The 288,358-nt window shown below is 52.2% G+C and overlaps 2 protein-coding genes across 2 annotated transcripts; both read right to left on the reverse strand.

Moving 5' to 3' along the window:
• Positions 1 to 44,609: 44,609 nt before the first annotated feature.
• On the reverse strand, positions 44,610 to 45,311 carry LOC138520588 (antifreeze protein Maxi-like). The gene has a single exon (XM_069632918.1). The coding sequence runs from the start codon at positions 45,309 to 45,311 to the stop codon at positions 44,610 to 44,612; it is 702 nt and encodes a 233-aa protein (XP_069489019.1).
• Positions 45,312 to 56,504: 11,193 nt separating this feature from the next.
• LOC138522055 (proteasome subunit beta type-9-like) lies at positions 56,505 to 182,657 on the reverse strand. The gene is made up of 5 exons (XM_069635285.1): positions 182,280 to 182,657; positions 141,183 to 141,250; positions 135,819 to 135,950; positions 131,255 to 131,384; positions 56,505 to 56,697 (listed from the first exon to the last, which is right to left on the reverse strand). Exons 1-5 carry the CDS (start codon positions 182,319 to 182,321, stop codon positions 56,653 to 56,655), a joined length of 417 nt encoding a protein of 138 aa, XP_069491386.1. The 5' UTR covers positions 182,322 to 182,657; the 3' UTR covers positions 56,505 to 56,652.
• Between the last annotated feature and the right edge of the window lie 105,701 nt (positions 182,658 to 288,358).

Here is a 288,358-nt window from a genome sequence, read left to right on the forward strand (position 1 = left end):
CAGCCCTGCTGGATCTAAAAAATCAAATTACTCAAATCTTGGACAATGGGAAGCCCGCCCTGCTTCTCCTCCTAGACCTTTCAGCGGCGTTTGATCTTGTTGACCATAAAACCCTCACCGCACACCTCACACACTCAGCACATTTCTCCGACCAAACTGTTTCCTGGATCACCTCATTCCTAGAAGGAAGAGCTATGAACGTCTTCTCAAACACAGCTAATGCAGCTCCCACCATCATACACTGTGGTGTCCCACAGAGATCCTGTACTGCTCCTACGCTGTACAATCTCTTCACAAAGCCTCTTTTTGATAAACTTGATGCACTTGGGATCACATATACAAATTATGCTGACGATACCCAGGTGCTCCTTCCCTTAACAGGCTCCTATCACCAAGACGCCACAGCACTAAGGCAAATCTACGCCACCATCCAAGCTTGGATGGCCTCTAATGGCCTATGCCTCAACAGGGACAAGACTGAGATTCTTATTCTTGGCCAAAAGTCCACTCTAGCCAAGCTAGACTGTCTTTACTCCAACTTCAACATTGACAACTGCATCATCCCAGTCCTATCATCAGTCAAAACTCGAGGGGTCGACATTGATGCGACACTGTCAATGAACAAGCAAGTCAGCGCTATTGTCTCTGCCTCTCTCTTAAGTATTAAATTCATCAACGCCATTAAACCATTCTTAATTAAGGAAAATTGTCTCTCAATAGCCAGAGCTACCATAGATGCAAAGCTTGACTAGTGCAACGCGCTCTTAGCCGGCACCTCCTTAAAAAACGTAAACAGACTTCAAATCACCCAAAATAATTCACTAAGAGCAGCCTTAAGCATTCCAAAAAGAGACCACATTTCACAAGCAAGACAGTCTGTTCACTGGCTACCAGTCAAAGAACGCATCACATTCAAGATTCTCACGACCGCGCATAAATGCATCCACCGCACAGCTCCGCCCTATCTTTCAGACACACTCCATAGATCCATCTCTGCTAGGCCTGCAGGATTATGCTACACCAACCAACTCACTGTACCGCGAATCAACAAGGCCAAAGCAGGATGGACAGGCTTCCCATACTTAGCCCCAAAGCTCTGGAATCCGCTCCCCACTGCCCTAAGAGCAGAAACGTCTCTCCCTGCCTTTAGAAAAATCCTTAACACTACTCTCTTTAACTAAAACGCTCGCCACTACATGTTTTACAAACTCTCCTATGCAATTGTACAATAATCATGCCTGTGTGTGTTTTTTCATGTGTAACTAAGTTTTGATCACTCTCTGTAACAAGCGCCACGATGCCCCCGGGCTGCTGCGCGCTCAACAAATATGAATAAATAAATAAATAAAGTGTCCTGGGGTTTGGCACGCTTTAAACATCTCTAAATAAATAAATAAATTGTGAGCAGTGACCCTTCCTCAGGGTCCAGGACCTACAGTTCAGCAAAGGTCTCGTTCGCTTCGACATTCAGTGGATCTGTGCAGCTAGGATGGAAAGTAAAAGTGAGTGGATGTTTTTCTGCCGGGATAGCCTAGATGGGGTGCTTGGTTTTGGTGTGCTTAGGGCCTACTCTAAATTACAAACTCAATATATTTGTGGGAAAAATGAAGGGGGGGCATTAATGGTAGAGTGTTGGCTGCGGTGTTGGTAGAACTGGTGAGTAACCCCAACCCACCTTTATGGAATCAAATGGGACAACTGTTCTACTTGTCCGCGCTTTGCCCTTCTCCTAAATTGAACAATGAGATAGTAATGTCATAAGATTTGCCTGCGAGCAATGCAGTATTTTATTTATAATTTGACAAAGTATATCTTGCACACCTCAAATTAAAGTCCGGTACTAACAGAATATCCCATTGAGATCAATGAATTCTCATACTGATACAATTCACCACTGTCCAAACATAAATGATTTAGTACCTGTCTCTGGTCTAGAAGTTCACCAGATCACAAATTAATCTTGTAAACTACTAATAACACCCAAGATTGTCTGCCACAAATGCTTTGGAACCTGTCTCTGGTAAATTGATCTAGTAACCTTCTATACTCAACACATACATATGGTTTCCAAGAGACCTAAAATAACTCCTACATTTATCTGCCAACACGTGTTTCGACCTGTTGGGTCCTCGTCAGGGCACACTTAAGCTATACACCTCTTAAGTTTCTTAGGTCTACTGCCCAATTCATTATTACATCACGTGATTCTTTTTGAAATTAGTCATGAATGGTGGCACACTGTAGGGGGTGAGGAGAGGTGGGAGGGCTGTTCTTCCAGTCTCCCTATTCGTACTGTTCGTGATATTCTCTGATTGTAACTGCTGCAATCCTTAATAGATCAAAACTGTTGCAGCTTGTATGCTTTCTCGTACAGGGTCTTCCCTGGCTATGCTAAGGTTGTAACTGGGTCCCTTGTCTGTGGGAGGCTCATCTCAAACCATTGTTCACTTGTGCTGATACATTGCAACGTTATTACCAAAGGCTGTGTCTGTAGTTTTCTTCACGGGAATTGTACGTGCTGTTTTACTACCGAATAAACAATTTAGATGATTGAAAGCCTGTTCCTACATCTGCTCCGGCAAAAGCCATTGGTCATTAGGCAAGGGGCTTGCACCTTGACTGCACTCCTTGCCCAGACCCCACAGGTATTTCCTCCTGCTTCTTAGCACCCATCTAGCCATTGTCTGTCTTGGATTGGCCAAAGCTTGTTCTCTGCGTGGGACCTCTCTCCCCCTCCTGCTCCTTTCTGACCCTTCTCTATCTCCAACCTTTCTCTGGCATGGGCATTCAGGCAATAGTGCTTGTCATTCATTTGGCGTTATGCAGGCAGCCTGGCAACAGGGGTGAGGCTCTGGGGATATGATATGGCATTTATGACGCGCCTATACACAAGTGTTTCAAGGCGCGACGAGGCAAGGGAGGGGAAAACAGGGGAAGACAGACAACGATCCTACTAGGCCAGGTGTCATTCAGATTGTGCAAGTGCGAGGGTAGGGAGAAAGGGAAGAGTGCCAGGGGAAGGGAAAGGGGAAAGTGCAGTGCAGTACATGGGAAAGAAGAATAAATATGATACATAAAACAGCCTGATGGTGGCAAGTGCAAGGTAAGAGCAGACATAAGTGCTGGTAAGGGGACTGAAGGGACTTCAGAACCAGTCCCCAAGTGCAGGGGGTTGCCAGGGAGGCAGGGCAGGTGAGCAAAGGGCGTGACCTGGCCCCAAGATCAGAAAGGGTGGCCAGGTAACCGGTGCAGAATCGGCAGGGAATTTCAGCAGGGGAGAGAGGCAGAGAAAGCAGAAGCAAAGAGGAAGGTTTTGAGGTGTTTCCGGAACCGGAGATGGTTCTCCCCGAGTTTCACGGAGGCAGGAAGGCTGTTCCAGAGGGAGGCCCCAGCCGAGGAGAGAGATCGACCTCCAACTCATTGCTTGGAGAAGCGGCTAACCCTGAGGGAGTTGGAGGCAGATGAGCGAAGAGCTCGAGAAGGAAGGTATTTAGGAAGAGAGAGTTGAAGGTAATGAGGTCCCAGGCCCCAGAAGGCCTTGTGGATAATGCAGAGGGTTTTGAACTTAATCCTTGCAGCCACTGGGAGCCAGTGCAGAGATTGCAGTCCTGGAGAGATACGATCCCTGGGCTTGAGGCCAAGGACAAGTCTTGCAGTCCTGTTTTGGATAAGTTGCAGAGGGCAGAGAGTAGAGACAGGCAGATTTAGATAGAGGCTGTTGCAATAGGCCAGCTTGGAGAGAACCAGGGCTCTGGAGACAGTGAGCTTCTGGAGCAAGGAGAGGAGAGGAAGAATACCTCTGAGGAGGTACAGCTGGTAGTGTGTGTGACTTCTTAGAGACGTCGGAGAGGTGAGGAGAGAAGGAGAGTGTGGAGTCGAAGATGACCCCGAGGTTTTTAGCCTTGCAGGTGGGAGCAGGAAGAGGGCCAAGAGAGGCCAGCCAGAGAGCTGAAGGGAAGGAGGGAGAGGGTGTGCCGATGAGTAGAATCTCGGTCTTACTGGCATTAAGGCAGAGGTCGTTGGCAGCACACCACTCCTGGATAGCAGACAGACAGTCAGAGATGAAGGAAGGAGAGGAGGAGGCCGAGGGTAGCCTAAAACTGAGCTGGGTATCATCCGCATAGCACTGAAAATTGGGGCAGAGAGCAGCGATGCAGTGGGCAAGGAGTGCCAGGTATTGGTCGAACAGCCAAGGATAGAGGTTAGAGCCCTGGGGGACGCCACAGGTAGAGAAAAAGATATCGTAGAGTGTTAGGCAGAAAGCTGTGCAGTTCCCTTAGGGACCACTGCAAAAGGCTTAAGACTACAGGTGTAGGCAGTAAACCCAATTGGTAGCAGTCTGTACCACCCAGATTAACCTGGTAGCTGTGGCTGAGCAGCCAGACTTCTCTCAAGAAGAGTTAGACAGTATATAGAGTATACAAGATAGGTACCAAAATACAGTAGTACAAGCAAACACTGACCAGAGCTTAGGCATCAAAGTATATAATTATTTATTTAAAGACAAACTTTTAGAAACACTCCAGCACTATTATTGTAAGCAAGTTCATAACACAGTCACTATTAATATATATACATCCCTTATTCCTTATTAGACAAGTCTTAGTTAACATCACTTATTTTCAGACAGAGGTGAGCGCTTAACTAACGATGGCACTCTAATAAGTTATCAAAAAAGGGAGGGGAAAAGGCAGAAATTAGAAAAGCACACAACACTAATACTTTAGAAGCACCCAGCAAGGCAGGAAAGTCAAAGTCTACTGGTGAGCAAAAAAGTTCAGAGGCCAGGCTCCCTCTTAGAGAGAGTAGAACACCAATGCGCCCAAGATCACACAGTTTAAGAGGCTTGAAAAGTCTTGCAGAGAGTTCAAAAAGGAATTAGTTCAGCTCAGAAAAGTTCAGTTAGCCAGCCTAGGGCCAACCCAAGTGCTAAATTGAGGATTTAAGAGACACCCCACACAGACCGTTGCGAGGGAGGCCAGGCGGATACAGTACCTTGGAAGTGGAGCGGATCCTCCAGCGGGGGCAGTTGTTCCTGGCAGCGGGTGCAAGTCGCGGCGACGTCCAGAGGAAGAGAAGATCTCGACGTGGAAGACAGCTGAAGGTCGTTGCACTGCCAGGTAAGAAACCAGCCACGGAGTTCTCCGGTTAAAAGGTACTACCCTTTTATTCGCGGTAGTGGTAAAACGTTGTATCCCGGTTGCTGGGGTGCTTGGCACAGGCAAGGCGGCCACAAGATGATCCGGGAAGGCGAAAAGGTGGGCAAACTGGTTATCCCCACCAGTCAAAGGAAGAAGACTCTTCGGGGTGAAGATCTTCTCTGTCGTTGGAAGAAGTGGTGAGGCGGTTCAGCAGGGTTCCACCGGTGGTGTTATCGTTGCAGGTCGGCTCAGCTTCTCCCTCTTCGGATTCTTTGGTCCTGTGGTGACTTCTCAAGTTCCAGTCCCCAAAGCCCTGCTTTTATGCAGAAAACCCCCATTCATCAGTCCTAGCTGTCACTCAAACATGCTAAGTGATGAGCCGGGCGGCTCACCACTGGGCCAATCACACAAGAGTGCGACTTGAGTTGCCGAGGCAACTCAGTCCAGGGTGCCTAAACCACCCTCCCACACATCCTGTAGACCCAGACAGAGTGGCACCACTTTTGGAGGCTTCTTTGGAGAAGCCCGCCAAAAAGTGGAACAAAGGGCTCGACTTGGGTTGCAGTTACAGAGGCGAACACAAACGCCATTTTAAAACTGAGTTCCGGAAAAAAGACACAACCGGGTAATAAATATTAAATAAATAACCCGGCGGTATCTTTAACATTGCACCAAAAAGTGGTGCGCTTAAAATGAATGGGAAAATCCCATAGGAAATATTCCGGTGGAATATTTTGCGTGGTAACCACCGCCACCAGCCAGAAACTCGACGAGGGGGGACTGCACAGTGCCCCCTCGAAAAAAAAGACCCATGGGCAATCTAATTACCCCTACCAGTACTTCCACAATATGATGGTTTGTACTGGTTCTGTTCCCAATTTAAGACTAGTAAAGTCAATGGTGACTTTACATACCCTGGGAGACAGTAGTCAGTCCCAGGGTATGGAGTCTATGTTTGGGGGTCACTATGACACCCCTGTGTTACTGCACTGAGGGTGCTGTGTAACACACTTACCAAAAACCACATGAAACCCTATGGAGTAAAAGACTCCATAGCCCATAAAACACATTACAAAGTCAAAGGATATCTCAAATCATGTCTAAGAGTGGGAGAAAAAGAGTCTCACTCTTAGCAGGAGAAAAGACTAAACACCAAAAATCCAGCAAAGCTGCTGGGGGACTCACTAGGTTTGGGAAATTAGCCTTAACAGAGAATTCTCCCTAACAGAGAGGAAGGACCCAAGTTGGACCTGGGAGTGTCGGTCAGAGAGGATCTTCATGATACTACTTTAAGAGATAACTAGACAGAGCAGGGGCCTCCCCCAGCCTCCAGGTTGCCCCTCTCCTGTTTCCTGGCCTCAGGGATGGAACTTTGTCACAATACACAAATGTCTCCGTCCTCAAGAGTGTGAGGCGGGAGTAGGCAGGAAATGGACTCTGTTTAAGCAGGGAGCAGGCAGGAAATTGACTCTGTGTGTAAGCATGGAGTAACAAGGAAATTGACTCTGTGTGTAAGCAGGGAGTAGACAGGAAATGGACTCTGTGTGTAACCAGGGAGTAACAAGGAAATTGACTCTGTGTGTAAGCAGGGAGTTGGCAGGAAATGGACTCTGTGCGTAAGCAGAGAGTAGGCAGGAAATGTACTCTGTGTGTAACAGGGAGTAGGCAGGAAATGTACTCTGTGTGTAAGCAGGGAGTAGGCAGGAAATGGACTCTGTTTAAGCAGGGAGTAGGCAGGAAATTGACTCTGTGTGTAAGCAGGGAGTAGGCAGGAAATGGACTCTGTTTAAGCAGGGAGTAGGCAGGAAATTGACTCTGTGTGTAAGCAGGGAGTTGGCAGGAAATGGACTCTGTGCGTAAGCAGAGAGTAGGCAGGAAATGTACTCTGTCTGTAAGCAGGGAGTAGGCAGGAAATGTACTCTGTGTGTAAGCATAGAGTAACAAGGGAATGGATTCTGTGTGTAAGCATAGATTAACAAGGAAATGGACTCTGTGTTTAAGCAGGGAGTGGCCAGGGAATAGACTCTTTGTGTAAGCAGGGAGTAGGCAGGAAATTGACTTTATGAGTCCCTCTTCCCTGTCAATATTGAGCCCAGGAGATTTGCAAGATCATTAAGGGCCCTTCATGGGCTTCCCAAGGTCCAGAGTCTGTTCCCAGGTGGCAAAAGCCTTAAAAGGACTTTGGAAACAATGTCACTGCCCACAGAAGCGCACCTTGGACAAGGGCACATCCGGAAACCTTGAGTGGTGGGTCACCAACCAGAATAGGGCCTCTTCTTGGGGAGTTTCATCTCACAAAGTCTTATCTGATGCTGTCTAGATTTGAACATTAGTGAAAACAGCAGAAATGTCGATGATGCAACGTTCGTACCAAGTGGGCAATGCCTTCAACTCCCCCCATATGACGTGTGTGTAAGAATCTGAAGATGCTTCCAGGCGTGCGGTAGAATGGCTGCATGAAGGGAGACTTTTTTTTTTATTAATACAGGATTGAAGGATTGTCTGGAGCACGCCTCTGCCAGGAATCCTCTCAAAATGTTCAGAGTTCTTTTATAGGTTCTAATGCCTGGTCCACGTGACAGCCAGGACTTTCATTATGGACTTCTCTTATTCTCAAATACGTCAGTATCTTCACTGGAGGGCTCACCTGGAATATCCTGAGATGTTGCTCATGCCGTTCCTTTCTTCTTCTTTTGCTTTTGGTCACAAAGACTCAGTTTCTCTTTGAAGAGATAAGGTCCCTCTGTTGGAGGACACGGTGCTCGACTGAGCACACAGCTCGAGTAGGGCGACCACCAGGGAGGCAACCGTTGCAGAGAAAAAGCAGACTGCGGCCCAAAAGACACTTTGCCAGGATGTAGGTTAGGCAGTCCTCGATGAATAACAAGTTCCAGAGGGAAAATTGTAAATATAGAGCAACAAGGCAGCCAAATTGCCCAACAGGAACAGCTGCGGACAAACTCCTGGACTCAAGGTGGAGATGCAGGAAGAAAGGCAGCAACGAGGCGGGGAAAGGTGGACCAAGCAGACCAAAGGTGGGAGCCAGAACAGCAAATGGGAGAAGGCAGAAGAAGCATAGGAAGAGAAATACTAGCGTCTTACCCGAATTGGAGGAAAAGGGTTGCAACGCGAGGTAATGCTTTTAGGATGCACTGATATGATGGCGGCGGCCATCTTGGGAAACAACTAGACCGCTGCAAGTCCTACACTCAGGACATGTCGGCACAATTGAGGAAGTCAATCTCCAATGTCTCCAAGAACTCCAATGATGCTATATGACAGTATGACCCGTCCATAACCGGGGATTGCCCAGCTTCCAGGGATGACAGCAATGGAATTGAAGACGCAATCAAGAGGCATGAATCTGCCGTAAAGGCTCCCAGGATCTTTCAGCTTTGGAATAGCCCTTCCAATGAACAATATACTGGAGGGTTCCCCGGTTGTACCAGGAATCAATGATCTTGGACTCTTCAAATTCTTCGGTCTCCGGTGTGGTTAAGAGAGGAGATCTACTCTTCTTACGTTGGTATCTGTCAGGAAGGTAAGTCTTAAGTAGAGCGGAATGGAAAACAGGATGTAGTCGACCCAGACCTTTAGGAAGCAGCAGCTTGAAGGCTACTGGACTGATCTTGGAAATGATCTTGTAGGGTCCAATGTAACGTGGGGAAAGCTTTGAAGGGCGAATGTTTGGTAGACACCTTGGTTCCTATCTTGCAATGTGGGCATTTCCTCCTACTTCGATCAGCGTACGCCTTGTTTCTTTTCTTACTTATCGTCAGGTTCCTGTAGGCTTCCTCGTGTGTCTGAGGGTCTGAAGCAGAAAGTCCACAGAAGGTACCTTGGATGGTGGAAATGCAGAAGCAGGAAGTCTGGGATGCAAGCCATAAGGACAGTAGACTCATGCCGATAACAGTATGGATGGTATTGTTAGACAAGAACTCAGCTATAGGCAAGACCTCACACCAATTGTTTGTTCTTTGTTGTTGAAACAACAAATGTATTGCTCCACGGTGTGGTTGAGCCTCTCTGTCTGGCAATTGCTCTGGGGGTGATAGCCAGAAGATAAGGCTCTATGTATTCCCAGAAGGTTACAAAGCATAGACCAGATCAAGGAAGTAAACAGAGTGCCTCTATCAGAGACAACCGTGATCGGGAGTCCATGTAATCGAAATATATCCCTGAGAAACATCAAGGCCATCTGAGGAGTGGTAGGAACCCCAGATCCCAGATAAAGGCGAGAAATGTGCCATTTTGTTGAATGAATCTACAGTGACCATTATGGCTGTACAGCCATGGGAAAGAGGAAGATCTACAATGAAATTGGTAAACACGTGTTGCCATGGTCCTTTGGGGGTCAGGGGCGGGGGGTTCCTGATGCAAGAGTCCCAACTGTCTAGCTGTAGAATACCTGTTGTGAGCATAGACTGCACAGGAAATAAAATACTCTCGAACATCCTTCCTTATGGTGGGCCACCAAAAAGTATGGGAAATGAGATTGAGAGTAGCTAAAAGGTCCTTATTTCCAGCAGTCTTGGTGTCATGGCAACATGATAGCACCTTTTCTTGGAGATCTGTGGTAGGAACAACCAGCCTTCCATCCAGGAGAAGTAGTCAGTCTTCCCTTCTCACCGGCAAAAGATGGTCCAGAGACTGAGCCAGAGAATAATCTACTGAGGCGTCCCTCACATCCTGCAAGAATGAGTGGACCACAAAGACAAGCCTCTTTCCTGAATGGGGTCTTTCCTTTGGTGAACTGTTTTCGATGTATGCACCCAAGCTCCTGGAAAGACTGCCTGCCAGAATATTTCTATCACAAGGGAGGTATGTGATAAAGAAATCAAACTGAGAAAAGTAGTACACCCACCTGGCATGGTGGGAGTTGTGGTATTCCATCTGCTGGAGGACCCGAAGATTTCGGTGGTTGGTTCGAACCTCAAAAGGATGTGAGGCACCCTGCTGAAGATGACGCCATTCTGAACAGGCCTGTCTGATAGCAACTCCTTCTCCAGAATGGAATACTTAACCTCATTAGAAGTGAGTGTACAGGAGTAGTAGGCAACAGGATGTTCTTCCTTGTCCGGACCAAGTTGAAGAACGGCTCCAATAGCAGCCCCAGATGCGCCAGTCTCCACAACAAAGGACAAAGATTGATCCCGTTGAATAAGGATCGGAGAGGAACAAAAGAGGGACTTCAATTGCTGAAATGCCCAATTAGTGCCTGATTCCAGCTAAAATGAACCCCCTTTTTGAGAAGGGCAGTTAAGGGCAAGACAATCTCAGAAAGGTTCCTGAAAACTTCCTATAAAACTTTGCCATCCCTAAATAAACATTGGATATCTTTAACTGACCGTGGCTCTGGCCACTGCATGATCGCCTTAATCTTTTGGGGATCCATCTGGATATGATATGATAATTTATTTATATAGCACTTATACACAATGTGTTTCAAAGCGCTTCAAGGCAAGTGAGGGAACAAGGGAAAATACAATGACATTTGTGTAGGCCATGAACAGTAAGGAAGTGAAATTAACTATTGTATTCGGCCTGACGACATTTCAGATAATGCAGGAGCTAAGAAATAGATAAGGAAGGGAGGGGAGAGTGGGAGGAGGGGGTGAGTGGGAAGGATATGGAAACAGACAGGCGACAACCGTACTGGGCCTGGCGACATTTCTGATAGAGCCGGAGAAAACAAAAGGTCTTCCTTGTACAGGGTGAAACCTAAGTAGGGAACAGAAGAGACATTAAACACACACTTTTTTGGTTTGACCAGAACCTTATGGCAGCGAAGACGATATAGGATAGATGCGGACTGTGTTGATTTTCAGAAGAGGAAAAAAACAAGATATCATCCAAGTAAACGATTTTGGAATGGGAAAGGAGTTCGGCAAAGACCTTACCAATAAATCGTTGAAAGATCGCTGGGGCATTGACCATTCCAAAAGGCATTACTTGGTATTCAAAATGCCCAAAGGGCATTCTAAAGGCGGTCGTCCACTCGTCGCCCTTACGGACTCGAAGAAGATGATAAGCTCAGTGTAAATCCAGGGCATGGGGTAGCGATCTCATCCAGTAACACCATTAAGGCCACGGAAATCTTTGCATGGTTGCAGTTCTTTTGTGTCCTTCTTGGAAACGAAAAACAGAAGCTACGGCAGAAGACTTGGATTCCCTGATCAACCCTTTCTGGACATTGTTCTCCAGATACTCCTTGAGTGCTTCCTCATCTGGGAAGGATAAAGGATACATCCTACCAAATGGAACAGATGCGTTAGGAACAAGATCGATGGCACAGTCTTCCAATTGGTGTGGTAGTAATTCCTTGGGCAAATTGTCCTCAAAAACATCTTTGAATCTCTTGTATTTAGCAGGAATGCATAGAATTACAAGGTAGACATATTGACTGAACACCCTTGTCTTCCCCTTTGTTGCCTGATAATCTGCAGTTGGTGGATCAGTAGTCGGGCTGCAACTGAATCGGTTCTTTGACCAGTCCATAGCAGGATAATGCCTGCGTAACTATGGTATACCAAGGATAATGGGGAAGGTAGCGTTCAGGTGAGGTCAAAAGAAATGCATTCCCGATGGTGAACAGGTGCATGTTAATTGACAGAGTCCCTTATGTGATAGGCCCAGAGACCAAAGGAGAGCCGCTGACACCTTCAACCGGAACTGTCTCTGTCTTGTCTTCTCTGGGAATATGTCTTTCCTTTGCCCGGGCTATGTCCATGAAATTGCCTTCCGCTCCGCAATCCAACAGGGCAAACACTTCCATTGGTGGTCTTTGCAGTACCTGAAGGTGTACCTGGAAGACCATCAATCGGTTATCTCCCATTACCGGGGGTGTATTAGGGTAAAAACAGGGACTATTGAATCGACGCGGAACCGTGGTCCCTTTTAGGTCCAGGGTTGGTCTTTTCCCTGCCTATGAGGAGGTATTTTGTATTTGTATTTTTATTGTTCTTTATATAGCACCTTTATCCAAAGTGCTTTACATAGGAGATCAAAAGTATATAAGAACAGTGGAGTAAAACATGGATCAGGTACCGCCGGTAACAATCAATCCAGGTACTGAAGCAGGTGAGTTTAAAGGAGGAACGGAATAAGGAGTAAGAAGTAATAGAGCGAAGGGACAGAGGGAGCAAGTTCCAGTGAAGAGGAGCGAGGAGCTGAAAAGAGTAAAAGCGGGATTGAGCACAGAGAGGATGGGGCACAGCCAGTCTAAAGAGATCCGAGGAGCGGAGAGAACGAGAGGGAGAGTTGAATGAAAGGCGAGATGCAAGATAGTCAGGGACCAGTCTGTAGAGAGATTTGAACACTAGGCAAAGAAAATTGTATTTAAGTTGAGAGTGGAAAGACAACCAACCAAGTGAGGCAAGATAAGAAGAGATCGAGTCACGATAAGAGAGAGCACAAAGTGATCGAATAGCCGAATGATAGATAGATTTAAGAGGAGCAAGGCGCGAGTGAGGAAGACCAAAGAAGGTGACAGAACAATAGAAAAGTCGAGAAAAGATTAACGATGATATGAGAAGTTTTGAGGCGTGGAAAGTAAGGAAAGGGCGGACTCTGCGAATGTTGTAGGGATGAAATCAAAAGGCGCGGGATGTGAGAGAGACATGGTGAGCAAAGAAAAGGTTAGAGTCAAAGTAAAGACCAAGATTGTGGGCTATAGTGGAGATGGATATGCTGGAAGGAGGAAAGGAGATAAATGGGGCATTCAAAGTGAGAAAGTGGGAGGTCATCCAAGATCTGATGGCAGACAGGCAAGTTGAGAGAGTAGAGTGAATGTCAGGGGTGAAAGAGGAGAATGAAAGAAAGAGCTGAGTGTCATCAGCATAGAATTGGTGAGATAGTCCAAAAGAAGAGATTATAGGGGCAAGGAAATAAGTATTTAAGGAGAATAGAAAGGGACCAAGTACTGATCCTTGAGGAACACCATGATTGAGGGGAAGAGGTAAAGAGGTGTTGCCACCCCAGGAGACAGCGAGAGTGTGGTTGGATAGGTAAGAGGAAAACCACGATAGGACAGAGCCATGAAAGCCAAACGAGGAGAGAGAGTTCAGAAGCAAAGAGTGATCGACGGTGTCAAATGCAGCAGATAAGTCGAGAAGAATAAGGAGAGAGGAGTGTTTAGAATAACGAGCTGTAAGAAGAGAGTTAATCACACAAGTCAGGGCTGTTTCAGTGGAGTGACGGGGACGAAAGCCAGACTGAGTGGGAGGAAGAAGAGATAGACCAGAGATAAATGAGGAGATTTGAGAATATACAAGACGCTCAAGGAGTTTAGATGGAAAGGGTAAGAGAGATATAGGACGAAGGTTTGAGACAAGAAGGGGATTAGCTGTAGGTGTTTAAAAGATAGGAATGATGATGGCATGTTTGAAAGCAGAGGGGAAGGTAGGAGTTGAGAGAAAGATATTGAGAAAAGAGATAAGAAAGGGTACCAGCATCGGGTAGATTTTAAGAAAGGGTGAGGAAGGAATGGAGTCAGTAGGGGCAGCAGTGGGGTGAGCTTTAGCCAAGAGGAGAACCACCTTGGAGTCTGAAACAGAGGTGAAGTTAGAGATAGTGTTGGAATGGGTAGGAAGTGGTGAAGGAGAGGGGTTATAAGAAGGTGACAGTAGAATGTCCTGGCGTAAAGAAAGAACTTTAGAAGAAAAGAAGTTTGCGAGGTCAGATGCTGATAAGGGTTAATTAATGGAAGGATCTGGTAAAGGAGGAGAAAGAAGCCGAGTTAGTGTTTGAAATAGACGTCGAGGGTGAGTAGATTGAGAATGGAGAATGTCAGAGAAATAAGCGCGTTTGGCAGAGTTGATACAGTTGACATAGAGAGTATGATAGGAAAAAAGTGGCGTGATTGGTGGGAGAACAGAGTTTGAGCCAGCGCCTTTCGAGGCGACGAAGAAAGCGGTGCATAGCCAGGGTCGGACTGGGACAAGAAATAGTCCCAGACACCCAAAAAAAGTTGCCCACCTCTCGCCTCAAAAAATTGGCCCACCCCTTGCCTCATGACCCTTGACCTCTAATGACATCACCGGAAGTGATGTCATTTGACCCCACCCCAAAGTAACATCCTGGGAAGCAATGAAACACAACCTTTCACCCCTTGACAAAACAGGAAGTAGCATCGTTCCTAAGTACACTACGAAAAATGTGGTTATGATTTCACTAATGTGATGTACATTTCATACAAGAATGGATCACCATATGTATCATTAATATCTGTGTGTATAGATCCATATTGTCAAATTACTGTGAATGCAAGCAGACGTCCATGGCCAAATGATAACGTTATTGTATAGCACTTACGCTTAAGCTCTTTTTTATAGAACAAATATGCATACAATATCACCCAGCCTGGGTTGGTACTCATTTATCGACCTAAGAAGGATGAAAGGCTGAGATGGCCTTGCTGGGATTCGAACCTGCAGATCACACACACATCGCAGCTGCGAGCACTCAACCCACTGAGCTATCATATTGGCTATAGTAAAACCAGCAATTATTCTATAGTGGATACCATTAAACTCGTAACTGAGATTTAACAGCAGACCAGTTAAGTTAATCTGCAGGTCCGGTGCAAAGTTGGCCGCATGTCAAGCCTGCATGCATCTACTTTCAGGTTTCAGAGGTTGGCAAGATAGGGAAATCAGCGCACTCACAGGACATCCCATACTATGAGCACTCGTTACCTCATACATGCAAACAAACATCCTGAACAGCATGCCAGTGAGATGGGAAAGGTAGACGCATTACAACAAAGCATTCATTGTGGCACAATGAAGTCAATGGCCACTTGATGTGCTATGGTCAAATATTTCTACACTGTACAGAAGATTTTAGGAACAAGGATTTTGTAAAGTGACCGCGGACACCGAGATGGAATCTCTCGTGATGATCATAACGGAGACAACGGCAGAAAAAAAACCATGCTATTACTGCAACTTGTGAAAGGCAAAATATATAGTCTGAAATTGATGCTTATTCTACTCTAAAATTGGTTGTTTATCACTAATATCACTAATACAACAGCAAATCAACTCCAGGGGGCACTGTGCCCCCTGGAGTGGCAGCCACGGCCCCTCAACTTTGCATGCTGCAGCAGCATGCGAATGATGCATGCCTCATGTTATGATGCACACATCATGCATGCAAATAAAACATCCAATTATGCAGTTGAAGGTATTTTCTTTTTCCAAAATATATATTTTATTTTTCAAAAATGTATTTTTTCAGAATATTTTTTTGTTGTTGTTCAATCCGGCCCAGGCATTGCCAGAAACCGGCCCCACCCCCCAGGGACGATTGCAGCCCGGCCACAGGCCGAAAGGCCGAGGGGCCAATCCAACCCTGCGCGTAGCACAGTGATGGGGAGAAAGGCAGGGTTGGGCAGGTTTGCGAGTAGGTTGAAAAGGAGAACAAGGATAAAGTTGGTCGAGGCTGGAAGCAAGAGATGAAGAAAGGGTGGATGCAGCTTTGTCGGCAGAGAGAGTAGAAAAGTTTGCGAGAGAAGGAAGGGAATTAATACAGGTATCGTTGAAGAGGGAGGAATTGAAGTTGCGTAAGTTACGCCTAAAGAATGTATTGGAAGAGGAAGGACTAGAGATACTAGGAGAGGTGAGTGGGAGCAGTGAAGCAGAAAGTAATGAGCAAATGTGTTCGAGATCCACAATACAAGCAGTGACCCAAATCTCTCCTTCTCATGCATTCTGTAGAAGACAATGGTCTTCGAGCAGAACCTACCTGCATAGGTTCATCAGCGGTAGTTCCATCGGTAGGGGTAGGCACAGTCGGAGGCAGAAACACAAAACCTCTTTGTTTCTTCCGTTCAGATCTCCGTTCAGTCATCCTGTACTCAATCTGGAGAGAAATGGACACCAATTCAGAGAAGGTCCCAGGGTGAGCAACTCGTGACAATTCGTCCTTAATGTCTTTGTTGAGTCTGCGCCTAAATATAGTCTGTTGAGCAGATTCACGCCAGCCGGACTCAGAGGCCGTACTCTGAAAATTGGTCACATACGTCAATACATCAGATTGACCCTGCCGGATGTCTAGAAAAAACTCATAGGAAAAATACAGTACCTCTGGCCATTCAAACCTTTCCTTAAATAAACGGACACAGGCTGAATAATCTTGCAGGGCTGGATCAGCTGCAGTAACCAGAGGCGTAGCCCAAGCTAGAGCGTTACCTACCAGGTTGGAAACCAAAAGTCCGACCTTGGCGCGGTCAGAAACATACGCCTTTGGGCGAAAGGTGAAGTACACTGTGCAAGCATCCAAGTATTCACTGAGTCTACGAGGAGATCCTTCATACTCCCCCCCCCCAAAAAAATCCCAAAGGCGGTAAATCACTGCTCTGTTCCTCTCTAGCAGCCAAATGTTGTCGTATGGTCAAATATTCAGTCCTCAACTTCTGGACTTCTTGGGTGAGACCCTGTACTACAGTCACCAGTTCCTGATACTGTTCCAGGCTAGCCATATCTTCTGGACATTGCAAGCTCTCAAATACGTCAGCATTTTCACTCGAGGGCTCACCTGGAATATCCTGAGATGTCGCTCGTGCCCTTACTTTCTTTTTCGTTTCCTTTTGGTCACGAAAACTCAGTTTCTCTTTGAAGAGATAGGGTCTACCTCTGTTGAAGGCCACCGTTCTCGACTGAGCGCACAGCTTCAGTAGGGCGACCACCAGGGAGGCAACTGCTGCAGGGCAAAAAGCAAACTGCGGCACACAAAACCCTGTGCCAGGATGTAGGTTAGGCAGTCCTCGATAAATAGCGAGTTCCATAGGGAAAATTGTAAACAGAGAGCAACAGGGCTGCCGAATTGCCCAACAGGAACGGCTGCAGATGAACTCCGGGAATTAAGGTGGAGATGCAGGAAGAAAGGCAACAACGAGGCAGCGAAAGGTGGACCAAGCAGACCAAAGGAGAGAGCCAGAACATCAAAAGGGAGAAGGCAGAAGAAGCAAAGTAAGAGAACAACTAGCGTCTTACCTGAACCCGGAGGAAAGGGTTGCAACCAGAGGAAAGGGTTGCAACCAGAGGTAACGCTGCTTTCGATGCACTGATATAATGGTGGTGGCCATCTTTGGAAACAACTAGACGGCTGCTAGTTCTATACTCGGGACATGCCGGCATAATTGCAGAAGTCAATCTCCAACGTCTCCAAGAATTCCAACGATGCGATATGACACTTATGGCCTTCTCAGAACCCCTGGTATACTCCCCTGCCAGGTATCTTGCCGCAATGTTAGTCTTTTCACAACTTCAGTGGATTGCCTGGTATACTCCCCTACCAGGTATCTTTCCCCAAATGTCACCTGCCTGGTGCATTCTCTTTTCCAGGATTTCTTTATTGGTTTCACTCTTACTTTCATATCTCACATCAGCATCTACTTTGTTCTGTCCAATGCATGTGCTTAGGGTAACACTTGCTTCAGCTCTCCCCCCACATTGACATCTCATGCATATGTTATTGTTCAGGTTTAGTTGCAGCACTTTTTCTTGTCAGTATTCAAATGTTTTCCTTTTAAACATTGATTTAACACTAGGTTTTGTCTGTTTTTAAATCGCCTTTGAATACTGTCCAAAATATCAATCTGGCATCATTCGTACACTTGCTTGCTTGTTTGTCGGTATGCCCCACGTTCCCCAATGGCTCTGGGCCGACTCACCAGTAGTTTGTGGCGTCTCCAGTTTATGGTGTGCCTCCACAGTGAAGCTTCCTCCCTGGATTGGCTTCTTACACGATGCAGGCGTCTCTTCAGCGTTTCTTGCAGCTCTGCATTCACTCGCTGGGTTTCTTCTGTGGCCTGGACCGGAGAACGCTGCTTCCTGACACGACCGTACCTCCAGGATCTCCTCTGCTTCCCGGTGCTGCTGCGTTCCTACAGTTATGCCTGTTGGGCCTCTCCTTCCTTCACACGACACCAGTGTCTGTAGTTCACGTTCGCGAACCGCCGCATGAATGTGCCCGTCTTCTCTTCCATGGTTCTCTCCTTTACCTCTTTGCTGGATACTGCGGTTGCCATTTTTAAATGTCCCGGTCACTTTGGTTTGAATGAAATAACTACGACTAGTCTGCACATTAGTCTTTGGACTTTGCTTGGTTTGCATCAACTCTTTGCTCCTCTTCTTCATCGCAGTACTTGAGGCTTTATGGGAGTTGAAGTCCATAGATGCAATTGGATTTCCATTATGATGATGTTCAAGAACTTTCTGAACAGATGGGATGTGCACCAAAGTCATAATCACCGAAGCTCAATAAATGAGTGGAAAATTCCATACTGATGTCTCTAATAATTCACAAAACTTCAGGTGCAATCGGGTGGTGCCCCCTGACCTGTTGGGGCTCCGGCATCAACTAAACAAAACACATACCAGGCATTGCTGACTGGTGACCCCAAATGCACTTCTCTGGGTCCCACAACCCTCTGTCCTTAAACTGAACTTGAACACCTAAAGTCCAAATCCACCCTTACACCACCAAACTGTATTACCGTTGCCGCCACTTGGTCCGGCCGTATTACTGGTGGATTACAAGTGGTGGTGGCGGTGTAAATCCCCAAATTGTCTTTAGTCCATAGGACTCAATGGGGCATTTCCGGTGGAATTTGCCAGAAAGCTGGCGGATTTCCAGCTCATAGCTGGGGGAGAATCCTCCAACTTTCCGCTAAAGTTATAGTTGGGCGGTGCAGTAATGTGGCGGTATACGGTTATACCACCGTGTTTTACCCACACCGCCCAATTTGTAATGAGCACCACTGATATTTAAATACTCCTTATACCTCTGATGGATAAACTGCTAAAAGCAAATCAGTGAAAAGGAAAAACAGGCTGAAGAGGGAGAATAATAAACGTTAAAGGCAGTAGACCTTGAAAAAGAGAAATGAGCAAAGACAACGAAGAAAATACGTTTTGCAACTGAGGGACACGTGACTGGACATGGCACGCAAAAAGAAGTGCTGAGTCTCCAGTAGACTGGTGCATTCTGGGATTAGGCCCTGACACAGCTGCTTAACTTGAAAGGACACTGTCATTTTCTTTGCTTTCGATGATGAACGCTGGAGAACTTGTGTTACTGGTAAGTAACTTTTCCATTGTTGCCTCATGTGATTTTAAATCTCCTTCCCATGTCCAGTTGCTATCTGAAAAGGGTGGTGATGAAGTGGGTGTCTTGAACATTCTTGCTAAAGTTTCTTCTTTAGTCTCAGAAATGTCCTTTTGTTACAGATGCAGGATTTCTGGAAAGGAAGCTACTTTCAGCACCATCTAGTGAATGCAGAAACTAGACCAAGAATTATTTGGGATCTCTGGGAATCTGAGCTCCAGGGAGATCCAGGAACATTATGATCTCCTTTGTTGCTGCTCCAGAATTCTTGCTTTCATCGCACCTGCTTCCTTCAAAGGCACTTCCTTTTCCTTTTCTTAAACTCCTATAAAATGGTGGTGAGGACATCAATGGGGCTCCATAATCTAGAATGTTTTAAGGTCAAGAATCGTATCTTGCGTTTATTCTGATTTGTTTGAAAGCTTTAGATGTTTTGGGCAGAGCAAAGTACCCTCTAAATACATATTCTGCACGCTTTATAGTTGACATGCAGGCATTTAAGTCCAGAATTTAAAATGTGTTTAAATATTGTGCCTTAGGAGCTCTCTGAATATATGTCTGTGATTGCATAATTTCTGTCATAGCCTGTTCAAATTCTGCCACAAGATTTTTCATGTAATGACCAAAGGCCCATCTGTTTCTATCCCAAAATCCAAGCCTGTGACTGGTTCCTGTCCCCTGCTGAGGTCTATGGGTATGGAGGTAGGAGAGGATCTAGTAGGGGGGACTGGTTGCAAAACTGAGGAGCAATAACTTTAAGATAAGTTGTTAGGTCCTGAGTGTTCTTGAATCCTGGGTAGCTGCTGGACCCCACAGACCACCACCGATGGTCACGGTACAACATATGATCCACAGCCGCACTCTCAAAACCCGTGAGGGAAAGGGGAATTGGACAAAATAACAAACAACACATTATCTTATCCTCAACGTGTCTGGAGACCTGCAGATTGTGAAAGGATGACCAGTGAGTAATGCTCCAAGTTAATGAAGGAGAATGCCTCCATGATCTTGTGTGGGGATTTAAATATACACTTGTTGGATGTGAACGGCTTTCCTATAAAAGAGAGAGAGTTGGAAGGAAGGGCTCTAGCGTGGTTTCTTGAAGTAGGCTCCAGGGACTTGCATATGTTAAATGCGCAGACAGTTGGGGATTCCCCAGGTATGTGTACATGGGGCAGAGGGGAAAAGAGATTCTGCCTAGACTATTGCTTTGTTTCTGGCAATTTGATGGATAGAGTAAGAAGATTTGAAATGGTGCAGCAACTCGTGAGTGATCACGACCTGGTAGCTATTGCCCTGGAAATCAGAGAAAAACCTTATACCAGGGTAATAATGAACCCAGTGAAATTAACCTGGGCCAGAAACATGCTAGGGGTGGGGAAAAAGGGAGATTTCTGCAATCTGTGGGCAATTGCAGGCAGCAGTGGAAGGCAATAAGGCCTGTGGCGAATATAATTGGAGTGTAAAAGATTTCATCCAACCAGTGAAGAGAGGGAAAAATGCTGAGCTAATTCCTAAGCATGCTTACGATCCAATGGTTAGCAGGGCTGAGAAAGAATTTGCATAGAGCCCTGAGGAAAATCCAAGCGGGAAAGGCTTCAGACTCCGCTGAACTGATCCGGCTTCGTAAGAAAAATTTTAGGAATTGGCTAATAGCCACTAGAAGTCAGCAACTGCAGTCCGAGGCTGAGCAGATGCTAAAGGTGGTCTGTAAGAAAAACACTAGGGACCTCTGTGAACTGCTGAACAACGGGGGGACCTTTAGAGCAGACCTTATGCTGGGCCAAGAGAGCGAGTCAAGTTGGCCGTCTCACTACTCCGGGATGTTTTCAGATCTGGTAGATCTAGTGAGGATGGAGGTGAGAGAGAGTGCCCACAGGTGGATGATTGAAATTGAAGGGGAAGATCTGGAGGTGAGGATAAAGGGATTCAGCTCTTCAAGAGCTGCAGGCCCTGATGGTATTTCTATCCAGCTCCTCAAAGAAAATCCGGAAGAGTGGAGCCGATTGGCTATGCTGGTCTTTGATCAGGTTCTTTGTACGAATCAGGTCCCGGATACCTGGTGAGAGGCGATAATTGTCCCCATCTTCATGAAGGGCGACCGGCTGATCCTTGGAACTATCGGCCAATTGCCCTTCTTGACTCTATGCGGAAACTCTTCGCCTCAATTGTATTACGTGACTTGACAGAGTGGGCTGGGAAGGCAGGAGGCTGGACCCCTGTCAAACGGGATTTGTAAAGGGTGTGGGAACCTGCCTGAATCTCTTTGTAATCAGAGACTTAAAACAAAGAGTACTTGAATCAGGGGTCTGTATCCATATGGACTTTATGGACCTGGAACAGGCCTTCAATTGTATGAATCAGGAAAAGTTGTGGGCAAAATTAAAACATTTGAATTGCCCTGCGGATTTATTGGAGGCTATCCGCGCACTTTACTTGTACACATCGGTGCAAGTTAGACTTGCAGCTACAGGGGTTCTCTCTGAAAAGATCATGACTCATCGGGGCCTGAAGCAGGGCTGTTCCCTAGCCCCGTTATTGTTTAGTTTGTATGTCTCAGACTTGGGAGAATCACAGGCTGTAGTGAGGCCTTTTCCACGTAAAAGAAATGGAAATGCTATACCTTGGGTCCTCTATGCAGACGATATAGTGTTCATGGATCTTACCCCAGTTGTCTTGCATAGGCGAATCAAGAGCTTTGTGCAGTATCTTAGAGCCAATAATATGAAAATCAATGTTTGCAAATCAACGATCCTGAGCATGTCGTACGCTCGTAGGAGGCCTAGAAAAGATCAGGTTTGGTGGGTGGAAAATGAGAGGATGGAAGTGGTTGATACTATGGTATATCTGGGGGTGGTCATTAATAAGAACATCAATGATAGAGCCCTTTATCGCTCACTTCACACAAAGACTAGATGACTGGTGCGCCAGGGTATGAGAATCCATTGCAAATATGGTAAATTCTCTCTCTCCCTCTACTGTCATTCTATCGCCAAAAGGTAGTGCCCATTCTTACTTATGGCACGGAAGGAATGATGAACATGTCCTGGAAGGTTTGGGCTCTATTGGAGGGTCTGTTCTGGAGAAAGTCTCTTAAGTTACCCACCTCACTGCCAATGTCTATTATAAGGCACGAGTTGAGACTGCAGTCCTTGGACTCATTTGCCCTCTGGAAATCTATTGTGTTTTACCGAAAATGTAAGGTGGCTGAAAGTGGAACGCCCTTTGAGATTTTCAGCTTAATGGAAAAATCTTCTGATCTATCTCTTAGGAGATGGTGGGAGATGATTGAGGGAATCCATGCTGAAAGTGAGGTTGAAAGGGCAGAGTTAATTTCCAACCCCATGAAAATAAAAATAAAAACCCTGCAAGATCAAGATTCAGTTGAAACTGTTCGCCAAAGAAACTCAGACTCATTGAGACCCTGTTTAGAAAGAGAAAGAGTCTCTTCAATCAGCCCCCACAATATCTACTAAAATGCCCTTCCTCACATTATAGGGATTTGTTGCTTAGGGTGGGATTGAATATTCTGGCTACGAGAGAGGTGGAACTGGAAAGAAACCAAATATCGCAGGAAGCCTCGCATTGTAGATATTGTGGATGCCAAGGGAAAGGTGAAACTCTTGGCCATTGGGTGACCTCGTGCTGGGCTCTTATGGATTTGTGTTCACATTTCCTGCAAGGCCATCAGAGTTATAGGTCGACAACATTGGATCAACAGTGGTGGGAATGGATCCTGATGGGAGAGAGAAGAAGCTCTGCAATTCATAGAAGCCGTGCTAAAGTCTTCAAAGGATGTGCCCTATAGCTAGGGCTTGTCTGAAGTAGTAGAATGTCGAGGAAACCCCCATAGAGCTGGGCAGCTTCTGGCCGTCGACTATTAAGAGCTTATATTCATGCTCGGTGACAGAGGTGGCTGGAGACTACTCCGGTAAATGATCTATTGAAACGGTGTAAGGTTATGTAAAAGGGTGTTGCTGAAAATACTGTTTGATTTTAAAATGAAGATGGAAATAGGTGAGGAATGTTGAAGCCTTAAACATCTTCTTTTATGATTGCTTTTTTCTTTCTGCTGGTTGCAATGTGGAAGAATGCCACGTCACGGAAATTGGAGGGGATCCGAGAAGGCATCTCTAGTAAAAAAGCCCTGACTTCCGACATTGGGGTCAGTGGGGCTCATACATCCTTTGTGAGGGACGAGGTATCCCTATATTTAATTTTAGCCCCATCACCACCGACCCAGGACATAGCTTTGGTAATATCCAAACTTAAGGCTACGAAATGCACGGGTGATCCCTGCTCCTTTATCATCATCAAGACCTGCCCGCCAACGCTAGTGCAGTCCATTTGTAAGTTTATTAACTCCTCCTTGACAAATGGGGTGGTCCCTAATGAGTTAAAACAAGCCTGGGTTACACCATTACTAAAAAAACAGGATTGGACCAAAGCATCCCGGCTAACTATAGGCCGATAACCAACACTCCTTTCCTTCTTAAGATTTTGGATCGAGTGGCCTATTCACAGATTGCCCAACATCTTAACCTGTAACCCATCCTAAACCCCTTAAATCAGGGTTCAGACAAGGTTTTGGGACTGAAACATCTCTATTAGATCTTAAATCCAAGCTACTAGAGAGAATGGACAAAGGCCTTGCCTCCATGCTCATCTCCTTGGATCAATCCGCGGCTTTCGATCTTGTTGATCATACCATCTTGGCCGAGCGGCTTAAGGAAGTAGCACATTTTTCAGCAGAAGCTACTCAATGGATGTTATCCTTTCTATCCAATAGAACTAACAGAGTTAATGCAGAGGACGCAATGGTGCCGCCCATCCATGTGTTGTTCAGAGTAACTCAGGGTGCTTGCACTTAGCCGTGTATATATAACATCTTCATGGTTCCTTTCTTTGCACATCTTGAGCGGGAAGGGATTATTTTCTCCAACTACGCGGATGACACGTAATGTGTCATCCCGCTCTCAGGATCTCATTGCCAGGATGAAATAGAACTAAATAGAATATTTGCCATTATTGAGCGCTGGATGATGCAGAACAATCTGGCTCTCAATCGAGGCAAGACGGAACTCATGGTTGTCGGTTCAGTAGGCACCCCTGTTGGGGGACGTAGAAATCATCACTCTCCCCAAGGTTAAAATCCTGGGAGTTGTTCTTGATCAGGTGTTGGATATGAAACCATATGTAGGATGCACCGTCGCCTGAGCAACTTATTATATTAAACTATTAGCCCACTTGAGACCTTATATCTCTCAAGATAATGCAGAAGTAATTGCGCAAGCAATAATAGGTGCAAAGATTGATTATTGTTGTAGTCTTATGGCAGGAGCTAGCAAAGCTTCTATCAATCGGCTTCAAGTTGTTCAAAATGGGGCTGTGGGAGTGGTATCAGGCCTATCCACGCGTGCCCACGTAACGTAGTTACGTTGTGCCCTGCACTGGCTTCCTGTGGAGGCTCGTATCGCTTTCAGGTTACTGGTAATTACATTTAAGTGCCGAATGGGTACGATGCCGACCTATTTATAAGACCATAGGCCATATTACGACCCAGGCGCTAAAGGGTTAACGGCGCCGTAAAAGGTGGCAGTGCCGTTAACCCCTTAGCACCTAATTACGAGGTCCCTTTGCGGGTTCCCACCTTAACAGCTGGTTTTACCAGCCCTTAAGGATTGGATCCGCAAAGGGACCTCGGAGGTAATTACGGTACCGCAATTTGTGGTACCGTAATTACCGCCTTCCCCATTCCTATTGAGCCCCATGGTGGCAAAAATGGGAATGGGGAAGGGTCAATGGTGAATGGGGAATTACCGCCCCGCCAACCTTGGAATGGAGCGGTAATTCCACCATTCACCATGGCGGAATCAGTAAGTTACCAGCGTTAACCATGGCGCTATTAGCGCCATAGTTAACGCCTGGGTGGTAATGAGGCCCCATATCAAGGAAAAACCCAACTACAGAAACTTGAGATCTAGCAGTCAAAATCTCTTATTTCTGCTCGATGTAAGACTAAGAAGGTGCAGGGAGGACCCTTCTTTGATGTAGCCCCTCCTTATGGAACGCACTACCTGCCCCATTGAGAAACCATAGTTCCTTGTCTTTGTTCAAAAAAGAGCTGAAAACCTGGTTGTTTCGATACATAATCAGTGTCTGGTTCCTCTCCTGCCCCTCTCTGTCTGGGTAGACTTTGCTTTCCCCTTTTGCCCGGACCTTATGTGTTCTGTGTCATGTGTACTCTCTTGGCCGCGCCCTCACACCTAAGTGTTTATGGCTGCGCACTATAAATAAACTAAACTAAAGTAAAGTAAAAAAGTAAAGTAAAGTTCAACCAATAAACATATTAAAAAAAGAAGTCTCCAATTATAAGCTTCATTCTTCTTCACTTCTCTCATTACATGTATAATCCTCAGTAGAACTGGGGGAGTGTAATTCCAGAATGTCTTGGAATGCTTTTATTATTGTGAACATCTGTCAATAATAAACCTTTACTCTAATCTTTAGAAAAGTTAATCAGAGTCTTAGTACTATGCACTCCTCTAGCTTCTATTTGACGTGGATACATAACTGTGTACATCAGAATTCCAGTTGGTTATTCTGGCGCATGAAGGCAGGTGCAGGCGGAATTGGGGGCGTGGAGGAGGTGGAGTTTGGGCTCAGATCAGCTGAAGACCTATAGACCAGATATCATGACCTCAAGGCCCAATATTGGGACTCCCAGAATCTGAAGAGAAAGTCTGCTGACAAGGTGTTTTTTAAGCATTCTTCTGAATTTCACATGGCTTTCTTCAGAGTTTACGTGCATCGGTAAATTGTTGCTTAGAGCAGAGCTGCTTGAGGTTATAAAATGCAACTGCCTTCTCCAAGTGGAGGATATAAGATCACAATAACGGATGTATTTCCAAATGTAAGAGCTGATGTAGAGCCGGCCTATCCCAGGAAGCTCCTTATATGTACATAACTCAGGCTGATGTAGAGTAGGCTTGTCCCAGGAAGCACCTTGGGAATGATGCGGGCTGCTGTAGATTAGGCCTGTCCCAGGAAGCTTCTTGTGAATGATACAGGCTGATGTAGAGTAGGCCTGTCCCAGGAAGCACCTTGGGAATGATGCAGGCTGATGTAGAGTGGGCCTGTCCCAGGAAGCTCCTTGTGAATGATGCGGGCTGATGTAGAGTAGGCCTGTTCCAGGAAGCTCCTTGTGGGGGATGCGGACTGGCTGGCCTGTAGAGCTGGCCTGTCCCAGGAAGCTCCTTGGGAATGATGCGGGCTGATGTAGAGTAGGCCTGTTCCAGGAAGCTCCTTGGGAATGACGCAGGTTGATGTAGAGTGGGCCTGTCCCAGAAAGCTCCTTGGGAATGATACAGGCTGATGTAGAGTAGGCCTGTCCCAGGAAGCTCCTTGTGAATGATGCAGGCTGATGTAGAGTAGGCCTGCCCCAGGAAGCTCCTTGTGGGGGGATGCGGACTGGCTGGCCTGTAGAGCTGGCCTGTCCCAGGAAGCTCCTTGTGGATGATGCGGGCTGATGTAGAGCGGGCCTGTCCCAGGAAGCTCCTTGTGGGGGATGCAGGCTGCTGTTGAGTAGGCCTGTCCCAGGAATCTCCTTGTGGGGGATGCGGACTGGCTGGCCTGTAGAGCTGGCCTGTCCCAGGAAGCTCCTTGTCGATGATGCGGGCTGATGTAGAGCGGGCCTGTCCCAGGAAGCTCCTTGTGGGGGATGCAGGCTGCTGTAGAGTAGGCCTGTCCCAGGAAGCTCCTTGTGGGGGATGTGGACTGGCTGGCCTGTAGAGCTGGCCTGTCCCAGGAAGCTCCTTGGGAATGACGCAGGCTGATGTAGAGTAGGCCTGTCCCAGGAAGCTCCTTGGGAATGACGCAGGCTGATGTAGAGTGGGCCTGTCCCAGGAAGCTCCTTGTGGGGGATGCGGACTGGCTGGCCTCTACAGCTGGCCTGTCCCAGGAAGCTCCTTGGGAATGACGCAGGCTGATGTAGAGTGGGCCTGTCCCAGGAAGCTCCTTGTGGGGGATGCGGACTGGCTGGCCTCTAGAGTAGGCCTGTCCCAGGAATCTTGTGGGTGATGCACAGTGATGTAGGGTGGGCCTGTCCCAGGAAGCTCCTTGTGGATGATGCAGGCTGATGTAGAGTAGGCCTGTCCCAGGAAGCTCCTTGGGAATGACGCAGGCTGATGTAGAGTCGGCCTGTCCCAGGAAGCTCCTTGTGGGGGATGCGGACTGGCTGGCCTCTAGAGCTGGCCTGTCCCAGGAAGCTCCTTGGGAATGACGCAGGCTGATGTAGAGTAGGCCTGTCCCAGGAAGCTCCTTGTGGGGGATGCGGACTGGCTGGCCTCTAGAGTAGGCCTGTCCCAGGAATCTTGTGGGTGATGCACAGTGATGTAGGGTGGGCCTGTCCCAGGAAGCTCCTTGTGGATGATGCAGGCTGATGTAGAGTAGGCTTGTCCCAGGAAGCTCCTTGGGAATGATGCAGGCTGATGTAGAGTAGGCCTGTCCCAGGAGGCTCCTTGTGGATGATGCAGGCTGATGTAGAGTAGGCCTGTCCCAGGAGGCTCCTTGTGGATGATGCGGGCTGATGTAGGGTGGGCCTGTCCCAGGAAGCTCCTTGGGTATGATGCAGGCTGATGTAGAGTGGGCCTGTCCCAGGAAGCTCCTTGTGGGGGATGCAGGCTGATGTAGAGTAGGCCTGTCCCAGGAAGCTCCTTGTGGATGATGCAGGCTGATGTAGAGTAGGCCTGTCCCAGGAGGATCCTTGTGGATAATGCGGGCTGATGTAGAGCAGGCCTGTCCCAGAAAGCTCCTTGTGGGGGATGCAGGCTGGCTGGCCTGTAGAGCTGGCCTGTCCCAGGAAGCTCCTTCGGAATGATGCAGGCTGATGTAGTGTGGCCATTTCCCAGGATGCTCCTTGTGGGGGATGCGGACTGGCTGGCCTCTAGAGCTGGCCTGTTCCAGGAATCTTGTGGGTGATGCACAGTGATGTAGGGTGGGCCTGTCCCAGGAAGCTCCTTGTGAATAATACAGGCTGATGTAGAGTGGGCCTGTCCCAGGAAGCTCCTTGTGGGGGATGTGGACTGGCTGGCCTCTAGAACTGGCCTGTCCCAGGAAGCTCCTTGGGAATGACGCAGGCTGATGTAGAGTGGGCCTGTCCCAGGAAGCTCCTTGTGGATGATGCAGGCTGATGTAGAGTAGGCCTGTCCCAGGAGGATCCTTGTGGATAATGCGGGCTGATGTAGAGCAGGCCTGTCCCAGAAAGCTCCTTGTGGGGGATGCAGGCTGGCTGGCCTGTAGAGCTGGCCTGTCCCAGGAAGCTCCTTCGGAATGATGCAGGCTGATGTAGTGTGGCCATTCCCCAGGATGCTCCTTGTGGGGGATGCGGACTGGCTGGCCTCTAGAGCTGGCCTGTTCCAGGAATCTTGTGGGTGATGCACAGTGATGTAGGGTGGGCCTGTCCCAGGAAGCTCCTTGTGAAATATACAGGCTGATGTAGAGTGGGCCTGTCCCAGGAAGCTCCTTGTGGGGGATGTGGACTGGCTGGCCTCTAGAGCTGGCCTGTCCCAGGAAGCTCCTTGGGAATGACGCAGGCTGATGTAGAGTGGGCCTGTCCCAGGAAGCTCCTTGTGGGGGATGGGGACTGGCTGGCCTGTAGAGCTGGCCTGTCCCAGGAAGCTCCTTGGGAATGACGCAGGCTGATGTAGAGTAGGCCTGTCCCAGGAGGCTCCTTGGGAATGATGCAGGCTGCTGTAGAGTGGGCCTGTCCCAGGAAGCTCCTTGTGGGTGATGCAGGCTGATGTAGAGTAGGCCTGTCCCAGGAAGCTCCTTGTGGGGGATGCGGACTGGCTGGCCTGTAGAGCTGGCCTGTCCCAGGAAGCTCCTTGTGGGGGATGCGGACTGGCTGGCCTGTAGAGCTGGTCTGTCCCAGGAAGCTCCTTGTGGGGGATGCAGACTGGCTGGCCTGTAGAGCTGGCCTGTCCCAGGAAGCTCCTTGGGAATGATGCGGGCTGATGTAGAGTAGGCCTGTTCCAGGAAGCTCCTTGTGGATGATACAGGCTGATGTAGAGTGGGCCTGTCCCAGGAAGCTCCTTGTGGGGGATGCGGACTGGCTGGCCTGTAGAGCTGGCCTGTCCCAGGAAGCTCCTTGTGGGGGATGCGGACTTGCTGGCCTGTAGGGCTGGCCTGTCCCAGGAAGCTCCTTGTGGGGGATGCAGACTGGCTGGCCTGTAGACCTGGCCTGTCCCAGGAAGCTCCTTGTGAATGATGCAGGCTGATGTAGAGCTGGCCTGTCCCAGGAAGCTCCTTGTGAATGATGCAGGCTGATGTAGAGTGGGCCTGTCCCAGGAAGCTCCTTGGGAATGACGCAGGCTGATGTAGAGTGGGCCTATCCCAGGAAGCTCCTTGTGAATGAGGTGCGATGATGTAGAGTGGGCCTGTCCCAGGAAGCTCCTTGTGGGGGATTGTAGTGATAAGCTGCTAGGCGCTTGCAGTAACCTGCATTTGCACTAACCCACTGAGCTATCTTGTGTGTATTAGAGCCTATTCGAAGCGTGGAGGAAAATGCTGACATCAACCAGGACTCTCAAACTGGGTGAGCCTGCATGCTTGCAAGGGGTTAATTGCAAAGGCCTTTTTTTTTGAAGACATAAAACATCGTGCTTTAGCAAGAGGCTCCATGCAGTTCGTGGGAGCCAGGCATTGCTTTGCCCGTCTTCGCTCTGCAAGTCAGGTGCACTGATAAGACAAGAATGCAAAGAAACAGTGCCCGAAGCCTGGGAGCCAAGACTGGCTGTTTCCAGTCTTGTAACTTTCCAAGCAAAAAACATGTTTACTGCCAGGAGGGAAGAGCCTAGAAGCTTCTCGAAGAGCTGACACGTCATGATGATTGACGTGCAGCTCCTAATAAGAGAACTATACTTGGACCAGGGAGGGGGGACTCATCCTGGACTGTTGGAAAGACGTGCGTATCAAGGACAGTGCCTGGACGACCAGCTGTGCGCTATCAGGGCCGAGGCTCCTAACATCACATCCCTGCTCTGGTGTAGGACTGTGGGGGCTTGGCCAGTCCTCCCCTCCTCTGCTGAGGAGTGCCGGGCACCAGATAGCGGCGAGGGTCCTGGATGTGATCAGATCGTATCTTCATCTACATTTCATTAGGAGCGTAAGACCAAATAATTGCATATTCATCTGTGATTGATAATTGGCATTATATAGCTTGCACTCTCTATTTCCACATTATTATAAATTGCTGCTTAGTTTTCATTAGTCATTGTAGATAATAAATGCAAGCATCATATTCTGTGTGATTGGCTTTTTTCCAGACTGAGTTCATCGTGCTTCTTAAACCTTATTTGTGTGGGAAGGTAATTAGGAGTGATTTACTTTGCACAAAGGGCTGGATCCCAGGGAGGTGCGGGTACTGTTTATCACTACATTTGGCGCTGTGAGTTTGGGTTTTCGAGCACGATGCCCTTCTGGAAAAGAAATACAAAAGATGAATGCAATGGGGAAGATAGTGCACTCTGTCACATTCCAGGATGGCCGGCATCAAATGCTTGGTCGGGTGTGGCAGATATTTTGCATCGGTACTCGGCACCGATGGCATGGGACATGCTTGAAAATGATGTTTCCCCGGCGGTAATTAGTAAGTGCTTGGAGAGTTTACCGCTTGAGAAATGCAGAAAGGAGCTCAAGGCAGCAGGAAATATAGGCTGGTTATTCCTGCAGGCGCTCAGAAAGGTGCATGAGAATGAATTGCTTAAAGATGCTAAAATTAGTAAATTAACAGACGAGATATCCCTGCTCCAAGAGCAACAAATTATTATGAGAGAGACCCTTGAATCGTCCGTTAAACGGGCTGATCAGATGGAGGACAGGTGTGCCTCTTTAGCTGTGCGTGTAGCCACGCACAAGCGCAGACAGCAGCGGGGCAATCCATCAAAGATAAGGATTCGCGCGCTAATTAGGAAAGATAACTGGGACCCAAATTTATGGTCGGGTGAAGTCAGTGATAGTGAAACTGAGCAAGCACATGACTGGAATGAGTCTGTTGAGATTAGACTTGCTGAATTAAATTGGTCTGATGGAGAAGAGCTGGAATGTGTTCCAGAGAAATGTGTTTATCCAGCACGGCCATTAATCACTAACAAATCAAAGGGCCAAGCTGGCGGTGCAAATATTCAAAATACAAGGATTGTCCGTGATTATACACAGACAGAGCTTTTAGAGATTGCTAAGTTATTTAGACAGAAGCTAGGTGAAGCACTTTTGACTTGGTTCCTTCGCATCTGGGACACGGGTGCCGATAGTATCTTCTTAACCCCAGAGGAACTGTTAAAGATGGGTTCACTCACTACTAATGTGATGTTGGGACAGATAGTGCGCGGTGCGCTCGGACAGCAAGGTTCTCATTCCTTGTTTAATTGGCTTCAGACTGCCCTAATGAATCTGTATGGGAGTCCAATGGATATGGAAGAGAGTTGGGGCTGTTGGCAGTCACTAACTGAAGCAACAAACCAGCTTAGAGAGATGGGTTTGCAGTGTGCACTGTACAGTGCAAATTTTGCAGGGCCTGACATGGAGTTGTTTACAGCTGGCATGCGCGCACGTTTGTTAAGAAATGCACCGAGTCACATGAAGGGCGCATTGCTTTCATTGCTGGGTCCAGCGCAGGGCAAAGCCATTGGTGAAGTGGCACTTCTGTTAGGGCAACTAGAAGGGCTGGATGTACGCAAAGCAGCACGTCTAGTGGCTGCAAACAATGATTCAGAAAAAAAGCGTGGTAAAAATGTAAAGTATAAAGAGAAAGCTGATACTGTTGAGATCACACGCAAACAAATGTGGGTGGACCTGCTAAAGGCAGGAATTCCAAGAGATGAGATAGATGGTAAACCCACATCTGAGCTGCTTGAGAAATGGAAAAAAATTAAAAGACAGGGACGGGAAAAAACTAAGCCCTCTGCACCCTCTGAAGAGGAGGTGTTAAAGCCCAAAGTGCGAGCAAAGGGTTACCCTGATTTGGCAAAGAACAAGTGGGAGGTCCCAGACCCCATTTTTGATTGAAGGGCTGGCTCTGTCTTTGAGGTACGGTTAATAAAGAGAACTAGCCCCAGAGACAGACGCCCTTTTGTGCCACTTACCTTGTACTTGGATGAGAAAGTAAAACATGTTTTGGCTCTATTAGACACAGGAGCTGAGGTAACCATTCTGAATGGCAATCCCAGTAAATTGTCTGGTCCCAGAGTTTTGGTCAATGGTTATGGGGGAGCAGAAACTGTTGCAAAAGCCTTTAATGTAAAAATGTCAATTGGTGAGGGATTGCCTTTCACAGCAAATGTTTTGATTGCAGATATACCAGAGTACATCCTTGGCATGGATGTGTTGTTGGGCAAAAGTGTGACTACAGATTTAGGCGAATTTGTTTTTGGCAATCGAAAAATCCATGTGAGAGTTGTTAACCCTGTTGTGGTTGGGCATGCCAAATGGTCCCCCTTGCATTTACCTCCTCCTGCTGACCCAGTGTGTGTGAAACAGTACCGGTTGCCAGGAGGACATAAAGAGATTGGTGAAACTATTGAGTCATTGGTGAAAGCTGGCATAATGAGGCCGGCAGTCAGTCCATTCAACTCGCCGATCTGGCCTGTCCGCCGCCCGGATGGGGCATGGCGTCTGACAATTGATTACCGCATTTTGAACAAGAAGGTGCCGCCCTTAGCTACGGCGGTGCCAGACATCATTACCCTGATTGAAAACCTTACGAGAGAAGTGGGTGAATGGCATGTGGTCCTTGACCTGGCCAATGCATTTTTCTCCATTGATATTGACACTGAATCACAAGACCAATTTGCTATCACTTGGGGAGACAGACAATTTACCTTTACTAAATTGCCCCAGGGGTATGTGCATAGTCCCACTCTGTGTCATGGATTGATTGCCAGAGACTTAAAGATGGTGCAATTGGATAATGTATTTATTGCTCATTACATTGATGACATCATGCTGACTAGTGTTGAGAAAGAACATGTAGAAAATGCTGCTGAAAAGTTGATCACACACATGCAAAATCGGGGGTGGGCCATAAATCCCAAAAAGGTACAGGGGCCTGCTCAAGAGGTGAAATTTCTAGGTGCAATCTGGTCTGGGTCAGTTAAGAAAATTCCCGACCCGGTAATTGATATGGTTCAGCAGATGGCTCCACCAGCAGATAAAAAAGAGGCACAAAGATTCATTGGGTTAATGGGGTTTTGGAGAAATCACATACCTCATTTAAGCCTGATACTGAAACCCATTTACAAAGTCACCAGAAAGAAACATGACTTTACATGGGGCCTAGAGCAACAGACTTCCTTCCAACAGGCTAAAGATGCATTGCAAAATTACATCACGCTGGGGCCCCTGACAAAAACTGATCCTTTTGAATTGGAAATTCTTGTCTACAATGACGTGGCTGTGTGGAGCTTGTGGCAAAAGCAAGGACATAAAAGAGTGCCACAGGGGTTCTGGTCAAGGAAACTCACAGATCCTATGACAAGATACACTCCTCTTGAGAAACAAGTTGCTGCAGTGTACTGGGCTCTAGTTGAAACTGAAAGAATCACAGGCGAGCAACCAGTGACAATTTGCACAGAAATTCCAATCATGGGCTGGGTGCGTGACACTGCTGCAAATGGGAAAAGTGGCAGAGCACAAGACGCCACTCATGTCAAATGGAAATGGTATTTACAGCAACGTGCGAAAGCTGGCCGCACAGGGGTTTCCAGACTGCAAGAACAAATGCTGGAGGCAGTAGATCTGGATGCGATGCCTGAACCAAACACCCATGTGGCGTTGCCAGAATCTCCCTTCAAAGTCGCACCAGCCTATGATACATTGACAGAAGAAGAACAAAAGTCTGCATGGTTCACGGACGGCACGGCAAAGTATGATAAAGGGCAAAGACACTGGCAAGCTGTCGCATTCCAGCCCCATCGAGAAACACTGCTAATGAGGGAAGGTGTGGGAGGATCAAGTCAGTATGCTGAACTGCAAGCAGTGGCCTCCGTGATTGAACAGGTGAAGGAAACAGAGACTGCATACATATACACAGACAGTTGGGCCACATATCAAGGCCTGACACATTGGGCACCGGCATGGAGAAGAGATGGTTGGCAAATCAAGAACACGCCGATCTGGGGAGGGCCAGACATCTGGGAAGAGATGTGGTGCAAAGGTGAGAGGTGCAAAATCTGCATTGGGCATGTCGATGCACACATGCCCCCTGACACCTCACTGGCTGCCCTGTTCAACAATGAAGTGGATCAAATGGCAAAGATTCGCCCAGTGACAACACCGCAAGAAGCTGAGGTGCTGCAAGGGATGGCGGATTGGGCACACCAAACCTCAGGGCATCTAGGGCAAACAGGAACTTATCAATGGGCAAAAAAGAGACAATTGCCCATTACCATGGATCAAGCCAGACAAGCTGCCTCCCAATGTTCCGTGTGCAGTGAAGTGAAGCACTACCCTCTGGAGAGGAAGCCACAAGGCCCTTTGAGAAGAGGTGAAAGAGCTGCTAGCGTATGGCAAGTTGACTACATTGGCCCTTTACCGCCCGAGAATGGAAAGCATTATGTGTTGACCATGGTAGACACATACTCTGGACTGTTATTAGCTTATCCAGCCGCCCATGCAGATCAAAGGGCTACCTTGCAAGGCATGGAATACCTCATCAGACACTATGGCATCCCGGATGAAATCCAATCAGACCAAGGCAGCCATTTTGCTGGACACAATGTGCAAGACTGGGCACTAGAGCAAGGCATAAAGTGGACACTGCACATCAGCCGATACCCAGAATCCTCTGCTCTGGTGGAACGTAGCAATGGGCTGCTCAAGCAACAAATAAAGAAGCTGACTAAGACTCACACTCTCAAGGGGTGGTCCAAACATCTGGCACATGCACTGTTTGAACTGAACAATCGTCCACTGGGAAATCGCCAGACACCCTTTGTGAGACTGACAAGTGAGAAAGTGGAATCTACAAAGACTCTTGTTGTGTGGAAAACTGACAAAGAAGCTAAGCTGCCTGTACAAGCCACTGCAGGCAGCATTGGACTTGATCTATCTACCTGTGAAGATGGTGTTATACCGGCGGGGCAAACCAAATCCATCTCGCTGGGTATTGGCATCAAATTGCCGGCTGGCACTTATGGACGCATTGCTGCACGATCCAGCCTGGCAAAACAAGGCATTGACATATTAGGAGGTGTGATTGATCCTGATTATAGAGGGACTGTTTCGGTACTTTTACATAATGCTGGTGCATCTGCAGTACCATTAACCAAATATGACCGAATTGCACAATTGATTTGTGAACAAGCAGTTGTCCCCCTAGTAGTAGAAAGCAAGCAATCTCCAGACACTACATTGAGGGGGGAAGGAGGCTTCGGTAGCACAGGAAAAAAGGTGTGGGTGCACCATCCTAACAAAAAGCCTGAGGCTGGGGAAGTGTTAAGTCAAGGTGTTGGAAGTACTTATGTTGTACTTTTGCATAATTCTGATGTGCCTGTTTATATTCCCGCTACTAGGCTCACACCACGAACGTAGAGCAGTATGAAGGGGATGGGACTTGCCTTGCTGTGGGTGCTCCTGGCCTGCCAAACCAACGCTTTCTCTGTAAAGAGTGGGTTATTGCAAGACACTACATGGACTCTGAGAATCGCATGCACTACACCTGATGCTCCAGTCCTGCGTGATAACTACAACCGCACCGTAACCTGTGAGAAAAGTGTTACAAATGAGTATCCACATGGAACTGCAAGAGTTCTAGATTGGCACATTGTTGGACACCTTTTATCACTAACTCATATGACTGGCGCCTACGAGATTTTAGGTCCAGAAGTTTCAGTGAATGGATCAAATAATTTGTTTGATGTTTCATGTTTCTTTTGTCCCAAGAACTGCAACGAGTGTACTCGCCAAGATTTTCTGGACTATAACTTAGCCACATGTTCTTCATATAATTGTACGTTGAAACAGCCTATACCAGATGGTAGTATGGTGTTTGTATCAAAAACCAATATTGTACTTGGTAGGCATCCCACTTGGAGGATGGTGTTTTTCAAATCTCACAAAGAGGAGTTGGTAAAACTGCTAGATTTTCCAATAGTAAGACAACATTTAAATTGCAGACATGTGATGCACGCTTCCATTATTTCAGAGGTACACTTAGACATAGACTTGTCACGGGGCAATGTCTCCTTAGTACTACCAAGCTGCTATAAATGGAGTCAATTTCTATGGCCCATCACCAAATTGCGCGTAGCTAGGGGTTTAGATTCCTTGATTGCGGGTGCAGCGGGAGTGGGAACGGGGGCTTTAAATGCTTTTGACATAGAAACTGTGCGCAACAAGTTAGCCACTATGGGTTCTGATGCCAGCGGCGCTATAAAACTTCTGGCTCAGTGGGGCCCATTGATAAGTCCTACCCTGCGCAACACTGCTACAAGTATTGGCAACCATTGGAAGTGGCAGAATTTCAGCTATGAAGACATTTTCTCTGCCATAGGACAGGTCAACAAAACTGCTAAAGACACACGATGTATTTTATGGCAAACTTTGCTAAATCAGCAGGTGTTAGCTTTCCGCTCCGAATGGGGGCGACTATCTTCAACCCACTGGCACACAGAGCTACAGTTACCAGCAGACATATGGATTAAGCCGCTTGCTTTTGATTGCATGAATAACACCTGCCATGCGTTAATGCAAGTGAGTAGGACCGCTTATGCTCTAGAAATATGGTGCCCTTTTATAGTACTGCCTATGAAAATCAATGGTTCCTGGTGGGTTCCGCAAATACGAGGGGAATGGTTAGACAGCCAAAACTACACCATCCACAGTCACACCTGCATGCCCTGGGATCAGGGGTGGGTGTGTCCCCTAACTGGGAGGGTTCCGGACCCATGTATACATCCCGTAGCAGGGGAGTGCACCTGGATGCAATACCACATAAATGGGACTGACATCTTTCAGATAGATCAGCATACAGCTTGCGTAGTTACTAATCATTCCTTGCTTATTAACAATTATAGGTTATTAGGGAATCCTCAAGTATTTTGTGTAGATCAAGTTGTGACTATCCTAGACATTGTTACTCATACCCTATATTCTCTAACCCAGTGGTCTCACACTGCTCTGCATGCTGAGCTCACGCATTTGCTTAACTGGACTCTATCCTATGGAGTGATTACTGCCCGGCTTCAAGCTATTAGACAATTTGCTCAAACTGCTTGGAAAGATTTCCAGACGCTAGCTACCTCAGTTATTTCTGCAGAGTACAAGCTAATAATAGACAGAAACCAATTAATCAAAACTGCTGACCATCTGCAATCTGTTGCTACTCACCACTGGTGGGATATATTCACTGGATGGTCTCCCTCCTCCACTAAACTGCTTAATATAATACTGCACCCATTGCTGTGGTTGCTGATTTCCCTAATATTCATACTTATCGTCTTCATTGGACTCTTGCGCAGAATGTCTTTCCTTTATACTAGAATGTCTGCGCTAGAGAAACGCTTAATTGGCCTACAGCACACTGTGCATGCTTCCAGATCATGGAACTGAGTCAGCATTTTCAGGCCTCACTTCGAAAGGGGTGGAATGTAGTGATAAGCTGCTAGGCGCTTGCAGTAACCTGCATTTGCACTAACCCACTGAGCTATCTTGTGTGTATTAGAGCCTATTCGAAGCGTGGAGGAAAATGCTGACATCAACCAGGACTCTCAAACTGGGTGAGCCTGCATGCTTGCAAGGGGTTAATTGCAAAGGCCTTTTTTTTGAAGACATAAAACATCGTGCTTTAGCAAGAGGCTCCATGCAGTTCGTGGGAGCCAGGCATTGCTTTGCCCGTCTTCGCTCTGCAAGTCAGGTGCACTGATAAGACAAGAATGCAAAGAAACAGTGCCCGAAGCCTGGGAGCCAAGACTGGCTGTTTCCAGTCTTGTAACTTTCCAAGCAAAAAACATGTTTACTGCCAGGAGGGAAGAGCCTAGAAGCTTCTCGAAGAGCTGACACGTCATGATGATTGACGTGCAGCTCCTAATAAGAGAACTATACTTGGACCAGGGAGGGGGGACTCATCCTGGACTGTTGGAAAGACGTGCGTATCAAGGACAGTGCCTGGACGACCAGCTGTGCGCTATCAGGGCCGAGGCTCCTAACATCACATCCCTGCTCTGGTGTAGGACTGTGGGGGCTTGGCCAGTCCTCCCCTCCTCTGCTGAGGAGTGCCGGGCACCAGATAGCGGCGAGGGTCCTGGATGTGATCAGATCGTATCTTCATCTACATTTCATTAGGAGCGTAAGACCAAATAATTGCATATTCATCTGTGATTGATAATTGGCATTATATAGCTTGCACTCTCTATTTCCACATTATTATAAATTGCTGCTTAGTTTTCATTAGTCATTGTAGATAATAAATGCAAGCATCATATTCTGTGTGATTGGCTTTTTTCCAGACTGAGTTCATCGTGCTTCTTAAACCTTATTTGTGTGGGAAGGTAATTAGGAGTGATTTACTTTGCACAAAGGGCTGGATCCCAGGGAGGTGCGGGTACTGTTTATCACTACAGGGATGCGGACTGGCTGGCCTGTAGAGCTGGCCTGTCCCAGGAAGCTCCTTGTGGATGATGCGGGCTGATGTAGATTGGGCCTGTCCCAGGAAGCACCTTGTGAATGATACAGGCTGATGTAGAGTGGGCCTGTTCCAGGAAGCTCCTTGGGAATGACGCAGGCTGATGTAGAGTGGGCCTGTCCCAGGAAGCTCCTTGTGGGGGATGCGGACTGGCTGGCCTGCAGAGCTGGCCTGTCCCAGGAAGCTCCTTGGGAATGATGCGGGCTGATGTAGAGTAGGCCTGTTCCAGAAAGCTCCTTGTGGATGATACAGGCTGATGTAGAGTGGGCCTGTCCCAGGAAGCTCCTTGTGGGGGATGCGGACTGGCTGGCCTGTAGAGCTGGCCTGTCCCAGGAAGCTCCTTGTGGGGGATGCGGACTGGCTGGCCTCTAGAGTAGGCCTGTCCCAGGAATCTTGTGGGTGATGCACAGTGATGTAGGGTGGGCCTGTCCCAGGAAGCTCCTTGTGGATGATGCAGGCTGATGTAGAGTAGGCCTGTCCCAGGAAGCTCCTTGGGAATGATGCAGGCTGATGTAGAGTAGGCCTGTCCCAGGAGGCTCCTTGTGGATGATGCGGGCTGATGTAGGGTGGGCCTGTCCCAGGAAGCTCCTTGGGTATGATGCAGGCTGATGTAGAGTGGGCCTGTCCCAGGAAGCTCCTTGTGGGGGATGCAGGCTGATGTAGAGTAGGCCTGTCCCAGGAAGCTCCTTGTGGATGATGCAGGCTGATGTAGAGTAGGCCTGTCCCAGGAGGATCCTTGTGGATAATGCGGGCTGATGTAGAGCAGGCCTGTCCCAGAAAGCTCCTTGTGGGGGATGCAGGCTGGCTGGCCTGTAGAGCTGGCCTGTCCCAGGAAGCTCCTTCGGAATGATGCAGGCTGATGTAGTGTGGCCATTTCCCAGGATGCTCCTTGTGGGGGATGCAGACTGGCTGGCCTCTAGAGCTGGCCTGTTCCAGGAATCTTGTGGGTGATGCACAGTGATGTAGGGTGGGCCTGTCCCAGGAAGCTCCTTGTGAATAATACAGGCTGATGTAGAGTGGGCCTGTCCCAGGAAGCTCCTTGTGGGGGATGTGGACTGGCTGGCCTCTAGAGCTGGCCTGTCCCAGGAAGCTCCTTGGGAATGACGCAGGCTGATGTAGAGTGGGCCTGTCCCAGGAAGCTCCTTGTGGGGGATGGGGACTGGCTGGCCTCTAGAGCTGGCCTGTCCCAGGAAGCTCCTTGGGAATGACGCAGGCTGATGTAGAGTAGGCCTGTCCCAGGAGGCTCCTTGGGAATGATGCAGGCTGCTGTAGAGTGGGCCTGTCCCAGGAAGCTCCTTGTGGGTGATGCAGGCTGATGTAGAGTGGGCCTGTCCCAGGAAGCTCCTTGTGGGGGATGCGTTCTGGCTGGCCTGTAGAGCTGGCCTGTCCCAGGAAGCTCCTTGTGGGGGATGCGGACTGGATGGCCTGTAGAGCTGGCCTGTCCCAGGAAGCTCCTTGTGGGGGATGCAGACTGGCTGGCCTGTAGAGCTGGCCTGTCCCAGGAAGCTCCTTGGGAATGATGCGGGCTGATGTAGAGTAGGCCTGTTCCAGGAAGCTCCTTGTGGATGATACAGGCTGATGTAGAGTGGGCCTGTCCCAGGAAGCACCTTGTGAATGATACAGGCTGATGTAGAGTGGGCCTGTTCCAGGAAGCTCCTTGGGAATGACGCAGGCTGATGTAGAGTGGGCCTGTCCCAGGAAGCTCCTTGTGGGGGATGCGGACTGGCTGGCCTGCAGAGCTGGCCTGTCCCAGGAAGCTCCTTGGGAATGATGCGGGCTGATGTAGAGCTGGCCTGTCCCAGGAAGCTCCTTGTGGGGGATGCGGACTGGCTGGCCTGTAGAGCTGGCCTGTCCCAGGAAGCTCCTTGTGGGGGATGCGGACTGGCTGGCCTGTAGAGCTGGCCTGTCCCAGGAAGCTCCTTGTGGGGGATGCAGACTGGCTGGCCTGTAGAGCTGGCCTGTCCCAGGAAGCTCCTTGTGGGGGATGCAGACTGGCTGGCCTGTAGAGCTGGCCTGTCCCAGGAAGCTCCTTGTGGGTGATGCAGGCTGATGTAGAGTGGGCCTGTCCCAGGAAGCTTCTTTTGGGGGATGCGGACTGGCTGGCCTGTAGAGCTGGCCTGTCCCAGGAAGCTCCTTGTGGGGGATGCGGACTGGCTGGCCTGTCCCAGAACGCTCCTTGGGAATGACGCAGGCTGATGTAGAGCAGGCATTTTGTTTTTTGTTTTGGGCGCATTGTTTCATGAACGTGTCCCCCCGTATTTTACGCGGCGGGCACCCTTCTCTTTCACGCGCACCTGCGCCTCTTTCCTTTTCGGGTTCGGCCTCGCAGGACATCAATTCATGATCTGTGACTTGCGTCGTGTGTCGCCCCGAGTGACTCGAACTCTGAATATCTGCTCCATGGCCATTCGCACTACATCATGTGTAATGCGACCCAGGCCGGCGAACACTTAGCAAATGCGATTCGCGCTACATTTTGCAGCGGGGCTGAGGAACATGCGTTTTGCCTGTTCAAAACTAGCACGAATCGAAGTTTCTGGTGCCTCTGTGCATGCCTAGCACAGATCAAAACATCTTGCTGCCCGAAACCAACACGGGATGGAAGCACCAGACTGTTTTGTTATATGGCGCAAGAGTGCAAACAGAAGCGTGTTGCTGTTTCGTTGCATCCCGGGCACCGTGTGGAACCCATTGGCGGACCCTTAAGGCTGATTTCGCGTGGTTTGTGGAAGCGCATTCCAGTGTGTATTTCCCCTATTCTCTTCGTGGGTGGGAGTGTCATCCAGTCCTAGAGGGGACGGTGTAGGGCCTAGGGTGGCAGACCACAGTGGAGGAGAGAGCTGGGAATACATGTTCCTTCCACAAGGACCTCCTTTTTGGCTCATTCAATTTGAGGTGGTTATGGATCATGCCGTCCCAATTATTGGAACCCCTAATCCCAATGGGGATCCCTTTGTCATTGTTTAATGCCCTTTTGTCACTTTACACAAAACAAAGCTGTTGTGAGTTGAGGTTTGGGTGGCAGCTCATTTTGAGGTTCAGAATGTGTGCAGCAAGGCTGTGTTCTGGCCCCCACTCTTTTCTGCCTCTTTATAAATGGCGCATTCCAGCCTGTATGGTCTATTTCCACTGATGCCCCTCTCTAGGGTGAGATAATACCCATTTCTTTTATTTGCCGACGATGCCCTATTGGTTTCCTTGACCCCGACTGGCCTGAGGAAGCAACTTGCACGGTTTGTCGATTTTTATGATTTTGTGGCCTCTTGCTCTCCTGAAAACAAAATCCATGGTCTTTGAGCCCAGGTCCCTTATTGGACAAGTAAGATCGTTCAATTACCCGGGGATCAGGTTCATGCACTCAGGTGATTGGTCAATAGAAAGCTAAGCTTGCAGACTGATTGGTCCCTTATTGGGCAAGTGAAATCGTTCAATTGCCCGGGGATCAAGTTCATGCACTCTGGTGATTGGTCAATAGAAAGCTAAGCTTGCAGACTGATGTGTCCCTTATTGGACAAGTAAGATCGTTCAATTACCCGAATCAGGTTCATGCACTCGGGTGATTGGTCAATAGAAAGCTAAGCTTGCAGACTGATGGGTCCCTTATTGGACAAGGAAGATTGTTCAATTACCCGGGGATCAGGTTCATGCACTCGGGTGATTGGTCAATAGAAAGCTAACCTTGCAGACTGATTGGTCCCTTATTGGGCAAGTGAAATCGTTCAATTGCCCGGGGATCAGGTTCATGCACTCCAGTGATTGGTCAATAGAAAGCTAACCTTGCAGACTGATGGGTCCCTTATTGGACAAGTAAGATCGTTCAATTACCAAGGGATCAGGTTCATGCACTCGGGTGATTGGTCAATAGAAAGCTAAGCTTGCAGACTGATGGGTCCCTTATTGACCAAGTAAGATCGTTCAATTACCCGGGGATCAAGTTCATGCACTCGGGTGATTGGTCAATAGAAAGCTAAGCTTGCAGACTGATGGGTCCCTTATTGGACAAGTAAGATCGTTCAATTACCCGGGGATCAGGTTCATACACTCGGGTGATTGGTCAATAGAAAGCTAAGCTTGAAGACTGATGGGTCCCTTATTGGACAAGGAAGATCATTCAATTACCCGGGGATCAGGTTCATGCTTTCAGGTGATTGGTCAATAGAAAGCTACGCTTGCAGACTGATTGGTCCCTTATTGGGCAAGTGAAATCGTTCAATTGCCCGGGGATCAGGTTCATGCACTCCAGTGATTGGTCAATAGAAAGCTAACCTTGCAGACTGATGGGTCCCTTATTGGACAAGTAAGATCGTTCAATTACCCGGGGATCAGGTTCACGCACTCGGGTGATTGGTCAATAGAAAGCTAAGCTTGCAGACTGATGGGTCCCTTATTGACCAAGTAAGATCGTTCAATTACCCGGGGATCAAGTTCATGCACTCGGGTGATTGGTCAATAGAAAGCTAAGCTTGCAGACTTATGGGTCCCTTATTGGACAAGTAAGATCGTTCAATTACCCGGGGATCAGGTTCATACACTCGGGTGTTTGGTCAATAGAAAGCTAAGCTTGAAGACTGATGGGTCCCTTATTGGACAAGGAAGATCATTCAATTACCCGGGGATCAGGTTCATGCATTCAGGTGATTGGTCAATAGAAAGCTAAGCTTGCAGACTGATGGGTCCCTTATTGGACAAGTAAGATCGTTCAATTACCCGGGGATCAGGTTCACGCACTCGGGTGATTGGTCAATAGAAAGCTAAGCTTGCAGACTGATGGGTCCCTTATTGACCAAGTAAGATCGTTCAATTACCCGGGGATCAAGTTCACGCACTCGGGTGATTGGTCAATAGAAAGCTAAGCTTGCAGACTTATGGGTCCCTTATTGGACAAGGAAGATCATTCAATTACCCGGGGATCAGGTTCATACACTCGGGTGTTTGGTCAATAGAAAGCTAAGCTTGAAGACTGATGGGTCCCTTATTGGACAAGGAAGATCATTCAATTACCCGGGGATCAGGTTCATGCATTCAGGTGATTGGTCAATAGAAAGCTAAGCTTGCAGACTGATTGGTCCCTTATTGGGCAAGTGAAATCGTTCAATTGCCCGGGGATCAGGTTCATGCACTCCAGTGATTGGTCAATAGAAAGCTAACCTTGCAGACTGATGGGTCCCTTATTGGACAAGTAAGATTGTTCAATTACCCGGGGATCAGGTTCATGCACTCGGGTGATTGGTCAATAGAAAGCTAAGCTTGCAGACTGATGGGTCCCTTATTGGGCAAGTAAGATCGTTCAATTGCCTGGGGATCCAGATCTTGCACTCGGGTGATTGGTCAGATGGCTTCCTAGCACCCATGCCGCTCAGCCTCACATTACTCCTACTCTTCCTTGTCACAGTATTTACCTAAAAGGTACCCACCTCTGTCCCAGGACCATTTCATGCACTTCTTTTTTCTGGCCCCACTCCTTCCTCTGCAGGTGTAGAAGGTCCTTCTATCCCAGTCTGGGAGATAGAGGCAGTAAATCGGTACTGTGATGAGGACTCTGTTCTACCCCCCACTCTTCTGATGAGGACTGGGAGTAGTGAAGATTACTAGTAAGTAATCAGACCATTATCTTCATGTGCCTTTTCCTTGTCCCAGTAATTCCCTGTGAGTAAAACAAAGCTATTGATGGAAGGAGCCTATGAGTAATCCACCATGACCACCTTAAGTGCTGCCGCACCCTCCTCCGTGGCCACCTTAAGTGCTGCCACAACCGCCAACTCCATCTTAAGTGCTGCCACACCCGCCACCATAAACACCTGAAGTGCTGCCACACCCGCCACCATGATCACCTGAAGTGCTGCTGCACCTTCCACCATGACCACCTTAAGTGCTGCCGCACCCTCCTCCCTGGCCACCTTAAGTGCTGCCACAACCGCCAACTCCACCTTAAGTGCTGCTGCACCCGCCACTATTTCCACCTTAAGTGCTGCCACACCCGCCACCATGAACACCTGAAGTGCTGCTGCACCCTCCACCATGACCACCTTAAGTGCTGCCACACCCGCCAACTCCACCTTAAGTGCTGCCACTCCCGCCACCATGAACACCTGAAGTGCTGCCGCACCCTCCTCCGTGGCCACCTTAAGTGCTGCTGCACCCTCCACCATGACCACCTTAAGTGCTGCTGCACCCTCCTCCATGACCACCTTAAGTGCTGCCGCACCCTCCTCCGTGGCCACCTTGAGTGCTGCTGCACCCTCCACCATGACCACCTTAAGTGCTGCTGCACCCTCCTCCATGACCACCTTAAGTGCTGCCGCACCCTCCTCCGTGGCCACCTTGAGTGCTGCTGCACCCTCCACCATGACCACCTTAAGTGCTGCTGCACCCTCCTCCATGACCGCCTTAAGTGCTGCCACAACCGCCAACTCCACCTTAAGTGCTGCTGCACCCCGACACTATTTCCACCTTAAGTGCTGCCACACCCGCCACCATGATCACCTGAAGTGCTGCTGCACCCTCCACCATGACCACCTTAAGTGCTGCTGCACCCTCCTCCATGACCGCCTTAAGTGCTGCCACACCCGCCAACTCCACCTTATTTGCTGCTGCACCCACCACCATAACCACCTTCACTGATGCTGCACCCTTCATCATGACCACATTAAGTGCTGCTGCACCCACCACCATAACCACACCACCATGTCCACCTTAGTGCTGCCGCACCCTCCTCCATGACCACCTTAAGTGCTGCCACACCCGGCAACTCCACCTTAAGTGCTGCCGCTCCCACCACCATGACCACCTTAAGTGTAGCCACACCTGCCATGTCCACCTTTAGTGCTGCTGCACCCACCACCATAACCACCTTCACTGATGCTGCACCCTCCATCATGACCACATTAAATGCTGCTGCACTCACCACTATGTCCACCTTAAGTGCTGCCACACCCACCACCATGAACACCTGAAGTGCTGCTGCACCCTCCACCATGACCACCTTAAGTGCTGCTGCACCCTCCTCCATGACCGCCTTAAGTGCTGCCACAGCCGCCAACTCCACCTTAAGTGCTGCTGCACCCACCACCATAACCACACCACCATGTCCACCTTAGTGCTGCCGCACCCTCCTCCATGTCCACCTTTAGTGCTGCTGCACCCGCCACCATTTCCACCATAAGTGCTGCTGCACCCACCACCATAACCACCTTCACTGATGCTGCACCCTCCATCATGACCACATTAAATGCTGCTGCACTCACCACTATGTCCACCTTAAGTGCTGCTACTCCCTTGACCGTGACGACCTTAAGTGCTGCTGCATCCGCCACCATGACCACCGTGAGTGCTGCCACACCCGCCAACTCCACCTTAAGTGCTGCCTCACCGTCCTCCATCTCCACCTTAAGTGCTGCCACACCCGCCAACTCCACCTTATGTGCTGCTGCACCTGCCACCATTTCCACCATAAGTGCTGCCGCACCCGACACCATGTCCACCTTAAGTGCTGCTACTCCCTTCACCGTGACCACCATAAATGCTGCCGCACCCACCACCATGACCACATTAAGTGCTGCCGCACCCGCCACCATGTCCACCTTAAGTGCTGCTACTCTCTTCACCGTGACCACCTTAAGTGATGCTGCACCCTCCACCATGACCCCATTAAGTGCTGCCGCACCCGCCACCATGTCCACCTTAAGTGCTACCACACTCACCACCATGTCCACCTTAAGTGCTGCTACTCCCTTCACCGTGACTACCTTAAGTGCTGCTGCACCCGCCACCATGGGCACCGTAAGTGCTGCTGCATCCGCCACCATAACCACCATAAGTGATGCTTCACCCTCCATCATGACCACATTAAGTGCTGCCACACCCGCTACGATGTCCACCTTAAGTGCTGCTACTCTCTTCACCGTGACCCCCTTAAATGCTGATGCAGCCACCACCATGACCACCTTGAGTGCTGCCACACCCACCACCATGTCCACCTTAAGTGCTGCTGCACCCGCCACCAGGTCCAGCTTAAGTGCTGCCGCACCCGCCACCATGTCCACCTTAAGTGCTGCTACACCAACCACCATGAGCACCATAAGTGATGCCGCTCCCGTCACCATGTCCACCTTAAGTGCTGCTGCACCCGCTACCCTGAGCACCGTAAATGCTGCCGCTCCCGTCACCATGTCCACCTTAAGTGCTGCCGCACCCGCCACAATGACCACCGTAAGTGCTGCCGCACCCGCCACCATAACCACCTTAAGTGCTGCTGCTCCCGCTACCCTGAGCACCGTAAATGCTGCCGCTGCCGTCACCATGTCCACCTTAAGTGCTGCCGCACCCGCCACCATAACCACCTTAAGTGCTGCTGCTCCCGTCACCATGTCCACCTTAAGTGCTGCTGCACCCGCTACCCTGAGCACCGTAAATGCTGCCGCTCCCGTCACCATGTCCACCTTAAGTGCTGCCGCACCCGCCACAATGACCACCGTAAGTGCTGCCGCACCGGCCACCATAACCACCTTAAGTGCTGCTGCTTCCGTCACCCTGTCCACCTTAAGTGCTGCTGCTGCTCCCGCCTCCACCTTTGTATCATTTTCAGAGTCGAGCACTCCACTTCCTTCTGCAGGTTCCAGTCCGCAGGATGCACGTGCCAAACAAGCTAGTTGCTGTATAGTCCACATTGGCCCAGCAATGCTTAATGAGCTATATGGGGTTCTGGTCATGATGCTGCCCTACAGATGTCCACCAGGACCCCATGATGAGTTAGGAGAGGAAGGGGGGATTTGAGCCCTGTTTTTCTGGTTCCAGATTTTTGACGGAGAGGAGACTTCATCTGCTCCTCTTCCATCCTCCGTGTAAGGGCCACCAAAACACTTTCTGCAGAGTTGTTATTCAAACGCTAAATTAGTAAATTGTTCAATAAATGTGACTTTCACACTTTAAAAAACATATGGCTTTGAAAGCCCCAAGTCACGTGATAAAGCAAACTGGAAAAGGTAAGAAAGTCTTAAAATAAACACATGTTCATATGGAACGTATTCACCACTCCATCTGAAATAATAAAGGGGCCGAGCTTTCGGGTGCAGTGGCACAGGTCAGGTACAGCTCACAGTAGCAGCCACTCAACATGCTGAGCTACCTTCCTAGGTGTGTACCTCTGTCTCATTTACCATATTTTCCTTGCCCACCAACTTCCATGTCCTTCCCTTGCAGCGCATTCTCCGTGCCCTCCACCCCCTCCTCCCTTACAATTAACTTTCAGACCTCTGTTTTCTTTTTGCTCCATTCCTTAATTCCTTTTACCTCCCACTCGCCCTCTTCACTTGCCCACATTTCTCAGTCACCAGTTCCTTGCCCCTCATCCGGTTCAACTGCCCATCCCTTACCCCTCAACACCTTACCTTGCCCTGGCTCACATGTAGGCGGCAGCCAATCTTGGTTTGCCATCCCTTACCCCGCAACACCTTACCTTGCCCTGGCTCACATGTAGGCGGCAGCCAATCTTGGTTTGCCATCCCTTACCCCTCAACACCTAACATTGCCCTGGCTCACATGTAGGCAGCAGCCAATCTTGGCTTGCCATCCCTTACCCCTCAACACCTAACATTGCCCTGGCTCACATGTAGGCGGCGGCCAATTTGTTTTGCCATCCCTTACCCCGCAACACCTTACCTTACCCTGGCTCACATGTAGGCCGTAGCCAATCTTGGTTTGCCAGTCCGCCTCTGCCAGACATGGCAAGGTGCTGTCATCAGGGTCTTGCTTGTAGTTGTGACACTGGGACCTGAACTTTGAAACCTTTAGCTAAAGGCACTGAGGGCATTTGACTGGCATTGTGCTGGCAAGATGCACGTTCCTGGAGAATCGGCTGCATGCTTCAATCCATGGAGGCAGAGGAGTCTGCAGGGGTGGGGGAGGGAGGAAGAATTGGCTGCATGCTTCAATCCATGGAAGCAGAGGAGTCTGCAGGGGTGGGGGAGGGAGGAAGAATTGGCTGCATGCTTCAATCCATGGAGGCAGAGGAGTCTGCAGGGGTGGGGGAGGGAGGAAGAATTGGCTGCATGCTTCAATCCATGGAAGCAGAGGAGTCTGCAGGGGTGGGGGAGGGAGGAAGAATTGGCTGCATGCTTCAATCCATGGAGGCAGAGGAGTCTGCAGGGGTGGTGGAGGGAGGAAGAATTGGCTGCATGCTTCAATCCATGGAGGCAGAGGAGTCTGCAGGGGTGGGGGAGGGAGGAAGAATTGGCTGCATGCTTCAATCCATGGAGGCAGAGGAGTCTGCAGGGGTGGTGGAGGGAGGTAGAATTGGCTGCATGCTTCAATCCATGGAGGCAGAGGAGTCTGGGGGGTCTGCGGAGGCAGAGGAGTCTGTGGGGGTTGGGGTGGCAGAGGAGTCTGTGGGGGGGCTGCGAGGGGTGGGGGGGCGCGTTGGAGCTGTTGATGGAGAGGGATAAAGGGTGACCTACTACTTGTATTTACAAGAAAAGTTGGACTGGAGGTGTTTTTTCAGCCTGTGTGTTTGTGGTTATGTTTTCAGTGCATTTGTGAGTGTGTAAAGTATATGTGGAAGGCTGTAGCTTTTTGTTCATGCAACTATATGTGTATATATGCGTATACGGTGTGGATTCCTATAGGTCTCTGTTGTTCACATACGTGTTCTGGGCGTCACTTTGTAGTCTACTCATAAATAATAGATCGTTCTGCACACAGTTGCCAACTGCGCCTGAAAGTGAGAAACACAACCAACACATTGCACTACAGTCGCCATATAGTAACATACAAGGGGGGGGGGAGCTCGCTAGGGTGATATAGTAACATACAGGGGGGGGGGGGTCTACCTAGGGTGATATAGTAACATACAGGGGGGGTCTACCTAGGGTGATATAGTAACACACAAGGGGTGCTGCCTAGTGTGATATAGTAACACACAAGGGGGGCTGCCTAGTGTGATATAGTAACTCACAAGGGGGGCTACCTAGGGTGATATAGTAACACACAGGGGGGCTACCTAGGGTGATATAGTAACACACACAGGGGCTACCTAGGGTGATATAGTAACATACAGGGGGGGGGGGCTCCCTAGGGTGATATAGTAACATACAGGGGGGGTCTACCTAGGGTGATATATTAACACACAAGGGGGGCTGCCTAGGGTGATATAGTAACATACAAGGGGTGCTGCCTAGTGTGATATAGTAACACACAAGGGGGGCTGCCTAGGGTGATATAGTAACATACAAGGGGGGGGGTCCCTAGGGTGATATAGTAACATACAGGGGGGGGGCTCTACCTGGGGTGATATAGTAACACACAAGGGGGGCTACCTAGTGTGATATAGTAACACACAAGGGGTGCTGCCTAGTGTGATATAGTAACACACAAGGGGGGCTGCCTAGGGTGATATAGTAACATACAAGGGGGGGGTCCCTAGGGTGATATAGTAACATACAGGGGGGGGGGCTCTACCTGGGGTGATATAGTAACACACAAGGGGGGCTACCTAGTGTGATATAGTAACACACAAGGGGGGCTGCCTAGGGTGATATAGTAACACACAAGGGGGGCTGCCTAGGGTGATATAGTAACTCACAAGGGGGCTACCTAGGGTGATATAGTAACACACAAGGGGGCTACCTAGGGTGATATAGTAACACACGGGGGGCTACCTAGGGTGATATAGTAACACACACAGGGGCTACCTAGGGTGATATAGTAACACACCCGGGGGCTACCTAGTGTGATATAGTAACACACGGGGGGCTACCTATTGTGATATAGTAACACACGGGGGGGCTGCCTAGGGTGATATAGTAACACACAAGGGGGGCTGCCTAGGGTGATATAGTAACACACTAGGGGGGCTGACTAGTGTGATATAGTAACACACAAGGGGGGCTGCCTAGTGTGATATAGTAACACACTAGGGGGGCTACCTAGGGTGATATAATAACACACACAGGGGCTACCTAGGGTGATATAGTAACGCACAAGGGGTGCTGCCTAGGGTGATATAGTAACACACAAGGAGTGCTGCCTAGGGTGATATAGTAACACACACAGGGGCTACCTAGGGTGATATAGTAACACACAAGGGGGGCTGCCTAGGGTGATATAGTAACACACTAGGGGGGCTGACTAGTGTGATATAGTAACACACAAGGGGGGCTGCCTAGGGTGATATAGTAACACACAGGGGGGCTACCTAGGGTGATATAGTAACACACACAGGGGCTACCTAGGGTGATATAGTAACACACAGGGGAGCTACCTAGGGTGATATAATAACACACACAGGGGCTACCTAGGGTGATATAGTAACACACAAGGGGTGCTGCCTAGTGTGATATAGTAACACACAAGGGGCTGCCTAGGGTTATATAGTAACACACAGGGGGGCTACCTAGGGTGATATAGTAACACACAGGGGGGCTACCTAGGGTCATATAGTCACACACACAGGGGCTACCTAGGGTGATATAGTAACACACCCAGGGGCTACCTAGGGTGATATAGTAACACACAAGGGGTGCTGCCTAGTGTGATATAGTAACACACAAGGGGTGCTGCCTAGTGTGATATAGTAACACACAGGGGGGCTACCTAGGGTGATATAGTAACACACACAGGGGCTACCTAGGGTGATATAGTAACACACAAGGGGTGCTGCCTAGCGTGATATAGTAACACACAAGGGGGGCTGCCTAGGGTGATATAGTAACACACCCGGGGGCTACCTAGGGTGATATAGTAACACACCCGGGGGCTACCTAGGGTGATATAGTAACACACGGGGGGCTACCTAGGGTGATATAGTAACACACACAGGGGCTACCTAGGGTGATATAGTAACACACAAGGGGTGCTGCCTAGTGTGATATAGTAACACACAAGGGGTGCTACCTAGGGTGATATAGTAACACACACAGGGGCTACCTAGTGTGATATAGTAACACACACAGGGGCTACCTAGGGTGATATAGTAACACACAAGGGGTGCTGCCTAGGGTGATATAGTAACACACAAGGGGTGCTGCCTAGTGTGATATAGTAACACACACAGGGGCTACCTAGGGTGATATAGTAACACACAAGGGGTGCTGCCTAGGGTGATATAGTAACACACAAAGGGCCTACCTAGGGTGATATAGTAACACACACGGGGGCTACCTAGGGTGATATAGTAACTCACAAGGGGTGCTGCCTAGTGTGATATAGTAACACACAAGGGGTGCTGCCTAGTGTGATATAGTAACACACAAGGGGTGCTACCTAGGGTGATATAGTAACACACACAGGGGCTACCTAGTGTGATATGGTAACACACACAGGGGCTACCTAGGGTGATATAGTAACACACAAGGGGTGCTGCCTAGGGTGATATAGTAACACACACAGGGGCTCCCTAGGGTGATATAGTAACACACAAGGGGTGCTGTCTAGGGTGATATAGTAACACACAAGGGGTGCTGCCTAGGGTGATATAGTAACACACAAGGGGTGCTGCCTAGTGTGATATAGTAACACACACAGGGGCTACCTAGGGTGATATAGTAACACACAAGGGGTGCTGCCTAGGGTGATATAGTAACACACAAAGGGGCTACCTAGGGTGATATAGTAACACACACTGGGGCTACCTAGGGTGATATAGTAACACACAGGGGGGCTACCTAGGGTGATATAGTAACACACACAGGGGCTACCTAGGGTGATATAGTAACACACAGGGGGGCTACCTAGGGTGATATAATAACACACACAGGGGCTACCTAGGGTGATATAGTAACACACAAGGGGTGCTGCCTAGGGTGATATAGTAACACACGGGGGGCTACCTAGGGGGATATAGTAACACACAGGGGGGGGCTGCCTAGGGTGATATAGTAACACACAGGGGGGCTACCTAGGGTGATATAGTAACACACAGGGGGGTACCTAGGGTGATATAGTAACACGCACAGGGGCTACCTAGGGTGATATAGTAACACACGGGGGGCTACCTAGTGTGATATAGTAACACACATGGGGCTACCTAGGGTGATATATTAACACACGGGGGGAGCCCGCGGGTGATATAGTAACACACACAGGGGCTACCTAGGGTAATATAGTAACACACAGGGGGGGGCTCCTTAGGGTGATATTAGTGTCCTTTCATAAAGAACTCACCCATGATCAAGAGCTTCACCACAGCACAGGGGAGCGAGTCTTACAAGGTGAAACCAAGGTCAAGTCATAATGGACCCTGTGGACACTTCCCTCCTTGAAAACAAGGAGTCCTGATAAACTGCTGAGGAGTGTAACAGACCCTTGGCGTATTGGCCACAGTGAGGCCAGCATTACTATCCAGGGTCCTGATAAATGCTGAGAAGTGTAACAGACCCTTGGCGTATTGCCCACAGTGAGACCAGCATTACCATCCAGGGTCCTGATAAACTGCTGAGGAGTGTAACAGACCCTTGGCGTATTGGCCACAGTGAGGCCAGCACTACCATCCAGGGTCCTGATAAACTGCTGAGGAGTGTAACAGACCCTCTGTGCATTGGCCAGAGTGAGGCCAGCATTACCATCCAGGGTCCTGATAAACTGCTGAGGAATGTAACAGACCCTTGGCGTATTGGCCAGAGTGTGGCCAGCATTACCATCCAGGGTCCTGATAAACTGCTGAGGAGTGTAACAGACCCTTGGTGTATTGGCCACAGTGAGACCAGCATTACCATCCAGGGTCACAGGGTCACATCCCCAGCGCTTAGTCAGGGTGGCGCTTTGGGAGGCGCGGCAGTGGGACGAGGAGGAAAGGGCACCAAAAAGGGGATATGGTCATTCTGGCGCCGGGCCAATCGGACAACGTCATGGATGGGCCCTGCCGTGCTGGAAGCAGAGTGCTGAGGGCTCTCGGGATGGGTATAAAGGGAAGGAGCGCAAGGAGCTCTTCATCGTTTGTCTTCCCCTGGCCGAGAACGGTGATCTGCAAAGGCAGCTCAGTTAGCTAAACTCCCGCCATACCACCCGACAGATTGGAGGTTGAGGGGGTGTGTTGCTGTAGGTTGGGGCACATTACATTCAATTTGTGGTCACTGAAGGGGAGATTTATTGCTGGATTATGGTATGGTCCAAGGTTCGGAACGGAATGGTGAGGTGTCATGCCAGAGACTAATTGAGCGGTCCTCACCGTTCTGTGCAAAGGGAGCGATCGGGTCTGGGGGTCTGATCAGTTTAGGGGGTCACAGATTTCCTTCTGACGTGTTCCCGGAGTGTGGGGGGTGATGACCATTGCCATCCCACCCAGGCTCAAGTAGGTAATTGATGATGTAATGACGATGTAACAGATGATGTAATGATGACTTAGATGACATAATGATGACGTGATTGATGACGTAACAGTTAATGATGATCTGCATATATGGCTTTGTCGCATTTTGGTGCTGTATGCAATATAATAAATGCGGCCTAATGCCTTCCAAAGAATATCTGTGTCTGGTGTCCCTCACTGGCCCTGCCGCCTGCGTCGCCCACAAGTTTGGCTTTTACATGGAGCTGCTATCGGGGGACTTGAACTTGGTGGACACCTTTTGACTGGGTAACCAGGGGTTTGGGATTCAAGGAAAGCCTGCATCTAGTGAACCCCTGGGACTAAGGTCCTTTAAGACGAGGTAGCAATACTTAGAGATGGATGGGGATGCAGGAATTACTCATACATCCGTAATCAAACCGACTCAGGAGGTTGGCAAAACTCTGTTCTGTTTTATTAGCAATTATCTAAAACAGCGAGAGGTTACAACGGACATCATCCGACATTCCCTCGAGCTCTCAATGCATTTCTGAAAAAACATTTTTATACAGAAAATTCATCATTGCTGACGTCATCCTACGTGGCAACCTGAGAAAACCTACTAAGGAAAGTGATAGGCTTACATGGAACATCTAAGTATACGTTCCATAATGGCGGGGGCTTTGATTGGGTTTCTAAGATCAGGTGGACAACTAAGCCCATCCCAAGTGCAAGTCACCTTCATTGTTACAAAATACACAACGATTCATTGGTTACACAAACTATAGGGCTCCTTACTATGTCCTCTATGATTGGTTGACATGCGTGTACCCTTCTGGAATATTCCAATCACTAGCAGCACGCAAGCTGCTTACCCCAGGTGTTGGGAGGGTCGGCCTGGTCATGCCTCCCCACCCAATTAGCCCAGCACCTATCATCACTCCTACTGTCTGCCATTCAATTAAGGCTTTGAACTTGGCCTGGTAGCGCTCCTCGAGCCTGAGAATAAGAGGGAGAATGAGCATGGTCTGTCTTCTGGTTTCGGTGTAGCCTGACCTGAAGTCTATTTTCATCTGATCATGTGACTAGAGACCACGTTTTCGAGCTCTTCTGTTGCATAAAACACTATTATATGATGAACTCTTGATGCCTTGAATGTTTTTTCATTTCACCAAACAGAAGTGTGTTTCTTTCTCACGTTAATGTAGCTTCTTGAACAGACAGTTAGGCTCATGGTGGCCTCGGCTCTTGGTGCTGGGCCAGCCAGCCTTTCTCGAATTTCTCGTTCCCCATCAGCTATTTTCCAACTGCGCTAAACTCAAGCCCTCTCCATTCACAGGGTTTGAACTTGCTAAGGTGCATTGTGGAACATCCAGATTCTATATATTCCTACGTATATACACTGGTGCATCGCCACAATCTAATTCACTACATAGCCAGCCTCACGATTACTCTGTCTACTTGCGTTTCAGCATCTGTACAGGTGTAAAATTATTTTGCATTTTCTTCACTGTTTCTTCACACGAGCCTCTTCATTTCGATTCTGAAATGTTGCTTTACTTTGATACTTCATCCTCATATTCCATAGAGTGTCTGCATTCCGTCTCCATTGACACTTCTTCTGGGCGCGTCAGTTCTACTTCGCATGACGTCACCAGTCTTCTTTCTTGTTTGTTTTCACACTTCTTCCAGGGCGTCTTCCAGAAGACCATTATTTCTTCGTGAGTGCATATATGGTTTTCTCAATGGGTACCTTGTCTCAAGGATTCTTTGCAGTATGGGCATCCTCACTGGAACTGCACGTAACGCCACTTCCGGATCCCAGCATATAGGCAACACGGGGGCAGAGCTTTTGGTAGGGGTACTTGGCTTCTCCTCTAGACTAGTGAGACCTTTGGGTGCGCTGGTTGGTTTGTTTGAACTCTCCTGGGGATCTCCTTGCGTGGCCTTTTCTTCTGTTGTGTATGTAAGAATAAACATCTTTAGAACATACTGAGTCCATTTGTTTGTGCAATCCACTCGGCCGTCCATGGCAACACCCAGCTATTGTATGACTGCTGTCATGCTTTGCCCATGTGCAGTGTGTTTGGTCAAAAGACCTTTAGTTGTCAGCAATAAAATACCATATCATACCATTTTAAATCACACACTATTATGTCGTGTCATTCTAAATCAGCCCGTTATCAGACTGTATTCTACATTACCCCACATCTATCACCCTATGTCTTCATTGACTCCATATCAATCACTCCATCTGCCACTGCATCACTCCTTATCACACCTGTATACGATCAGTAAAGGAAGAGTCCGCTGAGAGTTCTATACAATGGAATGTTTTATTGAAACGCTTCCAGGTAAAGTCATCCAGTTCCGGGTCAAGTGTCATTCATCATAGAATTGTGGTAGGTCAGCACCTGCAATGATTGTGTGTTCACTTCCTGTTTTGGTGATGGTCACCATGTATATCACACCCCCACTGGATCCATCACGTGACATTGCCAGAGCCAGCGCTGGGGAGGAATCAGAAAACATGTACATGTTACTGCAAGAATGGGAGGCATGACCATGGCTGAAGTGTGCTTTATACATCCCATGTAACTTGACATGTGAGCATTACTCGAGTTATAGGAGGCACGTGCCAGTGAATAAGATAGATAACAGATCATTAATGTAAGTCAGGAAGCACACAGAAGAGTTACTGCAAATCTGAGAACATGCAAGCCTTCCGCAATCAAGGGAACATGTTAGCGTGCAGGTCATGGGCACGTCAACATATGGGAGATATTGCAGGGTATGGGGCATCCAGTCCAATACTGTAAATCAGAGGGGTACCTGAGCATTAATGTCAGATAGGAGGGGCGCACACATGTGTTACTGCAAATCTCGGGACATACAAGCCTTCTGCAATCCAGGGGGCATGTCAACATGTGGGAGGTATTGCAGATCAATGGCATGTCAGCATGTGGGAGATACTGAGGCCATGGGGCATTCAAGCCAATACTGTAAATCAGAGGAGTACCTGAGCATTAATGTGAGATAGGAAGGGCACGCACACACACACACGTGTTACTGCAAATCTGGGAACATGCACACCTTCTGCAATTCAGGGGGCATGTCAGCATGTGGGAGATATTGCAGGTCATGAACATGTCAGCATGGGGGAGATATTGCAGGTCATGGGCATGTCACCATGTGGGAGATATTGCAGGCCATGGGGCATTCAAGCCAATACTGTAAATCAGAGGAGTACCTGAGCATTAATGTGAGATAGGAAGGGCACACACACACACACACACGTGTTACTGCAAATCTGGGAACATGCAAGCCTTCTGCAATCCAGGGGGCATGTCAGCATGGGGGAGATATTGCAGATCATGGGCATGTCAGCATGGGGGAGATATTGCAGGTTATGGGTATGTCAGCATGGGGGAGATATTGCAGGTCATGGGCTTGTCAGCATGGGGGAGATATTGCAGGTTATGGGTATGTCAGCATGGGGGAGATATTGCAGGTCATGGGCTTGTCAGCATGGGGGAGATATTGCAGGACATGGGCATTTCAGCATGGGGGAGATATTGCAGGTCATGGGCATGTCAGCATGGGGGAGATATTGCAGGTCATGGGCATGTCAGTATGGGGGAGATATTGCAGGTCATGGGGGAGATATTGCAGGTCATGGGCATGTCAGCATGGGGGAGATATTGCAGGTTATGGGTATGTCAGCATGGGGGAGATATTGCAGGTCATGGGCTTGTCAGCATGGGGGAGATATTGCAGGACATGGGCATTTCAGCATGGGGGAGATATTGCAGGTCATGGGCATGTCAGCATGTTGGAGATATTGCAGCTCATGGGCATGTCAGTATGGGGGAGATATTGCAGGTCATGGGCATGTCAGCATGGGGGAGATATTGCAGATCATGGGCATGTCAGTATGGGGGAGATATTACAGGTCATGGGCATGTCAGCATGGGGGAGATATTGCAGGACATGGGCATGTCAGCATGGGGGAGATATTGCAGGTTATGGGTATGTCAGCATGGGGGAGATATTGCAGGTCATGGGCTTGTCAGCATGGGGGAGATATTGCAGGACATGGGCATTTCAGCATGGGGGAGATATTGCAGGTCATGGGCATGTCAGCATGTTGGAGATATTGCAGCTCATGGGCATGTCAGTATGGGGGAGATATTACAGGTCATGGGCATGTCAGCATGGGGGAGATATTGCAGGTCATGGGCATGTCAGCATGGGGGAGATATTGCAGATCATGGGCATGTCAGTATGGGGGAGATATTACAGGTCATGGGCATGTCAGCATGGGGGAGATATTGCAGGTCATGGGCATGTCAGCATGGGGGAGATATTGCAGGTCATGGGGCATCCAAGCCAATACTGTAAATCAGAGGAGTACCTGAGTTTTAATGTGAGATAGGAGGGGCACACGCACACACACACACGTGTTACTGCAAATCTGGGTACATGCAAACCTTCTGCAATTCAGGGGCATGTCAGCTTGTCCGATGTGATAGGAGAGATGAGGAGAGGAAGGCAGATTGAGGATGGGTGGCCAGGGGTGGTAGGAGGATGGAAGGGGGGAGGGGGAAAGTGGAGTAGAGAGTGCTCAGGATGTCCGGGTTTTAGCAGTGAAGTGGGTGGCCAGTGCAGTGCAGGGGGCCTGAGAGGGGAGAGGCGTGGTGGAGACTGCAGAAGGATGAGCTAGTTCCTTGCAGATTTTAAAGAGTTCAGCCGTGTTGTTGGATGCTCCAGAGATGCGAGCCTGGATGTGGGCTCTCTTCTTGGAGCGAATGTAGAGACGATATTGCCTTTGGAGAAGGCGACAGGCCAGTTTGTCAGAGGATGAGCTTGAGGTCTGCCACTTCCGTTCCGCAGCTCTGCACTTGCACTTAAGGGCTTCAAGATCAGACTCGTACTGGTTGTTGCGCTTGGTAGCATGTTTCAGGCGAATCCTCATGACTGGGGCAAGGATATTGAGAGTGTTGGTGATGGCGAGGTGGAGGTTGCTAAGGGCAGCATCGGAGGTAGAGTCTGCGGTGGGAGGGGAGGGGGGCCAAGGTAGATGTGAAGGCAGCAGCTGCATCGGGCGAATGTCAGAGAATGAGGTTGGCAGAGCTGGGGGAGGTGAGGCTAGGGGGTCGAGAGGGCCCAAGTGGGAGGATAGAAGGGAGTGGTCTGTCCAGGAGAGAGGGGTGGCGAGAGGAGGGGAGAGCAGAAGATCAGTGTGGATGAAGGCCTCGAGAGTGTGTCCAGCTGAGTGGATGGGACCAGTGGGGAGAATACAGAGGGAGAGCGAGGTACAAAGGTCACAGAGGAGAGTGGTAGCTGTGATTGAGGAGTCAAGGTGGATGTTGAAATCACCAAGTAGGAGGAGTTTAGCGGTAGATGACAGGAGCGAGGAGGAGAAATCCACCCATTCTGAGAGGAACAGTGAGATGGAGACAGGTGGTCGACAGATAGTGGAAATGGGCAAGGATGAGGTAGGAGAGATGACCAGCTTGCAGACCGGGCTCTGAAAAGAGTATGGCTGGGTGGGTATGAGGAAAGAAGGGACCCACTCAGGGAAGATCAGGCAACCCCACTGCCATCTCGGTTGGGGCATGGCTTAGAGATGATCTTGTAGCCGTCAGGGAGAAGGGAGTCAAAAGCAGTGACTGAGCTGGCCTTGAACCATGTCTCGTGAGATTAAGGATGTGGAGGTCCATTCAAGGGGGAGGCAGAAGTCAGCAGAGTGTTTGATTCAAGCATTCAGTGCCTGACTTCGCCTGACCTTGTTACTGGGACATTCATAGAAAGAGTAAAGTTCCTTTGAATGTAGTTGTTTCGTCGGTATGGTTTATGATGGGAAAAGCATTGAGAGGTCTGGGGAAACCAGGGGTCTGGTTGACAGTAGGCTAAGGGGATGTCAGGTAAGGGGTTGTTTGGAAAGGGGGCATGCTATGTCTCACGCTTGGGTAAACCCTCCCCAATCGCAAGGGACCCTCCACCCAGGTGATCCTCCCTCGCTAGCCCGCTCACAGGGGCGGGATCCAAAAGCGATGGCCCAGCCCTGGCCACCTGTTTGGTTGGTCCCCGAGATCAGGAAGGGAAAAACACCCTGATTTGTTACACCCCGCAAATGTACATAAGCTCAATTACTAAACTGGTTGCGAATACATGGGACAAATTGGTGATGAAATACGGTATTACTTCGTTTCCATACCCTTTGACACCAATATTTCTTTACCCAAGGTTCTCTCTGTGAATGCAGCGGGGAGCTTTGCGTAAGCGCTAGGTGGGGGGTTGCCAGAGACTGAGGGACATGGTTGCAGGGCAACCCGTCAAATCATTTATAGAGTGCAAACAGGGGTTTAGAGTCGATGAGAGGGAAGGATTGCATTACTTCCAATGAAGGCACTGGATCTCGAACTCAGAGGTTGAGGCTGCAGCCACTCGGCCGCTCATCTCTTTAGAAAAATATATTATGACTCATGACAGCTTTAAGGGATTGATTTTGGGTCTATACAGAACGCTGGTGGTTGTGGGACCCCAGAAGACCTGGCCGTATATAATGATTACATGGGGGAAAACCTTAGGGAAGGAAATACCCTGGGAACAATGGGACATCCTCTGGAGGGACATCCCCAAAATGGCAAAATCAACCCAATGACAAGAAATGTGGTATACGATTTCATACAGATGGCTCTACACAGCTGCCAGGCTTACAAGACTGTATTCAGAAGCCTCGCAGGATTGGTTGAGTGGGTGTGGGGGTATTGGCACTTGGTTCCATACATGTTGGAATTGCTCCAAGCTTAAAAGACTGTATCCGGAGGCCTCACAGGATTGTTTGAGTGGTTGTGGGGGTATTGGGGCTTGGTTCCATATATGGTGGAATTGCCCCAAGCTTAAAAGACTGTATCCGGAAGCCTCACAGGATTGTGTGAGTGGGTATGGGGGTATTGGCACTGGGTTGCATATATGGTGGAATTGCCCCAAGCTTAAAAGACTGTCTCCGGAAGCCTCACAGGATTATTTGAGTGGGTATGGGGGTATTGGCACTTGGTTGCATATATGGTGGAGTTGCCCCAAGCTTAAAAGACTGTATCCGGAAGCCTCACAGGATTATTTGAGTGGGTATGGGGGTATTGGCACTGGGTTGCATATATGGTGGAATTGCCCCAAGCTTAAAAGACTGTCTCCGGAAGCCTCGCAGGATTATGTGAGTGGGTATGGGGGTATTGGCACTGGGTTGCATATATGGTGGAATTGCCCCAAGCTTAAAAGACTGTATCCGGAAGCCTCACAGGATTATTTGAGTGGGTATGGGGGTATTGGCACTGGGTTGCATATATGGTGGAATTTCCCCAAGCTTAAAAGACTGTATCCGGAAGCCTCACAGGATTATTTGAGTGGGTATGGGGGTATTGGCACTGGGTTCCATATATGGTGGAATTGCCCCAAGCTTAAAAGACTGTCTCCGGAAGCCTCACAGGATTGTTTGAGCGAGTGTGGGGTTATTGGCGCTTGGTTCCATACATATTGGAATTGCTTAAAAGACTGTGGGCCTCATTACGACCCTGGCGTTAACCATGGCGCTATTAGCGCCATGGTTGACACCGGTAAATTACCAACTCCGCCATGGTAAATGGCGGAATTACCGCCCCATTTCAAGGTTGGCGGGGCGGTAATTCCCCATTCACCATGGGCCCTTCCCCATTCCCATTTTTGCCCCCATAATGGGGAAGGCGCTAATTACGGCACCGTAAATTACGGTGACGTAATTAGCTCCTAGGTCCCTTTGCGGGTTGGTTTTTTAACGCCTGCTAAAAGCAGGCGTTAAAGTGCAACCCGCAAAGGGACCTCGTAATCAGGCGTTAAGGGTTTAATGACGCCGACAGCTTTTACGGCGCTGTTAACCCCTTAACGCCTGGGTTGTAATGGGGCCCTGTATCCGGAAGTCTCACAGGATTGTATGAGTGGGTGTGGGGGTATTGGCACTTGGTTCCATATATGGTGGAATTGCCTGAAGCTTTGTTTGAGTGGGTGTGGGGGTTTTGGCACTGGTTCCATAGAAGGTGGAATTGCCCCAACCTTAAAAGACTTTGGGCCTCATTACGACCCGTGCGGAATGGGTTAATGGGTGCCGCTAATGGTTGTGGTCTCGTTAACACCATTCTGCACGATTACGAGGTTCGCTCGCGGGACCCGATGTGGACGTCTGGTTTTACCAGATGTCCTTACAGGGTCCCGCGAGGGGACCAGGGAGCTAACAACGGGCCGGCCGTAATCGGCCTGTTGTTAGCTCCCTCCCCCATTCCCATTGAGCCCTAAGGGGGCTCAAATGGGAATGGGGAAGGTCTGAGGCCGGGTTCTTAAAAGGAGAAATTACCGGGCCCTCCAAACTTGAAATGGCCCGGTAATTCCCCATTCAGGGAACCCGGACCCGGTTTTGGTGGCAGCCATGCCGCCAATAGCGGCATGGCTACCGCCAAAGCGGTAATGAGGCCCTGTATACGGATGTTAGGGAGAATTCTCTTCTAAGGCTAATTTCCCTTACCTATAGGGTCCCCCAGCAGCTTTGCTGGATTTGAAGGGTTTCTTTTTTTCTCTTGCTAAGAATGAGACTCTTTTTTCCCACTCTTAGACCTGTTGCTGATGTGCGCCTTAGGCTATTTTTTGTGCTTCTGGGCTATGGGGTTCTTCTTACTCTCATAGGTATCATCTTTATGCATGTGTGTTACACAGCACCCTCAGTGCAGTAACGCAGGGGCGTCATCTCGACCCCCAAATATAGACTCCATACCCTGGGACCGACTACTGTCTCCCAGGGCATGTAAAGTCCCCATTGACTTCACTAGTCAATAGTTATGAACAAAACCAGTATAACCCATCTTACTATGGAAGTACTGGGAAGGGTTAATAGTTTTTCCCTGGTGTTCATTTTCGAGAGGGTACCGTACAGTCCCTCTCTCCAAAATGTCTGGCTGGTGGCAGTGGTTACTACCGTAAATATTCGACCGCAAATATTTTCCTATGGGATTTACCCATTGTTCGAGGCTACCACTTTTACTGACAGCCTCTAACATACCGCCGGATTATTTTAATATTAATTTGACTCTGGTAGGTTTTTATTGCCAGATCTTTGATATTAATTCTTTCTTGTGTCTTTCTTTGTAATCCTAACCTAGGTCGGGGATCCTTTGTTCGTCCTTTTGGCAGGCTTCTGCACAGAAGCCCTCCTTTCGGCACCACTGAGTCTGGGGTAGACAGGATGTGTGGGAGGGGGAATAGGCACCCTGGACAGGGTAACCTAGGCAACCCAAGTCACACTCTGCCCTGATAGGCTGGGGGGTTATCCCATCAGGATAGCCACCCCACTATGTGAGTGACAGCTAGGCAGTATGAATGGGGGTCTTTCTGCATAAAAGCAGGGTCCTGAGGACTGGAGGACAAGACGTTGCCACTGGAACTAAGAAACGGAAGAGGAGAGAAGCTGAAGACATCTGCAACGACTTAACCACCGGTGAAGCCCTGCTGCAGATCCTCACCACTTTTCTCCAACGACTCGAGAAGATCTTCACCTGCAAGAGTCTTCTTCCCTTGAGCTGGTGGAGGCAAACAGTTCGCCAATCGCCTTCCAGGACCTGCCTTGGTCGAATTGCCAGTGCCAAGCACTAGGAGACCGGATAGCCAGGCACCCGTCCACCACGACCGCCATTTAAAGGAGCGTACCTTTTATTCCATTTTGGCAGCACCGCGGCTGGTTTCATCCCTGGGCAGAGCAGTAACTCGAACCTTCCTCCATGATGAGAGCCTCTCTTCCTCTGCTGGATCTCCCGAAATGCAGGAACTGCCAGGAACTACCGCCACCACATGAGCCTCTTCCACTTTCAAGGTACATTGTTCCGCCAGGCCTCCCGTTTCGAGAGGTACTGCTAAAGGTGTTTTAAATCCTTTACTTACCTCCAGGGTTGGCCACCCCTTTCGTCTAACATTATCATTTTACATCTGCAACCGCCTTTTCAATGTGTTAAACAAAGACTTCACTGCAGCTACTAGAACATTTTTTTGAACCTAGGCACTTTGCCTCGTACCACTGACTCTGGCACATCCCTATTGACTCTGGCTAAATCTGTTACTACTGCCTTCTCTGGATTACTTTTCACTAAAAAATGTGTTGGTGCACCTAACTTCTTATAACCACCTTTTCCTTCCCCTTTATATATTGTGAAGTGCCATTTTGCTCAGTTTTCACCTAAGTATTGCTGATGCTAAAGTACTGCCTTGCCTAACTTGTTCACAATCCAATTGGGACGTGTTGCTGGTGTGTTTAGGAGTCTAAACCTGTATAACTTGTCCTTTCCCTCCCTCTGAAGAAATTGTGAGAGTGCCATTTCTGCTTGGTTTACACTGTGCCGTTTTGCTCAGTTTTCACTCTTGCTCAAACTTGTCTACAATTTAAATAGGGAGTTGTGTATACTTTTCTTGACTGTTTTAACTTGCTTTAAGGATAGTGATTTGGGTGTACACTTAAAAGTGTGTAAAATAAATATATATTCTTTTGATACAAAGCTTATGTCAGTGTTTCCTTGTTCCATAGTACTGTAGACCTATTGTGTAAATCCTGAATACTGCTCATCTCCCTCTTGAGATAAGTCTGACTGCTCAGCCACAGCTACCAACTAAATCTTTGTGGTACAGACTGATAACAAATGGTATTTATTGCATATACCTGGAGTCTTAATCTTCTGTAGTGCTCCCTAAGGGAACTGCACAGGATTCTGCCTAACACCGGAAGCCTCACAGGATTGTGGGTGTGGGGGTATTGGCACTTGGTTCCATATATGGTGGAATTGCCCCAAACTTAAAAGACTGCATCCGGAAACCTCACAGTATTGTTTGAGTGGGTGTGGGGTTATTGGCACTTGGTTCCTGTTATGAAGATGGCACAACACAGGAGGCAACTCTTCATTAAGTGTTTATTTAAGTTAAATGATATAAAAGACCCCCAACAGCAGCAGGGAGCCACCAGCAATCGCATATAACTTCAACTGACAAAACATAGAACGTTAGGAATAACATAAGTAAACACTGGTTTTGTGACCACACTAGAACTTGGAACAGTGAACCATTCTATGTGTTATTAACCCTCTCTGTACATAGCTCTTTCTCCATGAGAGCACATTATAACACATCTTCCTCTTTTTCACAAAACTCACTCACAAAACATTAACACCTTCAAATGTGACCTCTTTTCACCGTAGCAATTCTATCCTTATTCCAGACCTGTCCACCCGCTACATGCACCGCACCTTTTAGCACAGCAACCACCCTGACAGGATCTGAATATACCGAATCACCCTTTTTTTACAACACCTTTCTTTATTCTTACCCAATCACCACACTCTACTTGCAATTCCTTTCTTCCTCTTCACTTATTTTCACGCATTACCCAATCACTTTTTCTTTTTCAACACATTTTCCTCACCTCATCAATCACTACATCCGACTCTCTACTCCTCCCTAACCATGGAGGACATGTCATAGAGAAAGGTTTTCGACCCCTCATGAGTTCGAATGGACCTAAACCAGTAGTGGCATGGGGCGCCATACGCAACACCCACATCCTGTTGTGGATGGTCACCATTTTATCGAAACCGCACTCTTTCCCCATGCGGATGCTTTCCATCACGCATCTGTTCAACCTTTCGACTACCCCATTGGTTTCAGGATGATAAAGAGCAGCTCTTTTGTGTCTTATCCCTCACTTCTTCAGATAACTCGGAAAGCATCCACCCGTAAACTGGGTACCATTGTCTGTAAGAACACTCTCTGGAAGACCCTCACTCGCAAAAATCCCTTGCAACACATTCACCATGCTTTCCCCCGAGAATTCCCTCACAATTCTAAAATCAGACCACCTGGAGAATAGATCAACCACCAGCACCACAAATCTCCCCCTAACATAGCGCAAGTCAACAGGTCCCAGAATGTCCATGGCTATGCCACTCCAGACGTTAGACGGAACACCAACATCCACCAGAGGCTGCTTCCTAACTTCAATCCCCTTTCCACTCTTAATGGAGACATGTGACACTCGCTTAAACATCTCTCGACATCTTTGTCAAATCCCGGCCATCAATAGTCTGATCTCAATACACCCTTAGTTTTAGAGATGCCAATATGACCACTATGTGCTAAGTCAATAACTTTGGCACGAATACCCGCTGGGACCACCGCTCTCTCCCATCTGAGCAAAATGTCATCAGCAACTCACAGTTCATCTTTCACCTCCCAATAAGGTCTTTCTCCTACCGTCAATTCCGACTTGTTGGGCCAAACTGATGTTAACACATACGTCATCACCTTTTTAATTGCTTCATCCTTTCTTATTTCTGTTAGCCACTCCTCCTTAGACACAATCCCTTCAGTGTTCACAAACACCATCTCCATGTCAACATCCTCCTGCACGTCCCGTGTCACAACTCTTATTCTCGACAAATGATCAGCCAGAACGGTCTCTTTCCCAGGAATTACTTCCATTCTAAAACTATGAGCTTGCATCCTGGTAACCCATCCAGCTACTCTGCGTGAGACTCTATCCAAACCTCTGCTCTCAAAAATAACCTTCAGGGGTTTGTGGTCCGTCCGAATCACAAAGTCCACTCCCCATACAAAGTTTCTGAAACGCTCAACTGCCCAATAGCATGCCAGGGCTTCTTTTTCAAAAACAGAATATCGTAACTCTGCACCTTTCAGACCATGTGATGCATGTGCTATCACTACTTCTTATCCATCCTCTTGTTTCTGGGAAAGAACGGCACCTAGACCACCCTCACTGGCATCTACGGTAATGATCGACAATCTCTTTGTGTCAAAACATCCTAAAGGCCGAGCTAGATCTATCTCCTCCTTAATTCTTAGGAACTCCAACTCACAAGCTCGGCTCCATATGAAATCAGCACCTTTCCTTAAGATTTTCCTCATTTCCAGAACTTTTGTGGCATAATTTTCTATGAAATTTTGGTAAAATTTGGTCGAAAATGAACATAGTTCACCTTTAGTGGCTGGCCTCTCAACTTCTTTTATGGAATTCACAATGCTCTCCTTGGGCTTCACACCCTCACTCGACACCTCATGACCTAAATAATCCACCTTGGACACAGCAAACATGCACTTTTCTTCCCTTAAAGTAATGCCCCTTTCTTCAAAAATCTTCAATACTCTATCAAGGGTTTTATCGTGTTCTTCTAAGGTTTCTCCGCATATTAACACATCGTCTTGGAAGCAGAAAACTCTCTTCACACACCTGAGCAAACGATCCATGATCTTTTGAAACACTGACGAGGCTGATACCAGCCCAAAAGGCATCCTCCTAAATTGATACACGCCTTCATGTGTAATAAATGCAATGAGTTTCTGACACTCTTCTTCCAGTTCGACCTGGTGATATTCTGATGCCATATCGAGTTTCGAGAACATTTTGCCTCGCCCAAACATTGTTAACATCTCACCCATGTTCGGCAAAGGGTGCCTGTCAACCATCACACATTTGTTGAGTTCGCGCATGTCTATACACAATCTCAAGTCACCCGAACTCTTTTTAACAACTACAACAGGCGAAACCCACTCCACACCTCCTGCTTTCTCAATAACGCCCATCTTTAACAATTTATCCATCTCTTTTTTGACACCTTCTCATAAGGAGAAAGGTACAGGTCAAAGTTTTGCAACAACAGGTGTACTGCCCCTTTTTATGATGATTTGGTGCTGAAACCCCTTCACTCTCCCCAAGGTTTTGTTGAACACTTTACCATGCTCTGCTAAATAAGTACTTGGAGTGATGCAAGGTGAAGTTACTTGTAATACCTGTTCTACCTGGTTGGGATCTAGTCTAATTCCTAAATTCTTTTGCTCCCTCCATCCCAGTAAGGATTGCCCTTTCTTAGTAATGTACATTTTACCATCACATTTGCGTCCCTTGATCTCAAATTTACTCCAATTGTAACCCAACAACTCAATCTTATCCTGATTATAACTTCCTGGATTTATATCAGGTTTTATTTAATTGGACACTTCGCCCTTCAACTCCTTTTCAAATACGCTTCTTGATACTAAAGTAATCTTTGAACCAGAGTCAGCCATCATGGAGACTTTGTGGCCATTCACGCTCAGCACAGCATATGGACGCTAACAATCATCCACACTCTCACTCTCGGATGTGACATTTACAGTGTTGACAATAACATTTTGCAACGGAAGTGTAATTTCTTCCTCCGATGATCTTCTTCTTCATTCACATACAAAACCTTCCTTTGATTGAATTGTCCATATTGATAGTTTTTACAACAGTTCGTGAAATGCCCCTTCCTTTTGCATTTCGCACATGTGGCTCTGCGACCAGGACATACAACTGATGAAGCGAAATGCGTACTACTCGTGCACCGAAAACACAGTCTCTCATCTTTTTTTTCTGTTCTCTGTGGAGGTTCCTGGCTTCTTTTCTCTTCTTCAGTTACACGATTCGTCTGCTTGCCTTTCCCCCTTCTTTTACTTTTCCCATCCACCACATTCAGGAGCTCCATTTTACTCTCCCTTGTTTCTCCCGTTTCATTTTTGGATAGTTTAGCCACACAAGCCAAGGAGTCTTCCACTTGTCTAGCAATATCTAATACTTCATCCAAGTTGGGTTCATCCCTTAGCCATAACTCTTCACGTATCTTGTTGGACCTGCAGTGCGTCTTGAACTGGTCACGGATATGTTTGTCAAAAGCCTCTTGGAACTTGCAAGATAAGGCTAGATGTCGCAGCGCCGTCACATACTCTTCCACAGATTCCCCTTGGGCTTGTATGCGCATCCGGAAATTAGAACGTTCCAATATAGTGCTCGTTTTAGGATTAAAATGCTTGTCCAGCTTCATCAGAGCCAAATCAAATTCATTCACAGCATCACCCCCGCCATCCCCTAATGGCTGGGGAAGTGTCTCATAAATTCTCTGTCCTTCATATCCTAAAAAGTGTAGGAGAAGTGCTAACTTCCTTTCGTTGGAATAAGATGTCCCGCCAGCTGCCTTCATGTAATGCAAAAATCCTTTGCGCCACTGAGCCCACAGAATCTTCGCTGGACCTGGAGTTGGCATAAAAATTGGAGGTCCAGCTATTCCCGGTAGGCCCGCCATGCTCCTATGGAAGTTGCTTGTGCCTCTATACTCGCACACTCACACAGAGACACTGACTGTGAATCCGGGTGGATTTTTCAACTCAGTTTACTTCCCCCTTTAAAGGCAGTATATATATATATATATATATATATATAAGAATGGCTAATGTGCATTCACTTCTCACAAGTCTGGTAGATGGACGAGCAACTGCTCAATTTGGCTGTGGCTTCAGAAGCTATGTTTCACTCATATGCTTCACTTATCAGCGCGTGCTTCCATGAGCAGCAGCTCTGCCTGCACGCAACTTGCTGAAACACCTTCACTTCACTTATTTGTGGTGGTGTGTGCAATCATGTACAGCAACACTGCATGCGCTCAATTCTTGGGTCCCCACTAGTCCTTATGGCTCGATAAGGCGGCTGACTTCAATGAAGATACATTATGTCCTACGAGCGCATTTGGTAAAAGAAATTCCTTCGCAAGACACGAGCGAACGTTCAGGGTGCGCCTCTATTCCGCTTCGTACGGTACCTCTCCTTTCCCACGCAGAAGCTAGCGCGGCTGAATCACTGCTTTAGTTGCCGGGCCTCTCCTTTCCCACGCAGGAGCTAGCGCGGCTGAATCACTGCTCTCGCTGCCGGGCCTCTTCTTTCCCACGCAGGAGCTAGCGCGGCTGAATCACTGCTTTAGTTGCCGGGCCTCTCCTTTCCCACGCAGGAGCTAGCGCGGCTGAATCACTGCTTTAGTTGCCGGGCCTCTCCTTTCCCACGCAGGAGCTAGCGCGGCTGAATCACTGCTTTAGTTGCCGGGTGTAACGCTCACCTGAATCCCTCGGAGGCGCAGGTCTGGGCTGGGGGTTCTCGGAGTCTTCTAGAGTCACGCGCAGGCCTCGAATGCCACCCTGGAAAGGCCCTTTCCTCACTGAGATCTTGATCTGAAGGGTGAGGTGTCTGCAATTATGAGAGCAAGGGGTTAATATGGATATATAAGCCCGACTGGGCAAGCTGCCTCCCCTTCCTGGTACTCCCCAAGTAGTTCGTAGGCTAAATGTGCTCACCTTATGTAGGTGAAAGCGGAGCTCTCCATCCTGCGTCTGTGCAGGGGCGCCGAAGCCAGTTACTTCACTGGTTAATTGTCCAGCCTCTTGGTTGCAGAGGATGAAGATTTGGAGCAAGGCCGTTGTTAGCAGCACGAACGGCGGTTGCTTGAATATGGAGGTCCGGAGAGCGATGGAATGGCGAAGGTATTGCAGGCAAGTAAGTAGAAAATGTCAATTCGAAGTTAAAAGCACTTCTTAATGTCTCTTTTCCTTTTTCAGGTCGCAGAAGCAGCTGGGTAGAAAAATGGATGTCGAGGAATGCGCCGATGAGTGAGAAAGATGAGAGCTGCCCAAAATACGTGCGTATAGATGGAGTTTTGTATTTCTTAATGATGTCCTTTTGTTTTGCAGATGCGAGTAGCAGCGTCGGCGGAGGCGAGAAGAATGCAGCGCAGGTAAGGAAAGTTTCACGGAGGTTTACTAACCAATGTCTTTGCTTCCACAGGTTGCCGGAAAATGGAAAGCTGCAGCCCGTGGCTTGAGATCCACCGATGGACTGGGTAAGTGCTGCGCTGGTTTTTATCTCGTGCTAACCTGGTGTTCTTTTCCCTTTTCAGAGGCTGCTGAAGACGAAGATGGTATTTCAGAAGGTAAGATTGCGGATTTCTCTTCCCCAGATGCAGAAGTTGAAGATTCTCTGGAGCTGACACGGTGAGTGTCCTGCTGCTATTGCAGAATAACGCGAAGCACGTTGCTCTGATCGGGCGTGGTTTAAATAGCTTACTGGAGTGCTTAGGTGTCTCCTTCCACAGCAGCCTCGCCCAGGTAAGAAGTCCCAGCTTCCAGAATAGTTCCAGTATCCAGTCCCAGGGAGTGGTGCTGGCCACACCCAGAAGGTAAAGTAGTTCCAGCCATGGATGGATGAGGATTTCATCCTGCAGGTGAGTGAGCAGCATGGTCTGCAGCAGGTAGGTCCACCCAAGCACCATTCCTTATATCATGAGCCCGGCACGTTCTGTGCCGGGACTGGGTCCCCTTATGAGCCTGGCGCCACTGGCGCCAGGACAAGGTCCATAAGGCCCCTATGGGAGCCGATGGGTGCCTGGAAATGAAGTTGTGACCCAGCTTCCGAGGCAGTTGGGCTAAACCTGACTCCTTGGAGGTTGCGGTCATGACAGCACCCCCCCTCAAGGCCCCTCCCAAGCTTGTCTTTTCCGAAGGTTTTGGCTTGTTGGGAAAAGCCCGATTAAATTTTCGGACTAGACGAGGTGCATGTACATATTCTGAGGGTTCCCAAGATCTCTCCTGGGGTCCATATCCCTTCCAATCAATCAGGTAGTATAGTTTTGATTTGGAAATTTTGGAGTCCAAGATGTCTCGAATTTCAAATTCGGATTCTCCGTCAACTTGGATTGGCTCAGGAGGTTTAGTCAAACGGGTTCCGGGTTGTACAGGTTTCAGGAGAGAAACATGGAAGACAGGATGTATCTTCATTCGAGTAGGTAATTCTAGTTTGACAGCCACTGGGTTAATCACGGCCGTGATCGGGTAGGGTCCTAAATATCTTGGGTTGAAGGTGCGTGGCCCTTTTAAAGATAAATGTTTAGTGGACAGCCAGACTTGATCTCCTTTTTGATATTGAGGAGCCTCTTTTCGATGTTGGTCTGCTCCTTTTTTGTATGATTCTTTAGCTCGTTGAAGATGAGCTGTGGGTTCTTTAAATGCTTGAGTTATCGTCGCATGCAGATGGTCAACAGCGGGTGTTCCGAGAGCTTGAGGTGGGTCCAGGTTTGAGGTTCGAGGATGACTTCCATACAGCAGGAAAAAAGGGGTTTTTCCCGTCCCAGAATGGATTGAATTATTGTAAGCGTATTCAGCAATCCAAAGGACATCCTTCCAAGTACCCTCGGATTGATGCAACATGCAGCGCAGATATTGTTCTAAAGTTTGGTTAGTTCTCTCAGTCTGCCCGTCAGTTTGAGGGTGATGGCTGGTGGAAAGTCATACATCAATTTGTGCTAAACGACAACAACTCCGCCAAAAATGGGAAATAAATTGGCTCCCTCGGTCAGAGATTAGTACCGAAGGGAAACCGTGCAACCGGACAATGTTTTCAAGAAATTCTCGGGCTAGAATGGAAGCTGTAGGTAAACCCTTCAGTGGGATAAAATCAGCCATTTTTGAAAAAAGGTCCACGATCACTAGAATTGTGTTGTATCCGGAGCAAGGGGGTAAATCCGTGATAAAATCCATCGAGAGCGTGTGCCAAGGGCCTGGTGGAATGTCTATTGGACGTAGTAATCCTCCTGGTTTTTCCTTCTGACGCTTGTTTTGTGCGCAGATACCACAAGAAGCCACAAACTCTTTAACATCTTTCCTCCAAGATGGCCACCAAAAATGCCTTTTAATTTTCTCTGAGGTTTTGGCAACTCCAGGATGTCCTTCCATTAGAGAATCATGGTAGCAGGTGATGACCTGTTTTTGTAAGTCAGCGCAGGGTAAGAATAGTCTTCCTTGGAAATACAATAGGTTCTGATCTATTGCAAAATCATTTCCTTTCAATTGCCAATTCGATGAGTCTTCGGGAGTTATTAGTTGATTGACCCTTGCTTTAATCTCTTCGAGGGATAGTGTGTTGATTGCTCCTAGTATCTTTTGTTCAGGAATTATTGGCACCGGCTCCGGATTAGCTGTAAATTCGTCTACCCCTATCCGGGAAAGGGCGTCTGCTTTTCCGTTCCTAACGCCTGGTCGATATGTGATTACAAAATCGAATTCTGCGAAGAATAAAGCCCAGCGTAGTTGCCTCGAAGATTGAGCTTTAGCTGACTTCAGGTACTGGAGGTTACGGTGATCCGTGATTACAGTTACTGTGTGCCGGGCTCCCAAGAGATAATGCCGCCAGGCCTTAAAGGCGGACTTAATTGCCAAAAGTTCTTTGTCTGTAATTGTGTAGTTGATCTCAGGGGCCGAAAATTTGCGAGACCAAAAGGCTACAGGGTGTAACTGGTGCGTTTCGGGGTCTCTTTGTGACAGCACCGCCCCCATTGCAAGACTGCAAGCATCTGTCTCGACGATGTAGGGAAGTTCTGGACGGGGATGCCTTAAGACTAGAGCAGAGATACATTTGGCTTTTAATTCTTGGAAGGCTTGTTCGGCTTCTGGAGTCCACTCAAATTTTTTATTCTTTTTCAGAAGAGCCGTGATAGGTTGGACTACCCGAGAGAATTCAGGAATGAACCTTCGGTAAAAATTAGCGAAGCCCAGCATGCTCTGTACACCTTTCACGGAAGTTGGGGAAGGCCATTTGGTGATAGCATCCACTTTTCTTGAGTCCATGTGAACTCCGTTGGGTGATAAGATGAACCCTAAAAATTCCACTTCCTTTGCGTGAAAGGTGCACTTCTCCAGTTTAGCAAACAAGCAGTGTTGGCGAAGTCTCTGTAAAACCGCTGTGACGTGTCTACGATGATCAGTTTCTGAGGCTGAGTATACCAGGATGTCATCAATATAAACGACTACGCACACATCAATAAGTTCTCTGAGGACATCATTCATGAAAAACTGGAAAGCGGCCGGTGCGTTACATAGTCCGAAGGGCATTACTTGATACTCAAATAATCCATATTTAGTGCGAAAGGCCGTCTTCCATTTGTCGCCCTCCTTAATGCGTACCAAATGGTAAGCTCCTCTGAGGTCTAACTTTGTGTATATGCAGGCGCCTTTTACCTGGTCCAATAATTCAGGAATCAAGGGCAACGGGTATCGGTTTTTGACTGTAATCTGGTTCAGGGCGCGATAATCGATACAAGTTCTTAGGTCACCTTCCTTTTTCGGGACGAAGAACAAAGCTGAGGAAGCCGGGGATTTCGAGGGGCGGATGAATCCGTTAGCCAAGTACTGGTCCAAGTATTGCCTGAGATGGAGGTTTTCTGGTTCAGTGAGGGCATATATTCTACTGCACGGAGGGGTGGACCCAGGTATTAGGTCTATCTGGCAGTCGTATGACCGATGCGGAGGCAGGGTGTTGGCTTGATCTTTCTGAAAGACGTCGCTGAACTCTTGGTATTCCAGAGGTAATCGGGGGTCCTCGGAACTGATGGCTGCTAGCTTGATTTCGGGCTGAGGATAACAGGTTGAAGCGCATTCTGGAAACCGAATTACCTTGGCTCGCCAGTCTATCTGAGGATTGTGCTTTTCCAACCAAGGCATTCCCAGAATCACCTGAAACTGCGGGGCCTTGATTACATCAAACACGATCTTCTCCCGATGTCCGTCTTGACATAACAACGTTACCTCCATGGTGGTATGAGAAACTGGTCCGGAAGCTATTTCAGTACCATCCACTGTAGTGATTACGTCCTTTACCATCTTGGGACGTAGGGGAAGATCCATCCTGGTAGCCAAGTCTTGGTCCACATAATTACCGATTGCTCCGCTATCAATGTATACTTTGATAGCATGCATGCGATCTGGTCTATTGGGACTTATGAGGACCATAGGCATTACCAAATGCGAGGTCAAGGAACTGGTTTTAACGCTCGGCAAGCGGACCTCTATGCTTGTCGGGCGAGGTCGTTTCCCGATTCCAGTTTCTCTGCATTTTTATCAGAAGCTCCTACGGTCTTCTTGACCGGTTTCACTGAGCAATCACGAAGGAAATGTCCAGAATTCCCACAGTATAGGCACAGCTGTAATTGCCTTCTTCTTTCCCGTTCTTTCTGAGTTAATGGTCCTTTTACTACTCCTATTTGCATTGGTTCCACGGAGTCATTCCCTTTAGCGGAGCTCTGAGGTCTTGAAAGTACCCGGGTTTCAAATCTGGATCGATCGGTCTTCCTGTTCTGTAGCCGATGATCTAATTGGACTACTAGGTCGATATAATCTGAACAGTCTTGCGGCGGATTAACCACCTGTGCTAAAACGTCTTTAAGTTCCCCACGTAGACCTCTGTAGAAGAGCGTGATTCTCTTATCTTCAGGCCACCTGGTCTCAACCACCAGTCTATTAAAGGACGCTATGTAAGCCAGGAGATCCTGATTACCTTGTCTGAGTGATAGGAGTTCATTGTCCAAGGCCTGCCCCTGTGAATGTCTTGCGAACAACTTTTCCATACTGGTCTGAAAGTCTTGAAAGTTATAGAGGAGCGGGTCATCCTGTGTCACGAGAGGAATGGACCAATCTGCAGCACTACCGCTAAGATAGAAAAGTACAAACGCTACCTTGGCTTGGTCCGTTGGGAATGCGGCGGGTCTACACAGAAAGTGCAAGCGGCATTGATTGATGAATACTGCATATCGCTTTGGATCACCGGAAAAACGTTCGGGCGGGGCCAAAGGCACATTCCCTGGTAGATTAATTTGCACCGGATTACTTGAGGTTGTAGGAGTGCAGCCCCCTCCATAGGGAGGCAGTGGCGTCTGTCCCGCTTGAGCCTGTAGCAACTGTCTGGCCAGATCATCCGTCCGTTCCTTGGCAATGATCAACTCCCTTCGTAAAGCGTTTGTTTCTTGGCGAGATGCGTGTACTTCTGCCCTTAGTTCCCCAAGCAATTGAGCCAGTTGATCTGTGTCCGAGGTTTCCATTGCGCCTGGGTGGGAAAATTGCGGTAGGCTTCGCGTTCTGTACCTGAATCCCTCGGAGGCGCAGGTCTGGGCTGGGAGTTCTCGGAGTCTTCTAGGGTCACGCGCAGGCCTCGAATGCCACCCTGGAAAGGCCCTTTCCTCACTGAGATCTTGATCTGAAGGGTGAGGTGTCTGCAATTATGAGAGCAAGGGGTTAATATGGATATATAAGCCCGACTGGGCAAGCTGCCTCCCCTTCCTGGTACTCCCCAAGTAGTTCGTAGGCTAAATGTGCTCACCTTATGTAGGTGAAAGCGGAGGTCTCCATCCTGCGTCTGTGCAGGGGAGCCGAAGCCAGTTACTTCACTGGTTAATTGTCCAGCCTCTTGGTTGCAGAGGATGAAGATTTGGAGCAAGGCCGTTGTTAGCAGCACGAACGGCGGTTGCTTGAATATGGAGGTCCGGAGAGCGATGGAATGGCGAAGGTATTGCAGGCAAGTAAGTAGAAAATGTCAATTCGAAGTTAAAAGCACTTCTTAATGTCTCTTTTCCTTTTTCAGGTCGCAGAAGCAGCTGGGTAGAAAAATGGATGTCGAGGAATGCGCCGATGAGTGAGAAAGATGAGAGCTGCCCAAAACACGTGCGTATAGATGGAGTTTTGTATTTCTTAATGATGTCCTTTTGTTTTGCAGATGCGAGTAGCAGCGTCGGCGGAGGCGAGAAGAATGCAGCGCAGGTAAGGAAAGTTTCACGGAGGTTTACTAACCAATGTCTTTGCTTCCACAGGTTGCCGGAAAATGGAAAGCTGCAGCCCGTGGCTTGAGATCCACCGATGGACTGGGTAAGTGCTGCGCTGGTTTTTATCTCGTGCTAACCTGGTGTTCTTTTCCCTTTTCAGATGCTGCTGAAGACGAAGATGGAATTTCAGAAGGTAAGATTGCGGATTTCTCTTCCCCAGATGCAGAAGTTGAAGATTCTCTGGAGCTGACACTGTGAGCGTCCTGCTGCTATTGCAGAATAACGCGAAGCACGTTGCTCTGATCGGGCGTGGTTTAAATAGCTTACTGGAGTGCTTAGGTGTCTCCTTCCACAGCAGCCTCGCCCAGGTAAGAAGTCCCAGCTTCCAGAATAGTTCCAGTATCCAGTCCCAGGGAGTGGTGCTGGCCACACCCAGAAGGTAAAGAAGTTCCAGCCATGGATGGATGAGGATTTCATCCTGCAGGTGAGTGAGCAGCATGGTCTGCAGCAGGTAGGTCCACCCAAGCACCATTCCTTACATCATGAGCCCGGCACGTCCTGTGCCGGGACTGGGTCCCCTTATGAGCCTGGCGCCACTGGCGCCAGGACAAGGTCCATAAGGCCCCTATGGGAGCCGATGGGTGCCTGGAAATGAAGTTGTGACCCAGCTTCCGAGGCAGTTGGGCTAAACCTGACTCCTTGGAGGTTGCGGTCATGACAGCGGGCCTCTCCTTTCCCACGCAGGAGCTAGCACGGCTGAATCACTGCTTTAGTTGCCGGGCATCTCCTTTCCCACGCAGGAACTAGCGCGGCTGAATCACTGCTTTAGTTGCCGGGCCTCTCCTTTCCCACGCAGGAGCTAGCGCGGCTGAATCACTGCTTTAGTTGCCGGGCCTCTCCTTTCCCACGCAGGAGCTAGCGCGGCTGAATCACTGCTTTAGTTGCCGGGCCTCTCCTTTCCCACGCAGGAGCTAGCGCGGCTGAATCACTGCTTTAGTTGCCGGGCCTCTCCTTTCCCACGCAGGAGCTAGCGCGGCTGTATCACTGCTTTAGTTGCCGGGCCTCTCCTTTCCCACGAAGGAGCTAGCGCGGCTGAATCACTGCTCTCGCTGCGGGCCTCTCCTTTCCCACGCAGGAGCTAGCGCGGCTGAATCACTGCTTTAGTTTCCGGGCCTCTCCTTTCCCACGCAGGAGCTAGCGCGGCTGAATCACTGCTTTAGTTGCCGGGCCTCTCCTTTCCCACGCAGGAGATAGCGCGGCTGAATCACTGCTTTAGTTGCCGGGCCTCTCCTTTCCCACGCAGGAGCTAGCGCGGCTGAATCACTGCTTTAGTTGCCGGGCCTCTCCTTTAACACGCAGGAGCTAGCGCGGCTGAATCACTGCTTTAGTTGCCGGGCCTCTCCTTTCCCACGCAGGAGTTAGCGCGGCTGAATCACTGCTTTAGTTGCCGGGCCTCTCCTTTCCCACGCAGGAGCTAGCGCGGCTGAATCACTGCTTTAGTTGCCGGGCCTCTCCTTTCCCACGCAGGACTAGCGCGGCTGAATCACTGTTTTCGCTGCCGGGCCTCTCCTTTCCCACGCAGGAGCTAGCGCGGCTGAATCACTGCTCTCGCTGCCGGGCCTCTCCTTTCCCACGCAGGAGCTAGCGCGGCTGAATCACTGCTTTAGTTGGCGGGCCTCTCCTTTCCCACGCAGGATCTAGCGTGGCTGAATCACTGCTTTAGTTGCCGGGCCTCTCCTTTCCCACGCAGGAGCTAGCGCGGCTGAATCACTGCTCTCGCTGCCGGGCCTCTCTTTTCCCAAGCAGGAGCTAGCGCGGCTGAATCACTGCTTTAGTTGCCGGGCCTCTCCTTTCCCACGCAGGAGCTAGCGCGGCTGAATCACTGCTCTCGCTGCCGGGCCTCTCCTTTCCCACGCAGTAGTTAGCGCGACTGAATCACTGCTTTATTTGCCGGGCCTCTCCTTTCCAACGCAGGAGCTAGCACGGCTGAATCGCTTCTTTAGTTGCCGGGCCTCTCCTTTCCCACGCAGGAGCTAGCGCGGCTGAATCGCTGCTTTAGTTGCCGGGCCTCTCCTTTCCGACGCAGGAGCTAGCGCGGCTGAATCACTGCTTTAGTTGCAGGGACTCTCCTTTCCCACGCAGGAGCTAGCGCGGCTGAATCACTGCTCTCGCTGCCGGGCCTCTCCTTTCCCACGCAGGAGCTAGCACGGCTGAATCACTGCTTTAGTTGCCGGGCCTCTCCTTTCCCACGCAGGAGCTAGCGCGGCTGAATCACTGCTCTCGCTGCCGGGCCTCTCCTTTCCCACGCAGGAGCTAGCGCGGCTGAATCACTGCTTTAGTTGCCAGGCCTCTCCTTTCCCACGCAGGAGCTAGCGCGGCTGAATCTCTGCTTTAGTTGCCGGGCCTCTCCTTTCCCACGCAGGAGCTAGCACGGCTGAATCACTGCTTTGTTGCCGGGCCTCTCCTTTCCCACGCAGGAGCTAGCGCGGCTGAATCACTGCTTTAGTTGCCGGGCCTCTCCTTTCCCACGCAGGAGTTAGCGCGGCTGAATCACTGCTTTAGTTGCCGGGCCTCTCCTTTCCCACGCAGGAGCTAGCGCGGCTGAATCACTGCTTTAGTTGCCGGGCCTCTCCTTTCCCACGCAGGAGCTAGCGCGGCTGAATCACTGTTTTCGCTGCCGGGCCTTTCCTTTCCCACGCAGGAGCTAGCGCGGCTGAATCACTGCTCTCGCTGCCGGGCCTCTCCTTTCCCACGCAAGAGCTACCGCGGCTGAATCACTGCTTTAGTTGGCGGGCCTCTCCTTTCCCACGCAGGATCTAGCGTGGCTGAATCACTGCTTTAGTTGCCGGGCCTCTCCTTTCCCACGCAGGAGCTAGCGCGGCTGAATCACTGCTCTCGCTGCTGGGCCTCTCTTTTCCCACGCAGGAGCTAGCGCGGCTGAATCACTGCTTTAGTTGCCGGGCCTCTCCTTTCCCACGCAGGAGCTAGCGCGGCTGAATCACTGCTCTCGCTGCCGGGCCTCTCCTTTCCCACGCAGTAGCTAGCGCGGCTGAATCACTGCTTTAGTTGCCGGGCCTCTCCTTTCCAACGCAGGAGCTAGCACGGCTGAATCACTGCTTTAGTTGCCGGGCCTCTCCTTTCCCACGCAGGAGCTAGCGCGGCTGAATCGCTGCTTTAGTTGCCGGGCCTCTCCTTTCCGACGCAGGAGCTAGCGCGGCTGAATCACTGCTTTAGTTGCAGGGCCTCTCCTTTCCCACGCAGGAGCTAGCACGGCTGAATCACTGCTTTAGTTGCCGGGCCTCTCCTTTCCCACGCAGGAGCTAGCGCGGCTGAATCACTGCTCTCGCTGCCGGGCCTCTCCTTTCCCACGCAGGAGCTAGCGCGGCTGAATCACTGCTTTAGTTGCCAGGCCTCTCCTTTCCCACGCAGGAGCTAGCGCGGCTGAATCTCTGCTTTAGTTGCCGGGCCTCTCCTTTCCCACGCAGGAGCTAGCGCGGCTGAATCACTGCTCTCGCTGCCGGGCCTCTCCTTTCCCACGCAGGAGCTAGTGCGGCTGAATCACTGCTTTAGTTGCCGGGCCTCTCCTTTCCCACGCAGGAGCTGGCGCGGCTGAATCACTGCTTTAGTTGCGGGGCCTCTCCTTTCCCACGCAGGAGCTAGCGCGGCTGAATCACTGCTCTCGCTGCCGGGCCTCTCCTTTCCCACGCAGGAGCTAGCGCGGCTGAATCACTGCTCTCGCTGCCGGGCCTCTCCTTTCCTACGCAGGAGCTAGCGCGGCTGAATCACTGCTTTAGTTGCCGGGCCTCTCCTTTCCCACGCAGGAGCTAGCGCGGCTGAATCACTGCTTTAGTTGCCGGGCCTCTCCTTTCCCACGCAGGAGCTAGTGCGGCTGAATCACTGCTTTAGTTGCCGGGCCTCTCCTTTCCCACGCAGAAGCTAGCGCGGCTGAATCCCCGCTCTCGCTGCCGGGCCTCTCCTTTCCCACGCAGGAGCTAGCGCGGCTGAATCACTGCTTTAGTTGCCGGGCCTCTCCTTTCCCACGCAGGAGCTAGCGCGGCTGAATCACTGCTTTAGTTGCCGGGCCTCTCCTTTCCCACGCAGGAGCTAGCGCGGCTGAATCTCTGCTTTAGTTGCCGGGCCTCTCCTTTCCCACGCAGGAGCTAGCGCGGCTGAATCACTGCTTTGTTTCCGGGCCTCTCCTTTCCCATGCAGGAGCTAGCGCGGCTGAATCACTGCTCTCGCTGCCGGGCCTCTCCTTTCCCATGCAGGAGCTAGTGCGGCTGAATCACTGCTTTAGTTGCCGGGCCTCTCCTTTCCCACGCAGGAGCTGGCGCGGCTGAATCACTGCTTTAGTTGCCGGGCCTCTCCTTTCCCACGCAGGAGCTAGCGCGGCTAAATCACTGCTCTCGCTGCCGGGCCTCTCCTTTCCCACGCAGGAGCTAGCGCGGCTGAATAACTGCTCTCGCTGCCGGGCCTCTCCTTTCCTACGCAGGAGCTAGCGCCTGAATCACTGCTTTAGTTGCCGGGCCTCTCCTTTCCCACGCAGGAGCTAGCGCGGCTGAATCACTGCTTTAGTTGCCGGGCCTCTCCTTTCCCACGCAGGAGCTAGTGCGGCTGAATCACTGCTTTAGTTGCCGGGCCTCTCCTTTCCCACGCAGAAGCTAGCGCGGCTGAATCATTGCTCTCGCTGCCGGGCCTCTCCTTTCCCACGCAGGAGCTAGCGCGGCTGAATCACTGCTTTAGTTGCCGGGCCTCTCCTTTCCCACGCAGGAGCTAGCACGGCGGAATCATTGCTTTAGTTGCCGGGCCTCTCCTTTCCCACGCAGGAGCTAGCGCGGCTGAATCACTGCTTTAGCTGCCGGGCCTCTCCTTTCCCACGCAGCAGCTAGCACGGCTGAATCACTGCTTTAGTTGCCGGGCCTCTCCTTTCCCACGCAGGAGCTAGCGCGGCTGAATCACTGCTTTAGTTGCCGGGCCTCTCCTTTCCTACGCAGGAGCTAGCGCGGCTGAATCACTGCTTTAGTGGCCGGGCCTCTCCTTTCCCACGCAGGAGCTAGCGCGGCTGAATCACTGCTTTGTTTCCGGGCCTCTCCTTTCCCATGCAGGAGCTAGCGCGGCTGAATCACTGCTCTCGCTGCCGGGCCTCTCCTTTCCCATGCAGGAGCTAGTGCGGCTGAATCACTGCTTTAGTTGCCGGGCCTCTCCTTTCCCACGCAGGAGCTGGCGCGGCTGAATCACTGCTTTAGTTGCCGGGCCTCTCCTTTCCCACGCAGGAGCTAGCGCGGCTGAATCACTGCTCTCGCTGCCGGGCCTCTCCTTTCCCACGCAGGAGCTAGCGCGGCTGAATCACTGCTCTCGCTGCCGGGCCTCTCCTTTCCTACGCAGGAGCTAGCGCCTGAATCACTGCTTTAGTTGCCGGGCCTCTCCTTTCCCACGCAGGAGCTAGCGCGGCTGAATCACTGCTTTAGTTGCCGGGCCTCTCCTTTCCCACGCAGGAGCTAGTGCGGCTGAATCACTGCTTTAGTTGCCGGGCCTCTCCTTTCCCACGCAGAAGCTAGCGCGGCTGAATCACTGCTCTCGCTGCCGGGCCTCTCCTTTCCCACGCAGGAGCTAGCGCGGCTGAATCACTGCTTTAGTTGCCGGGCCTCTCCTTTCCCACGCAGGAGCTAGCGCGGCTGAATCACTGCTTTAGTTGCCGGGCCTCTCCTTTCCCACGCAGGAGCTAGCACGGCGGAATCACTGCTTTAGTTGCCGGGCCTCTCCTTTCCCACGCAGGAGCTAGCGCGGCTGAATCACTGCTTTAGTGGCCGGGCCTCTCCTTTCCACGCAGGAGCTAGCGCGGCTGAATCACTGCTCTCGCTGCCGGGCCTCTCCTTTCCCACGCAGGAGCTAGCGCGGCTGAATCACTGCTCTCGCTGCCGGGCCTCTCCTTTCCCACGCAGGAGCGAGCGCGGCACGCAGGAGCTAGCACGGCTGAATCACTGCTTTAGTTGCCGGGCCTCTTCTTTCCCACGCAGGAGCTGGCGCGGCTGAATCACTGCTTTCGCTGCCGGGCCTCTCCTTTCCCACGCAGGAGCTAGCGCGGCTGAATCATTGCTTTAGTTGCCGGGCCTCTCCTTTCCCACGCAGGAGCTGGCGCGGCTGAATCACTGCTTTAGTTGCCGGGCCTCTCCTTTCCCACGCAGGAGCTAGCGCGGCTGAATCACTGCTTTAGTTGCCGGGCCTCTCCTTTCCCATGCAGGAGCTAGCGCGGCTGAATCACTGCTTTAGTTGCCGGGCCTCTCCTTTCCCACGCAGGAGCTAGCGCGGCTGAATCACTGCTTTAGTTGCCGGGCCTCTCCTTTCCCACGCAGGAGCTAGCACGGCGGAATCACTGCTTTAGTTGCCGGGCCTCTCCTTTCCCACGCAGGAGCTAGCGCGGCTGAATCACTGCTTTAGTGGCCGGGCCTCTCCTTTCCACGCAGGAGCTAGCGCGGCTGAATCACTGCTCTCGCTGCCGGGCCTCTCCTTTCCCACGCAGGAGCTAGCGCGGCTGAATCACTGCTCTCGCTGCCGGGCCTCTCCTTTCCCACGCAGGAGCGAGCGCGGCACGCAGGAGCTAGCACGGCTGAATCACTGCTTTAGTTGCCGGGCCTCTTCTTTCCCACGCAGGAGCTGGCGCGGCTGAATCACTGCTTTCGCTGCCGGGCCTCTGCTTTCCCACGCAGGAGCTAGCGCGGCTGAATCATTGCTTTAGTTGCCGGGCCTCTCCTTTCCCACGCAGGAGCTGGCGCGGCTGAATCACTGCTTTAGTTGCCGGGCCTCTCCTTTCCCACGCAGGAGCTAGCGCGGCTGAATCACTGCTTTAGTTGCCGGGCCTCTCCTTTCCCACGCAGGAGCTAGCGCGGCTGAATCACTGCTTTAGTTGCCGGGCCTCTCCTTTCCCACGCAGGAGCTAGCGTGGCTGAATCACTGCTTTAGTTGCCGGGCCTCTGCTTTCCCACGCAGGAGCTAGCGCGGCTGAATCACTGCTTTAGTTGCCGGGCCTCCCCTTTCCCACGCAGGAGCTAGCGCGGCTGAATCACTGCTTTAGTTGCCAGGCCTCTCCTTTCCCACGCAGGAGCTAGCGCGGCTGAATCACTGCTTTAGTTGCCGGGCCTCTCCTTTCCCGCGCAGGAGCTAGCGCGGCTGAATCACTGCTTTAGTTGCCGGGCCTCTCCTTTCCCACGCAGGAGCTAGCGCGGCTGAATCACTGCTTTAGTTGCCGGGCCTCTCCTTTCCCACGCAGGAGCTAGCGCGGCTGAATCACTGCTTTAGTTGCCGGGCCTCTCCTTTCCCACACAGGAGCTAGCGCGGCTGAATCACTGCTTTAGTTGCCGGGCCTCTCCTTTCCCACGCAGGAGCTAGCGCGGCTGAATCACTGCTTTAGTTGCCGGGCCTCTCCTTTCCCACGCAGGAGCTAGCGCGGCTGAATCACTGCTTTAGTTGCCGGGCCTCTCCTTTCCCACGCAGGAGCTAGCGCGGCTGAATCACTGCTCTCGCTGCCGGGCCTCTCCTTTCCCACGCAGGAGCTAGCGCGGCTGAATCACTGCTTTAGTTGTCGGGCCTCTCCTTTCCCACGCAGGAGCTAACGCGGCTGAATCACTGCTTTAGTTGCCGGGCCTCTCCTTTCCCACGCAGGAGCTAGCGCGGCTGAATCACTGCTTTGTTGCCGGGCCTCTCCTTTCCCACGCAGGAGCTAGCGCGGCTGAATCACTGCTCTCGCTGCCGGGCCTCTCCTTTGCCACGCAGGAGCTAGTGCGGCTGAATCACTGCTTTAGTTGCCGGGCCTCTCCTTTCCCACGCAGGAGCTGGCGCGGCTGAATCACTGCTTTAGTTGCAGGGCGTCTCCTTTCCCACGCAGGAGCTAGCGCGGCTGAATCACTGCTTTAGTTGCCGGGCCTCTCCTTTCCCACACAGGAGCTAGCGCGGCTGAATCACTGCTTTAGTTGCCGGGCCTCTCCTTTCCCACGCAGGAGCTAGCGCGGCTGAATCACTGCTTTAGTTGCCGGGCCTCTCCTTTCCCACGCAGGAGCTAGCGCGGCTGAATCACTGCTTTAGTTGCCGGGCCTCTCCTTTCCTACGCAGGAGCTAGCGCGGCTGAATCACTGCTTTAGTGGCCGGGCCTCTCAATTCCCACGCAGGAGCTAGCGCGGCTGAATCACTGCTTTGTTTCCGGGCCTCTCCTTTCCCATGCAGGAGCTAGCGCGGCTGAATCACTGCTCTCGCTGCCGGGCCTCTCCTTTCCCATGCAGGAGCTAGTGCGGCTGAATCACTGCTTTAGTTTCCGGGCCTCTCCTTTCCCACGCAGGAGCTGGCGCGGCTGAATCACTGCTTTAGTTGCCGGGCCTCTCCTTTCCCACGCAGGAGCTAGCGCGGCTGAATCACTGCTCTCGCTGCAGGGCCTCTCCTTTCCCACGCAGGAGCTAGCGCGGCTGAATCACTGCTCTCGCTGCCGGGCCTCTCCTTTCCTACGCAGGAGCTAGCGCCTGAATCACTGCTTTAGTTGCCGGGCCTCTACTTTCCCACGCAGGAGCTAGCGCGGCTGAATCACTGCTTTAGTTGCCGGGCCTCTCCTTTCCCACGCAGGAGCTAGCGCGGCTGAATCACTGCTTTAGTTGCCGGGCCTCTCCTTTCCCACGCAGGAGCTAGCGCGGCTGAATCACTGCTTTAGTTGCCGGGCCTCTCCTTTCCCACGCAGGAGCTAGCACGGCGGAATCACTGCTTTAGTTGCCGGGCCTCTCCTTTCCCACGCAGGAGCTAGCGCGGCTGAATCACTGCTTTAGCTGCCGGGCCTCTCCTTTCCCGCGCAGGAGCTAGCGCGGCTGAATCACTGCTTTAGTTGCCGGGCCTCTCCTTTCCCACGCAGGAGCTAGCGCGGCTGAATCACTGCTTTAGTTGCCGGGCCTCTCCTTTCCCACGCAGGAGCTAGCGCGGCTGAATCACTGCTTTAGTGGCCGGGCCTCTCCTTTCCCACGCAGGAGCTAGCGCGGCTGAATCACTGCTCTCGCTGCCGGGCCTCTCCTTTCCCACGCAGGAGCTAGCGTGGCTGAATCACTGCTCTCGCTGCCGGGCCTCTCCTTTCCCACGCAGGAGCGAGCGCGGCACGCAGGAGCTAGCACGGCTGAATCACTGCTTTAGTTGCCGGGCCTCTTCTTTCCCACGCAGGAGCTGGCGCGGCTGAATCACTGCTCTCGCTGCCGGGCCTCTCCTTTCCCACGCAGGAGCTAGCGCGGCTGAATCATTGCTTTAGTTGCCAGGCCTCTCCTTTCCCACGCAGGAGCTGGCGCGGCTGAATCACTGCTTTAGTTGCCGGGCCTCTCCTTTCCCACGCAGGAGCTAGCGCGGCTGAATCACTGCTTTAGTTGCCGGGCCTCTCCTTTCCCACGCAGGAGCTAGCGCGGCTGAATCACTGCTTTAGTTGCCGGGCCTCTCCTTTCCCACGCAGGAGCTAGCGCGGCTGAATCACTGCTTTAGTTGCCGGGCCTCTGCTTTCCCACGCAGGAGCTAGCGCGGCTGAATCACTGCTTTAGTTGCCGGGCCTCTCCTTTCCCACGCAGGAGCTAGCGCGGCTGAATCACTGCTTTAGTTGCCGGGCCTCTCCTTTCCCGCGCAGGAGCTAGCGCGGCTGAATCACTGCTTTAGTTGCCGGGCCTCTCCTTTCCCGCGCAGGAGCTAGCGCGGCTGAATCACTGCTTTAGTTGCCGGGCCTCTCCTTTCCCACGCAGGAGCTAGCGCGGCTGAATCACTGCTTTAGTTGCCGGGCCTCTCCTTTCCCACGCAGGAGCTAGCGCGGCTGAATCACTGCTTTAGTTGCCGGGCCTCTCCTTTCCCACGCAGGAGCTAGCGCGGCTGAATCACTGCTTTAGTTGCCGGGCCTCTCCTTTCCCACGCAGGAACTAGCGCGGCTGAATCACTGCTTTAGTTGCCGGGCCTCTCCTTTCCCACGCAGGAGCTAGCGCGGCTGAATCTCAGCTTTAGTTGCCGGGCCTCTCCTTTCCCACGCAGGAGCTAGCGCGGCTGAATCACTGCTCTCGCTGCCGGGCCTCTCCTTTCCCACGCAGGAGCTAGCGCGGCTGAATCACTGCTTTAGTTGTCGGGCCTCTCCTTTCCCACGCAGGAGCTAGCGCGGCTGAATCACTGCTTTAGTTGCCGGGCCTCTCCTTTCCCACGCAGGAGCTAGCGTGGCTGAATCACTGCTTTGTTGCCGGGCCTCTCCTTTCCCACGCAGGAGCTAGCGCGGCTGAATCACTGCTCTCGCTGCCGGGCCTCTCCTTTCCCACGCAGGAGCTAGTGCGGCTGAATCACTGCTTTAGTTGCCGGGCCTCTCCTTTCCCACGCAGGAGCTGGCGCGGCTGAATCACTGCTTTAGTTGCAGGGCGTCTCCTTTCCCACGCAGGAGCTAGCGCGGCTGAATCACTGCTCTCGCTGCCGGGCCTCTCCTTTCCCACGCAGGAGCTAGCGCGGCTGAATCACTGCTCTCGCTGCCGGGCCTCTCCTTTCCTACGCAGGAGCTAGCGCGGCTGAATCACTGCTTTAGTTGCCGGGCCTCTCCTTTCCCACGCAGGAGCTAGCGCGGCTGAATCACTGCTTTAGTTGCCGGGCCTCTCCTTTCCCACGCAGAAGCTAGTGCGGCTGAATCACTGCTTTAGTTGCCGGGCCTCTCCTTTCCCACGCAGAAGCTAGCGCGGCTGAATCACCGCTCTCGCTGCCGGGCCTCTCCTTTCCCATGCAGGAGCGAGCGCGGCTGAATCACTGCTTTAGTTGCCGGGCCTCTCCTTTCCCACGCAGGAGCTAGCGTGGCTGAATCACTGCTTTAGTTGCCGGGCCTCTCCTTTCCCACGCAGGAGCTAGCGCGGCTGAATCTCTGCTTTAGTTGCCGGGCCTCTCCTTTCCCACGCAGGAGCTAGCGCGGCTGAATCACTGCTTTGTTGCCGGGCCTCTCCTTTCCCACGAAGGAGCTAGCGCGGCTGAATCACTGCTCTCGCTGCCGGGCCTCTCCTTTCCCATGCAGGAGCTAGTGCGGCTGAATCACTGCTTTAGTTGCCGGGCCTCTCCTTTCCCACGCAGGAGCTGGCGCGGCTGAATCACTGCTTTAGTTGCCGGGCCTCTCCTTTCCCACGCAGGAGCTAGCGCGGCTGAATCACTGCTCTCGCTGCCGGGCCTCTCCTTTCCCACGCAGGAGCTAGCGCGGCTGAATCACTGCTCTCGCTGCCGGGCCTCTCCTTTCCCATGCAGGAGCTAGCGCGGCTGAATCACTGCTTTAGTTGCCGGGCCTCTCCTTTCCCACGCAGGAGCTAGCGCGGCTGAATCACTGCTTTAGTTGCCGGGCCTCTCCTTTCCCACGCAGGAGCTAGCGCGGCTGAATCACTGCTTTAGTTGCCGGGCCTCTCCTTTCCCACGCAGGAGCTAGCGCGGCTGAATCACTGCTTTAGTTGCCGGGCCTCTCCTTTCCCACGCAGGAGCTAGCGCGGCTGAATCACTGCTTTAGTTGCCGGGCCTCTCCTTTCCCACGCAGGAGCTAGCACGGCGGAATCACTGCTTTAGTTGCCGGGCCTCTCCTTTTCCACACAGGAGCTAGCGCGGCTGAATCACTGCTTTAGCTGCCGGGCCTCTCCTTTCCCACGCAGGAGCTAGCGCGGCTGAATCACTGCTTTAGTTGCCGGGCCTCTCCTTTCCCACGCAGGAGCTAGCGCGGCTGAATCACTGCTTTAGTTGCCGGGCCTCTCCTTTCCCACGCAGGAGCTAGCGCGGCTGAATCACTGCTTTAGTGGCCGGGCCTCTCCTTTCCCACGCAGGAGCTAGCGCGGCTGAATCACTGCTCTCGCTGCCGGGCCTCTCCTTTCCCACGCAGGAGCTAGCGCGGCTGAATCACTGCTCTCGCTGCCGGGCCTCTCCTTTCCCACGCAGGAGCGAGCGCGGCACGCAGGAGCTAGCACGGCTGAATCACTGCTTTAGTTGCCGGGCCTCTTCTTTCCCACGCAGGAGCTGGCGCGGCTGAATCACTGCTCTCGCTGCCGGGCCTCTACTTTCCCACGCAGGAGCTAGCGCGGCTGAATCATTGCTTTAGTTGCCGGGCCTCTCCTTTCCCACACAGGAGCTAGCGCGGCTGAATCACTGCTTTAGTTGCCGGGCCTCTCCTTTCCCACGCAGGAGCTGGCGCGGCTGAATCACTGCTTTAGTTGCCGGGCCTCTCCTTTCCCACGCAGGAGCTAGCGCGGCTGAATCACTGCTTTAGTTGCCGGGCCTCTCCTTTCCCACGCAGGAGCTAGCGCGGCTGAATCACTGCTTTAGTTGCCGGGCCTCTGCTTTCCCACGCAGGAGCTAGCGCGGCTGAATCACTGCTTTAGTTGCCGGGCCTCTCCTTTCCCACGCAGGAGCTAGCGCAGCTGAATCACTGCTTTAGTTGCCAGGCCTCTCCTTTCCCACGCAGGAGCTAGCGCGGCTGAATCACTGCTTTAGTTGCCGGGCCTCTCCTTTCCCACGCAGGAGCTAGCGCGGCTGAATCACTGCTTTAGTTGCCGGGCCTCTCCTTTTCCGCGCAGGAGCTAGCGCGGCTGAATCACTGCTTTAGTTGCCGGGCCTCTCCTTTCCCACGCAGGAGCTAGCGCGGCTGAATCACTGCTTTAGTTGCCGGGCCTCTCCTTTCCCACGCAGGAGCTAGCGCGGCTGAATCACTGCTTTAGTTGCCAGGCCTCTCCTTTCCCACGCAGGAGCTAGCGCGGCTGAATCACTGCTTTAGTTTCCGGGCCTCTCCTTTCCCACGCAGGAGCTAGCGCGGCTGAATCACTGCTTTAGCTGCCAGACCTCTCCTTTCCCACGCAGGAGCTAGTGCGGCTGAATCACTGCTTTAGTTGTCGGGCCTCTCCTTTCCCACGCAGGAGCTAGCGCGGCTGAATCACTGCTTTAGTTGCCGGGCCTCTCCTTTCCCACGCAGGAGCTAGCGCGGCTGTATCACTGCTTTAGTTGCCGGGCCTCTCCTTTCCCACGTAGGAGCTAGCGTGGCTGAATCACTGCTCTCGCTGCCGGGCCTCTCCTTTCCCACGCAGGAGCTAGCGCGGCTGAATCACCACTTTAGTTGCCGGGCCTCTCCTTTCCCACGCAGGAGCTAGCACGGCTGAATCACTGCTTTAGTTGCCGGGCCTCTCCTTTCCCACACAGGATCTAGCGCGGCTGAATCACTGCTTTAGTTGCCGGGCCTCTCCTTTCCCACGCAGGAGCTAGCGCGGCTGAATCACTGCTCTCGTTGCCAGACCTCTCCTTTCCCACGCAGGAGCTAGCGCGGCTGAATCACTGCTTTAGTTGCCGGGCCTCTCCTTTCCCACGCAGGAGCTAGCGTGGCTGAATCACTGCTCTCGCTGCCGGGCCTCTCCTTTCCCACGCAGTAGCTAGCGCGGCTGAATCACTGCTTTAGTTGCCGGGACTCTCCTTTCCCACGCAGGAGCTAGCGCGGCTGAATCACTGCTTTAGTTGCCGGGCCTCTCCTTTCCCACGCAGGAGCTAGCGCGGCTGAATCACTGCTTTAGTTGCCGGGCCTCTCCTTTCCAACACAGGAGCTAGCGCGGCTGAATCACTGCTTTAGTTGCCGGGCCTCTCCTTTCCCACGCAGGAGCTAGCGCGGCTGAATCACTGCTTTAGTTGCCGGGCCTCTCCTTTCCCACACAGGAGCTAGCGCGGCTGAATCTCTGCTTTAGTTGCCGGGCCTCTCCTTTCCCACGCAGGAGCTAGCGCAGCTGAATCACTGCTTTAGTTGCCGGGCCTCTCCTTTCCAACGCAGGAGCTAGCGCGGCTGAATCACTGCTCTCGCTGCCAGGCCTCTCCTTTCCCACGCAGGAGCTAGCGCGGCTCAATCACTGCTTTAGTTGCCGGGCCTCTCCTTTCCCACGCAGGAGCTAGCGCGGCTGAATCACTGCTTTAGTTGCCGGGCCTCTCCTTTCCCACGCAGGAGCTAGCGCGGCTGAATCTCTGCTTTAGTTGCCGTGCCTCTCCTTTCCCACGCAGGAGCTAGCGCGGCTGAATCACTGCTTTAGTTGCCGGGCCTCTCCTTTCCCACGCAGGAGCTAGCGTGGCTGAATCACTGCTCTCGCTGCCGGGCCTCTCCTTTCCCACACAGGAGCTAGCGCGGCTGAATCACTGCTCTCGCTGCCGGGCCTCTCCTTTCCCACGCAGGAGCTAGCGCGGCTGAATCACTGCTTTAGTAGCCGGGCCTCTCCTTTCCCACGCAGGAGCTGGCGCGGCTGAATCACTGCTTTAGTTGCCGGGCCTCTCCTTTCCCACGCAGGAGTTAGCGCGGCTGAATCACTGCTCTCGCTGCCGGGCCTCTCCTTTCCCACGCAGGAGCTAGCGCGGCTGAATCACTGCTCTCGCTGCCAGGCCTCTTCTTTCCTACGCAGGAGCTATCGCGGCTGAATCACTGCTTTAGTTGCCGGGCCTCTCCTTTCCCACGCAGGAGCTAGCGCGGCTGAATCACTGCTTTAGTTGCCGGGCCTCTCCTTTCCCACGCAGGAGCTAGCGCGGCTGAATCACTGCTTTAGTTGCCGGGTCTCTCCTTTCCCACGCAGGAGCTAGCGCGGCTGAATCACTGCTTTAGTTGCCGGGCCTCTCCTTTCCCACGCAGGAGATACCGCGGCTGAATCACTGCTTTAGTTGCCGGGTCTCTCCTTTCCCACGCAGGAGCTAGCGCGGCTGAATCACTGCTTTGGTTGCCGGGCCTCTCCTTTCCCACGCAGGAGCTAGCGCGGCTGAATCACTGCTTTAGTTGCCGGGCCTCTCCTTTCCGACGCAGGAGCTAGCGCGGCTGAATCTCTGCTTTAGTTGCCGGGCCTCTCCTTTCCCACGCAGGAGCTAGCGCGGCTGAATCACTGCTTTAGTTGCCGGGCCTCTCCTTTCCCACGCAGGAGCTAGCGCGGCGGAATCACTGCTCTCGCTGCCAGGCCTCTCCTTTCCCACGCAGGAGCTAGCGCGGCTGAATCACTGCTCTCGCTGCCGGGCCTCTCCTTTCCCACGCAGGATCTAGCACGGCTGAATCACTGCTTTAATTGCCGGGCCTCTCCTTTCCCACGCAGGAGCTAGCGCGGCTGAATCACTGCTTTCGCTGCCGGGCCTCTCCTTTCCCACGCAGGAGCTAGCGAGGCTGAATCACTGCTTTAGTTGCCGGGCCTCTCCTTTCCCACGCAGGAGCTAGCGCAGCTGAATCTCTGCTTTAGTTGCCGGGCCTCTCCTTTCCCACGCAGGAGCTAGCGCAGCTGAATCACTGCTTTAGTTGCCGGGCCTCTCCTTTCCAACGCAGGAGCTAGCGTGGCTGAATCACTGCTCTCGCTGCCGGGCCTCTCCTTTCCCACGCAGGAGCTAGCGGGGCTGAATCACTGCTTTAGTTGCCGGGCCTCTCCTTTCCCACGCAGGAGCTAGCGCGGCTGAATCACTGCTTTAGTTGCCGGGCCTCTCCTTTCCCACGCAGGAGCTAGCGCGGCTGAATCTCTGCTTTAGTTGCCGTGCCTCTCCTTTCCCACGCAGGAGCTAGCGCGGCTGAATCACTGCTTTAGTTGCCGGGACTCTCCTTTCCCACGCAGGAGCTAGCGCGGCTGAATCACTGCTTTAGTTGCTGGGCCTCTCCTTTCCCACGCAGGAGCCAGCGCGGCTGAATCACTGCTTTAGTTGCCGGTCCTCTCCTTTCCCACGCAGGAGCTAGCGCGGCTGAATCACTGCTTTAGTTGCCGGGCCTCTCCTTTCCCACGCAGGAGCTAGCGCGGCTGAATCACTGCTTTAGTTGCCGGGCCTCTCCTTTCCCACACAGGAGCTAGCGCGGCTGAATCTCTGCTTTAGTTGCTGGGCCTCTCCTTTCCCACGCAGGAGCTAGCGCAGCTGAATCACTGCTTTAGTTGCCGGGCCTCTCCTTTCCAACGCAGGAGCTAGCGCGGCTGAATCACTGCTCTCGCTGCCGGGCCTCTCCTTTCCCACGCAGGAGCTAGCGCGGCTCAATCACTGCTTTAGTTGCCGGGCCTCTCCTTTCCCACGCAGGAGCTAGCGCGGCTGAATCACTGCTTTAGTTGCCGGGCCTCTCCTTTCCCACGCAGGAGCTAGCGCGGCTGAATCACTGCTTTAGCTGCCGGGCCTCTCCTTTCACACGCAAGAGCTAGCGCGGCTGAATCACTGCTTTAGCTGCCGGGCCTCTCCTTTCCCACGCAGGAGCTAGCGCGGCTGAATCACTGCTCTCGCTGCCGGGCCTCTCCTTTCCCATGCAGGAGCTAGCGCGGCTGAATCACTGCTTTAGTTGCCGGGCCTCTCCTTTCCCACGCAGGAGCTAGCGCGGCTGAATCACTGCTTTAGTTGCCGGGCCTCTCCTTTCCCACGCAGGAGCTGGCGCGGCTGAATCACTGCTTTAGTTGCCGTGCCTCTCCTTTCCCACGCAGGAGCTAGCGCGGCTGAATCACTGCTTTAGTTGCCGGGCCTCTCCTTTCCCACGCAGGAGCTAGCGCGGCTGAATCTCTGCTTTAGTTGCCGTGCCTCTCCTTTCCCACGCAGGAGCTAGCGCGGCTGAATCACTGCTTTAGTTGCCGGGCCTCTCCTTTCCCACGCAGGAGCTAGCGTGGCTGAATCACTGCTCTCGCTGCCGGGCCTCTCCTTTCCCACACAGGAGCTAGCGCGGCTGAATCACTGCTCTCGCTGCCGGGCCTCTCCTTTCCCACGCAGGAGCTAGCGCGGCTGAATCACTGCTTTAGTTGCCGGGCCTCTCCTTTCCCACGCAGGAGCTGGCGCGGCTGAATCACTGCTTTAGTTGCCGGGCCTCTCCTTTCCCACGCAGGAGCTAGCGCGGCTGAATCACTGCTCTCGCTGCCGGGCCTCTCCTTTCCCACGCAGGAGCTAGCGCGGCTGAATCACTGCTCTCGCTGCCAGGCCTCTCCTTTCCTACGCAGGAGCTATCGCGGCTGAATCACTGCTTTAGTTGCCGGGCCTCTCCTTTCCCACGCAGGAGCTAGCGCGGCTGAATCACTGCTTTAGTTGCCGGGCCTCTCCTTTCCCACGCAGGAGCTAGCGCGGCTGAATCACTGCATTAGTTGCCGGGTCTCTCCTTTCCCACGCAGGAGCTAGCGCGGTTGAATCACTGCTTTAGTTGCCGGGCCTCTCCTTTCCCACGCAGGAGATACCGCGGCTGAATCACTGCTTTAGTTGCCGGGTCTCTCCTTTCCCACGCAGGAGCTAGCGCGGCTGAATCACTGCTTTAGTTGCCGGGCCTCTCCTTTCCCACGCAGGAGCTAGCGCGGCTGAATCACTGCTTTAGTTGCCGGGCCTCTCCTTTCCGACGCAGGAGCTAGCGCGGCTGAATCTCTGCTTTAGTTGCCGGGCCTCTCCTTTCCCACGCAGGAGCTAGCGCGGCTGAATCACTGCTTTAGTTGCCGGGCCTCTCCTTTCCCACGCAGGAGCTAGCGCGGCTGAATCACTGCTCTCGCTGCCGGGCCTCTCCTTTCCCACGCAGGAGCTAGCGCGGCTGAATCACTGCTCTCGCTGCCGGGCCTCTCCTTTCCCACGCAGGATCTAGCGCGGCTGAATCACTGCTTTAGTTGCCGGGCCTCTCCTTTCCCACGCAGGAGCTAGCGTGGCTGAATCACTGCTCTCGCTGCCGGGCCTCTCCTTTCCCACGCAGTAGCTAGCGCGGCTGAATCACTGCTTTAGTTGCCGGGACTCTCCTTTCCCACGCAGGAGCTAGCGCGGCTGAATCACTGCTTTAGTTGCCGGGCCTCTCCTTTCCCACGCAGGAGCTAGCGCGGCTGAATCACTGCTTTAGTTGCCGGGCCTCTCCTTTCCAACACAGGAGCTAGCGCGGCTGAATCACTGCTTTAGTTGCCGGGCCTCTCCTTTCCCACGCAGGAGCTAGCGCGGCTGAATCACTGCTTTAGTTGCCGGGCCTCTCCTTTCCCACACAGGAGCTAGCGCGGCTGAATCTCTGCTTTAGTTGCCGGGCCTCTCCTTTCCCACGCAGGAGCTAGCGCAGCTGAATCACTGCTTTAGTTGCCGGGCCTCTCCTTTCCAACGCAGGAGCTAGCGCGGCTGAATCACTGCTCTCGCTGCCGGGCCTCTCCTTTCCCACGCAGGAGCTAGCGCGGCTCAATCACTGCTTTAGTTGCCGGGCCTCTCCTTTCCCACGCAGGAGCTAGCGCGGCTGAATCACTGCTTTAGTTGCCGGGCCTCTCCTTTCCCACGCAGGAGCTAGCGCGGCTGAATCTCTGCTTTAGTTGCCGTGCCTCTCCTTTCCCACGCAGGAGCTAGCGCGGCTGAATCACTGCTTTAGTTGCTGGGCCTCTCCTTTCCCACGCAGGAGCTAGCGTGGCTGAATCACTGCTCTCGCTGCCGGGCCTCTCCTTTCCCACACAGGAGCTAGCGCGGCTGAATCACTGCTCTCGCTGCCGGGCCTCTCCTTTCCCACGCAGGAGCTAGCGCGGCTGAATCACTGCTTTAGTAGCCGGGCCTCTCCTTTCCCACGCAGGAGCTGGCGCGGCTGAATCACTGCTTTAGTTGCCGGGCCTCTCCTTTCCCACGCAGGAGCTAGCGCGGCTGAATCACTGCTCTCGCTGCCGGGCCTCTCCTTTCCCACGCAGGAGCTAGCGCGGCTGAATCACTGCTCTCGCTGCCAGGCCTCTTCTTTCCTACGCAGGAGCTATCGCGGCTGAATCACTGCTTTAGTTGCCGGGCCTCTCCTTTCCCACGCAGGAGCTAGCGCGGCTGAATCACTGCTTTAGTTGCCGGGCCTCTCCTTTCCCACGCAGGAGCTAGCGCGGCTGAATCACTGCTTTAGTTGCCGGGTCTCTCCTTTCCCACGCAGGAGCTAGCGCGGCTGAATCACTGCTTTAGTTGCCGGGCCTCTCCTTTCCCACGCAGGAGATACCGCGGCTGAATCACTGCTTTAGTTGCCGGGTCTCTCCTTTCCCACGCAGGAGCTAGCGCGGCTGAATCACTGCTTTGGTTGCCGGGCCTCTCCTTTCCCACGCAGGAGCTAGCGCGGCTGAATCACTGCTTTAGTTGCCGGGCCTCTCCTTTCCGACGCAGGAGCTAGCGCGGCTGAATCTCTGCTTTAGTTGCCGGGCCTCTCCTTTCCCACGCAGGAGCTAGCGCGGCTGAATCACTGCTTTAGTTGCCGGGCCTCTCCTTTCCCACGCAGGAGCTAGCGCGGCGGAATCACTGCTCTCGCTGCCGGGCCTCTCCTTTCCCACGCAGGAGCTAGCGCGGCTGAATCACTGCTCTCGCTGCCGGGCCTCTCCTTTCCCACGCAGGATCTAGCACGGCTGAATCACTGCTTTAATTGCCGGGCCTCTCCTTTCCCACGCAGGAGCTAGCGCGGCTGAATCACTGCTTTCGCTGCCGGGCCTCTCCTTTCCCACGCAGGAGCTAGCGAGGCTGAATCACTGCTTTAGTTGCCGGGCCTCTCCTTTCCCACGCAGGAGCTAGCGCAGCTGAATCTCTGCTTTAGTTGCCGGGCCTCTCCTTTCCCACGCAGGAGCTAGCGCAGCTGAATCACTGCTTTAGTTGCCGGGCCTCTCCTTTCCAACGCAGGAGCTAGCGTGGCTGAATCACTGCTCTCGCTGCCGGGCCTCTCCTTTCCCACGCAGGAGCTAGCGGGGCTGAATCACTGCTTTAGTTGCCGGGCCTCTCCTTTCCCACGCAGGAGCTAGCGCGGCTGAATCACTGCTTTAGTTGCCGGGCCTCTCCTTTCCCACGCAGGAGCTAGCGCGGCTGAATCTCTGCTTTAGTTGCCGTGCCTCTCCTTTCCCACGCAGGAGCTAGCGCGGCTGAATCACTGCTTTAGTTGCCGGGACTCTCCTTTCCCACGCAGGAGCTAGCGCGGCTGAATCACTGCTTTAGTTGCTGGGCCTCTCCTTTCCCACGCAGGAGCCAGCGCGGCTGAATCACTGCTTTAGTTGCCGGTCCTCTCCTTTCCCACGCAGGAGCTAGCGCGGCTGAATCACTGCTTTAGTTGCCGGGCCTCTCCTTTCCCACGCAGGAGCTAGCGCGGCTGAATCACTGCTTTAGTTGCCGGGCCTCTCCTTTCCCACACAGGAGCTAGCGCGGCTGAATCTCTGCTTTAGTTGCTGGGCCTCTCCTTTCCCACGCAGGAGCTAGCGCAGCTGAATCACTGCTTTAGTTGCCGGGCCTCTCCTTTCCAACGCAGGAGCTAGCGCGGCTGAATCACTGCTCTCGCTGCCGGGCCTCTCCTTTCCCACGCAGGAGCTAGCGCGGCTCAATCACTGCTTTAGTTGCCGGGCCTCTCCTTTCCCACGCAGGAGCTAGCGCGGCTGAATCACTGCTTTAGTTGCCGGGCCTCTCCTTTCCCACGCAGGAGCTAGCGCGGCTGAATCACTGCTTTAGCTGCCGGGCCTCTCCTTTCACACGCAAGAGCTAGCGCGGCTGAATCACTGCTTTAGCTGCCGGGCCTCTCCTTTCCCACGCAGGAGCTAGCGCGGCTGAATCACTGCTCTCGCTGCCGGGCCTCTCCTTTCCCATGCAGGAGCTAGCGCGGCTGAATCACTGCTTTAGTTGCCGGGCCTCTCCTTTCCCACGCAGGAGCTAGCGCGGCTGAATCACTGCTTTAGTTGCCGGGCCTCTCCTTTCCCACGCAGGAGCTGGCGCGGCTGAATCACTGCTTTAGTTGCCGTGCCTCTCCTTTCCCACGCAGGAGCTAGCGCGGCTGAATCACTGCTTTAGTTGCCGGGCCTCTCCTTTCCCACGCAGGAGCTAGCGCGGCTGAATCTCTGCTTTAGTTGCCGTGCCTCTCCTTTCCCACGCAGGAGCTAGCGCGGCTGAATCACTGCTTTAGTTGCCGGGCCTCTCCTTTCCCACGCAGGAGCTAGCGTGGCTGAATCACTGCTCTCGCTGCCGGGCCTCTCCTTTCCCACACAGGAGCTAGCGCGGCTGAATCACTGCTCTCGCTGCCGGGCCTCTCCTTTCCCACGCAGGAGCTAGCGCGGCTGAATCACTGCTTTAGTTGCCGGGCCTCTCCTTTCCCACGCAGGAGCTGGCGCGGCTGAATCACTGCTTTAGTTGCCGGGCCTCTCCTTTCCCACGCAGGAGCTAGCGCGGCTGAATCACTGCTCTCGCTGCCGGGCCTCTCCTTTCCCACGCAGGAGCTAGCGCGGCTGAATCACTGCTCTCGCTGCCAGGCCTCTCCTTTCCTACGCAGGAGCTATCGCGGCTGAATCACTGCTTTAGTTGCCGGGCCTCTCCTTTCCCACGCAGGAGCTAGCGCGGCTGAATCACTGCTTTAGTTGCCGGGCCTCTCCTTTCCCACGCAGGAGCTAGCGCGGCTGAATCACTGCATTAGTTGCCGGGTCTCTCCTTTCCCACGCAGGAGCTAGCGCGGTTGAATCACTGCTTTAGTTGCCGGGCCTCTCCTTTCCCACGCAGGAGATACCGCGGCTGAATCACTGCTTTAGTTGCCGGGTCTCTCCTTTCCCACGCAGGAGCTAGCGCGGCTGAATCACTGCTTTAGTTGCCGGGCCTCTCCTTTCCCACGCAGGAGCTAGCGCGGCTGAATCACTGCTTTAGTTGCCGGGCCTCTCCTTTCCGACGCAGGAGCTAGCGCGGCTGAATCTCTGCTTTAGTTGCCGGGCCTCTCCTTTCCCACGCAGGAGCTAGCGCGGCTGAATCACTGCTTTAGTTGCCGGGCCTCTCCTTTCCCACGCAGGAGCTAGCGCGGCTGAATCACTGCTCTCGCTGCCGGGCCTCTCCTTTCCCACGCAGGAGCTAGCGCGGCTGAATCACTGCTCTCGCTGCCGGGCCTCTCCTTTCCCACGCAGGATCTAGCGCGGCTGAATCACTGCTTTAGTTGCCGGGCCTCTCCTTTCCCACGCAGGAGCTAGCGCGGCTCAATCACTGCTCTCGCTGCCGGGCCTCTCCTTTCCCACGCAGGAGCTAGCGCGGCTGAATCATGGCTTTAGTTGCCGGGCCTCTCCTTTCCCACGCAGGAGCTAGCGTGGCTGAATCACTGCTCTCGCTGCCGGGCCTCTCCTTTCCCACGCAGTAGCTAGCGCGACATAATCACTGCTTTAGTTGCCGGGCCTCTCCTTTCCCACGCAGGAGCTAGCACGGCTAAATCACTGCTTTAGTTGCTGGGCCTCTCCTTTCCCACGCAGGAGCTAGCGCGGCTGAATCACTGCTTTAGTTGCCGGGCCTCTCCTTTCCGACGCAGGAGCTAGCGCGGCTGAATCACTGCTTTAGTTGCTTGCTGCCGGGCCTCTCCTTTCCCACGCAGGAGCTAGCGCGGCTGAATCACTGCTTTAGTTGCCGGGCCTCTCCTTTCCGACGCAGGAGCTAGCGTGGCTGAATCACTGCTTTAGTTGCCGGGCCTCTCCTTTCCCACGCAGGAGCTAGCGCGGCTGAATCACTGCATTAGTTGCCGGGTCTCTCCTTTCCCACGCAGGAGCTAGCGCGGCTGAATCACTGCTTTAGTTGCCGGGCCTCTCCTTTCCCACGCAGGAGATACCGCGGCTGAATCACTGCTTTAGTTGCCGGGTCTCTCCTTTCCCACGCAGGAGCTAGCGCGGCTGAATCACTGCTTTAGTTGCCGGGCCTCTCCTTTCCCACGCAGGAGCTAGCGCGGCTGAATCACTGCTTTAGTTGCCGGGCCTCTCCTTTCCGACGCAGGAGCTAGCGCGGCTGAATCTCTGCTTTAGTTGCCGGGCCTCTCCTTTCCCACGCAGGAGCTAGCGCGGCTGAATCACTGCTTTAGTTGCCGGGCCTCTCCTTTCCCACGCAGGAGCTAGCGCGGCTGAATCACTGCTCTCGCTGCCGGGCCTCTCCTTTCCCACGCAGGAGCTAGCGCGGCTGAATCACTGCTCTCGCTGCCGGGCCTCTCCTTTCCCACGCAGGATCTAGCGCGGCTGAATCACTGCTTTAGTTGCCGGGCCTCTCCTTTCCCACGCAGGAGCTAGCGCGGCTCAATCACTGCTCTCGCTGCCGGGCCTCTCCTTTCCCACGCAGGAGCTAGCGCGGCTGAATCATGGCTTTAGTTGCCGGGCCTCTCCTTTCCCACGCAGGAGCTAGCGTGGCTGAATCACTGCTCTCGCTGCCGGGCCTCTCCTTTCCCACGCAGTAGCTAGCGCGACTGAATCACTGCTTTAGTTGCCGGGCCTCTCCTTTCCCACGCAGGAGCTAGCACGGCTAAATCACTGCTTTAGTTGCTGGGCCTCTCCTTTCCCACGCAGGAGCTAGCGCGGCTGAATCACTGCTTTAGTTGCCGGGCCTCTCCTTTCCGACGCAGGAGCTAGCGCGGCTGAATCACTGCTTTAGTTGCTTGCTGCCGGGCCTCTCCTTTCCCACGCAGGAGCTAGCGCAGCTGAATCTCTGCTTTAGTTGCCGGGCCTCTCCTTTCCCACGCAGGAGCTAGCGCAGCTGAATCACTGCTTTAGTTGCCGGGCCTCTCCTTTCCAACGCAGGAGCTAGCGTGGCTGAATCACTGCTCTCGCTGCCGGGCCTCTCCTTTCCCACGCAGGAGCTAGCGGGGCTGAATCACTGCTTTAGTTGCCGGGCCTCTCCTTTCCCACGCAGGAGCTAGCGCGGCTGAATCACTGCTTTAGTTGCCGGGCCTCTCCTTTCCCACGCAGGAGCTAGCGCGGCTGAATCTCTGCTTTAGTTGCCGTGCCTCTCCTTTCCCACGCAGGAGCTAGCGCGGCTGAATCACTGCTTTAGTTGCCGGGACTCTCCTTTCCCACGCAGGAGCTAGCGCGGCTGAATCACTGCTTTAGTTGCTGGGCCTCTCCTTTCCCACGCAGGAGCCAGCGCGGCTGAATCACTGCTTTAGTTGCCGGTCCTCTCCTTTCCCACGCAGGAGCTAGCGCGGCTGAATCACTGCTTTAGTTGCCGGGCCTCTCCTTTCCCACGCAGGAGCTAGCGCGGCTGAATCACTGCTTTAGTTGCCGGGCCTCTCCTTTCCCACACAGGAGCTAGCGCGGCTGAATCTCTGCTTTAGTTGCTGGGCCTCTCCTTTCCCACGCAGGAGCTAGCGCAGCTGAATCACTGCTTTAGTTGCCGGGCCTCTCCTTTCCAACGCAGGAGCTAGCGCGGCTGAATCACTGCTCTCGCTGCCGGGCCTCTCCTTTCCCACGCAGGAGCTAGCGCGGCTCAATCACTGCTTTAGTTGCCGGGCCTCTCCTTTCCCACGCAGGAGCTAGCGCGGCTGAATCACTGCTTTAGTTGCCGGGCCTCTCCTTTCCCACGCAGGAGCTAGCGCGGCTGAATCACTGCTTTAGCTGCCGGGCCTCTCCTTTCACACGCAAGAGCTAGCGCGGCTGAATCACTGCTTTAGCTGCCGGGCCTCTCCTTTCCCACGCAGGAGCTAGCGCGGCTGAATCACTGCTCTCGCTGCCGGGCCTCTCCTTTCCCATGCAGGAGCTAGCGCGGCTGAATCACTGCTTTAGTTGCCGGGCCTCTCCTTTCCCACGCAGGAGCTAGCGCGGCTGAATCACTGCTTTAGTTGCCGGGCCTCTCCTTTCCCACGCAGGAGCTGGCGCGGCTGAATCACTGCTTTAGTTGCCGTGCCTCTCCTTTCCCACGCAGGAGCTAGCGCGGCTGAATCACTGCTTTAGTTGCCGGGCCTCTCCTTTCCCACGCAGGAGCTAGTGCGGCTGAATCTCTGCTTTAGTTGCCGTGCCTCTCCTTTCCCACGCAGGAGCTAGCGCGGCTGAATCACTGCTTTAGTTGCCGGGCCTCTCCTTTCCCACGCAGGAGCTAGCGTGGCTGAATCACTGCTCTCGCTGCCGGGCCTCTCCTTTCCCACACAGGAGCTAGCGCGGCTGAATCACTGCTCTCGCTGCCGGGCCTCTCCTTTCCCACGCAGGAGCTAGCGCGGCTGAATCACTGCTTTAGTTGCCGGGCCTCTCCTTTCCCACGCAGGAGCTGGCGCGGCTGAATCACTGCTTTAGTTGCCGGGCCTCTCCTTTCCCACGCAGGAGCTAGCGCGGCTGAATCACTGCTCTCGCTGCCGGGCCTCTCCTTTCCCACGCAGGAGCTAGCGCGGCTGAATCACTGCTCTCGCTGCCAGGCCTCTCCTTTCCTACGCAGGAACTATCGCGGCTGAATCACTGCTTTAGTTGCCGGGCCTCTCCTTTCCCACGCAGGAGCTAGCGCGGCTGAATCACTGCTTTAGTTGCCGGGCCTCTCCTTTCCCACGCAGGAGCTAGCGCGGCTGAATCACTGCATTAGTTGCCGGGTCTCTCCTTTCCCACGCAGGAGCTAGCGCGGTTGAATCACTGCTTTAGTTGCCGGGCCTCTCCTTTCCCACGCAGGAGATACCGCGGCTGAATCACTGCTTTAGTTGCCGGGTCTCTCCTTTCCCACGCAGGAGCTAGCGCGGCTGAATCACTGCTTTAGTTGCCGGGCCTCTCCTTTCCCACGCAGGAGCTAGCGCGGCTGAATCACTGCTTTAGTTGCCGGGCCTCTCCTTTCCGACGCAGGAGCTAGCGCGGCTGAATCTCTGCTTTAGTTGCCGGGCCTCTCCTTTCCCACGCAGGAGCTAGCGCGGCTGAATCACTGCTTTAGTTGCCGGGCCTCTCCTTTCCCACGCAGGAGCTAGCGCGGCTGAATCACTGCTCTCGCTGCCGGGCCTCTCCTTTCCCACGCAGGAGCTAGCGCGGCTGAATCACTGCTCTCGCTGCCGGGCCTCTCCTTTCCCACGCAGGATCTAGCGCGGCTGAATCACTGCTTTAGTTGCCGGGCCTCTCCTTTCCCACGCAGGAGCTAGCGCGGCTCAATCACTGCTCTCGCTGCCGGGCCTCTCCTTTCCCACGCAGGAGCTAGCGCGGCTGAATCATGGCTTTAGTTGCCGGGCCTCTCCTTTCCCACGCAGGAGCTAGCGTGGCTGAATCACTGCTCTCGCTGCCGGGCCTCTCCTTTCCCACGCAGTAGCTAGCGCGACATAATCACTGCTTTAGTTGCCGGGCCTCTCCTTTCCCACGCAGGAGCTAGCACGGCTAAATCACTGCTTTAGTTGCTGGGCCTCTCCTTTCCCACGCAGGAGCTAGCGCGGCTGAATCACTGCTTTAGTTGCCGGGCCTCTCCTTTCCGACGCAGGAGCTAGCGCGGCTGAATCACTGCTTTAGTTGCTTGCTGCCGGGCCTCTCCTTTCCCACGCAGGAGCTAGCGCGGCTGAATCACTGCTTTAGTTGCCGGGCCTCTCCTTTCCGACGCAGGAGCTAGCGTGGCTGAATCACTGCTTTAGTTGCCGGGCATCTCCTTTCCCACGCAGGAGCTAGCGCGGCTGAATCACTGCATTAGTTGCCGGGTCTCTCCTTTCCCACGCAGGAGCTAGCGCGGCTGAATCACTGCTTTAGTTGCCGGGCCTCTCCTTTCCCACGCAGGAGATACCGCGGCTGAATCACTGCTTTAGTTGCCGGGTCTCTCCTTTCCCACGCAGGAGCTAGCGCGGCTGAATCACTGCTTTAGTTGCCGGGCCTCTCCTTTCCCACGCAGGAGCTAGCGCGGCTGAATCACTGCTTTAGTTGCCGGGCCCTTCCTTTCCGACGCAGGAGCTAGCGCGGCTGAATCTCTGCTTTAGTTGCCGGGCCTCTCCTTTCCCACGCAGGAGCTAGCGCGGCTGAATCACTGCTTTAGTTGCCGGGCCTCTCCTTTCCCACGCAGGAGCTAGCGCGGCTGAATCACTGCTCTCGCTGCCGGGCCTCTCCTTTCCCACGCAGGAGCTAGCGCGGCTGAATCACTGCTCTCGCTGCCGGGCCTCTCCTTTCCCACGCAGGATCTAGCGCGGCTGAATCACTGCTTTAGTTGCCGGGCCTCTCCTTTCCCACGCAGGAGCTAGCGCGGCTCAATCACTGCTCTCGCTGCCGGGCCTCTCCTTTCCCACGCAGGAGCTAGCGCGGCTGAATCATGGCTTTAGTTGCCGGGCCTCTCCTTTCCCACGCAGGAGCTAGCGTGGCTGAATCACTGCTCTCGCTGCCGGGCCTCTCCTTTCCCACGCAGTAGCTAGCGCGACTGAATCACTGCTTTAGTTGCCGGGCCTCTCCTTTCCCACGCAGGAGCTAGCACGGCTAAATCACTGCTTTAGTTGCTGGGCCTCTCCTTTCCCACGCAGGAGCTAGCGCGGCTGAATCACTGCTTTAGTTGCCGGGCCTCTCCTTTCCGACGCAGGAGCTAGCGCGGCTGAATCACTGCTTTAGTTGCTTGCTGCCGGGCCTCTCCTTTCCCACGCAGGAGCTAGCGCGGCTGAATCACTGCTTTAGTTGCCGGGCCTCTCCTTTCCGACGCAGGAGCTAGCGTGGCTGAATCACTGCTTTAGTTGCCGGGCCTCTCCTTTCCCACGCAGGAGCTAGCGCGGCTGAATCACTGCATTAGTTGCCGGGTCTCTCCTTTCCCACGCAGGAGCTAGCGCGGCTGAATCACTGCTTTAGTTGCCGGGCCTCTCCTTTCCCACGCAGGAGCTAGCGCGGCTGAATCACTGCTTTAGTTGCCGGGCCTCTCCTTTCCGACGCAGGAGCTAGCGCGGCTGAATCTCTGCTTTAGTTGCCGGGCCTCTCCTTTCCCACGCAGGAGCTAGCGCGGCTGAATCACTGCTTTAGTTGCCGGGCCTCTCCTTTCCCACGCAGGAGCTAGCGCGGCTGAATCACTGCTCTCGCTGCCGGGCCTCTCCTTTCCCACGCAGGAGCTAGCGCGGCTGAATCACTGCTCTCGCTGCCGGGCCTCTCCTTTCCCACGCAGGATCTAGCGCGGCTGAATCACTGCTTTAGTTGCCGGGCCTCTCCTTTCCCACGCAGGAGCTAGCGCGGCTCAATCACTGCTTTAGTTGCCGGGCCTCTCCTTTCCCACGCAGGAGCTAGCGCGGCTGAATCACTGCTTTAGTTGCCGGGCCTCTCCTTTCCCACGCAGGAGCTAGCGCGGCTGAATCACTGCTTTAGTTGCCGGGCCTCTCCTTTCCCACGCAGGAGCTAGCGCGGCTGTATCACTGCTTTAGTTGCCGGGCCTCTCCTTTCCCACGAAGGAGCTAGCGCGGCTGAATCACTGCTCTCGCTGCGGGCCTCTCCTTTCCCACGCAGGAGCTAGCGCGGCTGAATCACTGCTTTAGTTTCCGGGCCTCTCCTTTCCCACGCAGGAGCTAGCGCGGCTGAATCACTGCTTTAGTTGCCGGGCCTCTCCTTTCCCACGCAGGAGATAGCGCGGCTGAATCACTGCTTTAGTTGCCGGGCCTCTCCTTTCCCACGCAGGAGCTAGCGCGGCTGAATCACTGCTTTATTTGCCGGGCCTCTCCTTTCCCACGCAGGAGCTAGCGCGGCTGAATCACTGCTTTAGTTGCCGGGCCTCTCCTTTCCCACGCAGGAGCTAGCGCTGCTGAATCACTGCTTTAGTTGCCGGGCCTCTCCTTTCCCACGTAGGAGCTAGCGCGGCTGAATCACTGCTTTATTTGCCGGGCCTCTCCTTTCCCACGCAGGAGCTAGCGCGGCTGAATCACTGCTTTAGCTGCCGGGCCTCTCCTTTCCCACGCAGGAGCTAGCGCGGCTGAATCACTGCTTTAGTTGCTGGGCCTCTCCTTTCCCACGCAGGAGCTAGCGCGGCTGAATCACTGCTTTAGTTGCCGGGCCTCTCCTTTCCAACGCAGGAGCTAGCGCGGCTGAATCACTGCTTTAGTTGCCGGGCCTCTCCTTTCCCACGTAGGAGCTAGCGCGGCTGAATCACTGCTTTAGTTGCCGGGCCTCTCCTTTCCCACGCAGGAGCTAGCGCGGCTGAATCACTGCTTTAGCTGCCGGGCCTCTCCTTTCCCACGAAGGAGCTAGCGCGGCTGAATCACTGCTCTCGCTGCCGGGCCTCTCCTTTCCCATGCAGGAGCTAGTGCGGCTGAATCACTGCTTTAGTTGCCGGGCCTCTCCTTTCCCACGCAGGAGCTGGCGCGGCTGAATCACTGCTTTAGTTGCCGGGCCTCTCCTTTCCCACGCAGGAGCTAGCGCGGCTGAATCACTGCTCTCGCTGCCGGGCCTCTCCTTTCCCACGCAGGAGCTAGCGCGGCTGAATCACTGCTCTCGCTGCCGGGCCTCTCCTTTCCCATGCAGGAGCTAGCGCGGCTGAATCACTGCTTTAGTTGCCGGGCCTCTCCTTTCCCACGCAGGAGCTAGCGCGGCTGAATCACTGCTTTAGTTGCCGGGCCTCTCCTTTCCCACGCAGGAGCTAGCGCGGCTGAATCACTGCTTTAGTTGCCGGGCCTCTCCTTTCCCACGCAGGAGCTAGCGCGGCTGAATCACTGCTCTCGCTGCCGGGCCTCTCCTTTCCCATGCAGGAGCTAGCGCGGCTGAATCACTGCTTTAGTTGCCGGGCCTCTCCTTTCCCACGCAGGAGCTAGCGCGGCTGAATCACTGCTTTAGTTGCTTGCTGCCGGCCTCTCTCTTTTCATGAGTACCACGCTTCGCCTGTTTCATACGAATCGATCACTGTTGGGAAACGATGCATCGGAGGGCGCGGAGCAAGGAACGACGAGATTCACTTACTTGTGAAATAGGCAGAGTGGGGGAGCCTCCCCTCAGTGGCCGCTACAACGCTCGGGGTTCGCGGAGCAGCCCACTAGAAGAGAAGTCTTTACAATCTGGGTGGTTTTCCCTGGGTGGCCACTGCTATGCTTGCCAAAAGCAGAGCGGCATGAACAGGATCGCTGTCGGGGTCTTCTTTTCACAATCCCATCCTCGTCGCCATTGTTATGAAGATGGCACAACACAGGAGGCAAGTCTTCATTAAGTGTTTATTTAAGTTAAATGATATAAAAGACCCCCAACAGCAGTAAGGAGCCACCAGCAATCGCATATAACTTCAACTGACAAAACATAGAACGTTAGGAACAACATAAGTAAACACTGGTTTTGTGACCACACTAGAACTTGGAACAGTGAACCTTTCTATGTGTTATTAACCCTCTCTGTACATAGCATGTCAGTGACCATACTATGAGCTAAAGCACATGCACTATGAAATATATCATGTGGCAGTGGCCATACACCTGAGCCAAGAAACAAGCGCATTTCAGTGATCATATCATGAGCTAAAGTATATGCGCTATAACATATATCATGAGCCAGTGTCCCATACACCTGAGCCAAGTAACAAATGCATGTCAGTGACCATACCATGAGCTAAAGCACATGCACTATAACATATATCATGTGCCACCATCCCGTACACCGGAGCCAATAAACAAATGCATGTCAGTGACCATACCATGAGCTAAAGCACATGCACTATAACATATATCATGTGCCAGCATCCCATACACCTGAGCCAAGAAGCAAATGCATGTCAGTGACCATACCATGAGCTAAAGCGCATGCACTATAACATATATCATGTGCCAGCATCCCATACACCTGAGCCAAGAAGCAAATGCATGTCAGTGACCATACCATGAGCTAAAGCGCATGCACTATAACATATATCATGTGCCAGTGCCCCATACACCTGAGCCAAGAAACAAATGCATGTCAGTGACCATACCATGAGCTAAAGCACATGCACTATAACATATATCATGTGCCAGCATCCCATACACCTGATCCAAGAAACAAATGCATGTCAGTGACCATACCATGAGCTAAAGCACATGCACTATAACATATATCATGTGCCAGCATCATGTACACCGGATCCAGAAACAAATGCATGTCAGTGACCACACCATGAGCTAAAGCACATGCACTATAACATATATGATGTGCCAGCATCTTGTACATCTGATCCAAGAAACAAATGCATGTCAGTGACCATACCATGAGCTAAAGCACATGCACTATAACATAGCTCATGTGCCAGCGTCCCATACACCTGTGCCAAGAAACAAATGCATGTCATTGACCATACCATGAGCTAAAGCACATGCACTATAACATATATCATGTGCCAGCATCCCATACACCTGAGCCAAGAAACAAATGCATGTCAGTGACCATACCATGAGCTAAAGCACATGCACTATAACATATATCATGTGCCAGCATCCCATACACCTGAGCCAAGAAACAAATGCATGTCAGTGATCATATCATGAGCTAAAGCGCATGCACTATAACATATATCATGTGCCAGCGTCCCGTACACCAGATCCAATAAACAAATGCATGTCAGTGACCATACCATGAGCTAAAGCACAGGCACTATAACATATATCATGTGTCAGTGTCTCATACACCTGAGCCAAGAAACAAATGCATGTCAGTGACCGTATCATGAGCTAAAGCACATGTACTATAACATATATCATGTGTTAGCGCCCCATACACCTGTGCCAAGAAACAAATGCATGTCAGTGACCATACCATGAGCTAAAGCACAGGCACTATAACATATATCATGTGCCAGCATCCCATACACCTGAGCCAAGAAACAAATGCATGTCAGTGACCGTATCATGAGCTAAAGCACAGGCACTATAACATATATCATGTGCCAGCGTCTCATACACCTGAGCTACGAAGCAAATGCATGCTAGTGACCATACCATGAGCTAAAGTACATGCACTATAACATATATCATGTGTTAGCGCCCCATACACCTGATCCAAGAAACAAGCGCATGCCAGTGACCATATCATGAGCTAAAGCACATGCGCTATAACATATATCATGTGCTGGCGTCCCACATACCTGATTCAAGGAACAAATGCATGTCAGTGACCATACCATGAGCTGAAGCACATGCACTATAACATACATCATGTGCCAGCGTCCCATACACCTGACCCAAGAAACAAATGCATGTCAGTGACCGTATCATGAGCAAAAGCACATGCGCTATAACATATATCATGTGCCAACGTCCCATACACCTGAGCCAAGAAACAAATGCATGTCATTGACCATACCATGAGCTGAAGCACATGCACTATAACATATATCATGTTCCAGCACCCCATACACCTGAGCCAAGAAACAAATGCATGTCAGTGATCATACCATGAGCTAAAGCACATGCACTATAACATATCATGTGCCAGCGTCTCATACACCTGAGCTATGAAGCAAATGCATGCCAGTGACCACACCATGAGCTAAAGCAGATGCACTATAACATATATCATGTGCCAGCATCCCATACACCTGAGCCAAGAAACAAATGCATGTCAGGTACCATACCATGAGCTAAAGCACATGCACTATAACATATATCATGTGTCAGCGTCTCATACACCTGAGCCAAGAAGCAAATGCATGTCAGTGACCATACCATGAGCTAAAGCACATGCACTATAACATATATCATGTGCCAGCATCCCGTACACCGGATCCAAGAAACAAATGCATGTCAGTGACCATACCATGAGCTAAAGCGAATGCACTATAACATATATCATGTGTCAGCATCTCATACACCTGAACTATGAAGCAAATGCATGCTAGTGACCATACCATGAGCTAAAGCGCATGCACTATAACATATATCATGTGCCAGCATCCCATACACCTGAGCCATGAAACAAATGCATGTCAGTGACCATACCATGAGCTAAAGCACATGCACTATAACATATATCATGTGCCAGCGTCCCATACACCTGATCCAAGAAACAAATGCATGTCAGTGACCATAGCATGAGCTAAAGCACATGCACTGTAAAATATATCATGAGCCAGCGTCCCGTACACCAGATCCAAGAAACAAATGCATGTCAGTGACCATACCATGAGCTAAAGCACATGCACTATAACATATATCATGTGCCAGCATCCCGTACACCGGATCCAAGAAAGAAATGCATGTCAGTGACCATACCATGAGCTAAAGCACATGCACTATAACATATATCATGTGACAGTGCCCCATACACCTGAGCCAAGAAACAAATGCATGTCAGTGACCCTATCATGAGCTAAAGCACATGCACTATAACATATATCATGTGACAGTGCCCCATACACCTGAGCCAAGAAACAAATGCATGTCAGTGACCCTATCATGAGCTAAAGCACATGCACTATAACATATATCATGTGCCAGCATCCCATACACCTGAGCCAAGAAACAAATGCATGTCATTGACCATATCATGAGCAAAAGCACATGCGCTATAAAATATATCATGTGCTAGCGTCTCATACACCTGACACAAGAAACAAATGCATGTCAGTGACCATACCATGAGCTAAAGCACATGCACTATAACATATATCATGTGACAGTGCCCCATACACCTGAACCAAGAAACAAATGCATGTCAGTGACCATACCATGAGCTAAAGCACATGCACTATAACATGTATCATGTTTCAGCATCCCATACACCTGATCCAAGAAACAAATGCATGTCAGTGACCATAGCATGAGCTAAAGCACATGCATTATTACATATATCATGTGCCAGCATCATGTACACCGGATCCAGAAACAAATGCATGTCAGTGACCACACCATGAGCTAAAGCACATGCACTATAACATATATGATGTGCCAGCATCTTGTACATCTGATCCAAGAAACAAATGCATGTCAGTGACCATACCATGAGCTAAAGCACATGCACTATAACATAGCTCATGTGCCAGCGTCCCATACACCTGAGCCAAGAAACAAATGCATGTCAGTGACCATACCATGAGCTAAAGCACATGCACTATAACATATATCATGTGACAGTGCCCCATACACCTGAGCCAAGAAACAAATGCATGTCAGTGACCATACCATGAGCTAAAGCACATGCACTATAACATATATCATGTGCCAGCATCCCATACACCTGATCCAAGAAACAAATGCATGTCAGTGACCATACCATGAGCTAAAGCACATGCACTATAACATATATCATGTGCCAGCATCATGTACACCGGATCCAGAAACAAATGCATGTCAGTGACCACACCATGAGCTAAAGCACATGCACTATAACATATATGATGTGCCAGCATCTTGTACATCTGATCCAAGAAACAAATGCATGTCAGTGACCATACCATGAGCTAAAGCACATGCACTATAACATAGCTCATGTGCCAGCGTCCCATACACCTGATCCAAGAAACAAATGCATGTCAGTGACCATACCATGAGCTAAAGCACATGCACTATAACATATCATGTGCCAGTGTCCCATACACCTGAGCCAAGAAACAAATGCATGTCAGTGACCATACCATGAGCTAAAGCACATGCACTATAACATATATCATGTGTTAGCGCCCCATACACCTGTGCCAAGAAACAAATGCATGTCAGTGACCACACCATGAGCTAAAGCACATGCACTATAACATATATGATGTGCCAGCATCTTGTACATCTGATCCAAGAAACAAATGCATGTCAGTGACCATACCATGAGCTAAAGCACATGCACTATAACATAGCTCATGTGCCAGCGTCCCATACACCTGAGCCAAGAAACAAATGCATGTCAGTGACCATACCATGAGCTAAAGCACATGCACTATAACATATATCATGTGACAGTGCCCCATACACCTGAGCCAAGAAACAAATGCATGTCAGTGACCATACCATGAGCTAAAGCACATGCACTATAACATATATCATGTGCCAGCATCCCATACACCTGATCCAAGAAACAAATGCATGTCAGTGACCATACCATGAGCTAAAGCACATGCACTATAACATATATCATGTGCCAGCATCATGTACACCGGATCCAGAAACAAATGCATGTCAGTGACCACACCATGAGCTAAAGCACATGCACTATAACATATATGATGTGCCAGCATCTTGTACATCTGATCCAAGAAACAAATGCATGTCAGTGACCATACCATGAGCTAAAGCACATGCACTATAACATAGCTCATGTGCCAGCGTCCCATACACCTGATCCAAGAAACAAATGCATGTCAGTGACCATACCATGAGCTAAAGCACATGCACTATAACATATCATGTGCCAGTGTCCCATACACCTGAGCCAAGAAACAAATGCATGTCAGTGACCATACCATGAGCTAAAGCACATGCACTATAACATATATCATGTGTTAGCGCCCCATACACCTGTGCCAAGAAACAAATGCATGTCAGTGACCATACCATGAGCTAAAGCACATGCACTATAACATATATCATGTTCCAGCGTCCCATACACCTGAGCCAAGAAACAAATGCATGTCAGTGACCGTATCATGAGCTAAAGCACATGTACTATAACATATATCATGTGTTAGCGCCCCATACACCTGTGCCAAGAAACAAATGCATGTCATTGACCATACCATGAGCTAAAGCCCATGCACTATAACATATATCATGTTCCAGCGTCCCATACACCTGAGCCAAGAAACAAATGCATGTCAGTGACCATACCATGAGCTAAAGCACATGCACTATAACATATATCATGTGCCAGCGTCCCATAGACCAGAGCCAAGAAACAAATGCATGTTAGTGACCATACATGAGCTAAAGCACATGCACTATAACATATATCATGTGCTAGCGTCTCATACACCTGAGCCAAGAAACAAATGCATGTCAGTGACCATACCATGAGATAAATCACATGCACTATAACATATATCATGAGCCAGCGTCCCGTACACCAGATCCAATAAACAAATGCATGTCAGTGACCATACCATGAGCTAAAGTACATGCACTATAACATATATCATGTGACAGTGCCCCATACACCTGAGCCAAGAAACAAATGCATGTCAGTGACCCTATCATGAGCTAAAGCACATGCACTATAACATATATCATGTGACAGTGCCCCATACACCTGAACCAAGAAACAAATGCATGTCAGTGATTGTACCATGAGCTAAAGTACATGCACTATAACATATATCATGTGACAGTGCCCCATACACCTGAGCCAAGAAACAAATGCATGTCAGTGACCATACCATGAGCTAAAGCCCATGCACTATAACATATATCATGTGCCAGAGTCTCATACACCTGAGCCAAGAAACAAATGCATGTTAGTGACCATACCATGAGCTGAAGCAGATGCACTATAACATATATCATGTTTCAGCATCTCGTGCACCTGAGCCAAGAAACAAATGCATGTCAGTGACCATACCATGAGCTAAAGCACATGCATTATAACATATATCATGTGACAGTGCCCCATACACCTGATCCAAGAAACAAGCGCATGTCAGTGACCATACCATGAGCTAAAGCACATGCACTATAACATATATCATGTGCCAGCGTCCCGTACACCGGATCCAAGAAACAAATGCATGTCAGTGACCATACCATGAGCAAAAGCACATGCGCTATAAAATATATCATGTGCCAGCATCCCATACACCTGATCCAAGAAACAAATGCATGTCAGTGACTATACCATGAGCTAAAGCACAGGCACTATAACATATATCATGTGCCAGCATCCCATACACCTGAGCCAAGAAGCACATGCATGTCAGTGATCATACCATGAGCTAAAGCACATGCACTATAACATATATCATGTGACAGTGCCCCATACACCTGAGCTATGAAGCAAATGCATGCCAGTGACCATACCATGAGCTAAAGCACATGCACTATAACATATATCATGTGCCAGCATCCCATACACCTGAGCCAAGAAACAAATGCATGTCAGTGACCATACCATGAGCTAAAGCACATGCACTATAACATATATCATGTGCCAGCATCCCATACACCTGAGCCAAGAAACAAATGCATGTCAGTGACCATACCATGAGCTAAAGCCCATGCACTATAACATATATCATGTGCCAGCGTCTCATACACCTGAGCCAAGAAACAAGCGCATGTCAGTGATCATACCATGAGCTAAAGCACATGCACTATAACATATATCATGTGCCACCATCTCGTACACCAGATCCAATAAACAAATGCATGTCAGGTACCATACCCTGAGCTAAAGCACATGCACTATACCATATATCATGTGCCAGCGTCCCATAGACCTGAGCCAAGAAACAAATGCATGTCAGTGACCATACCATGAGCTAAAGTACATGCACTATAACATATATCATGTGTTAGCGCCCCATACACCTGATCCAAGAAACAAATGCATGTCAGTGACTATACCATGAGCTAAAGCACATGCACTATAACATATATCATGTGCCAGCGTCCCGTACACCGGATCCAAGAAACAAATGCATGTCAGTGATCATACCATGAGCTAAAGCACATGTACTATAACATATATCATGTGCCAGCATCATGTACACCGGATCCAGAAACAAATGCATGTCAGTGACCACACCATGAGCTAAAGCACATGCACTATAACATATATGATGTGCCAGCATCTTGTACATCTGATCCAAGAAACAAATGCATGTCAGTGACCATACCATGAGCTAAAGCACATGCACTATAACATAGCTCATGTGCCAGCGTCCCATACACCTGAGCCAAGAAACAAATGCATGTCAGTGACCATACCATGAGCTAAAGCACATGCACTATAACATATATCATGTGACAGTGCCCCATACACCTGAGCCAAGAAACAAATGCATGTCAGTGACCGTATCATGAGCTAAAGCACATGTACTATAACATATATCATGTGTTAGCGCCCCATACACCTGTGCCAAGAAACAAATGCATGTCATTGACCATACCATGAGCTAAAGCCCATGCACTATAACATATATCATGTTCCAGCGTCCCATACACCTGACACAAGAAACAAATGCATGTCAGTGACCATACCATGAGCTAAAGCACATGCACTATAACATATATCATGTGCCAGCGTCCCATACACCTGAGCCAAGAAACAAATGCATGTCAGTGACCATACCATGAGCTAAAGCACATGCACTATAACATATATCATGTTCCAGCGTCCCATACACCAGATCCAATAAACAAATGCATGTCAGGTACCATACCATGAGCTAAAGCACATGCACTATAACATATATCATGTGCCAGCGTCCCATACACCTGAGCCAAGAAACAAATGCATGTCAGTGACCATACCATGAGCTAAAGCACATGCACTATAACATATATCATGTGCCAGCGTCCCATACACCTGAGCCAAGAAACAAATGCATGTCAGTGACCATACCATGAGCTAAAGCACATGCACTATAACATATATCATGTTCCAGCGTCCCATACACCAGATCCAATAAACAAATGCATGTCAGTGACCATACCATGAGCTAAAGCGCATGCACTATAACATATATCATGTGCCAGTGTCTCATACACCTGAGCCAAGAAACAAATGCATGTCAGTGACCATACCATGAGCTAAAGCAGATGCACTATAACATATATCATGTGCCAGCATCCCATACACCTGTGCCAAGAAACAAATGCATGTCAGGTACCATACCATGAGCTAAAGCACATGCACTATAACATATATCATGGGACAGTGCCCCATACACCTGATCCAAGAAACAAGCGCATGTCAGTGACCATATCATGAGCTAAAGCACATACACTATAACATATATCATTTGCCAGCGTCTCGTGCACCTGAGCCAAGAAACAAATACATGTCAGTGACCATACCATGAGCTAAAGTGCATGCACTATAACATATATCATGTGCCAGCATCCCGTACACCGGATCCAAGAAACAAATGCATGTCAGTGACCATACCATGAGCTAAAGCGAATGCACTATAACATATATCATGTGTCAGCATCTCATACACCTGAACTATGAAGCAAATGCATGTCAGTGACCATACCATGAGCTAAAGTGCATGCACTATAACATATATCATGTGCCAGCATCCCATACACCTGAGCCATGAAACAAATGCATGTCAGTGACCATACCATGAGCTAAAGCACATGCACTATAACATATATCATGTGCCAGCGTCCCATACACCTGATCCAAGAAACAAATGCATGTCAGTGACCATAGCATGAGCTAAAGCACATGCACTGTAAAATATATCATGAGCCAGCGTCCCGTACACCTGAGCCAAGAAACAAATGCATGTCAGTGATTGTACCATGAGCTAAAGCACATGCACTATAACATATATCATGTGCCAGCGTCCCGTACACCTGAGCCAAGAAACAAATGCATGTCAGTGATTGTACCATGAGCTAAAGCACAGGCACTATAACATATATCATGTGCCAGTGTCCCATACACCTGAACCAAGAAACAAATGCATGTCAGTGATTGTACCATGAGCTAAAGCACATGCACTATAACATATATCATGTGCCAGTGTCCCATACACCTGAGCCAAGAAACAAATGCATGTCATTGACCATACCATGAGCTGAAGCAGATGCACTATAACATATATCATGTGACAGTGCCCCATACACCTGATCCAAGAAACAAGCGCATGTCAGTGACCATATCATGAGCTAAAGCACATACACTATAACATATATCATTTGCCAGCGTCTCGTGCACCTGAGCCAAGAAACAAATGCATGTCAGTGACCATACCATGAGCTAAAGCCCATGCACTATAACATATATCATTTGCCAGCGTCTCGTGCACCTGAGCCAAGAAACAAATGCATGTCAGTGACCATACCATGAGCTAAAGCAGATGCACTATAACATATATCATGTGCCAGCATCCCATACACCTGAGCCAAGAAACAAATGCATGTCAGTGACCATACCATGAGCTAAAGCACATGCACTATAACATATATCATGTGCCAGCGTCCCGTACACCGGATCCAAGAAACAAATGCATGTCAGTGACCACACCATGAGCTAAAGCACATGCACTATAACATATATCATGTGCCAGCGTCTCATACAACTGAGCCAAGAAACAAATGCATGTCAGTGACCATACCATGAGCTGAAGCACATGCACTATAACATATATTATGTGCCAGAGTCTCATACACCTGAGCCAAGAAACAAATGCATGTCAGTGATTGTACCATGAGCTAAAGCGCATGCACTATAACATATATCATGTGCCAGTGTCTCATACACCTGAGCCAAGAAACAAATGCATGTCAGTGACCATACCATGAGCTAAAGCACATGCATTATAACATATATCATGTGCCAGCGTCTCATACACCTGAGCCAAGTAACAAATGCATGTCAGTGACCACACCATGAGCTAAAGCACATGCACTATAACATATCATGTGCCAGTGTCCCATACACCTGAGACAAGAAACAAATGCATGTCAGTGACCATATCATGAGCTAAAGCACATACACTATAACATATATCATTTGCCAGCGTCTCTTACACCTGATCCAAGAAACAAATGCATGTCAGTGACCATACCATGAGCTAAAGCACATGCACTATAACATATATCATGAGCCAGCGTCCCGTACACCAGATCCAATAAACAAATGCATGTCAGGTACCATACCATGAGCTAAAGCGCATGCACTATAACATATATCATGTGCCAGCATCCCATACACCTGAGCCAAGAAACAAATGCATGTCAGTGACCATACCATGAGCTAAATCGCATGCACTATAACATATATCATGTGCCACCATCTCGTACACCAGATCCAATAAACAAATGCATGTCAGGTACCATACCATGAGCTAAAGCACATGCACTATAACATATATCATGTGCCAGCGTCCCATACACCTGAGCCAAGAAACAAATGCATGTCAGTTACCATACCATGAGCTAAAGAGCATGCACTATAACATATATTATGCGCCAGAGTCTCATACACCTGAGCTACGATCCAAATGCATGCCAGTGATCATACCATGAGCTAAAGCCCATGCACTATAACATATATCATGTGCCAGCGTCTCATACACCTGAGCCAAGAAACAAGCGCATGTCAGTGATCATACCATGAGCTAAAGCACATGCACTATAACATATATCATGTGCCACCATCTCGTACACCAGATCCAATAAACAAATGCATGTCAGGTACCATACCCTGAGCTAAAGCACATGCACTATACCATATATCATGTGCCAGCGTCCCATAGACCTGAGCCAAGAAACAAATGCATGTCAGTGACCATACCATGAGCTAAAGTACATGCACTATAACATATATCATGTGTTAGCGCCCCATACACCTGATCCAAGAAACAAATGCATGTCAGTGACTATACCATGAGCTAAAGCACATGCACTATAACATATATCATGTGCCAGCGTCCCGTACACCGGATCCAAGAAACAAATGCATGTCAGTGATCATACCATGAGCTAAAGCACATGTACTATAACATATATCATGTGCCAGCATCATGTACACCGGATCCAGAAACAAATGCATGTCAGTGACCACACCATGAGCTAAAGCACATGCACTATAACATATATGATGTGCCAGCATCTTGTACATCTGATCCAAGAAACAAATGCATGTCAGTGACCATACCATGAGCTAAAGCACATGCACTATAACATAGCTCATGTGCCAGCGTCCCATACACCTGAGCCAAGAAACAAATGCATGTCAGTGACCATACCATGAGCTAAAGCACATGCACTATAACATATATCATGTGACAGTGCCCCATACACCTGAGCCAAGAAACAAATGCATGTCAGTGACCGTATCATGAGCTAAAGCACATGTACTATAACATATATCATGTGTTAGCGCCCCATACACCTGTGCCAAGAAACAAATGCATGTCATTGACCATACCATGAGCTAAAGCCCATGCACTATAACATATATCATGTTCCAGCGTCCCATACACCTGACACAAGAAACAAATGCATGTCAGTGACCATACCATGAGCTAAAGCACATGCACTATAACATATATCATGTGCCAGCGTCCCATACACCTGAGCCAAGAAACAAATGCATGTCAGTGACCATACCATGAGCTAAAGCACATGCACTATAACATATATCATGTTCCAGCGTCCCATACACCAGATCCAATAAACAAATGCATGTCAGGTACCATACCATGAGCTAAAGCACATGCACTATAACATATATCATGTGCCAGCGTCCCATACACCTGAGCCAAGAAACAAATGCATGTCAGTGACCATACCATGAGCTAAAGCACATGCACTATAACATATATCATGTGCCAGCGTCCCATACACCTGAGCCAAGAAACAAATGCATGTCAGTGACCATACCATGAGCTAAAGCACATGCACTATAACATATATCATGTTCCAGCGTCCCATACACCAGATCCAATAAACAAATGCATGTCAGTGACCATACCATGAGCTAAAGCGCATGCACTATAACATATATCATGTGCCAGTGTCTCATACACCTGAGCCAAGAAACAAATGCATGTCAGTGACCATACCATGAGCTAAAGCAGATGCACTATAACATATATCATGTGCCAGCATCCCATACACCTGTGCCAAGAAACAAATGCATGTCAGGTACCATACCATGAGCTAAAGCACATGCACTATAACATATATCATGGGACAGTGCCCCATACACCTGATCCAAGAAACAAGCGCATGTCAGTGACCATATCATGAGCTAAAGCACATACACTATAACATATATCATTTGCCAGCGTCTCGTGCACCTGAGCCAAGAAACAAATACATGTCAGTGACCATACCATGAGCTAAAGTGCATGCACTATAACATATATCATGTGCCAGCATCCCGTACACCGGATCCAAGAAACAAATGCATGTCAGTGACCATACCATGAGCTAAAGCGAATGCACTATAACATATATCATGTGTCAGCATCTCATACACCTGAACTATGAAGCAAATGCATGTCAGTGACCATACCATGAGCTAAAGTGCATGCACTATAACATATATCATGTGCCAGCATCCCATACACCTGAGCCATGAAACAAATGCATGTCAGTGACCATACCATGAGCTAAAGCACATGCACTATAACATATATCATGTGCCAGCGTCCCATACACCTGATCCAAGAAACAAATGCATGTCAGTGACCATAGCATGAGCTAAAGCACATGCACTGTAAAATATATCATGAGCCAGCGTCCCGTACACCTGAGCCAAGAAACAAATGCATGTCAGTGATTGTACCATGAGCTAAAGCACATGCACTATAACATATATCATGTGCCAGTGTCCCATACACCTGAGCCAAGAAACAAATGCATGTCAGTGATTGTACCATGAGCTAAAGCACATGCACTATAACATATATCATGTGCCAGTGTCCCATACACCTGAACCAAGAAACAAATGCATGTCAGTGATTGTACCATGAGCTAAAGCACATGCACTATAACATATATCATGTGCCAGTGTCCCATACACCTGAGCCAAGAAACAAATGCATGTCATTGACCATACCATGAGCTGAAGCAGATGCACTATAACATATATCATGTGACAGTGCCCCATACACCTGATCCAAGAAACAAGCGCATGTCAGTGACCATATCATGAGCTAAAGCACATACACTATAACATATATCATTTGCCAGCGTCTCGTGCACCTGAGCCAAGAAACAAATGCATGTCAGTGACCATACCATGAGCTAAAGCCCATGCACTATAACATATATCATTTGCCAGCGTCTCGTGCACCTGAGCCAAGAAACAAATGCATGTCAGTGACCATACCATGAGCTAAAGCAGATGCACTATAACATATATCATGTGCCAGCATCCCATACACCTGAGCCAAGAAACAAATGCATGTCAGTGACCATACCATGAGCTAAAGCACATGCACTATAACATATATCATGTGCCAGCGTCCCGTACACCGGATCCAAGAAACAAATGCATGTCAGTGACCACACCATGAGCTAAAGCACATGCACTATAACATATATCATGTGCCAGCGTCTCATACAACTGAGCCAAGAAACAAATGCATGTCAGTGACCATACCATGAGCTGAAGCACATGCACTATAACATATATTATGTGCCAGAGTCTCATACACCTGAGCCAAGAAACAAATGCATGTCAGTGATTGTACCATGAGCTAAAGCGCATGCACTATAACATATATCATGTGCCAGTGTCTCATACACCTGAGCCAAGAAACAAATGCATGTCAGTGACCATACCATGAGCTAAAGCACATGCATTATAACATATATCATGTGCCAGCGTCTCATACACCTGAGCCAAGTAACAAATGCATGTCAGTGACCACACCATGAGCTAAAGCACATGCACTATAACATATCATGTGCCAGTGTCCCATACACCTGAGACAAGAAACAAATGCATGTCAGTGACCATATCATGAGCTAAAGCACATACACTATAACATATATCATTTGCCAGCGTCTCTTACACCTGATCCAAGAAACAAATGCATGTCAGTGACCATACCATGAGCTAAAGCACATGCACTATAACATATATCATGAGCCAGCGTCCCGTACACCAGATCCAATAAACAAATGCATGTCAGGTACCATACCATGAGCTAAAGCGCATGCACTATAACATATATCATGTGCCAGCATCCCATACACCTGAGCCAAGAAACAAATGCATGTCAGTGACCATACCATGAGCTAAATCGCATGCACTATAACATATATCATGTGCCACCATCTCGTACACCAGATCCAATAAACAAATGCATGTCAGGTACCATACCATGAGCTAAAGCACATGCACTATAACATATATCATGTGCCAGCGTCCCATACACCTGAGCCAAGAAACAAATGCATGTCAGTTACCATACCATGAGCTAAAGAGCATGCACTATAACATATATTATGCGCCAGAGTCTCATACACCTGAGCTACGATCCAAATGCATGCCAGTGATCATACCATGAGCTAAAGCACATGCATTATAACATATATCATGTGCCAGCGTCTCATACACCTGAGCCAAGTAACAAATGCATGTCAGTGACCACACCATGAGCTAAAGCACATGCACTATAACATATCATGTGCCAGTGTCCCATACACCTGAGCCAAGAAACAAATGCATGTCAGTGACCGTATCATGAGCTAAAGCACATGTACTATAACATATATCATGTGTTAGCGCCCCATACACCTGTGCCAAGAAACAAATGCATGTCAGTGACCATACCATGAGCTAAAGCCCATGCACTATAACATATATCATGTGCCAGCATCCCATACACCTGAGCCAAGAAACAAATGCATGTCAGTGACCATACCATGAGCTAAAGCACATGCACTATAACATATATCATGTGCCAGCATCCCATACACCTGAGCCAAGAAACAAATGCATGTCAGTGACCATACCATGAGCTAAAGCACATGCACTATAACATATATCATGTGCCAGCGTCTCATACAACTGAGCCAAGAAACAAATGCATGTCAGTGACCATACCATGAGCTGAAGCACATGCACTATAACATATATTATGTGCCAGAGTCTCATACACCTGAGCCAAGAAACAAATGCATGTCAGTGACCATACCATGAGCTGAAGCACATGCACTATAACATATATTATGTGCCAGAGTCTCATACACCTGAGCCAGGAAACAAATGCATGTCAGTGATTGTACCATGAGCTAAAGCGCATGCACTATAACATATATCATGTACCAGTGTCTCATACACCTGAGCCAAGAAACAAATGCATGTCAGTGACCATACCATGAGCTAAAGCACATGCATTATAACATATATCATGTGCCAGCGTCTCATACACCTGAGCCAAGTAACAAATGCATGTCAGTGACCACACCATGAGCTAAAGCACATGCACTATAACATATCATGTGCCAGTGTCCCATATACCTGATCCAAGAAACAAATGCATGTCAGTGACCATACCATGAGCTAAAGCACATGCACTATAACATATATCATGAGCCAGCGTCCCGTACACCAGATCCAATAAACAAATGCATGTCAGATACCATAGCATGAGCTAAAGCACATGCACTATAACATATATCATGTGCCAGCATCCCATACACCTGAGCCAAGAAACAAATGCCTGTCAGTGACCATACCATGAGCTAAATCGCATGCACTATAACATATATCATGTGCCACCATCTCGTAACCCAGATCCAATAAACAAATGCATGTCAGGTACCATACCATGAGCTAAAGCACATGCACTATAACATATATCATTTGCCAGCGTCTCATACACCTGAGCCAAGAAACAAATGCATGTCAGTGACCACACCATGAGCTAAAGCACAGGCACTATAACATATATCATGTGCCAGCGTCCCATACACCTGAGCCAAGTAACAAATGCCTGTCAGTGACCATACCATGAGCTAAAGCACATGCACTATAACATATCATGTGCCAGTGTCCCATACACCTGAGACAAGAAACAAATGCATGTCAGTGACCATACCATGAGCTAAAGCACATGCACTATAACATATATCATGAGCCAGCGTCCCGTACACCAGATCCAATAAACAAATGCATGTCAGATACCATACCATGAGCTAAAGCACATGCACTATAACATATATCATGTGCCAGCATCCCATACACCTGAGACAAGAAACAAATGCATGCCAGTGATCATACCATGAGCTAAAGCGCATGCACTATAACATATATCATGTGCCAGCGTCTCATACACCTGAGCCAAGAAACAAATGCATGTCAGTGACCATACCATGAGCTAAAGCACATGCACTATAACATATATCATGTGCCAACGCCCCATACACCTGAGCCAAGAAACAAATGCCTGTCAGTGACCATACCATGAGCTAAAGCACATGCACTATAACATATATCATGTGCCAGCGTCCCATACACCTGATCCAAGAAACAAGCGCATGTCAGTGACCATACCATGAGCTAAATCGCATGCACTATAACATATATCATGTGCCACCATCTCGTAACCCAGATCCAATAAACAAATGCATGTCAGGTACCATACCATGAGCTAAAGCACATGCACTATAACATATATCATTTGCCAGCGTCTCATACACCTGAGCCAAGAAACAAATGCATGTCAGTGACCACACCATGAGCTAAAGCACAGGCACTATAACATATATCATGTGCCAGCATCCCGTACACCTGAGCCAAGTAACAAATGCATGTCAGTGACCACACCATGAGCTAAAGCACATGCACTATAACATATATCATGTACCAGCGTCCCGTACACCTGAGCCAAGAAACAAATGCATGTCAGTGACCATACCATGAGCTAAAGCACATGCACTATAACATATAGCATGTGCCAGCATCCCATACACCTGAGCCAAGAAACAAATGCATGTCAGTGACCAAACCATGAGCTAAAGCACATGCACTATAACATATATTATGTGCCAGCATCCCATACACCTGAGCCAAGAAACAAATGCATGTCAGTGACCATACCATGAGCTAAAGCACATGCACTATAACATATATCATGTGACAGTGCCCCATACACCTGAGCCAAGAAACAAATGCATGTCAGTGACCATCCCATGAGCTAAAGCACATGCACTATAACATATATCATGAGCCAGCGTCCCGTACACCAGATCCAATAAACAAATGCATGTCAGGTACCATACCATGAGCTAAAGCACATGCACTATAACACATATCATGTGCCAGCATCTCGTACACCAGATCCAATAAACAAAAGCATGTCAGGTACCATACCATGAGCTAAAACAAATGCACTATAAGATATATCATGAGCCTACGTCCTGTAAACCGGATCCAATAAACAAATGCATGTCAGGTACCATACCATGAGCTAAAGCACATGCACTATAACATATATCATGTGCCAGCGTCCCATAGACCTGAGCCAAGAAGCAAATTCATGTCAGTTACCATATCATGAGCTAAAGAGCATGCACTATAACATATATTATGTGCCAGAGTCTCATACACCTGAGCCAAGAAACAAATGCATGTCAGTGATTGTACCATGAGCTAAAGTGCATGCACTATAACATATATCATGTGCCAGTGTCTCATACACCTGAGCTACGATGCAAATGCATGCCAGTGATCATACCATGAGCTAAAGCACATGCATTATAACATATATCATGTGCCAGCGTCTCATACACCTGAGCCAAGTAACAAATGCATGTCAGTGACCACACCATGAGCTAAAGCACATGCACTATAACATATATCATGAGCCAGCATCCCGTACACCGGAGCCAATAAACAAATGCATGTCAGTGACCATACCATGAGCTAAAGCACATGCACTATAACATATATCATGTGCCAGCATCCCATACACCTGAGCCAAGAAACAAGCGCATGTCAGTGATCATATCATGAGCTAAAGTATATGCGCTATAACATATATCATGTGCCACCATCCCGTACACCTGAGCCAAGAAACAAATGCATGTCAGGTACCATACCATGAGCTAAGGCACATGCACTATAACATATAACATGAGCCAGCGTCCCGTACACCTGAGCCAAGAAACAAATGCATGTCAGTGACCATACCATGAGCTAAAGCACATGCACTATAACATATATCATGTGTTAGCGCCCCATACACCTGAGCCAAGAAACAAATGCATGTCAGTGACCATACCATGAGCTAAAGCGCATGCACTATAACATATATTATGTGCCAGAGTCTCATACACCTGAGCCAAGAAACAAATGCATGTCAGTGACTATACCATGAGCTAAAGCACATGCACTATAACATATATCATGTGCCAGAGTCTCATACACCTGAGCCAAGAAACAAATGCATGTCAGTGATTGTACCATGAGCTAAAGCACATGCACTATAACATATATCATGTGCCAGCATCCCATACACCTGAGCCAAGAAACAAATGCATGTCAGTGACCATCCCATGAGCTAAAGCACATGCACTATAACATATATCATGAGCCAGCATCCCGTACACCAGATCCAATAAACAAATGCATGTCAGGTACCATACCATGAGCTAAAGCACATGCACTATAACACATATCATGTGCCAGCATCTCGTACACCAGATCCAATAAACAAATGCATGTCAGTGACCATACCATGAGCTAAAGCACATGCACTATAACACATATCATGTGCCAGCATCTCGTACACCTGAGCCAAGAAACAAATGCATGTCAGTGACCATACCATGAGCTAAAGCACATGCACTATAACATATATCATGTGCAGTGCCCCATACACCTGAACCAAGAAACAAATGCATGTCAGTGACCATACCCTGAGCTAAAGCACATGCACTATAACATATATAATGTTCCAGCGCCCCATACACCTGAGCCAAGAAACAAATGCATGTCAGTGACCATACATGAGCTAAAGCACATGCACTATAACATATATCATGTGCCAGAGTCTCATACACCTGATCCAAGAAACAAATGCATGTCAGGTACCATACCATGAGCTAAAGCACATGCACTATAACACATATCATGTGCCAGCATCTCGTACACCTGAGCCAAGAAACAAATGCATGTCAGTGACCATACCATGAGCTAAAGCACATGCACTATAACATATCTCATGTGCCACCATCTCATACACCTGAGCCAAGAAACAAATGCATGCCAGTGATCATACCATGAGCTAAAGCACATGCACTATAACATATCTCATGTGCCACCATCTCATACACCTGAGCCAAGAAACAAATGCATGTCAGTGACCATACCATGAGCTAAAGCACATGCACTATAACATATATCATGTGACAGTGCCCCATACACCTGAGCCAAGAAACAAATGCATGTCAGTGACCCTATCATGAGCTAAAGCACATGCACTATAACATATATCATGTGCCAGCATCCCATACACCTGTGCCAAGAAACAAATGCATGTCATTGACCATATCATGAGCAAAAGCACATGCGCTATAAAATATATCATGTGCTAGCGTCTCATACACCTGACACAAGAAACAAATGCATGTCAGTGACCATACCATGAGCTAAAGCACATGCACTATAACATATATCATGTGACAGTGCCCCATACACCTGAACCAAGAAACAAATGCATGTCAGTGACCATACCATGAGCTAAAGCACATGCACTATAACATGTATCATGTTTCAGCATCCCGTACACCTGAGCCAAGAAACAAATGCATGTCAGTGACCATACCATGAGCTAAAGCCCATGCACTATAACATATATCATGTGCCAGCGTCCCATACACCGGATACAAGAAACAAATGCGTGTCAGGGCCCATACCATGAGCTAAAGCACATGCACTATAACATATATCATGTACCAGCATCCCATACACCTGAGCCAAGAAACAAATGCATGTCAGTGACCATACCATGAGCTAAAGCACATGCACTATAACATATATCATGTGCCAGCATCTTGTACACCTGAGCCAAGAAACAAATGCATGTCAGTGACCATACCATGAGCTAAAGAGCATGCACTATAACATATATCATGTGCCAGTGCCCCATACACCTGAGCCAAGAAACAAATGCATGTCAGTGACCGTATCATGAGCTAAAGCACATGTACTATAACATATATCATGTGCCAGTGTCCCATACACCTGAGCCAAGAAACAAATGCATGTCAGTGACCATACCATGAGCTAAAGCGCATGCACTATAACATATATCATGTGCCAGCGCCCCATACACCTGAGCCAAGAAACAAATGCATGTCAGTGACCGTATCATGAGCTAAAGCACATGCACTATAACATATATCATTTGCCAGCGTCTCATACACCTGATCCAAGAAACAAATGCATGTCAGTGACCATACCATGAGCTAAAGCACATGCACTATAACATATATCATGTGCCAGCATCATGTACACCGGATCCAGAAACAAATGCATGTCAGTGACCATACCATGAGCTAAACATGCACTATAACATATCTCATGTGCCAGCATCCCATACACCTGATCCAAGAAACAAATGCATGTCAGTGACCATACCATGAGCTAAAGCACATGCACTATAACATATATCATGTGCCAGCATCCCATACACCTGAGCCAAGAAACAAATGCATGTCAGTGACCATACCATGAGCTAAAGCACATGCACTATAACATATATCATGTGCCAGCATCCCATACACCTGATCCAAGAAACAAATGCATGTCATTGACCATACCATGAGCTAAAGCACATGCACTATAACATATATCATGAACCAGCGTCCCGTACACCAGATCCAATAAACAAATGCATGCTAGTGACCATACCATGAGCTAAAGCACATGCACTATAACATATATCATGTGCCAGCGTCCCGTACACCTGAGCCAAGAAACAAATGCATGTCAGTGACCATACCATGAGCTAAACATGCACTATAACATATCTCATGTGCCAGCGTCTCATACACCTGAGCCAAGAAACAAATGCATGTCAGTGACCATACATGAGCTAAAGCACATGCACTATAACATATATCATGTGCCAGAGTCTCATACACCTGATCCAAGAAACAAATGCATGTCAGGTACCATACCATGAGCTAAAGCACATGCACTATAACATATATCATGTGCCAGCATCCTGTACACCTGAGCCAAGAAACAAATGCATGTCAGTGACCATACCATGAGCTAAAGCACATGCACTATAACATATATTATGTGCCAGAGTCTCATACACCTGATCCAAGAAACAAATGCATGTCAGTGACCATACCATGAGCTAAAGCACATGCACTATAACATATATCATGTGCCAGAGTCTCATACACCTGAGCCAAGAAACAAATGCATGTCAGTGACCATCCCATGAGCTAAAGCACATGCACTATAACATATATCATGAGCCAGCATCCCGTACACCAGATCCAATAAACAAATGCATGTCAGGTACCATACCATGAGCTAAAGCACATGCACTATAACACATATCATGTGCCAGCATCTCGTACACCAGATCCAATAAACAAATGCATGTCAGGTACCATACCATGAGCTAAAGCAAATGCACTATAAGATATATCATGAGCCAACGTCCCGTAAACCGGATCCAATAAACAAATGCATGTCAGTGACCATACCATGAGCTAAAGCACATGCCCTATAACATATATCATGTGCCAGCGTCCCATAGACCTGAGCCAAGAAGCAAATTCATGTCAGTTACCATATCATGAGCTAAAGAGCATGCACTATAACATATATTATGTGCCAGAGTCTCATACACCTGAGCCAAGAAACAAATGCATGTCAGTGATTGTACCATGAGCTAAAGTGCATGCACTATAACATATATCATGTGCCAGTGTCTCATACACCTGAGCTACGATGCAAATGCATGCCAGTGATCATACCATGAGCTAAAGCACATGCATTATAACATATATCATGTGCCAGCGTCTCATACACCTGAGCCAAGTAACAAATGCATGTCAGTGACCATACCATGAGCTAAAGCACATGCACTATAACATATATCATGTGCCACCATCTCGTACACCAGATCCAATAAACAAATGCATGTCAGTGACCATAGCATGAGCTAAAGCACATGCACTATAACATATCATGTGCCAGTGTCCCATACACCTGAGACAAGAAACAAATGCATGTCAGGTACCATACCATGAGCTAAGGCACATGCACTATGACATATATCATGAGCCAGCATCCCGTACACCGGAGCTAATAAACAAATGCATGTCAGTGACCATACCATGAGCTAAAGCACATGCACTATAACATATATCATGTGCCACCATCTCGTACACCAGATCCAATAAACAAATGCATGTCAGTGACCATAGCATGAGCTAAGGCACATGCACTATAACATATAACATGAGCCAGCGTCCCGTACACCTGAGCCAAGAAACAAATGCATGTCAGTGACCATACCATGAGCTAAAGCACATGCACTATAACATATATCATGAGCCAGCGTCCCGTACACCTGAGCCAAGAAACAAATGCATGTCAGTGACATATCATGAGCTAAAGCACATGCACTATAACATATCTCATGTGCCAGCCTCCCACACACCTGAGCCAAGAAACAAATGCATGTCATTGAACATATCATGAGAAAAAGCACATGGGCTATAACATATATCATGTGCCAGCGGACAATACACCTGAGCCAAGAAACAAATGCAGGTCAGTGACCATACCATGAGCTAAAGCACATGCACTATAACATATATCATGTGCCAGAGTCTCATACACCTGAGCCAAGAAACAAATGCATGTCAGTGACATATCATGAGCTAAAGCACATGCACTATAACATATCTCATGTGCCTGCGTCCCATACACCTAAGCCAAGAAGCACATGCATGTCAGTGACCATACCATGAGCTAAAGCACATGCACTATAACATATATCATGTGCCAGTGTCTCATAGAACTGAGCCAAGAAACAAATGCATGTCAGTGACCATACCATGAGCTAAACATGCACTATAACATATAGCATGTGCCAGCATTTCATACACCTGAGCCAAGAAACAAATGCATGTCAGTGATTATACATGAGCTAAAGCATATGCACTATAACATATCTCATGTGCCAGCATAATAGATGCTCATGGAAGACAGGTTTATACAGGATGGGTGATTAGACGAAGAGACAAGTTTACACAGGATGGGTTGTTAGGTGAACACACAGGTTTATATAGGAAGGATCATTACATGAATAGACAAGTTTATATAGGATGGATCATTACATGAACAGACCGGTTTATACGGGATGGATCATTACATGAACAGACAAGTTTATATAGGATGGATTATTACATGAACAGACAGGTTTACACAGGAAGGATGGTTAGATGAACAGGAAGTGTTATACAGGATGGATTATTACATGAACAGACAGGTTTATATAGGATGGATCATTACATGAACAGAGATGTTTATATAGGATGGATCATTAAATGAACAGACAGGTTTATATAGGATGGATCATTACATGAACAGACATGTTTATATAGCAAGACAGGTTTATATAGGATGGATTATTACATGAACAGACAGGTTTATACAGGCTGGGTTATTACACGAACAGATAGATTTATATAGGATGGATCATTACATGAACAGACATGTTTATATAGGAAGACAGGTTTATATAGGGTGGATCATTAGATGAACAGAAATGAATCCATCCTGTATAAACCTGTCTGTTCATGTAACGATCCATCCTGGATAAACCTGTCTGACAGAGAGGTTTATCCAAGATGGATCATTAAATGAACAGGCAGGTTTATACAGGATGGATTATTACATGAACAGACAGGTTTATATAGGAAGACAGTCTTATACACGATGGATCATTAGATGAACAGAAATGAATCCATCCTGTATAAACCTGTCTGTTCATGTAACAATCCATCCTGGATAAACCTGTCTGACAGAGAGGTTTATCCAAGATGGATCGTTAAATGAACAGGCAGGTTTATACAGGATGGATTATTACATGAACAGACATGTTTATATAGGAAGACAGGTTTATATAGGGTGGATCATTAGATGAACAGAAATTAATCCATCCTGTATAAACCTGTCTATCAGACAGGTTTATACAGGATGGATTAATAGATAATCAGTTTAATAGGTGTGGGATCAATATTAGAAGAACAGTCAGAGAGATGATGGAGGGAAATGGATAAGAAGATGAACAGACTGATAGACTGGCATTTTGACAGATGGACAGACTGGTAATCAGGCAGACACAGGAATGAACGCTCAATTTAGAAATAGATGGTTAAACACTGCAGAGATGGAGAGACAGGCTTAGGTTGGGCATCTCTTACCTGTCCTCCATGTCTCCGGTCCCAGCCGGCCACCAGTAGATGTGCTGACAGCTCCTCCTTGTACTTATAGCTGATGCCCTTCACAAGATTGGCAGCTGCCACTACCAATGGGGCGTCGTCCATGTCGAGGCTGAGAAAGAGAGACAGGCACCTGAAGCTTTCTCTTACATCGGCTGTACATCCCAGGCCCTCACTCAGAGACCCTCAATTTAGGACCCGGATGGACCTGGCTTATCTGCTACACCAGTCTGATAGTACCCATCGTAGGTTGTTGTGAGTTACAGCAAGAACACCCACGAAAGGGGGCTGGCACAGACACAGAGTGGGGCCAGGTTTGGGGTTAGAACTCCAGTCAAAGCCTGGAAGGAAACCCCTAATTATCCAGCACTTCAGCGCACGTGAACTTGGGGGAGGCAGGTATAATAGTGCATGAGAATTCCACTGTATAGAGCTCCTGACCACATGCTCGGCCCAGACTGTGTAGGAAACAGATAGGCATGTGGCAATGGTGTCTCAACTTCCACAGCCTGTAGGACATGGCAGGGAACAGAGAAGCATGCGGTTCACAGTCTGTAGGACAGGGCAGGGAGCAGATAGGCATGTGGTAATGGTTTCTCAGCTTTCACAGCCGGCAGGACAGGGCAGGGAGCAGACAGGCATGTGGTAAGGGTTTCTCAGCTTTCACAGCCGGTAGGACAGGGTAGGCAGCTGATAGGCATGCGGTTCACAGCCTGTAGGAGAGGGCAGGGACAGATAGGCATGTGGCTTACAGCCTGTAGGACAGGGCAGGGAGCAGATAGGCATGTGGTGCACAGCCTGTAGGACAGGGCAGGGAACAGATAAGCATGTGGTAAGGGTTTCCTCAGCTTTCCAAGCCGGTAGGACAGGGCAGGGAGCAGATAGGCACGTGGTAAGGGTTTCTCAGCTTTCACAGCCGGTAGGACAGGGCAGGGAGCAGATAAGCATGTGGGAATGGTGTCTCAGCTTCCACAGCCTGTAGGACAGATCAGGGAACATATAGGCATGTGGTTCACAGACGGTAGGACAGGGCAGGGAGCAGATAGGCATGTGGGAATGGTGTCTCAGCTTCCACAGCCTGTAGGACTTGGCAGGGAACAGATAGGCATGTGGTCCACAGCCTGTGGGACAGGGCAGGAAGCAGATAGGCATGTGGTAAGGGTTTCAAAGCTTCCACAGGCTGTAGGACAGGGAAGGGAGCAGATAGGCATATGGTAAGGGTTTCTAAGCTTCCACAGCCTGTAGGACAGGGCAGGGAGCAGATAGGCATGTGGTAAGGGTTTCTCAGCTTCCACAGCCTGTAGGACAGGGCAGGGAGCAGATAAGCATGTGGCAATGGTGTCTCAGCTTTCACAGACGGTAGGACAGGGCAGGGAGAAGATAGGCATGTGGTAAGGGTTTCTCAGCTTCCACGGGCTGTAGGACAGGGCAGGGAGCAGATAGGCACGTGGTAAGGGTTTTTCAGCTTCCACCGCCTGCAGGACAGGGCAGGGGGCAGATAAGCATGTGGTAAGGGTTTCTCAGCTTCCACAGCCTGTGGGACAGGGCGGGGAGCAGATAAGCATGTGGTAAGGGTTTTTCAGCTTCCACCGCCTGCAGGACAGGGCAGGGAGTAGATAAGCATGTGGTAAGGGTTTCTAAGCTTCCACAGCTGGTAGGACAGAGCAGGGAGTAGATAGGCATGTGGTTCACAGACTGTAGGACAGGGCAGGGAGCAGATAGGCATGTGTTAAGGCTTTCTAAGCTTCCACAGGCTGTAGGACAGGGAAGGGAGCAGATAGGCATGTGGTAAGGGTTTCTCAGCTTCCACCGCTTGCAGGACAGGGCAGGGCAGGGCAGGGCAGGGAGCAGATAAGCACGTGGTAAGGGTTTTTCAGCTTCCACCGCCTGCAGGACAGGGCAGGGGGCAAATAAGCATGTGGTAAGGGTTTCTCAGCTTCCACAGCCTGTGGGACAGGGCGGGGAGCAGATAAGCATGTGGTAAGGGTTTTTCAGCTTCCACCGCCTGCAGGACAGGGCAGGGAGCAGATAGCATGTGGTAAGGGTTTCTAAGCTTCCACCGCCTGCAGGACAGGGCAGGGAGCAGATAAGCATGTGGTAAGGGTGTCTAAGCTTACACAGGCTGTAGGACAGCGAAGGGAGCAGATAGGCATGTGGTAAGGGTTTCTCAGCTTCCACCACCTGCAGGACAGGGCAGGGAGCAAATAAGCATGTGGTAAGGGTTTATAAGCTTCCACAGGCTGTAGGACAGGGCAGGGAGCAGATAAGCATGTGGTAAGGGTTTCTAAGCTTCCACAGCCTGTAGGACAGATCAGGGAGCAGATAGGCATGTGGTTCACAGCCTGTAGGACAGGGCAGGGAGCGGATAGGCATGTGGCAATTGTGTCTCAGCTTCCACAGCCTGTAGGACTTGGCAGGGAACAGATAGGCATGCGGTTCACAGCCTGTGGGACAGGGCAATGAGCAGATAGGCATGTGGTAAGGGTTTCTCAGCGTCCACCGCCTGCAGGACAGGGCAGGGAGCAGATAAGCATGTGGTAAGGGTTTCTAAGCTTCCACAGCTGGTAGGACAGAGCAGGGAGTAGATAGGCATGTGGTTCACAGACTGTAGGACAGGGCAGGGAGCAGATAGGCATGTGTTAAGGGTTTCTAAGCTTCCACAGGCTGTAGGACAGGGAAGGTAGCAGATAGGCATGTGGTAAGGGTTTCTCAGCTTCCACCGCTTGCAGGACAGGGCAGGGCAGGGAGCAGATAAGCATGTGGTAAGGGTTTCTAAGCTTCCACAGCCTGTAGGACAGATCAGGGAGCAGATAGGCATGTGGTTCACAGCCTGCAGGACAGGGCAGGGAGCAGATAGGCATGTGGCAATTGTGTCTCAGCTTCCACAGCCTGTAGGACTTAGCAGGGAACAGATAGGCATGTGGTTCACAGCCTGTGGGACAGGGCAGGGAGCAGATAGGCATGTGGTAAGGGTTTCTCAGCTTCCACCACCTGTAGGACAGGGCAGGGAGTAGATAGGCATGTGGTTCACAGACTGTAGGACAGGGCAGGGAGCAGATAGGCATGTGTTAAGGGTTTCCTCAGCTTCCACCGCCTGCAGGACAGGGCAGGGAGCAGATAGGCATGCGGTAAGGGTTTCTCAGCTTCCACAGCCTGTAGGACAGGGCATGGAGCAGATAGGCATGTGGTAAGGGTTTCCTCAGCTTCCACTGCTTGCAGGACAGGGCAGGGAGCAGATAGGCATGCAGTAAGGGTTTCTAAGCATCCACGGCCTGTAGGACGGGGCAGGATGCAGATAGGCATGTGGTAAGGGTTTCCTCAGCTTCCACCGCCTGCAGGACGGGGCAGGGAGCAGATAGGCATGCGGTAAGGGTTTCTCAGCTTCCACAGCCTGTAGGACAGGGCAGGGAGCAGATAGGCATGTGGTAAGGGTTTCTCAGCTTTCACAGCTGGTAGGACAGGGCAGGGGGCAGATAGGCACGTGGTAAGGGTTTCTAAACTTTCACAGCCGGTAGGACAGGGGGCAGATAGGCACGCGGTAAGGGTTTCTCAGCTTTCACAGCCGGTAGGACAGGACAGAACACCCAAGGGGTGAATGGATACCGCGTTTTCCCAGGGCTATCGTCACTGGCCCCATGAGGGATTTCCCTCCCCATGAGATCCACCCGCTGAGTACCACCCCCAGGGGGAATATCGGGTAGAGTTCGTCACAACAGCTACTCATATTCATATAATTCGGCATCAGTTTCTAGCAACCACCTTCTTTCTGGTAACATCCTGCACTATTTGCTGCTCCAAACACTAACTCCCACTCTCGCCCGATACCTGGCCTCGGCTGATGGACCTGTGGATACTCTGTTCCAACGTGTCCAGGTGGAGGAGAATACTACAAGGTCCCATTCACATTGCTGGTAGTGTTTCTTCATACGTCACCATGTTTTTTCAGTACAAACAATTTTCACAGGACAAGTGCATTTCTTTTATGTCTAGTAGATACACTAAGGTCATCAACCTGCAGGCCTGGTTGCATTGTAAAAGTACTTCAAGGCCTGGTGCAGGTGCAGAGAGTAGGGTCAGGAGGGACCACGTGGGGCATGAATGAAAGCCCCCTGAAATGGACCAGAGGCGATGGCGTGCTGGTGCAGAGTGGTGTCAGGACGTACCACGTGCTGCATGAAGGAAAGACACTGAACTAGACCAGACAAAGGGCAGATGGAGAAGAAGAGAGGGGAAAGGGAGGGGAATTTACAGACATTGAAGAGATTCATTGGAATGGACACTAGAGAAGGGAAACAGAGAGAGTGAAAGGGGGGGGGCAGATAATGGAAGGGAAATGGACAAGAGGTTCATGTGGAAGTATTGGAGGGTGCACAGAGGAGAGACACTGCAAAGAACAAGAGAGATGCACTGAGAAGGACACAGGATAAAGCCAGCCAGACTGCAACATAACAGAAGGCATGGAGCAATGTGGAAGACACTGCATGAAATCCATAATAAAACATTGAGGTGTGCATCCCCTCAGCTCCCTCCATATAGAGCCTCACACCTGTGCAGGTCCAGGTGGTAGTTCACCATATCCGCCACTGCCTGCGCGTCGGCCGCAGACCCCGAGAGGGCACAGTAGATCCGCTCATGAAGGGGCGCCAGCTTATCAAACACACGGTTCGACACAAATTCACTGGGGAAAAAGGTAAGCAGTTCATTACTTGAGCATGGTTGAACCCCAACACCCCAATGCATGACCACCCACAGAGGCACATGCAACCTTTCCTCTTAGAAGGTGCTGTGAGGCCAGAACCACTAGCGCATGCCCATAATTGATCAGTGCAAAGCATGAACCCACACACAAACACTGCTCAAGATGTCACTGCCTAGACACATACAAACACCCACCCTCTGCAAGACCCATCACTGCCTAACCATGACTAGAATCAGTGCAAACCATGAACCCACACACTGCCCGACATGTGACCGCTGAGGCACCAGTCACTGTCCAGACACACACACTCACACCCACCCACACACCCTCTGCAAGACCCATCACTGCCTAACCATGACTAGAATCCGTGCAAAGCACGAACCCACAAACAAACACGGCCGGAGATGTCACTGCCCAGACACACACACAAACACACACTGTCTGCAAGGCCCATCACTGCCTAACCATTACTAGAATCAGTTCACATATCAACCCCCAAACAAAACGTGATCACAACCAACCACTGCAACAATCACTGCAAACCATTAAAACCAGCATACCATAAACCAACACTCATACAAACTGTGATCCCACACCCACCAATGCAACAAGCACTGCAAAACATTAACAAAACCAACATACCATGAACTCACACTCATACAACCTGTGATCTCACACCCACCACAGCAACAGACAATCACTGCAACCCATTAACAAAACCAGCATACCATGAACCTACACTCATACAAACTGTGATCCCACACCCACCACTGCAACAATCACTGAAAACCATTAACAAAACCAGCATACCATAAACCCACACTCATACAAACTGTGATCTCACACCCACCACTGCAACAGACAATCACTGCAAACAATTAACAAAAGCAGCATACCATGATCCCACACTCATACAAACTGTGACCACACACCCACCACTGCAACAATCACTGCAAATCATTAACAAAACCAGCATACCATGATCCCACACTCATACAAACTGTGATCCCACACCCACCACTGCAACAGACAATCACTGCAACCCATTAACAAAACCAGCATACCATGGACCCACACTCATACAAACTGTGATCCCACACACACCACTGCAACAATCACTGCAAACCATTAACAAAACCAGCATACCATAAACCCACACTCATGCAAACGGTGATCCCACAACCACCACTGCAACAGACAATCACTGCAAACCATTAACAAAACCAGCATGCCATGAACCCACACACATACAAACTGTGATCCCACGCCCACCACTACAACAATCACTGCAAACCATTAACAAAACCAGCATACCATGAACCCACACTCATACAAACTGTGACCCCAAACCCACAACTGCAACAGACAATCACTGCCAACCATTAACAAAACCAGCATACAATGATCCCACAATCATACAAACTCTGATAACACACCCACCACTGCAACAGACAATCACTGCAAATCATTAACAAAACCAGCAAACCATGATCCCACACTCATACAAACTGTGATCCCACACCCACCACTGCAACAATCCCTGCAAACCATTAACAAAACCAGCATACCATGAACCCACACTCACACAAACTGTGATCCCACACCCACCACTGCAACAGCCAATCACTGCAACCCATTAACAAAACCAGCATACCATGGACCCACACTCATACAAACTGTGATCCCACACCCACCACTGCAACAATCACTGCAAACCATTAACAAAACCAGCATACCATGAACCCACACTCATACAAACTGTGATCCCACACCCACCACTGCAACAGACAATCACTGCAAACCATTAACAAAACCAGCATACCATGATCCCACACTCATACAAACTGTGATCACACAGCCACCACTGCAACAGACAATCACTGCAAACCATTAACAAAACCAGCATACCATGATCCCAAACTCATACAAACTGTGATCCCACACCCACCAGTGCAACAATCCCTGCAAACCATTATCAAATCCAGCATACCATGAACCAACACTCACACAAATTGTGATCCCACACCCACCACTGCAATAGACAATCACTGCAAACCATTAACAAAACCAGCATACCATGAACCCACACTCATACAAACTGTGATCACACACCTACCACTGCAACAATCACTCCAAATCATTAACAAAACCGGCATACCATTATCCCACACTCATACAAACTGTGATCCCACACCCACCACTGCAACAATCACTGCAAACCATTAACAAAACCAGCATACCATGAACCCACACTCATACAAACTGTGATCCCACACCCACCACTGCAACAGACAATCACTGCAAACCATTAACAAAACCAGCATACCATGATCCCACACTCATACAAACTGTGATCACACAGCCACCACTGCAACAGACAATCACTGCAAATCATTAACAAAACCAGCATACCATGATCCCACACTCATACAAACTGTGATCCCACACCCACCACTGCAACAATCCCTGCAAACCATTAACCAAACCACCATACCATGATCCCACACTCATACAAACTGTGATCACACAGCCACCACTGCAACAGACAATCACTGCAAATCATTAACAAAACCAGCATACCATGAACCCATACTCATATCAACTGTGATTTCACACCCACCACTGCAACAGACAATCACTGCAAACCATTAACAAAACCAGCATACCATGAACCCACACTCATACAAACTGTGATCACACACCTACCACTGCAACAATCACTCCAAATCATTAACAAAACCAGCATACCATGATCCCACACTCATACAAACTGTGATCCCACACCCACCACTGCAAACATCCCTGCAAACCATTAACAAAATCAGCATACCATGAACCCACACATACACAAACTGTCATCCCACACCCACCACTGCAACAGACAATCACTGCAAACCATTAACAAAACCAGCATACCATGAACCCACACTTATGCAAACTGTGATCACACACCCACAACAATCACTGCAAACCATTAACAAAACCAGATACCATGAACCCACACTCACACAAGATGTGATCCCATACCCACCACTGCAACTATCACTGCAAACCATTAATCAAACCAGCATACCATGAACCCACACTCATACAAACTGTGATCCCACACCCACCACTGCAACAGACAATCGCTGCAAACCATTAACAAAACCAGCATACCATGAACCCACACTCATACAAACTGTGATTACACACCCACCACTGCAACAGACAACCACTGCAAACCATTATCAAAACCAGCATACCATGAACCCACACTCATACAAACTGTGATCACACACCCACCACTGCAACAAGCACTGCAAACCATTAACAAAACCAGCATACCATAGACCCACACTCATTCAAACTGTGATCCCACACTCAACACTGCAACAGACAATCACTGCCAGCCATTAACAAAACCAGCATACCATGGACACACACTCATACAAACTGTGATCCACAATCACCACTGCAACAGCCAATCACTGCAAACCATTAACAAAACCAGCATACCATGGACCCACACTCATACAAACTGTGATCCACACTCACCACTGCAACAGCCATCACTGCAAACCATTAACAAAACAAGCATACCATGATCCTACACGCATACAAACTGTGATCACACACCCACCACTGAAACAGACAAGCACTGCAAATCATTAACAAAACCAGCATACCATGATCCCACACTCATACAAACTGTGATCCCACACCCACACTGGAACAGACAATCATTGCAAACCATTAACAAAACCTGCATACCATGAACTCACACTCATACAAACTGTGATCCTACACCCACCACTGCAACAGACAATCACTGCCAGCCATTAACAAAACCAGCATACCATGGACCCACACTCATACAAACTGTGATCCACACTCACCACTGCAACAGCCAATCACTGCAAATCATTAACAAAACCAGCATACCATGATCCTACACTCATACAAACTGTGATCACACACCCACCACTGCAACAGCCAATCACTGCAAACCATTAACAAAATCAGCATACCATGATCCTACACTCATACAAACTGTGATCACACACCCACCACTGCAACAGACAATCGCTGCAAATCATTAACAAAACCAGCATACCATGATCCCACACTCATACAAACTGTGATCCCACATCCACACTGGAACAATCATTGCAAACCATTAACACAACCAGCATTCCATGATTCTACACTCATACAAACTGTGATCACACACCCACCACTGCAACAGACAATCACTGCAAATCATTAACAAAACCAGCATACCATGATCCCACACTCATACAAACTGTGATCCCACATCCACACTGGAACAATCACTGCAAACCATTAACACAACCAGCATTCCATGATCCTACACTCATACAAACTGTGATCACACACCCACCACTGCAACAGACAATCACTGCAAATCATTAACAAAACCAGCATACCATGATCCCACACTCATACAAACTGTGATCCCACACCCACCACTGCAACAATCACTGCAAACCATTAACAAAACCAGCATACCATGAACCCACACTCACACAAACTGTGATCCCACACCCACCACTGCAACAGATAATCACTGCTAACCATTAACAAAACCAGCATACCTTGAACCCACACTCATACAAACTGTGATCCCACACACACCACTGCAACAGACAATCACTACAAACCATTAACAAAACCAGAATACCATGGACCCACACTCATACAAACTGTGATCCCACACCCACCACTGCAACAATCACTGCAAACCATTAACAAAACCAGCATACCATGAACCCACACTCACACAAACTGTGATCACACACCCACCACTGCAACAGACAATCACTGCAAACCATTAACAAAACCAGCATACCATGGACCCACACTCATACAAACTGTGATCCCACACCCACCACTGCAACAATAACTGCAAACCATTAACAAAACCAGCATACCATGAACCCACACTCACACAAACTGTGATCACACACCCACCACTGCAACAATCACTGCAAACCATTAACAAAACCAGCATGCCATGAACCCACACTCATGCAAACTGAGATCGAAAGCTGATGTCTACATCTCATCCATCGACACCCAGCCATCCAGCAAGGACTTTTACCTAACATCAAAAAGATGGCTGTGGATGTACTTCCCAGACAGGGGGATGATTGCGTTTCCTGTCTAACATCACAAAACATGCTCTCAGATAAGCAACTGCACACTTACCCAGCGGACACGCGAGAATCTGAAGCCACTATTACGCCGCCATCAAACTCCACTGCCAGGATTGTCGTCTACGGAAAGAGGAGAGCACAGCCAGATATGAAACACAAAACTAGGTCAAATAAAAATGGATTGTGGGAGGTTTCAAGATTTCATGAAAAACATAAAGCTTAATTCTTCACTTCAGCAAATGCAAATGTATTGTCAAGAGGGCAAGTGGGGTTCACAAAGATGCTGAACAGCAACTTGTAGCCCCAAATTAATGTATAGATAGACATTCTCAGAAGCAAATCTCAAAGTTATGTGAATTACCTCTTAATAGTTCAGGGATCTCAGTCTGTCAGCATACAGTTCTGTATGGATGGGGAGCACCCATTGCCTCTCACCCTTGAAAGAACACTTCCTGGCCAGCAGGTGTTGCTGGCTCTACACCACTAGCTGCGAGTAGTAGCAGAGCTGCTCCTCAATGTTCACTCTTGGGGATAAGGGTTTCCTGCACCCTGCTTTGGCAATCTTCTCAAGCTTGTCTCCTCGCTCAGTGTCATGGATCCTGATGATGAACTCATATACCCCAGGATGATATACCCCAGGACGATATACCCCAGGACGATATACCCCAGGACGATATACCTCAAGACCATATACCCGAGGATGATGTACCCCTGGACGATAGACCCCTGGACGATAGACCACAGGATGATATACCCCAGAATGAAATACCCCTGGATGATGGACTCCATGATGATATACCCCAGGATGATGGACTCCAGAATGATATACTCCATGATGATATACCCCAGGACGATATACTCCAGGATGGTATAATCCCGGACGACATAACCCAGGATAATATACCCAAGGAAGAAAGACCCATGGACGAAAGACCCATGGATGATAGACCCCAGGATGATGCACCCCAGGATGATAGATCCAGGATGATATACCCCACCCCTGGACGATATACCCCAGGATGAAATACCCCAGGAGGATAGACCCCAGGATGATATACCCTAGTATGATATACCCCAGGATGATAGCCCCTTGGATGATAGACCCCTGGACGATAGACCCCAGGATGGTATACCCCTGGATGATATACCACTGGACGATATATACCCCAGGATGATATATCCCCAGGCTGATATACCCGAGGATGATGTACACCTGGACCATATACCCCTGGATGATAGACCCCTGGACGATAGATCCCAGGGTAATATACCCCAGGACGATATACCCCAGGATGGTATACTCCTGCATGATATACCCCACGATGATATACCCCAGGATGATGGACTCCAGGATGATATACCCCAGGACGATGTACCCCAGGACGATGTACCCCAGGATGATATACCTCAGGATGCTATACCCCAGGATGATATACCCCAGGACAATATACCACAGGATGGTATACCCCAGGATGATATACCCCAGGCTGATATACCCCAGGATGATATACCCCAGGACGATATACCCCAGGACGATATACCTGAGGATGATGTACCCCAGGACCATGTGCCCCTGGTTGATAGACCCCTGGACGATAGACCCCAGGATGATGTACCCCAGGATGAAATGCCCCTGGACGATGGACTCCATGATGATATACCCCAGGATGATGGACTCCATGATGATATACCCCAGGAAGATATGCTCCAGGTCGATATACCCCTGGACGATAGACCCCAGGATGATAAATAATAATAATAATAACAATAAAAATAATAATAATAATAATATACCCCTAGATGATATACCCCAGGATGGTAGACCCCAGGATGATATACCCCTGGACGATATACCATAGGATGATATACCCCTGGACGATTCACCCCAGGATGATGTACCCCAGGATGATAGATCCAGGATGATAGATCCAGAATGACAGATCCAGGATGATATACCTCTGGACGATATACCCCAGGATGGTAGACCCCAGGATGATATACCCCTGGAAGATATACCCAAGGATGATAGACCCCAGGATGATATACTCTAGGATGATAGACCACCACAAGGTGATATACCCCAAGGTGATAGACCCCAGGACAATTTAACCCTAGACGATCGACCCCTGGATGATAGACCCGAGTATGATAGACCCAAGGATAGTATACCCCTGGACGACATACTCCTGGATGATATACTCCAGGATGATATACCCCAGGATGATAGACCCCAGGATGATATACCCCAGGATGATAGACCCCAGGATGATATATACCTCTGGATGATAGACCCCAGGGTGATAGACCCCTGGATGATAGACCCCAGGATGATATACCCTTGAATGATATACCCCTGGAAATAGACCCCAGGATGATATAACCTACGATGACAGACCTCAGGATGATAGACCACAGAATGATAGACCCCAGGATGGCAGACCCCTGGACGATATACCCCAGGGTGATAGACCCCAGGATGATATAACCTACGATGACAGACTCCAGGATGATAGACTGTGAGATGACAGACCCCTGGACGATATACCCCAGAATGGTATACCCCAGGACGATAGACCCCAGGATGATAGACCCTAGGGTGATAGACCCCAGAATGATATACCCCAGGATGATAGACCCCAGGATGATAGACCCCTGGATGATATATAGGCCTGGATGATAGACCCCAGGGTGATAGACCCCAGGATGATAGACCCCAGGGTGATAGACCCCAGGATGATAGACCCCTAGATGATATATAGGCCTGGATGATAGACCCCAGGATGATAGACCCCAGGATGATATACCCCAGGACGATGGACTCCATGATGATAGAACCCAGGATGATAGACCCCAGGATGATATACCCCAGGATGATAGACCCCTGGATAATATATAGGCCTGGATGATAGACCCCAGGGTGATAGACCCCTGGACGATATACCATAGGATGATATACCTCTGGACGATATACCCCAGGATGGTAGACCCCAGGATGATATACCCCTGGAAGATATACCCAAGGATGATAGACCCCAGGATGATATACTCTAGGATGATAGACCACAAGGTGATATACCCCAAGGTGATAGACCCCAGGACAATTTACCCCTAGACGATCGACCCCTGGATGATAGACCCGAGTATGATAGACCCAAGGATAGTATACCCCTGGACTACATACTCCCGGATGATATACTCCAGGATGATAGACCGCAGGATGATAGACCCCAGGATGATAGACCCCTGGATGATATATACCTCTGGATGATAGACCCCAGGGTGATATACCCCTGGATGATAGACCCCAGGGTGATAGACCCCTGGATGATAGACCCCAGGATGATATACCCTTGAATGATATACCCCTGGAAATAGACACCAGGATGATATAACCTACGATGACAGACCTCAGGATGATAGACCACAGAATGATAGACCCCAGGATGGCAGACCCCTGGACGATATACCCCAGGGTGATAGACCCCAGGATGATATATACCTCTGGATGATAGACCCCAGGGTGATAGACCCCTGGATGATAGACCCCAGGATGATATACCCTTGAATGATATACCCCTGGAAATAGACCCCAGGATGATATAACCTACGATGACAGACCTCAGGATGATAGACCACAGAATGATAGACCCCAGGATGGCAGACCCCTGGACGATATACCCCAGGGTGATAGAACCCAGGATGATATAACCTACGATGACAGACTCCAGGATGATAGACTGTGAGATGACAGACCCCTGGACGATATACCCCAGAATGGTATACCCCAGGACGATAGACCCCAGGATGATAGACCCTAGGGTGATAGACCCCAGAATGATATACCCCAGGATGATAGACCCCAGGATGATAGACCCCTGGATGATATATAGGCCTGGATGATAGACCCCAGGGTGATAGACCCCAGGATGATAGACCCCAGGGTGATAGACCCCAGGATGATAGACCCCTAGATGATATATAGGCCTGGATGATAGGCCCCAGGATGATAGACCCCAGGATGATATACCCCAGGACGATGGACTCCATGATGATAGAACCCAGGATGATAGACCCCAGGATGATATACCCCAGGATGATAGACCCCTGGATAATATATAGGCCTGGATGATAGACTCCAGGGTGATAGACCCCTGGACGATATACCATAGGATGATATACCTCTGGACGATATACCCCAGGATGGTAGACCCCAGGATGATATACCCCTGGAAGATATACCCAAGGATGATAGACCCCAGGATGATATACTCTAGGATGATAGACCACAAGGTGATATACCCCAAGGTGATAGACCCCAGGACAATTTACCCCTAGACGATCGACCCCTGGATGATAGACCCGAGTATGATAGACCCAAGGATAGTATACCCCTGGACTACATACTCCCGGATGATATACTCCAGGATGATAGACCGCAGGATGATAGACCCCAGGATGATAGACCCCTGGATGATATATACCTCTGGATGATAGACCCCAGGGTGATATACCCCTGGATGATAGACCCCAGGATGATATACCCCAGGATGATAGACCCCTGGATGATACATACCTCTGGATGATAGACCCCAGGGTGATATACCCCTGGATGATAGACCCCAGGATGATATACCCCGAATAATATACCTCTGGACGATAGACCCCTGGAAATAGACCCCAGGATGATATAAACTACGATGACAGACCCCAGGATGATAGACCACAGAATGATAGACCCCAGGATGGCAGACCTCTGGGCGATATACCCCAGGGTGATAGACCCCAGGATGATATAACTACGATGACAGACTCCAGGATGATAGACCGTGGGATGACAGACCCCTGGACTATATACCCCAGAAAGGTATAACCCAGGACGATAGACCCCAGGATGACAGACCCCAGGGTGATAGACCCCAGAATGATATACCCCAGGATGATAGACCCCAGGATGATAGACCGCTGGATGATATATAGGCCTGGATGATAGACCCCAGGGTGATAGACCCCAGGATGATAGACCCAGGACGACAGTCCCCAAGGTGATAGACTCCAGGATGATAGACCCCAGGATGATAGACCCCAGGATGATAGACCCCTGGATGATATATACGCCTGGATGATAGACCCCAGGGTGATAGACCCCAGGATGATAGACCCCAGGATGATATACCCCAGGACGATGGACTCCATGATGATAGAACCCAGGATGATAGACCCCAGGATGATATACCCCAGGATGATAGACCCCTGGATGATATATAAGCCTGGATGATAGACCCCAGGGTGATAGACCCTAGGATGATAGACCCCAGGACGATAGACCCCAGGATGATAGACCCCAGGACGTACCCTTTGGTCTACAGAGGATCACAGACACAGCTCCAGGACTCTATTTCAGACCAGAGAATATAGAATACTTTCTCTTAAGAAGCAAGCTTTTCCATAAATTATGGAATTGTATGCATGCTAGGTCAGGTGTTTCTAGTCCTAAGCCCCTGTTGAGGCAGCGCCTGTTCAGGTAGTAGGTGTCTCAGAGGAGTTATGATCAGTGAGAAGATACAACTGATTTCACAAAAGGTGATATATAAATGCGCCAACTGAGAAAACACTAGACAACAATACAAGAGGGCCTCCTTTCGCCCGTTCCACCTAATCAGCTCGCAATCTGCCCTGGCAACAGTTTGCTTTGTGTTTGGTCTTGTTTTGGTGTCTGGCGCATGCACTGGAATGACGTTTCCACTTTGCCTTTGATGTTTGAAAGGGACCCTTTGTCTGAATCAGAAGAAAGATTTGGGCTCGACCTGGGGAAGGCAAAGGGGCAAGATGGACAAAGGACAGGACAAAAGAACCTCGAAGCACAGCCATTTTGGAGCCAGCCCACCTTCCTATGCCAAAAGCGGTAAAGGGCAAGAAAGGGTTCAAAATAGACAAAAAGATAAGCTGCCACCAGCCCTGTCCAGACCAATCCTTTGAGGGAGTCTAGGGCCTTTGGAAACGAAAGGAAGACGCAAGCGCACTGTACTGTACGGTACATTGTGACTTGTAACATGTTGCAGAAAAGTTGCAAGATTGAAAGGGACTAAGGGAAACAAAGCCTCCCAGTACTGACTGTCCTTAAGCGCATGTCAGTTTCCCCATAAAAAGTGAGCGAAAGCCCAGAGGAGTGCAGCTGAAGCCTGGGCTCCAAAGTCAGACTATGGTGTTAAAAGAGAAACAGAGAGTTGGGGGGTACACAATTGGAGGGAAAACGTCACATCAATGGGAATCTTTCCTAACAAACGCGATGAAAGCTTTTTTTCCCTGGAATGGGAATGGTTGTTCGGAGTGTTAGGGGCCTATGGATTTGGGGTGAATATCTGCCGCTGGCTGAGTCTTGCATGCAATAAGCCGGTTGCAGTGGGCTATGCAATAAGCCGGTTGCAGTGGTGAAGTCTAATGACTGGGTGTCGCGACAGTGGATGCTGAGCCGAGGCACACGGCAGGGATGACTGCTCTCACCAATCGTGTTTTCCATGGCGCTAGAGCCGCTGGCGTGGTTCCTGAGACAGGCGATGAACGAGGCATGGATTCTAGAGGGAGGGATACGGCATGTAGCTTTGTTATATGCAGATGACCGGCTGTTGTATGTTGGAACGCACGGGATAACATGCCAATGCTGCTTGAGGTGCTGGGGAACTTCCAGAGGGTGTCAGGATTCCGGATCAATAACAATAAATATCTTCTATTCCCATTGAGGGGCTTAGGAACAAGCACTTAGCTGAGCTCCCAGACTGGGGGAGACGGTGGGAGGCGCAGTAAACTGACCTCCCAGACTGGGGGAGATGGTGGTAGGGGGAGTAAGCTGACCTCCCAGACTGGGGAAGACGGTGGAAGGGGGAGTTAGCTGACCTCCCAGACTGGGGGAGATGGTGGCAGGGGGAGTAAGGTGACCTCCCAGACTGGGGGAGACGGTGGGAGGGGGAGTTAGCTGACCTCCCAGACTGGGGGAGACGGTGGGAGGGGGAGTAAGCTGACCTCCCAGACTGGGGGAGACGGTGGGAAGGGGAGTAAGCTGACCTCCCAGACTGGGGCAGACGGTGGGAGAGGGAGTTAGCTGACCTCCCAGACTGGGGGGGACAGTGGGAGGGGGAGTAAGCTGACCTCCCAGACTGGGGGAGACGGTGGCAGGGGGAGTTAGCTGACCTCCCAGACTGGGGGAGACGGTGGGAGGATGAGTAAGCTGACTTCCCAGACTGGGGGAGACGGTGGGAGGGGAAGTTAGCTGACCTCCCAGAATGGGGGAGACAGTGGCAGGGGGAGTTAGCCGACCTCCCAGACTAGGGAAGACGGTGGGAGGATGAGTAAGCTGACTTCTCAGACTGGGGGAGACGGTGGAAGGGGAAGTTAGCTGACCTCCCAGACTGGGGGAGACGGTGGGAGGGGGAGTAAGCTGACCTCTGTATGGGAGGATTGGTCCAAGAGACCCCCCTCCCCTGCAGCCTCTCCCCCCTGTGAAGTCCATGGCTCATCAGGGGTTCCCCCTGCCACCAGGGCCCAGGTGGCGGGTGGACCACTGGCTGAAGACATTGACCAAACATGCTGTATTTAGCTAGGCCCTGGAAACCATTTTGTGAAATCAAAATGGTTTGAGCCCTGTGCACCACAGCGCGGCCCCCACCCCTGGAGAGTCTCACTTGTCCCTGCGGCCGCAGCTCCCTGGCAGATCCGCTGAGAGCCCGTTCCCACGAACAGACGGACATGAGCTAGTGTTAGATGCAAACACTGTAACATTTCACCTTCCGCAGTGTATCACTGTTCCCAGTATGACCCGGCCAGCAGGGCCGGGGTGGATAAGAACTGTAAAATGGTCCCCTGACAAAAGCAGAGCCCCCAAATACTAATGAGCAAACTACCTGTGAGGAAACTCTTCTCTCCATGACCTTTCTGACTAAAAACATGTAACCTCCATGAAGATGGCAGAATGTGTGCTTATATGGCATTCGGGTTGAAGTACCCACATCCCCGTAGCTATGCGCAAATGGTAAAAGTGTCCCGGGGTTTTCATGTTATATGTTTCGCCGAGAAGACTGCACCCCAAGGTCCCATGCCATAACTGAACTAATGCTGCTAGAGTGCAAAGGAAGACAAATACAGCCCTATTGGGAGCTCATGTAAATGGTGCACGAAAATGTACAGTATGTATGTCCAAGTTCACCATGTGTCACTGCCATCAGTCTTATTAGCCGGTTGTTCCTGCGTACTCCACCAACCTTACTACTACCCCGCTTACCGCGCATGTATAGAAATGTAACAAAATGTTGTGGTTGTTAAATACTTAACATATAGGTAACACATTTGAACTGACCATGTAAAAGGCACTAACAATGTTGAAAACATAAGCTTTGAAAAGACTCAATGAGTATTGTATATTATATGAATGTTTATGCCTCTTCCACTTAAATCTGCCACACATGAGGAAAATACCTTTGTGGGCATATCCAAGGCCATTCCCCCTTCCTCCCCATTGAAGCCTGCCAGACGGAAAAGCAGAGGCCTGTGCTGCTCTGCTCCACCTCCCCCATTTCGGCTGGAGCCGCTTCAAACATTCACATTCCCCCCCGCAGCACCCAGGGCCGCGGCCTGCCACCTGAATTATTTACAACCCAGCAGTAAACCCCGGCCTTAAACACAGAGCCGAAGGCGCCCTTTCTTAGGCTCCACGACCCACCCGCTCACCTTATGTTAATGGCCCTTGTAAAATGAGGACACCCAATATTATAGCAACACTACAGGAACACATTCATAATGACTTCTAACGAGACATGATAACTCGGACAGCTCGTCCCTTGCCCTGAGACCCTACCTCGCGACCTATGATACCCGGCCAACAGGACGATGGTAAACATGTATTGATGTATCACCAAAAGACCCCACTCTAGGTGCATTCCTCCTGTGTTGCATTAACCTGTAGAATAACCTATTGGAAGATTTACCGGGGAAGATAATATTGCAATGTTGAATGACTGCGGTGTGCGTGGCCCTAGGGCAGAAAGCCAGGAAAGACGTTCATCACTGACACTGGTCACGGCTGGCACAACAACACCGTCCGGATGAACCCAGCTGACCTGCCCGGCCCGGCCCACGAGGGTAACCAGTGACGTCCACCAACCACGGCAAACCACATCACAGCGGCACCTATAGTTAGTCGTCGCCACCCAATCCCCACGAACTTGTGCCCCCTATAGTATGTAGGTTCTTATGACGTTTTTTGTAAATATATATGCCTGTCTTTGCTATTGTCAGACAGAGCGCTCTCGGAGTTTGCAGAGTCTTTTGCATGCCCTATTCTGATTGATAAACTCCCCTTTGAGCTCACCCGCACTTTGTCTGAGCCTTATTCCCATCTTGGGAGAGTCCATTATTGTCTCTCATTGTGGGGAGGATCGTGCTATCTGGGGGACGCTCGCCTTCACCTCCCAGACTGGGGGGGGGGGACGGTGGCAGGGGGAGTTAGCTGACCTCCCAAATGGGGGAGACGGTGGGAGGGGGTGTTAGCTGATGGGAGGGAGAGTAGGCTGACCTCCCAGACTGGGAGGGGGAGATGGTGGGAGGGGGAGTACGCTGACCTCCCAGACTGGGGGAGACAGTGGGAGGGGGAGTAAGCTGACCTCCCAGACTGGGGGAGACGGTGGGAGGGGGAGTTAGCTGACCTCCCAGACTGGGGGAGACGGTGGCAGGGGGAGTTAGCTGACCTCCCAGACTGTTGGAGACATTGGGAGGGGGAGTTAACTGACCTCCTAGGCTGGGGGAGACGGTGGGTGGGGAGTTAGCTGCCCTCCCAGACTGGGGGAGACGGTGGGAGGGGGAGTTAGCTGACCTCCCAGACAGCAGGAGATGGTGGAAGGGGGAGTTAGCTGACCTCCCAGACTGGGGGAGACGGTGGGAGGGGGAGTAAGCTGACCTCCCAGACTGGGGGACGATGGTGGGTGGGGGAGTTAGCTCACCTCCCGGACTGGGGGAGACGGTGAGACGGGGAGTAAGCTAACCTCCCAGACTGGGGGAGACGGTGGGAGAGGTAGTTAGCTGACCTCTCAGACTGGGGGAGACGGTGGGAGGGGGAGTTAGCTCACCTTCCAGACTGGGGTAGATGGTGGGAGGGGGAGTTAGCACACCTCCCAGACTGGGGGAGACAGTGGGAGGGGGAGTTAGCTCACCTCCCGGAATGATGGAGACGGTGGGAGGGGGAGTTAGCTGACCTCCCGGACTGGGGGAGACGGTGGCAGGGGGAGTTAGATGACCTCCCAGACTGGGGGAGACAGTGGGAGGGGGAGTTATCTGACCTCCCGGACTGGGGGAGACGGTGGGAGGGGGAGTTAGCTGACCTCCCAGACTGGGGGAAGATGGTGGGTGGGGGAGTTAGCTCACCTCCCGGACTGGGGGAGACGGTGGGAGGGGGAGTAAGCTAACCTCCCAGACTGTGGGAGACGGTGGGAGAGGGAGTTAGCTGGCCTCCCAGACTGGGGGAGACGGTGGGAGGGGGAGTTAGCTGACCTCCCAGACTGCGGGAGACGGTGGGAGGGGGAGTAAGCGGACCTCCCAGACTGGGGGAGACGGTGGGAGGGGGAGTAAGCTAACCTCCCAGACTGGGGAAGACGGTGGGAGAGGGAGTTAGCTGACCTCCCAGACTGGGGGAGATGGTGGGAGGGGGAGTTAGCTGACCTCCCAGACTGGGGGAGACGGTGGCAGGGGAGTTAGCTGACCTCCTAGACTGGGGGAGACGGTGGGAGGGGGAGTCCTTCCGGTATTTGGGAATTCAAATCTTTCACGATATAGAAGACACGTTTATGTATAATACGGGAGGGCGTTATCTGGGATGGGAGACTCCATCCAATTTTGGAAGAAGCTGCCGCTATCACTGAGGGGGAGGGTAGCGCTCTGCAAAATGGTGGTACTACCGAGGCTACTCTATTATTTCACTAATATTTCCTATGTGATTAAAGGGTGTTTTTCTGGATGCTGGATGAGAAGATTGGGGAATTGTGGAATGCAGGGAGGAGAAGGGTGTCGCTGGCACCCGTGCGGTGCCCACGCTCAACGGTGGTCCCAATTTACCCGACTATGAGGCATACTTTATGGTGGCATAGCTCCAGGCGGCGTTGGAGTGGGGGGACTCTAAGGGGGAGTTACTGAGGGGATTGGTGGGGACAGGGGCGATGAATGTGTTTCAGACGGTACAGGCGATGTGGGAGAAGTATCTCAGGAGGATCCAAGTCGCGGGGTGGCATAGTGTAGCTTTGCCATGGAGTGCAGACCCAAAGCTAGGGCAAATCATTGGGAGAGTTGGACCTGGACGGCTACGGGAGAAAGGGGGCCGGACAGTGGGGGACCTATTTGAGGGAGGAAAACTGATTATGTTGGCAATGTGGAGTGCGTGGTATAGGATTTCTAAGGGGCATTTTCTTATATATGGGGCGGTGGCTAAAAGGCCTGCGGCAATATGGGAGGAGACACCTGAAGAACCGGGCACGAGTCCGCTGATCCAGGCGCTGATGGATCAGGACGGGGTGGGGCCAAAATCTCCTGCATTTACCAAGCAGTGAGGAGCGAGATCCCCCTGAAGGAACTGGCAGTAAAGAGGAAGTGGGAAGAGGATGGGGGTTGCTAGATATCTGAGAGGGAGTGGGCAAACATGTGGGAACAGGTCCGTAAGGTCTCGAGAAATGCTAGGTTTCAACTCATTCAGTTCAATATACTGCACAGGGTTTATGTGACCCCCCCCCCACCCAAGCTCTATGCTATGAATGACACCCTCAGCCAGGACTGCCCGCGTGGTGGGACGGGTCCGGCAGGGCGCAGGCACATGATCTGGGGGTGCATGGCTATTGCACACTGCACAGGGTTTATGTGACCCCCACCAAGCTCCATGCTATGAATGACACCCTCAGCCAGGACTGCCCACGTGGTGGGACGGGTCCGGCAGGGCGCAGGCACATGATCTGGGGGTGCATGGCTATTGCACACTGCACAGGGTTTATGTGACCCCCACCAAGCTCCATGCTATGAATGACACCCTCAGCCAGGACTGCCCGCGTGGTGGGACGGGTCAGGCAGGGCGCAGGCACATTATCTGGGGGTGCATGGCTATTGCACACTGCAGAGGGTTTATGTGAAAACCCACCCAAGCTCCATGTTATGAATGACACCCTCAGCCAGGACTGCCCGCGTGGTGGGACGGGTCAGGCATGGCGCGGGCACCTGATCTGGGGGTGCATGGCTATTGCACACTGCAGAGGGTTTATGTGACCCCCACCCAAGCTCCATGTTATGAATGACACCCTCAGCCAGGACTGCCCGCGTGGTGGGACGGGTCAGGCATGGCGCGGGCACATGATCTGGGGGTGCATGGCTATTGCACACTGCAGAGGGTTTATGTGACCCCGCCCAAGCTCCATGTTATGAATGACACCCTCAGCCAGGACTGCCCGCGTGGTGGGACGGGTCAGGCAGGGCGCGGGCACATGATCTGGGGGTGCATGGCTATTGCACACTGCAGAGGGTTTATGTGACCCCCACCAAGCTCCATGCTATGAATGATACCCTCAGCCAGGACTGCCCGCGTGGTGGGACGGGTCTGGCAGGGCGCGGGCACATGATCTGGGGGTGCATGGCTATTGCACACTGCAGAGGGTTTATGTGACCCCCACCAAGCTCCATGCTATGAATGACACCCTCAGCTAGGACTGCCCGCGTGGTGGGACGGGTCCTGCAGGGCGCGGGCACATGATCTGGGGGTGCATGGCTATTGCACACTGCAGAGGGTTTATGTGACCCCGCCCAAGCTCCATGTTACGAATGACACCCTCAGCCAGGACTGCCCGCGTGGTGGGACGGGTCCGGCAGGGCGCGGGCACATGATCTGGGGGTGCATGGCTATTGCACACTGCAGAGGGTTTATGTGACCCCGCCCAAGCTCCATGTTATGAATGACACCCTCAGCCAGGACTGCCCGCGTGGTGGGACGGGTCCTGCAGGGCGATGGCACATGATCTGGGGGTGCATGGCTATTGCACACTGCACAGGGTTTATGTGACCCCACCCAAGCTCCATGCTATGAATGACACCCTCAGCCAGGACTGCCCGCGCGGTGGGACAGGTCTGGCAGGGCGCGGGCACATGATCTGGGTGTGCATGGCTATTGCACAATGCACAGGGTTTATGTGACCCCGCCCAAGCTCCATGCTATGAATGACACCCTCAGCCAGGACTGCCCGCGTGGTGGGACGGGTCCGGCAGGGCGCGGGCACATGATCTGGGGGTGCATGGCTATTGCACAATGCACAGGGTTTATGTGACCCCGCCCAAGCTCCATGCTATGAATGACACCCTCAGCCAGGACTGCCCGCGTGGTGTGACGGGTCCGGCAGGGCAGGGGCACATGATCTGGGGGTGCATGGCTATTGCACACTGCCCAGGGTTTATGTGACCCCGCCCAAGCTTCATGCTATGAATGACACCCTCAGCCAGGACTGCCCGCGTGGTGGGACGGGTCCGGCAGGGCGCGGGCACATGATCTGGGGGTGCATGGCTATTGCACACTGCAGAGGGTTTATGTGACCCCGGCCAAGCTTCATGTTACGAATGACACCCTCAGCCAGGACTGCCCGCGTGGTGGGACGGGTCCGGCAGGGCGCGGGCACATGATCTGGGGGTGCATGGCTATTGCACACTTCAGAGGGTATATGTGACCCCACCCAAGCTCCATGCTATGAATGACACCCTCAGCCGGGACCACCCGCGTGGCGGGACGGGTCCAGCAGGGCGCGGGCACATGATCTGGGGGTGCATGGCTATTGCACACTGCAGAGGGTTTATGTGACCCCCACCAAGCTTCATGCTATGAATGACACCCTCAGCCAGGACTGCCCGCGTGGTGGGACGGGTCCTGCAGGGCGCGGGCACATGATCTGGGGGTGCATGGCTATTGCACACGGCACAGGGTTTATGTAACCCCGCCCAAGCTCCATGTCAACAGCGACCCTGAGCAGTAGGAAGGGGTAACAGCAACACTGAGCAGGAAGCGGTAACAGCAATCCTGAGCAGGAGGAAGGGGCAACAGCGACCCTGAGCAGGAGGAAGGGGTAACAGCGACCCTGAGTAGGAGGAAGGGGCAACAGCGACCCTGAGCAGGAGGAAGGTGTAACAGCGACCCTGAGCAGGAGGAAGGGGTAACAGCGACCCTGAGCAGGAGGAATGCGTAACAGCGACCCTGAGGAGGAGGAAGGGGTAACAGCGACCCTGAGCAGGAGGAATGCGTAACAGCGACCCTGAGGAGGAGGAAGGGGTAACAGCGACCCTGAGCAGGAGGAAGTTGTAACAGCGACCCTGAGCAGGAGGAAGGGGTAACAGCGACCCTGAGAAGGAGGAAGGGGTAACAGCGACCCTGAGCAGGAGGAAGGGGTAACAGCGACCCTGAGCAGGAGGAAGGCTAACAGCGACCCTTAGCAGGAGGAAGGTGTAACAGGACCCTGCGCAGGAGGAAGGGGTAACAGCGACCCTGAGCAGAAGGAAGGGGTAACAGTGACCCTGAGCAGGAGGAAGGGGTAACAGCGACCCTGAGCAGGAGGAAGGCGTAACAGCGACCCTGAGCAGGAGGAAGGGGTAACAGCGACCCTGAGCAGGAGAAAGGTGTAACAGCGACCCTGAGCAGGAGGAAGGGGTAACAGTGGACTGGAGCCAAATGCTGAATGAGCGGTGTTCCTCAGCAGATATGAACCCCCATGAGGGGGAATGGGGAGGCAAAACAATCAAGGCAGGGGGAGGAGGAAGTGGGGTTGGGGCAGAGAGAGGGAGGCTGGGAGATCGAGAGGGGGAAGGGAAAGCAAAAGGTTACTGTACACTGTATTTCGTTGAAAGGCACCATTATGAACCATGTATTTGGTTGTGGGGTTTGTGGACCAGGGGGAACCCGAAAGAATAAATGAACCAGAAGGGAAGTAAGGGGGGGTATGGGTGGGATGGGCAGCTATGTTGGGTTGTTATGGTTTGTTTGTCAATAGAAATATTGTTAAAATAATTAAACAGGGCCCCTTCGGGAGGGGATGGAATGACTGCAGGTCCCAGCATAGCAAGCAAACCTGTAGCAGCTTCTCACCAGGAACTATACACAGCTGCAGTAGGTGCATTAACCCACTGCGCCGGCAACCCCTGTCTCCCCTTCCACCGAGACCTGGAAACTAGATGTCTAGGATGCCTTCTGTTGGCCTATTACATCCATTTCTCACACATTTCAGAGGATATGTAGATAATTGTTTTTTAAATTCTGATTTTTTTGTATAAAACAAGCGTTGCACAAATTTTAAAAATAATATATGATTTAGTTAACAGAAAAAGAAACAAATAGATTAATAAGGCAGGCTTCTTTCCTCTTCCGGGTTGCTTCTGTGGACTGTTAAGGATTTTTTTAAATGTAACTACTGTGCTCTCTGGGGTGAGAGGTTTCTCAGGCTGTTGCTGTCGCGCCCCTGACATGGGCATGTCGCGTACTGATCGCCCCCCACCTGTCAAGACACACAATATCCTGTTGTGCCCCCCCCTTGGCTAAATAACTGAGGCCAGACCCGTTTTCCTCCTTTGTGGCATAACAAGGCTGTAGTTTATTTATAAACATTTCACACTATCACATTATTACAGTCCCAGGTGATCGGCAGCAGCTTTCTGTGTACACCTTCCTTGGCACCCCCCTTTTCACCTTTCTCTGCTCCTTCATTTATTTCCAGCCAGCTCTCTTTTCCTTATCCATTCCTTGACACCCCCCTTTTCACCTTTCTCTGCTCCTTCCTTTATTTCCAGTCGGCTCTCTTTGACTTATCCATTCTTTGGCACCCCCTTTTCACCTTTCCCTGCTCCTTCATTTATATCCAGCCAGCTCTCTTTTACTTATCCATTCCTTTCCAGCATACTTAGGCCACCGCTCCCCGAACCTCCCAGAGCCCCGGTCTGGGCAACACACACTGGCCGGCGCCGCTGATGGGCAGCAGGGAGTGCCGCCCCCGAACCTCCCAGAGCCCGGGTCTGGGCAACACACATTGGCCGGCGCCGCTGATGGGCTGCAGGGAGTGCCGCTGCTGGGCTGCAGGGGGCGCCGCTGCTGGGCTGCAGGGAGTGCCGCCCCCGAACCTCCCAGAGTCCCGGTCTGGGCAACACACATTGGCCGGCGCCGCTGATGGGCAGCAGGGAGTGCCGTCCCCGAACCTCCCAGAGCCTCGGTCTGGGCAACACACACTGGCCGGCGCCGCTGATGGGCAGCAGGGAGTGCCGTCCCCGAACCTCCCAGAGCCTCGGTCTGGGCAACACACACTGGCCGGCGCCGCTGATGGGCAGCAGGGAGTGCCGCCCCCGAACCTCCCAGAGCCCGGGTCTGGGCAACACACATTGGCCGGCGCCGCTGATGGGCTGCAGGGAGTGCCGCTGCTGGGCTGCAGGGAGTGCCGCCCCCGAACCTCCCAGAGCCTCGCTCTGGGCAACACACATTGGCCGGCGCCGCTGCTGGGCTACAGGGGGCGCCGCTGCTGGGCTACAGGGGGCGCCGCTGATGGGCTGCAGGGGGCGCCGCTGATGGGCTGCAGGGGGCGCCGCTGATGGGCTGCAGGGGGCGCCGCTGATGGGCTACAGGGGGCGCCGCTGATGGGCTGCAGGGGGCGCCGCTGCTGGGCTACAGGGGGCGCCGCTGCTGGGCTGCAGGGGGCGCCACTGATGGGCTGCAGGGAGTGCCGTCCCCGAACCTCCCAGAGCCTCGGTCTGGGCAACACACACTGGCCGGCGCCGCTGATGGGCAGCAGGGAGTGCCGCCCCCGAACCTCCCAGAGCCCGGGTCTGGGCAACACACATTGGCCGGCGCCGCTGATGGGCTGCAGGGAGTGCCGCTGCTGGGCTGCAGGGGGCGCCGCTGCTGGGCTGCAGGGAGTGCCGCCCCCGAACCTCCCAGAGCCCCGGTCTGGGCAACACACATTGGCCGGCGCCGCTGATGGGCAGCAGGGAGTGCCGTCCCCGAACCTCCCAGAGCCTCGGTCTGGGCAACACACACTGGCCGGCGCCGCTGATGGGCAGCAGGGAGTGCCCTCCCAGAGCCTCGGTCTGGGCAACACACACTGGCCGGCGCCGCTGATGGGCAGCAGGGAGTGCCGCCCCCGAACCTCCCAGAGCCCGGGTCTGGGCAACACACATTGGCCGGCGCCGCTGATGGGCTGCAGGGAGTGCCGCTGCTGGGCTGCAGGGAGTGCCGCCCCCGAACCTCCCAGAGCCTCGCTCTGGGCAACACACATTGGCCGGCGCCGCTGCTGGGCTACAGGGGGCGCCGCTGCTGGGCTACAGGGGGCGCCGCTGCTGGGCTGCAGGGGGCGCCGCTGATGGGCTGCAGGGGGCGCCGCTGATGGGCTGCAGGGGGCGCCGCTGATGGGCTGCAGGGGGCGCCGCTGCTGGGCTGCAGGGGGCGCCACTGATGGGCTGCAGGGAGTGCCGTCCCCGAACCTCCCAGAGCCTCGGTCTGGGCAACACACACTGGCCGGCGCCGCTGATGGGCAGCAGGGAGTGCCGCCCCCGAACCTCCCAGAGCCCGGGTCTGGGCAACACACATTGGCCGGCGCCGCTGATGGGCTGCAGGGAGTGCCGCTGCTGGGCTGCAGGGAGTGCCGCCCCCGAACCTCCCAGAGCCTCGCTCTGGGCAACACACATTGGCCGGCGCCGCTGCTGGGCTACAGGGGGCGCCGCTGCTGGGCTGCAGGGGGCGCCGCTGATGGGCTGCAGGGGGCGCCGCTGATGGGCTGCAGGGGGCGCCGCTGATGGGCTGCAGGGGGCGCCGCTGATGGGCTACAGGGGGCGCCGCTGATGGGCTGCAGGGGGCGCCACTGATGGGCTACAGGGGGCGCCGTTCTGCTTTCCAAGCTAGAATCTGATGCCCGTGGGGGGTGCCCCTCCTCTTTATACCGTACAGGCCCCCGCCGTTGGGTTACCCCCTCCTCTTTATACTGTATGGGCCCCTGCTGTTGGGTTACCCCCTCCTCTTTATACTGTATGGGCCCCGCTGTTAGGTTACCCTCTCCTCTTTATACCGTACGGGACCCCGCCGTTGGGTTACCCCCTCCTCTTTATACTGTACGGGCCCCCGCTGTTGGGTTACCCCCTCCTCTTTATACCGTACGGCCCCCGCTGTTAGGTTACCCCCTCTTTATACCGTACGGGCCCCGCTGTTAGGTTACCCCCTCCTCTTTATACCGTGCAGCCCCCGCTGTTAGGTTACCCCCTCCTCTTTATACCCTACAGCCCCACTGTTAGGTTACCCCCTCCTCTTTATACCGTACGGGCCCCGCTGTTAGGTTACCCCCTCCTCTTTATACCGTGCAGCCCCCGCTGTTAGGTTACCCCCTCCTCTTTATACCGTACAGACCCCCGCTGTTAGGTTACCCCCTCCTCTTTATACCGTACAGACCCCCGCTGTTAGGTTACCCCCTCCTCTTTATACCGTACGGCCCCTGCTGTTAGGTTACCCCCTCCTCTTTATACCGTACGGGCCCCACTGTTAGGTTACCCCTTCCTCTTTATACCGTACGGGCCCCCGCTGTTAGGTTACCCCCTCCTCTTTATACCGTACGGGCCCCCGCTGTTAGGTTACCCCCTCCTCTTTATACCGTACGGGCCCCACTGTTAGGTTACCCCTTCCTCTTTATACTGTGCAGGCCCCACTGTTAGGTTACCCCCTCCTCTTTATACCGTACGGGCCCCCGCTGTTAGGTTACCCCCTCCTCTTTATACCCTACGGGCCCCACTGTTAGGTTACCCCTTCCTCTTTATACTGTACAGGCCCCACTGTTAGGTTACCCCCTCCTCTTTATACCGTACGGGCCCCCGCTGTTAGGTTACCCCCTCTTTATCTGTACGGGCCCCCGCTGTTAGGTTACCCCCTCTTTATACTGTACGGGCCCCCGCTGTTAGGTTACCCCCTCCTCTTTATACTGTACGGGCCCCGCTGTTAGGTTACCCCCTCCTCTTTATACCGTATGGGCCCCCGCTGTTAGGTTACCCCCTCCTCTTTATACCGTATGGGCCCCCGCTGTTAGGTTACCCCCTCCTCTTTATACCGTGCAGCCCCCGCTGTTAGGTTACCCCCTCCTCTTTATACCGTATGGCCCCCGCTGTTAGGTTACCCCCTCCTCTTTATACCGTACGGGCCCCGCTGTTAGGTTACCCCCTCCTCTTTATACCGTACGGGCCCCCGCTGTTAGGTTACCCCCTCCTCTTTATACCGTACGGGCCCCCGCTGTTAGGTTACCCCCTCCTCTTTATACCGTACGGGCCCCGCTGTTAGGTTACCCCCTCCTCTTTATACCGTATGGGCCCCACTGTTGGGTTACCCCCTCCTCTTTATACCGTACGGGCCCCGCTGTTAGGTTACCCCCTCCTCTTTATACCGTATGGCCCCTGCTGTTAGGTTACCCCCTCCTCTTTATACCGTACGGGCCCCGCTGTTAGGTTACCCCCTCCTCTTTATACCGTATGGCCCCTGCTGTTAGGTTACCCCCTCCTCTTTATACCGTACGGGCCCCGCTGTTAGGTTACCCCCTCCTCTTTATACCGTATGGGCCCCACTGTTGGGTTACCCCCTCCTCTTTATACCGTACGGGCCCCGCTGTTAGGTTACCCCCTCCTCTTTATACCGTACGGGCCCCCGCTGTTAGGTTACCCCCTCCTCTTTATACCGTGAAGCCCCCGCTGTTAGGTTACCCCCTCCTCTTTATACCGTACGGGCCCCCGCTGTTAGGTTACCCCCTCCTCTTTATACCGTATGGCCCCTGCTGTTAGGTTACCCCCTCCTCTTTATACCGTACGGGTCCCCGCTGTTAGGTTACCCCCTCCTCTTTATACCGTACGGGCCCCGCTGTTAGGTTACCCCCTCCTCTTTATACCGTACGGCCCCCGCTGTTAGGTTACCCCCTCCTCTTTATACCGTACGGGCCCCCGCTGTTAGGTTACCCCTTCCTCTTTATACCGTGCAGCCCCCGCTGTTAGGTTACACCCTCCTCTTTATACCGTACGGCCCCCGCTGTTAGGTTACCCCCTCCTCTTTATACCGTGCAGCCCCCGCTGTTAGGTTACCCCCTCCTCTTTATACCGTACGGGCCCCCGCTGTTAGGTTACCCCCTCCTCTTTATACCGTACGGGCCCCCGCTGTTAGGTTACCCCCTCCTCTTTATACCGTACGGGCCCCCGCTGTTAGGTTACCCCCTCCTCTTTATACCGTGCAGCCCCCGCTGTTAGGTTACCCCCTCCTCTTTATACCGTACGGGCCCGCTGTTAGGTTACCCCCTCCTCTTTATACCGTACGGGCCCCGCTGTTAGGTTACCCCCTCCTCTTTATACCGTACGGGCCCCGCTGTTAGGTTACCCCCTCCTCTTTATACCGTACGGGCCCCGCTGTTAGGTTACCCCCTCCTCTTTATACCGTACGGGCCCCGCTGTTAGGTTACCCCCTCCTCTTTATACCGTGCAGCCCCCGCTGTTAGGTTACCCCCTCCTATTTATACCGTACGGGCCCCCGCTGTTAGGTTACCCCCTCCTCTTTATACCGTACGGGCCCCCGCTGTTAGGTTACCCCCACCTCTTTATACCGTACGGGCCCCCACTGTTAGGTTACCCCCTCCTCTTTATACCGTACGGGCCCCCGCTGTTAGGTTACCCCCTCCTCTTTATACCGTACGGGCCCCCGCTGTTAGGTTACCCCCTCCTCTGTATACCGTACGGGCCCCGCTGTTAGGTTACCCCCTCCTCTTTATACCGTACGGGCCCCACTGTTAGGTTACCCCTCCTCTTTATACCGTACGGGTCCCGCTGTTAGGTTACCCCCTCCTCTTTATACCGTACGGGCCCCCGCTGTTAGGTTACCCCCTCCTCTGTATACCGTACGGGCCCCGCTGTTAGGTTACCCCCTCCTCTTTATACCGTACGGGCCCCCGCTGTTAGGTTACCCCCTCCTCTTTATACCGTACGGGCCCCACTGTTAGGTTACCCCTTCCTCTTTATACTGTACGGCCCCCGCTGTTAGGTTACCCCCTCCTCTTTATACCGTGCAGCCCCCGCTGTTAGGTTACCCCCTCCTCTTTATACCGTACGGGCCCCACTGTTAGGTTACCCCTTCCTCTTTATACCGTACGGGCCCCACTGTTAGGTTACCCCCTCCTCTTTATACCGTACGGGTCCCGCTGTTAGGTTACCCCCTCCTCTTTGTACCGTACGGGCCCCGCTGTTAGGTTACCCCCTCCTCTTTATACAGTATGGGCCCCGCTGTTAGGTTACCCCCTCCTCTTTGTACCGTACGGGCCCCGCTGTTAGGTTACCCCCTCCTCTTTATACCGTACGGGACCCCCACCGTTAAGTTACCCCCTCCTCTTTATACCGTACGGGCCCCCGCTGTTAGGTTACCCCCTCCTCTTTATACCGTACGGGACCCCCACCGTTAAGTTACCCCCTCCTCTTTATACCGTACGGGCCCCCGCTGTTAGGTTACCCCCTCCTCTTTATACCGTACGGGACCCCCACCGTTAAATTACCCCCTCCTCTTTATACCGTACGGGCCCCCGCTGTTAGGTTACCCCCTCCTCTTTATACCGTACGGGACCCCCACCGTTAAGTTACCCCCTCCTCTTTATACCGTACGGGCCCCCGCTGTTAGGTTACCCCCTCCTCTTTATACCGTACGGGACCCCCACCGTTAAGTTACCCCCTCCTCTTTATACCGTACGGGCCCCCGCTGTTAGGTTACCCCCTCCTCTTTATACCGTACGGGACCCCCACCGTTAAGTTACCCCCCTCCTCTTTATACCGTACGGGCCCCCGCTGTTAGGTTACCCCCTCCTCTTTATACCGTACGGGACCCCCACCGTTAAGTTACCCCCTCCTCTTTATACCGTACGGGCCCCCGCTGTTAGGTTACCCCCTCCTCTTTATACAGTACAGGCCCCGCAGTTAGGTTACCCCCTCCTCTTTATACCGTACAGGCCCCCGCTGTTAGGTTACCCCCTCCTCTTTATACCGTACGGGCCCCCGCTGTTAGGTTACCCCCTCCTCTTTATACAGTACAGGCCCCGCTGTTAGGTTACCCCTTCCTCTTTATACCGTACGGGCCCCGCTGTTAGGTTACCCCCTCCTCTTTATACCGTACGGGCCCCCGCTGTTAGGTTACCCCCTCCTCTTTATACCGTACGGGCCCCCGCTGTTAGGTTACCCCCTCCTCTTTATACCGTACGGGCCCCCGCCGTTAGGTTACCCCCTCCTCTTTATACCGTACAGGCCCCTGCTGTTAGGTTACCCCCTCCTCTTTATACCGTACGGGCCCCGCTGTTAGGTTACCCCCTCCTCTTTATACCATACGGGCCCCCGCTGTTAGGTTACCCCCTCCTCTTTATACCGTACAGGCCCCTGCTGTTAGGTTACCCCCTCCTCTTTATACCGTACGGGCCCCCGCTGTTAGGTTACCCCCTCCTCTTTACGGGCCCCCGCTGTTACGTTACCCCCTCCTCTTTATACCGTACGGGCCCCCGCCGTTAGGTTACCCCCTCCTCTTTGTACCGTACGGGCCCTGCTGTTAGGTTGCCCCCTCCTCTTTATACCGTATGGGACCCCCACCGTTAAGTTACCCCCTCCTCTTTATACCGTACGGGCCCCGCAGTTAGGTTACCACCTCCTCTTTATACCGTACGGGCCCCCGCTGTTAGGTTACCCCTCCTCTTTATACCATACGGGCCCCCGCTGTTAGGTTACCCCCTCCTCTTTATACCGTACAGGCCCCCGATGTTAGGTTACCCCCTCCTCTTCGTACCGTACGGGCCCCGCTGTTAGGTTACCCCCTCCTCTTTATACCGTACGGGACCCCCACCGTTAAGTTACCCCCTCCTCTTTATACCGTACGGGCCCCGCAGTTAGGTTACCCCCTCCTCTTTATACCGTACGGGCCCCGCAGTTAGGTTACCCCCTCCTCTTTATACCGTACGGGCCCCCGCTGTTAGGTTACCCCCTCCTCTGTATACCGTACAGGAACCCCGCCGTTAGGTTACCCCCTCCTCTTTATACCGTACGGGCCCCGCTGTTAGGTTACCCCTCCTCTTTATACCGTGCAGCCCCCGCTGTTAGGTTACCCCCTCCTCTTTGTACCGTACGGGCCCCGCTGTTAGGTTACCCCCTCCTCTTTATACCGTACGGGACCCCCACCATTAAGTTACCCCCTCCTCTTTATACAGTACAGGCCCCCGCTGTTAGGTTACCCCCTCCTCTTTATACCGTACGGGCCCCGCTGTTAGGTTACCCCCTCTTCTTTATACCGTACGGGCCCCCGCTGTTAGGTTACCCCCTCCTCTTTATACTGTACGGGCCCCGCTGTTAGGTTACCCCCTCCGCTTTGTACCGTACGGGCCCTGCTGTTAGGTTACCCCCTCCTCTTTATACTGTATGGGCCCCCACTGTTAGGTTACCCCCTCCTCTTTATACCGTACAGGCCCCACTGTTAGGTTACCCCCTCCTCTTTATACCGTACGGGCCCCCGCTGTTAGGTTACCCCCTCCTCTTTATACCGTGGAGCCCCCGCTGTTAGGTTACCCCCTCCTCTTTATACCGTGCAGCCCCGCTGTTAGGTTACCCCCTCCTCTTTATACCGTACGGGCCCCCGCTGTTAGGTTACCCCCTCCTCTTTATACCGTACGGGCCCCCGCTGTTAGGTTACCCCCTCCTCTTTATACCGTACGGGCCCCACTGTTGGGTTACCCCCTCCTCTTTATACCGTGCAGCCCCCGCTGTTAGGTTACCCCCTCCTCTTTATACCGTACGGGCCCCGCTGTTAGGTTACCCCCTCCTCTTTATACCGTACGGGCCCCCGCTGTTAGGTTACCCCCTCCTCTTTATACCGTGCAGCCCCCGCTGTTAGGTTACCCCCTCCTCTTTATACCGTACGGGCCCCCGCTGTTAGGTTACCCCCTCCTCTTTATACCGTATGGGACCCCCGCCGTTAGGTTACCCCCTCCTCTTTATACCGTACGGGCCCCGCTGTTAGGTTACCCCCTCCTCTTTATACCATACGGGCCCCTGCTGTTAGGTTACGGGCCCCGCTGTTAGGTTACCCCCTCCTCTTTATACCATGCAGCCCCCGCTGTTAGGTTACCCCCTCCTCTTTATACCATACGGGCCCCCGCCGTTAGGTTACCCCCTCCTTTTAATACCGTACGGGCCCCCGCTGTTAGGTTACCCCCTCCTCTTTATACCGTACGGGCCCCCGCCGTTAGGTTACCCCCTCCTCTTTATACCGTACGGGCCCCTGCTGTTAGGTTACCCCCTCCTCTTTATACCGTACAGGACCCCCGCCGTTAGGTTACCCCCTCCTCTTTATACCGTACGGGCCCCGCTGTTAGGTTACCCCCTCCTCTTTATACCGTACGGCCCCTGCTGTTAGGTTACCCCCTCCTCTTTATACCGTACGGGCCCCCGCTGTTAGGTTACCCCCTCCTCTTTATACCGTACAGACCCCCGCTGTTAGGTTACCCCCTCCTCTTTATACCGTACGGGCCCCCGCTGTTAGGTTACCCCCTCCTCTTTATATCGTACGGGCCCCCGCTGTTAGGTTACCCCCTCCTCTTTATACCGTACAGACCCCCGCTGTTAGGTTACCCCCTCCTCTTTATACCGTACGGGCCCCCGCTGTTAGGTTACCCCCTCCTCTTTATATCGTACGGGCCCCCGCTGTTAGGTTACCCCCTCCTCTTTATACCGTACGGGCCCCACCGTTAGGTTACCCCCTCCTCTTTATACCGTGCAGCCCCCGCTGTTAGGTTACCCCCTCCTCTTTATACCGTACGGGCCCCCGCTGTTAGGTTACCCCCTCCTCTTTATACCGTACGGGCCCCCGCTGTTAGGTTACCCCCTCATCTTTATACCGTACGGCCCCCGCTGTTAGGTTACCCCCTCCTCTTTATACTGTGCATCCCCCGCTGTTAGGTTACCCCCTCCTCTTTATACCGTACGGGCCCCGCTGTTAGGTTACCCCCTCCTCTTTATACCGTATGGCCCCCGCTGTTAGGTTACCCCCTCTTTATACTGTAAGGGCCCCGCTGTTAGGTTACCCCCTCCTCTTTATACCGTGCAGCCCCCGCTGTTAGGTTACCCCCTCCTCTGTATACCGTACGGGCCCCGCTGTTAGGTTACCCCCTCCTCTTTGTACCGTACGGGCCCCCGCGGTTAGGTTACCCCTTCCTCTTTATACCGTACGGCCCCCGCTGTTAGGTTACCCCCTCCTCTTTATACCGTACGGCCCCCGCTGTTAGGTTACCCCCTCCTCTTTATACCGTGCAGCCCCCGCTGTTAGGTTACCCCCTCCTCTGTATACCGTACGGGCCCCGCTGTTAGGTTACCCCCTCCTCTTTATACCGTACGGGCCCCCGCCGTTAGGTTACCCCCTCCTCTTTATACCGTACGGGGCCCTGCTGTTAGGTTACCCCCTCCTCTTTATACCATACAGGACCCCCGCCGTTAGGTTACCCCCTCCTCTTTATACCGTACGGGCCCCGCTGTTAGGTTACCCCCTCCTCTTTATACCGTACGGCCCCTGCTGTTAGGTTACCCCCTCCTCTTTATACCGTACGGGCCCCCGCTGTTAGGTTACCTCCTCCTCTTTATACCGTACAGACCCCCGCTGTTAGGTTACCCCCTCCTCTTTATACCGTACGGGCCCCCGCTGTTAGGTTACCCCCTCCTCTTTATATCGTACGGGCCCCCGCTGTTAGGTTACCCCCTCCTCTTTATACCGTACAGACCCCCGCTGTTAGGTTACCCCCTCCTCTTTATACCGTACGGGCCCCCGCTGTTAGGTTACCCCCTCCTCTTTATATTGTACGGGCCCCCGCTGTTAGGTTACCCCCTCCTCTTTATACCGTACGGGCCCCACTGTTAGGTTACCCCCTCCTCTTTATACCGTGAAGCCCCCGCTGTTAGGTTACCCCCTCCTCTTTATACCGTACGGGCCCCCGCTGTTAGGTTACCCCCTCTTCTTTATACCGTACGGGCCCCCGCTGTTAGGTTACCCCCTCCTCTTTATACCGTACGGGCCCCGCTGTTAGGTTACCCCCTCATCTTTATACCGTACGGCCCCCGCTGTTAGGTTACCCCCTCCTCTTTATACTGTGCAGCCCCCGCTGTTAGGTTACCCCCTCCTCTTTATACCGTACGGGCCCCGCTGTTAGGTTACCCCCTCCTCTTTATACCGTACGGCCCCCGCTGTTAGGTTACCCCCTCTTTATACTGTAAGGGCCCCGCTGTTAGGTTACCCCCTCCTCTTTATACCGTGCAGCCCCCGCTGTTAGGTTACCCCCTCCTCTGTATACCGTACGGGCCCCGCTGTTAGGTTACCCCCTCCTCTTTGTACCGTACGGGCCCCCGCGGTTAGGTTACCCCTTCCTCTTTATACCGTACGGGCCCCACTGCTAGGTTACCTCTCCTCTTTATACCGTACGGGCCCCACTGTTAGGTTACCCCCTCCTCTTTATACCGTACGGGCCCCACTGCTAGGTTACCTCTCCTCTTTATACCGTACGGGCCCCACTGTTAGGTTACCCCCTCCTCTTTATACCGTACGGCCCCCGCTGTTAGGTTACCCCCTCCTCTTTATCCCGTACGGGCCCCGCTGTTAGGTTACACCCTCCTCTTTATACCGTACGGCCACAGCTGTTAGGTTACCCCCTCCTCTTTGTACCGTACGGGCCCCCGCGGTTAGGTTACCCCTTCCTCTTTATACCGTACGGGCCCCGCTGTTAGGTTACCCCCTCCTCTTTATACCGTACGGGCCCCACTGCTAGGTTACCTCTCCTCTTTATACCGTACGGGCCCCCGCTGTTAGGTTACCCCCTCCTCTTTATACCGTACGGGCCCCCGCTGTTAGGTTACCCCGTCCTCATTATACCGTACGGGCCCCGCTGTTAGGTTACCCCCTCCTCTTTATACCGTACGGGCCCCGCTGTTAGGTTACCACCTCCTCTTTGTACCGTACGGGCCCCGCTGTTAGGTTACCCCTTCCTCTTTATACCGTACGGGCCCCGCTGTTAGGTTACCCCCTCGTCTTTATACCGTACGGGCCCCCGCTGTTAGGTTACCCCCTCCTCTTTATACTGTACAGCGGACCCCGCTGTTAGGTTACCCCCTCCTCTTTATACCGTATGGGCCCCCGCTGTTAGGTTACCCCCTCCTCTTTGTACCGTACGGGCCCCGCTGTTAGGTTACCCCCTCCTCTTTGTACCGTACGGGCCCCGCTGTTAGGTTACCCCCTCCTCTTTGTACCGTACGGGCCCCGCGCTGTTAGGTTACCTCCTCCTCTTTGTACCGTACGGGCCCTGCTGTTAGGTTACCCCCTCCTCTTTATACCGTATGGGCCCCCGCTGTTAGGTTACCCCCTCCTCTTTATACCGTATGGGCCCCCGCTGTTAGGTTACCCCCTCCTCTTTATACCGTACGGGCCCCGCTGTTAGGTTACCCCCTCCTCTTTATACCGTATGGGCCCCGCTGTTAGGTTACCCCCTCCTCTTTATACCGTACGGGCCCCCGCTGTTAGGTTACCCCATCCTCTTTATACCGTACGGCCCCCGCTGTTAGGTTACCCCCTCCTCTTTATACCGTACGGGCCCCCGCTGTAAGGTTACCCCCGCTGTTAGGTTACCCCCTCCTCTTTATACCGTACGGCCCCCGCTGTTAGGTTACCCCCTCCTCTTTATACCGTGCAGCCCCCGCTGTTAGGTTACCCCCTCCTCTGTATACCGTACGGGCCCCGCTGTTAGGTTACCCCCTCCTCTTTATACCGTACGGGCCCCGCTGTTAGGTTACCCCCTCCTCTTTACGGGTCCCCGCTGTTAGGTTACCCCCTCCTCTTTACGGGCCCCGCTGTTAGGTTACCCCCTCCTCTTTACGGGCCCCCGCTGTTAGGTTACCGGGGCGGTTAGTTTAGCCACTGCTCGATCGCCTGAGTTACCGCCACAGGAAGAAGGGGTTTCCTCTCCTGTCCTACTATTCACGCCCTCACCTTCTTAGGGCGTCCTGCAAGTTCAGTAAACCAGGTACCCGCCCATATCCGACAGGTGACCCCTGTGCTTCTCATAATGCCCTGTCCTTCTGCAATAATGCCCTATTGTTCAGAAACCAGCCCCTTGCACAATGCTGGCATTGCCACGTGGAGCTTCTTCTGGACTTCCCAGCAGCTGCCACTGACTAGGCCTCACTACATATAAACCTCGCAAGCGGTTCTGCCCACATCCCATGGTCTCGCTCAGCGCCTCCCGCGCCCCAGGGCACCTCTACCCAATGGGAGCAGGGCACCCCCTCCTAGGGGATAATCAGCATTTTTGCCCCTCATTCTGGCCGGGGCCCCTTTCATTTAGGTGCCATGTCTCCCCAACCTGCTCAGCAAAGTTACTCCGCTGCAATGACCCGACTATGTGAGCTAACCTTCCCCCCTCCCCCCGGGAGGTGTAGGGGCCCGTGCCCGGCCCGCAAGCAATGCACAGATGGGAGACACTCGTTCTGCGTCGCCACTTCCTTGCCCAACACTCGCCACTCTCGTTGCGGGGGTTATGCCCCCACTCGTAGCCAGTCTGTTTCATGTTTAAAGCTTGAAGCTTGACCCCCAGCGCACAGCAGGGGCCTCACCTGGCTGGATGTGTTCTGCCTCACTTACCCCGGGCAGCCGAGAGCAGCTCCTGGCAGCTGGTGGTGCCCAGCTACCCAGGCTCTTCTGGCACAGCACCTGGCAATTCCAGGCAGCCTCCCACCCAATTACTACCCGCCCCGACCCTGCCCAGCTGCCAGGATCAGACCCATACCGCAGCACCCCAGTTCCTAAACTGCACCTCCACTGGAGGTTCGCGAAGCATCACAATGAGGGCCTGCGCCGAGGTTTCCAACCGTGCACTCAAGGTGAGGCATCTAAACTCCCGGCGGCACTCCCTGCCCCCGTGCCATTACCCCCCTCCGGCTCCCCCCCAGTTCAAGCAATGCAGCCCTGCTCTGCTGCGCAAGGCAATGTTCCAAACCCCGCTCTCCATCTTCATGCACTGGTGCAGGAGCGCCATATAAATACAATATCATTTCCTTTCACACTCACACCTTCCAACCCCTAGGGGGCCACTGTCCCTTCTCTTGCTGTCCCACTGAAGAACACCCCACCCCCATCGTGTCTGGGGGCCAGAGCACGGCTCCTGGCAGCGGAAAGAGTAGGGCGCAAAATGCCCCTGCAGCTCTTGAAGCCCCCCCCCCCAGGGAGCCCGAGGGAGCATGGGAGCGGAAATGCGCACATTCCAATGGGAGTGGCAAATGCGCACATTCCAATGGGAGTGGCAAATGCGCACATTCCAATGGAGCGGCAAATGCGCACATTCCACGGGAGTGGCAAATGCGCACATTCCACAGGAGCGGCAAATGCGCACATTCCACGGGAGAGGCAAATGCGCACATTCCAATGGAGAGACAAATGCGCACATTCCACGGGAGCAGCAAATGCGCACACTGCAATGGAGCGGCAAATGCGCACATATTCCACGGGAGCGGCAAATGCGCACATTCCACGGGAGCGGCAAATGCGCACATTCCAATGGGAGCGGCAAATGCGCACATTCCACGGGGGCGGCAAATGCGCACATTCCACGGGGGCGGCAAATGCGCACATTCCACGGGAGCGGAAAATGCGCACATTCCACGGAGCGGCAAATGCGCACATTCCAATGGAGAGGCAAATGCGCACATTCCAATGGGAGCGGAAAATGCGCACATTCCAATGGGAGCAGAAAATGCGCACATTCCAATGGGAGCGGCAAATGCGCACATTCCAATGGGAGCGGCAAATGCGCACATTCCAATGGAGAGGCAAATGCACACATTCCAATGGAGCGGCAAATGCGCACATTCCACGGGAGCGGCAAATGCGCACATTCCACGGGAGCGGCAAATGCGCACATTCCAATGGAGAGGCAAATGCACACATTCCAATGGAGAGGCAAATGCGCACATTCCAATGGAGCGGCAAATGCGCACATTCCACGGGAGCGGCAAATGCGCACATTCCAATGGAGAGGCAAATGCGCACATTCCAATGGAGAGGCAAATGCGCACATTCCACGGGAGCGGCAAATGCGCACATTCCACGGGAGCGGCAAATGCGCACATTCGGTGATCGGTGCCAGGGTGAAAGGGGGTGTCCACATTGCAATGGTAATCTGTACCAGGGTAAAAGGGGGTGTCCACATTGTAGCTGGTACCCACTTCTCCAGGCCCCTTTCATATGAAAGGGTTGAAAGGCCCTGACCAGTCCCTGTTGTCCGATACCCGCGTCCCTCCTTTCCTTCCCTTCCCTGGACGTGCCGCACCCCCGCCCCACCCCCACCTCTGTTATCTTTGACACGGCCCCTTTATACCTCTGGGAGGCGGCCCCTTTATACCTCTGGGAGGCTGGCCCTGCTCACTGCTGCTGTGCTTTCCCAGCCGAGAGGCACCATAACTTACTGAAGCCCTACAGTGGCTCAAAGCGCCTCGAGGAACAGGGACTCCACATGTGAAAGGCACCCCCACTTTGCAATTTCTGGCATTAATAGTAATTAGCTGCCACACCAGATGATTCCCAAACACAGCATGCATTCCTGCTAATTACCCTCAGGTGGCGCTACGGCATCGAATGCCGTGAGCGCCGCCACCCACACTGCCAGCCCACCCGGGCAAGCACTGCGATGCACTGTGATGTGCACACACACACGCACACACACACACATGCTTTCCAAATGCACCTCATTTTGATACCAGAAACTTGGCCTCAGCCCTTAACGTAACCGCTCACAGACCTCGCGCTCCGAGGAGCCACACACCCCCTGGGTACAGCACACTGTGCACAGCGAAGCACACCCACACTGAAGATATGCCGAAATTTAGACGCTTATAGTGGAATAATCCGTCGTGCGTGGCAAAGGTGGTGATTCCTCTCGATTCTGGATGAAGTACCATCTGGTGGTACCCTTGATTCAGGTCTACTTTGGAGAAGAGAGTGGACTTATTCAGTTGAACAATCATGTCCTCAATTCTGGGGCCTGGGTGTCGTTCACGCTGAATCTTGGTGTTGGCTAATCGCATGTCCACACAGAGTCTGAGTCGTCCTCCATCCTTTGGCACTATGACCAGTGGAGAGACCCACGGGGCCGGGCCCGTAGCTGGTTCGATTATTCCGTCTTCCAGGAGTTGTCCGAGTTCAGCTGACACTGCGGGTTGGAGGTGGAAACCAACCCTCCTTGGATGTTGTGGAACGGGTCGGACAGTGGGATCAATATGGAGTTTCAATGGGGGTCCTTTTAGTTTCCCTAGGCCCTTGCAGATGAGAGGGAATTCTTTCACAATGGTGTCTTTTGACATCGTGTCTGTACATGTGGGCCCTGATCGGACGTTGGACACGGTTTCTCTTGTCTCAAGTGTTGGTTCTGTCGAGTGGATTTTGTCACCTTCTTGCGCGCGTGTGTCTGAGGCCTAGGCAGGAGGTGGTTCTATAGCTGAGAAGGCATCTTCCTTTGGTCAGACTGCGAATGACGTGAATGCTCGTCATGGTGGAGTGGTTGTCGTGGATGAGACGACGACCGAATGAGCCAATTGTTTGCAGGGGGTTTGCAGCGCCCCATTGGTATATCTTGGAATCGGATGACATCAGGGCCGGTTTGTTGGGAATCTGGTGAAACTTCTTGTCACCCATTATGTTGACAGTGGCTCCTGAGTCGACTAGGAAACAGAATTGTCTCCCTCCTATATCCACCGGTATCTTGGGTGCTTCCCGTGCTTCTCCTTTCTTCATGATAAGATTGACGAATTCGTCATGCTGATATTGGTCATACTGATAGACTTCATGTTTGAAACCTTGTAGGTCCGCTGCATAATGGTGATGTGTTGGGGGTCCATCATATTCATCTCTTATGTGGAATACTTGCTCGTATCCTTCACTTCCTTGGATCTCATCAGTCGGGTAGACATCTTCGACCACTCTGACGTACCTTCTTGGGTTTTGGTAATATGGCTGTGTTTGGTAGGCTTGAGCTTGTGGGTTTCCGTTGGGTATTTTGAATTGAGGGGCAACAGGTGGTCTTTGCATTGGAAATGGTCTGCATTCCCTGCAGACTGAGTGAAAGTGTCAATCTCTGCCGCAGTTGCCACATCTCTTGGACAGTGCGGGGCAAGTCCCTGCGTGAGGAAAGCCATCCCACAGCGGTAGCATTGGCGTTGGGTTCTCAGCGTTATTGAATAGTTGGGATTGGGGGCTCTCTCCGTCGTTCTGGTGGTGTTGGCCTGCATTGCCGCTATCATTTCATTCTTGTCCTGTTTTGTCGAAGTGGTGCCTGTTACCTGTGTCACTTGTTTTTCCACCCCTTCTAAAATCCTTGCCATCTGGCTTACTTCTTCTATGGTGATCAGTTTTTTGAGGAGTTGCTTCTTTAGGGTCTGGGATACACATTACTTGCCGGTCAAGTGGCACAGCGAGTAGAGTGCTCGCTTTGACACCCACCGTGGATAATAATAAGCAGCGCTCAGATACCTGAGGGTTCGTAGCGCTATGTAAATGACAAATTATTATTATTATTATTATTATTACTCTCAGACGTATGGCCTCATCAAGCGAGAAGGCATGGAATTGGCAGTTCACTCCTTTTATTCGTAGATTCGTCAACGGTCTCATCGATCCTTTGCGTGCACTGATTCAATATGTACCTTTTATAGTCCCTGTTGGGCTCAATTACCAGTCTTCTGTTCAGTGCCGCGATTAGTGCTGGGAAGTCAGCTTGTTCAGCCGTTGGGATGGTTTTCAACAGGACTTTGATGTCATTCCCTGCTAGGTTTAGAAACATGCTGTGTAGTCTTGGTGACTTTTCTTCCCCCGCAGCATCTATGAAGATATTAAAGTCTTCTAACCACTCAACCCACCTTGGGCCCCTGTCCGCTTGTGGCATCATGGAGAAAGGGGGGGCATGCGCCATGCCGTGGTTGCTGTGCTCCCTGTAGGAGTTGGAGGGGTTGGAGCTTGCTGATCTTGGGGTGAGCTCATGGTGAGATGGTGGTGGTGAGTGGGGTGTGTGGTACTGTTGGTCATCTTGAGTCAGGCCCCTTGTGGTTGCAGCAGGTGGATGGGCTTGGCCCTGCTGTCTTATGTGGTGGCTGTAGATGCGGGGTATCACCCACCTTTCTCAAGAGTCTGCTGGAGTCTGGTGGGCCTTGGTTGCGACTGCTGTCGGATTACCGTGCAGTCGATGTGTGGCGGCACTTCACGTGCACCCTGGACGAGTTGTCTTCGCCGGCGTGGAGTTGACGCTGGAGGATGGGCCACATGGAGTTGAGGTGTGCCCTGGATTGAGAAGAGCTTGAGCTTGGGATCATGCGCTCCTCTGTGTAGATGGATGGGCCTGGGATCAGGCGTGCTGCTGTGCACGTGGCTTGCACGTGTTCATGGAGGAGAAGGAGGAGAGCGGCCTCAGGCCTGACTGGCCGCCGGTGGCGTACGTGTTATTGTTCGCATGGCCGTGTGTGCACAGAGGAGGGAGGGTGGGCCTCAGATCAGGTCGCAGTGTGGAGGAGGAGGAGGAGAAGGGCGGGTTTGGGATCACACGCGCCGGCAATGTAAAGCGGGCCGGGATCGGTCCGTTGACTGTGGGAGGAGGAGGCGGGCCTGGGATGAGGCGCGGGCGCCAGCAGGCTGGAGGTGCCTGCGGTGTGCTTCCGAGCAGGATCGCTGCCGGAAGATGGAGGACGAGGACTCGGCGGTCCTGGAGAGCACCTCGTCGCCAGTTGTTGGGCCCGGATGGGCCACTGAAAGAAGGACAGACACGCAGAGGTTGTGCGCACATCTTTCTTTATTCTCTGCACAACATAAACTAACCTAGAACATTCCCTCCCCCTTGCGTTCCCCGTCACGTGACGCTACTCACGTGACACGGCGTCGGTCTCTTAAGGAGACACGAATGCTGTGACACCTTCCTTCCACGGGCAACTGCAGGCACAGCACACTGTGCACAGCAGAGCACCCCCACACTGGGTGGCCGAGAGACCCCTTCCTTCCACAGTAAGCTGCAGGCGCAGCACACTGTGCACAGTGAAGCACACCCACACTGGGTGGCCAAGAGACCCCTTCCTTCCACGGGCAGCTGTGGGCACAGCACACTGTGCACAGCAGAGCACACCCACACTGGGTGGCCAAGAGACCCCTTCCTTCCACGGGCAGCTTCGGGCATAGTGCACTGTGCACAGCAGAGCACACCCACACTGGGTGGCCGAGAGACCCCTTCCTTCCACGGTAAGCTGCGGGCACAGCACACTGTGCACAGTGAAGCACACCCACACTGGTTGGCCGAGAGACCCCTTCCACGGGCAGCTGTGGGCACAGACAGCACACTGTGCACAGCGGAGCACGAGCACACTGGGTGGCCGAGAGACCCCTTCCTTCCACGGGAAGCTGCGGGCACAGCACACTGTGCACAGCGGAGCACACCCACACTGGGTGGCCGAGAGAACCCTTCCTTCCATGGGAAGCTGCGGGTACAGCACACTGTGCACAGCGAAGCACACCCCCACTGGGTGGCCGAGAGACCCCTTCCTTCCACGGGCAGCTGCGGGCATAGCGCACTGTGCACAGCGGAGCACACCCACACTGGGTGGCCGAGAGACACCTTCCTTCCACGCGAAGCTGCGGGCACAGCACACTGTGCACAGCGAAGCACGAGCACACTGGGTGGCCGAGAGACCCCTTCCTTCCACAGGCATCTGCGGGCACAGCACACTGTGCACAGCGGAGCACACCCACACTGGTTGACCGAGAGACCCCTTCCTTCCACGGGCAGCTGCGGGCACAGCACACCATGCACAGTGGAGCACACCAACACTGGGTGACCGAGAGAACCCTTCCTTCCACGGGCAGCTGCGGGCATAGTGCACTGTGCACAGGGGAGCACACTGGGTGGCCGAGAGACCCCTTCCTTCCATGGGAAGCTGAGGGCACAGCACACTGTGCACAGTGGAGCAGACCCACACTGGGTGGCCGAGAGACCCCTTCCTTCCACGGGCAGCTGCAGGCACAGCACACTGTGCACATCGCACTGTGCACAGCGGAGCACAGACACACTGGGTGGCTGAGAAACCCCTTCCTTCCACAGGCAGCTGTGAGCATAGCACACTGTGCACAGCGGAGCACACTGGGTGGCTGAGAGACCCATTCCTTCCAAGGGCAGCTGCGGGCACAGCACACCATGCACAACAGAGCACACCCACACTAGGTGGCCGAGAGACCCCTTCCTTCCATGGGCAGCTGCGGGCACAGCACACTGTGCACAGCGGAGCACACCCACACTGGTTGACCGAGAGACCCCTTCCTTCCACGGGCAGCTGCGGGCACAGCACACCATGCACAGTGGAGCACACCAACACTGGGTGACCGAGAGAACCCTTCCTTCCACGGGCAGCTGCGGGCATAGTGCACTGTGCACAGGGGAGCACACTGGGTGGCCGAGAGACCCATTCCTTCCAGGAGCAGCTGCGGGCACAGCACACTGTGCACAGCGGAGCACACCCACACTGGGTGGCCGAGAGGCCCCTTCCTTCCACAGGCAGCTGCGGGCATAGCACACTGTGCACAACGGAGCACACCCACACTGGGTGGCCGAGAGACCCCTTCCTTCCATGGGAAGCTGAGGGCACAGCACACTGTGCACATTGGAGCAGACCCACACTGGGTGGCTGAGAGACCCCTTCCTTCCACGGTTAGCTGCGGGCACAGCACACTGTGCACATCGCACTGTGCACAGCGGAGCACAGACACACTGGGTGGCTGAGAAACCCCTTCCTTCCACAGGCAGCTGTGAGCATAGCACACTGTGCACAACGGAGCACACTGGGTGGCTGAGAGACCCATTCCTTCCAAGGGCAGCTGCGGGCACAGCACACCATGCACAACAGAGCACACCCACACTAGGTGGCCGAGAGACCCCTTCCTTCCATGGGCAGCTGCGGGCACAGCACACTGTGCACAGTGAAGCACACCCAAACTGGGTGGCCGAGAGACCCCTTCCTTCCACGGGCAGCTGTGGGCACAGCACACTGTGCACAGCGGAGCACACCCACACTGGGAGGCCGAGAGACCCCTTCCTTCCATGGGCAGCTGCGGGCATAGCACGCTGTGCACAGCAGAGCACACCCACACTGGGTGGCTGAGAGACCCCTTCCTTCCACGGTAAGCTGTGGGCACAGCACACTGTGCACAGTGAAGCACACCCACACTGGGTGGCCGAGAAACCCCTTCTTTCCACGGGCAGCTGTGGGCACAGCACACTGTGCACAGCGGAGCACGAGCACACTGGGTGGCCGAGAGACCCCTTCCTTCCCCGGGAAGCTGCGGGCACAGCACACTGTGCACAGCGGAGCACACCCACACTGGGTGGCCGAGAGAACCCTTCCTTCCACGGGAAGCTGCAGGCACAGCACACTGTGCACAGCGGAGCACACCCACACTGGGTGGCCGAGAGACCCCTTCTTTCCACGGCAGCTGCGGGCATAGCGCACTGTGCACAGCGGAGCACGAGCACACTGGGTGGCCGAGAGACCCCTTCCTTCCACGGGAAGCTGTGGGCACAGCACACTGTGCACAGCGGAGCTCAAGCACACTGGGTGGCCGAGAGACCCCTTCCTTCCATGGGCAGCTGCGGGCACAGCACACTGTGCACAGCGGAGCACAGCCACACTGGGTGGCTGAGAGACCCCTTCCTTCCACAGGCAGCTGCGGGCACAGCGCACCGTGCACAGCAGAGCACAAGCAAGGGCATAGCACACTGTGCACAACGGAGCACACCCACACTGGGTGGCCGATAGACCCCTTCTTTCCACGGGCAGCTGCGGGCACAGCACACCGTGCAAAGCGGAGCACACCCACAATGGGTGACCGAGAGACCCCTTCCTTCCATGGGCAGCTGCGGGCACAGTACACCATGCACAGCGGAGCACACCAACACTGGGTGACCGAGAGAACCCTTCCTTCCATGGGCAGCTGCGGGCATCGCGCACTGTGCACAGGGGAGCACACTGGGTGGCCGAGAGACCCATTCCTTCCAAGAGCAGCTGCGGGCACGGCACACTGTACACAGCGGAGCACACCCACACTGGCTGGCCGAGAGACCCCTTCCTTCCACAGGCAGCTGCAGGCATAGCACACTGTGCACAACGGAGCACACCCACACTGGGTGGCCGAGAGACCCCTTCCTTCCATGGGAAGCTGAGGGCACAGCACACTGTGCACAGCGGAGCACACCTACACTGGGTGGCCGAGAGACCCCTTCCTTCCACAGGCAGCTGCGGGCACAGCACACTGTTCCCAGCGGAGCACAGACACACTGGGTGTCTGAGAGACCCCTTCCTTCCACAGGCAGCGGTGGGCATAGCACACTGTGCACAGCGGAGCACACTGGGTGGCCAAGAGACCCATTCCTTTCAAGGGCAGCTGCGGGCACAGCATACCATGCACAACAGAGCACACCCACACTAGGTGGCCGAGAGACCTCTTCCTTCCATGGGCAGCTGCAGGCACAGCACACCGTGCACAGCGGAGCACAGCCACACTGGGTGGCCGAGAGAACCCTTCCTTCCACGGGCAGTTGCGGGCACAGCACACCATGCACAACAGAGCACACCCACACTAGGTGGCCGAGAGACCCCTTCCTTCCACAGGCAGCTGCGGGCATAGCACACCGTGCACAGCAGAGCACACCCACACTAGGTGGCTGAGAGACCCCCAGAGTGTCCTAATGTTGCAATGAATGGATACTTGCACAGGCCCAGCCACAGGCGCCTCTAGACCCTGAAATCGTAGGTGTGGGGGCGGGAAGGTGCCCCTGGGGTGGCACCACGTGCTGTCCACCCATCTCTGCCCACTAGTCTCCCACTCACCACCATGTTGATAGCTCATCCCTCATGTGGCCGCTTTGCTGTAGCAGAGCTGCCAGAGAGGCAAGGCCTTTCAAACGCTCACAAGCAACTCTGCACATTTCCTTCTAACACAAAAACCGCCCAGGGCACAACACAAACACCATGCACAACACTGCGGAAAAACCACCCTGCTGGCGGCACGGCGACCACGCAGAGCACAAACATTGCCCTCAAACACCGAGGCAGCCTTCCCGAACATTGCCCTCAAATACACAGGCAGCCATCTCAAAGGGACCACCCAGGGCACAAACATCCAGGCAGCCTTCCCGCTGGGACCACCCAGGGCTCAAGCATCGCCCTCAAACACCCAGGCAGCCTTCCCGCGGCGGCCACCCAGGGCACAAGCATCACCCTCAAACACCCAGGCAGCCTTCCCACGTCGACCACCCAGGGCAAAAGCATCACCCTCAAACACCCAGGCAGCCTTCCCGCGGCGGCCATCCAGGGCACAAGCATCGCCCTCGAACACCCAGGCAGCCTTCCCATGGGGACCACCCAGGGCACAAGCATTGCCCTCAAAAACCCAGGCAGCCTTCCCGCGGCGGCCACCCAGGGCACAAGCATGGCCCTCAAACACCCAGGCATCCTTCCCACAGCAACCACCCAGGGCACAAGCATCGCTCCTCAAACACACCGGCAGCCTTCCTGCAGGGACCACCCGGGCACAACCATCACCCTCAAACACCCAAGCAGCCTTTCCACTGCGACTACCCAGGGCACAAGCATTACCCTCAAACACCTAGGCAGCCTTCCCACGTCGACCACCCAGGGCAAAAGCATCACCCTCAAACACCCAGGCAGCCTTCCCGCGGGGACCATCCAGGGCACAAGCATCACCCTCAAACACCCAGGCAGCCTTCCCGCGGGGACCATCCAGGGCACAAGCATCCCCCTCAAACACCCAGGCAGCCTTCCTGCGGCGCCCCCCCATTGCACAAGCATCGCCCTCAAACACCCAGGCAACCTTCCCCGTGGCGGCCACCCAGGGCACAAGCATCGCCCTCAAACACCCAGGCAGCCTTCCCGTGGGGACCACCCAGGGCACAAGCATTGCCCTCAAAAGCACAGGCAGCCTTCCCGCGGGGGCCACCCAGGGCACAAGCATGGCCCTCAAACACCCAGGCAGCCTTCCCGCGGCGGCCACCCAGGGCACAGGCATGGCCCTCAAACATCCAGGCAGCCTTCCCGCGGTGGCCACACAGGGCACAAGCATCGCGCTCAAACACCCAGGCAGCCTTCCCGCAGCGACCACCCAGGGCACAAGCATCGCCCTCAAACACGCAGGCAGCCTTCCTGCGGGGACCACCCGGGCACAACCATCACCCTCAAACACCCAAGCAGCCTTTCCACGGCGACTACCCAGGACACAAGCATTGCCCTCAAACACCCAGGCAGTCTTCCCGCAGGGACCACCCGGGGCACAAGCATCGCCCTCAAATACGCTGGCAGCCTTCCTGCAGGGACCACCCGGGCACAACCATCACCCTCAAACACCCAAGCAGCCTTTCCACTGCGACTACCCAGGGCACAAGCATTACCCTCAAACACCCAGGCAGCCTTCCCACGTCGATCACCCAGGGCAAAAGCATCACCCTTAAACACCCAGGCAGCCTTCCTGCGGCGACCACCCAGGGCACAAGCATCGCCCTCAAATACTCAAATACCCAGGCAGCCTTCCTGTGGTGACCACCCAGGGCACAAGCATCGCCCTCAAACACCCAGGCAGCTTTCCCGCGGGGACCACCCAGGGCACAAGCACCCCCCTCAAACACCCAGGCAGCCTTCCTGCGGCGCCCCCCCATTGCACAAGCATCGCCCTCAAGCACCCAGGCAACCTTCCCCGCGGCGGCCACCCAGGGCACAAGCATCGCCCTCAAACACCCAGGCAACCTTCCCCGCGGCGGCCACCCTAGGCACAAGCATCGCCCTCAAACACCCAGGCAGCCTTCCCGTGGGGACCACCCAGGACACAAGCCTTGCGCTCAAAAGCACAGGCAGTCTTCCTGCGGGGATCACCCGGGTACAACCATCACCCTCAAACACCCAAGCAGCCTTTCCACGGCGACTACCCAGGGCCCAAGCATTGCCCTCAAACACCCAGGCAGCCTTCCGGCGGTGACTACCCAGGGCACACGCATTGCCCTCAAACACCCAGGCAGCCTTCCCGCAGCAGCCAGCCAGGACACAAGCATCACCCTCAAACACCCAGGCAGCCTTCCCGCGGCAGCCAGCCAGGGCACAAGCATCGCCCTCAAACCCCCAGACAGCCTTTCCGCGGGGACCACTCAGGGGACAAGCATCGCCCTCTAACACCCAGGCAGCCTTCACATGGCGACTACCCAGGGCACAAGCATTGCCCTCAAACACCCAGGCAGCCTTCCCGCGGGAACCACCCAGAGCACAAGCATCACCCTCAAACACCCAGGCAGCCTTCCCGCGGCGGCCCCCCGGGGCACAAGCATTGCCCTCAAACACCCAGGCAACCTTCCCGCAGCAACCAACCAGGGCACAAGCATCGCCCTCAAACACCCAGGCAGCCTTCCCGCGGCGGCCACCCAGGGCACAAGCATCACCCTCAAACACCCAGTCAGCCTTCCCGCAGCGACCACCCACGGCACAAGCATCGCCCTCAAACACCCAGGCAGCCTTCCCGTGCAAAGAACAAGGAACACTGTCGCCAGCAGTAAAATCATCCCACCCAAACCAAAACAAAGTGCAAGACTTTGGGGTACAATAAGCATGTCTATGTAAAGCGCTTTGGATAAAAGCGCTATATAAAAAACAAGTTATTATTATTATACTGCCAATTTCACTGGGGAAAACCCTGAAAGCGCCATGTCCGTTTCACACGCAATCAAGCCTCAGGTGTGGGAATGAAAGCGCACTGAGGTGGGGCGCAGCTAAACTGTACTCTCTGAATACAATAAGCTGTAGAAAGAGGGACATCCCTTCCCAGGAGGAGGGACAGGTGCGTGGGGGAGAAGGTTAAAGGAGGAAACACACACAGAAAACTGCCCCTTGGGGTGAATTCTCTAAAGGACTGCATTCACTTTTAGACTAAAAATGAAGGGGAAAGGAGGGTCCTGGAAGCCATGGTGCCCTCTCCAGGGCTCCTTACCCCTGTCCTGATCTCACAGGAAGTGTCCCAGGGCTCAGTCATGGTCTCCCCGCTCTGTGCTCTCCTCCTGTCTGGTCTGCGCTCTCCTCCTGTCTGGTCTGCGCTCTCCTCCTGTCTGGTCTGCGCTCTCCTTCTGTCTGGTCTGTGCTCTCCTCCTGTCTGGTCTGCACTCTCCTCCTGTTTGGTCTGCGCTCTCCCCCTGTCTGGTCTGCACTCTCCTCCTGTCTGGGCTGCGTTCTCCTCCTGTCTGATCTGTGCTCTCCTCCTGTCTGGTCTGTGCTCTCCTCCTGTCTGGTCTGCACTCTCCTCCCTGGGCTGCACTCTCCTCCTCCCTGGTCTGCGCTCCTCCTCTCTGGTCTGAGCTCTTCGGTGCAGCCCGAGAAGATGGGAAGGTGGGAAAGTGAAAGTGAAAGTAACATGGGGACAGCTGGGGCCATGGCTGCTCACAGTGCAGTACCGCCTGCCACCGCCAGAGGGCACGCACAGAGGTTGTCGGGACATTAGTCCTCTGCTGCCTAGCAACTCCATGATGCTGGGAAAGCTCTAACTCTATTGGATAATGCTCTTCTACTTTCAGAGACTCAACAGGCACACCCTTGCCTAGCTACTGATGACGCGTTGTGAGCTTTGCCACCATTGGCTGGGTGTAATAAGCACAGTCCAGCGAACCTGGGTCCTGACGCTACACCTTTCCCTAGCTACTGATGACGCATTGAGAGCTTTGCCCCCATTGGCTGTGTGTAAATAGCACATGTCTAGCGAACCTGGGTCCTGAAGCTAAAGGCTCGCCTAGCAACTGATGACGCAGAGGAGCGTGGAGTGCCTCCCTATGGAGCTTGGCTCAAGGGGGCGGAGTCTGGCTGTCAATAGAGGCCATTGAGTCCTGGGGCTGTGGCTGCGCGTGGGAGACACTGAGAGCTCTGTGTGGGGCCCGGGCAGCCATGCACAAGGAACAGTATAGCCATATACTGAAAAAAGTGCAGCTCCCTACATGTGAAAGTGCAGCCTAGATGCAGGGAAAAGTGCTACTGGGGCCCTGGCAGCCATGCACAGGGCACAGTATAGCCATATACTGAAAAAAGTGCAGCTCCCTACATGGGAAAGTGCAGCCTAGGTGCAGGGAAAAGTGCTACTGGGGCCCGGGCAGGCCATGCACAGGGAACAGTATAGCCATATACTGAAACAAGTGCAGCTCCCTACATGTGAAAGTGCAGCCTAGGTGCAGGGAAAAGTGCTACTGGGGCCCTGGCAGCCATGCACAGGGAACAGTATAGCCATATACTGAAAAAAGTGCAGCTCCCTACATGTGAAAGTGCAGCCTAGGTGCAGGGAAACGTGCTACTGGGGCCCTGGCAGCCATGCACAGGGCACAGTATAGCCATATACTGAAACAAGTGCAGCTCCCTACATGTGAAAGTGCAGCCGAGGTGTGGTGAAAAGTGCTACTGGGTCCCAGGCAGACATGCACAGGGAACAGTATAGCCATATACTGAAACAAGTGAAGCTCCCTACATGTGAAAGTGCAGCCTAGGTGCAGGGAAACGTGCTACTGGGGCCCTGGCAGCCATGCACAGGGCACAGTATAGCCATATACTGAAAAAAGTGCAGCCCCCTACATGTGAAAGTGCAGCCTAGGTGCAGGGAAAAGTGCTACTGGGGCCCTGGCAGCCATGCACAGGGAACAGTATAGCCGTATACTGAAACAAGTGCAGCTCCCTACATGTGAAAGTGCAGCCTAGGTGCAGGGAAACGTGCTACTGGGTCCCTGGCAGCCATGCACAGGGAACAGTATAGATGTATGCTGAAAAAAGTGCAGCTCCCTACATGTGAAAGTGCAGCCGAGGTGTGGTGAAAGGTGCTACTGGGTCCCAGGCAGACATGCACAAAGAACAGTATAACCATATACTGAATAAAGGGCGGCTCCCTACATGTGAAAGTACAGCCTATGTGCAGGGAAAAGAACAGCCACATACAAGAAAGAAAGTACAGCCATTACTTCCAAGGCACTCTTCCTCGTCCCAGTACTTCGGGGAACCAACTTTTGGGGCCTAGTAGCCTGGGACTCCCCTCGCTAGACATCCCTTCAGGGTGCGCTGGGAGGTGGGAGGCTCTTCTAGGGTCCTTCCTTCTGTGATGTCACGTGCCGGGGGAGACCCGGTCACGTGTCAGGGGGCGGGAGCAGGAAAATAAAGGAATCACCGGAACTGGCGTTTTGGCGCCAGTCCGGGTTTATGCAGTGAACCGAGTGGTCATGTCATTATTCAGCGCTGCGCTACGACATCAGGCCTAGGCAGGCCCATGCCCCTTGCCGGGCCTCCGCAGCAACGGAGCGTCCTGACATCTCACCTTCCTGAGGGGCCTCAGTGAGGAGGGGTCAGGGATCTGGCAGTTGCGCTGGGCCTGTGCTGCGATGGATGTACCTGCTTTGCTGCTCAGGATGGAGAATCGCTCTGTGGCCAGGCACAGGTGAGGCATGTGTCAGATGAAAGAACCAGGGGCTGGTGTGGGCCTCCCCGCTCCCTTAGATTGCGTGTAAGGCTCACGGATGAGTAGTGTAGAGAGTTACATGTGTTCATTCACTCTCTGCGCCTCGCTGCGGTCACGCAAGCCCTTGTTTGGTTCTAAGCAGGGCTGCCGCGTGACAACAGTGAGGCGGTTGAAAAGGAGTGTGACAGGGTGGAGTTGGCTCTGTGGGGCCCGTTATAATAAACTAAGTTCGACTTACCTGAATCTGCACCTATTCCTTTCACTGGCGACGAGGTGAACGGGGAGCCTGCCACGGAGCACAAGCAGCAGGGGCCCACTGTCTATGTGGCTGATCTGCAGGCGAAGCGGAGCGGAGGCGAAGCAGCAGAGGAGCAGGTGCTTCTGCATTGCGGCCAGATCGGACCGCAACTGATCGGGGCGTCAGCGCCAGAAGTGCGAGGCAGCGCTGCAGGGGGACGGTTTCCCTAGCCCCGCATTAAGCTTCCAACGAGCGACAAAGTGCTGCTTCAGCCGATCCTGTTTTGGACCCGCCCGCCCCAGGTCTCATTGGATGTCGAGGTGAGGAGCAAAAGGGGAATAGAGAAGGGCACACCTAGAGTAGGAGGTCCACTCATTGTAAAAGCACTCTGTCTCTCATTGGGTAAGGGTCATTGTACCAAGAAAACAAGCCCAATTGCCACGTAAAGTTGCTTAAGGATTAAGCAGGTCAAGGAAAAGGCCCCTGCAAACTTGCAGTGTCAAAGAAAAGACTCAAAGGAGAAGAGATAAGGTGCAGACACACTTGGACTGATAATAAACAGGAATTTTGTGCAAATATGCGTACAGGATAAGTAACATTTAATATAAAAAGTCACACAAAAGTGCTGGCAATTTTATTATTCACCACAGAACACAAGCACATCTCTCAATAACAATGGCTGCAGCAAGCATGTCCCCACCTCCACCTTTTTTATCCGAACCGGGCACGCCGTCGATAAGGTGGGACAGATGGAAAAGGCTGTTTCACACTTACCTGATTGCTAACGGGGGGAGGGGGAGTTTGCCCCAGCAAGAAAGGAGGTGATATTGCTCCATAATCTGGGAACTGAAGGTTGAAACGTTTATGATGGACTACCTGAACCTCCTCAAGAGGGCCAAGGGGAATTAGATCAAAAGTTAGAAATTCATTTCGAAGCCAAAAAAAAATTACATTCGAGAGACACAGATTTTTTCAAAGGTCTCAGGATCCAGAGGAGCCAGTGGAGAATTTTATTGCAGCTTTAAGGTCCCTCAGCCACACGTGTGAGTTTGGACCGCTAACAGACTCACTTATACGGGACCAACTAGTCCGATGTACCAATAATATGAAGATGCAGGAAAGATTGTTGTCAAAGGATGTGTCACTGGAGACGGCTGTAGAAACGGCAAGAAGCATGGAACAGACCCACAAATATATGTCATCTATGAAAGGCGACAAACAGGAAGGTGAGGTAGCTGTAGCTGCTGTGAGAGGGTTTTGCAAGGTAATCCCTAACAAGGAAGTCAAATGCTATAAGTGCGGGAGCAACTGCCACATATCTACTCGTTTATTTTGTCCTGCGAGAAACATTTCATGTTTGAAGTGCAAAAAGAAGGGACACTTCGCGAGAGTCTGTTGTGAATCTGGGCAGGTGCAAAACATTGAGTCTGGCGGAAAGGTACCTGAACAGGAGGAGAATTCGGCGATGTTGCAAGGCAGTCAGGCCAAACACGTGCTGGAAGTGTCAGAGGTTTCACATAAGGGAGGTGCACCAATGGATGTGTTTATGGTCAACGGTAGAGTGGCAACAATGAAGGTGGACAGTTGTTCACCTTGGACCCTCATGTTGAAGGCAACATTTGAAGATTGTATGCAAGGTGATGTGAAACTATTAAAGGAACACCGACTAGAACCATATGCTTATGGCAATGTGTGAATGGAAGTTTTAGGGAAGTTCCGAGTTTACATAAAATACAAAGGGAGAAGCTGTGAATCAGAAGTGTATGTCACTCAAGAAGGTTTGTCTCTCCTGGGGTGGGGCGAACAGCGTAAATTGGGAATTAGAATACAAGCAAGTACCGAAGAACCTATTGCTGTGGCTGAGCTGAGAGACAAATGGGAGAAGGAATTGCCGATGGTGTTTCAAGAGGAATTAGGGATGCTGAAGGGGTTTGAACATGAGATACGTTTGAAGGCTGGTGCCATTCCTAAGGTGCACAAGGTGAGGCCAGTACCTCACGATCTAAGCGAAAAACTGAAACTGGAAATTGAGTCGTTATTGCAGAAAGGAATCATAGAGAAGAGTGAGAGTTCAGAATGGTTGTCACCAGTGGTGGGTCCCGGACCTCCCCATTAGATTCATCATCTCTACCTTGACCTCCTTAGGTAAGACCTTTACGTTTTTCCTAACACTGTGGTTTATTGCTTATTGCTTGGTACTTAATCCGCATTTTCTTGCAGCAGCTTGGGGTCCCAGAGGTTCGCGGGTCCCGGATTTGAACATCTCTGCCTGTGGCCTCTACGGCTGCACAGAGAGTGACTTTGGGTTCTCTCTGTGCGGCATTTGGGGACGGAGGCCTCTTCTGACTACACGACACTCAAGTCACAACAACCAGTCAATTCAGCACGGAGCTGCCACCAGCCGGTACCCTGCTCTGTGGGCCACCCACAGGCACCCAAAAACATACACTAGAGGCACAGCGTTGCATCCCCACCCATGGGTGCCATAAGGGTATCCCATGGGTCTGTACACCAAACCATAAGAGAGCTGCACCGCCAGGGGTCCCACCTGAACTCCTGCATGGAAAATACGACAGAAAACACAATAAAAAACAGACAAGGATACGGAGGCCCTGTCCCTCCGATGCATTCCCAGCATCACAGTCAGCCCCCCAAGACTGAGGATAGGGTGCCTAATCTCCCACGAACTAGACACCCTCATCCAAATGGTCAACATACCTTCTGGAAAGGCCATCTGCATTATCGTGACTCTTCCCTGGTCTGTGCTCTATGGTAAAGTCTGGCCCTTGCAGGCTAATGGACCACCTGAGCAGTTTCGGGTTCTCACCCTTCATCTGCATAAGCCACTTCAGGGGCTTATGATCTGTTTGGACCTTGAAGGTAGACCCCGTAAGGTAGGGCCTAAAACGCCTAAGGCTCCAAACTATACTAAACATTCCTTTTCAACAGTAGCCCACCTAAGTTCCCTACCCTTAAGTTGTCTACTGATGAATATGATAGGATGTTCTCTTCCTTTGTCATCTAACTGGGACAAGACAGCTCCAATTCCGGTGTCGCAAGCGTCAGTTTGAACGATAAAGGGCTTGGTGTCATCAGGTGCACACAACACAGGTGCCCTACACAGACTTTCTTTCAAGCCAACAAAGGCCCTCTAACAGTCTTCAGTACAATTAACCTTTTTAGGTTGTATGGGTGAAGTCAGAGCTGTCAGTGGTGCAGCTATGGTTCCATAGTCCACCATGATATTGCGATAATACATAGTGAGGCCCAAAAAGGCTCCCACCTGGGTTTGAGTAGTGGGAGTCTCCCAGTCATGTACATCCTGTACTTTACTGGGGAGAGGTTGGATTTGACCCCCTCCTACCTCATGACCAAGATATGTGACTTTCCCCTGAGCTATCTGGCACTTGGTGGCCTTGATAGCGAGGTTAGCCCTTTTCAAGGCCTGCAACACCTTATCCAGATGTGTCATATGCTCTTCCCAGGTGGAACTGTAGACGGCAATGCCGTCTAAGTAGGCCACACAAAAGGCCTCCAGCCCACTGAGCGCATGATTGACCAATCTCTGGAAGATGGCAGGGGCATTCTTCAACCCAAAAGGCATGACCTTAAACGGGTAGAGTCCCTCAGTTGATGAGAATGCCGTCTTTTCCTTGGCATGGTCCATCAGAGCTATTTGCCAATAGCCTGAGGTAAGATCAAAGGTGCTCACAAATTTGGCAGAACCTATGGTGTCCACGAGCTCATCAGCCCTGGGCAATGGGTGCGCATCAGTTTTGGTGACGGAATTGACTCCTCAGTAGTCCACACAGAACCTCCAATCCTTGGTACCTGCCTGGGAACTTGCCTTGGGGACAATGACCACTGGACTGGACCAGGGACTGGTTGAGGGTTCAATAACACCCAGATTCAACATCTTGGTGACCTTAGCCTGGATGTGGTTCTTAACTGTATCTGACATACAGTACCACCTGCTTTTGACAGGCACACTGTCACCAGTGTTAATTTCGTGCCTACACCACGGTGTAAGGCCTGGTGTCAGGGAAAACAGAGAGGCATACTGCCGGAGCAAATCCCTGCAGCCCTTCTGCTGCTCTGTCGTCAGTTCTGGAGAGAGATGCACCCCCCACTGAGCCATCCTGAGGGTTGCTATGCAGCAAATCAGGAAGGGGCTCACTCTCATCCTCTTCTTGCCCTGAAGCTAGCAAGAGACATGAGACTTCTGCTCGCCTGTGGAAAGGCCTGAGGGGCTACCCCAGGGGCTCCCATGTCAACCAGATAATTGACTTCGCCCATCTTGGAGATGATCCTGAAGGGTCCAGTCCACTTGTCCGCCAAAGCTCTAGGCTTGGTAGGCTCCATCACAAGGATTTCCTGTCCTTGCGTTCAATCCACTACACATTATTGAATAAATCAATCTCTAATTTTAGAATACCAGGGAGTGCTTCTACTGATCTACCCCTTTGCACAGTTGGCTATTTCACTGGTCTCTACCAGTGTGGCACATTTTGTAGACAGCACCCGACTTTGTGAAACGTTTCACGTATAACATGTCCTTCTCACGAATTAATGAACTTACTGATAAACATGCCTCTACTTTAGCCTTTGATGCTGAAGAAGCCAAACGTATTCTGTCACTCATTAAGGACACTGAAAAATCGCTACAGAGCAAGGTTAGTCCAGACCCCCTTGTATTCCAGCTGGAAAAACTCATTAGGAAGGAGATCTCGCAGAAACTACACACGAGCACGTTAGTAGAATATTTCAAATCCAAAAGGATCCCTAGGGGATTGAGGGTCTACCTCCGACCTACACTGTGTAGTGAAAACAAAGCATTCATTGAAAAGTGGGACCGTATCCTGAATAAATGCTCTCTGGACCTCATATTGTTAACAATAGAGGAACTATCTAAGTCACTAACTACTATTGACACAGACATTGTCAATCTAAAAACCCAACTGAGTGAATTTAAATCCTCTGAAGAACTAGCACAATTGCTGGTAGATAATAACGACAAATTAGCTTCCTATAAATCAGACATCGAACAAAGAAAACTAAGGAAATTCAAAAGGGATACCTTTGACTATATGAACGATATTGTATACAACTGGCAGGAGTACTATCACCATAGGAACCTTAACAAAACAAGACCTAGGAATCCAGATTCATCAAACTCTGGGAATGATAGCAGCTCGGGCAGCATAGGTGAACCAACACAACCACGCACTAAGAGCTCAACAGTTGAGATAGCGAGTAGACCAACACCACCATCTATCGAAGGGTCTCTACCCATTGAATCAGCTATTATAACGTCGGGCATTGACTCACCAAGATCAGAGGACACTGGGGCTTTTTTAGGCCTCCGCGACAAATCAAGAGAAAAACGAGGAGAGGGCAAAGCAAAACAAAAAAAGCAAAACAGATGAGTGAGAATTTAGTAGTTAACATCTCCAAGAAAGTTCTCACTAGTGATCAACTTGAGATGCTAAACCGCGGACTATCATTCATCCCTACTAATAATACCACCCTATTTGAGGAGAAAATATGCCTTCATAGGCTATTAAGAAGGCTCAGACTAAACATTTTTTTTGAGTCCGAGGAAAATGTGGATAACCGCCAACCAGAGGGGGAAACATTGGAAATACGTCCGAAAAGTAACTTCGATCCTCATATTCAGAATTCTATCCTCAACCTCTTTGAGAAAAAAGTTATCACAGATTTGAAACGGATTAACTATCAAATATCCACCCCCATCAATGTGAAGAAGTGCCAATTAGATCATGTGGAAGCATTGGCAAAGGATGAATCCTTAACAATAAAACCAGCTGATAAAGGCGGAGCCATTGTTGTCATGGACACTGAGGACTACACAAAAAAGTGTCTGTTATTACTCAATGAAGCTGGTACCTACACCAAACTCAGTGGTGACCCAATCATGAGAATAAAAGCGTTGATTGAAGACATTATTGAGGAAGCCTTGGAGAATGAATGGATTAGTTGTAAAACAAGTGAATTTTTAATTAACCATCATCCCATTACACCGGTATTCTATGGCTTGCCTAAAATCCATAAAAATCAAGACGACCCCCCATTAAGACCTATTGTGGCTGGTACAGACAGTATCTTTGACCCACTATCCATCTATATAGATCGATTACTTCAACCACTCATACAGAACATCCCTACATATCTGAAGGATACGACGGATTTCCTAAACTGTATTCAAGAAGTCAGAGCACTTAGTTCGGATTGCATACTATTCAGCATGGATGTGTGTAGTCTGTACACCTCCATCCCACACGAGGAGGGCATTCAAGCAGTAGAATGGCTGCTATTAAACTCACAGGCGCCAAGGGGTGACCCACAGTTGATTGTAAAACTTCTAAGCTTAATACTGAACAACAATTATTTCAGATTCCGAGGGAACTTCTATCTTCAAGTCACGGGAACATCAATGGGGTCAGCAATGGCCCCGGTGTATGCGAATACTTTCATGTATAGATTTGAGCACAGGTATGTCTTGGAAAATGATGATTGGTCAAGCAGGATATTAGTATGGAAGCGCTACATTGACGATATTTTTGGAATTTGGTGTGGCACCCAGGATGAACTGACTACTTTCTTCAACTTCTTAAACTCAGTACACCGGAGCATCAAATTCACGATGGAGGTAGGTACTCCATCCCTACATTTCCTAGATGTCAGCCTGGAGATCAAGAATAATGTAATTGCTACAAACGTATACCATAAACCGACGGATGTCAATAACTTATTGCACTTTTCGAGTTTTCATCCGAAGTCAATGCTAAGCAGTTTACCATACAGCCAAATTCTTAGACTGAAGAGAATTGTCTCTGACCCAGCGGGGCTGGATGTGGAATGCACTAAGCTATTGGACAAATTTGAAAAGAGGGGATACCCACAACCCATTTTGGAAGAAGCAAAAGAGAGATCCTCCAACATAAGTAAGGAACAACTTCTCACGCCTAAAATTAAAAACAAGGATACTCCACTACTTTACATCTCCAAATACTCCCGTCAAAGCTTTCAAGTCGGTAGAGCTATTAAGAAACATTGGAGCATTCTACATAATGATCCACTACTTGAAAAGCTATTCCCCAAATACCCAATGATGGCCTTTAAAAGAGGCCAGAACCTGAGGGATAAACTTGTGAGAGCGGAAAAACCTCCCAAAGATAGACAAATGCTTCTACAAACAAGGAAAAAAGGCACATTCCCATGCTTGGGGTGTTCCCATTGTAACAACGTGATTAAGGGTGAAAGCATATCACATCCATTTACGGGCAAGAAATTCAAATTCAGAGACTTCGCAACCTGTATGTCGACAGGAGTTATCTATACAATCAAATGCCCTTGTGGCAAACTGTATGTGGGCCAGACCACGAGAGCGGTTAAGGAGAGGATAACCGAACATAAATCCAACATTAGGTGCAAAAACACAAAATCCCCATTGGCAAGACATTTTTTAGAACATCATCACACGGTTGCCCAGATCAAGTTTCAAGTTCTGGAGGTCGTCAAGAAGCCATATAGGGGTGGAGACTACCAATCCATCCTCTCCCGTAGGGAGAAGTTTTGGATACACCAGCTAGACACACTTAACCCACAAGGGCTCAATGAGGAATTTTCCCTGAGATGTTTTATCTGAACTTGACCTTGCTCCATGTTCTCCTATAGAACAATGGTGCAAACACACTGTAGCGTTTTAAGATATCTTCTTTCACTGTCCTCTCTGCTCTATACTGTGTGTGAGTAAAGACAGTTTACTTTATTCACGCTCTTTCTAAATTCCTTTCTGTTTCTTTAATTGTTTTGACTGAATTTAACTATAATGGAATCCACTCCAATGTACTTATTGAGTGTCATCCACAGTGGAACAACTGTTAAAACCATATGAGTCCGGGACATGTCGACTGGCCCACTGTTTAATTACTTATGTCCTACAATGTGTTGCTTCTGCCTTTTAACGCATTGATGGGGAGTTGGTATACATGTTGCTCCATTGGGGGTGTCTCCACGGTTACACCAGTGCACTTTATAGTCTTTATAACATATAACATGTCCTGTATTTAGGTTTCTTTAATGTATACTAGGGCTCCCACTTGGGAGGTTTCCCGCTGTGGCCATAGTACTCAGCACGTTGAAGAGGGAAAACCGAGATCAAACCCATGCCCCCTCACCCCAGGCGCATATACAGAAGAACAGCAGGAAGAACAAGGAGCGCACTTATCATTTGAACCAGGCCCCAGCGCACCCATGGGTGACAAATATGCTGAAACACACCCACTTCACCAACAGTGCAACTTCCATGCTACATTAGAATCAATGCTGCAATATCAGAATCTACAAACAAAAAATCCCTGTTTAAAGGCTTGCAAATGCCTATATGAATTAACATGGTCTAATTGCACAGTGTAAAGCCATGTTTCAGGAAAATTACAGCCAAGTTCATTTCTCTCACTGAACACTGGCTGCAGAAGCCTTCAGGAATGTTCCTCGCAAAACCCCCGAGCTGCCAAGGTCGCACATTCAAAATAAGATTGCTTTCTGCAGACAAACATTTTTAATTCTCCACAAATGCGAATAAACCACGGCAACCCAGTGTGTTTTTTTTTTCTTTCTGGGAAAGAAAGACATTTTCTCAAGGACTCGCACAACATTTGAAACATAATTGTAACAAGAATGGCGCAGCCCAGCCAATCAGCGCTCAGAGCTCAAGTGCAAACTGCTTGCTTCAGCTAAAAAGTTATGGGAACAAAGTCATAATGTAACAAGTTAGAATTAGGTAATGGGGGCTGGCACAGCTAAACCAACCCACTGACGCAAAAGGCCAACATCCAATTGTCAGGCTCTCTATAAGGGCTACATAGGTAACCTATCACTTAGCAGCCAATAGCAGGAGGAGATAGGTTTCTGGGAACTGATCCAATTCTGTGAGGTCAGCCTGCAGTGTGATTACAAAGCTGGCTTGCAAGCCAGCCCCGGGGGAGACGGCGCCTGAACTCTCGATGTGCACGATGCTCTGCGTGTTTTTTTTCTTTTTTGCTGCCCAGAAATAAACGCAGTTTGGAACATGCTGCTGCCTGCTTGGGACTCTGTTGCATTTCTGAGGGCCATATGGGAGGTGTTGGGGTCTCCCATAGCTGGTGAGGGTATGGCTGCTGGGCCCCCACTGCCCTGGTGGGGGTCCAGCTTCTCCCCAACAAGTTGGTGCCCTCTGTGAGGCTCATTGCTCATTGTAACATGGGTGAATGAGCACTGCCTGCGCAAGCCCTGCGTTGAACTGCAGTCCCTGCCGCCGACTCAAAGAAGCTGTGGGACCCTCGCCTGCACCTGAAGACCACCGGAAAACGCGTAACCGGCTAAAGGCATCGGGGGCCACTTGGAAATACCCCGCTTGAGGGCAGGTGAGAGCCCTGCAGGAGAAGGGATCCGGTGAAGTGCCTTGAGGGGGTGTCCAGCAGCAGAGCAAGTGCCAGTGCAGGATAGGAAATGTAAGTCAACCAGCAACATGGGCTTTGAGGGGGGGAAATGTTTAAAGTATTATGATGCATTGTTGATCAGTATGTTGCAGAAATGTTAAGTTCTTTTGTTTGGGTAGAAACTGGGGGAGGCATTGTAAATTGGGTGGTGGGTGATTGTACATTGTCGCAAAATTCAGCGCATTGGTGGTGATCGGCACGTGAATTGTAGTTGGGACTGGGGCGGTGGCAGTGGTCCCTTCTTGTGTTTTTGAGCTTATTGGGTGGGGTAGTGACTCCCTACATATAAAACAGGAGTGCCGCGCTGATTGGTCTGGATGGTGATTTCATGTACGGGGTCTGGATTTCCTATGAATTGACGTTATAGATCAATGAGTAGATGAGGTTCCCTGCTAATTGAGCGTTTAGTTCAGTGAGTGGATGATAGTTGGCTGGTTAAGGTCCCCTGGTGAGGAGCGTATCACACGTGAGGCGACGCAGTGTGTGCAGTCCAATTATAAGAGTTTTTATTGTAGTTTACCTTGTTCCAGTTGAGACAGGAAGACAGCTGTGGGGATTGTGGGGTTTTATTTTGGGATTTTTGTGGGGTTGGGAGAAATGGGTTATTGTTCTGTGTATGCACATTTGTCTGTTCATTTGCACTGTGTTTTTAGTTTGGTGACGTCACCTTTAGATTGATGCATAGGACACAGAGTTTTGATGGTGAGGAGATAGTGGTGTGGTTTTGGATTTGGAGAATAGGTGACCCAGAGGCGGTGTGTGGAAGACACATGCGCAAGATTGTGGGGGTGTGCCGGAGAAGGCAATGGTTTGGTGAAGATGGGCTGCACGTGGAGTGCACTGGCTAAGGTGCGGAGCCAAGAAGGCTCACAGAAGTTGAAAAATGTTCAATTATCTTCTAACTTTTGCTCCCTGAACAGCGGACTATCGAAATTTTCAAATTGAATAGAGGTAAAATGTATCACACAATACAGAAATGACTCCCCTTCACCTGTTGTGTAGCACACAGCTCCCATGCCGAAATAAGTCAGTAAAACATAGTGTGCAAAGATTCAAAAGTACTGAAGGTAAATTAAAAAAGACCATGGCTGCTCATAGGCGGCTTCTCCAGAAGCGTGCAGCAATCGCTAAGGACACACATACACAGCACTTACACGGGAATAGCTTTAAAAGCACATGGCTACAGTTGAACTGTGTGTACGAAGGAAAGGGAAGATGCGAGGGGTCAGCTGATGCTGAACCAGCACGAGCAGAGGGAAGAGGGGACTCACCCTTCTGAACCTCCGGGAGTGTAATATTTGATGACACAGATGGTAAGCAAGGAATGCATTGCATGAGAGAACTGAAAACAGCAGGACATTTAAACACCACACACACACACACACAATCACAATACACTAAAGCGAACAAACAGGAAGGTGCAGAACAACCCACTAGCAGCACAGGAGTGAGCAAGGGAGGGCTGCAGTGCATGGAAGCAGATTTGAAGGCACCGGTACAGAGGAATTAAATTTAAAGGAAAGATAACGGGGGAGGTGCAAGGAGTAACAATAGCAACAGAGAGGGGGAACTGGAAAGGGAAGAAAGGGATTGGAGGAGGAGAGAAGGACTGAACGAGACAGCACAGCCAAACATGATAGAGGATCAGTAAGGGGTGGTGCAGCATGCATGGGGTTATGGAAGGGAGGAAGGAAGGATAGCGCGCTAGACATTGACTGTGTGCATTGTAGATTGTGGCAAGAGAAGACGGTTAATAAATAAATAAAACGGCAGGGGCAGAGAAAGGCAGATGAGGACAAGTAGGCACAAAATAAATTATTAATGTATGCAGTGGGAGGGGCAGTTAAAAACAGCCTCAACACACACGCACAAGAATCACAATAGCAGTGTCAACAACCACCACAATATGCACCGCCCATGTGGGGAGGATACATGGGGCAGGACGGGATGATTTCAGCAGACACCACAAGCACCAACGCAGGCACTGTCACCACTACATGTACAGACACAACAAATGACAGCACCACTACCCCAGGACCGACAAGAATCACAACACAGGGGCACTGCACAGCAGCCAGCACCCAACACAACACTGACACAATAGCAATGGTACCGGTTACATGACTGGGAGGGGTCTTCCTGATGGGAAACAAACCTTTCAAAGGACATAGGTTGACATTATACCGCTAATAGGACAGCCCAAGACAAACTTGATTTGACTCACTCTGACACACACACTCATGCTCCACCTCCCCGACAGAGCGGGCGAGACGCGCGCCGACACACACACTCACGCACACTCAATAATGCAGAGGACAATTGCATAGGGGTGGTGATAGGTATCAAAACATTTTCTTTTCTGGGTGACAGTGGGGCGACTAGGCCATGCATTAGGGAAGAGACATTTGTGACATCATGAGCAATGTGGATATGACCACCTTATTAACAGAGAAATCCATAACTTGTTAAACACCAGGCATACACATGTTGAAAGTAAGGAAGATTGTTTAAGCATAATGGGGGTGCATGGTACAGAGGGGGGTGCATAATGATAGCGCATCACAAGAGAGTACATTTAGCCACATTTTGAGCACACATCTTTCAGCGAGGAGACTGGGCTCATGAATACACGTATAACACAGAACAATTAAATGAGACACACAAGGTGGAGGAAGGTGCACTTGAGGGGGGGCGTACATTTCATTGACAGCTCACCACGGGAGGAGAGAAATAGAGGTAAAGGATGGATGATCAATGTTCCCAACAGACTCAATTTGGCGACTAAATAACACAGTGCAAGTAGTAATGCCACTAGCGCTTTTGAACACAGCACTGTCACAAATGCATTAGCCAACACACATAGGGAAAGAGGTCATTGCTGCACGAACTGGAGAAAGATGGTTGTATTAAAATTTGAGAGCAGATAATGGGGGGAGAAATATATTGTTTAAATGTAACAGTAATTTCAGTAGTGGAGTAATAAAATACTAGACTAAGAGGGTAATTCATAGAATTTCGCAGAAAAGTGTCGCAAGCGGCTGGCGCAGAGTGTCCGCGTGCGATTGTCTGCGCCAGGCACGTGCGCTAAAACCGATTTCCGCGCACAGCGTATTCATGGATTTTAGGCTCCCAAACCAGCCGTGGCGCAGAGAATCGCAGCGACCCTGCAGCAGCGCCAGTAACGCCCCCAAGAACGCCCTCGCGCAAGGAAAAGCCATCAAAATCGCTAAATCATCGCAAAGGGCTGCGCTAACCCTGGACCAGTTCACCGGGCTGGCAAACAGCAAACGCCAAGCGGGGAACGTGTATTTCAGGGGTGCGCGGGAAGTTCCACACGCGTTTGGCCCCGTGCAAGCAGGGTACGTGTATTCCATGGGTGCGCGGGAAGTTCCATACGCGATTTCAGCAGGGTACGTGTATTCCAGGGGTGCGCGGGAAGTTCCACACGCGATTACAGCAGGGTACGTGTATTTCAGGGGTGCGCGGGAAGTTCCACACGCGATTGGGCCAGTGCAAGCAGGGTACGTGTATTCCATGGGTGCGCGGGAAGTACCACACGCGATTTCAGCAGGGTACGTGTATTCCAGGGGTGCGCGGGAAGTTCCACACGCGATTCCAGCAGGGTATGTGTATTTCAGGGGTGCGCGGGAAGTTCCACACGCGATTGGCCCAGTGCGAGCAGGGTACGTGTATTCCATGGGTGCGCGGGAAGTTCCACACGCGATTTCAGCAGGGTACGTGTATTCTAGGGGTGCGCGGGAAGTTCCACACGCGATTTCAGCAGGGTATGTGTATTTCAGGGGTGCACCGGAAGTTCCACACGCGATTGGGCCAGTGCGAGCAGGGTACGTGTATTCCATGGGTGCGCGGGAAGTACCACACGCGATTTCAGCAGGGTACGTGTATTCCAGGGGTGCGCGGGAAGTTCCACACGCGATTCCAGCAGGGTACGTGTATTTCAGGGGTGCGCGGGAAGTTCCACACGCGATTTCAGCAGGGTACGTGTATTTCAGGGGTGCGCGGGAAGTTCCACACGCGATTGGCCCAGTGCGAGCAGGGTACGTGTATTCCATGGGTGCGCGGGAAGTTCCACACGCGATTTCAGCAGGGTACTAGAGTACTACACGTGAATTGGCCGTGTGGGTCCTCCCAGGTGTACGCTCCACAACCTCCACGGCCCCTGCAGGAAGCCCACACCACGGGGGACTACCCTGCACCCCTGCTCATGTCCCGCAGGCAGCCCATCCACCATGGGCATGCCCCCCAGCCAACCCACATGTCACCTTGCACTACTGATCAACAATGCATGTCTCCCACCACCCCCACCCCCCAGCAGTGCAGGGGCAGCCTCCAGCAGGCCCCCAATCATGTCTCCCACCACCCCCACCCCCCAGCCACCAGGGGCACCCTCCACCAGGCCCCCACTTATGTCTCCCACCACCCCCACCCCCCAGCAGTGCAGGGGCACCCTCCACCAGGCCCCCACTCATGTCTCCCACCACCCCCACCCCCCAGCAGTGCAGGGGCACCCTCCACCAGGCCCACACTCATGTCTCCCACCCCCCCCACCCCCCAGCAGTGCAGGGGCACCCTCCACCAGGCCCCCACTCATGTCTCCCACCACCCCCACCCCCCAGCAGTGCAGGGGCACCCTCCACCAGGCCCACACTCATGTCTCCCACCACCCCCACCACCCAGCCACCAGGGGCACCCTCCACCAGGCCCCCACTCATGTCTCCCACCCCCCCCCACCCCCCAGCCACCAGGGGCACCCTCCACCAGGCCCCCACCCATGTCTCCCACCACCCCCACCCCCCAGCAGTGCAGGGGCAGCCTCCACCAGGCCCCCACTCATGTCCCCCTGCACCCCCACCCCCCAGCCACCAGGGGCAGCCTCCACCAGGCCCACACTCATGTCTCCCACCACCCCCACCCCCCAGCAGTGCAGGGGCACCCTCCACCAGGCCCACACTCATGTCTCCCACCACCCCCCAGCCACCAGGGGCACCCTCCACCAGGCCCCCACTCATATCTCCCACCACCCCCACCCCCCAGCAGTGGAGGGGCAGCCTCCACCAGGCCCCCACTCATGTCCCCCTGCACCCCCACCCCCCAGCATCCAGGGGCACCCTCCACCAGGCCCCCACCCATGTCTCCCACCACCACCACCCCCCAGCAGTGCAGGGGCAGCCTCCACCAGGCCCCCACTCATGTCCCCCTGCACCCCCACCCCCCAGCATCCAGGGGCACCCTCCACCAGGCCCCCACCCATGGCCCCTATCACCCGCACCCCCCAGCCACCAGGGGCACCCTCCACCAGGCCCCCACTCATGTCTCCCACCACCCCCACCCCCCAGCCACCAGGGGCAGCCTCCACCAGGCCCCCACTCATGTCTCCCACCACCCCCACCCCCCAGCCACCAGGGGCACCCTCCACCAGGCCCCCACTCATGTCTCCCACCACCCCCACCCCCCAGCTACGCAGGGGCACCCTCCACCAGGCCCCCACTCATGTCTCCCACCACCCCCACCCCCCAGCAGTGCAGGGGCAGCCTCCACCAGGCCCCCACTCATGTCTCCCACCACCCCCACCCCCCAGCCACCAGGGGCACCCTCCACCAGGCCCCCACTCATGTCTCCCACCACCCCCACCCCCCAGCAGTGCAGGGGCACCCTCCACCAGGCCCCCACTCATGTCTCCCACCACCCCCACCCCCCAGCAGTGCAGGGGCACCCTCCACCAGGCCCCCACTCATGTCTCCCACCACCCCCAACCCCCAGCAGTGCAGGGGCACCCTCCACCAGGCCCACACTCATGTCTCCCACCACCCCCACCACCCAGCCACCAGGGGCACCCTGCACCAGGCCCCACTCATGTCTCCCACCACCCCCACCCCCCAGCAGTGCAGGGGCACCCTCCACCAGGCCCCCACTCATGTCTCCCACCACCCCCACCCCCCAGCACTGCAGGGGCAGCCTCCACCAGGCCCCCACTCATGTCCCCCTGCACCCCCACCCCCCAGCATCCAGGGGCACCCTCCACCAGGCCCCCACCCATGGCCCCTATCACCCCCACCCCCCAGCCACCAGGGGCACTATCCACCAGGCCCCCACTCATGTCTCCCACCACCCCCACCCCCCAGCCACCAGGGGCAGCCTCCACCAGGCCCCCACTCATGTCTCCCACCACCCCCACCCCCCAGCAGTGCAGGGGCACCCTCCACCAGGCCCCCACTCATGTCCCCCACCACCCCCACCCCCCAGCAGTGCAGGGGCACCCTCCACCAGGCCCCCACTCATGTCTCCCACCACCCTCACCCCCCAGCAGTGCAGGGGCACCCTCCACCAGGCCCACACTCATGTCTCCCACCACCCCCACCACCCAGCCACCAGGGGCACCCTCCACCAGGCCCCCACTCATGTCTCCCACCACCCCCACCCACCAGCCACCAGGGGCACCCTCCACCAGGCCCCCACCCATGTCTCCCACCACCCCCACCCCCCAGGCAGTACAGGGGCAGCCTCCACCAGGCCCCCACTCATGTCCCCCTGCACCCCCACCCCCCAGCATCCAGGGGCACCCTCCACCAGGCCCCCACTCATGTCTTCCACCACCCCCACCCCCCAGCAGTGCAGGGGCACCCTCCACCAGGCCCACAGTCATGTCTCCCACCACCCCCACCCCCCAGCCACCAGGGGCAGCCTCCACCAGGCCCCCACTCATGTCTCCCACCACCCCCACCCCCCAGCCACCAGGGGCACCCTCCACCAGGCCCCCACTCATGTCTCCCACCACCCCCACCCCCCAGCAGTGCAGGGGCAGCCTCCACCAGGCCCCCACTCATGTCCCCCTGCACCCCCACCACCCAGCATCCAGGGGCACCCTCCACCAGGCCCCCACCCATGGCCCCTATCACCCCCACCCCCCAGCCACCAGGGGCCCCCTCCACCAGGCCCCCACTCATGTCTCACACCACCCCCACCCCCCAGCCACCAAGGGCACCCTCCACCAGGCCCCCACTCATGTCTCCCACCACCCCCACCCCCCAGCCACCTGGGGCACCCTCCACCAGGCCCCCACTCATGTCTCCCACCACCCCCACCCCCCAGCCACGCAGGGGCACCCTCCACCAGGCCCCCACTCATGTCTCCCACCACCCCCACCCCCCAGCCACCAGGGGCAGCCTCCACCAGGCCCCCACTCATGTCTCCCACCACCCCACCCCCCAGCCACCAGGGGCACCCTCCACCAGGCCCCCACTCATGTCTCCCACCACCCCCACCCCCCAGCAGTACAGGGGCACCCTCCACCAGGCCCCCACTCATGTCTCCCACCACCCCCACCCCCCAGCAGTGCAGGAGCACCCTCCACCAGGCCCCCACTCATGTCTCCCACCACCCCCACCCCCCAGCAGTGCAGGGGCACCCTCCACCAGGCCCCCACTCATGTCTCCCACTACCTGCACCCCCCAGCAGTGCAGGGGCTCCCTCCACCAGGCCCACACTCATGTCTCCCACCACCCCCACCACCCAGCCACCAGGGGCACCCTCCACCAGGCCCCCACTCATGTCTCCCACCACCCCCACCCCCCAGCAGTGCAGGGGCACCCTCCACCAGGCCCCCACTCATGTCTCCCACCCCCCCCACCCCCCAGCAGTGCAGGGGCACCCTCCACCAGGCCCCCACTCATGTCTCCCACCACCCCCACCCCCCAGCACTGCAGGGGCAGCCTCCACCAGGCCCCCACTCATGTCCCCCTGCACCCCCACCCCCCAGCATCCAGGGGCACCCTCCACCAGGCCCCCACCCATGGCCCCTATCACCCCCACCCCCCAGCCACCAGGGGCACCCTGCACCAGGCCCCCACTCATGTCTCCCACCACCCCCACCCCCCAGCCACCAGGGGCAGCCTCCACCAGGCCCCCACTCATGTCTCCCACCACCCCACCCCCCAGCAGTGCAGGGGCACCCTCCACCAGGCCCCCACCCATGTCTCCCACCACCCCCACCCCCCAGCCACCAGGGGCACCCTCCACCAGGCCCCCACTCATGTCTCCCACCACCCCCACCCCCCAGCAGTGCAGGGGAACCCTCCACCAGGCCCCCACTCATGTCTCCCACCACCCCTACCCCCCAGCCACCAGGGGCAGCCTCCACCAGGCCCCCACTCATGTCTCCCACCACCCCCACCCCCCAGCAGTGCAGGGGCACCCTCCACCAGGCCCCCACTCATGTCTCCCACCACCCCCACCCCCCAGCAGTGCAGGGGCACCCTCCACCAGGCCCCCACTCATGTCTCCCACCACCCCCACCCCCCAGCCACCAGGGGCAGCCTCCACCAGGCCCCCACTCATGTCTCCCACCACCCCACCCCCCAGCAGTGCAGGGGCACCCTCCACCAGGCCCCCACCCATGTCTCCCACCACCCCCACCCCCCAGCCACCAGGGGCACCCTCCACCAGGCCCCCACTCATGTCTCCCACCACCCCCACCCCCCAGCAGTGCAGGGGCACCCTCCACCAGGCCCCCACTCATGTCTCCCACCACCCCCACCCCCCAGCCACCAGGGGCAGCCTCCACCAGGCCCCCACTCATGTCTCCCACCACCCCCACCCACCAGCAGTGCAGGGGCACCCTCCACCAGGTCCCCAGCCATGTCTCCCACCACCCCCACCCCCCAGCCACCAGGGGCAGCCTCCACCAGGCCCCCACTCATGTCTCCCACCACCCCCACCCCCCAGCAGTGCAGGGGCAGCCTCCACCAGGCCCCCACTCATGTCTCCCACCACCCCCACCCCCCAGCAGTGCAGGGGCAGCCTCCACCAGGCCCCCACTCATGTCTCCCACCACCCCCACCCCCCAGCCACCAGGGGCACCCTCCACCAGGCCCCCACTCATGTCTCCCACCACTCCCACCCCCCAGCAGTGCAGGGGCACCCTACACCAGGCCCCCACTCATGTCTCCCACCACCCCCACCCCCCAGCAGTGCAGGGGCACCCTCCACCAGGCCCCCACCCATGTCTCCCACCACCCCCACCCCCCAGCAGTGCAGGGGCACCCTCCACCAGGCCCCCACTCATGTCTCCCACCACCCCCACCCCCCAGCCACCATGGGCAGCCTCCACCAGGCCCCCACTCATGTCCAACTCATGTACCCCTGCACCCCCACCCCCCAGCACTGTGGGGCACCTGCCAGCAGGCCCCCACCCTTGTCCAACTCATGTACCCCTGCACCCCCACCCCCCAGCATTGTGGGGCACCCTCCACCAGGCCCCCACTCATGTCCCCTATCACCCCCACCCCCAGCAGTGCAGGGGCAGCCCCCACCAGGCCCCCACTCATGTCTCCCACCACCCCCACCCCCCAGCCACCATGGGCAGCCTCCACCAGGCCCCCACCCATGTCCCCCTGCACCACCACCCCCCAGCCACCAGGGGCATCCTCCACCAGGCCCCCACCCATGTCTCCCACCACCCCCAGCCACCAGGGGCAGCCTCTACCAGGCCCCCACCCATGTCCCCCTGCACCACCACCCCCCAGCCACCAGGGGCATCCTCCACCAGGCCCCCACTAATGTCTCCCACCACCCCCACCCCCCAGCCACCAGGGGCACCCTCCACCAGGCCCCCAATCATGTCTCCCACCACCCCCCACCCCCTGCCACCATGGGCAGCCCCCACCAGGTCCTCACAATCCCCAATCATGTGCGTAATGGTCAGCCTCCACAGCCAAAAAGCCCTACCAAGTAACCCATTCACCCACATGGAAATGGAAATCACATGTTACACCCCCAATGTTCATGAAGCTAATGAACCCATGTCCGTCACACACAATGGTTGCAATTGAATGGGAAAACACCCAACATGACATGCATGAAACCAATGAGATGATACCACACAGTGAAGTATGAAAACAAAATTGTATTAAAAAAAATAAGAATGAAAAAGAAGTGAAACAAACTACAATGGCAATGAAAAAAAGATAAGCTGCATGTCCGTTTAAAAAAATAAAAACACCAAATCCTAATCCAAAAAAATGTTGTCCAAAGTCAAATGAAAAATAAAATCAATCCAATGAAGAACTATGTACAATACTTCCAAGGGTCCATGAGCCCAACTGAACAAAGGAAACCTACAAAAAACCCTAACTAAAATGCAACTATATACAAAAAGTGGAGCAGTGTCCGTCGACTCCAAATCATAAGAACAAACAAAGGAAACCTAAAACTAAAGAACTATATACAAAGGCGGCGGGCAAGTCCAGCGGCTCACTCCGTGGTGTTCTGGGCCAGGGCATCATCGAACTCCTGTTCGATGTCCCGGAGGCGGTCCTGTTCCATGGCCCCGAGGGTCCGCAGGGACGACGCCGTGTCCTCCTCCAACCCCCTGCGGATTGCCTCGAGGCACTCGGCCCGCCTCAGGGCCCTCCGCATGGAGTTCTCCGCCCTGACCATTGTGAGCCGCGCCTCTTCCGCCTGCCGCCGCTCCGCATCTATGGCGTGGCCCAACCGCTGCCACACGGAAGACACTCTATGTCCTGGGTCCTCCTGCCCTCTGGCCGATGCCTGCCCCTCCGATGTCGAAGGCCCCGAGCCTTCATGGCTCCCACCATGTTGCTGCTGCTGCTCTGCCTCTGCCCGTGCACTGCCTCCTGCTGCCTGCACATCCTCCGCTGGCTGTGGTGCAGTCGTAGTTGTGGCCACCCCTGCTGGACGTCCGACTCCCGACTGTGGCAGGGATGCCTCCTCCACCAGCCTGGCCGCACCGTCAGAGGCAGCTCCACAGGGCACCCAGGTGACTGATGGGTGGGAAGATGGCACAGAGGACGACTGGCGTGTAGGGGGTCCAGTTGAGGAGGGGGTCGGAGCAAGCCCCATCAGACGGAGGAATCCGGCCTGGGTGACCTGTCCCAGCAGGCTGACGTGGTCAACGAGCCATTCGAGATGACGTGCAGTCTCTCCATGAAAAGACTGCAGGTCACCTTGCATGGCCCGTTGACGCAACGCCACACCAGCCAGGACAGGCTCAACCCGGACCTGGATAGCCACGTCCGCCGGCAGAGGAAGGCCAGTTGACGTCAGCTCATCCCCTGCCTGAAAACGGGTCTGGACGTAGGCATCCCTGCTGGTGCAAGATGATGCAGGGATAGGATCGGGGACAGGATTGCACACAGGCACCTCCGCGGCGGCCTGTGCTGCCTCCTGTCCCTGGTCCTGCACTGCACCACTAGCACCAGTGGGATCCCCACTTCCAGACCCCGTCTCTGGTGCTTGCACGGCCTCCTCCTCCACCAAACCCCCCACCAACCTGGATGACTCCGTGCCATCTTCCCCTGTTGGGCCCTGTGGGGTCCCAGCTGCCCCTTCTGCTGCCGAGGAGTCTAACTGCAACCTCCGCCTCTTGGACCTCCCCCCGGCAGCTGCGGCCTGGGACGCGGCACCGGACTCCTCACTCCCCGACGAGATGACAACACGGGAGGGGAGCCGGGCCTTGCGTCTCCGGCTGGCGGTGGGATCCCCGCCGCTGTGCTCCACAGCATCTTCTCCGCCCTCTTCATCAGTTGACGCTGCAGACAGGGAGAAACAAAACACAGGCATCAGGGCACTGTACAATGGACACATACACACATGACAGTTGCACATGAGTGGCATTGGCAAACCTCAGACATGTCATCACAATCCCCAACACACATGTCATTACAACTCGCACACATGAGCCATACCACAGCCATATCGCAACTGCCACCACCATCCCTACACATACAACAGCATGAGCAGCCAAAGGTGAGCCCGACATCACATGCAACACAGGAAGTGCACCACACATGTACACACACCACCACACTTGCATGCATGTGTACACCTCTGCCAAGTGTCGCACTGTTCAGACGGGCATCCATGTCACATCTGCCAATCAGGCTTCCACATACCGCTGTCACATGCATCCATGTTGCATCACTGTTGCACCCTTGTCAAATACACACACATGCACATGTACACAGTGCTGATACATGCAGCCGAAAACAACATACATGCGTGGCATCACGGACATGTCTACTTACATACACATTCATCCAAACATGTGTGCCCACACAACTGCATTTGGCATGCAAGCCTACACACACAAGCACCATCCATGTCTCACACATTACAGCCCTCGCATGTGTCAGCCCCACGGCCTTGTACACCCCCAGCCATAATCGACCCCATACAAACAGATGTGCAACCTGCACACTACCGAATAATCACCACACGCACTGCTCACAATCAGGATGCATGTACACTCACCGCTCGACTCCAGACGGGTCTGCTTCTCTAGGACCTGGACGTGGAGCGCTGGGGATATGCGTTCCAGGACCCTCATCTGTTCTTCCGACAAGTGGCCCCGGGGCCCCTTGGCATCCGCTGCCTTCAAGAGGCGCCGGGCCTTGTTCAGGGTCCTGGACCTGAAGTCCTCCCAGCGCTTCCTGACATGTTGTAAGTCGCGGACTGCCACCCCCTCCGCTTTGATGGCAGTCACGATGTCAGTCCAGATCCGACTCCGTCCTTCCTTGTCGGCGCAGGAACTTCCGAAGAGGGCATCATACTGCCCCAGGACTTGCTCCACCAGGACACCAACTTCGGTGGCACTGAAGCTGGTGCCCCTCTGCCTCTCTGGCCGGGGGTTGTCAGTGGTCACAGATGGTGTTTGCCCCGACATGACAACCCCAGAGGCAGGAGTGGGTGGGCAACTGGGTCCTGGGGCTGGGCTGTGGAGCGATGGAATCCCAGTCGGGAGTCTTCGGTTCCAGCAGGGGTGGTCACAGCAACAGCACCCCTGGCTGATGTGCAGGCAGCAAATGGCAGTGCACGTGGGCAGCAGGCAGTCAGGCAACAGCAGATGACAGGTGGGAGCGTGCTCGGGGCTCTGGGGGGCAGTAGTTCGGCCTTCTGGGCAGGAGCGTGGTCTTCCGTGTGCATACGCGTGGCCAGCTTGATACGGAGTGATTTGGCACGTGAAAAATCTGCACGTCAGCGTGTAATTCGAGGAAAGGCCCTTAGCGCGTAAGCGCGTCTGCACGCATACGCATTTTCATTGGACAGAAGGCCCCTCAAGCGCAAGCGCCCCTGTGACGTGACGCGTACAGACGTGCATGCGCATTTCAGCGCGCGTGAAAAACTGCACGTCCGCGTGTAATACGAGGAAAGGGCCATGCGTATGCACGGCAGCACGCATATGCGATGTCATTGGACCAAAGGCCCTTAGCGCGTAAAGGCGTCGCCAGCGTATGCGCGTCTATGAAGTCACGTGCACGTTGAATTGGGCACACGTTTGAAAATGTTGCGTGTTAAAAAAATGAAAGACACGTCCGAGTGTCAAAGCGTGTAATTGGTGGGAATGGGCCTAGCGCGTACACGCGGCAGTGACAAAGCGTGTAATTGGTGGAAATGGCCCTAGCGCGTACACGCCGCGTAAGTGACGCTGGACGTGTGGGCCTGTATAAAAGGTACGTGTAGAACACCATTTCCTTGTACGTGCTTTTCGTGGAGAGCGAGTGGGTGAATTCTGTACTTCTTGTCGTTTCACACGCGATTTACTTCACGGCGTTTCAAGTTCGTATTCCCTGTTACCTCTGACAGCTTTTTCTCTTTTTTCTCTTTTACTGGTTTACCTGGGCCTGTTCCCTCAAACAGTGTTCCCTTCTACTGTTGTCCTGTCTCCTCAGACAGCGTACACATCTTCTTTTGGCGGGGGTATTGCCAACCAAACACGCTCCTTTTTCACGCTCTTTTACCTGGCAGACGGTGAGTCACGCACGTATCTAACATCTGTGCTTGCCCCGTGTGTAGCCTACCCCTTCAGAGGTCATTCTAGGCTGCGTGTGACACGCATACGTTCATTCTTGTGTTACTGGGTGCCACAGCGTAGTGCAGGTTTTTCTTTCTGCACACGTGGTCTAGGAGGGGTTGCGTGCACGTCATCTCCCTTTTTTGGGGCTCCTGTGCGTAGCGTGACCCGTCATCTTTCCCCAGGGGTTACATTCAGCCTTGCTAGAGCACTAGGGTACAATTACCATCTGGTACCCAACCCCTTTGACCCCCAATTGCCCAGGACAATAGTTTACAGCCACTCCCATACGCACATTAACATCAGTGCCATGGCTGGGAGGCGAGGATTCCGTAAGGGTGGCAAAGGTGGAAGAGCCACAAGTGGTGGCCGTGGTGGATCCGGTAGGGGACGTGGTCGTTACTTGCAGGGTGAGCCTGTCCCCCCATGTGTGGAGGACCAGTCAAGGGCACCCATAATCCCCCCCCCCTCCCCTCCCGTTGAGGCTGATGTGGCTGACACCATCCATGCTCAGCCCTTGTTGGACCAGCCCATTGTGGCACCAGACCTGGCTGACTCCATGGCTGACTTCCAGGTCAGCAGGCCTATGACACGTGCGCTGGTGCACGTTGATGTCATCATGCCACGTGCATCTGGGGCAGCAAGGTCATCTGCTGCCCCAAGTAGGCAGGGCGGAGAGGCTGCAGGGGCAGCTGCGGCTCCATCCACCCCAGCTCTCACACACCCAGCCAGGACAGTGTCGGTCCTAGTCCATCCTGCTGACATTCCCCCTGACACCATTACACTTGAGCCAATGTCTGCACCAACTCCCATGCTGAGTGTGCAATCCCACACTCCTGATACAGAGTCCACCAGGGCTCCTGCCCCTAGTGTCCAGAGCGGCGCAGGACACTCAGGATCACCACCACCTTCCAAGCGGAAGAGGAAGAGTGCTCGTCCGGCACAGGCTGATGCCCCAGACACGGCTACACAGTCCGGCCCGTCGAGGAAGCCCAGCTTCACGGATGACGAACTGAATGCACTTGTCGAGTATGTGTCCGCACATGATAACGAGATGGTCATTGTTGCAGGATCCAAGACCACACCTGCACAACGCCAGGCACACTGGCAGACCGTTGCGGACATCGTAAGTGCTCTTGGAATCGTGAGGCGCACAGCCAATGATTGCTATAAGCGCTGGAATGACCTAAAGCGCAGGGCAAAGAAGAAGCTGGCCTCAAGTCATGCCGCAACTCTAGTGACTGGAGGTGGGTCTCCAGTAGAAGACATGGAACTCACTCCACATGAGTCAGTCGCTGGGACCTACGTCACGGAGGAACAGATCCAAGGCGTGGGAGATCTGCCTGATTACGAGGTATTGTCCGGTGAGTGCACATGCATGTGTGTGTCATCCATGTGCATGGTGTGTGTGTGAGGGCTTCTGTTTGTGTGCCAGGTGAGGGTGTGTGCGCCTGAGTCGTTTGGGTCACCCATGTGCTTCATGCAATACATCCTGCGCAGCTGCATTTGGCCATAGCAGTATCCCTTCTGCCAACAGTAGACATCTAGCCCAACTGCACGCCAGTTGCCCTTGAAGTGTCACCTTGCCACAACATTGTTGCTTATTTTTCTCTGTTCATTCAGTCAGATTGTTTGCATTCCACCACTTATACTAGGCATTCCTCAGTCCTCTAGTCACATGTCTGGCATGGCCATGGTAAAGTGGAGTGACTTTGTTACCTGGATATCATATGTTCACACATGTCCCTGTGCAATTGGACCATTTTGGACTGGCAGCTCCAGGTGAAAAATCTGACCTGTTTGAATTAGAAAAGCTATTACATGCGGGAACTGGACTGAATGAATAAGTGCTGCCCTCCTCTCCATCTTCACTCAATAGCAATGGTACATGCCATCTGTGTGATGGCATGTGTGTTTCACCTGGCAATCACAGGCCAATGTGTGATGCCACTGCCAGGCAGCATGCAGAAAATGTGTTCATCTTCCATCTTGGTGTCATCAATGTGTGCCATTTGCCTCCCCTTCATACGCAGTGAGGGTGCATGCATGGGAGGGTTTTAGTCATGTGGGACATGTGTCAATCAAGTACTGGTTCTCTTGCTTCTCAGCCCTCATTGTGTGCCATGGTGCTAATGCCTGTTTCCATTTCTTAGTTTTTATGTCTTTGCAGGGGAAGACGCACCTGATACTGCTGGGGTTGTGGAGATGGTGCAGACCCAGGAGGGGTCCGAGGGCCGACCAACCACCAGTGAGTGGTGGAGGGTGCCCCTGGATGCTGGGGGGTGGGGGTGCAGGGGGACATGAGTGGGGGCCTTGTGGAGGGTGCCCCTGCACTGCTGGGGGGTGGGGGTGGTGGGAGACATGAGTGGGGGCCTGGTGGAGGCTGTCCCTGCACTGCTGGGGGGTGGGGGTGGTGGGAGACATGAGTGGGGGCCTGGTGGGGGCTGCCCATGGTGGCTGGGGGGTGGGGTGGTGGGAGACATGAGTGGGGGCCTGGTGGAGGCTGCCCCTGGTGGCGGGGGGTGGGGGTGGTGGGAGACATGAGTGGGGGCCTGGTGGAGGCTGCCCCTGGATGCTGGGGGGTGGGGGTGCAGGGGGACATGAGTGGGGGCCTGGTGGAGGGTGCCCCTGCACTGCTGGGGGGTGGGGGTGGTGGGAGACATGAGTGGGGGCCTGGTGGAGGCTGTCCCTGCACTGCTGGTGGGTGGGGGTGGTGGGAGACATGAGTGGGGGCCTGGTGGGGGCTGCCCATGGTGGCTGCGGGGTGGGGCTGGTGGGTGACATGAGTGGGGGCCTGGTGGGGGCTGCCCATGGTGGCTGGGGGGTGGGGGTGGTGGGAGACATGAGTGGGGGCCTGGTGGAGGCTGCCCCTGCACTGCTGGGGGGTGGGGGTGGTGGGAGACATGAGTGGGGGCCTGGTGGAGGCTGCCCCTGGTGGCTGGGGGGTGGGGGTGGTGGGAGACATGAGTGGGGGCCTGGTGGAGGGTGCCCCTGGTGGCTTGGGGGTGGGGTGATAGGGGACATGAGTGGGGGCCTGGTGGAGGGTGCCCCTGGTGGCTGGGGGGTGGGGGTGGTGGGAGACATGAGTGGGGGCCTGGTGGAGGCTGCCCCTGGTGGCGGGGGGGTGGGGGTGATAGGGGACATGAGTGGGGGCCTGGTGGAGGGTGCCCCTGGATGCTGGGGGGTGGGGGTGCAGGGGGACATGAGTGGGGGCCTGGTGGAGGGTGCCCCTGCACTGCTGGGGGTGGGGGTGATAGGGGACATGAGTGGGGGCCTGGTGGGGGCTGCTCATGGTGGCTGGGGGGTGGGGGTGGGTGGGAGACATGAGTGGGGGCCTGGTGGGGGCTGCCCATGGTGGCTGGGGGGTGGGGGTGGTGGGAGACATGGGTGGGGGCCTGGTGGAGGCTGCCCCTGGTGGCGGGGGGTGGGGGTGATAGGGGCCATGAGTGGGGGCCTGGTGGAGGGTGCCCCTGGATGCTGGGGGGTGGGGGTGATAGGGGCCATGAGTGGGGGCCTGGTGGAGGGTGCCCCTGGTGGCTGGGGGGTGGGGGTGGTGGGAGACATGAGTGGGGGCCTGGTGGAGGCTGCCCCTGCACTGCTGGGGGGTGGGGGTGGTGGGAGACATGAGTGGGGGCCTGGTGGAGGGTGCCCCTGGTGGCTGGGGGGTGGGGGTGATAGGGGACATGAGTGGGGGCCTGGTGGGGGCTGCCCATGGTGGCTGGGGGGTGGGGGTGGGTGGGAGACATGAGTGGGGGCCTGGTGGGGGCTGCCCATGGTGGCTGGGGGGTGGGGGTGGGTGGGAGACATGAGTGGGGGCCTGGTGGGGGCTGCCCATGGTGGCTGGGGGGTGGGGGTGGTGGGAGACATGAGTGGGGGCCTGGTGGAGGCTGCCCCTGGTGGCGGGGGGGGTGGGGGTGATAGGGGCCATGAGTGGGGGCCTGGTGGAGGGTGCCCCTGGATGCTGGGGGGTGGGGGTGCAGGGGGACATGAGTGGGGGCCTGGTGGAGGGTGCCCCTGGTGGCTGGGGGGTGGGGGTGGTGGGAGACATGAGTGGGGGCCTGGTGGAGGCTGCCCCTGCAGTGCTGGGGGGTGGGGGTGGTGGGAGACATGAGTGGGGGCCTGGTGGAGGGTGCCCCTGCACTGCTGGGGGGTGGGGGTGGTGGGAGACATGAGTGGGTGTCTGGTGGAGGCTGCCCCTGGTGGCAGGGGGGTGGGGGTGATAGGGGACATGAGTGGGGGCCTGGTGGAGGGTGCCCCTGGATGCTGGGGGGTGGGGGTGCAGGGGGACATGAGTGGGGGCCTGGTGGAGGGTGCCCCTGCACTGCTGGGGGGTGGGGGTGGTGGGAGACATGAGTGGGGGCCTGGTGGAGGCTGTCCCTGCACTGCTGGGGGGTGGGGGTGGTGGGAGACATGAGTGGGGGCCTGGTGGGGGCTGCCCATGGTGGCTGGGGGGTGGGGGTGGTGGGAGACATGAGTGGGGGCCTGGTGGAGGCTGCCCCTGGTGGCGGGGGTGTGGGGGTGATAGGGGCCATGAGTGGGGGCCTGGTGGAGGGTGCCCCTGGATGCTGAGGGGTGGGGGTGCAGAGGGACATGAGTGGGGGCCTGGTGGAGGGTGCCCCTGCACTGCTGGGGGGTGGGGGTGGTGGGAGACATGAGTGGGGGCCTGGTGGAGGCTGTCCCTGCACTGCTGGCGGTGGGGGTGGTGGGAGACATGAGTGGGGGCCTGGTGGGGGCTGCCCATGGTGGCTGGGGGGTGGGGGTGGGTGGGAGACATGAGTGGGGGCCTGGTGGGGGCTGCCCATGGCGGCTGGGGGGTGGGGGTGGTGTTAGACATGAGTGGGGGCCTGGTGGAGGCTGCCCCTGGTGGCGGGGGGGTGGGGGTGATAGGGGCCATGAGTGGGGGCCTGGTGAAGGGTGCCCCTGGATGCTGGGGGGTGGGGGTGCAGGGGGACATGAGTGGGGGCCTGGTGGAGGGTGCCCCTGGTGGCTGGGGAGTGGGGGTGGTGGGAGACATGAGTGGGGGCCTGGTGGAGGGTGCCCCTGCAGTGCTGGGGGGTGGGGGTGGTGGGAGACATGAGTGGGGGCCTGGTGGAGGGTGCCCCTGCACTGCTGGGGGGTGGGGGTTGTGGGAGACATGAGTGGGGGCCAGGTGGAGGCTGCCCATGGTGGCTGGGGGGTGGGGGTGGTGGGAGACATGAGTGGGGGCCTGGTGGAGGGTGCCCCTGGATGCTGGGGGGGTGGGGGTGCAGGGGGACATGAGTGGGGGCCTGGTGGAGGCTGCCCCTGGTGGCTGGGGGGTGGGGGTGGGTGGGAGACATGAGTGGGGGCCTGGTGGAGGCTGCCCCTGGTGGCTGGGGGGTGGGGGTGGTGGGAGACATGAGTGGGGGCCTGGTGGAGGCTGCCCCTGGTGGCTGGGGGGTGGGGGTGCAGGGGGACATGAGTGGGGGCCTGGTGGAGGGTGCCCCTGCACTGCTGGGGGGTGGGGGTGGTGGGAGACATGAGTGGGGGCCTGGTGGAGGCTGCCCCTGGTGGCGGGGGGGTGGGGTGATAGGGGACATGAGTGGGGGCCTGGTGGAGGGTGCCCCTGGATGCTGGGGGGTGGGGGTGCAGGGGGACATGAGCTGGGGCCTGGTGGAGGGTGCCCCTGCACTGCTGGGGGGTGGGGATGATAGGGGCCATGAGTGGGGGCCTGGTGGAGGGTGCCCCTGGTGGCTGAGGGGTGGGGGTGGTGGGAGACATGAGTGGGGGCCTGGTGGAGGCTGCCCCTGCACTGCTGGGGGGTGGGGGTGGTGGGAGACATGAGTGGGGGCCTGGTGGAGGGTGCCCCTGGTGGCTGGGGGGTGGGGGTGATAGGGGACATGAGTGGGGGCCTGGTGGGGCCTGCCCATGGTGGCTGGGGGGTGGGGGTGGGTGGGAGACATGAGTGGGGGCCTGGTGGGGGCTGCCCATGGTGGCTGGGGGGTGGGGGTGGTGGGAGACATGAGTGGGGGCCTGGTGGAGGCTGCCCTTGGTGGCGGGGGGGGTGGGGGTGATAGGGGCCATGAGTGGGGGCCTGGTGGAGGGTGCCCCTGGATGCTGGGGGGTGGGGGTGCAGGGGGACATGAGTGGGGGCCTGGTGGAGGGTGCCCCTGGTGGCTGGGGGGTTGGGGTGGTGGGAGACATGAGTGGGGGCCTGGTGGAGGGTGCCCCTGCAGGCTGGGGGGTGGGGGTGGTGGGAGACATGAGTGGGGGCCTGGTGGAGGGTGCCCCTGCACTGCTGGGGGGTGGGGGTTGTGGGAGACATGGGTGGGTGCCTGGTGGAGGCTGCCCCTGGTGGCGGGGGGTTGGGGTGATAGGGGCCATGAGTGGGGGCCTGGTGGGGGCTGCCCATGGTGGCTGGGGGGTGGGGGTGGTGGGAGACATGAGTGGGGGCCTGGTGGAGGCTGCCCCTGGTGGCTGGGGGGTGGGGGTGGTGGGAGACATGAGTGGGGGCCTGGTGGAGGGTGCCCCTGCACTGCTGGGGGGTGGGGGTGGTGGGAGACATGAGTGGGTGCCTGGTGGAGGCTGCCCCTGGTGGCGGGGGGTGGGGGTGATAGGGGCCATGAGTGGGGGCCTGGTGCAGGGTGCCCCTGGATGCTGGGGGGTGGGGGTGCAGGGGGACATGAGTGGGGGCCTGGTGGAGGGTGCCCCTGCACTGCTGGGGGGTGGGGGTGGTGGGAGACATGAGTGGGGGCCTGGTGGAGGCTGTCCCTGCACTGCTGGGGGGTGGGGGAGGTGGGAGACATGAGTGGGGGCCTGGTGGGGGCTGCCCATGGTGGCTGGGGGGTGGGGGTGGTGGGAGACATGAGTGGGGGCCTGTTGGGGGCTGCCCATGGTGGCTGGTGGGTGGGAGACATGAGTGGGGGCCTGGTGGGGGCTGCCCATGGTGGCTGGGGGGTGGGGGTGGTGGGAGACATGAGTGGGGGCCTGGTGGAGGCTGCCCCTGGTGGCTGGGGGGTGGGGGTGGCGGGAGACATGAGTGGGGGCCTGGTGGAGGGTGCCCCTGGATGCTGGGGGGTGGGGGTGCAGGGGGACATGAGTGGGGGCCTGGTGGAGGCTGCCCCTGGTGGTTGTGGGGTGGGGGTGGGTGGGAGACATGAGTTGGGGCCTGGTGGAGGCTGCCCCTGGTGGCTGGGGGGTGGGGGTGGGTGGGAGACATGAGTGGGGGCCTGGTGGAGGCTGCCCCTGGTGGATGGGGGGTGGGAGTGGTGGGAGACATGAGTGGGGGCCTGGTGGAGGCTGCCCCTGGTGGCGGGGGGGTGGGGGTGATAGGGGCCATGAGTGGGGGCCTGGTGGAGGGTGCCCCTGGATGCTGGGGGGTGGGGGTGCAGGGGGACATGAGTGAGGGCCTTGTGGATGGTGCCCCTGCACTGCTGGGGGGTGGGGGTGGTGGGAGACATGAGTGGGGGCCTGGTGGAGGCTGTCCCTGCACTGCTGGGGGGTGGGGGTGGTGGGAGACATGAGTGGGGGCCTGGTGGGGGCTGCCCATGGTGGCTGGGGGGTGGGGGTGGTGGGAGACATGAGTGGGGGCCTGGTGGGGGCTGCCCATGGTGGCTGGGGGGTGGGGGTGGGTGGGAGACATGAGTGGGGGCCTGGTGGGGGCTGCCCATGGTGGCTGGGGGGTGGGGGTGATAGGGGACATGAGTGGGGGCCTGGTGGAGGGTGCCCCTGGTGGCTGGGGGGTGGGGGTGGTGGGAGACATGAGTGGGGGCCTGGTGGAGGCTGCCCCTGGTGGCTGGGGGGTGGGGGTGGTGGGAGACATGAGTGGGGGCCTGGTGGAGGCTGCCCCTGGTGGCGGGGGGGTGGGGGTGATAGGGGCCATGAGTGGGGGCCTGGTGGAGGGTGCCCCTGGATGCTGGGGGGTGGGGGTGCAGGGGGACATGAGTGGGGGCCTGGTGGAGGGTGCCCCTGCACTGCTGGGGCGTGGGGGTGGTGGGAGACATGAGTGGGGGCCTGGTGGAGGCTGTCCCTGCACTGCTGGGGGGTGGGGGTGGTGGGAGACATGAGTGGGGGCCTGGTGGGGGCTGCCCATGGTGGCTGGGGGGTGGGGGTGGGTGGGAGACATGAGTGGGGGCCTGGTGGGGGCTGCCCATGGTGGCTGGGGGGTGGGGGTGGTGGGAGACATGAGTGGGGGCCTGGTGGAGGCTGCCCCTGGTGGCGGGGGGTGGGGGTGATAGGGGCCATGAGTGGGGGCCTGGTGGAGGGTGCCCCTGGATGCTGGGGGGTGGGGGTGCAGGGGGACATGAGTGGGGGCCTGGTGGAGGGTGCCCCTGCACTGCTGGGGGGTGGGGGTGATAGGGGACATGAGTGGGGGCCTGGTGGGGGCTGCCCATGGTGGCTGGGGGGTGGGGGTGGGTGGGAGACATGAGTGGGGGCCTGGTGGAGGCTGCCCATGGTGGCTGGGGGCTGGGGGTGGGTGGGAGACATGAGTGGGGGCCTGGTGGGGGCTGCCCATGGTGGCTGGGGGGTGGGGGTGGTGGGAGACATGAGTGGGGGCCTGGTGGAGGGTGCCCCTGGATGCTGGGGGGTGGGGGTGCTGGGTGACATGAGCAGGTGTGCAGGGTAGTCCCCTGTGGTGTGTGCTGCCTGCAGGGGCCGTGGAGGGTGTACAGGGAATACCTGGGAGCACACAGCCAAATCGCGTGTGGGACTTCCCGCGCACCCCTAAAATCCACGTACACGGCCAAATCGCGTGTGGAACTTCCCGCGCACCCCTGAAATCCACGTACCCTGACAAATCGCGTGTGGAACTTCCCGCACACCCCTGAAATCCACGTACCCGGCCAAATCGCGTGTGGTACTTCCCGCGCACCCCTGAAATCCACGTACGCGGCCAAATCGCGTGTGGAACTTCCCGCGCACCACTGAAATCCACGTACCCTGACAAATCGTGTGTGGAACTTCCCGTGCACCCCTGAAATCCACGTACCCGGCCAAATCGCGTGTGGGACTTCCCGCGCACCCCTGGAATCCACGTACACGGCCAAATCGCATGTGGAACTTCCCGCGCACCCCTGTAATCCACGTACCCTGACAAATCGCGTGTGGAACTTCCCGCAAACCCCTGGAATTCCCATGCCCTGCCAATTCGCGTGTGAGACTTCCCGCGCACCCCGGTATACACGCACACGTATTTTTTGTCAGCGGGTGTCCGTGTTTGTGGGTACCCCTTTGCACGTCATTTGTCCTGGAGGGCCACAGTATGGGACATTCATCATGGCAGTATATAGGTGCTATTTTTTGCCGCACCTTTTGGCGCACATTTCTTACAGGCGCAGAGACGCTACCGCCTGCTTTCTTGTGGCGGTCGTGTTTGTGCCTGTGCGCTGGTTTGAGCGTGCGCTTTTTTGCCCTATTCTATTCCATGAATACGTGTTGTAGGCGAGCGTGTGGGCGTTCCGCGCACTTGTACCCTGTACTTCCCCCGTGACGCCCACATTTTGGCAAGTTGTTCCCCATTCCGAGTGTTACGCCCCGTGTTCCGCCTACTTTTGTAGCGTGCGCCGCGCTATGTGTGATTTTCGCTGTGGCCTGTGCGATTTTCGCTGTGACCTGGCGCACGCAGTTAGATGGCCTGTGCGCTAACGTGCGCCGCGCACTTTATTATCGCACATCCGATGGTTTTCTCGCGCACGGCCTTCCATGAATCGATGTGCGCTGCTTTTCGTGCGATTTTCGCACTTGCACTGCGATTTTCGCTATTCCACTGCGATTCGCACGTTTTTGGCCACTTGCGCCGCGCTAATTATTCCATGAATCGGCCTGTATATGAGTAATTAACAGAGTAGGTAGGGTTTAAAAAGTGGACATGGGGTGGGATAGAGAGAATGGGAGTAAATTGTGAGGGTTGGGTTTGAAAGAAAAGAGGAAATAAATAAATAAATAAATAAATACAAAGGGGGGGAGAGACAGGTAGCGAATAATTGGTAGCGAATTTCATTAGTACCAGCTTAAAGTGCCTGCAGTTCACTGCGAGGCACGCCCTGAGAAGTTGAGAGAGGAGCCATAGAAAAAAAAAATAGATTTAAAAACCCTGCGATTATCTTAACTAAGTAACATGGTGCACTTAATTTAGAAACACAGCCACCCTATATGACAAATTTACCACCCTGATGTTTCCCTATTTAGCTTGTCAGTGCCTGATGCCCCACGGGACAAAGGCACGCACTATAAATAGCGTACAACAAAAGCACAGTAAATATAAAGATCCAAAGGCCCATTTGTACACTAGCACCTAAATTGCGTATATATGATCCAAGTGTGTAATGAGTATCTTCACATAAATTAAGTGCCTACCCATTTTCTGGGTACATTCCGAATTGTGTAATAATTTACAGTCAGACCGCCATTGAACGCCACCAGGTGGTGACAGGATGGTGCATAGGTGTACCATTGGCTCCTCCCACTAGGACACTGAATAGTGTGAGAGTAGTGCAGAGAGGTTAGGTCAAGAAATTGAAGAATATGTAAATTCTCAGGTCTCAAGCGCTTCCATTTCATTTCTCGCCAGATATAAAGGACCCAGGGCAGGCCTGAAGACAACGGACAACCAACACCCAATGGCTATGGACTACAGTGGGACATTTTCCCCTCCTGACAGACTTTATTAGATGTGTGAGGTGTCAAGCCCTACAAAGCGGTGGCCACCCTGGCAACGAGGGAGCAACGATCAACAGGGCCAACGCAAGAGATTTCCATGAACTGCAAAATAGCACGAACACTCCCGAGTTAGGGAAACATGGCCATCCTATGGTCCAACGCACACTAGCAACTAGAATAGGGACTGACACACGCATTTCCAAAGTTTAATTGAGTTTCATATTACATTTTGTGCACCTACAGCTGTAACACTGTTTTGTTCCTTCTCTTTTCCCCGCACATGCAGGTTGTTGCGTATGTATGCTGTTATAAATGTGTAGGAAATTTCCTTAATGTTATCTTCCATTAGAAACTGTGAGGACTACTGATTAAAACATCGTGAAGCATTCCCCACTCAATTGCCCACCCTATCAAGAACCTCAGACCCCTTAGAGCATGTTTCCCTGAAGTATATTTCCTTGCTTCCATTGAATAAACAGCCCAAGATTTTCCCTACCCATATTGAGAAATTTTGAAAACACGAAATGTCCAGGGGGAGGTTTGATTTTTGCCCTTAGTGATTGTTTAGTTTGTGGAGCTTGAGGTTACTAACAAGTACTAACGTATTAACGCCTTTCTTGCGATTTTCAGGCGGGCAACTTTATCATCTCACCAGCTGCAAGGACCCAGCAGCGTAAGTGGTTATGGGCAAGCAAATAAGGACTCTTACCTTCACGATGGGACTATTAATGATGAACGAAATAATGGGGGTGGTAATTTGAAAATTATTTGTAATAGTGAGCATTACCGCTGTATCCCCTGCTAACATTCCCTAACCTAAGCAGGAAGAGTTACGGCGTCAGTGGGTGAGGAAAAGCTGCTGCTAAAGTAAGGAGAGTTAAGGGCAGACACAAACGGAGTAAAACATACACATAACACACATATCAGAAGTGACCAACAACATGCACACATGTACAAAATTGGTAGGGACACCACTGGAGAGAGCTGTCCTGACTGTTCTTTAACATATGCCGGAAGAGAATTGATTACAACAGAAATTACTACAGCAGAGCATGACGCCCATGTATCCCAAGGTGTGAAGAAGATTGCAAGGGAAGACAGCAACATTGAGATTGATAAAAAAAAAAAAGAAAAAGGAGGGTAATCCCCTGTGGAAGATGATTACATAAAGCAGCTAATTGGAGAACAACTGTATGTGGAAAATGACCAGAGAGAGAAGAAACAACGAGCAAATGCACAAGTGAGCAAGCTGCAAGAGAAAAAAAAAACAAAAGAAAAAATAAATAAATAAATAATAAAAGAAGAAAAAGAAAAAGAGAGAAGAAAAAATAAAATAAAAGAGAGAAAAATATGATAAGTGCCTAACAGAGTGAGACAAAAGAGCGAAGATAGTCACTTGGGTGGAGAATGAAGAAGGACGTATACTGTTAAGGTACCAGCGTTATGTTACCAGCACAACAGTGACAAGAAGTGGACAATCATTCTGGATGCAAGAAGGTTGAGAGAAGTTGCGAGATGAGAGCAGGAACATCACTGCTCATGGACTACTATTGAGCACATGCATCTAAAGATCAAGAGAAACTACCACTGAATTGGGGAGGAGAGTGTTCATTGGTGCGCATCAGCATGCCCTTGTTGGTGATGACCAAGGAAGATGTGAAGAGTGACACATTCACCAAGATGGAAAACAACGGAAGAAGAGAAACAGACAGAGGAGTAAAAAGAGGGGGGAATTACTTCTCGAGCGAGACAGAAGAATGATTGGGTGAAGTACCAGCATACTAAAGAATGATCAGCAAAAAATGCATCTGAAAAGAGAAAGCAAAGAACTAGCTAGTGCTTGCATGGTAATGGATGACATCATAACTGCCTGGTTGATTGAAGGTGATAACGGAAGGACTAGTACCGAGCACAGCATCATTGTGCAAGATAGAGATATATTGCAAGATGTAAGAGAACAACAGAAGAAGACATCTGAATGCAAATAAGAGACATGGTGAAAGGAAGAGCCGGACTAAGGGAGAAGAAAGCGGTGTGCGACATGGTTCCAGCAGTAATAAAGGTGGCCACTCCCTGTGATCAGAGGAAGTACGAAGGGAAGTGAGTGTGGTGGAACACAGAAGGAGAACACTCCTATATGTACTGTTCATCAACAACAATGCAAAAAATTATGGACACTTCAAGGAATTGAAAAAGATATGCAGACCGGAAGGAGGTGAATGTTGCTTGGTGGTGTGGTCGACAAAGTCGACCAGAGGGGGGACTGAAGAGGGAAAACCGAGATCAAACCCATGCCCCCTCACCCCAGACGCATATACAGAAGAACAGCAGGAAGAACAAGGAGCGCACTTATCATTTGAACCAGGCCCCAGCGCACCCATGGGTGACAAATATGCTGAAACACACCCACTTCACCAACAGTGCAACTTCCATGCTACATTAGAATCAATGCTGCAATATCAGAATCTACAAACACAAAAATCCCTGTTTAAAGGCTTGCAAATGCCTATATGAATTAACATGGTCTAATTGCACAGTGTAAAGCCATGTTTCAGGAAAATTACAGCCAAGTTTATTTCTCTCACTGAACACTGGCTGCAGAAGCCTTCAGCAATGTTCCTCACAAAACCCCCGAGCTGCCAAGGTCGCACATTCAAGATAAGATTGCTTTCTGCAGACAAACATTTTTAATTCTCCACAAATGCGAATAAACCACGGCAACCCAGTGTGTTTTTTTTTCTTTCTGGGAAAGAAAGACATTTTCTCAAGGACTCGCACAACATTTGAAACATAATTGTAACAAGAATGGCGCAGCCCAGCCAATCAGCGCTCAGAGCTCAAGTGCAAACTGCTTGCTTCAGCTAAAAAGTTATGGGAACAAAGTCATAATGTAACAAGTTAGAATTAGGTAATGAGGGCTGGCACAGCTAAACCAACCCACTGACGCAAAAGGCCAACATCCAATTGTCAGGCTCTCTATAAGGGCTACATAGGTAACCTATCACTTAGCAGCCAATAGCAGGAGGAGATAGGTTTCTGGGAACTGATCCAATTCTGTGAGGTCAGCCTGCAGTGTGATTACAAAGCTGGCTTGCAAGCCAGCCCCGGGGGAGACGGCGCCTGAACTCTCGATGTGCACGATGCTCTGTGTGTTTTTTTTCTTTTTTGCTGCCCAGAAATAAACGCAGTTTGGAACATGCTGCTGCCTGCTTGGGACTCTGTTGCATTTCTGAGGGCCATATGGGAGGTGTTGGGGTCTCCCATAGCTGGTGAGGGTATGGCTGCTGGCCCCCCACTGCCCTGGTGGGGGTCCAGCTTCTCCCCAACAACGTATATTCATTTAACCTATATTATCCGTAAAATAATTTAGCTGGGGTCCTTTGACAACTAATATGATTAGAATTCTCTATGAGACTCATCCCTAACATACTATTCAATCTTATAAGGTGGATTATTGCTTGTTGTCATCCAACAGCAGGCGCTTTTCTGTTGTGCAATACACTTTCCACAATGGCGCTCATTTTAACACCAGCAATTCAGCTCTGGTGCACATGAAGATCTCACTTAGTCCTTTTTTTATCTTCCCCACACACACACTCGGTTCTGGATGGGCTGGTGTCTGTGTAGAGCGTTGCCAGGGAGACGCTGAGACCCTCCACAGTCCACACTAGCATCTCATCCCCCCGATCGGGAGGCACCCGTTTTTTAGCTACACTTAGCAACAGAAGCGGCTTTTGCCTTCACACGCGATCGCATAGCTTCATTGAAACTACTTGGCAGAGGTAAAGACAACAGGATATCAATGGCGCCTTACCTATTTCAAACCACGTTCTATTAGATCCCCTCTTTCCACTGGGGAGCATTCTGAATTTTTTGCTTCTTTCATGTTTACAGCCGAGCACTTTAGACTCTGGTTCCCGAGGACATTTTGGGACATATGAATATTTCCGGGCAAGCAGTGCATCCGCACGTGTAACTCCCGTTTTAACTTGCAGATTGTAAGGTAAGCGAGAGCTCTACATATGCTTCCATTGTTTTTTCACGCCCGTTATGTACTTATGGACCTAATTCATCTCTACTCATAAGGGACTGTTGTCCCTTCATTTCTTTGTTGTTAGCGTATTCTGTGAACAAACTTTCAATATAATAATTTTTTTGACCAATTACATGTGTAATGAATATCCAAACTCTTAGAACCGTTTTATTTATGTCTCATGTATAGGCATCTTGCACGCATGAGACGAGGGTTTTCTCCACCAGCTGGTAGATAGAATTGAGAAACACGAATTCACCAAACTTTGAGGGTTTTCTTACGCCTCACCTCCACTATACTTAAGGTATGCCGCAACTCTACTTCTTTGGCACACACTCCTTGGAGATGTTTCTCACAGATGGGTAATCACCTTTATCCCTTTGATTATTTTCTGATGTAGAACATGGATTTGTTCCTGGTGCACTGGCCATAGTGGGTACCCCTTATTGGGGAGTAACGTTTATGAATACCTCAGATAGTTACATTTGAACTACTCCAGTTAGGATATACCTATATATGTGAATTCGACGTGGGTTCAATAAGGACCACTATGTTTGGCACTTTACATGCGAATATTATGTTTTTTTAAATGTTGTTTTTCATGTTTGTTTAGGTTTTGCAGTCCAAACCCAATAGGCTCAAGAAGAAGGGATGAATATCCCGAAACGCGTCAGCCACGAATTGTATAAATGGACTATCATTGTTTACTGTTCTCATGTTTTTTTGTAGACAGTCATTTTGGCTTTTTCACTTCAAATCTGTATGGTGAATTTACTGTGACATTAATTAAACACCCCCCCTGTGTTCAGTCTTACTACTAATTTGATCAGAACATTATTAGTTAACTACAACAAATGCATTTAAAATTGCTGAACCATCAATCGATGGATTTATGATAGAGTGCAGGGGACGGGAGGGTTCCTAACTTTGGATCCTTGTCTTTTGTTTCTACTTATACTGTTATTGTGATACTGTGCCAGGTTCACGTTTCCTCCCCCGCACCTCAAAAAATATGTATACTTCTACACATTATTGAATAAATCAATCTCTAATTTTAGAATACCAGGGAGTGCTTCTACTGATCTACCCCTTTAACCATCCAGCCCACGGCAGTAATCCAAAGCCTGGGCATGGGAACCTTCATTCAACGGGCGGGATGTAAGGGAAGTCCGTAATGGGGCGAGGAAGAGTAAGAATAGTATAGTATGGTATAGTATGGTAATGTTTATTTGTAAAGCGCCTACACACAAAGCATGTGTTTCAAAGCACTCAAGGAGGGAGGGGACAAGGGGAAAAAGCAACAGTCATTCAGAGGCCTTGAATTTCTGAACGATACCAATCTGCACAGGGAGAGTAAGTGCATATAATACAATTAACAGTGTAGATGACAGCAAATAGGTCTGACGATGAATCTGCAGTTTTTCCAAGTGCATTGAGGCGCCACCATGCAAGGAGGGGACAAGGGAAGACAGATAGACAAATCTTCAAGGCATGGTACGTTCAGATCATGCAAGTGCAAGACAGTACAGGAGAGGGGAGGTGGGTGGGGGAGGAAAAGTGCAGGGGCAAGGGGGAGTCCAAGTGCACCCAGTCAGTAAGAACCTGAGGTAAGTGCTGAGAGATGGCACTCTCGAGGGTCATTGACCAAGTGCAGTAACGATGAGGCAAGTGCAAGGCCCCAAGGCAAGTGCAAGGGGAATGGCGGGGTGCCAGGACCTGTGAGACTCTGAGGTACACCTGGCGGCCAGTCAGCAAGATGAGCAGAAAAGGAGTGAGAGGGATAGAGCGGGGAGAGGTCAGCAGGATAGAGAAGGAAGAGGACTGTCTTAAGGAGTTTCCGGAACTTAAGGATATCAGAGTCAAGACGGAAGGCAGTAGGGAGGCTATTCCAGAGGGAGGCCCCTGCAGAGGATAAACATCTACCTCCACATGTCTGCTTGGAGAACCGGCTCACTCACAGAAGGTTGGAGGTAGATGAGCGGAGGGCTCGGGAAGGACAGTATTTAGGTAGGCGTTGTTGCAGATAGGTAGGTCCCATGCTCCAGAAAGCCTTGTGGACAATGCAGAGGGTCTTGAACTTGATCCTTGCAGACACAGGGAGCCAGTGGGGGAATTTCAGCACCGGAGAGATTCAATCCCTGGGCTTGAGGCCAAGGATAAGTCTTGTGTTCATGATGAGTTGCAGAGGGCGCAGAGCAGAGGCAGGGAGGTCGAGAAAGAGGTTATTGCAGTAGTCCAGCCTTGAGAGAACCAGGGCTCTGGAGACAGTGAGTCCCTAGGGGAAGGTGAGAAAAGGAAAAGTATCACTGAGGAGGTGCAGCTGGTAGTTGGACTTTTTAGAGATGTCCCAAATGTGAGTGGAGAGGAAAGAGTGCAGTCGAAGATGACCCCAAGGTGTTTTGCCTCACAGGTGGGTGCAGGGCCAAGGGAGGCTGACCAGAAAGAGAGTGGGAACGTGGGAGCAGGAGTCCCGATGTGAACAATCTGAATCTTACTGACTGGCACTGAGGAAGAGGTAGTTTTCAACACACCATGGCTGAAATACAGACAGACGGTCAGATATGATCAAGGTATAAGAGGTTGCTCAGGGTAGCCTGAAGGAGAGTTGCGTTTCATCAGCGTAACACTGGAAGTTAGAGATGAAAGTGACAATCACACATGCCAGCGCAGCCATGTAGACATTGAAGAAACAGGGGGCTAAATTAGAACCCTGGGAAACACCACAGGTTGAAAGACTGATAGTAGAAAGAAAGGACCCAAGTTCCACCTGGGATGGATGGTCGGAAAGGAATGAGATTACCCATGCCAGAGCCTGACCTGTGATTCCCAGGGTGTCACAGAGATGTGCAATCAGAATGTTGTGGTTTACCATATCAAAGGCAGAGAAGAGGTCAAGAAGAATGAGGACAGCGGGGTGTTAGTGTTGAGATATAAAAGCAGGTCTTCACAGGTATTCAGAAGAGCGGTTTCCGTTCCTCTGGATGCTCTAAAGCCAGACTAATGGTCGTGGAGGCAACCAACAGATTCAGTGTTGAGGGTGAGCTGAGAGATAGCCAGCTTCTCTAAGAGTTTGTCCAGGAAGTGGGTGATAGAGATAGGGTGGTAGTTTGCCGGAATGGAGGGGTCGGCAGACAGTTTCTTAAGCAGAGGGTGCACAATGGAGTGCTTAAGAGAAGATGGGAAAACTCCAGTGGTAGAAGAGAGATTGCAGAGATCAGCCAACGCTGGAGCAAGAGAGGCAATGTTGTACTTAATGGTTTTGGAGGGGCAGGGGTCCACCTGTTTGGATGAGGCCTTCATAGATCGGATTTGTCTGGCAACCTCATCAGGTGTAATGGGATTGAGAGAAGAGAGGAGAAGTGGTTGAGTGGCAAAGGGAGGCTCCAGAAGTGTTGATGTATGATGTGGTGTGGAAGTGAGAGAGAAAAGGATGTCTTGGGTTTTTTCAGTGAAGTGTGCAGCCAGGGCCGAGCAAAGGTCCTGGGTGGGTGTGACAGAGGAGGAGGAGGAGGAGGGGGAATATTGAAGATTACCAGTAAGTAATCTGAGTATTACCTCCACGTCCCTCTTTCTTGTCCAGGTACTTACCTTTGAGTTGTACCAAAGCAGAAACAGGAAGGACGCCCATGCCCACCACAAAAGACACAGACACCAAGGGTAATGCAAAACCCACCCAACACCAATTTATTCAAGATACAGAAAAAAGCCAAAGGCATGCTGACCATGACTCCTATCACCACCTCAACCAGACACAGCCTCCAGAACACCCACACCAAAGGAAGTAGACTGCAGCCCCTCCACGTTGAGTTGGTAATGCAGAATTAATGTATTAGGTGTAGCCCATGTGGCAACTCGGCAAATATCCAACAAAGGTAGCCCCCGCAGGCGTGCCCAGGAGATGGTCACCCCTCTTGTGGACCGATCCTGGACCCAAACTGCAGTACAGAGGCCTACAGACACAGGCTTCATTACACGGTAGGCGGTAGGGATTTAACGTTACCGGTAATGGAATACCGGTAACGTTAAATCCCCATGCGAATTACGACCCGACTCACCGCTATTAGCGGCAGCGCTAAGTACGGTGCCACTAATAGCGGCCAGTCCGCGTGCGCGCGACCCACCATCCCGTAAATTACGCCATGCCGCTATTAGCATAGCATCACAAGGCGAGCGGACATGCCAATAGCGGCATGGTAAAGCCCCCAAAACCCCTTACCGCCATTGCGCAAATACCGGCATCGCGAACCACACGTTAAGAGAACTGAGCAGTGTTCCCACCTGCCACAGGTGGACACAATCAGCACAGGTGGAGGCAATGGAGACTGTGGCAGCTCAAAAGGAGCACACCACACCCCTTCCCACACCCCTTCCCACACCAAGATGGTTCCAATACTAGCAGCATTACATGGGCTGGAGGACATGATTGCAGCACAGCTGCAACAACAACAGGCAGCGCAAAGGAGACGCAGGGGGAGGAGGAGGAGGGCAAGACAGGCACAGCAAGCACCACCACGGCACCTAATCATACCACAGAGGCACCCACCAATCCCCAGGATCAGAGCCAGTCCATTTAACCTAACCCCTGAGCAGATACACACCCTGTACCGTCTGGACCGGGATACCATCACCAGCATCGTGGACATGATACACGAGGACATTGTGAGCCTCATAGATATCAGAACTGGCCACAGGCACCTACCAGCATACAGTGGGCCAGATGCATGGCATCTCCCAACCAGTATTCTCACGCACGCTGAATCAGGTACTCGATGCCCCTCTGAAGCATGCACCTGAACACATATCCATGCCAAGGACTGCCCAGGAGATTGCAAACACCAAAGTTGGCTTCTATTCACTGGCAGGCATCCCAAGTTGCATCGGGGCCATCGACTGTACACATGTGGAATTGGTGGTCCCACATCGCAATGAAGTGGTCTACCGAAACAGGAAGCAATTCCACTCCATCAATGTCCAAATGGTATGTGACGCCAACAAGATAATCACACATTGCTGTGCCCGATTTCCCGGATCAACCCATGATTCCATGGTCCTGCGGAACTCAACTATCCCACGCTACATGGAGCGACAAACCGCACACCGTTCGTGGCTACTTGGTGAGTAGCAGGGCAAGCATATGGCAGTGTGACTGGGGGGGGGGAGAGATACATAATCCAACTGGGTGTGATTGGGGGGGGAGATACATACTCCAACTGGGTGTGATTGGGGGGGAGATACATACTCCAACTGGGTGTGATTGGAGGGGGGGAGATACATACTCCAACTGGGTGTGATTGGAGGGGGGGAGATACATACTCCAACTGGGTGTGATTGGAGGGGGGGAGATACATACTCCAACTGGGTGTAGCTTGTCGTCTGTCTGCAAAATGCACATACAGATGTACGCCAATGTCCATCTGGGAAGGCCGCAACGTACTTGAGATGAACCGACATGCAAGTATGAGCTACACAACACAGATGACATTTCAGGTCTAGTAACATCAAACATCCATCCAAATACACATTGCACAACATTCCACGCCACAAAATACCCAGATTTCATACGTGCCATCAAGATAGTCTTCCTGAATCAGTCCCGCACAACATCAATAATGCAATGTGCCCTATGATGCATGCAAAGGGATCAGCCCTAGCCATAAACATAGCATTTCACCTCATGGCATGGCAACATCTATGTTGGAATGGCAGTACAACAACAGTGAGGAACCAAATCTGCCTGGGCCCAGGGACACCTAAGACCTCGCCTCACCCAGGACATGTCAATTACTGTTGGAGGCAATAATGGGGCATGTCTACTTACAGGGTCGAGCTCACCCTTGCACATTGCTGTCACACGGACCATCTGCATGTATGCTGTTGACTATGTACTTGAATCACAATGCAATGTCAATTTGTGTGATATGAACAGGCCGCTCTTGAGGTGAACAGTAACAGGACCCCATTCGTTCCCCATACAGGTGATGCGGGCTATCCCCTGAAGAGCTGGCTCCTCACAACTGTACGGAACCCACAGAACAGGCACGAAGAGGAATACAATCGTGCACATACCCGTACCCGCATCGTGATCGAGCAGACTTTTGGCCTTTTGAAGTCACGGTTTAGGTGCATTAGCAGGTCTGGTGGCACTCTCCTGTATGGCCATGAGAAGGTGGCCAAGATCACCATGGCATGTGTCATGCTGCACAATATGTGTATCAGATGGAATGTGCCACTGCCCCCTGACGTTGAAATAGAAGCACCTGATGAGGATGATGATGGTGATGAGGACGGAGGTGAAGGGGATGCAGGTCTTGCAAGAGGGGATGGGCAGGAGGGACGTGCTGTGAGACAGCATCTGATCAACCAAATATTCTGAGGAACATGTTTTGGTACTGTCACATGGATATGGGTAGTAATGCACTGGTGTATGTTTAGAAGCACGCAATGAACCCTGTCTCCAATAAAGTACACAAACACAATGAAGATGTCCAAGCCTGTGTTTTGATCCGACACCAGTGTATTAAGTAACGGAAAGATGAAAAAGTGCATGTCCCCAAACATCCCACCACCCTTCCACCCACCCCCCACAACAGACCCATAACACCCTTCCACCCACCCCCGCAACAGACCCATAACACCCTTCCACCCACCCCCCACAACAGACCCATAACACCCTTCCACCCACCCCCCACAACAGTTCCTCATGTGTCTGCCATGTTTGCGTTGGCCCATGCATGCAGAAGAATCGCCAATAACCCCCTATTGGCCATTGTCTGCAGCAGCATTTGGAGGATGGCCAGACATGCGCCTGGTGGTGCGTGTTGAGCGGCGGAGGGGGCTTGTCTGCGTTGAACCGGCGGATGACGACGTGACAGACTGTCCTGGTGGTGTGAAGTGGTGGTCCATTGTGTCAGCTATTCGAGTGAGGACCTCCCTAAGTCTGCCTATCTCCTCACACAGCCTGTCAGTACAGGCCTCCATCCTCTCACTGGAGTGCCTTGCCGTCTCCACAATATCCTCCCTGAGATGGGCAGCCTCCTCAACATGCTGGCCAACCAGCACAGTTAGTTCCTGTTGACGCTGCCGGATGGTGGCCAGCTCGAGGGCAGTGTTGGGTGATGGTGTAGTGGCTGCTGTGCCCTCAGATGCATCCATGACAGCAGGTGAAGCCACCATAGGGGACATTATGGCTAGAATGTTGTCCTCACCAGTAACATCAGACCCAGGTGTCTGGAATGGTGCTGGCTCAGCGGTTCTAGGGGGGCTTGGGGTGTGCATCTCCATTGTGCCAACTGGTGTGTCCTCAAGATCAGATAGGGGGGCAGTGGCGGCTGCCTCTCCTGTGGAGCTTGGCGCAGCTGATGGTGGGCCCTCGGTGGCTGGTATTGGTGGTTGTGGGTTCATCTCCGGTAGTGGGGCTGTAGTTAGTGGTGTGGCTACTTCTATCCTGGCAGTGGCACTCCTCCGATGCTTGACACTCATCAGGTGGAACCTTCCCCCCTTGCCCCTTGATGTCGTGGGGGTGTGCTCAGAGTCCTGTGCCCTTGGTCTCTTGCTTGTAGGCGGTGCCTGGGATGCATTTGCGGCATCCTCACCGTCTGTATGTGAGCCTGTCAGGGACAAGAAGGGGGATGGCATTGGTTACGTTTCTATGTACTTCATGCAGAATACATCAATAATGCAGTTGTGGCCATTGGGACTTAATAGTTGTGGATGCAGGTGATGTGTCAGTTCAGTGCCTCATCCATGCATGGTTGTGTTTGGCACTTGTCTCTGGTGATGTGTGCATGTGTGTGTGTTTGGGTCTGACACTGACATGGGCAGGGATGGATGCATGTGTGGATGTGTGTCCATGCATGAGAGGATTCTGGGCTCACATTTGGGGGGAACAGTACATTCACATACCATCCTGTCATGTGTACACTCACCTCCATCCGAAGTGGTTCCCACGCCTTGCTCCATAGTGCCTACTCCCTCAATGGATTCCACTGCGATTAGGTTTCCACAGGTCTCCTCCCATTCCTTTAATTTGATGGGTGAACCGGCTCCACCTGCAGTGGCTATTCGGTGGTTTTCGGCAAGGATGCCCCTCACCCGCAGTCTGAGGTCGTCCCACCTTTTCCTGCACTCACGCACAGTGCGGGTGCTGGTGCCCACTGCACTGACTTTCACCGCAACTTCATCCCAGATGGCCTTTTTTTTAGTAGTGTCGGCCGCTGCATGTCGTTGGCAAAGACAACCTCGGCATTGTCAGCCAGGGTCTGGGTCAGCACGTTCAACTCCTCTGATGTAAATTTGTCTTTGCGCTGCCTGTCAGTGCTTTTTTTAAATGCCTTGGGCATGTTGAAGGTATCCCTGATGATTTGCAACTGCAACCTACTCCAAACAGGTCCAGGGGGCAGAGGATGGCAATGGATTGTGTTTTTAAAGATGGCCGCCGTGCTCTATCCCATTCCTGTGCGATGACGCTATTTCCGCTTCCGCAATTTAACGGTGACCGCTAATTGCGGTGACTGCTATTTGCATGCAGCATGAGGGCGGAGGTGCAATCTGCACTTTCGTCGAGAGCGGTAAGTGACTTTCTTGGGTCTTTAACGGCATGGCGGTAGGGTCTTTACCGGCATGGTGCTATGCTTGTGTCCGCGTACTCGTAATGGTATGCTATTAGCGCCCTCTTGCGAGGGCGGACACGTTAAGAGCGCCATGCCGGTAAATTGAGGTTTTTACGGCACAACGTGTAATGAGGCCCTATATAGAATCAAAGATTTAATCCACCGGCTAATCGTTGGAATGGAAGCCTGGTGACCACAGCCCCCTGCCCCCTGATCAGTTAGACAAAAGGACTCTCTCTGGGACAGATAATGTCAGACCGCCTGCTTGGCATCCAGACAATGCCAAGCCTCCTCCTTAGGACAGGACGGAGCAAGAAAGAAAGCTGAGATAACCACCTCTTGAGACCAATGGAAACAAGAGGCGACCTTGGGCACAAACGAGAGGTCACAGTCCAGCACCAAAGCCTCCTCCTGGACCACAAGAAACAGTAGCCTACGCAAGAGGGCCCTGATTTCCCCCAAATACTGAGCCAAAGTAATGGCAATCAGGAAGGTAGTCTTCAGCGTCAACTGTTTCATCTCCATCTCCTCCTGGGGGTAAAATGGAGGCTTCTGCAATATGGACAGGACCAAAGGAAGGTCCAACAGGGAACCACAAATGGGCTCAAAGGATGAGTACCTGCTACCCCTTTCAAGAGCGTTCATACCAGAGCCTTGCCCCCTACCGGAGAGGACCAGGAAACCTGGGAAGCCCGAATGGCAGACCACTGAGAACAGAAAGAAGAGACCACTAACCCCTTCTCCGCCCCTTCATGAAGAAATTGTAAAATGTCTGGGAGCCACACTCCAGTGCCAGGACACACTTCAGGTAACACCAAGCCAGAAAATTAGCCCAATGAAGGTCAGAGGACTTAAGTGTAGAGGACTGACGCGCCCTCTGAACCATCCCAGCCATTGCAGCTGAAAGGCCTAATGCCAGGAGATCCCTCCTCTCCGTTTCCAGAACCCACAACGGATGAGAGAGGAGAAGGGGGACATTGACCACCCGCAATGGAGACGGCCACCTGAGCAACACCCAAGGAGGAGCAAACTGCATCTCCAGAAGGCCCGGGAACCACCCCCTCTGAGGCCAGTAAGGGACCACCAGGATGAACACGCACAGAGATTATCTGATTGTGCTGATGACCTGCAGAATCAGGGGATTTGGAGGAAAGGCATAAAGAAGCTCTGGGGGCCAAGTTAAAGGAAGAGCGTTCCCTCTCCCCCAAGCTCCGGGGGGGCAGAGTCCTCAAGCAAAACCAGGAAGGATAAGAGGTTCAGGGGTATGCAAATAGGTCTATCCAGGGATGCCCGAACAACCGACACACCCCCTGAAAAACCTTGAGACATCTCCCCTGAGTCCGGAAACACCCTGCTGAGCTGGTCCGCAGTCACATTGTCCACCCCCTGGATATCGACTGCTCTTACGGAGACCAGATGTGCCGCGGCCCAGGTCCAAATGGAAAAGCCAGATCCTCCAGAGCGGGACCCTGTACCCCCTGATGGTTGATGTAAGCCAAAGCTGATGGGTTGTCTGTCCATTCCAGAACATCCTTCCCCTGGATCGAAGACCTGAAGACCACCAAAGTCCTTATAACACCTGGCAACTCCTTCCAATTGGAGGAGGCCTGCTTGAAAAGAAAAGAGTTTCAGTGAGCATGGAACATACTCAAAGGTAAGTACTGGGAAGAGGAAGAGGGACATGGAGGTAATGTATTATTCATTCAAATGGATGTTATATTAATTTTAATATATGTTACATTCACTTCAATATGTGTCATATTCATTTCAATGGGTTTGATATTCATTCCATTGCATGTCCTATTTACTTCAACATGCGTCATATTCATTTCAATGAGTGTCATATCCACTTCAACGTGTGTTATATTCACTTCAACGTGTGCCATATTCATTCCAATGGGTGTCATATTCTCTTCAACGTGTGTTATATTCACTTCAACGTGTGCCATATTCATTCCATTGCATGTCCTATTTACTTCAACATGCGTCATATTCATTTCAATGAGTGTCATATTAATTCCAATGCATGTCTTATTCATTCCATTGCATGTCATATTCACTTCAACGTGTGTCATATTCAATTCAACGTTTGTCATATTCATTTCAATGGGTGTCATATTTATTTCAATGAGTGTCATATTAATTCCAATGCATGTCTTATTCATTCCAGTGCATGTTATATTCACTTCAACGTGTGTCATATTCATTTCAATCGGTCTCATATTAATTCCATTGCATGTCCAATTCACTTCAACATGTGTCATATTCATTTCAATGCATGCCTTATTCACTGAATTTCAGTGTATGTCATACTCATTTCAATACATGTCATACTCATTTCAATACATGTTATACTCATTTCAATACATGTCATACTCATTTCAATACATGTTATACTCATTTCGATGCGTATTATAGTCATCTCAATGTATGCCTTTCTCATTTCATTGCATGTTGTATTCATTTCAATATGTCACATTCTCAAAGGTGTAATTCTGACCTGAACGGCTTCCCATGGGATACTAAGTTACCCCTCCAGCACCCTACTGTAAGATAGTGTGTGCTGGGTCTAGAAAGATACAAAATGTAAGTAAAGTCAATTTCACTTCACTGCTCTTGGAAACAGTAGTTTATCCAAGTAAAGGTATTCAAGCGTTTGGGAAATCTAAGAGACTTCCCTGTGTCACTGCACTGAAGGTGCTGTGTGACACAATGCAAACTTGATGCCCATGGAGTTTGTCAGACCCAAAGTCAAAAGAAACACAGAAAATAAATCATATTAAATGTAAATGAGAGATAAAAAGTCCTAAATTCAAGCAAAAGAGCTGGGGGGTCTCTAAGGTAGACGGGAATTGGCACATTTCTGAGAATTCTCCCTAACAAGAGGAATGCTGACGGCAAGGGTCTCCATGCACTAAGTCTGGAGAGTCAGGCACCACCCTTATTCAATCACATTAAACATTTCAAATATTCTAAAGAAACCCTATTTGGCCTACACCAGCTAACCGCATTCACAGAATCCACAGGGACGTCATTTCACCAAAATGCCAGGGGTAGCGGAAGTGACATCACACGACCCTTGACCCCCGGATGACATCACAGGAAGTGATGTCATTTGACCACACCTGAAGTGATATCGCGGGAAGTGATGGAACACGACCTTTTGCCCCTTGACAAAGCAGGAAGTGGCATCACATAGCATTGTACACTACGAAAAATATGGTTACGATATCACTATAATGTGATGTACATTTCATACAAGAATGTATCGCCATATGTATCGTTAAGATCAGTGTTTATAGGCCCATATTACCAAATTACTGTGAATGCAAGCAGACGTCCATGACCAAATGATAATGATATGTTATTATATAGCACTTACGTTTAAGCGCTTTATATAGAAAATATATACACCCAATATCACCCAACCTGTGTTGGTACCCATTTATCGACCTCAGAAAGATGAAAGGCTGAGTTGAGGTGTTTAAGAACAGACTAAATCAGTGACTCACCCCCTGAAGTGTACCTGAAATAAACCTTTAATGAGTTTAGCAATTATTGTATAGAATTCGAGAAAGACACATTATTTGGTATTCCTATTCTTTCTTATTTTGGGCCAGTGCTGAAAGTGTTAGACTTGTGGCACTCCTACAAGAAAGCCAGCCACTCCAGAAGTAAAGAGCCACAAATGACGTCCCTGAGAATGCGGTAAAACATTATTAGCAACAAAAGACCAAGGAACCCTCCCCAGTGCTGCATGTGCTCTTGCAGAGATCGCCAGTGCTAATTTATGTCCGTGATATTAAATCAATAATCCTTTGTTACATATCACTTTAATGCTAAAAAGAACTAAGTCCAAATTTAATTTGGAGATGGAAGGATTGATCTAGTGCATTTCGGGCATCCCATGCCCTTCTTCAGGGAAAGCATCTGTCTACTTCCGAGTGTCGCTTGCGCTGTCCAAGAAAAATTTGCCACCAAAGATCTCTTTCATAAAATATGCAGTTTTCCAGTGCAGGGGGTGTGGCTTATTTCCCCTGGATTTCACACAGTCAAAGGGTTCTCTTCCTCTCCTTGCCTTTCACAATGTATTCAACTTTCCAGTCCAGAAGGTATGGTTCCCTTCCCCTGGACTTCACACATCTAAGAGGTTGTATTTCCTCTTCTTGACTCTCACAGATTTTTTTTTAAAAATTTTGAATTAAATTTTACAAACAAACAAACAATAAAAACCAAACCAACAGTGCATGTTCCAACAGTTTCATTACACTTTTCTTAATTCCTAACCACTACTCCCTCTACCCCACCCCCCATGCAAGTCTATTGCGTCAAACCTTCAGTTTCCACATCCTGTGGTTCGGTCTCCTCCTCCACAGGCTCAGTCGGGTCGTCTAATGACCCAAACAGTCCGGCTATCAGTGATTTCCAGGCCATCAGGGACTCATTCTTCTCCTCCCCCCCCCATTGCTACACGCTTCTTGCCATGCCATGGTTTCGGCTTCTGCCCATTTTTGCAAGTCTTTCCACCACACCTCTATCTTCGGCACATGGCATGACTTCCATCCCATGGCAATCCTTCGTTTTGCAAGCACATAAACCAGGTCCCTTAGTTTGCTGGGGAACCCCCCCAGCAGACAGGCCCACACCATATCCACTACTATCTTGACCCCTCTTCCTTCTAGTTTCTCTTTTACTCCCCTCCAGAACCACTCTATGAGCGGGCATGACCAGAACATATGCACCATGCCCGCGTTCTCTTCGTCACACTTGGGGCATGCTTGCCGAACTGCATTTTCGAACCTCGATATCCTCCAAGGCATCATATAAGCCCTGTGTGTTATGTACAGCTGTACCTGTTTCAGCCTCGCGTTTCTAGACACCTTCTTATGACACCCGTTCCCACATCCCATCTCCCATTTGGGCCCCAACCTCCGTTTCCCAGTCCAGTCTCAACTGCGTGACCTCCTTCCCCACTTTGGACATCAACATCTCATACAGTCTGGAAATCTCATGGCCCCCTCAGCTATATCATATATCACGTCTATGGTGGCGTCCAATTCTTCCTCCAGCACAGTTTCAGGCCATGTTCTCTGAATCCTCTGTACCATTCTGTGATACGTAATGTATTGGCCTTCGTGCAACCCAGCTTCTTCCCGCAACCCCTCAAAAGTAACGCTAGAGCCCCCCTGCCAAATATCCCCCATCGTTGCCACCCCAGCCGGTTCCCAGTGGGTCCGGAGTATCAGTCGCAGCTGAGCGTCTGCCCCTGTCAATGCAACTAATGGTATCTGCGGTGAGCATGGGGACGGGTCCCCCATCATTTGACATGCCCTGCGCCACACCTTCCACCCTAGTAGCATCATTTTAGGGCGCCCCACCATTTCCACCCTGGGTGCCCACATAACTTCTTTCAAATAAAAAGGTGCACAATCACGCCCAAACAGCCTAAATTTAGAGGTCTCTTCATCAGAGAGCCATTTGGCAACATACTGAAACTGGCTCGCCACATAGTACGCCTCATAGTAGGGCAGCTTTATTCCCCCTTTGTCATGGAAGTTCTGAAGCTTCCATAACGCCACTCCGTTTCGCGTGCCATGCCACAGAAAGTCCCTACACATGCTATTCAGTTTGGTAAATAACCCGTTAGGAATCAGGTACGGTATATTCCCGAAGTAGTGTAGGAGCCTCGGCAGGACCACCTTTTTAGCATCGCTCCCCGCCCCATCATCGCCAAAGGCAGCTTCGCCCAAAACCGCATGCATTTCTCAATTTTTTTGATTGCCACTTCTGTATTACACCTATGCTCCTCCTTAACGGTGTGAAATATGTCTATCCCCAGGTACCGAAAAGTACTAACCGCACACGGTACCTGTAAAACCGGTAACCTCTCCGCTGGAACCCCTATATACCCCCCCAACAGGAACAGGCTAGACTTCTGGGGGTTCACCGCTATGCCGGATAGCACAGTGTATCTCCTGAGCACTTCCAAAATGTACTGGAGGTTTTCCTCTGGAAACCGCACATACAGCAGCATGTCGTCTGCATATAGGGAGATCAAATGCCGCTCCCCGTTCACCTCGATGCCTATGGTGTCATATTGTTGCCTCAGATAGATCGCGAGAGGTTCCAGGGCCAGTATGTAGGGCATAGGAGACCACGGGCATCCTTGTCTAGTATCCCTACTAAACTGCCACCTCTCTGATATCACAGATCCCGTCTTAACTCTAGCCAGCGGTTCACTATACAAAATCTTCGCCCACCTTACATAGCCAGGCCCCAACCCGTAGTGTTTCAGGGCCGCCAGCAGCCACGGCCACTTGACGGAGTCAAAGGCCTTGATCGCATCCAAGGACACGATTGCCATTTCCTCATCACTTCCTCTGCCCAACTCAATGATCCTCTGGAGTCGCCTATGATTATTGGTGATGTTTCTATGGGGGACATAGCCCGTTTGATCCGGATGTATTAACTTGCTAATGACCCTCTTCAGTCTATTCGCCAAGACAGCAGTTAATATCTTGCCGTCCTGGTTCAGCATTGACACAGGTCTAAAGGAACCACAGCTATGCCCAGGTTTATTAGGTTTAGGGAGAGGTACTATGACAGCCTCTCTCAGTGACTCCGGTAAGCGGCCCGTCTCGAACGCTTTGTTTATCATTTCTAGCAGCGGGGGGAGGACCTCTTCTATATATACCTTATAAAATTTGCTTGGGAGCCCATCTGTCCCCGGGGTCTTACTAGTAGGCAACTGCCTCACCACCTCCCCCAGTTCTTCCAGGGTAATCAGGGTGTCCAATTCCTCTCTTTCTTTCTCGCTTATCTTGGGCAGCCCCATATCCTCAAGCGTTTCTTCTATCATTACACGGCTACTTTCCCCATCTTCCCCGTATAACACTTTATAATAATCCACAAACGCTTGATTAACCCCCTCCTGGGTGTCCTCTACGCTACCATCTTCCCTCTCTATAGTTCTGATTGTGGCTCTGGGGGTCTCGCTCTTATATAATCACACCAAAAGTCTCCCCGGTTTATCACCTCCCGCATGCTGTCTCTCTATGTACTTTTTATAATTAAGGTTACACAACCTCTCCCAGTATTCCGCACATTTTTGCTGTAGCTTAAGTATCAAATCTAGCTTCTCCGCTGTATCGTCACCGGCTTTTAAGGCCTCTTCCAATTTTGCTTCCGTCTCCCTCAGTTCAGCCGAAACCCCACCCTGTAGGCCCTTGGATTTCACCATGGCCGACCCCCTCATGACAACTTTAAAGGCCTCCCATAGTGTCCCCGCCGAGTCTCCTCCCGCAAATCCTCTCTAAAGAAGGGGTCTCACAACGCCTCTGCTCGTAGGCACCATGTCGGGATCCTCGCCCTCGGGGGGCAGTATTGCCACACAAGAATCAGGGGCGAGTGGTCCGAGAGGACCCTGGCCCTATACTCTATGTGTGCAATCTCCGCTATCATTTCAGGTGATGCAAAGACATAGTCCAGCCTCGTTGATAACTGCTGTGGGGCAGAATAATGCGAATATTGCCTTTCCCCAGGGTCCACACTCTCCATGCATCTTCCAACCCAAAGTCATCAAGCAGTGTCTGTAGCGCCCTGGCTGCAGGGGCTGGTATATCCAATTTCCCGTCCGATCTATTCACCCTCGGGTTCAATACGTAGTTGAAATCCCCTCCCCAGATCACCGCGCTTCCCACACACACGCTCAGGTTCGCACTCAGTGGCCTAATGTACGCCGCTGTGTTCTGGTTCGGGGGGTACGTGTTAACAATACTTACCTCCCTGTTCTCTACCAATCCCCTCAGCATAACCATCCTCCCGTCTGTCTCAGCCACCACTTGCAACCACTGAAGCGGGACATGTAGCGCCACCCATATAAGTACTCCTCTTGCGTAGGCTGAGTACGATGAGCCCACCAACACCCCCTTCCACTTTCCCGCAATCATGTCCATCCTCTCACGTGTGAGGTGGGTTTCTTGCAGCAATACAATATCTATTTTCTGCCTGCGCAGATACAGCATAACCTTGTTCCTTTTTAAATAGCTATTAAGCCCCGGCACATTCTATGTGAGTATTTTAAGTTCCCCCATGGCCTGGTATGATCCCCTTCCCTCCCCTCCAGGTGCCGTTTAACTTTGAGTTCCAATCCAATCTATATAGGCTCACATCCCCTTCTAAATCCCCTTTAACAAAAAACACGCCAAACTTCCCGCTCCCTCTCCCCCCGCCTCCCATCCCTTCCCCAACACCCCCCCCCCCAACTGTTGCCCAGCTCCATCCCTGGATCTCAGGCTCCCCCGCATCTAGCTCTTTCCGGCTTTCGCCTGTACTCGAAGCTCCGCAGGGTGAGGCCGCCCTAGTGGCCAACCTACTACAACTGCAACTATAATTTGGGGGGTAATGCGCTTCCGCCCTACCGCACCAATAGCACATCGAATAGCCACCCATTGCCATACAGTTTAAATATATGTAAGCGCCACTGTATTCCAGTCCATCAAGTCTCTCACAAACAGCAATATGTTATCGAATATCAGCCTCCTACAGCCAGGCCCATCGTTCTTAGCCTTCGCCTAGGCGCTCTTGGGATGTTCGCTCGCCGCCATAACAGTATGCATACCGTATCTGAGTCACTTATCACGTCCATCCCGTGTCTCTTCCGTGTCTTGATCCGGGCAGCCCTGCAGATCCAGCCATGTTGTTGCTTCTTCCGGAGTGTCAAAAAATGCATTTTGCTCTTATGCACAACCTTCAATTTCGCAGGGTACAGCAGCATATATTTTATCCCGGCTGCCCGCAGCCTCCTTTTGATGGTTAAATAGCTGTACCAGCATAGTGTAATCCAGGTATGCCGTGATAGTGCTCGAGGCCCTCTCAATTGTTCCGCCTTTCCGAAAATACTCCAGTATTTTCTCGCGGTCTTTGTAGTTCAGTATTTTGGCGATTATCGCTCGTGGAGGGGCCCCTGGTCTCGGCTTCCTCATGAGGGCTCTATGTGCGTGCTCCACCACAAATCCCTGCGAGAGTGTGCCAGCCCCGATTCCTTGTAGGAGTAAGTTCTCAATGTAATCAGTTGGGTCCTGGCCCTCCTCACCTTCTGGCAAACCCACCACGCGAATATTGTTTCTCCTCGCTCTCCCTTCTGCTTCTTCTGCTCGAGCCTCCAAGTTGGCCACCTGTTGCTTAAGGACATGGATCTCCTTTGCATTGTCGGTGCTGGTGTCCGTGTTAGATTTCACCGTACCCTCCAGGCTGCTTGTGCGTTCCGCCAGCCCCCTGACATCTTGTCTCAGCAGGGAGACTTCGATGCCCACTGCTTCAATTTTAGCCTCCAGGGAAGTGCGTAGGTCCATCATCACAACCCCCCAAGATTCCTTCAACTCCGTAATGGCTTCTAAAATCTGATGATTATCAGCCGCTGTGGCGCCCTCCGCCTGTGCCATCGGGCCTTTGGTTGCGGTGGCCGCAGGAGACTGTTGTGTTTTCGCGAAAATATCCATTGTGGGTTGTTTGTTCTTATTCTTACCCACGGCCCCTCGAGCCGCCATTTTCCGGCCTTCGTTGGGTCTCCCTATTACGATCCAACGTCCGAGTGTTGGGATCAGGTAGTGGCTGCCCTTCTCTGGCCATATGGGAAGAGAGTTTTCATGGAGAAGGAGTGATGACATCTCTAGATTCCCCACACACCCTTCCCCTCATGTCGCTGGTTTCTTCTACACCTATTGGGAAAGGGGAAAGGTAATCCACATTGCCTTGATCTTTGCTTTCCTGTGTTTTATACTAAAACAATAGGACTGTAGGTTCTAAAACCAGTGCATGACTCTGGAATTTGTGTCTTTCCGGAGACTGATCCATATTAAAGGGGAGTGATCAGTTACCAACCGGAGCTCCCTGCCTGTAAGGTAGTACCGTTAGGAAGACACAACTCATTGCATAGCTAGGGCCTCGAGTTCAATTGCGGCATCGTTTCTCCCCCGTGGGAAGAGCTTTCGGCTAATAAAAAGAATAGGAGGTTCAATGCCGTTATATTCCTGGTAGAGAACTGCCCCCAACCCAGCCTGGGATGCGTCTCTTTGTAATATGAACTCCTTATTGAAGTTAGCTACACAGAATCTGCTTGAGGGTGTTAAAACAAGCTTGGTCTTCTTGATTCCACTTAAGCTTCTGGGGTTCAACATTTTTAAGTTTGTCAGTAAGGCAAGCTGTAATAGAACAGTCATTGGGAATAAATCTTCTATAATACCCCAGTAACCCAAGGAAAGCACTCAGATCTCTTTTTGTCTTTAGGGACATCCTGTGTTGTGGTTGCACAAGAACCCCAAGTGCTTTACTGCAGATTGGGCAAGGTGGCATTTTTTGGGTTTGCAGTAAGTCCTGCCTTTCTTAGGGCCCTTGTTACTTGATAAAGATTGTACACCTGTTCATTCCAGGTCTCACATTGGATGACTACGTCAAAGGGGGCAAAGCAGAAGTGTTTTTTTATTTTCCAAACAGACCGGGATCATACGGGAAACGACAACATCTCCAGCAATATCAGCTCTTGAGCCCATGTCACAAACTTTCATAGTATTATGACATCACAAGTCCCAACACTTCCCAAAGACCCATCCCATTGGGCAGCTCGGGTATTATTACAATTAGGTATCCCCTACATGAGTGGTCTAACTGGTCCTTCCACCCCAGAATTTGGGCTCCCTGATTGGCTGGAGCGGGTTCCCCCAGGCCTGGGACCCTGCTCTGTTCACAGGGCTCAGTGTACCTTTTCAAGGTAATGTGAAAGACTGTGTGCCCCTATTATTGCTACTGGTATAGCCACCTAGCCAGGGAGATTGCCTGCAGGTTGTAATGTTAGTTGGGCAACACATGTAGCAATTCTGACCGTCTTCTCTTCCTACCACGGGTAAATGGCTATTTTTCAGCCTGGCTGAGTCACATGGGTGAGGACTGCAAAACTGAGCTTTTGGGTATGCAATTAGTGAGGATTTATTGTGTTATTTTGCGGGTGGCTCCCTGCTCCGGGAGCCAGAATATTACACCCGCCCTTGTCCTTGGCTGCGAGCACTGTGGCTCTGTGCTTCGTGCTGCAGAGTCTGCATCTCTTTGTTCCTTATTCTGAGACCTGTGACTTCATGTGAATTCACTACAGTCATTCTATGGTTTCCTACATTTATATAGTGTAGTATTCTCCTTCGGGGTTAATAGTACTCGGCTCTTTGAGGCTTGTTATACGTCCCTGAAGTTCCATATGGTTAGTTGTAGTGAAGCGGTTGCAAGCGTGCTCTGTGTTACTTTTTGCTTTCTTGCTTTTCTGTGTTTGGCTAGCGAAAAGAAAAAAGTTTCTGAAAGTATGTACATGTATCTGTCCTCTATCTACAGAACTGTGTATGCATGTTCTTCGTGTGTGCACGTCCGTGTCTGTGTAACTTCGTGCAGGGATGCAAGTTTGCTGCGTGACTAACGTTACTATGTCGGGGTGTCACTAATGACGTCAGCATGGCTGGATATTTATCATTAGTCAACCTGGTCCAGTGATGGGGCTAAGCTGGATATGGTTTGAAGGGTTGCCTAAGAGAATATGTGCTCACATACGTGGAATGCTCCGGTCCACCAAGGGGTTGGCCAAACAGTGACTGGCATCTGTCATTTCTCATCCTGCGGGCAGTCATGCAGATAGAGGACATGAGGGCCATTCCAGGGACCCTCTCTTCAGGAGGGAGTGAGAGGAGGGCTGAAGAGTGTCTTGAATCTTTGAGATTTTGCAGGAAATGTGAGCAAACTCATTAGTAGAAAAGGATTAGGTGATGGATATTGGCTTGGAAGGTGTGAGCAAAGATTGGAGGCAGGTGATCATTTGCAGGGGTGATTGCAAAGGGAGGAGATTAGGTTTCTGAAGTAGGTTAGGGAAGCAAGGGAAGTTTTGGAGGCTAGATATAGGGTAGATGTCTGTAATTTGCACCAGTGTCATAGGTAACGGCGTATGTTTGTTTTGAGGGTCTGACTTGCAGAGGTCATCCAAGGATGGAGACAGGGAGGGATGGTGTGAATGTGCGAGCAGGATAGCGTTGGTCAAATGGAGTCAGAAGTGCATATTGAAAGTCAGAGAAATCACAGTCAATGGAAGAGGCATGAATAGGGGAAAGAGACAGAAGAGGGGCACTCACACCATCAAGGTAAGGGGCAATAGAGTCATGCCTTCATTTCCTCTAAATCATTGAAGAGGGGAGATGAGGAGTAGAAGGTGGAGGGACTGAGATATTAAAGTGAACAATCAAGTGATCAGAGGGATCAATGCAGAGGTCACAGGAGGAGAGCCAATAGGGAGCAAGTGATCAGAGGGATCAATGCAGAGGTCACAGGAGGAGCCAATAGGGAGAAAGCAAAGATCAAGAGAAATCCTGCCAGAGTGAGCAGGCTGGTCCTGAAGGGATTAGAGGGCATGGTCAGATGGAGGGAGATAAGATCAAGAGAGTTCCCACCAGTGTGGGTAGGCTGGTCGTGGAGGGAGTAGAGGGTATGGTTGGATGGAGGGAGATAAGATCAAGAGAGTTCCCACCAGAGTGGGTAGGCTGGTTGTGGAGGGAGTAGAGGGTGTGGTCATATGGAGGGAGATACGTTCAAGGGAGGTGGCTGCAGAGGGATTGGGGAGGTAAAAGTTGCCCATCATGACATTGGGGATGTCAGTAGGAAGTGACTCAATGAGAAGGTTCAGATCAGAGAAGGAGTTGAGAGCACCAGGGGGTCAATAGAGTGCAACAGGGGGTCAATAGAGTGTCAGAACAGTGAGAGGAGCACCAGGGGGTCAATAGAGAGCCAGAACAGTGAGACGGCACCAGGGGGCCAATAGAGAGCCAGAACAGTGAGAGAGCACCAGGGGGTCAATGGAGACCCAGAACAGCAAGAGAGCACCAGGGGGTCAATGGAGAGCCAGAACAGTGAGAGAGCACCAGGGGGTCAATAGAGAACCAGAACAATGAGAGAGCACCAGGGGGTCAATAGAGAGCCAGAACAGTCAGAGAGCACCAGGGGGTCGATAGAGAGCCAGAACAGTGAGAGGAGCATGAAGAAGGATTGAATAGTGACATATTAGAAAAGGAAGAGTTGGTGTCCGACAGGGGTAGAGAGTCGGTGTTGAGGGCTTTACTGACACCACCGCCCTTCCCAACAGGTCTGTGAGAGAGGGAGACGGTAGCAGAGTCAGTGTGGAGAGCTGCTAGTGTAGCAGATCAAGGATTCTGTGATAGCAAAAGTGGAAGCTGAGGGTTAAAAGAGTCGAAGTGGTCAGTGATGTAGGAAGGCTTGTTACAGGGGAATTGTGCATTCTAGAGGCCACGTGAAGGAGTGATAGGAGGTGGGGGACAGGGGCAAGTGTTGTATGGTAGGCAAGGCGGATAGATGAGGTTGGAGATCCTGGGAGAACGGGGATGTCTTATTTGAAGAGTGATGGTGCAGGCGGGAGAGGAAGATGGGAAGGTCTGAGAGTGATGCAAAAGTTGCGCCAAGTTGAGGCTGAAGGCTATGAGAGAAGGGAAGGAGAAGAGCGAGTGGGAGGAATGGAGCAAAGTCAAGAAGCACGATGAAGGGTAGAAGAAATAATCAAGTGGAGACAGTGAAGAAAGGGTGCTGCCCAACAAAGGGGAGGGGCTAGGTGGGTGAGCGGGAAGGGAAGTGGTGGATGGTCTTCTGTGAAGAAGTAGGTGGGCTTCCAGACTTGCAGGCAGAGTCCTGGGTATTGTAAGCACAGTGAGCTTTGTTTTGCTGGCAGGAACCTCAGATGGTGTACAGGGTCCTCTGGCAAAGCAGGAGGTGGCCAAGAAAAAAAAGAAAAATAAAAACCAACATCCAGACAGTTACATGTTCCTCTGGGTGGCAGTCACAGCGCTATAGATGGCTTCCAGACCTGCAGGTAAAGCCCTGAGTGATTTGAATGAGTTGGTGACTGACAGAGAGCATGAATGTCCCAATATTTATTACATTTAATGCAGTGGAAGGGTAGTAACACTTCCGGTCAAAGTCAGTACAGGTTGACACTATTTCTACCCAGGCTGGTGGGTAGTTTGTCCATGGCCCTGAGGAAGGAATGCAAAACCAAGTAGACAAGAAGGCAGGCCCATCTCTGAAGGGGCCCATTTGACCTTGCGGACCAGCGCTTAGACATCATACACTGCAGAAGCAGAGCTAGGCCACTTTGAGAATTTGACCCAAAGCAGTTGATGCAGTCTTGGATTGTGTTATCATTTTGAGAGATACAACGTCCCTGGTAAACATTTATCAGACTGAGCTTATGATGGAGTTTGGGGCTTCAATCATGACACTGAGGAATGTAATCTCAGGGCACTGCCACTTTTCAGCCATTGGCATCTGGAAAGCCATCAGATGGCCACAGCCATGAAGATTCATTTGGAGGGTAAGATGATGTTTGGAGACTCCTTGGAACATAAGGTGCAAAGGGTATTTCAGGCAGATAAACATCTGCAAGAAATCCCACACTAATGCCAAGTAGGGCTCTAAGAATACCCGTTTCCACTTAGAGACCTAGTGGGTACAAGTAATCCAGCTTTAGAAGGAAGCCAGAGTTTCCTCCAAAGTCTGGGAAAGAAATCCCTCCTTAAAAATACAGATAATCCGGATGCCAGGGAAGTGTGAGCCAGACTACATTGGTTTTCACAACTTATGGAACAAGCTCTCATTGGATGCCTGGGTGAACAGGATCATCTGTTGTGGTTAAGAAATAGAGGAGAGCACACTTACCTGATTCTTGGTGAGGGAAGATGGCGGCCTCTTGCTCTGAGGAGGCTCCGAGCAGGGCCTGTACTGTGTGGTATAGACCCCGTTCTGAGCCTCCTCATTGGCCCCTTCGCCGGGTACTAATAAAGAGTTCGAATAAGGCCTAACTTTCCCTGTCGCTATGGGGTATTCCCCACCCATTTTACTCAGTCATCAGTAAATGTCCAAACGAATAGGTCAGTTGCCCAAAACTAATGCTTACTTCCCCCACCACTATTCTAACAAACTAAGGTCAGGGATAGGACTCCCTTCTCCTGATGTATGTTTCTCGCACTTCTCTTCTTTAATCTTTCGAGTTTCTTGTTAATATTGTATTTTCAAATATTCTCTTGTTACTTTCTGCACCAGTTCCTGTAGATCTCTTTGCCGACTTTTGGCTTCCCTCTCCTCTTAAAGGATTACTTTTTTTGGCCTTTGTCGAATCCTTTGATTATATATTCGGGGTAACCGTGGAAAGTGTCTTTTCCTATATCTTGTTTTACAGTTAGGGTTCAGCCTTTCTTGCTGTTGTCTGTCTTGTAAATCATTTATTCCTGATGCTTTTCTGCCCTTCAGTTTGTAATATTCCTTCTCTGTTATGTTCCCCTCAATGTTCCTTCAGTAACCAAGTGTTTCCACCCTCTTTGTAGGATAGTGAGACCCACGTTCCATTGATCCTTCTCTCAGGATTATTTATGATCCTTCTCATATCAACACTGTTCAAGTTCATCAGATTTTATATGATATGATAGGTTATTTATAACACGCTTAATACCCAGAGGTTTCCAAGTGTGGACCCGGGGATCGAACCTGCGTTGCTCCGAATTGTCTTGCTTCCAAGGCGAGCATGTTTCTTCTAAACTATCCTCCCGAGACAATTTCAAATTTAGTTTTATGATTTCATCAATTGTACCGAGACGAGTCTCTGTGCTTGCATAATGAGCCACGGTTGGCCTCTCGATCCTCCCGTTCCCCCTTTACCTTTACTCTGTCGATGGAACGTCACCAGGGCCTTTAAGGGCGTGAAACCTTCTTCTTTCAGTTTCTCTGTCGGCTCTCTTCTGCCGGCATCTTCTCCTTGCGGTTCTCTTGCTCTCTCTTCGTGTCTCTGTATCTCGACGAGAGGCAGGAGCGTTTGCCAACATCACTGGCACGGTTACCATCCGACTCGTAATGAGGCCCAATGTCTTTACACTCTGAATTCTTCCTGTTAACTACATTGGAACACTTTCACAAACACGGTCCTCTTTCTTATGCGTTCTTAGTGTTTACTTTGTATCATGCTCTTCACAACCGGGCTTCACAATGCCATCAGACTCACCGGGCTGACTTCTACACTTTGGTTTCATGGGGCACTTTATTCCAAGGTCGGGATCTCACCACCTGCCCCTCGGACGCTCCTGGGCTGTCTCACCGACCCAGGGGAACACGCATTCACATACACAGCTGCTGCAGGGGACCAGCACACCCCTCGAGTTCCATGTAAGGACCCTTCTTGGCTCCCTAGAGACACGGCTCCCTCGCCACGCTTCGTCCTCAGAAGCCAGCTGCATTATATACAGCGCTGTCGCTATGCACGCTTCCTGCTGCTGGCAGATAAAGGTCACCATCTCTGGGGAGGTGAACTCGTCCTCAGAAGCCAGCTGCATTATATACAGCGCAGTCACTATGCACGGTTCCTGCTGCTGGCAGATAAAGGTACACCATCTCTGGCAGGTGAACTCGTCCTCAGAATCCAGCTGCATTATATACAGCATAGTCACTATGCAGGTTTCCTGCTGCTGGCAGATAAAGGTACACCATCTCTGGGAGGTGAACTCGTCCTCAGAAGCCAGATGCATTATATACAGCATAGTCACTATGCACGTTTCCTGCTGCAGGCAGATAAAGGTACACCATCTCTGGGGAGGTGAACGCGTCCTCAGAAGCCAGCTGCATTATATACAGCGCTGTCACTATGCACGCTTCCTGCTGCCGGCAGGTAAAGGTCACCATCTCTGGGGAGGTGAACTCGTCCTCAGAAGCCAGCTGCATTATATACAGCGCTGTCACTATGTACGATTCCTGCTGCTGGCAGATAAAGGTACACCACCTCTGGGGAGGGGAACTCGTCCTCAGAAGCCAGGTGCATTATATACAGCGCTGTCACTATGCACGATTCCTGCTGCCGGCAGATAAAGGTACACCATCTCTGGGGAGGTGAACTCGTCCTCAGAAGCCAGCTGCATTATATACAGCGCTGTCGCTATGCACGATTCCTGCTGCCGGCAGACAAAGGTACACCATCTCTGGGGAGGTGAACTCGTCCTCAGAAGCCAGCTGCATTATATACAGCGCCGTCACTGTGCACGGTTCCTGCTACTGGCAGATAAAGGTACACCACCTCTGGGGAGGTGAACTCGTCCTCAGAAGCCAGCTGCATTATATACAGCGCTGTCGCTGTGCACGATTCCTGCTGCTGGCAGATAAAGGTACACCAATTCGTCCTCAGAAGCCAGCAGTATTATGCACAGCGCTGTCACTATGCAAGATTCCTGCTGCTGGCAGATAAAGGTAGACCACCTCTGGGAGGGGAACTCGTCCTCAAAAGCCAGCTGCATTATATGCAGCGCCGTCACTATGCACGCTTGCTGCTGCTGGCAGATAAAGGTACACCATCTCTGTGGAGGGGAACTCGTCCTCAGAAGTCAGCTGCATTATATACAGCGCTGTCACTATGCACGATTCCTGCTGCTGGCAGATAAAGGTACACCACCTCTGGGGAGGTGAACTCATCCTCAGAAGCCAGCTGCATTATATGCAGCGCCGTCACTATGCACGCTTCCTGCTGCTGGCAGATAAAGGTACACCATCTGTGGGAGGTGAACTTGCCCTCAGAAGCCAGCTGCATTATATACAGCGCTGTCAATATGCACGATTTCTGCTGCTGGCAGATAGAGGTACACCATCTCTGGGGAGGTAAACTCGTCCTCAGAAGCCAGCTGCATTATATACAGCGCCGTCACTATGCACGCTTCCTGCTGCTGGCAGATAAAGGTACACCATCTCTGGGAGGTGAACTCGTACTCAGAAACCAGCTGCATTATATACAGGGCTGTCACTATGCACGCTTCCTGCTTACACCACCTCTGGGGAGGTGAACTCGTCCTCAGAAGCCAGCTGCATTATATACAGCGCCGTCGCTATGCACGCTTCCTGCTGCTGGCAGATAAAGGTACACCATCTCTGGGGAGCGGAACTCGTCCTCAGAAGCCAGCTGCATTATATACAGCGCAGTACCTATGCACGCTTCCTGCTGCTGGCAGATAAAGGTACACCATCTCTGAGAGGTGAGCTCGTCCTCAGAAGCCAGCTGCATTATATACAGCGCCGTCATATGCACGCTTCCTGCTGCAGGCAGATAGAGGTACACCATCTCTGGGGAGGTGAACTCGTCCTCAGAAGCCAGCTGCATCATATACAGCGCTGTCGCTATGCACGCTTCCTGCTGCAGGCAGATAAAGGTACACCATCTCTGGGAGGTGAACTCGTCCTCAGAAGCCAGCTGCATTATATACAGCGCTGTCGCTATGCACGCTTCCTGCTGCAGGCAGATAAAGGTACACCATCTCTGGGGAGGTGAACTCGTCCTCAGAAGCCAGCTGCATCATATACAGCGCTGTCGCTATGCACGCTTCCTGCTGCTGGCAGATAAAGGTACACCATCTCTGGGAGGTGAACTCGTCCTCAGAAGCCAGCTGCATTATATGCAGCGCTGTCACTATGCACGCTTCCTGCTGCAGGCAGATAAAGGTACACCATCTCTGGGGAGGTGAACTCGTCCTCAGAAGCCAGATGCATTATATACAGCGCTGTCACTATGCACGATTCCTGCTGCTGGCAGATAAAGGTACACCATCTTTGGGGAGGGGAACTCGTCCTCAGAAGCCAGCTGCATGATATACAGCGCTGTCACTATGCACGCTTCCTGCTGCTGGCAGATAAAGGTACACCACCTCTGGGGAAGTGAACTCGTCCTCAGGAGCCAGCTGCATTATATACAGCGCTGTCACTATGCACGATTCCTGCTGCTGGCAGATACAGGTACACCACCTCTGGGGAGGTGAACTCGTCCTCAGAAGCCAGCTGCATTATATGCAGCGCTGTCGCTATGCACGCTTGCTGCTACAGGCAGATAAAGGTACACCACCTCTGGGGAGGTGAACTCGTCCTCAGAAGCCAGGTGCATTAGCGCCGTCGCTATGCACGCTTCCTGCTGCTGGCAGATACAGGTACACCACCTCTGGGGAGGTGAACTCGTCCTCAGAAGCCAGCTGCATTATATGCAGCGCCGTCACTATGCACGCTTCCTGCTGCCGGTAGATAAAGGTATACCATCTCTGGGGAGGTGAACTCGTCCTCAGAAGCCAGCTGCATTATATACAGCGCTGTCACTATGCACGCTTCCTGCTGCTGGCAGATAAAGGTACACCATCTCTGGGAAGGTGAACTCGTCGTCAGAAGCCAGCTGCATTATATACAGCGATGTCACTATGCACGCTTCCTGCTGCCGGCAGGTAAAGGTCACCATCTCTGGGGAGGTGAACTCGTCCTCAGAAGCCAGCTGCATTATATACTCGCTGTCACTATGTACGATTCCTGCTGCTGGCAGATAAAGGTACACCACCTCTGGGGAGGGGAACTCGTCCTCAGAAGCCAGTTGCATTATATACAGCGCTGTCACTATGCACGATTCCTGCTGCCGGCAGATAAAGGTACACCATCTCTGGGGAGGTCAACTCGTCCTCAGAAGCCAGCTGCATTATATACAGCGCTGTCGCTATGCACGATTCCTGCTGCCGGCAGATAAAGGTACACCACCTCTGGGGAGGGGAACTCGTCCTCAGAAGCCAGCTGCATTATATACAGCGCCGTCACTATGCACGGTCACTATGCACGCTTCCTGCTGCAGGCAGATAAAGGTACACCACCTCTGGGGAGGTGAACTCGTCCGCAGAAGCCAGCTGCATTATATACAGCGCTGTCGCTATGCACGCTTCCTGCTGCCGGCAGATGAAGGTACACCACCTCTGGGGAGGTGAACTCGTCCTCAGAAGCCAGCTGCATTATATACAGCGCTGTCACAATGCACGCTTCATGCTGCTGGCAGATAAAGGTACACCACCTCTCGGGAGGTGAACTCGTCCTCAGAAGCCAGCTGCATTATATACAGCGCTGTCGCTATGCACGCTTCCTGCTGCCGGCAGACAAAGGTACACCACCTCTGGGGAGGTGAACTCGTCCTCAGAAGCCAGCTGCATTATATACAGCGCTGTCACAATGCACGCTTCATGCTGCTGGCAGATAAAGGTACACCACCTCTGGGGAAGTGAACTCGTCCTCAGGAGCCAGCTGCATTATATACAGCGCTGTCACTATGCACGATTCCTGCTGCTGGCAGAAAAAGGTACAACATCTCTGGAGGGGAGGTGAACTCGTCCTCAGAAGCCAGGTGCATTATGTACAGCGCCGTCGCTATGCACGCTTCCTGCTGCTGGCAGATACAGGTACACCACCTATGGGGAGGTGAACTTGTCCTCAGAAGCCAGCTGCATTATATGCAGCGCCGTCGCTATGCACGCTTCCTGCTGCTGGCAGATACAGGTACACCACCTCTGGGGAGGTGAACTCGTCCTCAGAAGCCAGCTGCATTATATGCAGCGCTGTCGCTATGCACGCTTCCTGCTGCAGGCAGATAAAGGTACACCACCTCTGGGGAGGTGAACTCGTCCTCAGACGCCAGGTGCATTATATACAGCGCCGTCGCTATGCACGCTTCCTGCTGCTGGCAGATACAGGTACACCACCTCTGGGGAGGTGAACGCGTCCTCAGAAGCCAGCTGCATTATATACAGCGCCGTCGCTATGCACGCTTCCTGCTGCTGGCATATACAGGTACACCATCTCTGGGGAGGTGAACTCGTCCTCAGAAGCCAGCTGCATTATATACAGCGCCGTCACTATGCACGCTTCCTGCTGCTGGCAGATAAAGGTACACCATCTCTGGGAAGGTGAACTCGTCCTCAGAAGCCAGTGCATTATATACAGCGATGTCACGATGCACGTTTCCTGCTGCTGGCAGATAAAGGTACACCATCTCTGGGGAGGTGAACTCGTCCTGAAGCCAGCTGCATTATATACAGCGCTGTCACTATGCACGCTTCCTGCTGCCGGCAGGTAAAGGTCACCATCTCTGGGGAGGTGAACTCGTCCTCAGAAGCCAGCTGCATTATATACAGCGCTGTCACTATGTACGATTCCTGCTGCTGGCAGATAAAGGTACACCACCTCTGGGGAGGGGAACTCGTCCTCAGAAGCCAGGTGCATTATATACAGCGCTGTCACTATGCACGATTCCTGCTGCCGGCAGATAAAGGTACACCATCTCTGGGGAGGTCAACTCGTCCTCAGAAGCCAGCTGCATTATATACAGCGCTGTCGCTATGCACGATTCCTGCTGCAGGTAGACAAAGGTACACCATCTCTGGGGAGGTGAACTCGTCCTCAGAAGCCAGCTGCATTATATACAGCGCCGTCACTGTGCACGGTTCCTGCTACTGGCAGATAAAGGTACACCACCTCTGGGGAGGTGAACTCGTCCTCAGAAGCCAGCTGCATTATATACAGCGCTGTCGCTATGCATAAAGGTACACCATCTCTGGGGAGGTGAACTCGTCCTCAGAAGCCAGCTGCATTATATACAGCGCTGTCGCTGCGCACGATTCCTGCTGCTGGCAGATAAAGGTACACCAATTCGTCCTCAGAAGCCAGCAGTATTATGCACAGCGCTGTCACTATGCAAGATTCCTGCTGCTGGCAGATAAAGGTACACCACCTCTGGGAGGGGAACTCGTCCTCAAAAGCCAGCTGCATTATATGCAGCGCCGTCACTATGCACGCTTGCTGCTGCTGGCAGATAAAGGTACACCATCTCTGGGGAGGTGAACTCGTCCTCAGAAGCCAGCTGCATTAAATACAGCGCTGTCACTATGCAAGATTCCTGCTGCTCGCAGATAAAGGTACACCATCTCTGGGGAGGTGAACTCGTCCTCAGAAGCCAGCTGCATTATATACAGCGCCGTCGCTATGCACGCTTCCTGCTGCTGGAAGATAAAGGTACACCATCTCTGGGAGGGGAACTCGTCCTCAGATGCCAGCTGCATTATATGCAGCGCTGTCGCTATGCACGCTTCCTGCCGCTGGCAGATGAAGGTACACCAGCTCTGGGGAGGGGAACTCGTCCTCAGAAGCCAGCTGCATTATATACAGCGCTGTCACTATGCACGATTCCTGCTGCTGGCAGATAAAGGTACACCATCTGTGGGAGGTGAACTTGCCCTCAGAAGCCAGCTGCATTATATACAGCGCTGTCACTATGCACGCTTCCTGCTGCTGGCAGATAAAGGTACACCATCTCTTGGAGGTGAACTCGTACTCAGAAACCAGCTGCATTATATACAGGGCTGTCACTATGCACGCTTCCTGCTGCCGGCAGATAAAGGTACACCACCTCTGGGGAGGTGAACTCGTCCTCAGAAGCCAGCTGCATTATATACAGCGCAGTACCTATGCACGCTTCCTGCTGCTGGCAGATAAAGGTACACCATCTCTGAGAGGTGAGCTCGTCCTCAGAAGCCAGCTGCATTATATACAGCGCCGTCATATGCACGCTTCCTGCTGCAGGCAGGTAGAGGTACACCATCTCTGGGGAGGTGAACTCGTCCTCAGAAGCCAGCTGCATCATATACAGCGCTGTCGCTATGCACGCTTCCTGCTGCAGGCAGATAAAGGTACACCATCTCTGGGAGGTGAACTCGTCCTCAGAAGCCAGCTGCATCATATACAGCGCTGTCGCTATGCACGCTTCCTGCTGCAGGCAGATAAAGGTACACCATCTCTGGGAGGTGAACTCGTCCTCAGAAGCCAGCTGCATTATATACAGCGCTGTCACAGTGCACGCTTCCTGCTGCAGGCAGATAAAGGTACACCATCTCTGGGGAGGTGAACTCGTCCTCAGAAGCCAGATGCATCATATACAGCGCTGTCACTATGCACGCTTCCTGCTGCTGGCAGATAAAGGTACACCATCTCTCGGGAGGTGAACTCGTCCTCAGAAGCCAGCTGCATTATATACAGCGCCGTCACTATGCACGCTTCCTGCTGCTGGCAGATAAAGGTACACCATCTCTGAGAGGTGAACTCGTCCTCAGAAGCCAGCTGCATTATATACAGCGCCGTCATATGCACGCTTCCTGCTGCAGGCAGATAGAGGTACACCATCTCTGGGGAGGTGAACTCGTCCTCAGAAGCCAGCTGCATCATATACAGCGCTGTCGCTATGCACGCTTCCTGCTGCAGGCAGATAAAGGTACACCATCTCTGGGAGGTGAACTCGTCCTCAGAAGCCAGCTGCATTATATACAGCGCTGTCGCTATGCACGCTTCCTGCTGCAGGCAGATAAAGGTACACCATCTCTGGGGAGGGGAACTCGTCCTCAGAAGCCAGCTGCATTATATACAGCGCCGTCACTATGCACGCTTCCTGCTGCTGGAAGATAAAGGTACACAACCTCTGGGGAGGTGAACTCGTCCTCAGAAGCCAGCTGCATCATATACAGCGCTGTCGCTATGCACGCTTCCTGCTGCAGGCAGATAAAGGTACACCATCTCTGGGAGGTGAACTCGTCCTCAGAAGCCAGCTGCATTATATACAGCGCTGTCACAGTGCACGCTTCCTGCTGCAGGCAGATAAAGGTACACCATCTCTGGGGAGGTGAACTCGTCCTCAGAAGCCAGATGCATCATATGCAGCGCTGTCACTATGCACGCTTCCTGCTGCTGGCAGATAAAGGTACACCATCTCTGGGGAGGTGAACTCGTCCTCAGAAGCCAGCTGCATTATATACAGCGCCGTCACTATGCACGCTTCCTGCTGCTGGCAGATAAAGGTACCTCCCATCTCTGGGGAGGTGAACTCGTCCTCAGAAGCCAGCTGCATTATATACAGCATAGTCATTATGCACGCTTCCTGCTGCCGGCAGATAAAGGTACACCATCTCTGGGGAGGTGAACTCGTCCTCAGAATCCAGATGCATTATATACAGCATAGTCACTATGCAGGTTTCCTGCCGCCGGCAGATAAAGGTACACCATCTCTGGGGAGGTGAACTCGTCCTCAGAAGCCAGCTGCATTATATACAGCGCTGTCGCTATGCACGCTTCCTGCTGCTGGCAGATAAAGGCACACCATCTCTGGGGAGGTGAACTCGTCCTCAGAAGCCAGCTGCATTATGTACAGCGCTGTCACTATGCACGATTCCTGCTGCTGGCAGATAAAGGTACACCAACTCGTCCTCAGAAGCCAGCAGTATTATGCACAGCGCTGTCACTATGCAAGATTCCTGCTGCTGGCAGATAAAGGTACACCATCTCTGGGGAGCGGAACTCGTCCTCAGAAGCCAGCTGCATTATATACAGCGCTGTCACTATGCACGCTTCCTGCTGCCGGCAGATAAAGGTACACCATCTCTGGGGAGGTGAACTCGTCCTCAGAAGCCAGCTGTATTATATACAGCATAGTCACTATGCACGATTCCTGCTGCTGGCAGATAAAGGTACACCATCTCTGGGAGGTGAACTCGCCCTCAGAAGCCAGCTGCATTATATACAGCGCCGTCACTATGCACGATTCCTGCTGCTGGCAGATAGAGGTACACCATCTCTGGGGAGGTGAACTCGTCCTCAGAAGCCAGCTGCATTATATACAGCGATGTCACTATGCACGCTTCCTGCTGCCGGCAGATAAAGGTACACGACCTCTGGGGAGGTGAACTCGTCCTCAGAAGCCAGCTGCATTATATACAGCGCCGTCACTATGCACGATTCCTGCTGCAGGCAGATAAAGGTACACCAGCTCTGGGAGGTGAACTTGCCCTCAGAAGCCAGCTGCATTATATACAGCGCCGTCACTATGCACGATTCCTGCTGCTGGCAGATAGAGGTACACCATCTCTGGGGAGGTGAACTCGTCCTCAGAAGCCAGCTGCATTATATACAAGGATGTCACTATGCACGCTTCCTGCTGCCGGCAGATAAAGGTACACCACCTCTGGGGAGGTGAACTCGTCCTCAGAAGCCAGCTGCATTATATACAGCGCTGTCACTATGCATGCTTCCTGCTGCTGGAAGATAGAGGTACACCATCTCTGGGGAGGTGAACTCGTCCTCAGAAGCCAGCTGCAATATATACAGCGCTGTCACTATGCATGCTTCCTGCTGCTGGCAGATAGAGGTACACCATCTCTGGGGAGGTGAACTCGTCCCCAGAAGTCAGCTGCATTATATTCAGCGCTGTCACTATGCACGCTTCCTGCTGCCGGCAGATAAAGGTACACCATCTCTGGGGAGGGGAACTCGTCCTCAGAAGCCAGCTGCATTATATAGAGCATAGTCACTATGCACGCTTCCTGCTGCTGGCAGATAGAGGAACACCATCTCTGGGAGGTGAACTCGTCCTCAGAAGCCAGCTGCATTATATACAGCGCTGTCGCTATGCACGATTCCTGCTGCTGGCAGATAGAGATACACCATCTCTGGGGAGGTGAACTCCTCCTCAGAAGCCAGCTGCATTATATACAGCGCTGTCGCTATGCACGCTTCCTGCTGCCGGCAGATAAAGGTACAAAACCTCTGGGGAGGTGAACTCATCCTCAGACGCCAGCTGCATTATATACAGCGCCGTCGCTATGCACGATTCCTGCTGCAGGCAGATAAAGGTACACGATCTCTGGCGAGGGGAACTCGTTCTCAGAAGCCAGCTGCATTATATACAGCGCTGTCACTATGCACGCTTCCTGCTGCCGGCAGATAAAGGTACACCACCTCTGCGAGGTGAACTCGTCCTCAGAAGCCAGCTGCATTATATACAGCGCTGTCACTATGCACGCTTCCTGCTGCCGGCAGATAAAGGTACACCATCTCTGGGGAGGGGAATTCGTCCTCAGAAGCCAGCTGCATTATATACAGCATAGTCACTATGCACGCTTCCTGATGCTGGCAGATAGAGGTACACCATCTCTGGGAGGTGAACTCGTCCTCAGAAGCCAGCTGCATTATATACAGAGATGTCGCTATGCACGCTTCCTGCTGCCGGCAGATAAAGGTACACCACCTCTGGGGAGGTGAACTCGTCCTCAGAAGCCAGCTGCATTATATACAGCGCTGTCGTTATGCACGATTCCTGCTGCTGGCAGATAAAGGTACACGATCTCTGGGGAGGGGAACTCGTCCTCAGAAGCGAGCTGCATTATATACAGCGCTGTCACTATGCACGCTTCCTGCTGCCGGCAGATAAAGGTACACCACCTCTGGGAGGTGAACTCGTCCTCAGAAGCCAGCTGCATTATATACAGCGCTGTCACTATGCACGCTTCCTGCTGCCGGCAGATAAAGGTACACCACCTCTGGGAGGTGAACTCGTCCTCAGAAGCCAGCTGCATTATATACAGCGCTGTCACTAAGCACGATTCCTGCTGCTGGCAGATAAAGGTACACCAGCTCTGGGAGGTGAACTCGTCCTCAGAAGCCAGGTGCATTATATACAGCGCCGTCGCTATGCACGCTTCCTGCTGCTGGCAGATAAAGGTACACCACCTCTGGGGAGGTGAACTCGTCCTCAGAAGCCAGATGCATTATATACAGCGCCGTCGCTATGCACGATTCCTGCTGCAGGCAGATAAAGGTACACCACCTCTGGGAAGGTGAACTCGTCCTCAGAAGCCAGCTGCATTATATACAGCGCCGTCGCTATGCACGCTTCCTGCTGCCGGCAGATAAAGGTACACCACCTCTGGGGAGGTGAACTCATCCTCAGAAGCCAGTTGCATTATATACAGCGCCGCTTCCTGCTGCTGGCAGATAAAGGTACACCATCTCTGGGGAGGTGAACTCGTCCTCAGAAGCCAGCTGCATTATATGCAGCGCTGTCACTATGCACGCTTCCTGCTGCAGGCAGATAAAGGTACACCATCTCTGGGGAGGTGAACTCGTCCTCAGAAGCCAGCTGCATTATCTACAGCGCTGTCACTATGCACGATTCCTGCTGCCGGCAGATAAAGGTACACCACCTCTGGGGAGGTGAACTCGTCCTCAGAAGCAAGCTGCATTATATACAGCGCTGTCACTATGCACGCTTCCTGCTGCAGGCAGATAGAGGTACACCATCTCTGGGGAGGTGAACTCGTGCTCAGAAGCCAGCTGCATTATATACAGCGCCGCTTCCTGCTGCTGGCAGATAAAGGTACACCATCTCTGGGGAGGTGAACTCGTCCTCAGAAGCCAGCTGCATTATATGCAGCGCTGTCACTATGCACGCTTCCTGCTGCAGGCAGATAAAGGTACACCATCTCTGGGGAGGTGAACTCGTCCTCAGAAGCCAGCTGCATTATATACAGCGCTGTCACTATGCACGCTTCCTGCTGCTGGCAGATAAAGGTACACCACCTCTGGGGAGGTGAACTCGTCCTCAGAGGCCAGCTGCATTATATACAGCGCTGTCACTATTCACGATTCCTGCTGCCGGCAGATAAAGGTACAAAACCTCTGGGGAGGTGAACTCGTCCTCAGAAGCCACCTGCATTATATACAGCGCCGTCACTATGCACGCTTCCTGCTGCAGGCAGATAGAGGTACACCATCTCTGGGGAGGTGAACTGGTCCTCAGAAGCAAGCTGCATTATATACAGCGCCGTCACTATGCACGCTTCCTGCTGCTGGCAGATAAAGGTACACCATCTCTGGGGAGGTGAACTCGTCCTCAGAAGCCAGCTGCATTATAAACAGCGCCGTCACTATGCACGCTTCCTGCTGCTGCCAGATAAAGGTCACCATCTCTGGGAGTTGAACTCGTCCTCAGAAGCCAGCTGCATTATAAACAGCGCTGTCACTATGCACGCTTCCTGCTGTTGCCAGATAAAGGTCACCATCTCTGGGAGGTGAACTCGTCCTCAGAAGCCAGCTACATTATATACAACGCCGTCACTATGCACGCTTCCTGCTGCTGGCAGATGAAGGTACACCATCTCTGGGGAGGTGAACTCGTCCTCAGAAGCCAGCTGCATTATGAACAGCGCTGTCACTATGCACGCTTCCTGCTGCTGCCAGATAAAGGTCACCATCTCTGGGAGGTGAACTCGTCCTCAGAAGCCAGCTGCATTATAAACAGCGCTGTCACTATGCACGATTCCTGCTGCTGTCAGATAAAGGTCGCCATCTCTGGGAGGTGAACTCGTCCTCAGAAGCCAGCTGCATTATATACAACGCCGTCACTATGCACGCTTCCTGTTGCTGCCAGATAAAGGTCACCATCTCTGGGAGGTGAACTCGTCCTCAGAAGCCAGCTGCATTATATACAGCATATCACTATGCACGCTTCCTGCCGCCGGCAGATAAAGGTACACCACCTCTGGGGAGGGGAACTCGTCATCAGAAGCCAGCTGCATTATATACAGCATAGTCACTATGCACGCTTCCTGCTGCCGGCAGATAAAGGTACACCATCTCTGGGGAGGGGAACTCGTCCTCAGAAGCCAGCTGCATTATATACAGCGCCGTCGCTGTGCACGTTTCCTGCTGCTGGCAGATAAAGGTACACCACCTCTGGGGAGGGGAACTCGTCCTCAGAAGCCAGGTGCATTATATGCAGCGCTGTCGCTATGCACGCTTCCTACTGCTGGCAGATAAAGGTCACCACCTCTGGAGAGGTGAACTCGTCCTCAGAAGCCAGCTGCATTATATACAGCGCCGTCGCTATGCACGCTTCCTGACGCTGGCAGATAAAGGTACACCAGCTCTGGGGAGAGGAACTCGTCCTCAGAAGCAAGCTACATTATATGGAGCGCCGTCACTATGCACGATTAGGTACACCACCTCTGGGGAGGGGAACTCGTCCTCAGAAGCAAGCTGCATTATATACAGCGCTTTCGCTGTGCACGCTTCCTGCTGCTGCCAGATAAAGGTACACCACCTCTGGGGAGGTGAACTCGTCCTCAGAGGCCAGCTGCATTATACACAGCGCTGTCGCTGTGCACGCTTCCTGCTGCTGGCAGATAAAGGTACACCACCTCTGGGGAGGTGAACTCGTCCTCAGAAGCCAGCTGCATTATATACAGCATAGTCACTATGCACGCTTCCTGCTGCTGGCAGATAAAGGTACACCATCTCTGGGAGGGGAACTCGTCCTCAGAAGCCAGCTGCATTATATGCAGCGCTGTCACTATGCACGATTCCTGCTGCAGTCAGATAAAGGTACACCACCTCTGGAGAGGTGAACTCGTCCTCAGAAGCCAGCTGCATTATATACAGCATAGTCACTATGCATGCTTCCTGCCGCCGGCAGATAAAGGTACACCATCTCTGGGGAGGAGAACTCGTCCTCAGAAGCCAGCTGCATTATATACAGCGCTGTTACTATGCACGATTCCTGCTGCTGGCAGATATAGGTACACCATCTCTGGGGAGGTGAACTCGTCCTCAGAAGCCAGCTGCATTATATACAGCATAGTCACTATGCACGGTTCCTGCTGCTGGCAGATAAAGGTGCACCATCTCTGGGGAGGTGAACTCATCCTCAGAAGCCAGCTGCATTATATACAGCATAGTCACTATGCACGATTCCTGCTGCTGGCAGATAAAGGTACACCATCTCTGGGGAGGTGAACTCGTCCTCAGAAGCCAGGTGCATTATATACAGCGCTGTCGCTATGCACGATTCCTGCTGCTGGCAGATAAAGGTCACCATCTCTGGGGAGGTGAACTCGTCCGCAGAAGCTAGGTGCATTATATACAGCGCCGTCACTATGCACGATTCCTGCTGCTGGCAGATAAAGGTACACCATCTCTGGGGAGGTCAACTCGTCCTCAGAAGCCAGCTGCATTATATAAAGCATAGTCACTATGCACGCTTCCTGCTGCTGGCAGATAAAGGTACCCCATCTCTGGGAGGTGAACTCGTCCTCAGAAGCCAGCTGCATTATATAAAGCATAGTCACTATGCACGCTTCCTGCTGCTGGCAGATAAAGGTACACCATCTCTGGGGAGGTGAACTCGTCCTCAGAAGCCAGCTGCATTATATACAGCATAGTCACTATGCACGATTCCTGCTGCTGGCAGATAAAGGTACGCCATCTCTGGGGAGGTGAACTCGTCCTCAGAAGCCAGCTGCATTATATACAGCATAGTCACTATGCACGATTCCTGCTGCTGGCAGATAAAGGTCACCATCTCTGGGGAGAGGAACTCGTCATCAGAAGCCAGCTGCATTATATACAGCATAGTCACTATGCACGCTTCCTGCTGCTGGCAGATAAAGGTACACCACCTCTGGGGAGGGGAACTCGTCCTCAGAAGCCAGTTGCATTATATACAGCGCTGTCACTATGCACGATTCCTGCTGCCGGCAGATAAAGGTACACCACCTCTGGGGAGGTGAACTCGTCCGCAGAAGCCAGCTGCATTATATACAGCGCTGTCGCTATGCACGCTTCCTGCTGCCGGCAGATGAAGGTACACCACCTCTGGGGAGGTGAACTCGTCCTCAGAAGCCAGCTGCATTATATACAGCGCTGTCACAATGCACGCTTCATGCTGCTGGCAGATAAAGGTACACCACCTCTCGGGAGGTGAACTCGTCCTCAGAAGCCAGCTGCATTATATACAGCGCTGTCGCTATGCACGCTTCCTGCTGCCGGCAGACAAAGGTACACCACCTCTGGGGAGGTGAACTCGTCCTCAGAAGCCAGCTGCATTATATACAGCGCTGTCACAATGCACGCTTCATGCTGCTGGCAGAGAAAGGTACACCACCTCTCGGGAGGTGAACTCGTCCTCAGAAGCCAGCTGCATTATATACAGCATAGTCACTATGCACGATTCCTGCTGCTGGCAGATAAAGGTACACCATCTCTCGGGAGGTGAACTCGTCCTCAGAAGCCAGCTGCATTATATACAGCGCTGTCACTATGCACGATTCCTGCTGCTGGCAGATAAAGGTACACCATCTTTGGGGAGGGGAACTCGTCCTCAGAAGCCAGCTGCATTATATACAGCGCTGTCACTATGCACGCTTCCTGCTGCTGGCAGATAAAGGTACACCACCTCTGGGGAAGTGAACTCGTCCTCAGGAGCCAGCTGCATTATATACAGCGCTGTCACTATGCACGATTCCTGCTGCTGGCAGATAAAGGTACAACATCTCTGGAGGGGAGGTGAACTCGTCCTCAGAAGCCAGGTGCATTATATACAGCGCCGTCGCTATGCACGCTTCCTGCTGCTGGCAGATACAGGTACACCACCTATGGGGAGGTGAACTTGTCCTCAGAAGCCAGCTGCATTATATGCAGCGCCGTCGCTATGCACGCTTCCTGCTGCTGGCAGATACAGGTACACCACCTCTGGGGAGGTGAACTCGTCCTCAGAAGCCAGCTGCATTATATGCAGCGCTGTCGCTATGCACGCTTCCTGCTGCAGGCAGATAAAGGTACACCACCTCTGGGGAGGTGAACTCGTCCTCAGAAGCCAGGTGCATTATATACAGCGCCGTCGCTATGCACGCTTCCTGCTGCTGGCATATACAGGTACACCACCTCTGGGGAGGTGAACTCGTCCTCAGAAGCCAGCTGCATTATATACAGCGCCGTCACTATGCACGCTTCCTGCTGCTGGCAGATAAAGGTACACCATCTCTGGGAAGGTGAACTCGTCCTCAGAAGCCAGTGCATTATATACAGCGATGTCACGATGCACGTTTCCTGCTGCTGGCAGATAAAGGTACACCATCTCTGGGGAGGTGAACTCGTCCTGAAGCCAGCTGCATTATATACAGCGCTGTCACTATGCACGCTTCCTGCTGCCGGCAGGTAAAGGTCACCATCTCTGGGGAGGTGAACTCGTCCTCAGAAGCCAGCTGCATTATATACAGCGCTGTCACTATGTACGATTCCTGCTGCTGGCAGATAAAGGTACACCACCTCTGGGGAGGGGAACTCGTCCTCAGAAGCCAGGTGCATTATATACAGCGCTGTCACTATGCACGATTCCTGCTGCCGGCAGATAAAGGTACACCATCTCTGGGGAGGTCAACTCGTCCTCAGAAGCCAGCTGCATTATATACAGCGCTGTCGCTATGCACGATTCCTGCTGCCGGCAGACAAAGGTACACCATCTCTGGGGAGGTGAACTCGTCCTCAGAAGCCAGCTGCATTATATACAGCGCCGTCACTGTGCACGGTTCCTGCTACTGGCAGATAAAGGTACACCACCTCTGGGGAGGTGAACTCGTCCTCAGAAGCCAGCTGCATTATATACAGCGCTGTCACTATGCATGATTCCTGCTGCCGGCAGATAAAGGTACACCATCTCTGGGGAGGTCAACTCGTCCTCAGAAGCCAGCTGCATTATATACAGCGCGGTCGCTGCGCACGATTCCTGCTGCTGGCAGATAAAGGTACACCAATTCGTCCTCAGAAGCCAGCAGTATTATGCACAGCGCTGTCACTATGCAAGATTCCTGCTGCTGGCAGATAAAGGTACACCACCTCTGGGAGGGGAACTCGTCCTCAAAAGCCAGCTGCATTATATGCAGCGCCGTCACTATGCACGCTTGCTGCTGCTGGCAGATAAAGGTACACCATCTCTGTGGAGGGGAACTCGTCCTCAGAAGTCAGCTGCATTATATACAGCGCTGTCACTATGCACGATTCCTGCTGCTGGCAGATAAAGGTACACCACCTCTGGGGAGGTGAACTCGTCCTCAGAAGCCAGCTGCATTATATGCAGCGCCGTCACTATGCACGCTTCCTGCTGCTGGCAGATAAAGGTACACCATCTGTGGGAGGTGAACTTGCCCTCAGAAGCCAGCTGCATTATATACAGCGCCGTCACTATGCACGCTTCCTGCTGCTGGCAGATAAAGGTACACCATCTGTGGGAGGTGAACTTGCCCTCAGAAGCCAGCTGCATTATATACAGCGCTGTCAATATGCACGATTCCTGCTGCTGGCAGATAGAGGTACACCATCTCTGGGGAGGTAAACTCGTCCTCAGAAGCCAGCTGCATTATATACAGCGCCGTCACTATGCACGCTTCCTGCTGCTGGCAGATAAAGGTACACCATCTCTTGGAGGTGAACTCGTACTCAGAAACCAGCTGCATTATATACAGGGCTGTCACTATGCACGCTTCCTGCTACCGGCAGATAAAGGTACACCACCTCTGGGGAGGTGAACTCGTCCTCAGAAGCCAGCTGCATTATATACAGCGCAGTACCTATGCACGCTTCCTGCTGCTGGCAGATAAAGGTACACCATCTCTGAGAGGTGAGCTCGTCCTCAGAAGCCAGCTGCATTATATACAGCGCCGTCATATGCACGCTTCCTGCTGCAGGCAGGTAGAGGTACACCATCTCTGGGGAGGTGAACTCGTCCTCAGAAGCCAGCTGCATCATATACAGCGCTGTCGCTATGCACGCTTCCTGCTGCAGGCAGATAAAGGTACACCATCTCTGGGAGGTGAACTCGTCCTCAGAAGCCAGCTGCATTATATACAGCGCTGTCGCTATGCACGCTTCCTGCTGCAGGCAGATAAAGGTACACCATCTCTGGGGAGGTGAACTCGTCCTCAGAAGCCAGCTGCATCATGTACAGCACTGTCGCTATGCACGCTTCCTGCTGCAGGCAGATAAAGGTACACCATCTCTGGGAGGTGAACTCGTCCTCAGAAGCCAGCTGCATTATATACAGCGCTGTCACAGTGCACGCTTCCTGCTGCAGGCAGATAAAGGTACACCATCTCTGGGGAGGTGAACTCGTCCTCAGAAGCCAGATGCATCATATACAGCGCTGTCACTATGCACGCTTCCTGCTGCTGGCAGATAAAGGTACACCATCTCTCGGGAGGTGAACTCGTCCTCAGAAGCCAGCTGCATTATATACAGCGCCGTCACTATGCACGCTTCCTGCTGCTGGCAGATAAAGGTACACCATCTCTGGGAGGTGAACTCGTACTCAGAAGCCAGCTGCATTATATACAGGGCTGTCACTATGCATGCTTCCTGCTGCTGGCAGATAAAGGTACACCATCTCTGGGGAGGTGAACTCGTCCTCAGAAGCCAGCTGCATTATATACAGCGCAGTCACTATGCACGCTTCCTGCTGCTGGCAGATAAAGGTACACCATCTCTGAGAGGTGAACTCGTCCTCAGAAGCCAGCTGCATTATATACAGCGCCGTCATATGCACGCTTCCTGCTGCAGGCAGATAGAGGTACACCATCTCTGGGGAGGTGAACTCGTCCTCAGAAGCCAGCTGCATCATATACAGCGCTGTCGCTATGCACGCTTCCTGCTGCAGGCAGATAAAGGTACACCATCTCTGGGAGGTGAACTCGTCCTCAGAAGCCAGCTGCATTATATACAGCGCAGTACCTATGCACGCTTCCTGCTGCTGGCAGATAAAGGTACACCATCTCTGAGAGGTGAGCTCGTCCTCAGAAGCCAGCTGCATTATATACAGCGCCGTCATATGCACGCTTCCTGCTGCAGGCAGGTAGAGGTACACCATCTCTGGGGAGGTGAACTCGTCCTCAGAAGCCAGCTGCATCATATACAGCGCTGTCGCTATGCACGCTTCCTGCTGCAGGCAGATAAAGGTACACCATCTCTGGGAGGTGAACTCGTCCTCAGAAGCCAGCTGCATTATATACAGCGCTGTCGCTATGCACGCTTCCTGCTGCAGGCAGATAAAGGTACACCATCTCTGGGGAGGTGAACTCGTCCTCAGAAGCCAGCTGCATCATATACAGCGCTGTCGCTATGCACGCTTCCTGCTGCAGGCAGATAAAGGTACACCATCTCTGGGAGGTGAACTCGTCCTCAGAAGCCAGCTGCATTATATACAGCGCTGTCACAGTGCACGCTTCCTGCTGCAGGCAGATAAAGGTACACCATCTCTGGGGAGGTGAACTCGTCCTCAGAAGCCAGATGCATCATATACAGCGCTGTCACTATGCACGCTTCCTGCTGCTGGCAGATAAAGGTACACCATCTCTCGGGAGGTGAACTCGTCCTCAGAAGCCAGCTGCATTATATACAGCGCCGTCACTATGCACGCTTCCTGCTGCTGGCAGATAAAGGTACACCATCTCTGGGAGGTGAACTCGTACTCAGAAGCCAGCTGCATTATATACAGGGCTGTCACTATGCATGCTTCCTGCTGCTGGCAGATAAAGGTACACCATCTCTGGGGAGGTGAACTCGTCCTCAGAAGCCAGCTGCATTATATACAGCGCAGTCACTATGCACGCTTCCTGCTGCTGGCAGATAAAGGTACACCATCTCTGAGAGGTGAACTCGTCCTCAGAAGCCAGCTGCATTATATACAGCGCCGTCATATGCACGCTTCCTGCTGCAGGCAGATAGAGGTACACCATCTCTGGGGAGGTGAACTCGTCCTCAGAAGCCAGCTGCATCATATACAGCGCTGTCGCTATGCACGCTTCCTGCAGCAGGCAGATAAAGGTACAACATCTCTGGGAGGTGAACTCGTCCTCAGAAGCCAGCTGCATTATATACAGCGCTGTCGCTATGCACGCTTCCTGCTGCAGGCAGATAAAGGTACACCATCTCTGGGGAGGGGAACTCGTCCTCAGAAGCCAGCTGCATCATATACAGCGCTGTCGCTATGCACGCTTCCTGCTGCAGGCAGATAAAGGTACACCATCTCTGGGAGGTGAACTCGTCCTCAGAAGCCAGCTGCATTATATACAGCGCTGTCACAGTGCACGCTTCCTGCTGCAGGCAGATAAAGGTACACCATCTCTGGGGAGGTGAACTCGTCCTCAGAAGCCAGCTGCATTATATACAGCGCCGTCACTATGCACGCTTCCTGCTGCTGGCAGATAAAGGTACCTCCCATCTCTGGGGAGGTGAACTCGTCCTCAGAAGCCAGCTGCATTATATACAGCATAGTCATTATGCACGCTTCCTGCTGCCGGCAGATAAAGGTACACCATCTCTGGGGAGGTGAACTCGTCCTCAGAATCCAGATGCATTATATACAGCATAGTCACTATGCAGGTTTCCTGCCGCCGGCAGATAAAGGTACACCATCTCTGGGGAGGTGAACTCGTCCTCAGAAGCCAGCTGCATTATATACAGCGCTGTCGCTATGCACGCTTCCTGCTGCTGGCAGATAAAGGCACACCATCTCTGGGGAGGTGAACTCGTCCTCAGAAGCCAGCTGCATTATGTACAGCGCTGTCACTATGCACGATTCCTGCTGCTGGCAGATAAAGGTACACCAACTCGTCCTCAGAAGCCAGCAGTATTATGCACAGCGCTGTCACTATGCAAGATTCCTGCTGCTGGCAGATAAAGGTACACCATCTCTGGGGAGCGGAACTCGTCCTCAGAAGCCAGCTGCATTATATACAGCGCTGTCACTATGCACGCTTCCTGCTGCCGGCAGATAAAGGTACACCATCTCTGGGGAGGTGAACTCGTCCTCAGAAGCCAGCTGTATTATATACAGCATAGTCACTATGCACGATTCCTGCTGCTGGCAGATAAAGGTACACCATCTCTGGGAGGTGAACTCGCCCTCAGAAGCCAGCTGCATTATATACAGCGCCGTCACTATGCACGATTCCTGCTGCTGGCAGATAGAGGTACACCATCTCTGGGGAGGTGAACTCGTCCTCAGAAGCCAGCTGCATTATATACAGCGATGTCACTATGCACGCTTCCTGCTGCCGGCAGATAAAGGTACACGACCTCTGGGGAGGTGAACTCGTCCTCAGAAGCCAGCTGCATTATATACAGCGCCGTCACTATGCACGATTCCTGCTGCAGGCAGATAAAGGTACACCAGCTCTGGGAGGTGAACTTGCCCTCAGAAGCCAGCTGCATTATATACAGCGCCGTCACTATGCACGATTCCTGCTGCTGGCAGATAGAGGTACACCATCTCTGGGGAGGTGAACTCGTCCTCAGAAGCCAGCTGCATTATATACAGCGATGTCACTATGCACGCTTCCTGCTGCCGGCAGATAAAGGTACACCACCTCTGGGGAGGTGAACTCGTCCTCAGAAGCCAGCTGCATTATATACAGCGCTGTCACTATGCATGCTTCCTGCTGCTGGAAGATAGAGGTACACCACCTCTGGGGAGGTGAACTCGTCCTCAGAAGCCAGCTGCAATATATACAGCGCTGTCACTATGCATGCTTCCTGCTGCTGGCAGATAGAGGTACACCATCTCTGGGGAGGTGAACTCGTCCCCAGAAGTCAGCTGCATTATATTCAGCACTGTCACTATGCACGCTTCCTGCTGCCGGCAGATAAAGGTACACCATCTCTGGGGAGGGGAACTCGTCCTCAGAAGCCAGCTGCATTATATAGAGCATAGTCACTATGCACGCTTCCTGCTGCCGGCAGATAGAGGAACACCATCTCTGGGAGGTGAACTCGTCCTCAGAAGCCAGCTGCATTATATACAGCGCTGTCGCTATGCACGCTTCCTGCTGCCGGCAGATAAAGGTACACCACCTCTGGGGAGGTGAACTCGTCCTCAGAAGCCAGCTGCATTATATACAGCGCTGTCGTTATGCACGATTCCTGCTGCCGGCAGATGAAGGTACACGATCTCTGGCGAGGGGAACTCGTTCTCAGAAGCCAGCTGCATTATATACAGCGCTGTCACTATGCACGCTTCCTGCTGCCGGCAGATAAAGGTACACCACCTCTGCGAGGTGAACTCGTCCTCAGAAGCCAGCTGCATTATATACAGCGCTGTCACTATGCACGCTTCCTGCTGCCGGCAGATAAAGGTACACCATCTCTGGGGAGGGGAATTCGTCCTCAGAAGCCAGCTGCATTATATACAGCATAGTCACTATGCACGCTTCCTGATGCTGGCAGATAGAGGTACACCATCTCTGGGAGGTGAACTCGTCCTCAGAAGCCAGCTGCATTATATACAGAGATGTCGCTATGCACGCTTCCTGCTGCCGGCAGATAAAGGTACACCACCTCTGGGGAGGTGAACTCGTCCTCAGAAGCCAGCTGCATTATATACAGCGCTGTCGTTATGCACGATTCCTGCTGCTGGCAGATAAAGGTACACGATCTCTGCGGAGGGGAACTCGTCCTCAGAAGCCAGCTGCATTATATACAGCGCTGTCACTATGCACGCTTCCTGCTGCAGGCAGATAAAGGTACACCACCTCTGGGAGGTGAACTCGTCCTCAGAAGCCAGCTGCATTATATACAGCGCTGTCACTATGCACGCTTCCTGCTGCCGGCAGATAAAGGTACACCACCTCTGGGAGGTGAACTCGTCCTCAGAAGCCAGCTGCATTATATACAGCGCTGTCACTATGCACGCTTCCTGCTGCTGGCAGATAAAGGTACACCATCTCTGGGGAGGTGAACTCGTCCTCAGAAGCAAGCTGCATTATATACAGCGCTGTCACTAAGCACGATTCCTGCTGCCGGCAGATAAAGGTACACCAGCTCTGGGAGGTGAACTCGTCCTCAGAAGCCAGGTGCATTATATACAGCGCCGTCGCTATGCACGCTTCCTGCTGCTGGCAGATAAAGGTACACCACCTCTGGGGAGGTGAACTCGTCCTCAGAAGCCAGATGCATTATATACAGCGCCGTCGCTATGCACGATTCCTGCTGCAGGCAGATAAAGGTACACCACCTCTGGGAAGGTGACCTCGTCCTCAGAAGCCAGCTGCATTATATACAGCGCCGTCGCTATGCACGCTTCCTGCTGCCGGCAGATAAAGGTACACCAGCTCTGGGAGGTAAACTCGTCCTCAGAAGTCAGCTGCATTATATACAGCGCTGTCACTATGCACGATTCCTGCTGCCGGCAGATAAAGGTACACCACCTCTGGGGAGGTGAACTCGTCCTCAGAAGCAAGCTGCATTATATACAGCGCTGTCACTATGCACGCTTCCTGCCGCTGGCAGATAAAGGTACACCACCTCTGGGGAGGTGAACTCGTGCTCAGAAGCCAGCTGCATTATATACAGCGCCGCTTCCTGCTGCTGGCAGATAGAGGTACACCATCTCTGGGGAGGTGAACTCGTCCTCAGAAGCCAGCTGCATTATATACAGCGATGTCACTATGCACGCTTCCTGCTGCCGGCAGATAAAGGTACACCACCTCTGGGGAGGTGAACTCGTCCTCAGAAGCCAGCTGCATTATATACAGCGCTGTCACTATGCATGCTTCCTGCTGCTGGAAGATAGAGGTACACCACCTCTGGGGAGGTGAACTCGTCCTCAGAAGCCAGCTGCAATATATACAGCGCTGTCACTATGCATGCTTCCTGCTGCTGGCAGATAGAGGTACACCATCTCTGGGGAGGTGAACTCGTCCCCAGAAGTCAGCTGCATTATATTCAGCACTGTCACTATGCACGCTTCCTGCTGCCGGCAGATAAAGGTACACCATCTCTGGGGAGGGGAACTCGTCCTCAGAAGCCAGCTGCATTATATAGAGCATAGTCACTATGCACGCTTCCTGCTGCCGGCAGATAGAGGAACACCATCTCTGGGAGGTGAACTCGTCCTCAGAAGCCAGCTGCATTATATACAGCGCTGTCGCTATGCACGCTTCCTGCTGCCGGCAGATAAAGGTACACCACCTCTGGGGAGGTGAACTCGTCCTCAGAAGCCAGCTGCATTATATACAGCGCTGTCGTTATGCACGATTCCTGCTGCCGGCAGATGAAGGTACACGATCTCTGGCGAGGGGAACTCGTTCTCAGAAGCCAGCTGCATTATATACAGCGCTGTCACTATGCACGCTTCCTGCTGCCGGCAGATAAAGGTACACCACCTCTGCGAGGTGAACTCGTCCTCAGAAGCCAGCTGCATTATAAACAGCGCTGTCACTATGCACGCTTCCTGCTGCCGGCAGATAAAGGTACACCATCTCTGGGGAGGGGAATTCGTCCTCAGAAGCCAGCTGCATTATATACAGCATAGTCACTATGCACGCTTCCTGATGCTGGCAGATAGAGGTACACCATCTCTGGGAGGTGAACTCGTCCTCAGAAGCCAGCTGCATTATATACAGAGATGTCGCTATGCACGCTTCCTGCTGCCGGCAGATAAAGGTACACCACCTCTGGGGAGGTGAACTCGTCCTCAGAAGCCAGCTGCATTATATACAGCGCTGTCGTTATGCACGATTCCTGCTGCTGGCAGATAAAGGTACACGATCTCTGCGGAGGGGAACTCGTCCTCAGAAGCCAGCTGCATTATATACAGCGCTGTCACTATGCACGCTTCCTGCTGCAGGCAGATAAAGGTACACCACCTCTGGGAGGTGAACTCGTCCTCTGAAGCCAGCTGCATTATATACAGCGCTGTCACTATGCACGCTTCCTGCTGCCGGCAGATAAAGGTACACCACCTCTGGGAGGTGAACTCGTCCTCAGAAGCCAGCTGCATTATATACAGCGCTGTCACTAAGCACGATTCCTGCTGCCGGCAGATAAAGGTACACCAGCTCTGGGAGGTGAACTCGTCCTCAGAAGCCAGGTGCATTATATACAGCGCCGTCGCTATGCACGCTTCCTGCTGCTGGCAGATAAAGGTACACCACCTCTGGGGAGGTGAACTCGTCCTCAGAAGCCAGATGCATTATATACAGCGCCGTCGCTATGCACGATTCCTGCTGCAGGCAGATAAAGGTACACCACCTCTGGGAAGGTGAACTCGTCCTCAGAAGCCAGCTGCATTATATACAGCGCCGTCGCTATGCACGCTTCCTGCTGCCGGCAGATAAAGGTACACCAGCTCTGGGAGGTAAACTCGTCCTCAGAAGTCAGCTGCATTATATACAGCGCTGTCACTATGCACGATTCCTGCTGCCGGCAGATAAAGGTACACCACCTCTGGGGAGGTGAACTCGTCCTCAGAAGCAAGCTGCATTATATACAGCGCTGTCACTATGCACGCTTCCTGCCGCTGGCAGATAAAGGTACACCACCTCTGGGGAGGTGAACTCGTCCTCAGAAGCCAGCTGCATTATATACAGCGCCGCTTCCTGCTGCTGGCAGATAAAGGTACACCATCTCTGGGGAGGTGAACTCGTCCTCAGAAGCCAGCTGCATTATATACAGCGCTGTCACTATGCACGATTCCTGCTGCCGGCAGATAAAGGTACACCACCTCTGGGGAGGTGAACTCGTCCTCAGAAGCAAGCTGCATTATATACAGCGCTGTCACTATGCACGCTTCCTGCTGCAGGCAGATAGAGGTACACCATCTCTGGGAGGTGAACTCGTCCTCAGAAGCCAGCTGCATTATATACAGAGATGTCGCTATGCACGCTTCCTGCTGCCGGCAGATAAAGGTACACCACCTCTGGGGAGGTGAACTCGTCCTCAGAAGCCAGCTGCATTATATACAGCGCTGTCGTTATGCACGATTCCTGCTGCTGGCAGATAAAGGTACACGATCTCTGCGGAGGGGAACTCGTCCTCAGAAGCCAGCTGCATTATATACAGCGCTGTCACTATGCACGCTTCCTGCTGCAGGCAGATAAAGGTACACCACCTCTGGGAGGTGAACTCGTCCTCAGAAGCCAGCTGCATTATATACAGCGCTGTCACTATGCACGCTTCCTGCTGCCGGCAGATAAAGGTACACCACCTCTGGGAGGTGAACTCGTCCTCAGAAGCCAGCTGCATTATATACAGCGCTGTCACTAAGCACGATTCCTGCTGCCGGCAGATAAAGGTACACCAGCTCTGGGAGGTGAACTCGTCCTCAGAAGCCAGGTGCATTATATACAGCGCCGTCGCTATGCACGCTTCCTGCTGCTGGCAGATAAAGGTACACCACCTCTGGGGAGGTGAACTCGTCCTCAGAAGCCAGATGCATTATATACAGCGCCGTCGCTATGCACGATTCCTGCTGCAGGCAGATAAAGGTACACCACCTCTGGGAAGGTGAACTCGTCCTCAGAAGCCAGCTGCATTATATACAGCGCCGTCGCTATGCACGCTTCCTGCTGCCGGCAGATAAAGGTACACCAGCTCTGGGAGGTAAACTCGTCCTCAGAAGTCAGCTGCATTATATACAGCGCTGTCACTATGCACGATTCCTGCTGCCGGCAGATAAAGGTACACCACCTCTGGGGAGGTGAACTCGTCCTCAGAAGCAAGCTGCATTATATACAGCGCTGTCACTATGCACGCTTCCTGCCGCTGGCAGATAAAGGTACACCACCTCTGGGGAGGTGAACTCGTGCTCAGAAGCCAGCTGCATTATATACAGCGCCGCTTCCTGCTGCTGGCAGATAAAGGTACACCATCTCTGGGGAGGTGAACTCGTCCTCAGAAGCCAGCTGCATTATATGCAGCGCTGTCACTATGCACGCTTCCTGCTGCAGGCAGATAAAGGTACACCATCTCTGGGGAGGTGAACTCGTCCTCAGAAGCCAGCTGCATTATATACAGCGCTGTCACTATGCACGATTCCTGCTGCCGGCAGATAAAGGTACACCACCTCTGGGGAGGTGAACTCGTCCTCAGAAGCAAGCTGCATTATATACAGCGCTGTCACTATGCACGCTTCCTGCTGCAGGCAGATAGAGGTACACCATCTCTGGGGAGGTGAACTCGTGCTCAGAAGTCAGCTGCATTATATACAGCGCCGCTTCCTGCTGCTGGCAGATAAAGGTACACCATCTCTGGGGAGGTGAACTCGTCCTCAGAAGCCAGCTGCATTATATGCAGCGCTGTCACTATGCACGCTTCCTGCTGCAGGCAGATAAAGGTACACCATCTCTGGGGAGGTGAACTCGTCCTCAGAAGCCAGCTGCATTATATACAGCGCTGTCACTATGCACGCTTCCTGCTGCTGGCAGATAAAGGTACACCACCTCTGGGGAGGTGAACTCGTCCTCAGAGGCCAGCTGCATTATATACAGCGCTGTCACTATTCACGATTCCTGCTGCCGGCAGATAAAGGTACAAAACCTCTGGGGAGGTGAACTCGTCCTCAGAAGCCACCTGCATTATATACAGCGCCGTCACTATGCACGCTTCCTGCTGCAGGCAGATAGAGGTACACCATCTCTGGGGAGGTGAACTGGTCCTCAGAAGCAAGCTGCATTATATACAGCGCCGTCACTATGCACGCTTCCTGCTGCTGGCAGATAAAGGTACGCCATCTCTGGGGAGGTGAACTCGTCCTCAGAAGCCAGCTGCATTATAAACAGCGCCGTCACTATGCACGCTTCCTGCTGCTGCCAGATAAAGGTCACCATTTCTGGGAGTTGAACTCGTCCTCAGAAGCCAGCTGCATTATAAACAGCGCTGTCACTATGCACGCTTCCTGCTGTTGCCAGATAAAGGTCACCATCTCTGGGAGGTGAACTCGTCCTCAGAAGCCAGCTACATTATATACAACGCTGTCACTATGCACGCTTCCTGCTGCTGGCAGATAAAGGTACACCATCTCTGGGGAGGTGAACTCGTCCTCAGAAGCCAGCTGCATTATGAACAGCGCTGTCACTATGCACGCTTCCTGCTGCTGCCAGATAAAGGTCACCATCTCTGGGAGGTGAACTCGTCCTCAGAAGCCAGCTGCATTATAAACAGCGCTGTCACTATGCACGATTCCTGCTGCTGTCAGATAAAGGTCGCCATCTCTGGGAGGTGAACTCGTCCTCAGAAGCCAGCTGCATTATATACAACGCCGTCACTATGCACGCTTCCTGTTGCTGCCAGATAAAGGTCACCATCTCTGGGAGGTGAACTCGTCCTCAGAAGCCAGCTGCATTATATACAGCATAGTCACTATGCACGCTTCCTGCCGCCGGCAGATAAAGGTACACCACCTCTGGGGAGGGGAACTCGTCATCAGAAGCCAGCTGCATTATATACAGCATAGTCACTATGCACGCTTCCTGCTGCCGGCAGATAAAGGTACACCATCTCTGGGGAGGGGAACTCGTCCTCAGAAGCCAGCTGCATTATATACAGCGCCGTCGCTGTGCACGTTTCCTGCTGCTGGCAGATAAAGGTACACCACCTCTGGGGAGGGGAACTCGTCCTCAGAAGCCAGGTGCATTATATGCAGCGCTGTCGCTATGCACGCTTCCTACTGCTGGCAGATAAAGGTCACCACCTCTGGAGAGGTGAACTCGTCCTCAGAAGCCAGCTGCATTATATACAGCGCCGTCGCTATGCACGCTTCCTGACGCTGGCAGATAAAGGTACACCAGCTCTGGGGAGAGGAACTCGTCCTCAGAAGCAAGCTACATTATATGGAGCGCCGTCACTATGCACGATTAGGTACACCACCTCTGGGGAGGGGAACTCGTCCTCAGAAGCAAGCTGCATTATATACAGCGCTTTCGCTGTGCACGCTTCCTGCTGCTGCCAGATAAAGGTACACCACCTCTGGGGAGGTGAACTCGTCCTCAGAGGCCAGCTGCATTATACACAGCGCTGTCGCTGTGCACGCTTCCTGCTGCTGGCAGATAAAGGTACACCACCTCTGGGGAGGTGAACTCGTCCTCAGAAGCCAGCTGCATTATATACAGCATAGTCACTATGCACGCTTCCTGCTGCTGGCAGATAAAGGTACACCATCTCTGGGAGGGGAACTCGTCCTCAGAAGCCAGCTGCATTATATGCAGCGCTGTCACTATGCACGATTCCTGCTGCAGGCAGATAAAGGTACACCACCTCTGGAGAGGTGAACTCGTCCTCAGAAGCCAGCTGCATTATATACAGCATAGTCACTATGCATGCTTCCTGCCGCCGGCAGATAAAGGTACACCATCTCTGGGGAGGAGAACTCGTCCTCAGAAGCCAGCTGCATTATATACAGCGCTGTTACTATGCACGATTCCTGCTGCTGGCAGATATAGGTACACCATCTCTGGGGAGGTGAACTCGTCCTCAGAAGCCAGCTGCATTATATACAGCATAGTCACTATGCACGGTTCCTGCTGCTGGCAGATAAAGGTGCACCATCTCTGGGGAGGTGAACTCATCCTCAGAAGCCAGCTGCATTATATACAGCATAGTCACTATGCACGATTCCTGCTGCTGGCAGATAAAGGTACACCATCTCTGGGGAGGTGAACTCGTCCTCAGAAGCCAGGTGCATTATATACAGCGCTGTCGCTATGCACGATTCCTGCTGCTGGCAGATAAAGGTCACCATCTCTGGGGAGGTGAACTCGTCCTCAGAAGCTAGGTGCATTATATACAGCGCCGTCACTATGCACTATTCCTGCTGCTGGCAGATAAAGGTACACCATCTCTGGGGAGGTCAACTCGTCCTCAGAAGCCAGCTGCATTATATAAAGCATAGTCACTATGCACGCTTCCTGCTGCTGGCAGATAAAGGTACCCCATCTCTGGGAGGTGAACTCGTCCTCAGAAGCCAGCTGCATTATATAAAGCATAGTCACTATGCACGCTTCCTGCTGCTGGCAGATAAAGGTACACCATCTCTGGGGAGGTGAACTCGTCCTCAGAAGCCAGCTGCATTATATACAGCATAGTCACTATGCACGATTCCTGCTGCTGGCAGATAAAGGTACGCCATCTCTGGGGAGGTGAACTCGTCCTCAGAAGCCAGCTGCATTATATACAGCATAGTCACTATGCACGATTCCTGCTGCTGGCAGATAAAGGTCACCATCTCTGGGGAGAGGAACTCGTCATCAGAAGCCAGCTGCATTATATACAGCATAGTCACTATGCACGCTTCCTGCTGCTGGCAGATAAAGGTACACCACCTCTGGGGAGGGGAACTCGTCATCAGAAGCCAGCTGCATTATATACAGCGCTGTCACTATGCACGATTCCTGCTGCTGGCAGATAAAGGTACACCACCTCTGGGGAGGTGAACTCGTCCTCAGAAGCCAGCTGCATTATATACAGCGCTGTCACTATTCATGATTCCTGCTGCTGGCAGATAAAGGTACACCACCTCTGGGGAGGTGAACTCGTCCTCAGAAGCCACCAGCATTATATATAGCGCCGTCACTATGCACGCTTCCTGCTGCAGGCAGATAGAGGTACACCATCTCTGGGGAGGTGAACTCGTCCTCAGAAGCAAGCTGCATTATATACAGCGCCGTCGCTATGCACGATTCCTGCTGCCGGCAGATAAAGGTAAACCAGCTCTGGGGAGGTGACCTCGTCCTCAGAAGCCAGCTGCATTATATACAGCGCTGTCGCTATGCACGCTTCCTGCTGCAGGCAGATAAAGGTACACCATCTCTGGGGAGGTAAACTCGTCCTCAGAAGCCAGCTGCATTATATACAGCGCTGTCGCTATGCACGCTTCCTGCTGCTGGCAGATAAAGGTACACCATCTCTGGGGAGGTGAACTCGTCCTCAGAAGCCAGCTGCATTATAAACAGCGCTGTCACTATGCACGCTTCCTGCTGCTGCCAGATAAAGGTCACCATTTCTGGGAGGTGAACTCGTCCTCAGAACCCAGCTGCATTATAAACAGCGCTGTCACTATGCACGCTTCCTGCTGCTGCCAGATAAAGGTCACCATCTCTGGGAGGTGAACTCGTCCTCAGAAGCCAGCTGCATTATAAACAGCGCTGTCACTATGCACGATTCCTGCTGCCGTCAGATAAAGGTCACCATCTCTGGGAGGTGAACTCGTCCTCAGAAGCCAGCTGCATTATATACAACGCTGTCACTATGCACGCTTCCTGCAGCTGGCAGATAAAGGTACACCATCTCTGGGGAGGTGAACTCGTCCTCAGAAGCCAGCTGCATTATAAACAGCTCTGTCACTATGCACACTTCCTGCTGCTGCCAGATAAAGGTCACCATCTCTGGGAGGTGAACTCATCCTCAGAAGCCAGCTGCCTTATAAACAGCGCTGTCACTATGCACGATTCATGCTGCCGTCAGATAAAGGTCGCCATCTCTGGGAGGTGAACTCATCCTCAGAAGCCAGCTGCATCATATACAGCGCTGTCGCTATGCACGATTCCTGCTGCACGCTTCCTGCTGCACGATTCCTGCTGCACGATTCCTGCTGCTGGCAGATAAAGGAACACCATCTGTGGGGAGGTGAACTCGTGCTCAGAAGCCAGCTGCATTTTATACAGCGCTGTCACTATTCATGATTCCTGCCGCTGGCAGATAAAGGTACACCATCTCTGGGGAGGTGAACTCGTCCTCAGAAGCCAGCTGCATTATATACAGCGCTGTCACTATGCACGATTCCTGCTGCTGGCAGATAAAGGTACACCACCTCTGGGGAGGTGAACTCGTCCTCAGAGGCCAGCTGCATTATATACAGCGCTGTCACTATTCACGATTCCTGCTGCCGGCAGATAAAGGTACACAACCTCTGGGGAGGTGAACTCGTCCTCAGAAGCCACCTGCATCATAAACAGCGCCGTCACTATGCACGCTTCCTGCTGCTGGCAGATAAAGATACACCATCTCTGGGGAGGTGAACTCGTCCTCAGAAGCCAGCTGCATTATATACAGCGCCGTCACTAAGCACGATTCCTGCTGCCGGCAGATAAAGGTAAACCAGCTCTGGGGAGGTGAACTCGTCCTCAGAAGCCAGCTGCATTATATACAGCGCCGTCGCTATGCACGCTTCCTGCTGCAGGCAGATAAAGGTACACCATCTCTGGGGAGGTGAACTCGTCCTCAGAAGCCAGCTGCATTATATACAGCACCGTCGCTATGCACGCTTCCTGCTGCTGGCAGATAAAGGTACACCATCTCTGGGGAGGTGAACTCGTCCTCAGAAGCCAGCTGCATTATAAACAGCGCTGTCACTATGCACGCTTCCTGCTGCTGCCAGATAAAGGTCACCATCTCTGGGAGGTGAACTCGTCCTCAGAAGCCAGCTGCATTATAAACAGCGCTGTCGCTATGCACGCTTCCTGCTGCTGCCAGATAAAGGTCACCATCTCTGGGAGGTGAACTCGTCCTCAGAAGCCAGCTGCATTATATACAACGCTGTCACTATGCACGCTTCCTGCTGCCGGCAGATAGAGGTACACCATCTCTGGGGAGGTGAACTCGTCCTCAGAAGCCAGCTGCATTATAAACAGCGCTGTCACTATGCACGATTCCTGCTGCCATCAGATAAAGGTCACCATCTCTGGGAGGTGAACTCGCCCTCAGAAGCCAGCTGCATTATATACAACGCCGTCACTATGCACGCTTCCTGCTGTTGGCAGATAAAGGTACACCATCTCTGGGGAGGTGAACTCGTCCTCAGAAGCCAGCTGCATTATAAACAGCGCTGTCACTATGCACGCTTCCTGCTGCTGCCAGATAGAGGTCACCATCTCTGGGAGGTGAACTCGTCCTCAGAAGCCAGCTGCATTATAAACAGCGCTGTCACTATGCACGATTCCTGCTGCCGTCAGATAAAGGTCGCCATCTCTGGGAGGTGAACTCGTCCTCAGAAGCCAGCTGCATTATATACAACGCCGTCACTATGCACGCTTCCTGCTGCTGCCAGATAAAGGTCACCATCTCTGGGAGGTCGCCATCTCTGGGAGGTGAACTCGCCCTCAGAAGCCAGCTGCATTATATACAACGCCGTCACTATGCACGCTTCCTGCTGCTGCCAGATAAAGGTCACCATCTCTGGGAGGTGAACTCGTCCTCAGAAGCCAGCTGCATTATATACAGCATAGTCACTATGCAAGCTTCCTGCCACCGGCAGATAAAGGTACACCACCTCTGGGGAGGGGAACTCGTCATCAGAAGCCAGCTGCATTATATACAGCATAGTCACTATGCACGCTTCCTGCTGCCGGAAGATAAAGGTACACCATCTCTGGGGAGGGGAACTCGTCCTCAGAAGCCAGCTGCATTATATACAGCATAGTCACTATGCACGCTTCCTGCCGCCGGCAGATAAAGGTACACCACCTCTGGGGAGGGGAACTCGTCATCAGAAGCCAGCTGCATTATACACAGCGCCGTCGCTGTGCACGCTTCCTGCTGCTGGCAGATAAAGGTACACCATCTCTGGGGAGGTGAACTCGTCCTCAGAAGCCAGCTGCATTATATACAGCGCTGTCACTATGCACGATTCCTGCTGCTGGCAGATAAAGGTACACCATCTCTGGGGAGGTGAACTCTTCCTCAGAAGCCAGCTGCATTATATGCAGCCCTGTCACTATGCACGATTCCTGCTGCTGGCAGAAAAAGGTACACCATCTCTGGGGAGGTGAACTCGTCCTCAGAAGCCAGCTGCATTATATACATAATGCAGCCCTGTCACTATGCACGATTCCTGCTGCTGGCAGAAAAAGGTACACCATCTCTGGGGAGGTGAACTCGTCCTCAGAAGCCAGCTGCATTATATGCAGCCCTGTCACTATGCACGATTCCTGCTGCTGGCAGAAAAAGGTACACCACCTCTGGGGAGGTGAACTCGTCCTCAGAAGCCAGCTGCATTATATACAGCGCTGTCACTATGCACGATTCCTGCTGCAGGCAGATAAAGGTACACCATCTCCGGGGAGGGGAACTCGTCCTCAGAAGCCAGGTGCATTATATACAGCGCTGTCACTATGCACGATTCCTGCTGCTGGCAGATAAAGGTACACCATCTCTGGGGAGGTGAACTCGTCCTCAGGAGCAAGCTGCATTATATACAGCGCCGTCACTATGCACGCTTCCTGCTGCTGGCAGATAAAGGTACACCAGCTCTGGGGAGGTGAACTCGTCCTCAGAAGCCAGCTGCATTACATACAGCGCTGTCGCTATGCACGCTTCCTGCCGCCGGCAGATAAAGGTACACCTTCTCTGGGGAGGGGAACTCGACATCAGAAGCCAGCTGCATTATATACAGCATAGTCACTATGCACGCTTCCTGCTGCAGGCAGATAAAGGTACACCACCTCTGGGGAGGTGAACTCGTCCTCAGAAGCAAGCTGCATTATATACAGCGATGTCACTATGCACGCTTCCTGCTGCTGGCAGATAAAGGTACACCATCTCTGGGGAGGTGAACTCGTCCTCAGAAGCCAGCTGCATTATATACAGCATAGTCAATATGCATGCTTCCTGCTGCTGGCAGATAAAGGTACACCATCTCTGGGAGGGGAACTCGTCCTCAGAAGCCAGCTGCATTATATACAGCATAGTCACTATGCACGCTTCCTGCCGCCGGCAGATAAAGGTACACCATCTCTGGGGAGGAGAACTCGTCCTCAGAAGCCAGCTGCATTATATACAGCGCTGTTACTATGCACGATTCCTGCTGCTGGCAGATATAGGTACACCATCTCTGGGGAGGTGAACTCGTCCTCAGAAGCCAGATGCATTATATACAGCATAGTCACTATGCACGGTTCCTGCTGCTGGCAGATAAAGGAGCACCATCTCTGGGGAGGTGAACTCGTCCTCAGAAGCCAGCTGCATTATATACAGCATAGTCACTATGCACGATTCCTGCTGCTGGCAGATAAAGGTACACCATCTCTGGGGAGGTGAACTCGTCCTCAGAAGCCAGCTGCATTATATACAGCGCTGTCACTATGCACGGTTCCTGCTGCTGGCAGATAAAGGTGCACCATCTCTGGGGAGGTGAACTCGTCCTCAAAGCCAGCTGCATTATATACAGCATAGTCACTATGCACGATTCCTGCTGCTGGCAAATAAAGGTACACCACCTCTGGGGAGGTGAACTCGTCCTCAGAAGCCAGCTGCATTATATACAGCGCTGTCGCTATGCACGATTCCTGCTGCTGGCAGATAAAGGTCACCATCTCTGGGGAGGTGAACTCGTCCTCAGAAGCCAGGTGCATTATATACAGCGCCGTCGCTATGCACGCTTCCTGCCGCTGGCAGATAAAGGTACACCACCTCTGGGGAGGTGAACTCGTCCTCAGAAGCCAGCTCCATTATATACAGCATAGTCACTATGCACGCTTCCTGCTGCAGGCAGATAAAGGTACACCACCTCTGGGAGGGGAACTCGTCATCAGAAGCCAGCTGCATTATATACAGCGCCGTCACTATGCACGATTCCTGCTGCTGGCAGATAAAGGTACACCATCTCTGGGGAGGTGAACTCGTCCTCAGAAGTCAGCTGCATTATATACAGCGCTGTCGCTATGCACGCTTCCTGCCGCTGGCAGATAAAGGTACACCACCTCTGGGGGGGGGGGAGCTCGTCCTCAGAAGCCTGGTGCATTACATGCAGCACTGTCACTATGCACGCTTCCTGCTGCTGGCAGATAAGGTCACCACCTCTGGGGAGGTGAACTCGTCCTCAGAAGCCAGCTGCATTATATACAGCGCCGTCGCTATGCACGCTTCCTGCTGCTGGCAGATAAAGGTCACCACCTCTGGGGAGGTGAACTCGTCCTCAGAAGCCAGCTGCATTATATACAGCATAGTCACTATGCACGATTCCTGCTGCTGGCAGATAAAGGTCACCATCTCTGGGGAGAGGAACTCGTCATCAGAAGCCAGCTGCATTATATACAGCGCTGTCGCTATGCACGATTCCTGCTGCTGGCAGATAAAGGTACACCACCTCTGGGGAGGTGAACTCGTCCTCAGAAGCCAGCTGCATTATATACAGCGCTGTCGCGATGCACGATTCCTGCTGCTGGCAGATAAAGGTACACCACCTCTCGGGAGGTGAACTCGCCCTCAGAAGCCAGCTGCATTATATACAACGCCGTCACTATGCACGCTTCCTGCTGCTGCCAGATAAAGGTCACCATCTCTGGGAGGTGAACTCGTCCTCAGAAGCCAGCTGCATTATATACAGCATAGTCACTATGCAAGCTTCCTGCCGCCGGCAGATAAAGGTACACCACCTCTGGGGAGGGGAACTCGTCATCAGAAGCCAGCTGCATTATATACAGCATAGTCACTATGCACGCTTCCTGCTGCCGGAAGATAAAGGTACACCATCTCTGGGGAGGGGAACTCGTCCTCAGAAGCCAGCTGCATTATATACAGCATAGTCACTATGCACGCTTCCTGCCGCCGGCAGATAAAGGTACACCACCTCTGGGGAGGGGAACTCGTCATCAGAAGCCAGCTGCATTATACACAGCGCCGTCGCTGTGCACGCTTCCTGCTGCTGGCAGATAAAGGTACACCATCTCTGGGGAGGTGAACTCGTCCTCAGAAGCCAGCTGCATTATATACAGCGCTGTCACTATGCACGATTCCTGCTGCTGGCAGATAAAGGTACACCATCTCTGGGGAGGTGAACTCTTCCTCAGAAGCCAGCTGCATTATATGCAGCCCTGTCACTATGCACGATTCCTGCTGCTGGCAGAAAAAGGTACACCATCTCTGGGGAGGTGAACTCGTCCTCAGAAGCCAGCTGCATTATATACATAATGCAGCCCTGTCACTATGCACGATTCCTGCTGCTGGCAGAAAAAGGTACACCATCTCTGGGGAGGTGAACTCGTCCTCAGAAGCCAGCTGCATTATATGCAGCCCTGTCACTATGCACGATTCCTGCTGCTGGCAGAAAAAGGTACACCACCTCTGGGGAGGTGAACTCGTCCTCAGAAGCCAGCTGCATTATATACAGCGCTGTCACTATGCACGATTCCTGCTGCAGGCAGATAAAGGTACACCATCTCCGGGGAGGGGAACTCGTCCTCAGAAGCCAGGTGCATTATATACAGCGCTGTCACTATGCACGATTCCTGCTGCTGGCAGATAAAGGTACACCATCTCTGGGGAGGTGAACTCGTCCTCAGGAGCAAGCTGCATTATATACAGCGCCGTCACTATGCACGCTTCCTGCTGCTGGCAGATAAAGGTACACCAGCTCTGGGGAGGTGAACTCGTCCTCAGAAGCCAGCTGCATTACATACAGCGCTGTCGCTATGCACGCTTCCTGCCGCCGGCAGATAAAGGTACACTATCTCTGGGGAGGTGAACTCGTCCTCAGAAGCCAGCTGCATTTTATACAGCGCTGTCACTATGCACGATTCCTGCTGCTGGCAGATAAAGGTACACCATCTCTGGGGAGGTGAACTCGTCCTCAGAAGCCAGCTGCATTATATACAGCGCCGTCACTATGCAGCTTCCTGCTGCAGGCAGATAAAGGTCACCATCTCTGGGAGGTGAACTCGTCCTCAGAAGCCAGCTGTGTTATATACAGCGCCGTCGCTATGCACGCTTCCTGCTGCTGGCAGATAAAGGTACACCTTCTCTGGGGAGGGGAACTCGACATCAGAAGCCAGCTGCATTATATACAGCATAGTCACTATGCACGCTTCCTGCTGCAGGCAGATAAAGGTACACCACCTCTGGGGAGGTGAACTCGTCCTCAGAAGCAAGCTGCATTATATACAGCGATGTCACTATGCACGCTTCCTGCTGCTGGCAGATAAAGGTACACCATCTCTGGGGAGGTGAACTCGTCCTCAGAAGCCAGCTGCATTATATACAGCATAGTCAATATGCATGCTTCCTGCTGCTGGCAGATAAAGGTACACCATCTCTGGGAGGGGAACTCGTCCTCAGAAGCCAGCTGCATTATATACAGCATAGTCACTATGCACGCTTCCTGCCGCCGGCAGATAAAGGTACACCATCTCTGGGGAGGAGAACTCGTCCTCAGAAGCCAGCTGCATTATATACAGCGCTGTTACTATGCACGATTCCTGCTGCTGGCAGATATAGGTACACCATCTCTGGGAAGGTGAACTCGTCCTCAGAAGCCAGATGCATTATATACAGCATAGTCACTATGCACGGTTCCTGCTGCTGGCAGATAAAGGAGCACCATCTCTGGGGAGGTGAACTCGTCCTCAGAAGCCAGCTGCATTATATACAGCATAGTCACTATGCACGATTCCTGCTGCTGGCAGATAAAGGTACACCATCTCTGGGGAGGTGAACTCGTCCTCAGAAGCCAGCTGCATTATATACAGCGCTGTCACTATGCACGGTTCCTGCTGCTGGCAGATAAAGGTGCACCATCTCTGGGGAGGTGAACTCGTCCTCAAAGCCAGCTGCATTATATACAGCATAGTCACTATGCACGATTCCTGCTGCTGGCAAATAAAGGTACACCACCTCTGGGGAGGTGAACTCGTCCTCAGAAGCCAGCTGCATTATATACAGCGCTGTCGCTATGCACGATTCCTGCTGCTGGCAGATAAAGGTCACCATCTTTGGGGAGGTGAACTCGTCCTCAGAAGCCAGGTGCATTATATACAGCGCCGTCGCTATGCACGCTTCCTGCCGCTGGCAGATAAAGGTACACCACCTCTGGGGAGGTGAACTCGTCCTCAGAAGCCAGCTCCATTATATACAGCATAGTCACTATGCACGCTTCCTGCTGCAGGCAGATAAAGGTACACCACCTCTGGGAGGGGAACTCGTCATCAGAAGCCAGCTGCATTATATACAGCGCCGTCACTATGCACGATTCCTGCTGCTGGCAGATAAAGGTACACCACCTCTCGGGAGGTGAACTCGTCCTCAGAAGCCAGCTGCATTATATACAGGGCTGTCGCTATGCACGCTTCCTGCTGCTGGCAGATAAAGGTACACCATCTCTGGGGAGGTGAACTCGTCCTCAGAAGCCAGCTGCATTATACACAGCGCTGTCGCTATGCACGCTTCCTGCTGCTGGCAGATAAAGGTACACCATCTCTGGGAGGGGAACTCGTCATCAGAAGCCAGCTGCATTATATACAGCGCCGTCACTATGCACGATTCCTGCTGCTGGCAGATAAAGGTACACCACCTCTCGGGAGGTGAACTCGTCCTCAGAAGCCAGCTGCATTATACACAGCGCTGTCGCTATGCACGCTTCCTGCTGCAGGCAGATAAAGGTACACCACCTCTGGGAGGGGAACTCGTCATCAGAAGCCAGCTGCATTATATACAGCGCCGTCACTATGCACGATTCCTGCTGCTGGCAGATAAAGGTACACCACCTCTCGGGAGGTGAACTCGTCCTCAGAAGCCAGCTGCATTATATACAGGGCTGTCGCTATGCACGCTTCCTGCTGCTGGCAGATAAAGGTACACCATCTCTGGGGAGGTGAACTCGTCCTCAGAAGCCAGCTGCATTATACACAGCGCTGTCGCTATGCACGCTTCCTGCTGCTGGCAGATAAAGGTACACCATCTCTGGGGAGGTGAACTCGTCCTCAGAAGCCAGCTGCATTATATACAGCGCCGTCGCTATGCACGCTTCCTGCTGCTGGCAGATAAAGGTACACCACCTCTGGGGAGGGGATCTCGTCCTCAGAAGCCAGCTGCATTATATACAGCGCTGTCACTATGCACGCTTCCTGCTGCCGGCAGATAAAGGTACACCATCTCTGGGGAGGTGAACTCGTCCTCAGAAGCCAGCTGCATTATATACAGCGCCGTCGCTATGCACGCTTCCTGCCGCTGGCAGGTAAAGGTACACCAGCTCTGGGGAGGGGAACTCATCCTCAGAAGTCAGGACATGGTTAGACCAGAAAAGCAGAAATGCAAAAATGAAAGTGCCAGTAAATAAACACGCTCATTCTCAGACCGACAACGTCTGACCCACCCTCACGCAATTCAGACAAGCCAAACCGTCCTCTTTAAGCAGCACCTTCTTCACAGCCTCCAAGCCCACCGTGAGGGCCCCCCCCTATAGCCCGCTCCCCTGTTCCACGCCCCACCCTGTTCTACTGCCCCGCCTGTTCCACTTAGACGTTGCTTGCTTGTTCCCTATCTCTGCACTACCTGGTGTTACCGGAAGTGCCTCCATCATGTCTTTTTTTGTTGGTTTTTATTGGCATTTCTTAGAAAGAGGAACATTAGCAACAAGCAATGTGGGGCATTGCATCCCCTGAACAAATGAAAGGTTACAGTTCCCAAACTTTTAATAACCCTAGTTCCCACCCTCGCTCCCCCCTACCCCGTCCAAGGTGCCGTCCCGGATTTGGTGGGTCGGAGAAGTTCTGGTAGACTTTCGTTAAGGACCCCGGGGGTCGTGGGGGTGTTTGATGTCTCTTATTCAGTGACCTCTTCTGAGACTAGCTCCTTTCTTTCCCTGAGCAGGGGATTTCGGTGGGGCCGGGTCTATGTTTCCTTGTGTCTCTATACTCTGTTTCCATCCTTAGAAAAGAGGTGGTGGAATTGTGACCAGTCTGTCTCCACCTGTGCACTATTCCCCAAAATAGCAGCTGATATCTTTTCCAGGAGGTAAATGTCTCTAGCTGTCCCAACCCATTCTCAGACCGTGGGGAGAGGGATCCTTTCCCAGTGTCTGGCACTGCGTGCTGGCATGCTCTTGCTGCCAATAGTAGAGAGTGTGCCAGCAGGGGGAGCTTATTCCACTGCTCGTCTTTCCTCTCCAGGCCAAACAGCACCAGGACCGGGTCCCCCCTCCCGCTTCCCTAATCTAGCCTAGCGCTTCTGACCAGTACATCTGTACCTTGTCACATGTCCACCACATGTGCCAGTAATTGGCCTTTTCCCCGCATCTGTGCCAGCAGCGGGGTCCACCGTATGGAACATCTTAGAGAGGGAATCTGGGTTGTACTGCCGCCTATGCAGAAGTTTTATAGCGTGCATTTTGTATTGGCAGGAAATCGAGGGTTTAAAAGCTCTCCCACAGAGGTGTGCCCACAGTCCACCTCCCACCTCTAGGCACAGATCCCTCTCCCATTTTGCCCTAAGACCCCTCGTCATCCCCACCCTGGCTTCCAAAAGAGCTCAGTAAAGGAGGGAGATGAGTCCTTTCATTACTACCCGCGAGTCCTGGACTTTCTCAACCGGGGTAAGGTCCCTGCAAACGAGTGGCTTCCATCTCTCCCGTGTGAATATCCCCTTTAATCTCAGAAATAGGAGCGGGGACAGGGTACCAATTCCCAATGAGCCTTCAAGTGTTAGGATATCTATGGACTTCTATTCTCGGGTCAGC

Source organism: Ambystoma mexicanum, chromosome 13, assembly GCF_040938575.1.
Source record: "Ambystoma mexicanum isolate Mex_15411 chromosome 13, UKY_AmexF1_1, whole genome shotgun sequence".
NCBI classification, from domain to species: Eukaryota; Metazoa; Chordata; class Amphibia; order Caudata; family Ambystomatidae; genus Ambystoma; species Ambystoma mexicanum.

Coding starts and splice junctions, on each gene's coding strand:
- LOC138522055 (XM_069635285.1), bottom strand. CDS start 182,321: ATGACTGAGCCCTGGGACACTTCCTGTGAGATCAGGACAGGG. Junction 141,251..182,279: donor CCTGTGAGATCAGGACAGGG/GTAAGGAGCCCT, acceptor CTCTTTCCGTAG/ACGACAATCCTGGCAGTGGA. Junction 131,385..135,818: donor TACCACCTGGACCTGCACAG/GTGTGAGGCTCT, acceptor TCTCTTTCTCAG/CCTCGACATGGACGACGCCC.
- LOC138520588 (XM_069632918.1), bottom strand. CDS start 45,311: ATGGAGGAGGGTGCAGCAGCACTTAAGGTGGTCATGGTGGAGGGTGCA.